Source organism: Canis lupus, chromosome 4 (assembly GCF_003254725.2).
Source record: "Canis lupus dingo isolate Sandy chromosome 4, ASM325472v2, whole genome shotgun sequence".
NCBI classification, from domain to species: Eukaryota; Metazoa; Chordata; class Mammalia; order Carnivora; family Canidae; genus Canis; species Canis lupus.
In genome coordinates, this window is record NC_064246.1 from 64,494,869 (window position 1) to 64,783,226 (window position 288,358).

Sequence of the window (288,358 nt, forward strand, 5' to 3'; positions counted from 1 at the left end):
TTTGCTTTCTCTTACCTGACTGTGGCCAGAGCCTAGGACTTCCTTTGAGTATCTGGTGTTTCTCAGCTCCAGAGACATGTTTTTGGGGTACCCAAGGCTTCCAGATGACCAATCTTTATATTAAATCCCAATTAGAGCACTGGCAAGTGTGTATGGTGTGTGAAGATAATTTGGAGAATTGATGCACATGTTTTATCCACATGGTGGATAAACTTTCATCTCTACCAAAGAGACCTTTTTGTTATAGGCCTGTAAATCAAATGGTGCCCTGAGCCAAAAATAAAGTATGTTACAAAACTTTGCTAAGGGTAGCTGCAAAATCAAATTCAATTTGTAAAATTTATTTTACCATGATCAATAAATCAGTTCAAACCAAGCTAAGGGTTTTCCAAGAATATAACAAATAAATTAACTGTAATTTAAATCAAAGTTATACATTTTCTGAAATCATTAAGAAGAGCAGAAACATTCCATTTTTTTTTCTTTTTATTTGTCTGACCTGGGGTCTATTCAAAGTTCTTTTGGCTGTTAATAACAGAAACCAACTACAGCCATTTGTGGGATGGTGGGGGGAGAAAGCAGAAAGAAAAGAATAGAGTACATTGGAATGCAGGAGGATCTTACAGAATCTAAGCACAGTTGGGCCATTTAAGAGCTGGGACGAGGAACTCTTGAAGCTGTTAGGATCCCAGACCAATCATTCACTCTCTTCTTCTGCTTTCCTCCAAAAGAAACATTAATTGTAAACAAAGTACTGTTCAGGATGTACCTGTGAGTTTGCTTCTCCATATGCATGGAATGACACAGATGCTTTATAGTTTCTGAGTTTTCCTCTTCCCCACTCAGGTAACCGAGGTCAGATGGATGGGTGCTTCTCCCTGGAGCCTGCCAGACTCCAGGGAAAGAGAGACTTTGATAAGCCTGACCTGAGTCATGTGACCACATTGGTTCAATCAACAGTGGTTGGGTCTATGAAGACAAGTCCATATGTACATAAAGTTATAAGCATGACTACTGGCTTCACCTGAGGGTGGGAGACAGTTCCCAGAAAGAGAAGCTCTTTGTGATCAGGGCAGATTCCCTAAAGGTGTCTACCACTTTTGGCGTTTGGAATGGTAAAATGTTACCCTGTACTGAACTTGAATCTGAGTTTGCTTTGTTCAAATGGTTCAAGTCCCTAGCCATAACCTTGTTCCCCATGTTGCAGGTAAAACAATGCCACAATTGTCGACATCTCAGTGGAGCTCTCGGATGATATCTTGGCAGAGAAAAATTAACATAATTCCATAAGGTACATGGAATATTTCCTAATGACTACAACTGATTAAATTCCAGTTAGAGCCATTCTGGGCTTCCAAGCACCACAATTAGTGGAGTGTGTTTTCACCTCCCAATTTTGAAGTAAAATACCTAGATCGAAGAAAAGTCTAGTTACTGTCAACTACATAAATGAAAGTACTTATATACCACAGCATGTATACAATTAGCTAATAAATTTCAACTCGATAATTATCTGAAATTAGGAAAGCAGAAAAGAAAGAAAGGAATGTGCCACATACCAACTCCACATTTTCCCCTAAAAGCATTGGTCTCCAGTGGTGACAGTCACAACATGTTTGGGAAAATGTTATTGGACCTTGTGGAGTTAACGATATAGTGTGGCTTTCAGCTAGGAGGAGAGCTTTAAAGCAGAGTCATAAGAATATTGTGGTAATTGTACTCAACACCAGGGAAAAGAAGTAAAACAGCGAGATGTTGAAAATAATACATTTTAATGGAAAGAAACATAAAACAAACTTCACAATGGTGCCCTTTTAATGTGCTCATGATAGCTGTTAATTTTGAAAAGGTAAGTGGACTGTTTATAGCATATAGAGAAGTAGAAGGTAAATGTTAAGAAAGACTATTTTGGGATAATAGAAAGCATGGTACTAAATCTTAAAGTAGTAGCTGCTTAAAATCTTGCCATTTTCCCAAATTTAGTCTATGACCTAGAAAATTTTAACAGCTCAAAGCCTTAGGCAGATTGAAGAATCAGTCCCACATTTGGACTTTTTAATCAGGATAATGGATTCTGATCAAGTTAAAGATATCAAACAGTAGAAACAAAGAATTATTAAAATATTAAATGAACAGAATCATAAAAGTCATAGAAGTTGAGAGCTGTGAAGACCTTTACAGGTGATAGAGTACAACTCCCTTTTCACACAAATAGAAAAAAAACAAGACTTGGGAGATCATGTCCCTGGCTGAAAAGCACATATCAGAAAATCTTTACAATCATGACTTTCTTCAAATGATGCAAATGCCTGTATCACAGAAAATCTTCAATAAGTATTTGCTGAAAGAATATATTAATAAGTGCTTCAGCCTTTTCAAAACCTATTTATTAGACATTTAGTTATGCATAACCATATAGAATGTGATAATGGCAGTCTGAATATTAAATATTAAAAATTTTAAATACATAATACCATTTAATTATTGATTTCATAACACAATTTGTAACCAGTATGGTCAAGATTAGGAGTTTCGTCGGAGAGCAGCTACCTACTACCTCTATGGTCACCTAGGGAAATATGCCTTGAAGATATGCAGTCTCCCTGTGATGTGTGCTGGACCATGTCCAAGTCCCTGCTCTCTATTCCGTGTCCTCGTCTTGATCTCCACCAGGAAAATGAGAGAAGCCAAGATAGGAATTCACAAAGCAAAGACATCAAGGAGAACATGTTAGACGGACAAGGAAAATATAAGGACAAAAAGTGGAAAGGCTTTGGAGCACATAGTATTAATAAACATTTATTAGTAAATTGACGAATCTGGTTTTTCTAAAAGGGGGTGGAGCCAGAAAAATGTAGATATTGTATCTTAAAGTTCTTAGCACATTGTTGATATGGCCTGGAAAACATGATCAGTTTGCTAGGACTGCTGTAGCAAAGTACTACAAGTGGAGTGATTCACACAACAGAAATTTATCATCTCACAATTTGGAAGCTGGAAGCCAGAACTCAGAATGCTTGTTCCTTCTGTTCCAGACCTCTCTCTTTGGCTTGTAGATGGCCATCTTCTCCCTATGTCTCTAGGCATTGTCTTCTTTCTACATGTGTTTGTCTCTGTGACCAAATTTGCCCTTTTTATAAGGTCATCAGTCATATTGCATTAAGCCTACACTAATAATTCATTTTAGCTTAATCACATCGGCAATGACACTTTTACGTGTCCAAAGGCCACATTCTGAGATATTTAGGGTTTAGACTGCAACACATCATGGGTGTTGTGGTGGGAGACATGATTCAACCCATAACAAACACATGGGTTACATAAAAAGAAAAGTTTCATTTTCACTTTTTTTACTTGAAAAGTACAAATGAAAGTGTCAAGGGGCTATAAGATAACATCTTTATTTTTTGGAACTAGTTATTACATTGTATTAATGGTTTAAGGAGGGAAGTTGTGCCTCTTGAAAACTTGCTCATCTCTAACTTGCCATTGACTTTATGTCTGTACACAAGGAAGTAGCTATATGTGGTCCGTGAAAAATCAATCTTCAAATAGACAATTTGAGAGAGTCTTGTTTTTAGTTTTCTGCTTGTTTCACAAGATCTTGGATTTATGGGTAGGAGGCATCTTTCTTCTATTGTTAATGCTTTTATTTATGTATCAATGGCAGAGCTTTTTTTTTTATTTTCTTGTAATGGTCAGAATCTTACTGGGCAAAAAAAAAAAAAAAACACTTTCCAACATTTTACAGAGTGACTAGAAATTGGAGAAAGCTGTAGCACATTTACTTGCTAAAATATTTATGAAGAATTATAAACAGAGTAGTATGGTGGTTAAGAGAATAACTTTGGAGTCTGATGGATCCAAGTTGAAAATCTGTCATTTGCTAATTGTATGACCTTGAACAATTAGCCAACCTCACTATACCTCAGTTTCTGGCTCAAATTCATTTATGATAGTAGTAACTAACCTCCTATGCATTCTATGACAATTAAATTTAAAAATGTTCATAAAATGTTCATAATAAACACCTGGCTCATAATAAGCCTCTGTCTGTGATAGCTCTCATTATTAAATGAAGAATGAGAATTGGAAGATGAAATCACTATGTAAGTTTGAGCCCAATACTATGATATTAATAAGAACAGTAAGATTCAAAACTTGTGATGATACTCGAAAACAATTTGGAACTAAATCCCTTTTGTTTCACATTTCTTTCTTAACCACAATAATTTGTTAAAGCAATACATAAATCATTTTAACCTCTATTATCAATTTTAATAGTCATTTGCATTAATTTTCAAATAAAAATTATTAACTTGTATTTCCTCATTTTTATTGGTAATTTTCCATCACAAGATAGTATTTATAAAATCATATTGCTAGAAATTGGTCTTAGAGATAATTTTGTCCAAATCTTTCACTTTACTGACAGAAAATTGATATCCAGAAAGTGTAAATGGTTTTCTTAATGTTAAATATTTAGGTCATAACCAACCAAGGCTTTTTAAATCCCAGGCCAGTGGTCATTGAAGGTCATAACTCTTCAAAATAATACTAACACGTATTATATTGAGCCATACAGTGTTGAACTTCCAAACTTTTTTTACTTAATTTTCTACCAAAGAAGATGCCATTAAACTTGCCAATTGGAAATTAATTATAGCACTACCACCTGATACTATTTAACGTGTCCCCATACAACAAAAGCTTATAAACACCTACCTTTGGAGCACATAAGCAGGTATAAATGATCTTATCCAATTGAAATTTAAAATTAAACTATACTAACCTTAATTTATTTAAAAAGTAAAGACACTCCTAAACTGACAGGGTAACAAAATGAAATTAAGTTGATTCTGCAGCCCTTGGCTAAATTCATCTGATTGATCGACATGACAAACTCACTAAAAGATAAAGTAAGAAAAAAGGATGGTTTTTAAGATAATCAGATCTGTCCACATTAACTCATCTTGGAGACAGCCAAACCCACAATGCCTTGCATTATTTGTTTTTTTTTTTTTCCACTGATCAAGAGATTAAAAAGAAACTGATGTAATTTCTATTGACAAGATTTCTAATCACTCTTACATCTCTGTTTTTCCCAAGGGTTTTGAGAACAATAGCTAGAAAAACTCCTGAAATGATGAAAAATTAAGTAGTGGGCAGCCCCGTCGGGACCCCTCTCACTTCCGAGAGCTTTCTCTGTATTTTACTTAATAAACTTCTATCCCTTTACCCACCCCCCCAAAATTAAGTAGTGATGCCAGTATTGTGAGGTCTTTGTCTTCTCTGGGAAGGGGAGAGGGCTTAGGAAAGAATAGCCTGGTTCTTGTCAAAGATATGCTCCTAGGATGGATATGTTGTTGGCATTCCAGAACCTTTCCCAGTTTTAGAGGAATTACAGAGGGCAGATATTAACAGAGGGAGAAGTCAGTGGACACTGCTAAGTGGAGCAGGAGAGAATCAGAGAAATTATCTCAGTCGAGGGATATTATAAGTAGGTGCCCAAGGCACATAGGGATCATGTCACAGCATCAACTATGGTTTTACAAATGTGGAAAGGATACATAGGGGAACCTGTTTGTGGACATGAACAAACTAAAAGTTCATGTTGAATTAAGAAAAACAACTTGGATTTGTAAAACTGGAGCCTGAATTGGGCTATAGTATCACCAAACTAACTATTTGTGTATGTGTGTGTGTGTGTGTGTGTGTTTTGAATTTGTCATTTGTCACATATCATCTATAGAGGTCTACATAGTGAATGTGTAAATCTAGTTTAGTTTACCAAGCAATAGAAATAGAAACTGGTACTAGCTGTATACATTTTACCCTTAAAAATACATAACCAGATACATACTGGTCTCTAAATTTAAGATTTTCCTAGGTAACTTCCTTATTAATTTGGCCTGTTTGCCCTGAAGGCCTGCTGGACTGCAGCTGTCATCTGAGACATTATTCCATGTTTCTTGCCTCTGTTTTTATCTCATTTTGGTTTATTTTCTTATTTTATGAAAGGAAATCTTCTAATGGCTACCCATAAGTAAAGATACATGGGGTGTTTTTTTTTTTCAGACCATTTATGTCCTAAAATTTATTTCTTTAACTTTATACTTGCCTGCCAACTTGCCTTATTACAGAATTTTAGGTTGGAATACCTTTCAAAATTTCCTATCTTTTGCCCCATTATATTCTAGCTTCTAGCATGACTGCTAAGTCTACTGTCACTTCAATTCTTTATCCTTTCTATGGGACATATTTTTGTTCTCTTTGGAAGCATTTTAGAATTTTTTTTAACTCTCATTATCTGAAATGTCACCACAACATGAGTTGGTGTAGTCTTTCTCACTTATGAAACTGGGCTCTCAGAGGGTTCATTTGAGCTGGAAACTCATGCCTTCCAAATAAGAAGCATTTATTATGATTTTTATTATTATCCTTATTAAATTTCTTTTATCCTCTTTTATCCTGGAACTCCTATTATTTGAATGTTGGATATTTCATATTGATCCATCATGGAATGATCAAGTTTTCATTTATTTGGACTCTTTACTTTCGATCTCTGTTTTTGGTTTCACTTTTCGAAAAATATCTTCAACATTATATTCCAAAATTTTATTCAATTTGCTTTAATGGGTATCACATTTTCTATCCTTCAAAAGTTTATTATTGTTGTTTGCTTGTTTTTTTAATAACTTTCCATTTTTCAACAAATATAATACCTCCTTTTGTCTCCTAAGAAACTGACCATAATTCTGATATTCCCTTGTATTTCCAGCATTAGCTCGGTCTCCTTCAGATTCCTTTTCCTCTCTACAGTTGTTTTCATCTCTGTCTTTCAAGAAGGGACTTTCTGAAAATTAATAAAACCAGAATTCAAAACCCTTTGTGCTTGGACAGGACTTTGCAACTGGTGAGCTTCACCACAGAGGAAATGGTAGAGATCTGGTCATTCATCAGGGGATTTTTCCAAATACTAGTAGCAATCGATTTTTTTTTTTTTCCTTCAAGGTTATTTGGCTTCTCCAAAGAAGAAACTTGCAGTCCTCTGGCTGAGATATGTGCCTGGGTCACAGCATTCTTTGAAACCGAGGAATACAAGGTTGCCAAAGCTTCATTTCAATGGGTAGAATTTCAATTCATCCTCCTCTTTTCAATATACTACCTCATTCTTCTCTTCAATGTGTCAGGTGTCCCCTGGTCCTGAGCCCCTCTCATTCGATTTTTCTGCAGAACCCCCGGGATCTACTGGGGCAGGGGAAGAATTGCCTGGCTACCCAGCATGGGACCTGCCCTGAGGTCCAGGCAAATGTACAAACAATGTCTGGATCTTCTGACTCCCGCTTCTCCCAGACTTGAGCAGGAAGGGAGGCGACATGTGGCTGAGCCTTCTCCTGGGTCTGTGATCCCAACCGGCTGGCTTCTCGTGATCCCCTTAACGGTATGTTTCCCTTCACTGCTTAGGTGGCTTTAACACATCTCATAAGGCATCATATGCAACGTGGGTCTTTTCTTTAAAGATTATTTATTTATTTATTCATGAGAGGCACAGAGAGAAAGGCAGAGACAGAGACAGAGGGAGAAGGAGGCTCCCTGCAGGGAGCCTGATGCAGGATTCAATCCCAGGACCCCAGGATCAGGACCTGAGCCTAAGGCAGACACTCAACCACTGAGCCACCCAGGCATCCCTACAGTGTGGGTCTTTAGCAAGAGAGAAACCTAAGTTCAAAATTAAAAAAAAAAAAATGGAATAAAGGAAAGAGAGCTGTGCACGGAGAGAAGTATCACAAACAGAGTCTGTGCAGCTGCAATGAATGTGGATTACATGTTTGTATGGGGCCTGTGGGGGGCAGAGGCAATGGGAAAACCAAAGGAAAAAAAAAGTCTCTTTGAAGAACAACAGTGGAAAGTTCTGTGGGAGCCAGTCAGTTGGGGACTTGAAGTCTGAGCTGCAGAAATGGAAATAGTTACGAAAGGCAGGGGGGAGCCATTAATAGCAGATTTGTGGGGAAGGTTCCATGAGATCAGATAGGGAGGCAGGAGCATCCTGCAGTGCCTTTTCCATAAGCCAGATAGATGCGGGTGGTGAGAGTCACAGCAGGACTGGAAAATCTCCAGTGAACTAGATATGAAAGATGAAAGAATGATACTGGGAGAAGTTCTCAAAAATCTCAGATTCTAAGGGCTATGTGCTAGAGATCCCACTATTATCATAAGGTCCCTTTAAAATGGAGCCTAATATTGGGGTCCCTGCATGGCTCAGTGGTTGAGTGTCTGCCTTTGGCTTAGGGTGTGATCCCTGGGTCCTGGGATCAAGTCCCTCATGAGGCTCCTCGCAGGGAGCGTGCTTCTCCCTCTGCCTGTGTCTCTGCCTCTCTCTGTGTCTCTCTGTCTCTCATGAATAAATAAATAAAATATTTTTAAAAGATTAAAAAAATAAAATGAAGAGTAATATTAAAGCATCTAAGCTGTGTCTTTATGAATGTCTGCATGAAAAGTAAACTGTTATTCGATTGTTCAAATATTTCTGTGGAAGGATGGACACAAAATCACACACAATAATAGCAGGTTTATAAATATTTATGTTAAATGCCACCAGAATAAAGAATACCTCAAGACTTTTTTATTTTTTAAAATCTTTTTTTCATTCATTTGACAGAGAGAAAGAGAGCACAAGCAGGGGGAAGAGCAGGCAGAGGGAGAGGGGGAGAAGCAGATTCCCCTCGGAGTGGGGACCTGTATATGGGGCTGAATCTCAGGACCCCAGGATCATGACCTGAATTGAAGGCAAGTGCTTAGCTGACTGAGCCACCCAGGCGTCCCACCTCTGGACTTTAGAAAAGAAAGTTTTATAACCTAAAGGTCATCCTTTCACATGCAGAAAGAATTCCCAGATATATCCCTAGTACCCGGCACAAAAGTGATGCTGAAATAATCTCATTAGAAAAGAAGGTTTTGCATAAACAAAGTTAATTCTTAAGATGCCATCAAGTATAAGAGGATTGATTGCTAGGAGAGTTTTAGACGTATGGCTATTATTCAATACTGCTTATTTAATTACGACTGAAATTTGATAAGATTATGACAGAAATATAACATACATAAATATAATAACTACAGACCCATACTGGTTTCACAACAAAACAGATTTGAGTATAGGCACATTCAAGTACAAAAAAAAGATGAGCAACTATAGGAAGATTCTTTCTCTTGGGTGTGGTGCATTTGGAGATGTTCGGCCAAAAGTCCCAGGTCAGGTATAAACCTGTGCTTCTTAAAATATGTTTTTTTTTGCTTTGTCCGAAGCAAAAAAGCATAGCTTTTTCCCTGAAATTTTGCGGGTAACTTAGACAGCCGCGGTGTGATTGCTAAGGTAGCATCTGGTGGGAACACTGGGGCCAGCAACTCTGTCCCCGGGGCAAAACTGCCAGTTATTTCTGGACCCGGCTGGAGGTGCTCAAAGTTTTCCGTCCTCTGAACGGCAGCTGTCACAGCAATTTAGTGTCTCTGGCCACCACAGCAGGAAACTGATTAGTTTGATTGTAGGAAAGAAAATGCCACCCTCAGAATAATCAGTTCAATTTTCTCAGTCGTGAGCAAAAAGGGTATCTGCTCCTGGTCCAGCTGTGTGAAGGGAGCACCTCACCATCTGCTCTCTCTACTTGCCTCGTGCCACACTCTCCTCCCTGCCCCAAGAGACCCAGAGAGGGGTCTAGGTTAGCTGTTGTCTGTTGCCCCCAGGGGAGACTTTATTTACCTCAGATGCAGAGTCAGGTGATATTTTGTAGATGGAAGGGACCTGGGGTCAGCTACAGTGAAGGCTGGTTCTGGGCAGATGCATGAGGTAGATGAAGTCAGGTGTCAACAGTGGCTCCTTTGTTCAAGGAAATAGCTAGTTTGCTTTTGATGCCACCCCAAAAGCATTCCTTCAGGGGTTCATCTTTTTGAAAAAGTCAATATATCACTTCACAGCTTAGAGCTTCTCATGGATGTCACCTCACTTTTCAGATCAAAACTCAAAATTATTATCGTGACCTAAAAGCTCTGCACGAAAGCCCCCAGGTGGCCTCCCCCCCATCACTCCCTGCCCTGGTCAGTCACTTCTCTGTCACTCCAATCCTCGTGCTCCTTCCCACCTCACAGGAGCGGCTCGCTCACTGGTCCGTGGTTATCTGGTATTTGGTTACTTGTTGACTGTTCAAGTCTCTCACCTAATGTAAGCTCCATGAGAACAGGGACAGCATCTTCTTTGTTACCACTCTCCCTGCAGAGCTTGGCAGGGTGCCTCACCCGTAATCATGTAATCAAAGCTCACTAAGTAGTTGGTGAATGAAGGATGCCACCCTTCTCCACCAGGTCCTGAAAGGGTAGAAATATTGTTAATACCTAAACATTCCCCCCAACCTAAGACCTGAGTTCCCTAGAGCCCATTTCTAATGGCTTCTAATGGCTAACTGGCTATGCCCTGTTGTGACAGGAGAGGGGAAATCTAGGCCAGACATCATTTAATGGTCTTTATGCTCTCCTTCCAACTTATAGAATTCATATGAGAAATTAAAAGCTGTGTTATTCTGTAGTCATTTCACTGAAAAAGTTGAGCTGGTGCTTTTAGTGTTGTTTAATTTTTTTTTTTTTTTTCAAAAATTCCCAATGTGAGCACAACCACATTTTTGGTAGAATTTTTTGAGCAACGTGCAATCATGAAGTTTATCAGGTCAGTTCAACCAACTCTGATTTCAACCAGCAAGACAGGAATTCGTTCTATATTCTGATTGTCTACAACTACCTACCAAACAACCCAAGGTTTTGTGGTTTAAAACAACAATTATTCATTTTGCTAAATGATATGTAATTTGGACAGGGCTCTCTGTGGACTGCTCATCTTTCTTTGTTCCTTGAAGCATCCACTAGAATGGCTTGACCAGGGATGAAGTTTCCATTTCTGTGATGGCTCATCTGCGTGGAGTTTGTACTGGTTGTCAGCTGGAAACTCCCCTGATGGCCTTTCTTTCTTTTGCTTTGGGCTTCTCCATGGACTGCTTGGGCTTCCTCTCATGAGATAGGTCAATCTCAGATGTGAGTGTAAGAGTTAGTAGAAGCTGCTAGTCTCTGGAAGCGTTGGCCCAGAAAGTGGCACAGCATTACTTCTGCTGTATTCAACTGGTCAAGTGCTATAGACTGAACGTTTGTGTCTCCCAAAATCTATATGTTGAAACCGAATCCCCAGTGTGATGATATGTGGAGGTGGGCCTTTGGAAGTAATTAGGTCATAAGGGTGGATCCCTCCTGAATGGGATTTTTGCCCTATAAAAGGGACTCCAGAGAGCTCCCTCACTCCTGCCCCATACGCAAGTGCACAACAAAAAGATGGCAGTCCATGAACTCCACCAGACACCTAATTTGTCTGCCTCTTGTTCTTGGACTTCCCAGCCTCCAGAACTGTGAAAAATAAATTTCTTTTGTTTAAGCCACCCAGCCTATAGTATTTTGCTATATTGGAGCCAAAATGAACTAAGACATCTGGCAGTCACAGCATCCCCTAGATTCGAAGGGAAGGCTGTATCAAATAATTTTATACAACCCCGTCCTTGTCCCTGGAAAGAAGCAGTTGAATAATCACACATGTGTTGCTCTCCAAGGCATTTAAGGAAGCAGTAAAAGCATAGCCACCACTTTCTGTTGGCATTGCTTTGGCCTTGTATCCCGCTCTCTTTGCTTAGGATTTGAAAGAATCCTTGGAGGTAGTCGGGGAAAGAATATTGTCAATAATTTGGAAATAGATCCTGACTATATTTAGTCCACCACTTCATCACTTCCAGGTCTGATAAAAAAAAATCAACTAAACAAGACTATTCTGTATTTTTACTCTGTTCAACTTTTTGTTGCAAGTAATATGCTTTTTAGTTGGGCTTTAGGGAAAAACTCAGAAAACTTATTTAAATGGTAAGATTTACAAAGTCCATAGCAGGACTAAAGTCTTGCCTTTGAAGTCAGCTGTGATAGCATTTCAGTGTCAGAAGCAGAGTGCAAGGAATAAGAATTATTGCTGGTGAAAGAGAACAAGGCTGCTAAGTCTGAGTAGGGTAGCAAGGGAAGGTTTCTTAGAGCTGGTGAGATTTTGATGAAACCTTGCAAGATGGCAAAGATGTAGATGGGTACAAAAGGGAAGGGAAGGCAGAATTTATTTTAAGCAGTTATTCTAAATTTCACCCCAAGCAGTAAGCTACCATGGGGAGAGGCAGGCGACAAGGCTGGAGTAGATTGGGGTCAGACTGCCAAAGACGTTGCCCAGGATTTCAGCGTAGTGAGCACAGTTCTGACAGGCAGCAGAAGCCCGGCGGTCAGTCACCCAGGCCTGAGCTGCAGAGGCAGGAGCAATGAGAATGGACGCTGGGGAGGAGATCGAATGACAGTTGGGGGCAGAGGCTGTGCCAGCATCAGGTGAGCAGCTCTTCAGTGGAGGACAGATGCAGAATTGCAATAGGAAGGGATCAGAGCCCCAGGCTAATGAGTCACGTCCTCAGACAGCCTCATGGAGGTCTCCAAAGAAACAAAGTGGAGAAAAGGAAGTGCAGAGGGCTTTATGGACACAGTTGCAAACTGCTGAGCTGGCAATATGGAGTCTAACAGTCTCTATGACTTTCACAGTAACCAGGCTGAGGCCCCAGGTCTTTGTGATTACCTTTGTCAAGCAGTGGCAGCTACAGATTTCTGAACACAGAAGTGGCAAACTAAGAGTGGTCCCTTAAGATCAATCATGCAGAGAGGCCAGTGAGTGACATATATATTATAAACAAAGATCTGCATCACAAACCACACTGCTACCAGCATCCACCAAAGATGTTCACTTTATATCTGAGTACTATGCAGAGAGCATGGGGTGATCCTCACATGATTCAATGAAATGATTAGAACCAATATAATTCTTCCCTTTTGATCAAGGGGGACAATGTAAAATTGACAGTGTAAATAACTTGTCTAAAGTAACAGTTCAAATTAGCATCAGATCAGGGAGTGATACTCTCTGTAGTTCTCAATTGATTTGCATTAAGCTGTGATCACTGTTAGGTGTAGGCTGGAGCTGTAAGTTTATGGGCTGTCTTACGGGCCACTGGAGGTGCCCAAGGGAACTTCCTTCCAGTCCCTACATGTTGCAAAGCTTACCGTTGCCCTCTGTGGTTGCAGAAGCTTGAAACTTCAGTAAAGACTGGAGGTTGCCCTTGAAGCCAAGTCCACCCACCTGTCATAATGATAATTGAAGTTAAAAATATATGCAGAGGATAATCTCAACCTTTTGGTATCGGTTTAGACCTGATTTGTGACCCAGTATGACCCAGTTTCTATTCTGGGGAAAGTTCCATGTGCACTTGAGAAGAATGTGTATTCAGTTGCGTTCAGATGGAAAGTTCTGTATATATCTGTGAAATCCATCTGGTCCAGTGTATCATTTAGGGCCCTTGTTTCTTTGGTGATGTTGTGCTTAGAAGATCTGTCATTTGCAGGAAGTGCCGTGTCGAAGTCTCCTACTATTAGTGTATTATTATCTAAGTATCTCTTTACTTTGGTTATTAATTGATTGATATACTTGGCAGTTCCCACATTAGAGGCATAAATATTCATGATTGTTAGGTCTTCCTGTTGAGATACCACCTCACACCAGTGAAAATGGTAAAAATTAACAAGACAGGAAACAACAAATGTTGGAAAGGATGTGGAGAAAGGGGAACTCTCTTGCACTGTTGGTGGGAATGTGAACTGGTACAGCCACTTTGGAAAACTGTGTGGAGGTTCCTCAAAGAGTTAAAAATAGGACTGCCCTATGACCCAGCAGTTGGACTGCTGGGGATTTACCCCAAAGATACAGATGCAGTGAAACAGCAGGACACCTGCACCCCGATGTTTATAGCAGCAATGTCCACAATAGCCAAACTGTGGAAGGAGCCTCGGTGTCCATCGAAAGATGAATGGATAAAGAAGATGTGGTCTAGGTATACAATGGAATATTACTCAGCCATTAGAAACAACGAATACTCACCATTTGCTTTGATGTGGATGGAACTGAAGGGTATTTTGCTGAGTGAAGTAAGTCAATTGGAGAAAGACAATCATTATATGATTTCACTCATACGGGGAATATAAGAAATAATGAAAGGGATTTAAGGGGAAAGGAGGGAAAATGAGTGGGAAAAAATTAGAGAGGGTGACAAAACATGAGAGACTCCTAACTCTGGGAAACGAACAAGGGGAAGTGGAAGGGGAGGAGGGAAAGGGGATGGGGTGATTGGGTGATGGGCACTGAGGAGGGCACTTGATAGGATGAGCACTAGGTGTTATTCTTTATGTTGGCAAATCAAACTTCAATAATATATATATATGTGAGTATATATACTATATATACATATATATTATATATGTACACGTTGTATATATGTGTGTGTATATATATGTATGTATATATATAAAATTTTGTGGAGAGTGGCCCCAGCTCATAGTTATAGCTGAAAGAAAGACCTTATAGGCATGTAATCTCTCACACATGAAGCCCTTTCATTTTACAGAAAAGAATACCACAATGTAGAACAGTTAAGTAACTTATCCAAGATCACCCAGTTACTCACTGGTGGATCTCACCCAGGATCTAAGTCTTCTGTTTTAAGGTGTAATTTTAATGATGGACCTTTTAAAATTCTGTTTATTCTGCTAGGAGGTTTGAAAGGCCAGAAAAGGAATCCAGAATCAGTCTTTATTGATCCCTTAGATTTTCCTTGGTGTAACAGTGTTTGGTGTGGCTGCAACATTTAATATAAACAAAAATCTTTATCATTTTTTAACAGATTTGCTTGAATCAGCCTTACAGATGAAGCGTTAGTTGAAAGGGAGCAACAAGCAATCAGAGATGGTTAGAAACTTTCCCTGACCTCCCTTTGGATACTCTATATAGAAAGCCCTTGAGGCCAACCATGGTGTTTATCTTTTTTTATGATCTAATTTTGAGTTTCTAGGAGATACTCCGTAAATAGTAACTTAATTGATTAAGGTGAAGAAAACCACCCTGAACCCAGTGCTGGACAACATAGTTACATACAGGAGTCCAGCCTGGCACAAAGGTCAGCTCCCCAAGGCTGTGAGCTGTAAGTGAGCCAACCATCTCTCCTGGTGATTGTGTGATCTGGTGAATAACTCTCTGTGTGGAGAATGAGGGTATATCATGAGAATGAGAGACTTGGGAGTTTGCAAATTTATTCTGATATATCATAATAGCTGGGATGAGATTGGGGTGGTGGCCCCTCCAATCATTATCATAGGATAATGTCATAACATAAAGCGCCTTCTCAAGGTGAGAGAGCATTCACTCAGGGACTAGTGTGAAGGGAACTGGAAGAGGGGAAGGAGTCACTCAAGGGCCATTACCAAGGGCACAGTCCTGTTAGCATACTCCCAGCTCCATGGGGACCAGTGGACCATACAAGATGTGGTGAGGAGAAGAGAGGTGCAAAATGGCATGCCATTTTCGCTCTGCCTGCTTCTGCTCTGGCCTCTCTGATCAAAGTCCCAGGTAAGTCAAAGTGCTCTGGACTTGGAGTCATAAACCTAGGTATACCACCGCTGGCCAACTGTAACTTTTGACAAAAGACTTAACCTTTCTGCCTATCAGGTGCCTGATTTGTAAAATGAGCATATAAATACCTCCCTCAGATAGTAAAGAAGGCTTACTCTGGGACCAGCAGGATACAAAACCTTACATAGTTATCATTGTCACTGAAACCCTTTGAGTATAGAGTAATATTATCTCAACACTCAATACATTGTTTAAAATCTCCATTTTCCTCCCGTATTTATTCTACATGATTCTCAGTCTCTTTCATGGTGAAAATTAAATCACATTTATGAATATTCCAGCAGTGTCTGATACCTTTTTGGCAATCTAAACTTTCAGTCCCTCCTCTCCTCTTTTCTTTCTCTGTCTCTCTCCCTTCTTTCATTTGCTACATGAATGCACCTCATTCTTACATCTATATTTTTCTCTAGAAAACATGGAAACAAACAAACAAACAAACAAACAAAAAACACCTTTTGCCTCTTCAGCAAAGAGAGTTAACCAGAAACACTGAGGAACTCTCATCCTCCAGTAGGGATTGTGACTTTGCGATTCATTTTCTAGCCATATCCATGCATACAGGATGGTGCTTTATTTAACACATAAAAAATTATATCTTGGAAAAGAAGTTCTGTAGTTTTTAGAGCCCAGTGGAGATATTTCCAAACACACTTTGCCACCTTTAAGGTTTGCCTAAGGCTAGTCTTAAATTATCCTATGAATTCCATGTAGGAGAGTCTTTACACTATTTCTGATTCGCTTTGTCTCTCCAATGGAAATCTTGTCCTGCATCCTTGGGTCTTTACTCTTTTTACCCCTTTGGCTCTTCTGCCAAGTTTTATAATGGGCAAAACCTTGCATAGTCTATCAAAGATTTAGGCATATCAATCATCATCTCTCTTCTACTACTTCAACAGCCTTTCATTTCTTAGGCCTCTATGGGGGTATTTCCATCCCTGGTAAGAGCTTCAGAAAGGTCTCCTCTCAGAGGGCTCCTGAAATACTGCTGATATACTTCAGCAAACACAAATCAGACTTTTAACAACAGCTATACTAGTTTTTCCAATTCTCAGTCACTGACATGTACCAGAGGCAAGTTTATAATAGCTTCTGGGTCCCATACCTCATAGAGGAAAGGATTAATTTTGGCACACTATTTCTTTTTTAAAATCTAGGGTGAAAAACCTATTGCTTTGCAATCCTGTCTTAAGAAAATTGCCATTTGCCCTTCAGCATATAAGAAAGACTACAACAAATGCTGATTTATAATAAAATAATATAGATAATAAATTCTACGCATGGAAAAACCAAAATAAATGAACTAGCTACCACAAAATATGTTTCATGGATCCTTTTGAAGGAGAACAACTGTAAGATATTCATAATTTCACATAAATACAAGTTTGAGACCCTCAAACACCACCTGCATCATTGTGTTCAAATGCCTCATTTTACAAATGAGCATATGAGATCCTGAGAAGGTGACTGATTTGGCCAAAGCTACCTATTCACAGAGTGCCACTTCTTACTGAAGGATTCAAGTCCATCTGGGAGTAAAAAACAACCAAACAAACAAACAAATAAACCATTGTGCTTTATTCTCTGCTTCCTATTTGCAAAACAACTGCTCTGAAAATATAGCCCTTGCTCTTATATGGTTGCAAGTTTCCTTAGACCTAACCAATCCGGGGTACTAAAGGGGTAACTTTCATTCTATTTACCCAATGTTCAATAGCTCACTACTCTCCTCATCTCATGGATGCGTATCTTACACTCCTATGTCTTGAGGTCTTCAGGTGCTACTCATAAGTCAATCTACCAGCACTATTTTCCTTTCCTCAACTATTGACCTGATCCTTCCAAGCATCCCCATACTGCTATTGCTCACTGTGCCCTCCAGGAGACTACTGGTGTCTATGCCAGGGCCAGTTCTATATTCAGTGTAAAAATGCCTTTCTTCTCTCTAGATCATCCTTTGTCACTGAGAAGCATAGGTGTACCACTTGTAACTTCGAGTTTCTGGTGTATCTACTTCACTCTTCTTTCTCTGTCTGCCAACTAGCTTTTGTTGCTTTTCCTTCACATGGCAGACTGTATTGCTGTGACTATAATTCAGTGGCTTATATGATTCAGCGCTAGGGAGAGACTTCCTGGACATCTGGAATTTCAATTCCAGGATCTCAGGAAAGAAAATCAGAATGACCTATCTTGAATAGAATGTCTATTCCAGGTCCAATCAGCCATGGCTAGGATTATAGAATACAAACATGTTTGCAATGCATTGGCCTCTAGGAAATGGGAGTAAATCTCAAAAAAGAGGAAATGGCCCATGGACTGAGCAGGTATCCAATAGGTCTACTATGGGGCCTTTAAGCGGACACCGTAGTGTCCATCCCACTTCTCATCTTCCTGTTTTGAGGCAAATTCTTTCCCTGTGTGAATCAAAGAGTGTGAATGTGTATATGTGTGCTGCTCATATGATCAACTTATCCAACATCCCTGAACATTTCTGAATCCCAGTAGTGAGCCGAACTTGGGCTCCAGCTTACATAAATTAGCCTCCCAATATATAAAATAATAGCTATAGGATTCACCCAGAAAATTTTATCTAGTATAATAACTTGAGCATAGGACTAACTTGCTCAGCCTAGCTTTCTTATCAGAGAAAATGCCCAAAGCCAATCCTGATTGTGTGTTAGGTAATGAAAGTAGCCATATCTTCTCCACTCCACAAAATCTACCTTGAGATTCTTAGTCTTTGAAACATACAAGTGTGATTTTAAACACCAGTGTGTAATTGTGTTCAAACTAATTCTCTTGTTTGTTTACTGGGGAAATATCATAACTTGTTTTCATAGTGCCAGAGAAAAGGAAATCTTTCCATCATCTCAGAATTGGGACATCCCTAATAACAGCATGCTCCACCTTTCCCTTTGAGGCAAACCTCTTCCATCTACCCAACCTAGACAGTGCAAGTGGGGCAGTGTGGCTTCGGAACACTAGTGATTTTGCAGGGGTGCTGGGCTTGGCTTTCAGCAAGGATGCTGCGGGCCAAGTTTTCTCTCCAAGAAAAGAACAATTTGGAGAGAAATTCATCTCATTTATTGTAAAACAAGAAAATGCAATTATGCAATTTGCAATTAAAATGAGGCTTTCAGTCTTTAAATTTAAATTGCTGAATCACTTAACTTGGTGCTTACATATTGCCTTATATATTTTGTATTTCCTGTGATTATGTCTCCTCTTCCCAGTGATGGCAGAGACCAGACACTAAGCTTTCCAACTCTTCCACAGCCATTTTTATGGTACCTTATACATCGTAACATCTATTGCTTATTGACTTAAGCTGGGTGCAAACACTCACGTTTTAATTGAATTTTTTAGATTAAATTGAATTCTCCAAATGAACACTGAAGGCACAAGCACAATGCTGTTTACCATTCATTATTTTGTGGAGTCTATTTTGAATTTTGAATCATCTCTATAAAAGGCTCACCCCCCCTGCTTTCTACTAAATCTGAAATATTTTCAGTAAAATAGAAGACAAAATGACACCATGCCTCAAGTAAGAGTTGCAGTCAGCAGTCTTAAGTTCTGTCACCAGCTTCACCTGAGTTTATCCCTCCCTTTGAAACAACTTTCCCTAATCGGAAAAATCTTCTAAGAGGATAAGTGGAAGCTCCCACTGAGAGATACTGATCCGGGATTCTTCTGGTAAATGCCATTAAGGTAAATACTTGGTAGATACTCTGTCACTGAAACTCTCTTATCTGCCTGAGGTCATTCTTTTCTCAGGGTTTTAATCATCACAGAGGGATCTGGACCAGGCCACAGTCTGATGCAAGAGTCAGAAGGAAGTACACCAGTGTCTTCCCTACAACATCGTTTACATTCTAGGAAGGGATTAATGATAAATCTATCTACTCAACCTCTTCCTTTTTTTTTTCTTTTTTCTTTTTTCTTTTTTCTTTTTTTCTTTTCCTTTTTTTTTTTTTTTTTTGGTCTAAGCAGAAAAAGGAGTGCTAGGGAAGGGCCCAGTGTTCTTCAGCTAAGCAGGCGTGGGAAAGATGAGAGGGCCATGGCTACCAGGATATATTTTGTACTAACTGAACAGGCCCCAATACTTGAGGTTGATGTCCGTTGCAGGTCATTGATCGTTATTTGGACCATCCTTCACCTTAGGTCACAAACAGACATCTCTGACATTTGTTGTCTCTCTTCATCCATTGCTAATACTTTCCTAAGATAGCTATTTCCTTGTCCATTTCTTCTTTTAAAAATTCTACTTATAAAGAAATCTCGGGGGATGAGGGTGACTGGGTGACGGGCACTGAGGGGGGCACTTGATGGTATGAGCACTGGGTGTTATGCTATATGGTGGCAAATTGAACTCCATAAAAAATAAATTTAAAAAATTCTTAAAAAAAAAAAGAAATCTCCCCATTCAGCACCAGCAAACACATCTCTTTTCCATAGCATTTTCAGGAATTAAAAGAATTCAAAAAATATAAAGACAATCTATGTTCCTTGATGGATGAATGGATAAAGAAAATGTGATAGTTACATACAATAGAATACCATTCAGCTATAAAAAAGAAAGAAATTCTCCATTTGTGACAACATGGATGAGCCTGGATTGCATCATGCTGAGGGAAATAAGCATGCTTAGAGATAAATTCTGCATGCTCTCACTTATATATGGACTCTAAAAATGACAAACTTATAGAAGCAGAGAGTGGAATGGTGGTTGTGAGAGAGCGGGAGGTAGGGAAATGGGAAGGTATTGGTTGAAAGGTACAAACTTTCAGTTATGAAATGAGTAAGTTCTAGAGATCTAATGTACAGCATGGTTACTGCTAATAACACTGTATTATACACTTGAAGTTTGCTAACAGAGTAGATCTCAAGTGTTCTCATAAGAGAAGACAATTATGTGAGGGGATGGATGCATTAATTGTCTTGATAGTAGCCATCATTTCACAATGTATATGTATATCAAAACACTATATTGTAAACTTTAAATACTCACAATTTTTATCTGTTAATTACACTTCAATAAATCTGATGGGAGAAAGAATTTAAGGAAATTCCTTCTTTCTCCACACTTTTGCAGTACTTATTATCTGTAAGTATAAGTTTTACTACACATGACATTCTACTACGGTTCTGTGTATACATTTCTACGCTTCTCAGTTGGAATATAAACCCCCAGTGGGTGAAACCAAATAGTAGAGACAGTTTTTTTCTCTTTCATGTTTACTCTAGAGCCTTACCCCTGGTATTTAGGGAGCAAATATTTACATATTTATAAAATGTTAGATTAGTGATGATATACACGCATGTTCTACTAAGACTAAAATATTAAAACTAGTAAAACACTTTAAATGCACGTAATGCAAATGCATGTTCTTTCAAAATCTCTTTCTGCCAGTTATTGCATAGCTTTGCCCAAATTTCCCATCTTCAGGCACCAAATAAAGTTTTTTTCCAGAACTGTAATGACATTTTTAATACAGTAAAAAAATTGGAGATGAGATTCATTTTCAGAAAACCAAAATAATTGTTTTGCAACATTCTCCATGCTATATATAGCAGACATCACAAGAACTCTTGCTCCTACATTGTTTCTATGAACATCATTTCTGGGGCTTCCTTCTACAAAACAATTTAAAAAATGGGACAGACTTTTAGCACAAAGGAAATAGTTGCTCAAGAAAGCTCTTATATATGGTATATGTTCAAACCATTTAAGAAATACTAAAGTAACCATGTTCTTAGGGCAGGAAAAAATGTTCCAAAGAAAATAATCTGAAATTTTTATTTGTACTCACAAAGTTAGGGGATTTAACGAGTTATTCAGGGGAAAGGGGACTCTGCTACCTTGTTTGTGTCCCAAATTTGTCTTCGAATTTGAACCTATGGAGTCACTTTTCTTTTGGCAGATGATGGTAGGAGACCAGGCTGGCTGTAATGGTCGACAGAGTGGGACAGATCAAACAGACCACTCCCACTGACTCATTCATTTATCGATCTTCCCATTCACTCATTCATTTATCCTTCCCTTTATTTCACAATTATTATGGAATACCTACTGAATACCAGAGTCACTGCTAGGTGTCAGGTATACACTGAGGAGTACACAGACCCATTGTCTACTCTAGCAGAGCCTACAGTTAGTTTAGGGGGGCCAGTCAGGCAATAAAAAAGTAAACGGGCAACTATAAATAAAAACTGTGATCAGTTCAGGCCACACAAAAGATTCTACTTTTGATTGTGTGGAGGGATTTTGCAGAAGGCATTGTGGTCAGAGAAGGTTTTCCTGAAGAAGTCATAGTGAAGTTGTTGCCCAAAGGATGAAAGGATTGGTCATAGGGATGGCTATGGTTGAGAGAGTTCTAGACAGAGGCATTAAAACCTAGAGTGGGAGAAGAGCTCATAGTCTCAGCAAAACTGAAAGAAACCAGGGTGCTGGAGGATGGAGTCGGAGGGCACGACATGTAGATGAGGTCAGGGAGGCAGAGAGTAAACAAATGTTACAGGATTGGCTTAAATCATGGTGAGTAACTTTGATTTTTTTAAAAAATAAAGTGAAATGAAAAGTTACTGAAGGTTTTAAGTAAGGGAATATGCTGATTCCCCTTATATTTTCAAAAGACTATTGAGGATGTTTTGCTGAGAACAGAAAAAGGGGAAGGAAGGATGGAAGCAGAAAGACCTGGGGAAGGCTGTTACAGACATCACGGTCTAGGGGGGGAAAGAAGGTGGTTTGGGGAAGGGGGTGGCAGTGAGGCCAGAGAGAGATGGACAGACTGGAACTCTGTGTTGAAGACAGAGGCAACAAGACCCAGGAAGCGCTTCATTCACTGTGGAGGGTAGTAGAGAGGAAAGATTTAGGTTTAGGTTTCTGATTGGATGGTGTTCCCATTTTACCAATGTGGAACAAATGAGAAAGGAATCGGCAGGAGATTCTGAGATGAGATTAAACATCCCTATGCCTTTTAAAATTAAATAGTCTTTTTTAAAAAAACAAAATAGTATAATGCAGCCAAAATAAATACGAAGCGCTCTCTCTCACTCTCTCTCTTTCCTTTGTAGACAATTACTTGTGAAAAACTACAGATTTAGAACACTCTGAAGGCCATTCTTTACCTGGTAGGATACCAAACACAGGCATAATCCCTAGCATGGGGGTTTGCAAACTTTCTCAGTTCATGATGCCTTTGGTGTAATTTTTTCACGGCATCAGCAACAGCAAATGAATTACTTAATGGTTTTTTTTTAACTAGTTTAATCCAAACAAACTGGAAAAAATCTATTTCATTTCAACTTTAAATAACCATAACTAAATGTACTAATGGATTGAATGTATGTGCTTCTGGGGCACTGCACAGCTTCTGAGACACTGCAGTCAGATTGGACACTGCCACCTTTTATTTCCCTTCCCATTGATTTCTGCATTGCCACTTGCTTTTTATCACAGCGACTTTGGAAAACCCAGCTTCTCAAAAATATAGCATCAGTAAATGGAATGTAACACAACCTAATGTTGAAACTGTGAATGTCCCTAAGCTAATAATTTGCCTCTGTCCAAAAGACATTATGTATTGCTGCTTCCCTCAAGGATTTAAAATATCCTGCTGTTCCCCTATAGTTCCCTGAAGTTCTCTGGGGGCCCTCTGGCAAATAGTGTAGGAAATGTGACCTTCATGGGCTATAAGGAATTTTATGTAAACCTTAACCTGTGTTCTCAGGGCAAACAGCATTCAGGGTAGGCACTGGCAGTCCAGATCTTTTCTGGAATCAGCTTCTCCCTCTCTCTGCGGCACCAGGTTACCAAAGTCATTTCCACCTTAGGCATATGTTGTTTGTGCCTCATCTTATTGTGCTTCCCAGACACTGCACTTTTTACAAATTGAAGGCAACCCTGCATCAAGCAGGTCTCAGCTCCATTTTTCCAACAGCGTTCGTGCACATCGTGTCTCTGGGCCATATGTTGGCAATTTTCACAATACTTCAAATTTTTTCATTATTATTATATTTCTTACAGTGATCTGTGATCGGTGATTACAGCTCACCGAAATCTCAGATGTTGGTTACCGGGTTTTATCAATGAAGTATTTCTCAAAGTATATACATTGGTTTTTATTTTTATTTTTTAGACGTAATACTATTGTACACTTAATAGACCACTGAAGAGTGTAAATGTAACTTTTATATGCACCGGGAACCCAAAAACTCCATTCGACTCCCTTTATTGCAGTATTTGCTTTATTGCAGGGGTCTGGAATGTCTTCAGAGTGACGGATACACGCTTTGCACACTCACAAGCCTCCAGTGGGTTTCAGGTCGTCCTTTGGAGCAGGAGCCAAATTTGGCCTCGACCTGAGATCCTCCATGGACTGACTGTGGCTTGCACGTCTCTCCGTCTTGTTGCTGCAGCTGTCCCTGGGACACCCTCACCCAGGCCCCGGCAGTCCCTGTGGGCCCTAGACTCCACCTCTGGGGCTGTGGGCTGTTTCAGATCATGTGATGCTTCCTGTGGTCCTACCACCCATCCACCCTCCTGGTTCCTCAACGAGGAAGACCCACTTTGTCCATGTAGCTTTTCCCAATAAACTCTGGAGGCTGATCACTCCAAATCCCGGGGCCCCGGAGCGTGGAGGGGGTTGCCAGACTGCTTGTGAGTCCTGTTGTCTCTCCAGGTTCCAGCAGCTCAGTTCCTGAATCCCTGAACTTCCCATGCCCTTGCCTCCTTAGCTGCAAACAGGCAGAATGGCCCTGCCTCAGAGGAAGATAAATAATTTCTTACTGGAAACTGCTTAGATCAGTGTCTGACACAGAGACGTTTAGTGACTGAAGCTCTGGTTATTGTTGTTGGTGTTTCCATTATTTTAATGACAGATTATCCCGTTTAACTATGTTTGCTTTTCTGTAACTACAGTGAAAGAGCCTCCTCAAGGGCAAGTGCCACGCACCATGCTTCAAATTCTGAGCTTACTTGAGAAAAACAGCACAGTTTCATGGATTATTGTAAAATAGTCATGTAAACATGTGATTATATAATCAGGATTCTTAGATTTTTTATGTAAACGAAGTTCTCCAAACTGACTTCTCCCAAATGTGTGCCAAAACTTTGACAAAACAATGATAATCAATCTATTTGGAAGCTTTCTAAAATAGTCCTCTGAAGTATGTCTGAAATACTTTCCAAATACTTCTCTAAAATAGTTGCTAAAACATTCCTCCGCTCTCTTAAGGAGAGAGGCTACCAAATATAAATCAAACTCATTTGACTCATTGTTACTAATATAGATGTCCCTTATCTTGCAGTAATTCTGTGACCTCTGCACATCTGTCTTGTCTGTCATTTTTCTTCTCATTTCATCTTCCTGGAACTAATTCTCTCCCTAAGTCAGAGGGAGAAGATCTTAGAAGCTATCCACTGGATAGACTCATCTTCCCAGTAAGAATTTTGTTCACCAACACAGTACTGTACGTGATGGCCTGAGAAAGCTTGTAATTGGACTTAGAACAGAAAATTAAGTTGAGACAATGAGGTCACGTATGATGGCTGAAACAATAAAGTGCTGGTTAGAGAGCAGGGGGTTTGCAAAAGCTCTTTCAAGTTATCATGGAGATTTTTCGTTTCTTTTTTTTTCCTGGTTTCTGAAGATTTGATATCTCCAGGATGTGAACGATGTAATTCCTTACATTCACAGTATGGTGTTAAAACAGTGAGGTTGGGGCCAGTAGTGAATAAACCCACTTGCCCACTTATTGCTCCATTTCGTTTTTCCTTTGTTTATGTTTCCAAATTTCATTTGAAGAAAGGGTTCAGAAGCCCTCTACCTCCAAAATATGAATGATTGCTGTAAAATTGTGGGGTGTAAATCATGTCTTTGGTGATGTACAGAGGATTTAAAAAGCCAAACTATAGTAAGAGACATGTAGTGTGGTTCTGTGCGTCAGGAAGTTGAACTTTCACAATGCATATACATTCTTTGGGTGGCCTTCTTGCATGCATTAGGTAGCTGTGCATGTGGAAGAGATGATTACAGCACTGATCATTTCCACATTAAGATGGCTGTGTTACGGATGAGTTGACATCACCACCTTCTTAGATGCATAAGAACAGTTAACTTATAGCAAAAACATAAGCCATGTTCTTGGACATAGTGTCCACATAAGTTGTCACCAATGTACTTTAAAAGCCACCTGTGATGTTTAATTTTAAGTGTCAACTTGGCAAGGCTATGGTACACAGTTGTTTGTTCAAACACCAGTCTAGGTGTTGCTGTAAGGAATTTTTTTAGATGCAATTAGCATTTAATTCAGTAGACTTTGAGTAAGGCAGATTATCCTCCATAATGTGCGTAGGCCTATTCCAAACAGTTGAAGGTTTTAAGAGAAAAGACTGAGGTCCGCAGAAAAGCAAAGAATTCTGTCTTAGACTGCCTTTGGATTCAAGACTGCAATGTCAACTTTTCTCTGGCTCTCCAGCCTGCTAGCATGCCCTGCAGATTTTAGACTTAGCAGCCTGATGATCATGTGAGCCAATTCCTTAAAAAAAAAAAAAAAAAGATAGATGACAGATAGATAATAGATACCTAGATTCCCTATTGGTTCTATTTCTCTAGAAGGCCTGACTGATACAGAGCAATGCATAACCAAACCTAGGGGACAGTTGCTTCCAATCTGGCTTCTCCTTCTGGTTAAGTGTAGATCAACCTTTACAAATATAGAAGTCTATAAAATGGTATGTTGCAAACAGCTAGAAGACCAAGTCTTCAATATCTGATCTTTAGCAATCCTCTCTTCTGGATCACTTCATTCCAAAATTATAGTGTATTACTTAAAGTAAAACAAAATAAATCAGAACAGTAACACTACACCTGCAGGGCCCTCCAGAATACTTAAGGATATTAACCCTTCCTAGGACAAAGAGATAAGCTCTTCTAATTTCTGAGGATAATGTGACTTTTAATCACAGATATAATGAAAAAGCTAATGGCATTTTAATGTTTATATGAAGAGAAATTCAGATCCTGCTACAACAAATCTATTGTGGCTACTTGAAGAAGGTTCTACCAAAACACAGGTATTAGAGGCTGAATGTGTTCCCCCCAATCTATAGGTTGAAACCCTACCCCTAGTACCTCAAAATATGACTTATTTAGAGATAGGTCATAGATAGGTTAAAATGAAGCTGTTAGGGTGAGCCTTAATCCAACATGACTTATAAGAAGTTGAAATTTGGACACAGAGAGAAACAATAGGGGTACACACAGCCAGAGGAGAGACCATGTAAGAACATGGTGAGAAGACCATCTGCAAGCCAACCAAGAAATTCTCAGAAGAAATCAAACCTCCTTACATCTTAGACTCAGATGTCTAGTCTCTAGAACAGTAAGAAAATAAATTTCTATTGTTTAAACCAGCCAATCTGTGGTATTTTGTTATGGTAGCCCTAGCAAACTAAGGGAACAAGAAATCAAAAGTCTTATTTAAAACTCTACTTCTATAAAGAAAGAGATTTTGCATTTTTTTTCCCACAAAGAGTTACAATGTCCTTTTGATAGAGTACAGACAGTCTTTTCAAATATTTTGTTAGATAAATTTCAACTTTTCGTTTTTAGATTATATTTTCTTAGAATAATGAGGAAGAAGAGCAATGTGGAAAGAAGGCATGAGGAAGAAGAGCAATGTGGAAAGAAGGCATAATGCCCTGTTCCAAAAAGTCTGAGGTCTCCTACAGAAATGTTGTACATGACATACAGAAGCAAATTGACCAAAGGAAGATAGAGATTATGTGGTAGGGGAGGAGGGATGAAAAGAGAAAATAAAAATAAGACATTAAGATAAAACTGGAGCAGGAAAGCAAAAACTCATATCCATTCTAAATCCAAAAGACTTCAAGCATTTGAAAAACTTAAGAGTTGGTTGTTTTGTTTGGTGTCAAATCAGCCATTGAGGCCATATTTCTTCTTCCCAAAATATAACCATCCGTCGTGTTACAAATCTTCAAACTATGTAAGAAAATGGTTGGATGAATTTCATTTAATCATTTAAGGGTTTGTGCTGAAATTTACTTCAGGCAAATAAGTTAGAAGCATAAGGATATGTCAAATTCTCCAGTGACTTATGATGAATTCTTAGAGTGTGAAACCACTCCTCTCTGTTGTTGGTAGATAAGGACTTTTCAAAGTGGTCTGTGCTTTTGAGAAATAAAGTGAGTGGAAAATTTCTCTAAGTAGGACATATTTCTGATGACTAAGATTGGTACATTATGTCTACTCCAAACTAAGTCAATAATGGATTGTTCCCAGATAAGCACACAAAAATGAATTATATGTAACTTACGACTGAAATAGCAGACATAAATTAACTAATTTAGTTCACCAGAGAACTGGTCCAAAGAAACAACAACAACAAAAAATCTTCCAGAAGAACCAAAAAAATCACTGACTAAGATAGCATGTCTTTCATCAAGTGATCACATTAAGGTCATTAATAATTGCAGGAAATTACTAACCCCTTCATAGCTTCTGTGGAACAGCAAATGGTGTAGAATCTGAATTTTATAATGTCATTTCTCTTTCAAGTTTTTTTTCCTTGATCCAGGTGAAACATCAAGCACTCATTACGTGAGAGGAAAATCAAACTAGAGAATGGCATACATTTATAGAGAGCTATATTGAAAAAACACATTTTTGAAAGTGACACAGCTATGATTGATGAGAAAAATCTCAAATTCACTTGAAAACTGTTTTCCATTAAAGATTTTTAAATCTTGTGATTTTGTTTTTAGCAAGGGTGTTACCATTTTTTGAAAGATCTCAGAGAACAGGAGTTTAAACAGCAACTCTTCAAATTCTAGAGAAACTGAATTCAAACCCTATTTTATCTGGACTCACAATCAGCATGGAATGTCTCATGGGGAAACCAAGACAGTAGGATCATGCATTTCTTTCCTTTTTAAACTGTAAGCATTTGCAGTGCAAGAGCTTTTCAAAGTACTTTAGAATCATAAAACAAAGGGCGCCTGGGTGGCTCAGTAGGTTAAGCCTCTGCCCTTGGCTCAGGTCATGGTCCCAGGGTCCTGGGATTAAGCCCCACATGGGCTTCTCCCTCTGCAGCTTCCCCCTGCTTATGTGCTCTCTCTCTCTCTCAAATAAATAAATAAATAAATAAATAAATAAATAAATAAATAAAATCTTTTTTTAAGATTAAAAAATTATATTATAAAATTATGGACATGAAAAAGCACATCCTTTGTTTTGTGTAAATGGCAATTATAGATGATTTGAAATTATATCACTTAAAATTATAATATGCTTATTGACAAAAAAAGAGAGAGCTGGATTTTGGGGAAGGAGGGTAAGCAGAGATGAAAACAGGTGCTCTCTCTGCCCAAGAAAATAACTCCTTCAGGAAATACTTCATGTTGTAAAAATATAGTCCTCAGGCACTTCCTAGCATTGGTAAGGCTAGTAATACAGAGGAAACCCATTCTCCTGAACATAAAACAAACAAGTCAGGGGATGGGCCAAAATCCTTATAGTGTAGCTCTGTCTTCTTTATCGTGCCTCTTGTTAGTGACCTCACACAAGTTCTCCCACAGCTCTATGCCTCAATATTTATATTGGCAATGCAGATGGTATCTTGTCTAAAGATTTTATTGAGGAAATGAAAACTGAGATAGCATATGAGAAAGCCTTCCAAATATTAAAAAAGGCTATTCATTGAACTATTTTATTGCTCTAATTTTTTATTGCTCTAAAATTTACTTCATTTCAACAGTTATTAGGTCATACAGTTCTTCTTCTTCTTCTTCTTCTTCTTCTTCTTCTTCTTCTTCTTCTTCTTCTTCTTCTTCTTCTTCTTCTTCTTTCTCTTTTTTCTCCTCTCCTCACCTCAACAACAAAGCAAATGTTCCATGAACTCCAGATGTAAAGAAACTCCTCACAAGTTCTTGGATTTTCTACTCAATCATGTTCTATCAACTCAAAGTAAAATTGCTTCTGTGAAGTTAGTGGCACCACTCAGGAGGGGCTAGTCAAATGTTGGAGCAAGAATCCAGTTGGAGGATTGTGTTCATGTGTCAAAGCAACACAGATCACCAGTAGAGCACAGGAAAATTCTCTCCACAACTTCTTCACTTAGGACCCATGCATAGTTGTCATCTCAAGTTCACTCTAATCTCAACTCATAAAGTTTAGAACAAATAATAAAACTGCATCATCCTAGTCAAGGTAGACACATATTCTATGGGAAGCCCCTGCTTTTCTCTCAAGTTAGGGTTGCAAGGGCTCACAGAAATCATCTAAGCCAGTGGTTTCCAAACTTTTTTAGTGCAAAATATCTCTTAGCAGATGAAGTCTTATCCCAAATCCTGCTATGTAAGACATTCTAGAAATGGCTCTACCTTGGAGGAAACAGAGGAGGAGGAAGCCTCCCCATGAGTCTCCCCACTTGGAAACATTGTCACATCTTCAGAACCATAAGGTCTGTGGAATGCATTTTGAAAAGAACTAATCTCCTCTTTCATTTTACAGACAAGGAATGTTAACATCCTCTCCTGGTAGGAGGATTAGAACCCTCACCTATTGACTATATCCTGTGCTTTTTTTTTTTTTTTTTTTTAATTACACTATCCCTTTTTCTTCATTTTCTTCTGGTTTCTTATTTCCTGGTGACACAATTGAGTTGGTTACTTCTGTGGGTATGTTTCACATGCCTGGGGAGCCTGGGCTGGGTACAGGGAGAAAGACAAGGTCTATGGGTGAAATAGGAAAGAAAAATGTGATGTGCACCTCATAAATAAGTTTCAGCCACCCGAAGGTTATTTACAGAGATGAAAGGGGTGTAGAAGAAACTTAGAACAGCAGTTCTCAAACACTTGGTTTCACTTCAACACATTCAATGTGACTGAAGACCCCAAAAACCTTTAATTCGTGTGGGCTTTATGTCTTGTAAAAATGAATAAAACTGAGAAATGTTAAAATATCAATTCAGTAATTTATTTAAAATCTTGTTAACCATTACATAAACATGGCTAATATATTTTTAAGAAAAATAACTATGTTTTCCAAGTAAAAAAATAATTAGTGAAAATGGCATTGCTTTATTTATTTTCAAACCGCTTGAATGTTTGGCTCTATAGAAGATAGTTGGATTGCCATACTTGCTCCTGCCTAAAAGCTGTTATGACATCACACGTGGTGTAGCCACTGAGTAATGCCATGGTAGACATATAAGGGCATGAAATTATTAAAGAGAAATGATGTCTTGGTATTATTATGAGAATAGTTTTAACCTAACAGAGCTCACAAAAGGATCTCTGGGACCTAAAGGGTCTTCTCTGTTGATATTTCATGCCGTGAAACCTCTACCTGGAAACTGAGGTGAAGCATGAATCAAAGCCTACAACAACAAAAACCAAAATGGTGTTTGAAACTGCAGGTGGCCCAAGTGATCTTTACTAAGAAGGGGGGCGGGATATGTTTGGTCCATTTATTCAGACTGTGTAAAGAGAGCAAGGAGTAGATATAGTAGATAAATATTTCAACTGAATAAGCGCAAACTGGGGCAAAGCGATAGAGTTTGCCCCTGCCACCCTACTTGCAAGGTTCAAGATAAGGTCGTTACCACAAGAAAGTAAAACTAGCAGTACATCTTACTGAAAGATTTCATATTCTTTGAACTTCTTGGTTTCCTAGTGTTGCAGGGTTGCAGAGTTCTTGTCCCACAGAGTAGAAGAATAAATCTCCCAGACTAAGAGGGTGAAGTGAAGTGAAACTTTATTAGGTGAAAGTGAGAACTGAGAGGAAAGAAAAGGAGCTCTCTAGTGTGAGAGGGGTCCCAAGTGAGTTGCCACTGAGAGCTTTTTATAGAAAACTGACCAGGGAACTTGGTAAATATCTTATCAATTACATGTAGACAAAATCGGTGGATCTGTAAATATTTAGAACCTACATGGTGGATTTGTAAATACCATGAGAATATCCTGTCTATAGTTGGAGCAACACAATCCATTTGTTATGTTCCTTCTCTCTGGTTAATATCTCCTCTGTAACATTTCTTCATATCTGAGATTTCTGTAAGTCTGGTTACATAACCCCCTACATGAGCTTAGTCATGCTGCCCCTACCTCTCTCTCTTCCTAGCCTTGCCTGTCCCTATTCACTAGAATAAGCTCTATTTCTATATTTCAACGTGGAATTACTGTAAGCAGATATAATATTGTAAGAAATCTATTTTACCCATGGAGCAAATAAATTTTTAAAGGTTTTTGTAATAATGTGTAATCGTTTTCATGTGTTCTGTGTCAGGCATGTAAAATTCCATAAAATTCAAAAATTCAATAAAATTAAAATTCAATTTAGAGAGACCTAGGAGTCTGTCCATGAGGACCCTATAGACTGAACACAATACTTTCTATCATTCTCTTTTCTTTCAAAAATGAGATGTATGCTGAGCCCATCCACTTGTCACCATTCTCTTAATGTTTCCTTTGTGTGCTCACCACATCCACACTCTCAAAGCTATGTTAAGACATGTGCCCACACAATAATCTAGAAATGCCTGTGCAGGGGCACAGGCTGTGAACAACTCAGCCCAGGAATGCTGAACTCATCTCTACACCCACCTACACACACACACACACACACACACACACACACACACACGGTGGAGTTAGCCTCAGGATGTTTTTATGTTTTGTGAAAAGACTACTTTCCAAAGTCCCGCTCTGCTCAAGAAAACAACCATAAAGCATTTTTTTTAAAAAGATTGTATTTATTTATTTGAGCGAGAGAGAGCATAAGCAGGAGAGGAGCAGAGGAAGAGAGACAAGCAGACTCCACACTGAATGCAGAGCCTGACTCAGAGCTGGATCCCACGACCCTGAGATCATGACCTGTGCTGAAAGCAAGAGTTGGATGCTCAACTGACTGAGCCACCCAGGTGCCCCCTAATACATCTTTAAATCAGAAAGGTAGCCGTATTTTTTTCTGAGCTAATGACTAAAAATGATAAATATAAGGAATGACACTGTATTAGAAATTCAACTTGTAGAATCCTAGATAAGAAGAAAAATCAATCTTGTGAAACCATACATACTTTTCAACTTTTCCTTTTCAATGCACTGCAAATAATACATTTTCAATATACTACAAATAATATCTTAAGGGAAATAAAAATAAAGGAAGAAAAAAGTAGGAGTGGAAAACACTGCATATAAATAAAAACTTTAAATACAGTTGTTTCTCTTGCTTCTACCCTCTTTGTAAAACCCACTTCAGTCAACAAAAATGTGAATACTTTTAAAGTTGAAAGGTTATAGGAGAAGTATCTCTATGGTTACTTTTGAAGCTTCAAGTCTCCAATATTTATTTTTATAATTTGAATGTTATTGTAACAGACACAACATTAACATTTGCAGAATCTGATGGAGACACCAACAGTGGAATATTGCAAGTGCATGCCAACAGAATGTCCCCACCAGAGGAACGTGTCAGGTGAACAGTGACATACACCAGAATGCTGCTGGCATTTAGGGATTAGTGTAAATGGAAAAACAGTGAGGCAAGCAGAAAAAAAAAAAAAAAAAACAAGTTAGGTAAATGTGTCCTAGAGAAATACTAGTCTGGAAAATTTACATTACCCTTTTCATTTTTCTAAGCTAAAATACATAGCGTAGTTTTACTGGAAAAATTTGTGTGCATATTTTTAACAGGAGGCACTGGTTTGCCATGTAAATGACCCATCAGGGAACATAGATGAAAGGACTAGCTACAGAGCAAGAATGACCTCAGTGGAAGCTGACACAACACAGAGGTGAGAATTGGCTGTGTTCTGTCAGTGGTGCCCACTGATCACCACCAGAGGACTGTCTCCCTCCCGAGCAGTGCCCAGAGCAGTGGCACCTGAGTGGTTTTTCTGGGGGGAGGGGGGGGTTTAAGCAACTGAGTATAAATATATTAAAACGTGGAGAACAGCGAGCAGAGACTTTGGCCTCTAATTCCAAGCTGACTTGTTCTAACTGGGGACCAGGCAAGTCTCTGAGCCTTCTTACTTCAACTGCGACCTGTGATGATGATAACCCGGGAGCATGGAGAATAAGCACAGGCTGTAAAGAGTTTCCTTCTGAGATCCGACTTCCCTTTCTTCTCGAGTCATCTGGTATTCTCTGGGTGTTGGTTTAGTGACAGGTTTGTTTGCACACTGAGAGTCACAAGTTTTTACAGAACTTGATTAGCATCCTTAATCAAGACTGAGAACAAATAAAGACATTTGCTTGAGAAATATAAAACAAATATATAGCTCTCTCATCTGAGATTCTCTCCAGCACATATTCTCCGTGGGACTCTTTGAAAAATTTGAGAACATTAGTTGTTTTTCAGAGACAATTGATTAATGTTCTCTATCCAGAAACATTGGTCATGACGAGGAGCTGTTTGGACCTAATTTCTCTCTATTTCCCATTCTGTTTTCTTTTTATACATTATTTGTCCCTCCTCTGGCTCCAGAGAGCTTATCTCTTCTTTTGGCCAAATACATTTAACAGCACCCTTCCCTTGAGTGTGTGTGTGTGTGTGCGTGTGTGTTTGGGTCCATACCTGTATTCTCTTTTATTTTTCATGTATTACTTATGAAGTATTGATTTTTTTGTCTTGTCACTATTTATGTTTCTGTTCCCAGCTTGCAATAATTCCTGGACTTTGCTGTTTTTATTGTGAAGCATGGAACCCACTTGGCCTTGAGTGACACACACACTTTTGCCTCAAGTCTGCACCAAGATCTGCCTTCTGGAGAATGGAATGCTGCTGGCGGGTTTTTTTTTTTTTCCCAAGTAATTCTTGGCATGGCGGAAGGCTCTAGTTGGCTTTAAAAAATACTGTGGCCTGGGCTTCCTGGCAAAGGGCCTCTTTGCAAAGCACACTCCAAGGAAACTCCAAGGAAACAAACCTATTCTGCTGCTATTTACTGGTTTCATTGATTTTAAGCATCCCTCTCATAGCTCGGAGAACATCAAAAGGGCTACTTTGGGAAGTAGCACTCTTTATCTTGTACTCTCTTCTAATGGGGCATTGCTTATAAAATAGCACAGAAATTTAGAAAGTACTATAGCATTTGAGTTATTTTTAATCTACCATTGGGTTGTGTAGCAATAAAAATACACAGTGATGAGGCAATGTTCAATAAACCAATATTTTATTTCTGCAGAAGGAGCCTACGCAAACCTTCATCCAAAGTCACTCTGTCCGTTAACTCCAGGGAACAAGCAACAAAGTATACCAAGGTAACTCTTGCTTCTATATATTCTCTATATAATTACCATTCCTTTATTAATAAAAATTATGATTAATTTAGGCTCTCTCATAAATATGCAACATTACAAGTGGTGAAGAAAAACAAGAGAAAAACCACCTGAAAGCTATTACCACCATAATTTGTATTTATTTCCTAATATGGCAAGCAGATTATATATTTCTCATTTTGCTTTTTTTTCTCTTAATGTAACCCAGAAATGCCACCCATGCTTCTATGTAGCCTTTATAATTGCCATGTTTAATAGTAGCACCAATTTTTTTCTCACTTCAGCAATGAGATTCCTTTTTCTGACTCTGAATTACCCATGTTAATAAGGAATTATGAGTTCTTTCTCCTTAATTTGATGCATTAAGCAGAGAAAAATTATTGTTTTACTCAGTATATGGTTTTGGCAAAGACTTAGAAGCAAAGACAAAAAAAAAAAGACAAAGGCAGCATTGAGGGATGTGCTTTCAGTGGTGGGTCCACTACTGTAGATTCCTTTCCTCATGTCTCAAGATGGCAACACTCCACTGGCCCATCTGTATTCTGAGAGATGATTACAAACACCTCCAGCCTCCAAAAGAGTAGCAAGAAATGACCTTGGTTTAGCCCTAGAGTTCTTAACAAAGACTTTACACCTGGGAAGGAAAATGAAGGAGGCACAGTGCACACTTGCTCATCTTTCAAAATGTCCTGAGTCTTGAATCAAGATGCTTGAAGTAAATCAATCACTTGGTTAATACTTCAGTAGAGGTCATTTCTTATTGCTGAGCTTGGAATGGTGTGTGGGATATCAGGAGACTCAACAAGATGGCACAACAGTATCCTCTGACAGTCTAGCTCAAGGCATCCATCCTCATCCACATAGAGTTTCAGCATGACCACTTCTTGGGCAGTGACAGCTCTGATACGGTTCTCTTCCCATCATCCTTAGCATGACCTGAGGTGCATGCAAATACATTGTCTAGAAGGACTGATACCAAGGGGATCCCTGGATGGCTCAGCGGTTGAAGGCCTACCTTCAGCCCAGGGCATGATCCTGGAGTCCGGGATCGAGTTCCACATTGGGCTCCCTGCATGGAGCCTGCTTCTCCCTCTGTCTGTATCACTGCCTCTCTCTCTCTCTCTCTCTCTCTGTGTCTTCATGAATAAATAAATAAAATCTTACAAATATTTACAAAAAAATAGAAGGACTGATACTGTTAATCCATTCAGTAAATAAATGATACTGTCTGTAGTTATTGCAGCAAAATTTTGTACTGGAATTCAGGATATTTGAGAACATTTTCAAGTCTCCAACATGATCAAGAATTCCTCTCCTGAAACCATAGTTCAAAGAATCTGTCTGCTCACACTATAAAACAATATTAATTTAAGGTGGACGAAGGAGTGCAAAACTAAAAGTTTTGCAAATTAAAAAACATCTATGAATATTTATCCACAAATATCTACAAATGGTTAATATTTGGATAGAGAAAGACTTTGTAAAAACTTCATATGGAAAAGTACTGTAGGAATTTGATTATCTAAATATTAAAATTTCTATACATCAACATTATGAACAAAATCAAATGCCTTAAAGACCTGGTAAAATATTTGCAACCAGCATGACATTGTTAATTTTATTTATTTACTTTTGAAGTTTTTTTTTTTTTTTTTTTTTGTTTTTTTTTAATTTACTTGAGAGGAGACAGAGCATGAGCAGGGGAAGGGGCAGAGGCAGAGGGAGAAGCGGATTCCCCACTGAGCAGGGAGCCCAACGTGGGGCTCAGTCCCAGGACCCTGAGATCATGACCTGAGCTGAAGACAGATGCTTAACCCAACTGAGCCACCCAGCGCCATGACAGTGTTAATTTTAAATTTTTTTTTTAATTTAATTTATTTATGATAGTCACAGAGAGAGAGAGAGAGAGAGGCAGAGACACAGGCAGAGGGAGGAGCAGGCTCCATGCACCGGGAGCCCGACGTGGGATTCGACCCCGGGTCTCCAGGATCGCGCCCTGGGCCAAAGTCAGGCGCCAAACCGCTGCGCCATCCAGGGATCCCAACAGTGTTAATTTTAAACTGACAACAGGCAATGAAATAAAAATAGCAACGATGATTCAATAGTTGAATATGTAAAAGTCATAAACAGGAAATTCATGAAAGAATAAATACAAAAACCTCACAAAAACTGGGGAAGTGGACTTTACTTCCCAGGAGATGGAGTAGACACATTTTCCCTATTTCCTCCACTAAGTACTACTACAAACATTGGCCATTCTGTATAAAACAAACATAAGAAGAGAAGGCGACAAGCCTGGCTGAAGACCTGGGGATTCAAGGGGCAAAACAGTGGTGAGTTCTCTGGGGCTGTTTTCCTCATGTATCTTAGACTTGGACTGGAAGAAGCCACCAACCCAGGTATCAAAAGACACAAACAAACAACGCCTCAGCAAAAGCCTCTAATCAAAGGAAACTAAACTCTAACCTCTAATCAAACTAAAGTCTCTAACCAAAGGACAAGGCAAGGGGCAGCCGCAAAGAGAAGTTTTAGAAATAATCACTCTATTATACCCAAGCACCACAAAAAAGACAACACTCACACAAAACCAACCAACCGATAAGAAAATATGATTGGCTCCCCCCTATCTACACCCGCAAAGGCCTAGTGGTTTCATCATTGTCCAGGGGGAATGAGGATGACCTCCTTCTGTGGTTTTAGTGGAGGTCAGGTAGGGAACAGTTACAGGGCACTCCGACTCCTGCTGACCAGGGAGACATTGGCAGGGCCTGGTGGGGAGTCACAACTTCCACTTGCATCCAATAAATAGTAAGTAGGGGTCCACTCGCCCAGAGGCCTACAGAGGCTGAGTGGTGAACCCAGACTCCACCACATCTTGCGATAGTGCAAGTCCAGCATTTTTATCAGCTTCTTGAGGGAGCCAGGACCGTATGGCCTTTAAACCATAGCAATAGCCTCAATGATAAGATCACCTTCACTGATCCCTTATGCTGGCTTAACTTCAAGAAGTTTCTTCCTCATTAGTGTTGAGTGTTGGTGGGTAAGCTAAAATAAAAGGGTGATCCTTTATGGAGTTGCAACATTTATCATATAAATTCCTTGTTTAGGATCCTGGTGAGGAAGCTGAAGTGTAGTGGCTGGGGTGGGGGGTCTGGGGGGCGGAGTGGGGAGTGGGCTGGGGAAGAACCAGTGGGAAACTCAGAGGCAAGAGGGCTGAGAGAGCTGAACCGACTTGTTAATGCGGAGCGAGAACTCACTCGTGATGCGATGCAGTCCTGCCCAGTGTGTGTGCAAAGTGAGGGAGCAGCCGAGCTCTGTCTCTGTCAACACCTATGACACAGAAACAGCACAAGTCAGCACCCGGGAGGTGAGGGTGACCTGTCCGTGGGAGCCATCTACACAGATCTTCAGTCAGGCTTTGGATTTCCATAAAGTCTCCACCTCAGCAGTGAATCCAATGATACCTAGAATCCAAGGAGTAAGGAGACCATGAATCATTGTGAAAATCCTTTCGAAGCTGGGGGCAGACAGAATCTATGTGCTTCGGAGATTGGAGTGGACAAGACTGGCCTTTCCTCGGGGCCCCTGGGGGTGCCCAGTGGTTGACAGTCTGCCTTTGACTCAGGTCGTGATCCCGGGGTCCTGGGATCGAGTCCTGCATGGGGATCCCCGCAGGGAGCCTGCTTCTCCCTCTGCTTGTGTCTCTTTCTCTCTCTGGATCTCTCATGAATAAATAAATAAAATCTTAAAAAAAAAAAAGAAGAAGAAGAAGAAGAAGATTGGCCTTTCTCTTCCTTCACAGGACTGGGCTTGGATGCTGCTTTCGGCCTTTGGGATTATGCCTACATGTGAGCATACTTAGCAAAGGCTCCAGATCAGCATGGTTGTAAAAACACAGTTCTGACACTCCACAGCCTTCTTTTCTCATTTCTGAGTAATCCTAGATGAATGACATTTTTTGTGGCGTTTTAGGCAATTGGCACATCGCGGCCATCTGGCAGCCAGCAAAGGAGGACACCTCTGACACCGTAAGGTGACCTGCCAGTGGTTAAAAACAACGAAAGGTGGTTGCTGTTTATTCCCAGGGAGCAGCGTACACCTGCGGTTCTTCGCTCATCAGTATTCATGGACGCCTCTTCACACTGAAGCAGCCACTGCTGTTGAAGATCCTTTTTAACTAGACAAAATATTTCGGCAACTGTTGCTCTTTGTGAGAAAAATAAACAACGGGCAAACAGAAAAAAGGTAAAAATGAAGTAATCTTAAATGCTTGCTTTGTTTCAGAAATGGGATATCAAAATTCAGAGATATCAAAATGCAAGGGGTGTTCTTATAGTTGCTTGTAATTGTTCAATGACTTTGCAGGATAACTCCAAGCCCTTTAGTTTGGGCATGAGGCCTTTTGTAGTCTAGATCTGGTCATCTTGTAATTTGATTTGCACAATTCACAAACAGTAGTTTTATCTCTCACCTGAGAAGAAATCCTCGGTAGGTCCCTGAGCGTTTATTTCCTTCTCCTTCCTGTGTCTTTGTCTCTATTCACATGGCTTCTGACTCTTGGAAAGCATGTTCCCTGCTGTCCACCTGAAAATGCCTCCTTCAAAACTCAGTTTCTCTAAACTCTCAAAAAACTCACCAAGCACTTCTTTTTGCGTTCCCATGCGTGTCCATTTAATCATATAAAGTACTTAGTAGAATTGTCTGGACACCTGCTCCCCCCACAAATTTGTTCATTTAACAGAGACTCAGCAATAAATATGTATGAGGCCCTGCTCTGAGCACAGGGAAGATAGCAGTTGTAGAAGTCAGGGTCTCCAATAGAAAGCACTATTGAGGAATTTACAACAGAGGAGGTTTAATTCGAGGTATTGGTAAGAGAGGATGAAAATCAAACCGGGCAAGGGAAGCAGTCCAGAAGTTAACAGCACCGGGAAGGGGGCATTCTGGGACTGGACAAGCTAACAGAGGAAGAGAACCTACAAGAGCCCAGGGGTGGAGATCACCTTTCAGAACCCAGAACCATGCCCCACAGGAGCTGGCGGGAGGCAGAGGGGAAGAGCAGCTTCTGTTAGAGAGGCCAGCAGAGGAATAAATGGAGGGAGAAATTCCTGTCTTCTCCCTTCTGTTCCTCAGTCTCCTGCTAGTGCTTCCCATTGACAAGTCCATCTGGAAGCCATCTAGAGCAGGAGCATGAGAAATACAGTAGGTTTGGCTCCCACTGTGACACAGAGCAGAGCAGTGGAAGGGTGCAGGATGGATCTGAGGGCAAAAACGCCCAGGATTGGCACAGCAGTGAATAAATCTTTTAAATTTTCTCCTACCCTCGTGAGTACATGGGCATTTCATTCTATGTCACTTCTGTATCTTTAACTCCTGGCATAGGGTTGCACCTACTACGTGGCCAACATGCATCTTGGATGCCTTCACTGAAGAATAAAAAATCATAAAGATATATAATCTTTATGATCTCATGGTTCCCTTTACATCTCTGACAAACTGCTCGGTGAGAAAATACTTTGGATGGCTTTATCTCTTGATACCAAATAAAGAGTGTAGCTTCCACTCCCCGCATGGGTAGCTTATGGGTCCTATATGCAGGTTATGTTTTCTGTGGTGTTTTGCTTTGGGCCTCATAAATCTGATACTCTTCCAAGGTTTCATAGTCCAGAAGATTATCAAGGTCACTGTACCCCGGGCAATGTGAGCTGCTGTGACAATTTCTGGGTTTCATTCTGCTGTATTTTGCAGAGTGTTGTTGCCTGTCCCTACAGCACCTTTTACAGCTGCTGTATTCAACATTCTGTGAGTGGAGCATTCAATTTGCCTTCTGAAGCCTGGGCACAGCATAGGGCACCGGAATTGATCTCAAGCCCTTCTGGAGCAGACTTTTCCAGAATTCTGCTGAACTTGTTGGCAAAACTCTCTAAGTGTTGTGAGCAGCATTTCTATGAGCAGCTGTTCTTCTCATTCCTCTAAGGTCCTCTCACTGGCCAAGGTCTTTTCCTGGGCCATCATAAATGCCAAAATTAGTTCTAAAGGCCCAGGTAAAAACTCTTCATAAACACTGCATAAAAGTGATTCCGTTCAGCAAATATTTTGGCATATTGATTCTGTGGTTGGCCTTGTGCTGATCAGAGGGAGGGACCCAAAATCACAGGGCAGTTAAGAATGTGAAGTCAAGTTGGATGATTCCACCATTCGATGAATCTGTGACCATGACCGAATCCCATGTTCTTCTACCTCAGTATTCCAATATGTAGAATGGGGGTAATAACAGCATCGACCTCAAAGATCATTGTATTAAGTGAGAACAATGCATTGTGCAGAGTATTCATCATCATCATCATCATCATTCAGATTAATGAGGACACGGCACAGAGAACCTAGAGAACGCTTAATTACTTTTTTTTTAAATTCTACTCAAATAGAACTCAATACTGAAATGTATCACGTTGCTTACTATGTCTGTCCTATTAGAAAATGCTCTACTTTCAGTCCTGATTCATTCAGTTGGGGAAAATCCATACTGTATACAGCACCCCAGCCTCTACAGTGTCTCTTGGCTTTTTCTCTGTCTGCCCTCAGTTTGCATTTTGGGACCAATGGAGCTTAAGAGGGAGAGTAGAGAACAAGGAAATAATAAGGAAAGCAGAGATGAGAAAGGCAGAGTCAGAGTAAACAGAGAGAGGGGGCCAACAGAAGACATGGCATGGCTCCCAGCACTGAAAGGGAATACAATTAATGAAAAACGATTCTCTTCCACCGCACATTCTGTTTCCACTCTCATGTGGACCCTTGTGCAATTGCCTTCACGTAGAAGGCCTGCCTCCTCCTTCCCCCAAAGCACCCAAATCGTTGGCCCAATGATGTGTTTCTACTGGGCCCACAGGAGTATTTTCAACATAAGACATACTTCCCTGATAGGCCCGTGTAGGTACTGCCTAGACGCCCAAATGTGATCTCGCTGTTTTTGTTCATTAATTCATTTCTGCACTGGGCAATTGGCTCATTTACTAAGGTTTACTAAGTGCCTCATCTGTAGCAGGCACTGGACTAAGGCAAATGGGACAGATGAATACGTCCTGGGCCTCAGCCTCAGAAGTCATAAAGAGACATCAATGCTAATGAATAGTTATATTAGTGAATTACTTTAGACAGAAGTACATATGAGTGCTGTATGGACAAAGAAGTAGGAATGACTAAGTAAAATATGGAATTTTTCTTGGCTACATATCCAGTCTTTTTCAAAACTTCTCATTTTCTTCTCTCAACATTCAATTATCTTGGTCAGTTCAATTGGTCTATTCAATAATTATTTATCAAGTACTTGCTATATGCTGACCTTTGCAAATATCTAAAGTATAAGTGATACTTTCTTGGCGCATCTGGGTGGTTCAGTCAGTTGAGTGCCTGACTCTTGATTTCAGCTCAGGTCATGATCCCAGGGTCATGGGATTGAGTCCCAAGTCAGGGTCTGCTTTCAGCTGGGAATCTGCTTGAGATTCTCTTCCTCTACACTGCTCCACTCCCCTACTCATGTTTGCTTTCTTGCTCTCTCTAAAATAAATAAATCTTTAAAAAATGATATTTTTTCCTCCTGGGTCTTCACAAAATATTAGATCAGAAAAAAAAAAAAAAAAGAAAACCTCATGGCACACCTTTAAACAACAGAGATTACAGTGTGGAAGGTCATGAAGGAGACAGAGCTTAACTTGGGCTTGCAAGTATAAATTGGGGATAAGTATCTGGAAGACAGAAGAAAACGACCTTCTAGGCAAGGAGAAAAACTTGGGGCGTGAGAATAGACAGACATGGTGGGCTGAAAGGACATAAGAAAAAGAATGGCTGAATTCAGAGTGTTGGGATAGGAGAGACAGTGGAGATAAGGTTAGATTGATGGGAATAGTCAAATTATGCAAAGCCTAGATCTCAGGGGAAAAAAAGTCTAATTAATTAGAGTATCCACTATGCACTCTGTACTCAGGAGTCCATTCTGTACTTTCTGGGAAAACAATGAATGAATGAATGAATTACAGTCTTTCTTTGGCCAATTGAACACATTGGATAGTTCTGTTGTGAAGAGACACTGGTATCTTACAGCCTGTACTTAATATTTAACTCCTCACCTTTGCCATCTTTATTATATGTCACTCCCTGTCTCTGCCTTGAAACCTTTTCACTTTGATCTCTCTGTTGTTGTGAGGTCTGTTGGTGGTTATGTAGAAAATCGTGGTTACCTAGATTCCTAAATTGTGCTCATGTTGCTCACTTTTGTCTGCAAGTCCTAAGATGATGACAGCTTGTTAATAATGTCACAACCTAGTATGGGCTAACCTTTCACCTTTTCACCTTCCAGAATGACGTTTCTGGAAATATGTCAACATACTTGGTTTGGAGTGCAGTTGTGGGGGTGTGGGTAAAAGAACAGCTGCAGTCGTGCTGAGGAAAGCACTAATGTAGACAAATAAAATGAAAAACAGAGGGCAGCCCGGGTGGCTCAGCGGTTTAGCGCTGCCTTCGGCTCAGGGCGTGATCCTAGAGACCTGGGATGGAGTCCCACGTCGGGCTCCCTGCAGGGAGCCTGCTTCTCCCTCTGCCTGTGTCTCTGCCTCTCTCTCTCTCTCTCTCTCTAATAAGTAAATAAAATCTAAAAAATTAAAAAAAAAGAAAAACAGACAAATAAACATATATATGGAGAGAGCCCCGAAGAGCTAGACAACTCAAAAGAATTAAAGGTGGCAGTCCTATAAAGAAAAACCAAGTTACTAAGCATTTAAACAAGTTGAATATTGTTTCTAAAAGGTAGCATGGGAAATCAGTGTGAGACAGCCAGGATCCACAAGAGGCTCTACTCTGAAATTTCTCTTGCTACTTACTCTTCCTGGTGTCAGAGGGCTCTGAGATTATTGGCCTTTTCTCTCTGCTGCTTCTGACCTGGCTTCTTTGCTCTATTGGCTGTGGAAGGAATGAAAGGCAACTTCCTCAACTTCTCTCCTAGGACCCACCTCTTCAGCCCACACCAGTGAAGGAAAACACATGTGGCTAATTTTTCTAGGTTTTCCAAGGGCTATTCCAGTCAGGAAAGAGGACCTGAGCTTATTGGGATCCCTTCCCAACCCTCTTTCTTTTTTGCCCACAGGAAAAACGTAGTCACAAGGATACTCAAAGGAATAACATAGCCTCATCTAATATGGAGAAGTTTCTCTCTTTGTGCATCTCCTGGGAGTTTCATAAATGAAGCTGAAACAGAAGTTTATCCTTCCTGAGGATGAGAGGAGAAACCAGCGGCGACTGGAGGCTACAGTTCTGAGGGAAAGGAGAGTCTTAGGGTTTACCCTCTCCTTTTTCTCTAGCTAACAACCATACAAATCCTGACCAGGCCTGCCCAGTCTGACGTGAGAAACGGGTTGTGAGGAAGATATCAAAACAGTATTTTCAAGACAGATTAGGAAACAGAGAGAACCAGGATCCCAAGTTGAGGTTCAGCTATTTTCTTTTTTTCCCACAGGGGATTTCTAGTTGCTATTGGAACGAGTAGCATTTTGTTGTAGTGAATTTGCAAAACAAGATTTAGACATATTAATTTAGCCTCAGTTTATAGTTTGGTACCATTGGGGTGGAAAAGCAGAAACCACTTAAGGAAGTGCCGGTAGCATACAATAGTACTGCTTTGGCCACAAATTCTTCAAATTATATATCTGTCTTTATTCAAAAATATTTGCTGCTAACTTATTCAGGTCTTGGAGCATATCAAAAGATAAAGACTTTTATCTGGAGGAGCTCCCAGTCTAGTGGAGGAAATGAAGAAAGGCTGTCACTCTTACCTATAGCACAATGTGTTGGAACCTACGAGAAATGTTCACCCTAATGGCTGTAAGACTGTATCTGGTAACAGGCCTCAGAGAGGAGGTAAGATTCCCTTTGAGATTTTTAAAGAAAGATTAAAGCAACGGATCTGACAGTGGTAATGGGTAGAATGAGCTGACTCATAGGGAAATAGGGTGAGGAAAGACATAGAATTAACAAAGTCCAAGGTTTGGTGGATCCAGGTATTAATGGGGATCCTGGTTTGACTGGAAATAAGTCATGTGAAGTGAGTAGATAGATAGATAGAAAACTGTTTGGTTTCTTCATATAGGGCTTCAATACTGTGTTAGAATCTGTGGTTCATGTATGAATGAGAAACCACAAAATCTTCTGAGCAGGATAGGACCCTGATGAGGAGATCTTCAAGGCTGGATGAGAGATTTCCTTCCATGTCCCCACCTATCACATCATGCAGCATCCCGGACTGTAGTTGCCTTTGTCTGTACTTTCTTAGTGTGGACTCCTGTTAAGGCAAGAACTTCATCTTGGAAGGTGAAAATGAGCATATGGAGAACATGGATCACAGAAACTGGTACACACAATGGGCTAAAAATATATATGATTTGAATAGATAAATGAAAATATTAGAGCTGACAAATATTATAGCATTTTAGGGGAGCAGAGATATTTTGGACGGAGGCTTGACAGCTCTTGGAGACTGAGTAGATGTAGCAGGCAAGAGAAATAGTTTTCTTAGTGGTGACTTCGGGAATGGAACAAAAATAACGTAAGTCTTGAGCACTGCTATTTCTATAGAAAAATGTGCTAGTGCAAGCTTCCAAACTCTCATTCTTGGAATTATGCAAGCCAAAATACCATTCCTGATCCCTGGAAACAGATGTCACTCAGACGATATTATAAAACAAAATCAATGTTTATGAAGTTTACTATTTGCTTATTTTTAAAAAACCCTTCTGTACACTAAAAAGCAAATCTATGTGTTTGTCAGATGCCTTTTGAATGTCTATATGTAGCTTAGTATCTTGCCTCATGTCCAACGTATGACCAGTCCTTTTTACCCTCTACGAAATAAGAAAACTCCCATTAAGGAGAATGGAAAGAAAATGATGGATCTATTATTCTTCATTATATTATGTAGGTAAATGGTATAATGTTGCCCTGTACTTCTCCTAAATCATCCTGATTGATTAGCAGATGTGGACAAGGTATGAAAGCGATGGAGAGAGACAGTGGTCCCCTTTAGTCCAAAGTGTGTGTGTAGGGGGCATTCTCTGTCCACTTTCTTCAGTAATGCTAATAGAAATTTAAAATGCTTTTTAATTATAAGGTTATAAAAATTAAACACTGCATGTTTAACATATTAAAGTTATGAAATTAAGCATAACATTAGCAAAGAGAGACTACTGGTGTTGATAGGTAGAGAATAATGTTCAGGAATGCCATTTTTTACCCAAAGACGCCCCCCCCCCGCCCCCCAATTGCATTAACTATGCCAGTGCTCCAAGAGAACTACAAAGTATTGCAGAAATTTGGAACAGAGAGACATCATTTATGGCTGGGTGATCCAGAAAGTATTCATGTACTTGAGGGCACATGAGTTTGGCCTTGAATTATGGATAGATGTGCAATACGCAGAAACTCAAGGAAAAATATTCCAAATAATAAATTGCAGGAGGCTATACTGCTCCACGGCTGCTGCATCTCGGCACTAGAATATTGATTATGCTGCAAGCCTACAAGTATTAAGAAATACGTATCCCAGAAGTTAACCCAGAAACACATAAAGAATAGAAATGTTCCCAATTACACAGCTGCAAAAATTTAGTTAGATGTCAGAGTAGTAAGTATGTATAATAAAATTCAGGTTTGTTACAATTTATACCATGTTAGAAGAAAGCAATTCCTTTGGAAGGAACCTTATTTCACCACTGACTTATAATTATAGATGTACTTAATTCCATCACTGATTTATTTTTATTGGTAATGAGGATTAGTACTTTAGCTTAAAGTATCTCGCTTCCATGTATGTCAAGTAGTTAATGACCTGTAAATGAACTCTTAAATATGCTAAAGAAGCTCATTATTTAAGGTAATTATTTAGCAAAGCAATGATCCTTTGATTATGCAAATTACTGACATTAAATTATAAATCTGTGAGTACCCAGTTTTATGTTTTATTCCAGGCCCTCAAAATGACCTTCCAAAGCAGGTATTGCTTGATCCAGTTAGGATGAGTAACAGGACGATGAAAGCATATACCTCAAGGCTGACGAGAGAGTAGATGTTAGCAACGTTTCCTTCAGCTGATGGAGTTGGGAGCTGGAGATGATGATGATGATGATGATGATAGCTGTGGCTTGTTATGTTCCTCCTGCTGAGTAGTTGTTTAGATTTATGAAAATATTATGTGCCAATCTTAAGACACATTCTAAAGATTTTTGGCTTTAATGTTGCTTGATTTGAAGACCATCTCCATGAGACAGATATTTATGAGTTACTTTTTATGTATGTACTAAGTGTCAAAACATTTACTAGGTACCGAAAATAATGTGTGCCTGGTAGGAAGGAAGGGAGGTGATCAGGGGACAAGAAGTAGACAATCAATAAACCTTTTCACCATGTGCTAAGTGAGATGGATGAGCTCTGGTCAGATACTCAGAGAAGACTTAGAACAATCACTTGGTCCAGTCTGGGAGAAAGAGGGAAGGTGGTGGAGGAAGTGAAAACAGAATGAAAGTGAAGGGGAGTAAAATGTGGAGATGGAAGTAGGGCTGTCTTAGGCAGAGAGAAAAAAGCCTGTGAGAAGTGAATAGCAATGGGCTGTTCTCTGGACTGCGGATAACTCAGTGTGACTCCAGTGCTGAGTGTAAGGATCGCTGTGGTGGCGGTGCAAAATGAGGCTGGAGAGGGAAAAGGAGCCAGAAGTTTTATCTTGAGGAATATGTTAGGATGCCTGAAAGATTTTAAGTAAGGGGCCTATAAAACCATGTTTACATTTCAGAAAGATCAGCATTATGAAAGGGGGTCAAGCCACTGGTGATATTAAAAATTCCAGTCGCGTATTTAGCCAGGACCAAAGGGCAGGAGGGTCTTATGTGAGCCGAGTTAACACTTCAGTTGCTGCCTCCAGGCCTGCGCAGATGGAGGCAGTGTCTATTCACTAACATATAGAGGTATTCAGTATCTTAGCAATCATAAGGCTGCACTCATATGTCCTAGCTGAATATCTGTTCTGGGTAGAAGGCACTGGATTCGGTTGAGAGCCACTGGAGATCACTGATATAACCCAAATAGAAGTATGTCACAGGAGAGATCAAAACACTTGAATGCACTCAAGACACTCAGAAAGAGAAATGAAATGACTTGGCTATTAATTGGTGGTGATGGAGTGAAAGGGAGGGGAATAGGGGATGACTTGTCTCCTGGCTTGAGTAAACAGGTGGATGGAGTGGCCATTCATTGGTTCATTGAGAAGTGTGAAAAGGGAGTAGAATAGTCAGGGATAGGAAAACCAGTGAGTTTTTTATTTGACGTATCTCTTGAACACTGAGGAAGAGATGTTTGTTTAGCATTATATGATCCTATAAATTTGAAGCTCAGGAGAGAGAGGAACAAGAGCCGCAGGTTTAGGAGTCATCATTACAGGTGGGAGTTGAAGCCATTCACGGTGGACGATGTCTTCCAAGTAGAGCATATCGAGTGAGGTGCCACCATCTTGGACAGTGAGTCTTAGGTGTTCCCTAGGCAATAGTGCCTTGTAAACACACACAATTGGACATCATATCAAAACCCATATGAGATTTACTAACCACTCTCTTACATATCTCAGTATTTATAGGTTTCCTAGGTTAGGGGTGAAGTGCATTCCCAAAGATGTCCCTTTGTGGATAGAATATTTCTCCCCTACTCTTCTTCACATGGAAAAATATGTGCTTTTATAGATGGTGTAGAAACACTGTTTTCAGTTAGCCCTACTCTCTTTCCTGAATACTAAAAGGAATGGGAGAATCTTAATTGATCTCCAATAAAAAATTTGGAGAAAAATTATTTTCAGTTTATCTTAAGTTATCCTAACATATAAATTGGGTCTTTTGTTTACTAATTTACTGCTTTTTCCTAAATTCTATGTATTGTCTACCTATTCTTTTCTTAGTTCTTCTCCAGGCCTCTGCACCTGTGAGAACTATTAAAACCAATTCATAGCTTCTTGCTTTCTGTCTCTCTCAGAACTCCTTCTGAATATGGCTGCCAGCATACTTCCCAAACTCCACTTCCATGATGTCACTCACCAAGAGCTGGCAATGACTTTTCCACTGTCAATTATACCAAGAGCATACCGCACCCCCCCCCCCGCCCACTCTCTAGAATAAAATCACACCTAGCCTATGAATGGTTTTGATGATTCCCTGATAGAGCTCCTCAAGGCAATCAGACCTAAATCTTCATTGACTCACCCCCCTAGTCTGCATAATTCACACACTTGTTTTCTGTTTTGCCGAGCTGGGGTCTCAGCAGTAAGAAACATGGTTTATTAGAAAGAGCACAGAGATAAGATTCAGAAACTCTGGCCCTAAGTTTGAAGCCTAGTGACTCTTTTGACAAGCTATTTAATTTCTTATCTCTGAGAGATAAAGAAATCTGCTAACACCTTTCATAGGGTTATTCTGAAGGGTAAATGAGATCATCTATGTGAACGTGCTTTCTAAATTATAAAGTGCTAGATAAAGCAAACCCTATGTAATCAAAATTTCTCTTATCTGAAATTCAGGAATACACGATTTTTAAACAATGTATATGTTTGATAGCTTTGAAATTTTCAGTGTTCTTAGATACAAGTCAGAAGTCACTACTATATGAAATAATTAAAAAGAAGGACCCAGAGGTTGTGAACAGAAATAGAGACAAAATAAATACTCAACAAATTCTTGGGGATTCTCAACATTGGTTTTCCCAAAGAGTGGGCTTCAAAGGGTTTCAAGTAGAAACCCTAGGATGTAGAGGTACATTCTTGCCAACTATATTATGATGAGGAATGCAGATAATTGTAAGAAGGAATGGCAGTTCCAAAAGTAAGACTGAGCCATGAAATCATAAAGATATACAAAATTTGGATGAGGAAAAGCTAAAAACTCAAAAAATTAAGTGCTTTCTAATATATGTGTTATCTGCAAAAAGCAGAAGCAGATGAGTAAATCATTATAACTTTGTTGCAAAAAGATTACAAAAAGTATCTGGTGAATAAGCAAATGGAAATTAGCAATATAGTACTCATTGGCACTAATTTAAGGTTTCAAAATGTCCTTTGGATTGCAGTTTTTAATTCAATGATTTCAAAATTATTTATGAATTTTTGCAGGTTCACTCAAGACCCTTGCATTGGTAAGCCTACTTTCCTTCATATGCCAATCTTCCTTTCATTTTGGTTTTAAAGGCCTTTTCCTCAAGTTGGGGAAGGTCTATGGGATGTTGAGGGTTGGGCTAACACCATGGGGCATCCATGGTATTTCCCCCTTACCTATGATGTAGATTATCTGTTTGTTTCCTAAACATTGTTTGCATTTTTGGCCTTTTCCATTCAACATTATTGTTTTTGTGAGATTCATGAATTATTTCCAAACATGGTTTTGCTTTTCCCAAATAGATAGAAGGTTCCTTAAGGCCAACACAAAATATAAAACTCTCTATTCCTTATAAGAATATTGTAAACTCTAAGTATGTACATAGACTCTTAACAAGTATTTCTAGAGTAACTGAAATCAAGTCTAATAAACAGAAGTTAACTCTCTATGGTTTCTCAGCTGTAAATGTAACATGAGTAAAAACTGCTACTTCTTATGAGAATATAAACTTAGTTCCTCATATTTACTATTAATGTATTTAGAAAACCAAATTTGTTTATGGACTAATGTCTTATTCAGTTAATGAGATGTTATAAAATGTAGTGGTTTAAAAATCATTTTCCAATTACTAATCAAGCCAGAAATGCTTAGAAAATTCAAGATGATTCATTTGAAATGCTCCTTTTGATATTATGCCTAAGTGTTTATAGAGCATATCTACAAAACATATAAAATTTTTTTTTTGTTTCAATCCTGTAGTTCTTGACAGAATTTGAAATTAAAATGGTACTCAACATGACCAATTAAATGTATTGTGACTATTTGGGGGAAATATTGGTAAGAAGGGCTTTTTTTTTTTTAAATACCCTCTTATTTTAAAAGTATTTTATAAGTGAAAAAAGGCAAAATCGTTTTTAGAGTTTGTTGAGAACTTCAAAAATCTAGTCCCCAGAAGCAAGATTCATCATCAGGATAGTATCTAAGACCTAGCCAAGTTTTCAAAATAGTGCCCACATATACCATACTTGTTGAACAAATTCAGATTTATTGAAAGTAAACATTTACATTGGCTACAATGTTAGAACTATTACAAAGCTGGATAAAAGAGGCTTAAGTAGCAATAGAAAGCAAGTGCAATAAAAAGTGAATAGAGAAAATATTTGGCCTTAGTGATCTCTTGGCAGTATTTACATTATGTACATATTGTTAAATATTTATAATAACTCTAAGGCACCAAAGGCTAAATAGCAGGTTGCAATATACTATTTTGTGCACAAAAGTCAAGAAATTTATTGTAAAGAAGGCTGGATAGTTAAAGAAACATAGGCATATCTTAATGTTTACATAAAGGAGTGGCTGCATTTTTTAAATCTCAAATGATACATTAAATATTGGGCAGATTGAAGAAAATATTTTTAGAACATTAAATTATGTTGACTATGTAAATAAGCACTATTTTTTTTACTGACTTGCTGGTAAATGTGTAATGTAATCTATTCTTCAACACAGCTTTTTCACACTCATGGATATGTTTTGTCTAAAAACTACTTGAAATTCTTTTAACCTACAAAAACTTATCCTAATATATCATACTGTATACAAAATCTCCAGGAAAAATTGACTGGACAATAATATACATCAAATTTATATATAATCTGACAAAAATTTAGCAGGCATTCAATGCCAAAATAATTGAATATTCAGTCTGCCATTCTGGCAAAGCAGTTGAGTATTTTAATCCTTTAACTGTTAAGTGAGCAATTGTTTGTGGCTTAGGTGAATTGAAGTCAAATTGGCCCATGGAGAAACCAATCTGAAAGGGAACTAATTATATTCAAATTTTGCAACTTGAAACCCCTTCATATAACTCACTGGGTCGTACCTACATCATTCATCACCAGTGACTGAAATATCCATATTACTGCACTGTCAAGAGGTAACTGACAATATCTATGTCCAACACAGTCTTGACCATTGAATTATTTGATAACTTTCATTTGCAAAATTTTATTTGTTCCTTCTACTGGAAACCCAATTTACCTTCACAAACAGTCTATCATTTGTCTTGAGGTAGTGTTATAATGAAGAATTCAGCGGAACAATCGAATAACATCCTAATATTTTTTAAATGTGCTTCAAGTGCTACTATGAAATCCACATATTTAAGTGGTAGATAGTCCAAGGTTGAGTGGCCCTTCATGACATATGAAATTACTATTTGATGAAGGCATCCAGACATTAACAAAGATGATGAATTTTTCCTTAAAACTTTCTCAAATGCCATGCCCTCTGGCAAGTTATGATATTATGGTATAAAGTACTGCTAAAATTCTTTCAATGGTATTAACAATTCATAGACTTGCATATTAAAAGTTTTCTTTCTTTTAGCAAAGCAGAGAATAACAGAGAGGTCTTTTCTAAACTCTTAAATTTTTCAATGAGAGATATTCAGAACATTAACAATAAATAGTTTTGGGGTTGGTTTCTTACATCACATATTTAATACTAAGCTTAAGGATGTGGCACATCTTTAAATTTTAAATTGAAAACACCTCCATGTCCAACATTTGACTGAGATTTGCTGAGCAAAAAGAAATAAAAATAATTTCAACATAATGTAGTCTAAGGCACCTTTGGTGCCTTACTATAATGTATTCTATAGCACTAGGTTATAAGTATATTATTTTTTCTCTTCTCGAATGTCCAGTCATTTTCTTCTCTTTTTCAATACAGTGGACAGTGAAAGAGGACAAATTACTTATAGGGAAATGTTCACAAAGTCAGTAACGCAGGAAAAAGTAGAAATAAATTAAGGTTCTTCTTCCCCTACTTCAAGAATGAAAATAAAAGATTACCTTTGTTCGGTGGGTTAATACTAAGTAGTAATGTCACACAATTAATATAACTATTACAAAGCATCAGTGAACAGACTTCAAATATTATATAAATACAATACAATATCACATTTGGCATCATCAAATATGTCAATAGATAATATCTTTATGGGTTGACTGAATCAAGGCATGATAATGTTTAAGCTTCTAAATTTTAAAGACCTCCTTGGATCTTGTAAGCATGATATTCATTTACTACTGGTATATATTGAAATTAAATTCTTTAAAAATAAAGTAAGTATCAGCATACTATAGCTATCCCAATATCAAAAGTTCAATTAAAAGAACTTTAATTGCTCTAATACTTAGAATATTTGCTTACAAAGGATCTGAACTTAATTTTCCAAAATAAACTTAAGATCTGTCATTCTGCATTGTAATAGCATTCAATTAATTACCATTAGGAGACATCTTATTTTATTATCATAAAAGATGTCTATTATCTGTAGTATTTAGTAGGCATTAAAACTATCAACTACTTTCCTTGTTCTAAGAGGTGAATTTACTTTTATTCTTGAACTGGCAATAGGAGTTTGCATTAAGCCAGTGTTTGCTCCCTGAAATGCTCTCCCCTGAGTCCTCCAAGTTACCCTTCCAGTTCAGATTTTAATACTATACTCCTTATCGATCACTCAACTGTTAAGTCAGATCTTAATGGATTGGGTCCATGGTTTTAAAACTGTGCTTGGAGGCACTGAACATTGTTTTGGGAGGTGCCTCAATGATGCCAGTGGCCACATAGGTGGGGCTCTAAGACCTCAATTTCTAAATCCTGCTAGTACATCTTCGTAGTTAGGGTATTTATAGAATGTGCCACAAAATTAATTTGAAAAATTATCTTGTTGCTTAAAAATGTTTTTAAAACACAAAGGGATTTGGAAGACTTGGGGAATCTTGACAGGAAAAAAGCAAGTGGTCCTCTTGTCCTGTGTAAAGTCTTCAAGTATCTGGTCACAGAACACTAGGTAAAATGCTCTATTTTGGCCCTACCATGCCAATACTGTCCCTCAGTCTGGCTTTGGGTTCAGAGGCACAAATCAGAATAGATCAATGTTTTAAGTGTATCCTATCACAATGATTAATATCCCAACCACTTCAAGTCTATTTTTGCAGAAATTAAGTGGCATAGCGATTATTTACAGTATTAGAAAACAAACAATTAATAAATACTTCTTGAATAGCAACCCTTAACAACGTGTATGACCTTTTCGCTCACCTTTTATGCCAAAGGAAATAAACATAGAAGTTATAACATTATACTTGCAAATGACTAAACTTTTTTATTTATTTATTTTCTTTCTAAATAACTGAGCAGCAGATATGAGCCTTGATTCAGGATTTGAATAGAGTGGCAGACTTGCTAATTAAATTGCTCTCATGAATGGCCTTATTCCAAAGACATCATGTAGGAAAATAAACACCATCAATTAAAACTTATGATGAATATGAATAACTTTAGGACTCAAAGAAATATAAATGATTTTGATGAGCACATGACTCTTAAAAGGAAAATGCTGAGAGCTGGTGTTATTATTCTCTATAAACTTATTTGTGTTCTTTTAATATAAAAGAAACTTCAAAGTTTATCTTCTTTCTCAATACGAAAAAAACTAAGCCGAGGTATTAGATGAAAAAATATAAAAAATGCTGGTGTGGTATAAATAAATTTTAAAAATGCTCCATTGTAGGAAATAAAAAATATAGTTTGTTTAAATTTTGAGGCCCTTCTCTTAAACATATAATCATTTAAATATAGATTTAGTCCACCTGGGGCATCTATGTTTCCCAAATTATAACTGTTAGATAACATCACGAAAGAGCTGAATTTTAACTGAAGGGAAAATTATTTAAACAAATAGAAAAATTGTAAATATTTTCAATGACTGAATGGTGGTAAATTTGACTCATATCTTGGTTTATGTCCAGATTTACTGCTTACTATTATTCTTTTCATTAAATGAGCATAGACAGAATTGTGGAGCTGTGCCATCTGTTGTTGAAACACATATATGTGTATACATACACACATACATGCACAGTCACACACTTTGATGTATCAATCTATAGATATGTACATTACATACTCTTGGGCAAAGCACTGCATCTAAGACCTAATTATTTTTGTATAAGAAAAAATAACAGGAGAATAGGAAACGTCCCTCCCCAAAACATTTGAATGCTCATACCACTAATTAAACAGCACATCAGAATGTGCAAACGTACTTATTGCAAAGTATCATATAGATTTAGACGTCATTATAAAATGTTCTCAGTTCTATTTTGGTAACCTAAAATGTCGGTATATAATACCAAATTTCCAATTAAAGAGTTTAATATAAAAATATCAGCACAAAACTGTTTTTTCAATCTGTTTATTGTGTGAGCAACCCAAACTTTAGTTTAAGTGCTGTTGTAATTTTATTACTAGATTCCATAACCCTACAATTGATAAATTTTATACCATTTTAGGTATTTAATGAGATACTTAGAAATACTAAGAAAAAAATCAGTATTCAAAGGGTTACTTTTGTTTATAATAACAATAAATTATTTTATCATCTTCTTCAGTTCAAAATCCAGCTTTGAACCCGAGGAAGGCTTTCAAATCATGTTAATTAAATGGTGGTCCTTTAACCAGTAGCAGTTTGATTACCAATTACTCGAAGGATCTCTTTGTGAATGCCTCCTTCTTGTGTATTAATATTCGCATCTCCAACTTGGCCATCTTCATAGCTAAAACCCAAAAAAAGAAACAGAAGACATTTTTAAAGGGATAAAATATCCAAAAAGCACTTAAGCTGCCTTAGAAATGCTATTTGGTACCTAAAACCTTTAATAGCCAAAGGGAATGAGCAGTGAAGAAGTTATTTCTCAGTTGTATTTAATAATGTGTGTGCATTAATAAACACAGAAAAGCCTGCTAAACACATGATCATCCTACATCATGCCCTGTTTGTCCCTTCCTTCCTTTTTCATCCCTAAAGCATCGCCTGTGCTGCAGGAAGCACCTTGTGTCTTTGGCCTGGCAGACTTTTCCCTCAGCAGTTGTTTTATGAAGCCTACCCTGAAGGAACATACACCAGCCTTAGCTTTCCATTCCTTAGGTTCGAAACTTGTTAGCCCCACTTGTACTTCAATCATTTGTTTATTTTCTGATCTGTGACACTTTAGAAATTACTTCACTTTCTGCCGCTGCTCTGCCTTCTAATTATTATTCTGTTGTGATCGGTGCCACCGTTTTTCCCCTTATCACTGGTTGCTCTATGTAGACTGACTATAGAAGATATTCTTATTTATGCTGGTACCTCACAGAGGAATGCAAGTGTGCTAAGTTTAGCTAAGCTACAGAAGTGGAGATATAGCATTAAAGGACAGCGATTACTAAGTCCTTTAGAAAGAAATAATTGCATTTTAGACGATTATTCATTTCCTCAAATAAACTTACTTGGGCAATAAGAATTTTCCAAGAATGGGTTTTTAAACTTCCATGGTAATATTCAGAAGGAGAATTAGGTGATGAATTAATTTTACTTCATAAAAATGACTTCAAGACAGAAGCTTTCGAGAAGTGGTAATTACTTCAAAGTAGATAACCAGGGGTGTAAGCAGTCTCAAAGATTTATGCGCACCACTGTCTTTTCCTCACCACATTAAAATTCTCCTGAAATAGCACAATACAGGAAAATGGAATAGATGACACACAGCAATGAGAACTCTGGTCCTTATGTAATCCACTACCTAAATACCTAGTGATCACTGCATTTGTATCAAGTTTAAACTCTTAAGGACTCACCCCCTGTTGCCTATCAACTTGATTAATTTGATCCATATAGTATGTACACACACACACACACACACGAGTGTACGCATATGTACGTGTCAGACACTCACTGTGAAGAAAAGAAAGGGATATGTGGCACATGGCTCACTTAGAATTATTTTCCCAGGAGACCAAACTGTAAAAGTGCTCTGTTAATTAAATGGAGAATGTTAAAGCGAAATGTTTTAAGCACTGTCTGAATCCAATTTGGTGCTTTGTGGCAAACTGTGTAAAAGATACATTTTACTGGGCAAGTAAAATATGTTATACTGGTTTTTGTGCACATCCTGGCTACCCATGGGACAAAGGGTAAACTAAGCCATCCATAATGCTGAGTCAAGGCTGGGGAGGCAACCTGGCTTGCAGGCTCATCCCAAGAGAGAGAATGGTGTTTACCAAGCTGATCCAGCTAGTTCCTCAAGGATCTGGATTTTGGAAAGCAAAAAACACTACCAAAAAGACAACTGGAGAGACAAAGAAACCATAGTGCTTACACATACCAGTCCACATGGCTCTCTCCTCATTTTCCTAATACACATTTATGTTCGTTCTCTATGGCATCTGTGTCCTCTGTCCACTGGACACAAAGTTGAGTAAGATACTCTTGGCTTAACTGATACCCAGCCTACATATTACCATCTCTATTCCTTTCAATTTCAAATTGACCTTTGAGATTTGTCTACAGTACATTTTAACTGCTCCTGCTTTCCTCAACCCACTGCAATCATTCTTCTGACCCTACCACTCTACTGAAAGTAGGGACAATGGTTACCCATAGCCTCATAGATGAGAGATTCAGATTTTACCTGCTACATCTGCAGTATGTGATACAGTCGACTGCTCTTTTTTCCTGAAGCTATATTATCTCTTCACTCCCTAGTTGGCCCTTTGATTATTAATTCTCAGTTTCCTTCATCTCGTCTTCTTCCCTGGCCTCCCATTTCAAGGCTGGTTTTAGCCACAATTCACTCTCAGTGTTTTCGCTTTTCATGATATGCAAACTCTCAATTATTTCGGTCTCTCCCGCTGCTTTAATTATCACCCACATGCTGATTCCTAAACTATATCTCTAATCCTTACATCTTTCCCTAACTATAATTTTCCCACAGAAATCACAAATCTAGTATATTCAAAGCTGAGCTTATTTTTTTTTTACCCAAGACTCCTTTTTTACTCTATCAAAATCTCAATTTGGAGTACCATCCTCTACCCAGTCTCTCAACAAGAAAACTTCAGCCATTCTCGGCTCTTCCATGTGCCAAAATCCAATAAATCACCAAGTTATCTTGCTTCTGTTTTCCTAATTATTCCCACTTGCATCTTCTCTTCATTTGACGCCAAAACCTTCGTTTAGGGCTTCATTATCATTTGTCTAAACAAGTGATTTTCAAGTCTCAGGTTATGTACAATTAGCAGGTTCTGAAATTAACTTAGATTGTCCAGGCTAGCATTTTTCAATGAAATTAGAATAGAATAGGACATGGAATACTAAAGTCACCACACAAAGTAAGCATTGATTTTTTCTCAGGTCACAATGTCAAACACATTTTCTTTTGGAGTGAGAAATACTGACCTAGATGATTATAAGAACATTATAACTGATCTCTCTGTCTCCACACTTAGCCCCATCGTCCCTCCTGTAAGATGATTTCCTGCTCTGCTTGAGTGATACAAATGGCCTCCACTTCACTTGCAGCGCAAAACCAATAGCACTGGCATGACACACTGGGGTCCCTTATAACCTAATCCTAAATTTCCTCTCCAGCCACATCCCTCTCCTCCAATACTCTATCTCCATCAGATGGAAGGGTTTGATATCCCCAAATACTACTGTTCACTGATACTTGAAAAGCATTTGTAGTTAATGGAGAGAAGATGAGACTTATATTCTCTAAATAAACAGTAATAATTTAAGACAGAAAGAGTCTGGGGTAGAGGGAATAGAGAGCAAGAGCAATCGATTGAAATTAAAAGTATTAAGAAAAATGCACATTTCTCCATTGCCTAGGATGCCCAGAGGAAGCATTTGTAAATTGGAAGGATAAAACTGGCCACAAGCATTCAGGTGTCTTAAATAATGAAGCATATATAATAATAAAAGGAAAGACAAACTACCATTTGACTTGGCCAACTGGCAGCATTTAGATATATGCATTACTGGTGGCATTAGGGCATTTACTACAATATGGCATACAGAATACTTTGCAGCTATTTATTAGTATTACAGAGAAACACTCAATTGCTAATTAAACAGTGAATTTCATTTATGTCCAGAAAGCACCAATATTTAAAAAAAAAAGAAAAAGAAATGGAGCAAGAATGATACCAATAGGGAAATGATACACTTGACTGGGGTTTTCTGAAGAAGGAAAAAAATGAAAGCATCTAAAAGGAGACAAGAATTACTTAAGTTCCCAGGAGCATAAAAAGATTACTAAAACTTTAATAAAAAATAAACCAATGTGCTTAAAAAGCTATGAGAAATAAAATAAAAGAACAGAGGGAATTTAGCTGTCTGGAACTCTCTGGGTATGTTAGAAAATTTTGTGGATAAAAACTTCTGAATGTACTGACAAGTTCTATTCCCAAACTGATGGAGCAACTTTGTGACAGCTTTAAAGAATGGCACACGTAAATTTGTTTTCGGACTGCTTGAATCTGGAACCCAGAAATGATAGCATTGTTTTTTATTAGCAATAGAGAGGAGAAATTCACTGTGAACTGAATGATATCCAGCACTTCTCCAAAGTTCCTTAAGGTATCTGAGGCATTGTCTACATCACTGCTCATGTACCATATCTCGTCGTTACTTTGGAACATTCAGTCTTTGTCATTGCTTTCATTCACTATGTGTAAAGTGTTTCTGCAAATAGAATTTGCATCTTACTAGGGGAGATAATAGAGTTATGCAAATAACTGTAAGACAGGCAGCAAGGATAAGCAAGGACGAGTAAAATTTACAGTAGACAGACATCATGTCTGGGATGTCAGGAAAGACCCCATGGAAAAGACCACGTAGTTAAGTCATGGAAGGTCAGCTAAGGCTGAGCTGGCAAGAAGGTTCATCGTTTGGACTGACTGAACAAAGGCATGGTAGTGGGAAAAATAATTCCACATTGTTTTCAAGAAATACTCTTATTCAATCAGTAGTTTGTACGGGTCGTTGAAATACGGTAAAAAGGGCTCTATGTTGCAGAATGTCATGTTTTTATTTGCTAAAAACTACCAGTGTGTATGAACAGGGTATAATCGAAGCTCTGCTTTAGGACTATTAATGTGATATAAACAGCATGATCTTAAAAAAATTATATGCATGGAAATGTAGGCTATATACCAAAAGATTAACTGTAGTTAACTTCAAGTGGAGATATTATGGGTGACTTTCTTCTTTTTTGCTGACCTTTAATTTCAGTTTCTATACAATGAACGGGTATCATTAGTGTAATAATGTTAATGTGCAATAAATTTGACATTGTACAAGATAGATTAGGGGCAATGACAATATCAGAAGCATGGAGAATAACTAGTAATCCTTTGATGGACTCTGGGGCAGAGAATGATACATCTGTGGAAACAAAGGTATCGAAAGGAGAAAACTGTATAAAGATAGATGTTGGGCATATAAGGAAAAAGAAATTAAAAACTACAGCTCAGGATTCAAGTGTCTTTGAGTAAAATTACTGCATAGATTGGGGAAGCCAAGAACTTGACTTGGGTATTTTAGCAAGAAGGGGTTCCACTTTGTACAAACTGATTTTAAGGTATGAGCAGACTTTTCGAGGGGAAATACCTAAGGAGCAGTTAAGTGTGGGCATTGCATTCATTCCTACTTCTCTACCAAGCGCTGTGCTAGGCACACAAAGACAAAAAAAAGCCCTACAGTCCCTGACCTCAAGATGTATGCAGAACAATGGAGAAGACCATACATAAGAAAGAACAATCCAATGATAAAAACATGCTTACGGACATCACACAGTAACATAAAGAAGTAGCACAAAGGAGTCAAGAGAAGTTTCTGGGAGGAGGAAAGACATACACTAAAATTTAAAAGAGGAGTGGGAATTAGGTAAATTAGCATGAAGGCAGAGAGGAAGACCGAATCCAAGCTTACTGGAGAAAGGAAAGAGGAAATGTGGGAATCATAGCGTACAAGTTAGGTCGTGAAGCATAACATCTGGAGGTGAGAAATTGTGGGTGATAAAAACTGGGGGCCGTGAGGCTGAGGACTAAATTCCCTGGACCTTCCAATGAGGTGATGTTGAAGGAAGAACAAAGGGCTTGGAGGGTGAGTTGGTTCTCTTTGCAAAGGAGACTGGGCTTCATCTTATAAGGAACAAGCAGCTCCAAAGAGTTTTAAGTAGGAGAGTGATGTGGCAGTTTAAATCTTGGAAAGGGATCTAGGTTGCAGACAGAGAAATTGGATTTATTATAGGCTAGGGATAAAGCAAAGTTCCCGATCGTATCAGCTTGATGTCATATAGCTTATGTCACACAGCTTCACTGAGCCATGACTGAAGGTTTGTCCTCCAATGTTATAAATAACTTGTCTGTCTCCTCACTATGTTCCCATTCAAACGCTAGTGTTCCCCCCCACCCCGCAAAATCACAATGAAAGTTATCTTTCTTTTCACTGAATGGCCATTATACAGTTCTTATTTTACAAATTTTTCTTGTAGATGCCTCTTTATATATATTCCAAACTTTGACCAAAAATAAAAACCGCACATAGTCCAAAATATTTTCCTTTTTAGCTTTGGCTTTGTTCATTCATTAAAAATGCACTGACAAACAGTTGTGCATCAGGTGCCAGGGGAGGTGCTGCAGGGTATTAGGACAGTAAAAGAAAAGCAACAGTAGGAGTCTGCCCTTTAGGACTAGATGGCCTCATGGAAAAGTCAAATACAATGAAAAACCTGAATTTTAAATGGAAATTCTACAGTGTGAGCTGCAGGAACACCAGGAAGAGAGATTAATTTTGAATAGGAGCTTCCTAGAAGAGGTGGTATTTGAGTTAGACCTTAAAAGACAGACTTTGGATAAGAATTCCTGAAATTAATTTAGTGCTGAGAGCTGCCCAACTCAAGAACCTGAACATACACCATCTCTCTTCTGCAGACTTGTCTGATTTGGTCCATCCCGTTCTTAAGTTTCTGGACTTATTGGCATGCCTTGAAAAACATGAAGGACTGTATGCCTTAAATTTATCTAATAGGCAAAATATGGAAACAACTGATTTTGCAGGCCTGCCTACTCTAAATCAAAGAAACACAAAAGCATTAAGCAGGTAGACTGTAACATCAAATAAGCAAGATATGTAAACCTAGCAATTCTTAACCTCTCCTTGGTCTGAGACAGTTGAGGGGGAAGACATACACTCTTACCTCTAATAGTTTTCACTACGGTGCGGGGGTGGGGGGGTAGGTAGTGTGGGGGAGTCCATAGCACTAGATACACCTGTTCTGTTACCTTGCCAAAGTAGCAACCACCTTCTCTCTGATTTTTATTATTTAATCTTATTTATGGAATGTATCCAATAGTAAGTCTTCCTCTCTTGCTCTAAAATCCCCCATTTGCTGTGAAATAAACATTTTTATTGTCTATGATTAGAGCACAATATGTCCATTTGGTTTCTGCATCTTCTGCTTAAGTCTAGCTTCTAGCCCTTTTAAAAAATTGCTGCCTTATCTCTACCCATTGGCCTTAATGCCTTTGTACATGTGTCTCAGGGCCAATGAAATAATTGGCTGGAATCTACTCATAACATCTGAATTATTACATTTTGCTTGAAGCATTAAAATTTGATTAAGTTTATTCATTCTGAAATTATCCAACATTTTCCAAACTTTTTTTTCTATGTGATATCTTCCTTTAAATTTTAAAGGAATTGATTTAATTTTACTTTCCAATTTTTCTTAATATAGTAGCCTGTTTCCTAAAATATCCCTCCCCCCAATTCTTCTCTGATTCTGTGCTGTTGTTTACTTGTTGGAAAGAGTATGATTAGGATATTAAACAACTGTTTTATTATCTCCATTCCAGAAATCAGATCAGCATGGAAATTATTTTGATTTTTTGTAGTTTCACTTCAAAATAGATAAAAAAGGAAAGCACATTAATTTATATCCTGGTCATCAGGCCAAACTTCTAACATACGGAATCAGATAATGTTAATTAAAAAAAATCAGGATAAAATGAGAATAAGAAAATGAGATTTTTCTGTCTGATAACAGTGTATTTGTGATAACTCATTTCTTCCTCATCAATTTATCTTTTCCTGGATGTTACCACTCACTGGGGAAACACAATACTCATAGTACTCTGTGATTACATCTTTTATAAAGAAGCTGATGGTTGTAATTAGAATGTACATTAATTAGTGAATGGATTCTCCTTTTGATATGTTTGAATCTTATCAATTTTTCTTAATTAGTCCCTTCTCTCCTGAGGGTGCAGAGAAAAAGGATGAAATCTCATCTGTATTTATAAAGAAATGAAAATCTTTATCTTAATTTTTTTTATACTATCTGGGAAGTATCTAAGTATAAGGGAAGAATTTTATTCTTTTCTTCAGATGGTCTTTCCCCAATTTTTTCTTCTAATAAATATAGAAATCCTTCCCTCCAGACACATAAATATATACCCCTACAGATTTATTTTACATATAATTTATGTAAAATTTCAAAGAAATAACACTAAAATGCCTACTGCCTAAAGTTGTTTATTTGGCTTAACAAATTTGAATTTTAGTAAGATACTAAAAGGAGTAAATTAAACGATTAACATCAGGCTAAGGAAAGGACTTTGGCTTTACCTTTCCATCTAAATCATAAGGCAAGTCAATCAAACAACTTTGTGATTGGATGTGTCTTTTGGAAGGCCAGTCTTTTTAACAATGGATAATTGTCACAATGGTCAAGAAAATAAGAGAGAAGAAAATTTAAAGAGTGACTTTCCTTTTTTTTTTTTTTTTTAAGATTTTTATTTATTTGAGTGAGAGTGCAAGAGCACAGAGGGAGAGGGAGAAGCACACTCCCTGCTAAGCAGGAGAGCCTGAGGCAGGGCTCCATCCTAACGCCTGAGATCATGACCTGAGCCAAAGGCAGATGCTTAACTGACTGAGCCACTCATTTGCCCCTAATGAGTGCCTTTCAATGAAGACCTGCACTGTGCGAAGTTTGTTTTCATAATAACCTTAAAATAGCATGCAGATAGCTTCCCTAGGAACCTCCAGACCCACATGGCATCATCCTTCTCTAACTTGCAATCTGACCCAGGAGGCTGACTTGTATGGATTCCATCAATATGCTCACTTGCCCTCTACATTCTGGCAGGGTTTGGCCAATGAGGAGTCCTAGCAGGACACTGGCAGGAGGGCAAAGTTTAGGTTTCCCCTGGTTCCGGGATCATAAGGGCTCCTTGCACTACGTAAGTCCCTCAGCTGAAGGTTCTGGCTCCTTTCAAAGCTGCTGAACTAGAAAGAGATCTCCTGCCAGGTTCTGAGAACTGTTTCTTGTCCTTGTCCTTTTTGGCCCTGGGGATGTAGAACAGCTCTAGTGCTACTAGATTCAGGCTGCTACACTAGACCATGGTTCCCTATAAACCACACTTTTAAAGTAATCTGCTTGTGGGTGACAGAAATTGTATTTCTCATGGGCCACAGGTTTCCTATTGGGAGTCTACCTGATACGGTAGACATATGGTGCTACAACATCTACCGATGATCCTTGATTGAATGCACTGATGAAGCTCAGAGAGGTCATGCGATGTGGCTAATGTCACCTAACTGGTGAGCCTGGAAAGAACAAAGGGCTGTCTAACCAAAGCAGGCTCTGCCCACCATTCTCGAGGCTGTCTGGTCATGAAGAAAGAAATCTATAGATATGTATATATCTCACAATATGTAATGTATGTATTAAGATGTATCGAATACAGAAGATACATAAATGCATAATACATAAATCAGTATCATAAGAAAGTCACAGTTTCCATACCATCCAAAAGAAAACCAGACAGTTCATAAAACTGTCATTGTGAACAGCCTGTCAATAAGCCTGTGGATGCAGGCATAGCATGCTGTAGATAGCAGCATGTATATTGAAGCAATCTTGAGGCAGTCATTTTGACATGGCTTATAAAATAAGCCAGTGGGCATTTTTCCATCTTCTCTTTAGACTATGTGAAAGTACAAAACAGACATACTCAATTCTACCCTGAGGTGCTTCCTGTGATAGGACTGTGGATGAAGAACAAACAGGCAAGGAAAGGGTTGAGGGTCAAGCAAGTGTGGGTGAAGACCAGACAGGTCTATTGCACTCATTATTCAGGGATGAAAAATAATGCTATTATATTTTCATGCAGCTCTTATGATATAGCTGTGTCAAAAAAATCCACACCAATATGCCCTGCATTGCCAGCCTGTTATATGAAAAGCAGATAATCAACTTTTTCTTTTAATAATTTTATTTATTTGAGAGAAAGAGAGAGAGAGAGAGAGCAAGTGCACGAGGCAGGAGAGGGGCAAAGGAAGAAGGAGAAGAAAACTTCCTGCTAATCAGGGAGTCCAATGCAGGGCTCGATCCCAGGAGCCCAAGATGATCAACTTTTTATAAGGACAGGACATTCTCATTATTGTTATTTTTTCATTTCCAGTTATAATGTTTTTAACTCCATAAACAAATAAAGATAATATGTGTATGTATATATATAATCTATCTGCATGTGTATGTACATGTAGGTGTACACATATGTACATCTACAGCTCATTAAACCAATGGAGGGTTTTTCTTCAGTTCTTCTAAGTTAATGGTATTTAAATATCACTATGTTTTTTACAGCTCATTAAAATAAAACAGAAGCATTCAGATGAGAAACTACCTCTCTGTTACATACTGGCAGCTAAAGTGACCAAATAATAATGTACTCACTACTAGCTCATTCATGGAGAAGAAAATAACATAAAAATTTGAACCTTTACACTTACACGAAAAAGAATCGTGTGCAGACATGATCAGTATTTGGGACGACCCATATCTCTCCATGTTTGTGCAGGTCAGGTGAGGTGATCACTGTAAATGGAAGATAAAATTAAAAACTCATTTTATTCTAAGTTACTGTATCCCTCATCTTAGAAATTTAGAAGCAAAAAGCACATGCACAAACACATGAAAAATGTTTAGCCTTATTAGCTGCCAAAATTCTAAGTGAAAACAATGAAATGTAATGTAATGATTTTGTTTTAAATACCATCAGTTTAACAATAGGAAGGGAATCACTTGTTTTTTTTTTTTTTAAGTCACTTGTTTTCGTTTATTATTATCAAAAGCAAATAATCCTGACTCGGGGATGATGTAGAAAGCAACTTTGTGTCCTCCAATAACTATCAAGGGTTGAAAACTTAAAAGGCAGTTAACAGTGGCTACTGAAATTCCCAGCAGAAGAAGAAAAATGCTTTTTTTAGTCAAGGTTAGATTTTATAGCAAGAACAAAGAGAAGTATATGATCTTGCAAATCGCCTATCAATTTGTCTACCCCAAGTTCAGAATAGAAGAATGATTTCAGTGTAGAAACAGAAAGACCTATCAGGTTCTGTTCTTAGTGCTTGGTTCATCTTTCACATTTCTCATGGTATGATAGATTCCAAAACCAACTTAAAGAGGAAGGCGGCATATTCACAAAAGAGATTAGCAATACTTGATCAGAAAAATATAATTACCATTCTGAGATATCTGCCAAGAATAAAATACAGCACTGTTTGAATTCTTGCCAATTCTGCTCTGTTTTTCACCTATATTAAGATCTCAATTGTACCTGTTTTCCATCTGTGCTCTTAGTGAAGGTCGCAAGGAATAATGCTTTCACTAACCCATTATGAGCATTCTGGAAATACAGTCAAATTCTTAAATACAGATAACATAGAGAATTAACTCTGTGAAGTTTGTAAAACTTTCAACCTACCTTCACATAAGGCTATGCATTTTAAATTACGGCTTTGCAGAAATTGGGATTGCTGTCCTTTTTTCTGTGACTAAATTCCAAAAGAATTTGAAAATCAGAGTGAAAATAGGGCAGTTGCTCAAGTGAAAAAAGAACTCATCATCATTAAGAAATAATAGCCACTAAGATAACTCCAGATTTAAAAAAAAAAAAAAAACAAAACCTATCTAGACTAGCAGGGATATCCTTGAAATCTTTCTTTAATGTCAAGCTGTATTTGTTATAACACTTAATTTCTGTACATAATCATTATTAAATCACTCTCAAGATAAGTGAACTAAAGATGCTCAATTAAAGTTTAACAGCCTCACATCACAGAATTAGAACTCAAATTTATATTCATTGGAAGCCTCGCATCTTCATTTCAAGGGAAACAAAATAAAAATTGCATGATCTTTTCAAACATTATGATCAGTTATTCCAGATCATCTAACTCACCCAAAACCAACCTATTTTCACAGCACCATTAACTAAGCTGCAGAGGTTTCAGGAAAATTTCATGCAGAAAATCTGTAGTTTTTTGTTTTTGATATTAGGTTAGCCATATGTTTTTTTCCCCAATTTAAAATCACATTACTCCTTAAGTAGATTTCTAATTTGTTCAGAATGGTTGTTTCTATTGAAACAACAAGGGATTCATGCTTGTTCTTTTCTCTGCCTTGAATTCTTTCTCCTATACGGCTCATGCACCCACTGCCTCGAGTCTCCACATAGTAACCTCAGATGGAACATCCATTCCTGACTACCCCAAGCAATACTCATTCTTGTTTCCCCCTTCCACTCCATGGTATTTGCCCTGATTTTTCTCCATTTTTCTCTACCATCTAGCATTCTTTCTATCTAAACATATATTTAATTTGTTAATAGCCACTCAACAGTCTCAGAGGAATTCTCTAATGCTTTTTTGTTCTATTTTTGACTGTCACGATAGCTCAATGCCTAGGAATCTCTAACATTATAGTAGGAGCTTAATAAATACTTGCTGAGTATTTTTCAATAAAGGCATTTTGATTATCACATTTTAGGGTAGATTTTATGTCTTTTGAGTAATGGCCATTTGAAATAACTCTGCAGACTTATAAAGCCTGCGTGCTTATGGAAATCCTGCTGGCTAATGAAGCTAGAGCTCACTCATCACATGCAGCCACTCGAGTCACTACAACACCTGTGATGCACTGCTGCTTTTACTGCTTGACGCCGGCTCATCTTTGGCTGTCACCTTCTGCTTCTTGTTCATCCCTGAAAACACCAACAAAATAATAATTTAGGAACAAAGCTATGCAACATCCCTCAAATACAATCCAGTGACACTGCAAAGTTCCACTTTAGGCAAAGACTTTGTGGCATAGAGGACCATGATGGGTGCCAGGAGAAGCTGCTGTGACCTGGGGTGGAAGTTCTGATAGTGTTAAAAATTAGATGATTCAGTTTGGTTTTCTTTGTACTGAAAACAGAGATTGTTGATCTATATTTAATTCGGTGTGGAATTTACTGTATTTTCTAATAAAGGAAAATAATGCAAGTTCTTTTGTCTTTAATACTCACAAGTTTTAGCTTACTCTGTTAATGCCAGGACTTTTTACTTTGTGAAAGATTTTAGATAGAACTAAAATTCATATCTGTTTTAGAATAGATAGATATTTTTCTATATTTTATTTGGAAAACTGTCCAAAATTGAGAAGTACGTTGTGTTTTTTTTGTTGTTGTTGCTATTTTAGTAAAGTCTTGATGAGAATGAGTAAGTTGCCACTGGTGTAAATATAATTCTTTCCAAGTTAGACATACCCCTAAAGGTGCAGAGGTGGAGAAGGCCAAGCTGAGGAACAAGGCGTAGGGTTTCAGACATGTACTTCTGTGAGAAAAATCCCTCAGAGGGAATGTCCTGTTCTCTACTCCTGAAACTCGCAGCCTGAAAGCCAACTACAAAGTTACTTCACAGTACTTGAAGTCTTACCAATGCTGAGGATGTCTTTTATTAAACTGGTTTCATTTTAGTTTTTCATTGTGTTATGTTTTAATGAGATTTATCATCTGATTTATGCTGATTTTAATTTGTTTTGTCCTTTTAATTATATTATTCTATTTTCTCTATTACCTTATTCTTCCTGGTATTTATTTTTTTAGTGTTATTTTGACATACTGTATCTTCAAAGGTTGTTGCAACAATATTTCTCAAGCCATGGGCTTTTCTACAATGTGACTTGGCCACTCTTTCATTCAGGGATGGAGTCTAATACCCCAACCCTCAAAGATGGAGGAGTTTGTAACTGTTTTGACCTATAGCATATGTGGGAAGTGTCACCATGTGACTTGTGAGGCTGAGCCAAAAAGCCTACAAAGTCCACCTGGTGCTCTCAGGACATGTGTTCTGGAAAAGGTTGGGGTGGAACCCTGAGAAACAACTTGCTGTGGTTGAAAGAGCATGAACTTAGGCAAAGGAATTAGATGGTTAACATTTACCTGGTTATGAGACCTCTCAGGATATCCTTTTCTATAATAAAGCATCTTAAGACTTACTAACCAGGTACCACATGAATGACATCTCCTGAAGTTGTGCAATACAATCACATAATTGTACATACGCAGGAGTACACAAGCAAAACCAATTATACATGCAGGTATATGAATATAAAAATATTTGAAAGTCTGAAGGGGAATACGGAGAACACTGAGGTTGGGGAGAAGGAAAAAAAAATTTCACTTGTTATTTTATACAGTTCTATGTAGTTCCAATTTCTTTTTTTTTTTTCAATTTCTTTATAGTGAGCACAATTACTTTACGTTTAAACACAGTAAGTTAGTAAGTTGTTGCCCCCCTCAAAAAAAATCATACCAATCATTGCAAAGTATTCCCCCAAATTTAAAAGTGCAAAGAAATCACCCCAAATTCCACCACCTGGAATAAGGATAAGGAATGCTAACAATGTCATGATCATTCTTTTCATATTTTGAATTTACCAGGCTCCTCTCTAGCACATGCTTTCAATTTTTTCCAAAATAATTTTTTCGTAAGTTTCACCAAACAAGATGTCAATAAGTAGGGTGATTGTGGGGGTGTTTTTCTAATCTTAAGTTTTCCATACTGTTCAAAATTTCTTTATATGATATATAATAATTCAAAGATAAGATGTTGGCATGATACAGAGTTACAATCCATGGCCGTGAACTACTATATACAAATACTTTTCAGTGCTCTACAAAATGTTTTACACATACTGCATTCTCAATATTTCCTTGTGGATGGAATAAATGTAGAAACTACTCAACAAGACTGAAATTAATTTTGAAATTGAAAAACCACATATTCTACTAGGATATTTTATGTATATAATATATATATACTAGGATATTTTAAATTCATACTGACATGTGAGCTTTGTTTTCGCTTCTGACATATACCAAATGAATTAAATGCAAATATATCAAGTAAGTTTCAGTCACTTGATATAACAAAAACCTCACAAACTTGAGGTTAGAAATGAAACACAAGCTTACCTGAGTAACCAAAAGATATGCTTGACATTGGACTAAGATAGATTCCACTTCCATACATTGCACCATGGAGCTAAAAGGGGGAGAGAAAGTGGACAGTCAATGGTTTCAAAGGTCAATATTTTACAAAAGAAAGGAATCAGTCTTATGTTGGGAGGATTAACTCTTAGAAAACGATAAAGTGCTTTCCTAAGGTCTAACGTGAAAATAATACTACTGATACCCTTGTCTTCAAAATTCAGTGAGTTGATATATGAACAGACATAGCCAAAGAAAAAAATCCTTGATAAAGGTTTTCCACTTGACCTATGACAAAGACAGTCACTTATAAAGTACTATAATAGGTTTTTATGTTAATGACTCCAAAATACTGAAAACAAAACAGTCTGAATTATACACGACAGAGCTGTGATTAGGACTCACATGGTAGTATATCAACAAAGTAGCCTACTCAGGCTTTCATTATGCAATGCTGTCAACCCATTCTTATCTCCTCTAAACTTGTAGGTTACAAGTTTCATTAACTGAAACTTTCTGACTGGTCTAAGAAAGTACTCAGGACAATAAAAATTCTCTCTCATGAGCTCTACATTTTAGGGCCCCTGTACCCTAGTCGTTACTAACTAAATACTAATTCAGTAAGTGTGTGTTTATGGATATTTGCATTTAACTGTATCATCTTAACTGTCATTGGAGCGTGAGATCCAGCAGAGCTGACGGGATTGAGCATATCATTTTCTGACCTCTTTCCATAGTCAGATAAAAATCAGCTGAATGAGAGCGAAGTGGGGGTGTTGGAGGTGAAAGGCAGAAATAAAGAGAAACACTATAGCCACAATAACTCCCAGTGCTGCCTCAGAGACCATGAATCAGGCAGCAGATGGTTCTTTGGTGTCCAATCTCTCTCTTGCTGATTCTTAGCACTACTTTCTTCTTGTAAAGTATTTACACTGAGGCAGTGCTCAAGAAATCTGTGTTGAATTAGCAGACAGAATGCTTGTGTGGTTTTCTTTCTGCATGATAACTTTTTTTCTACTTAAATTCAAAGTGATTTTACAGTTTTCTCATAGGGAATTCAATTTATTTTTCTTTTCATCCCTATATGGTGTATAGGTCCATTCTGCTTCAGTTATTTTATGAATATTTCTTATACCTGTTAGAAATTCTATATAATTTTTGAAGCCCACTTGCTTCCCCTTTTTCATAATAAAAAAGCACCAGGATTGCTTATTGAACTCTTACACTAAAGCATATATGGTCTTGTGAAAGCATTCAGAACATTTACCTGCAGTCTAGTATTAGAAGCAACAACCAGACCATTCCTCAGGATAGAATGCCAGTTTTCAATGTGTGAGCCACTAAAGCACAGAGGAGGGGAAGGACAAAGTAAAACCAAACATTAATAATCTTCTAAAGTAAAAAAAAAAAAAAAAAAAAAAATAATCTTCTAAAGTGGCCACAATACAATAAGTCATGTACCATCTGAAAGTCTTGAATATCCAAGACAAGTCTCAGGCAGGGGACTATTCAGGGTTAATAGCCAACTACTAAAAGAATGTTTTCCTCCCCACACGTTTCTGGGAGACCAAGCCATACTCACTGAAATGCAAAGGTGCTTCCAAAGAGTTTTTTAGCAGCTCTAAAATTAGATTCTTTGGCTGGTGGACTGCTGAGAAGAAGGAACTGATGTGGAGTATGCATAAACTTCAGTTGCTGCCATTTAAAATAATGACAAATGAAAATACGTCAAAACTAACACGTATCAGACTGATGACAATTTCAAATTTTACTGGTTTAAGAATTATCTAGATTCAAGCCACACTAACTTACATTAACAAGACCATTCATTAAAAAGAAAGACCCGCATAAATGATAAATCATATGGAGTTGCTGATATGAAGGGTAATTCTTTAGGCTAATGGAAAAGTAATAGGAGACAGACAATTCAAAGTCATTTATATTTAGCTTTGGAATACACTCTGTAATCATGTCCGAGCAGATCTGCCTTCCTAATTATGTTTCTTTTTAAGACTTTTATTATTAAATTCCCTAAGTATACAGTAGCTATTCAACTGGGGAAATATCTGAGTTTGCTAAGCAGAAAAGTTAGTTCAAGATTTTAAAATTGCAAAAATTATCATCATGCTTTATTTGCATATATTTATAAAATTGTAAATTGCCTACATTCAAATATAGTTTCCCCTTTGTTCATGAAAAGAAATTAAAACAGAATCTTTTGAATTAGTCACTTGACAAAATTTTTTAATTGCTGCCCTTTCACTTAGGAATATATTTATATAGGACGACAATACAAAGGAAATCTCACAGTTTAGAGTTTCATAGACAGGAAAGCTAAGATTCTGGATACTGTTCTTTTTAGGTTTTTGATCAGAACTGAAATCAGAGTCCATTAGCTTTTCCTTTATTTGTAAGTGTATTAAGCCGATAAGGCAATATCTTCTCTGCTCTGGAAAAGTGGAGCTGTGCCAACAAGAAACTGACAATGATAAAAAGCACATTACCTGTTTCTGGTCAATCTCGATTCTTCCTATCACTTGTGGAATAACTAAATGATTTCATACTGACCCTTTTACTTACTGAAAAGTTCGGGGCAGCAGCCTGAATTTGAATTTGATTTCTTGGGAAAACCTGGAGCTGGTGTACATATGGTAATTTCAAACTGAGGAATTAGGGCTAACCTGAGATTACTTCAATTTTCTGAAGAAGCTGACTAAAAATCACAAGAATCACTTCTCCCACTAGTCAGGACTCTTCCCTTTCTGTATATATAAGTGAAAAACCAACTTACCCTGTTAACTGGCAGTTTCACAATATGTGACCTATTACTTGAAATAACCCTGAAATTAATTAAAATAATCCATCAGTCACAAATATATGCCAAATATATTTAATGATTTTTTTCCTTAGTTGGCAAGTGATTGAAACTTATGTTTACTGTGACATTAACTAAATTAAGTAATCATTTTACTTATTACATCACTTTTCTTTGCTTCCTGAAGCAATTTAAAGAGCTTATGTAACAAAAAAGAACGTTTTAATCCGAGAAGTAGTTCCTTAGAGCCTAAGAGATAATGATTTTTAATTATTACAACCTCAGATATCAGCAAAATGAACATTTCTAAACATACTTTTAAAGGATGATCATCTAGATGCAAAGCTGATTCACACATCTGCTTCCTTGGCTCTTCCCTACATTGTCTAATTAATAATCAGTTTTGGCGAAGACCTTTTTCTTTCTTTAAATATATGAGGATCATTGTGCTGATATATACAGTGGTTTGTACACAAAAGCTTATTCACCATATTTAGACGCTGAGTTTGAAAAACATTACATTCAGGTATCTGAAAGAACTAGTTATTTTGTGTTTTTCAGTACAGAAATTAATAACTAGGGAAAACTCTAAAAAAATATTTTGGTGGATTTTTTTTCTCCTTGAAAGAAGAGTGACTAACAAACAAGCTGAAGAAAATGATCACAAATAATTAAAAGTTAATAATCAGGCTGACTACAGGGTGGGGGGGATTAGATATTTGAGATTTTTACCTTCATTTTGAATATGGCAATGTGAGAATGTAAAAAATTACAGTGAAAAATATGTTATTCTACTCAATCAAAATTTCAATAATAGGTCATAACAGATACAAAGAAGGAAGACCTCCAAATCTAATTTTTAAAGTTTTAATACACTAAATGATTATTGTAAAATTCTAAATGAAAGTAACCAGAATCATTCCTTCTCCTTTGCCTATCTTTCCATAATTTTTAAAAACTTCCTGGTTGCAGCATAAAATAGGTCTTATTCAGATCAATCTCTTGTAATCTTTACATTTGTATTACTGCATTTATAATCATGGTGAATTCCATTGTCCTTAAGTTTTCAGTGATTTCAAAGAGATTTGTATATAAAACCCTTATAGATATGGGGAGTAGATACTATTGTCTTCATTTTGCAAATAAGAAACCAGAGGGCAAAGGCTCTGAAGCAGGTGTGGTAGGAAGGGTGTTCTCAACTGGCTCTCCTATTATCAGGTGAGCCCTCCTAGTTTCCATGCAGGTTATACCCCTCACCAGGCTCACTCTGAACAGAGCATCATCTGCAGCCATCAAACAGAGTTCATCAAATTTATACTGTTCTTGTTAAGACAGACATTTTAGAAAGATTTTCAATAAGTGTTTGAAACAGTGAGTTTTGTCACTTAGTCCCCAGTTAACTAGAAAATTAAATGAACCAAAACAGCTTCACCATATAATCCAGCTAATCACATTTTTTAAAACTATAGACAAACTGCTGTCAAATACATTGTATATCTGTGTAGTGCATAGGACAGCATTTTCTTCCCCTTGTGATATACAAGTTTTAATTAAAGTGAGAGTCATTAAGGACTCTGATTGTAAAATCACCAGGCCTCAGAGGCTTGTAGAACTGTAGCATTGCAGGTCTTGTAAAATAGGCCTTTTTTTTCCCCCTTAAAGAAGGCAGTAGAAAATGATTCTGTTTTCATTAAAAGGAAAACTAAAATTTTATACCATTGCAGTAGGGGATGAGCAAGGGGGTCTTGTTTATCCATCTGCTTCTTGATTTCCAGATATGGTGCCTGGAAAATAAGTCATTATACTTCTTGTAAACATTCCTTTTTTTCCTTTTAATTTTTTCCTTTATGCAAAAGGAAAATGAGGTTGAACAGGTATGTCTAATCTAGTTAAACCCGGAAGTTTGTGGCTGTGACAAGGTAACAGCAACAATTACCCTACGTGTCCCCCTACACCATCAAGTGATGTGAACTTTCAACTTCATGGGGCACAATGGACTTGCCCCAACATTTTGCTCCAGAGGCTTCCTCAAGCTTTAGCCTGGCTCCCATGCACTAGGCCATGTCTAAAGGTGATCCTAGGCCCCCTGCTGAGTCTCTGATGGAGAAAAACTCAGTGCTGCCTAAAGACACAAGGTACCTACCTTGTACCCACCAACACTGCTAGCCTTCTAGTAATTTTCTACTCATCTCTCCTGTTATTTCCTATTCCCCACAGACCCCTACTTTTCCATGGCTCCCTCTCTTTCTCTGCTCTCACTTAAAAAAACCCAGCCACTTTTGTCTTACTTGGAGGTGACCTCCCTCGCACTGCAAGTCACTCTCCCCCACCGTAGCCCTCAAGTTAAGTTTATCCCTTTAACAAGTGTCAGGTGCTGTTTCTCTTTGAGCATGACTGTTTTTACCTTTTAGCTAACATTAAAAGCAAAACTTGTAATAGTTACCCTTCACACTCATATCTGAAGGTACTGACTTAGGTGCAGAGCTTTACAAGAGACAACTGGACAATATTTACATAAGAAGAACCCTTCTTTTCAAAGTATTTAATGGAATTTACCCAGACAATTAACCTTTTCACAGAACAAAAGGCAATCCATCTGTGACAATTTAGGTCTATCTAGAAAGCAGTAAGTACCTTCTAGAAAATAGGACAATATAATGTTAAATTTACTTGGAGAGGAGTAAAGGTTTTGACGCAATAAAATCTGACAGCATCCCTAAGGAATGCACACTGGAAGGGGGTGCAGCATTACTATTTACTATCTTGACAGTGAAGAAGCTAAGCATCAAGCAATTAAGCAACTTGCCCAAGGTCACAGGCCGCATCACTGATGAGCAAATTATACAACACAGACCTCTGACTTACTAGGCTGACACCCAATCATCTCCACTGCCTTCTATTAAAATAGCTTACACATGACCCAGAATAAAGGGAGTAAATTTTGGCAGAGAGCTGATCCCAGAGTCAACATTTTGTAGCTATTTTCGTTCAAGAATGATCTGGGTCTGGGGTATAGTATAATAAATATCCTATTGCCACCAAAGCCTTTGGTGACTAAAAAATGTTTACTTAACTTTGTTTAAGCCACTGGAGTAGGTTCATGTTTTCCCCCAAGCGGAAATGCTTCACTGTTTTCCTTTCCTTATACAAATAATAAATATTTGTTTGAAAAGGAATTCAGGTGATACAGAAAAGTATGGCATAGAAAAACAACTAGCAAAAAAAAGAGAAAAAAAAAAAGAAAAACAACTAGCAAGGATGATGGTTTTTAAGCAAATAATATAACTTGTGAATTAAAGATCTCTGTTTACCATCATCCGACACACGCTATTTGTTGAACAAATGGATGAATATTTGATTACATGAATAAATAACTATCCAAAGACTCAAAACTCAAATCTGAGAATGCAAAAATGTACTTGGGAGCACATTTTCAAGTACAGTGGAGGTGATAGGGAAGAAGGGAGGAGTGGCACAGAAGATTTGCAGGCCTCAAGGAATCCAATACTTTTTCCAAAAGACAGAAATGACGTAGGATAACACTTACAAGCCCCCAGGGTCTCTAAGGCAGTGCAAGCCTTGAAACCACCGTATGCAAACCAAACCCATAGTGTGTATTGTTGTCAATTATAGATTATTAATTTCTACTTATCACGATGAGTTTTAAGCCTTTCTCCAAATCTTTGGCAATGGATAGGCCTCAATAATTCAGTAGTATTTGCTTTCCGAAGAGCTAGACGATAGCCCAGTGGTATGTTAAGACTTTCATAATAAACCTCAATTCTTGCTCATCAAACATCACCAAGCCTCCGTAATGTCTACAAATATAATAAACTCAATACTCTCGAGGAGTCTTGTGTCCTCCAAAGTTGTTTTGAGATTCTATGTTCTAAACTATTTACGTTCAATTTACATGATAGAATATTTGTTTTTCTTTTAACATTAAAATAATGTGCTAAAATAAAATCACTACTGTTAATTAAAACGGAAAGTCTAGGAAGATGGTACCAAATTTAACCCTTGCTTTAAGGTATTCGACACATCTCCACATACTCCAATTGTTGCAGAGAACATTAGGATCACAATTATGCAATTACCTTCCAAAAGTCCCAGTGGTAGCCCACCAGTACACTGACGTAATTTAATTAAAACGTCCTAGTACGCCACAATCTTTATTTTTAAAGTACTTTAATTATACTCCCATCTAACAGAAAAATCTACATTTCACTACACAGCCAATACTCTCAGACATTTTTAAAATACGATTTTACTCAAGCAAAACTGAACCATACAAGACCACAAGATGATATACTTACTTGCGTCATTTCTCTGATAGAAGTTATGCTATCCAGCGCTTTCATTACTCGATCATAGTTCTTCTTCTGTTCGAATGGAAAGAAAAACAGTATTCACTATAAGCCTTTGCAGGCCTACAAATTACTAGAGGAACATATTTCTGTACATGGATTTTCCATCAGACTTGATTTGAAAGCACTGACTGTGCTGTGTACATAAAATGGAAGGCTTTAAAATAAGATAATTCTAGGATGTACGATGTATAACTGAGAGGGAAGAAAAGAGAAAGCAATACCAATCCTAATATAAGTACATAAAATCATGTTTAGCTTACAGGGGGAAAAGTATAAATACAAAAAAAAAAAAAGATATTGGGCTCCTGATTCTTAATTTCACTAAAAAGAAAACTAAGCCGTGATGAATAAAATAAGAATAGAATCTTTCTAAAATACAAAAATCCACTTTAAATCTTGCAATATCATTTTGCTTCTATTTTCTTTTGATTGAAAGACTGTTACCAAAAGAGTAGACTAGTTGAATAGTTAGTGTATAAATGACACCACACACTTAACTTATAATTCATCTTTAGGGATACTGTAGCTATGTGTACTGTTGCCACTTATGAAGGAAGGAAGCTTTTCCAAGGGCATTTTATATAGCCATTGTTTCTACAAAATGATTTCAAGATGGATAGTAATAGAAACTAAGGCAATTTTGGCTCAAATTTTGAAAATTTTGCTCTCTCAGAAGGATCCTGCCTCATCTCCACAAATATCTATAAAATTGTTTTCTTAAGAAATGCCAGTTGGTCAACAATATGGCATTACTTATTATTATTATTACTTTCACTGATCTTCAGATAACTGGGGAGGAGGAAGGAAGAAGGTGAGGAAAGATTAGGTAAAAATACAAAAGAAAAGCAAAAATCGGTTCTTTTATCCACAACATTTAAAATGACAATGAGGTGATACTAAAGCTAGAATCTCAAAAAATGGTGAAATTAAATTCATCATATCAACCATCACCACGCAATTTATTACTGCTATGCACCTGCCCTTCAGGCAGACAGTATGTATAAAGATGGCAATTTGAGAGGATGAAGTGGGTCTAGTTTCATAAAGACAAAGTTCTGAAAGTGATTTTAATAGATGAAAGGATGGGGAAGTGAGATATGGGAAAGATCAAAGGAGGCTGTAAATTGAGTTTTGGGGAAAGAACCGTATCTACTAGATGGATATGTGGTCCACAACAGGTCAGGGATGGGCCTGATGAATGAGTAGGACAGGAGGAAGAAAGTGAGAAGGACTAAAATCACAGCTGCTGCTACAGGGGATGGTTGGGGCATGCAAGGACAAGTACTCACCCTGGGGTTGAAGGCCAGCATCTGAGGATCATTAGGATCCACCACAGAAGGATATGGCTCGAAAATGACAACTTTTCTAGGAGATTCCAATGCAGACCTACACATGGAGACCAGTAGATCTACCACCTTGAAACACATACATAAAACAGTTAGTGTCCCTGGTGTCTTAGCACACACTTTGTCATTCATTACTCCTCCCTCTCATGGTCATGGAAGTTAAGTAGGAAAGCCTCAGAATTGCTATCAACTTCTCAAATCTGTAATTTATGGCTTCAGACCACATTTGACCAAACTTAACCATTAGCTTGAAATAGCTGACATGCGTTGCTGTTGCTTCCAATTATGTCCTGGTATGTCTTTGTTATGAACTCGTATTATGCTCCAACATTGCTCTAGGCTCTATGGCAGACATGCACAAGAGAGACAGCTCCTCTCTCACAGAATTTATATTCTAATGGAGAAGATGCACAAAAAAATAATCAGTTCACTATATGCTCAAATATATTTCTGGTTGTGTTGAATGCTGTAGTAAATATTAAGCAGGTGTTAGAGACTTCAAAATGGCTAGGAAGGTCGTAATACTTAAACAGAGACCAGAGTGAAGATAAGAGAAGGAGATACAGCTCTGGGAGAAACCATTCCAGGTGATGGAAACTGCAAATTCAGGAAGTGAGTCTGATGTGCTCCAAGAACAGTAAAGCTCCTGACATCATCTTACTTCTTACTCTCTGCCTATGGCCATTAATAAATGAACTTGGATATGCTAAATATGATGGTTTTATTCCTATGTCCTTCTGGGACCTCTTACTACAATTAAGAAGCAGTGTTATTTAATGGTTAGAGCAAAGCTCCTCTCTCCAATTCCCAAAACAATATGCTTCTGGCAAATGAATCAAGAAAACCAACACTGTCTAAATGGAGAGAAGGAACCAGAACAGACATCCCTATAGTGTGAAGATAAGGGACATCATAAGGAAAGCAGTGGACTTAATCTTTACAGAGAAAAATATTTCTAGGAATTTTTTAGACAGGCATTTATAAAATGTACAGTAAGAGTAAAACAATGTTTGATTCTGTGGTTAATGAGAGGGGCACAGTGACCTAATGACAGTAGGGCTCACTATGTTGTATATATACTCACAAAACACATCCACCCCAATCACAGCATCCAGAATTTCCAGTGACCTAAAATAATCAGCAACACTCAAGCCATTGGATATGTGATCTATAAATAACACTTCCAAAGTACATAGATATATATCCCATAAGACTCACTCAGGAAACAGTAGAACTGAAACAGCTTATACATTTTCAACACACTATTTCACTTATGTGTGTGTGTGTGTGTGTATATATAAATATATATATGTGTGTGTGTGTATATATATATATATGATTTCAAAGCAATAGATAGAATAAAGATATAATAAAATCCTTTTTTGGCTTCTGTACCCACACTCACATTCCTTCTACCCAGAGAGATGCGCTTTAACCTAGATACAAATTGTTTTGGGCATTATCTGTTCTCCCAATAAAAGAAAAATCCAAATAAAAACTCCTGAAAAAGAATAATCAGTAAAATAAAATAGCCTTTTCTGAAACTCTGGTGGTGGGGAGGGAATTGGTGCTATCTTATAAAAAAAAAATTAATTAAAAAATTCACATGTCACAGTATGAAATTGAAGCTTTAAAAAGGTATATGCCCTTTATGTATAGGGTCAAATGGTCTACAAGAGTACTAAAACCACTCAATGGAAAAAGAATGGCTTTTTCTATAAATGATGGTGGAAAAACTGGATATCCATATGCAAAAAGAAATGAAGTTGAATGCCTATCTTATACCACACACAAAAATTAACTCAAAATGGCATAAAGATCTAAACATAAGACCTTAAGCTATAAAATTCCTACAGTGTGGGAAAAACATGACACTGGACCTGGCAATGATTTCTTGGATTGAGACCACAGCACAAACAATAAAACAAAAATAGACAAATGGGACTATATCAAACTTAAAAACTCTGGTGCATCAGAGGACACAATCAATAGAGTGAAAAGGCATGGGATGGGAGAAAACATTTGCAAATCAGATATTTGAAACAAGGTTAATATCCAGAATATATAAAGAGTTCTTACAACTAACAAGAATAAATTAAATAATTTGATTTAAAAATGGGCAAAAATCCCAGATAGACAATTCATTAAAGAAGACATACAGCTGGCCAACAAGTCCACGAAAAGATGATCAACATCACTAATCATCAGAGAAATGCAAATGAAAACCATAATGAGGTATCACCTCACAACCAGCAGGATGGTGTCTATCAAAAAACAAAAACAAAAACTCAGAAAATAACAAGTGTTGAGCACATGAGGAAATTGGAGCCTTTGTACATTGTTGATGGGATTATAAAATGGTGCAGCCATTACAGAAAACACTATGGAAGCCCCTCAAGAAGTTAATAATAGAACTTCCATATAATCTTGACAAGAAGGGACAATCCCACTTCTGGATATATAGCCAAAATAATTCAAAGAAGATCTTAAAGATATTATTTGCACACCCATATTCACAGCAGCATTATTTGCAATAGCCAAAAGATGGAAGCAACCAAAATGTCCATTGACAGTTGAATGGATAAACAATATGTGGTATGTACATGCAGGAAATATTATTCAGCCTACAAATGGAAAATTCTGTCATATGCTACAACATTGTTGAACATTACGCTAAGTGAAATAAACCAGTATAAAATAAACCAGTATAAAATAAACCACCAAAAGACAAATACTGTAAGATTCCACTTATAAGGTATTTAAAGTAGTCAAATTCATAGAAACACAAAGCAGAATGATGATTACATAAGGGGAATTGTTTAATGGACATAGAGCTTCAGTTCTGCAAGATGAAAAAGTTATGGAAATCTATTTCACGACAAGTCAAATGGCACTACTGAAGTGTATACTTAAAAAACGGTTAAGATAGTAAATTTTGCGTTGTGTTTTCTTCCACAAGAATAAAGATACAAATATATACAGTAATATAACCTAAACAGTGTGTCCCTTTCAATCAAATATTTATTAAATACCTTGTGCCAGAAGCATCAAAACAATCAAAATTACCAAAAATTATATGCATTCTTTTGCCAATAATTTCACCAGTGGAGTCAAGTAAACTATAGTGAAATAATAGACATAGGGGTAGAGAATTTAATTAGAATATTTCTGCTAATAATGTTCTAAGCCAACTTCAGAGAAGTAACATAACTACCACAGCAAAATGACAAGCTGTCCACCCAAGCTTCCTACTCCTTGTTTCCCCCTGTATAGAGCTCTTGACTGGAGGCAGCTGCTCTGTGTACATTTCCACCCCTTTTGTCCGGGTAAGGCTAAAACTAGGTGGCTAGTTTTAACCAATGGGTCAGCAGTGGAAAGGGGTGTGCTGATGGAGAAAGACAGGTGCACCTTCTCCACTTTTATCTGCCTCTACTTATGCCATGTACTAAGGACAGCACAGCCACACAATAGAAAGGGTCCAGTTCCCTCAATCATCACACAGGAAGCTGCCCAACAAACATTCTAACTGGACAGTAGTGTGAGCAAGAAATGAAAAAGTCTATCATCTTAAGCCCCTGTAATTTTATGATTTATCTGTTACAGAAGTTAGCAGTTAGAATTTTTGAACAAAGGTCTGTATAACACTGTCTGGATTTGTATTCATTTGCACGTTAATTTTTCCATAGAGTAAAAGGTCTGCTTTAAAAAAATAAAAGATAACAACGACTATGATTTCTTTTACCCCAAAATATGTATTTCCCCACTCCCAGCATTAAAAATGAAAGATCCTTTTTTTTTTTTTAAGTAGGCTCCATGCCTAGAGTGGAGCCAACATGGGGCTTGAACTCATGACCCTGAGATCAAGACCTAAATTAAGAACAAGAGTTGGATGCTTAACTGACTGAGTCACACCGATGCCCTGAAATGAAAGATTCTTAGTGGAATCTTAGCACATAATAGCGAGTGCTACAGCCAGCAAGACATCTTTGTTTCTAGATTGGATACTCTAATTGAAGAGGCAATCTGTAGGCTAAGATATTAGGATAGGGAAATACAGAATTCAAGCAAGGGAATTGGGCCATTTGATGAGGGAGAAAAAGTCTGTGGGTTTACAGAATCACAAGCTTCCAAAAGTCATTATTATATACAACCCAACTGGTAGAGCAAGACTCTCTCCACCCTCCTCTGCAGGTAAGGAAGACCTTGGAGCACTTGCAAATGTAAAAATTCAAGTCCAGGAGAGTAATAAGCAAGGCACATATAGGAATGGCCTACAGATATATAATGTATTCTGGAAAACAGAGGACTTTAAAACTGAAGATCAATGGCTTTCAAACATTTCAATATTGATTCTTTTTTAAAAAAAATATGAGAGCTCAACACAAAAGAAATAAAACGGAACTTTTTTGGTTGAAACAGTATATAGGGGCTTGGACTCCTTGCTGCTGAGACACTCTTGTCCCACTCCAACCTCCTACAGCATCCCTCTAAGGAATATTCTTGCAACCTCAGAGAACCACTTAAAATGCAGGAGTCAATTGACACACTAGGACTACTGACATACAGTTTCTTTCTGTCTAGAAAGAGAATCGGTTTCCACGTAATCTTTAGAATTACAACCAAAATATTGGCTACTTGCTTTAAAGTAGTGAATGGAATTTTCCACTTCAGAGTAGAATCACTAAATGCTCTGATTTTTGGATACTGATCTTTAGAATTGAGTCACTAAACTGATATGATTAATTGTGTTTTATAATGATCATTATAAAATCCAAATTTAACTTCTCTTTAACAACCATTATTTTTTGAGAATCTATAATAAGAGGGGACAAAAAGCACCTAATAATCTATCAACCTACCCTACTGCTAGCATGATGTTAATTTTCCTTCTAGGGGCAGCCCTGGTGTCTCAGTGGTTTAGCGCTGCCTGCAGCCCAGGGTGTGATCCTGAAGATCCGGGATCAAGTCCCACATCAGGTTCCCTCCATGGAGCCTGCTTCTCCCTCTGCCTGTGTCTCTGCCTCTCTCTCTCTCTCTGTGTGTCTCTCATGAATAAATAAATAAAATCTTCAAAAAAAATTTTCCTTCTAATTAATTATTTATTTCCAGGCTCCGATACCTTCCCTTTTCACATCGTCTAAGGGCAATTTATATCCACTCAAATGCACGAATGTTAACTTTACCACTTGAATAATTTTTACTTATATATTGTTTATAATTCATTTATATTAAATTTATATATTTTATACATATATACTCACATACCTATCTATGAATGTATACATATATGTATATTCACATACACACACCTGTGAAGTTTAATCATTTTACATAGCTATATTTTAATATATGTGTTGCTGAAGCAAGCACTTTACATAACTATAAACAGCATATATTAAAGTATCTTTTTTTTTTTTTAATTTTATTTATTTATGATAGTCACAGAGAGAGAGAGAGAGGCAGAGACACAGGCAGAGGGAGAAGCAGGCTCCATGCACCGGGAGCCCGATGTGGGATTCGATCCTGGGTCTCCAGGATCGCGCCCTAGGCCAAAGGCAGGCGCCAAACCGCTGCGCCACCTAGGGATCCCTAAAGTATCTTTTTTTTAGCAATATTAGTTCCAATTGATGAGAAAAACTTTCACCAAAAAAAGAAAAGAAAGAAAAAAAGAAAAGAAACGAAACGAAACGAAAAGAAACGAAAAGACCTACCATGGTCAGACACACATTTGAGAAATCTTCTAAATACTGGCTACTCATTTTCTTAGTTTCAGGGATTCTGAGAGCCTTTAATATGCAAATATGTGCATGTTTGGTATAGGAGCAGTATCAAGCCATATTTTTGAAATTTAATCATCTGATCTTTTTTTCCACATTACATCTGATCAATTCTATACTGTTTGTATTATTGGTCATTAAGAACTCATTATATTACAACTGTTTTCCTTAGTATTTCTTCAAGTGGACATATCTCAGTTTAGTTAATCAGTGAAATGATTACGTTAAGAGGATGTATGTAAATCCATGAGGCCTGTGTCATTCTAGGTTAACTGTTGTAGTTCCATCTGGTGTAATGCCTGTTACATGGTAGGTGTTTGATACTTGTTGAACTAAATGTCTGTTATATGTTCATTTTTTCCTAAACATCTTTGTAAATTTTATCAATGACAGATTGGTAATTCTTTTCACATTTAGCTTCCCATTGGTTTCAGTAAAGCTGAAAATTTTCTTATGTTTCTTTATGAACTATAGGTCCATATTTGTAAATCGTGCGTTCATTTCCACAATTAATCTGTTAATGGTCTTCATGTCTTTCTTTTCAATTTTTATGTGCTTTTATACAACTATGTTTGAGGCAAAACAAATTTTCTCATGGTTAGCCCTTAATGTTCACTATTCTTTCCAGTAAAAAATGTAAAGTATGTGAGGACTCAAATCTGTTGGTATTTTCCTTCACCATTTCTTGAAACTGCATAAATGCACAAACCTGATACACTATCTGCATTGTGCATGCTTGGTTTTACTCTCCCCTAGTTTGTATACAGTATTTTTAAATGAAACTCTTCTTTAAGTCTTTTTGGGAATTTGTTTTTACACACAGTGTACAGGGCTAAATTGACTCCCACCCCCATGTTGGAGGTCATTTGTTCCTGCCTCACATACTAAATCATTTTCATTTTACAACTTGACATGATACCGCCTTTAAAGTATATTAAATACATTTATAACTAGATCTCTTTCTATTCTTTGCCACGGCTGCATTTAAAAAAAAATACAGGGTTGCATAATGTTTTTTTTTAAGAATTTATTTCTTTAGTTGACAGAGAGAGAGCACAAGTAGGCAGAGTGGCAGGCAGACAGAGAGGGAGAAGCAGACTCCCAGCTAGGCAGGGAGTGTGACACGGAGCTCAATCCCAGCACCCTGAGATCATGACCTGAGCTGAAGGCAGATGCTTAACCAATTGAGCCACCCAGGCACCCCAGGATTGCATAATATGCTTTTGTATATGTTTGGTCTAGCCTCCCTTAATTAACATTCATTTTTTTGTTTTCTCTGATTTTTTTCTTATAAATTTATTAGAAAGTTAGACTCCATAAAGAAATTTTAAAAATAAATTGAAATTTTGATGGAATTCGCGAAGTAAATTCTGGCATCTTTAGAATTTATTTTTTCCTTTCAGAAGCATGGAAAGCTTCTCTACTTCCAAGCTGCTTCATTTGTTTTTATATTTTTCTTCCATGTCATAAACACTGTTATTGTAAAATTGGATTTTTTTAATATATTCTGCCCTTTATTGTTTCACCCAAGTTTTAAAAATAAATTGGCTTCCATTTTATGGCACTATAACTTTACAAATAAATTTTACATAATGCATGTGCAAGGGTTTCGATATTTCAACTTCACCATGACAGAGTCACAGTTATTTTTCAAACACAAGAAATTTGGCTTAATTTCTTCCCTTGGCAACTGCCAAATGACAAAACACTCACTAGATACAGATAGCAAAATTGAGTTTCTAGCTAAAAAAATAAAATAAAATAAAATAAAATAAAATAAAATAAAATAAAATAAAATAGTCAAACGCCAGCTTGCTTTTTGGTTTACCGTCAAACTATCAAAAATGTGTCCAAAAGAAGAACAGACTGAAGGTAACTAGTGGATCAGAATAAATTTTTCAAATCAAAATCAGGATAATTAGCACCATGTGTTCCTACCTGAGCTCCGGTTGCTATCTCATCAGCAGCTTCATTCATTACTCCCAGGGTTTGAAAAGCAAACACGCATAGCTCTCGCTCACACACAGTGGGCTGTAAAAGAAAGGGCAATCAGTTACAACGCTGTTTTTTCCGTTTTCCAATTCCTAAATTAAATTTATGACATTCCATTAAATAACTAAAGAAAATGCAGATTTCAGAATGTTAAAAAGAAAGAAATCAATCATAGGACTTTATTTAACAAAAGTTAAATTTCTAAATTTGGGTAACAATTGGTAAATAATCATCTAGTGATATGGATTCACAAATATAAGAAATCCATTTCAAATAGCTGTTAGCACCAGCACTTAGAATTTTTTAGCAATAGATGGAAAATCCATCTCTCCTACTTAATACACATTTGTACCTGAGATATATATATATATTAAAAAAAGCAGACACCTAAGCTGGTGATATACTAAAAAATGAGATTAGACTCTACAGCTGTGTAAAACAAATATACAAAGAAGAATCCTACTTTTTTCTAGGTAATTTTCTTTGGAAGAAATAAGCATGACTGCTTACTTGCTACCCAGCTCTTGAAAGATTGGTTTTGTTGCAAAGACTTTTGACTTCAATAACCTCCTGAAGTCAACAGCACTGAAATATATACTCTGCAATTGCTTTGGAAAACTTCTCATCTTTCAAATCTAATATGGTGTCATCTGTTTGATCTATCTTATCTCTCGAGATACATTGCATTAGGTAGCTGATGAAGCCTAACACGATACAATCCATGGTGCCACTGCCTAGCAGACAAAAGTCATTTGTTAGTGCCACTGGCCCTGTGCTCACTCATTTCAGAAGAAATGGTCTAGTGCTTGGTCTAGTGCTTAACCAGTGGGAAGTATGGTCCTTTAGGGTCCATCCTTTATGTTCGTAATGGGCCCATATGGTTGCTTTGTAGACATAAGCATAACCAATCACAAACATTTCTGGCTGACATTCCCCTAAGAGAATTCCAGGAAAACAATCAATTGATACATTTCTTTTGTACACCTTAAAAGTACAGTTTGATTACATTTCAGAAACATCAGGAAAATCTACCTCAGAGGAAATAAATTGGAGAAAGCTCTTTATCCAGACTCAACCTATATATACCTGCTACATATAGATAGCCATACTTAGAGCACATTGTTCAATTTATGCTACTTATTCTTAAGTTTAACCTATTTTTAATCTTCTATTTTTTGTGTGTGTTTCTGTGCACATATATGTCAGCCTCCATTTTCTCCAGGGACATTGGTTGTTTCTTTTGTTCACTTTCTGGAAGCATGATACGGTCTGAAATAGTAACAGCAGTCATTTATTGTATATTTCTTATGCTGCCAAACACTATATTGGTATTTTATTTTATTTTATTTATTTTTTTCTATATTGGTATTTTAGTGGACCTGTATACAAAAAGAATCCAAGGAAAAGATAAACCATGGAAATCATAAAAGGGCCCTAGGAATTTATTCCTGTACAGCTACCCCACAAAGTTCACTGAGGAAGTAAACAGTGATACAGAAGGTTATTTATTTTTAATACTATTCTTGTCAAATAACCATACATTTTTTATGAATAAAATCCATCAATCCCAAAGGAATAATAAGATAAAGCTTACTTAGTGTATACCAGTAATAATTGGTTTTATTTTTTCATTTGAACTTTGGCAATCAATTATACTTGGTGATCATCCTAATATGTATATATGTACCTATCTACATGTATATTCACACAGATTCTAGGAACTGTTTTAAAATAATATAAACTATCTTTCTCAGTACCAAATTGTTGCTTTAAACAATAGAAATGAAAATGAAATAAAATACCTCACACTATACGAGATTGGATGGATAAAGTTTTAAGATTTCAATATAGGAAAATTTTTGAAAACTGAAGAAAAAATATAATAGTTATTCTTAACATATCTCAATTGCACACTTTGTCCCCAATCCTAAGTATTCATGTGCCACCCTGATTTTGTCTCAAATAATTTTTACCAATTTCATCCTGACCTATTTCTTTTATCTTGGGTCACAAAAAAACAACATGTCATTGCTTTCTTTTGCATTTCCATTTCATTCCCCTGCCAGACCTGATTATATTCCAATCTCCAAATTACATGAACTTGCCAACCGACCTATGACTTTAAAAAATAAATCTATGTTCCTAATGATAAAAGCTATGACTTGATTACTTTATGGACACTTCTTTTCTTTCCTGCATCTTTTTGGTTGAAATGATGCTGATTCACAGGAATATACGGTTACTGCAACTATATGAAGAAGGAAATCAGGTACCCTAGAAAACTAGAAAACTTTGAGAGGGAGGAAAGGCAATTTCACTACCAGACTAAAAAATTTGAAGTATACCTTAAGTTCTTATAATCTTCCCCTTTTTTAAAAAAATAGCAAACATAGAGGTAGTAATAGGTGATTAATTTATATGCTGTATTAACACCAAATTAAGTAAATACTAGTGAATTTTTAAAATAACAATTCTATATTTATTGCTCATTTTTACTAGAAAGTATAAGACAGTACTTGAGATGTAAATCAGTTTAACTTTGAGATAAACATTTACAAACTAGTTTTTGTAAACCTTTCTCCCTCCCTTCCCCCATGTTTATTCACATCTTATTTGAGAAGTTCAAAATGTCAACACAAGATAGCATACTAAAACAAACTTCTCAAATCATATTAAGTAATCAAGATTAGATATCTCATTGCTCACAGAAAGGATATCTTATTCAAGAAAGGGAAACCAAATTATTCTTCCCTAAAGAAACATAAGTAATTATATTGTGGGTTAGTGTTCTCCCATGTTAGCAGACTCTGAGCTAATCCCCCGCCCCCAACAAATTCTGCTATTACTAAGCTATTTATACAGAAAGTTCTAGCATCAATTAAAAAATGGAACATAGTTGGGGCACCAGGCTGGTTTAGTTGGTACAGCACGCAACTCTTGATCTTGAGGTTGTGAGTTCAAATCCCACATTGAGTGTGGAGATTACTTAAAAAATAAATTAATAAATTAATAAAAATATACCCCAATTAAAAATATATTAAAAAAATAAGACAGTCATTTAATCGCTTTATAGGATAAGTTCAATGATATGTCTTACTACATATAATTTAATACAAAGTGTGTATGCCTAAATATAACTAAATATGTACATCATTTATGAATTCATTTTTGAGTTTTCAATCAATCGGTAAGTTTCAATTTGTAAAGTATTACCAATTCTTAATGTTATATATTTTCTTCAAGCAATTATTCCTATAATTTAAACTGTGAAACCATGACAAGTCCCTCTTGCCATTTCACATACATAATTTTTTTGCAATATAATATTCATTATGTACCATTTAAACACATGGAGAATTTTATATGTCCCAAAGATTTACTTTAGAAGCTTTAAAGCTAAGAGAAATGCATTTTAAATTTTATTTGAATCAAAACAATTTAAATGTGAGCAATGAAAAATATTTCAAAAATGGTTAAGCCCTAAAGAATATTTTAGAACCCAAAATGCATTTTAGAAACTTTGTGTCTTCAATGAATTTAAATTACTTCTTACTAAAAATAGAAATGATAAAATTCAAGAGAATCTAGCTATGTATTTATATATAGTATGGTGTAGGTGAGTGGTTTTCAAACCTTTTTTGTCATCCTCTTCCCGTTTAAACAAAATTTGTCATGTAAGCCTTACATATAGAAGAGATAAAAAGTGGTTACTGCTCTAGCTGGGGCTCATGTGCACAGTTCAGTTTTCCTATCTGTAAAACAGGGATAAAAAAATCACAGCTAGAGCACCAGGTTGATAAGAAGACTGAGAAAGAGAACCAAGTAAGATAAGATTTATAAAATCTCCCTGAGGTGTACAGAGCTGTTTAAATATTAACTAGGTAACCTGGATAAGTCATATCTTCTACTTCTTTTAGCCCAATTTGTATACAAAAATAAATGTTTAATAAAAATTTTCATTGAAGCTTATTAGGAAATGCTATTTTTATTTTCATATCCATAGTTTATCCAAATCCTTAATTTATTATTAAAATTGTTCTTGCTAAAAAATAAAGGAGCAGTGTAAATACAATTCATAATTAAAAAACTAGTATTGAAAACATATGAGAATAATTAAGAGTATCTGCTAGAAACTCAAAACCTACAAGCCTTTAGCTCTTTGTATTTCTGATTTTATATTCAGTGCTTCAGGTTCTTTTTTTTTTTTTTTTTTTTTTTTTTCAGGTTCTTTTCATAGTTTGGAAGAGAAACACATTCAAGGTGGGGGGAAAGTTTACTATCCATAAAGAAAGACAGGAATCCCACAGAGATCAAGACAGATATATAGTAAAGATAGGCTCATGCCTGTTTATGCTTCAACAGTGTTTCCTATTGTCTCATACAACTAAAGTTGTTATTTGAGCCAATTTCTTTCTACTCAATTTAGATGTGAAAAAAAAGTCCTATTTCTGAACTAAAATGTTTTGGTATAATTATTATTTAGCTTAGCCTGTATTTCAAATGTTGAAATCTTACTTCTGTGGGATGGGAGGATTGGGTAAGGAGGGACCAGGATGTGCTTTTCCATCCATTCTTTAATTTTTTTTTTTTTTAAACATGCAGTTCTTTTTTTTTTTTTTAATTTTTATTTATTTATGATAGTCACAGAGAGAGCGAGAGAGAGAGGCAGAGACACAGGCAGAGGGAGAAGCAGGCTCCATGCACCAGGAGCCCGATGTGGGATTCGATCCCCGGTCTCCAGGATCATGCCCTGGGCCAAAGGCAGGCGCCAAACCGCTGCGCCACCCAGGGATCCCCATTCTTTAAATATTAAAGTCAGACCTAACTACAAGAAGACCTACCTGCTGTTTTATTCTTAGGAAGTAAAAAATAGGACATATCCAGGTTTAACTATATTCTCAGTTTCTCAACAATTTTCATGGGAATGCTTTAAACTAATGATGAAGTTATAACTGGGTGCTGTTAATTTCCCTCTGAAAATAAGAACTTAGTTACAAACATTTGCCTAAGGTCCAAAACAAGGCTGGATACACAAAATTACAGATTCTCAGGTTTCTCAGCTGATTTTGGTTCAGTTTATGGGGCATTATTCCCAAACAATGACAGCAAAATCTCAGGCCTGATCAATCCATTCATAGCAAGCAATCTGGAACATTTTCACATGATAGGAGAAGAAAACGAGGTCGTAATTTTTGTATCCTATGTTGATCTGGGAATGGGAAAGTCTATTAGCCAGGGACATACAGAATGATTGCCAAGTACCAGTGATAAACCTCTAACTGTAGGGACACTAATCCCTACAACCAAGTGTGTGGTTTTCTCCAAACTAGTTCAGCTGCCCTTGTGTAAGGTTCAAAGAAGACAAACAATTACATTGATCCTGGTGCTCAGGGTGAGTCTAATAAAAAGAGCACTAGGAAGTTAGAGACTGAGAAAACAGTGGTGAGTCTGGTGATAAAACCTTATTTTCATGTTTTCCAAAAAACCAGATGAAGACAAAAATCAACATTTTAAAGCATCAACAGTTTGTTCTATTAATACTTTAGTTGATTTCAAAATGTAAACCACTGATGCGGTTTTGGTTTGGTTTTCTGATCATAATCCAAACTACACAAAAAAACTCAGGACTTTATAAACTTGTGATGTTAATGTGAGTTTTATGAATTTTCAAAGTATTTCATGTCAGGCCTCACACCTGGGAGTGACATTTATGACCTCAATGAACAAAGAGATAAGTGGATCATTATGTATTCTAAATAAGTAAGCAGTGTGGCTACCCACGTTGCAGAAAGTTTGATATGCTTACCCAGATCTCTGAGGAAAGTGACAGAGCAGTACTAGTGACCAAAATGTTAGGACTTCTGGGGAATAGTAGTAAAGGGCGACTTAGTCATTCAATTAATAATCATGCTTAGAAAAAAGAGAAAAAATGTAAGACACAGTTTGAATTTTGAAAGAGAGAGATCTAACAAACATAATGAACATCAGGCATAGAATTCTATGGAAACCCGAGTTTTATCTGATCTATTTAACCACCCACTGGGGTATAACTTCTTCTCTCTATATCTCTAGTAGTATTACAGTTTGTAATGTGCCACCTGAGCTGAATAAATGGTCAATGGGTCAGTTTAGTGATTAATACCTCATAAGAAATTTTATAATTTTATACATTTCTATTAAAACTACAATAAAACATACTGCAATGTAAGGAGAGATATATAAAAAATAAGTATGCTGGATTTAGGTTAAATATCTATTTAAAAGAATCAAGAAGCAGTGCTTTCTGTTTACTTCTTTTCCTTTGACAATCAGACGTTTCTTTGACTTTCATTTTCTGTTCTGATTTCAGTTGTCACTTATCTTACTCTTTAAGAAACCTAAGTAGGTTTTCTGATTTCCTTAGATATCAGTCTGAATTGCAGCAATATAAAACCAGCTGATAACTAGCTCTATTTCTTTAGAAAGCATCATTATTTACAAAAGCACTTCCATTTCTAGAAAGAAACCAGTAGCTTCACTGGTTCAGAATAAAACAGGTAAAGTAAAACAAAAATTGGAACAAGGCACAGAGAATACCAATGGCAATCAGGACATTTCTACCACTTATTACAAAAATGAACTGCCAGTAACTGAACCATAAGAACCACAACATGTGTAGTAAATTTCCAGGATATAAAAGTAGTCAGTTCAAGTACAAAAGTAGCATCATGACTAAGAACCGTGGCCTTGTGCCATTCTGACAGGATCTGAATTTCATCTCTATCACTTACTAGCAGTGTTGATATTAAAAAAAAATTATTGTTTTCCTCATCTGTAAAGCAGGGGTAATAATAATAGCCATCTCATAGGGTTATCATGAGGATTAAATCAATCCATGTAAAACACCTTGAACACATGATCGCATAAAAAGCACCAAAAAAGCATGTGCCATTAATAACATTACTATTAATTTATGGAGTGAAGATTGCATTGCCATAGATCAAGCAATAGATCAAGATACACAGATATAAAGATGGGCCTCTGATGGGTAAACTGAGATGACCAAAGGATTCTCCTTATTCTCATCGTAACTGCACATTTCCAAGTATCATGTAACACACTTGCACAAATATTTAATACACACACACACTTGCACAAATATTTAATAAATAAATGCTGATTTAGTTAATTTGGGTTTCAGAGTAATACTGTATCTCTTTGAAGGAAGATAAAAAATAGTGTATGGGGGGCAAGAAAAACTTTTTGTTTATCTGTTTCCTATAAGCAAATAAAATAAAACCAACATATCAGACAACTTGACAAAAGATCATGATTAGAAATGATTATTATAGGTTTTTAAGAGTATAAATCTTGAAATGCAAACAAGTACTGATAAAATTGTCTCTTTCTAGGCTTTTTAATTGTCTTTTCAAATATACATTTCCAAGAACAGGACAAATTTCTCTTAAACAGTACAACAGAATCTAGCATGATGCCTTATAGTTAAGAAGCCTTCAGTAAGCAGTTATGATACAGTTTTAAAACCAGGTAGCATCAGGCTCAAAGTCCAGCTTTTACCCATATTAGCTGAGTGATGTTGAACAAATTGCTCAACCTCTTTCAATCTTAATCCCCTAATTTGTGCACCATGGGCACAAAAATACATAAATCACAAGAGTTTTGTGAAAATCAAATAAGGAAGCAATATGCAAACTATTTACTGCAGTGTCTAGCACACAGCACTCATGTCATCTGCAAATAGAGATCATTTCAGTTTTTCCTTTCTGATCTAGATATCTTCTAATATTTTTTCTTATCTAATCAGCTAAAGCCTCCAGTGCAATGTTGGTTAGAAGTGACAAGAGCATTACAAAGAATAAACTAACTTAAAAATAAGTTTATCCAAGGATGTATAAGACCTGAACGATGAAAACTACAAAATAGTGTAGAAAAAAATTTTTTTAAGATCCAAATAAATGGAAATTTTTCCTGTGTTCATGGATTTGAAGGGTTAAAATTGTTAAGGCAGCAGTACTTCTCAAATTGGCCTAGAGATTCAATGCAAACCTATAAAATTCCAACTCCCCCCCACTCTTTTATTTTTTTTTCAGAAATGAACAAACTGACCTTAGAATTCAAATAGAAGTGCAAGCGACTCTAAATAGTGAAAACAATATTATAAAAGGAAACGAAGTTGGAGGACTCACACTTCTTTCTTACAAACTTACCGCAGAGCTACAGTAATCAAGACAGTGAGGCACAGGTGCAAGGATACACATACAGGTTAGTGGAATAAAATTAAGAGTCCAATAATAAACCAATACACCTAGAGTCAAATGATTTTCAATAAGAGTGCCAAGATCAATGGAGAAAGGTGGTCTTTTCAATAAATGGTGCTGAGGCAATTGGGTATCTATATACAAAAGAATAAATTTAAAGCCTAACCCCATACACAAAAATTAACTCAAAAAGGATCAGTGAGTTAATTGTAAGACAGAAATTATAAAAATACTTAAAAGGAAATATAGGTATAAAGGTATAAATCTTTGTAACTTTGGATTAGCAATAGTTTAATTGATAAATATGGACTTCATAAAATTAAAAATTTTTGAGTGTCACAGGACACTATCAAGAAAGTGAAAAGAAAACCCATAAAACAGGAGAGAATATCTGCAAATCACATATCTAATAAAAATCTAGTATTCCGAATATATAAAGAACTCTAATAACTCATCAACAAAACAGAAATAGTCCAATTAAAAATGGGCAATGAATACAAACATTTCTCCAAAGAAGACGCACAAGTGGCCAATAAGCACATGAAAAAATGCTTAAAATCACTAATCATTAGGGAAGTGCAAATCTGAGCCATAAGGAAATACCACTTTACGTACATTCAGATGGGTATAATTGGGATGGGAAAAAAGAGAATCACAAGTGCTGGAGAATACGTGGAGAGATTGGAACCATCATGCACTGTCGATGGGAATATAAAACAGTACAGCCATTGTCAAAAAGAGTTTGGTAGTTTCTTAAACAGAGTTAACACATGTCCTGGTAATTCCTTTAAATGATGAATGGATAAATGAATGTCATATATCCATATAATACTATTACAAAAAAAGATGAATACAGGAATGATAGACACTATATGGATGAATCTTGAGAACATATATTTTTTAAAGATTTTATTTATTCATGAGAGACACACAGAGAGAGGCAGAGACACAGGCAGAGGGAGAAGCAGGCTCCATGCAGGGAGCCCGATATGGGACTTGATCCCGGAACCCCAGGATCATGCCCTGAGCTGAAGGCAGACGCTTAACCACTGAGCTACTCAGGCACCCCATTGAAGATATTATATTAAGTGAAAGAAGCCAAAAACAAAAGGCTGAATAACATAGGATTCCATTTGTATGAAATGTCCAGAATAAGCAAATTCATAGAAATAAAAAAATAAACTGATGGTTTCCAGAGAATGAGGGGAAGACAAAATTGGGAATGACTGCTAACAGTTATGGATTTCTTTTTTTCTTTTTTAAAGGATTTTATTTATTTGAGAGAGAGAGAGAGAGAGAGAGAGAGAGAAAGAGAGAGAGAGAGAGAGAGAGAGAATGCTCCCCACCGAGCAGGGAGCCTGACATGGGGCTGGATCCCAGGACCCTGAGATCAGGACCTGAGCAGAAGGCAGACACTTGAGCAATTGAGCCACCCAGGCACCCGTGTGAGGGGTTGTTTTGGAGGGTAACAGAAAGGTTCTGGAATCAGACAGTGGTACTGGTTGCACATTTATGAATACACTAAAAACTACTGAATTGTATACATTAAAATAGTGAATTGCATGGTGGTGAATTTTATCTCAATTAAAAATTGCAGGAAAACTTGAAATTGGGTGAATCCCTCCAAACTGCACATATATACACCAATTCTTATTTCTATACTCAATAATGCCCCAAACATGTCAGTGAGCTGGCATTTTTAAAAAATCTTTATTCTAATTCTCTGAATGCTACTTTATATCTCTTCTAACTTCAACCCTTTCCTCTCTAGAGTAAGCATCTTAAAATTGTGTGGTTTTGAAGAAACACTGTTCACAAGCTTATATATATACATCTATAGCTATATTTATCTCTATATCCACCTACATCTACATCAATTGATATTAACATAGATGTAAATGGATAGAGAGATACACGCAAATAGATGGATGGAAAGAGAGATGATGGATAGGCACATTTAAGAAATATTTTCCTAATATGAAACAACTTGCTCTTTCACAGACTCCTTCAGAAACAGTGATTCATTTGTCAAAATTACACCACTATGTGCATTACATAATTTGCTCATTGGAGAGCATTTACTGCTAAGTCAAGTCATTTACTTATTTATATCTTAACCCTTGTCATTTATATTCTATATTAGCATTGATAGTTCTATCAGTGAGAACTTACCCTAAGCATGGGGCCATTTTGAAACACATGTGGCTCATCACAAACCACACAGTATTCATTCAATACAGGGATCCGCTGTTCAGCAAACTCAATTGTCTGAATAAAACAATAAAGAGAAATAATTAAGCTCAGAAATTATCTGAAAACCCATTAAAAGCTAAAATCCTTCTGCAGTGGATGGCTTGGCTCATACCTGCACGAGGAAGCCGCGGTCTCGTATTGGAATGCATTTGGCACCATTTGGCTATAAAAAGCAAAGTAAAAGAAGAAAATAATTTTTTAACTCAAAGAATATATAAATTACAGATTTTGACTTTCTGCAACAGTGAATACAAGTGTGATCTAAGATGGCCTGTAATATGAATTAAATCACCGATTATGACATCAAGATTTTAGAATTTCTTTATTATACTTTCTGCCATTACTACTGCAAGCCTTGTCTAAGCTAAATGAATAGTATTCTTAATTTTTGATCTTCTAGTAAAAATGATTGGCATTTTTAAATGAGCACAAAAGCTCATTTCCTCTACTGCTTACTGTCAAATGCTCCCACCTCCTCACTTAGACTATTTTCTATCTTATTTTACAGTGAGAATTATTCCTCCAAGGATATATGAGACAGCTACTGAGGAGGCACAACACTAAACTATTGTACTGTATGAGGGTTAATCATACAGGAAGATAGTAAGGCATTTTCCTTTACAGAATATGTGAAATTATCTTTCGTAGGTGTAACTATCATGGGAAACTCTCTATGTTAACACTTTGACATTATTTCCTGTGTGTGTGTCCTTAATGCTTACTTTAGCTAGGAAATGGACTTTTAGGGATCTCCAACTAAAGTTATCAACATATTTAAGTATATTCTCTTAACACAAATATAATTTTGTGATACCACTTACAATGTAATTTTAGAAATAAAGCTATACAAGAGCAGAATAACTTTCTGAAAATATATCTCATTTTTTTTCAATTTCATCGATTGCTAAGTGTATCCATATGTATGGTTAAGAGTTACATACATGCTTACCCCAACACACACACACACACACACACATACACACATTTCCCCCCCCCAAAAAAAAGCAACATTTTTTATCAACTCTTTTATGTAATTAATATACAGAAGGTAGGTCTGTTTTCTTCATCTGAAATTGGCTCTAATTGATCACTCCAAAGATAAATTTTGTGTAAGACTGACTCCCAATAAATACCACCCAAAGGACTCAAGTTTTATCACAGTCACCTTCCAGCCCCATCTCCACCAAAAAACTTCAGGATAAAGTGATTTCAGTTTTATAAAGTAGCCACTGAGAGCAGCTTTAAGTGAAGCTCTGGGATACAGAAGGAAATGCTGCTTCTCTCTACAAGTTACGATGTTCATAGGCAAAGTGTTCCTTTGTAAGAGTAATATACATATATAATAATATAATTATTAGACTAACTCTGTCCTCCACTACCTATGTATGGAAACTAGCAAACAGATAAACCTACTTGATAAAACATTAAAATGCCATGCTCGCTTAGCAGGATAGGCTTTAGGGATCCAGGCTTTAGGGATCCAACCGACATCCATTTTTAGCAGCATTCCTGACCATGACCAGAATTTGGACTAGACCTTAAATCAATAGCTCTATTTATTTTTTTCAGAACTGAAAAGAACATTCCAGTACCAGTTGCACAGGTCTGGTCTGCTAAATCCTATCCCCAAAGAAAAAAAAAGGATACATTAAAACAACAACAAAAAAACCAAACAAAAAAACCAAAGCAAACCAAAAAAATAAAAATAAACAAACCAGAAACAAATCTTGCTTCTTTCCTCTACCAGACCTGACAACACCCACACACGCACACCCCTCTCCTGCCCCTTAGTGATCATATGGGAACTGGGGATGGAAAGGGTTTACGCACAGCAGGCTGGGAAGAGGACGACGAGGATGGTGTTAAGATACCAATAAGCCCTGAGGTAAGAGAGAGCCTCCTGCCCTCTGCGTTAGGCTCCTTGAAAAGCTCCGTCTTGGAGGACTTGGGAGCGCTGCAGTAAGACTTGCTGAGCAGCTTGTGGCTCTTCAGCCCGTACAGCTCTTCCATTCGGAGGTTACTGGAGTAGGATCTGCTTAGCAGTTTGTGGGGCTTCAAGCTGGAGCTGTGCTCGCACCGCGGATCCCCCGAACAGGACCGTGTCAACAGTTTGTGCGACTTCAGGGTGAGGCAGTCCTCGGGCTTGACAGCCGCGGGGCAGGGCCGGGTCAAGAGTTTGTGCGACTTAATGCTCGTCACGGCCTGCTCCGCCCTGGGGTCGCTGGACAGGGAGCGGCCAAAGGTCCTGTGCGACTTGGTGGCACACACGTCGTCAGCCTTGACGGTACTGGAACAAGTCCTCCGCAGCAGCTTATGCGTTTTGGAGATTCCGTCTTGCTCGGATTTCAGTTTGGATTTGCTCTTGCCGCAACCAGGGGGAGGATAACTTGGCGACCTTCAAAAGGGAACAACAATTAACAACGGGGCAGACCTGGGCGCCTCTAGCCAACTCCGCTCTGCTAGATACCCCCTCGTTTACTACAGCCCGCGCGGCTCACATAGAAACCAAAAGGTATGTGCGCCGTGATCACACGGGCTGACCTGAATTATGTGTTTCCTGCAAAGCAAAAAAAAGGATTATCAGGTTTTTGGCCCCTCCTCCCCCAGAAGTCTATGCACAACTAATCTCATAGAGACGACTCTGTGTGATCAGAAAACAAAGAATGTCATTTTAACACATTTAACTCACATTAAGAAAACAGAAACTCAGTGTAGAAATGAGTATCTTTCTATGTTTTCGATGGAATGGATAGAACTTTGTCTGTTCTTTGAAGTCATACAGAAAATAAATGGATGCCACGACTATAGGAAGAATGCTCCGAAGTACCAAAGAATCGAGAAAAGACAATGAAGTCATCTACTACCCACCTGCGCAAGGTAGAAAATAAATGCAGGGGAGATTTCACCTTCTTCTCTGACAGCTTCTTATTGTGCAGACAATTGGATTTTTCTTTGCTCTGTTTCCACTGCTGGGTAACAAATGTCTGCATGATCCTGTCAATCCAAAGTAAGTCTGTCATCACAGTTCCAAGATAATGTAATATGAGATTTCTCTACTATAGGGGGAATGTATTTATCAAAGGAAAATAAATGCACAGTAATTGGAGAGATTCTAATTGAGAGTCATACGAGATGTTTCCACATGTAGGAAAGCACCATGCAGAAAATTTCTATGACTTTACTGCATTTTGGTTAATAACTCATTAATTTCTGTGATAGGATTAATAACACAAGTGATAAAAGAATTGAAAAAATGGGGGCACCTGGGTGGCTCAGATGGTTAAGCATTTGCTTTCCGCTCAGGTCATGGTCTCGGGGTCTGGGATCTGGCCCCATGTTGGGCTCCCTGCTCAGTGAGTTGTCTGCTTCTCCCTCTCCCTCTGCCCCTTCCTCCCACTCATGCTTGTGCTTACTCTCTCTCAAACAAATAAAAAAATAAAAATCTCAAAAAAAATTATATATTATAGGATATAAGGAGATTTAGAAGGGCAGCCTTTAGGATCAACAACTTTAGCCAAAGCTCTTTAGCTGAAAGGACATTGTGAATTATTTTGTTGGTGCCAGAAACAGTTTTGAATAAAATGTTTGATAGTAATTATGATTTTATCTATTAAGATACAATTAAAGTCAATTTCTTTTCACTTGATTTGCATATGCAGTTTTCTTCATGAAAAGGGAAATAAAATGAAAGTGAAATCATTAAGTAAAAACAAACCATGTAAAACTGACTCTATGGAGAAATATGAAATCAGCAAATTTTCTTTCTCAGCACAGCCCATTCACTTTTAAATACATTGGTTTCTTAAAAATATCTGTGTCGGCTATGTTGGCGGCTGGGTGGCTCAGTCACTAAAGTGACCAACTCTTGGTTTCAGCTCAGGTCATGATCTCAGGGTCATGAAATCCAGCTGGTTGTGGCAGTGCAGAGTCGGCTTGAGATTCTCTCTCTCTCTTTCCTTCTCCCTAGGCCCCGCCCCAACCTTTTGTGCACACACGCACACCCTGTTTCTCTATAAAATAATAAATAAATCTCAAAAAAACAAAAAAATACAAATGTGTATGTCTCTAAAAACTTTTAGTTTACTATCATAAAGCAGGAATTTGGTAACTTCTGATCTCAGTATTTTCTAAGTTAAGACCACTGCACATCACTATTTTATGGCAAAGAATTCTGGAACATCAGCTGTGGACTTGAATATATGGCATTGTTTTCTGAGAAAGGTCCCAGATTGCGACAACTTCTAGGTATCTCATCTTTAAAGTGACAATGGCAGAGGGTCTGTTAAGGCTGATATTAAAGTAGATGTGAAATTTTACAATTAAACATTATTTATACAATAAATTAAACATTCTGATTTTCTTTCAAAAGTTAATTCAGCTTTGCCTGCTTTTTATGCTCTTCTCAGTTATTCCTCTTTTTTTGTAAGATTTTATTTATTTATTTATAAATAAATATGTGTGTGAGAGACACACACAGAGAGAGAGGCACAGACCCAGGCAGAGGGAGAAGCAGGCTCCATGTAGGGAGCCCGACATGGGACTTGATCCTGGGTCTCCAGGATCACACCCTGGGCTGAAGGTGGCGCTAACCTGCTAACCCACGGGGGCTGCCCTTCTCAGTTATTTCTAACACAGATTGCTTTGGGAGAAAAAAAAAATTATCAATATTTACCTTTTATAATATGCCAAGGAGTAATTTATAGAACAATTTTTTTTCTCTTTTAACTCTCAATACAGAGAGCAGGAGCCATTATTTCACACAAATAAGGTTAAAGATTGAAATCTTCCCAATTTAGCCTGGTGGAAAAACTGCAACACCTATGCTGTGCAGTCTAGACTGACCTATGTTAACCTATGCTGCTCAAAAGGGAAAGGTGGGACTCTTAGCACTAAGCACTATTCTCAAGACTATTCAGGTTCTATCAAATTAACTCAAATTACCAAAAAGTACAACCTCAGCCTTACTATTCTGACCTTTAGTCATCGAGCTTAGATGAGTTCAGAAGAAACATTCATAGAATATTTTGGGACCTTTTTAGCTACAAATGGAGAGGAAGAAGGAGATAAAACTGAAGCCAATGATGCAGGATTCCAAATTTGCAGTAAATTCGACTTCAAGCTCAGGCCAATGGAAATTTTTTATTTTTTATTTAATGCTTTATATTTGAAGATTTTTTTCACCCAAGATCTCAGCAAAATTTAAATGTAATAGTAATATTACTTTGTTTTTCCCCGTATGTAACCTGAAATCCCACTAAACACCCTGTAACACCACTAACCCTTTCCACTACGTACATTCAGATTCTTTTCCTCCTATGAAAAACTGCCATTCCTGTGCACCATTCCCTAAGAAACCTAACAAGTGCTTTTCTAATTCTTGATAGACTAATTGGGACAAAACAATAACGAGTCAATAACTAAAGCTGTTCTAACTTTCATATTGCATTAGCGTTCCACAATGTAATCTCAGCAGCTAAAACCAGTAATTCTTAAACTTGGGACACTCAGATCCCTAGATGTTCTTGAATTCAAAAAGCAGGAGTTAACTGTCCTGTAAGAAAGCTAATGTTGGGGATCCCTGGGTGGCGCAGCTGTTTGGCGCCTGCCTTTGGCCCAGGGCGCGATCCTGGAGACCCAGGATCGAATCCCACGTCAGGCTCCCGGTGCATGGAGCCTGCTTCTCCCTCTGCCTATGTCTCTGCCTCTCTCTCTCTCTCTCTGTATGACTATCATAAATAAAATAAAAAAAAAAAAAAGAAAGCTAATGTTGTGTTTAATGTCCATAGTAATGTGAAATATACATGTGGTGTAATGACCACCTCTTAATAGCAGAGGGCCACCAAGAGATTTTAGTGTTCACACTGGTGTTTCTATTATGCTGGCACTCCGAAGAGTACTACATTTGCCACTGGCTGATAATAAAAGAAGAGGAAAAAAGGCTACTGTAATCGTCATTAAACCCATCTACTTGCTGGAAACACACCAGATAAAGAATCATGGAAAAAGTTTAATGAGTGTTTCTTATTGCTGAAAACAAACGAGAGCAATAATAACAAAGAACCTAGATTCTGAGTCGGACTTCCTAACTTGCCATATGTTTCTTGAAAATAATCTCTTTATATTTCAAGTTTCTTCTTATGACTTACTATGAAGATGAGATCAGATTTTTGGAAATCATGTAATTTTAGACTAGCAGGGATCACAGGCAAGCCCAGTTATTTATAATTAAGGAAAAGCAAATTAGATTAAAATTTATCGGGAATCATTAAGAAAAAGTTCTAGTGCATATACTAAACTGGCCATAGAACTAAAATTTATCCATAGAAGTAATTAACCTTTTTAAAATGTTAAACATTTAGATGGAAATATTAACAAAATGTTATATATCCAAAGTGATTAAACAATGAATATAGAACATAGCTTTCCTTAATTTCTCAGAGTTGGAATTATACACATCATTTTTTTTTTCCAAAGCCCAAACAATAGGCTCAGACAACATTAAAGGGCAGAAAGTTATATATTTCAAGATTTCTGTTTTGTAATTCTTGTCTTGCTGGAATCAACCTCATTTAACTTTCATGACATAATTTTGTTAAGTGGCTAACAGAAGTACATAAAGTAAAACTATGGACTGTGGATGATAGTTTAGTATCAATACATATTCATCAACTCCAACAAATGTACCATTCTAGTAAGAGATATTGATAATAAGAAGGCGAGGAGATATATGGAAAATCTCTGTATCTTGTATCAGTTTTGCTGTGAACCTAAAACTTCTCTTAAAAAAAATAAAATCATTAAATTAAAAAAATTAAAAACAAAGAAGAAAATTGGGTGAGGGGGAAAAAACTACATAGGAGGGGGAATGTGCCAATGAATGGTGGTAACCAACTTGGATGGCATAACAGAGGCAGACTCTATACTTAGCTCCAAGATGTGCAAGATACTAGCTTGACACAGAAAACAAAATCCAATTTTAAAAAACAAAACCAATTCCACTGGAAAAGCACACCTAATCCTAGTACAGAAAACTGAGAAAATTTCTCTTTTGAGTCCTTATCAAGAAATAACACTGCATTCTATAATGTACTAAATATATGTTATAAATTGAATTTAGTTCTACAGATGTGCAATTTGAAACATTAAGGGCTTATTATCTAATTTTTTATGTTCACATTTAAACCCAACACTGAGAATTTGCAAGAATACTCTTTTATCTTAATTTTCTTTCAAATGTGATCCACACATAACTCACAGTTGAGCAATGTCAAATCATAAAAACTTCAAGACAATTCTAGAGCTCCATAATATGTAACCCTTAATAACACACATAAGCTTCCACCTGTATCCATAATCTCAGGTAAAATGATCATAATAAATCCCCTATTTAGTAAATGAAATAAAAAAGTTTCAAAGTACTTTCTCTTAGAACATTGCTCAATAAAGGCTAATGTCTGATACCTAATTAAAATTCATTAAAATACAGGTGAACACATGAACTCCATCATCATGGTGGGTGCAAATCATGTGTTTAAATATACAATAATCTAATGATCTGTCTTGAAAAATTTAAGTTAAGGGCAGCCCGAGTGGCTCTGTGGTTTAGCGCCGCCTTCAGCCCAGGGCCTGATCCTGGGGACCTGGGATGGAGTCCCATGTCGGGCTCCCTGCATGAAGCCTGCTTCTCCCTCTGCCTGTGTCTCTGCCTCTCCCTCTCTCTCTCTTTCATGAATAAATAAATTTAAAAAAAATCAAAAAAAGAGAAAAATTTAAGTTGAAATAAAATTTGCATATTCAGAAGAATAAATAACCCTTCAGGTATTCTCCAGTAATACAAATTCTTATAGCTGATATATAGCATGGGATTTATTAAACTTATATTTTGACTATACACTATGTTTTATTTGTTTTTATTTATGTTTGTTTGTTTTTAAAGATTTTATTTATTTGAGAGAGAACGAGCAAGAAAGAGAGAAAGTGCACAAGCAGGGGGAAGGGGCAAAGGGATAGGGAGAAGTAGATTCACCGCTAAGCAGGGGAGCCTGACGTGGGGCTCAATCCCAGGACCCCAAGATCATGACCTGATCTGAAAGCAGATACTTAACTGGCAGAGCCACCCAGGCGCCCTGCTACTATGTTTTAAAAGTCATTTTGACCACGGTAGTAATTTTATGTTTATAAAATATAAACCCATCCATTGAATTAGTCAAGATCTAACAAGGAAATAAAGGGTTTATTTTTAAAAAAGAATTGATTGTTTGAAGAGTGTAGGTATAGAAGCTAAGCACAGTGCAGTTGCCCAGGGCCAATGGCTGCTAACTGTTACCATGTCTAGGCTCCAAGGGACAAGCAGAGGGAAACCGTAATGGAGCCCAGTAAGAGAGAGAGTCCTGCAAATGCTGTGGCCTAGAGCAGAAAAGAGAGCTTCAGTTGAAGAACTAGTTAACTCAAGGTGACCTCTTAGGGTGGAAGCCAAAGACAATAAATACTCCCTTCTTAACACTGCTTCCTCCTCTGTTGGTCACACGAGACACAGTGACACGTTAGAAGCTATACCCACCATATCAGCTCCACAGGTGAGGGCAGAGTTTTGGAAGGAGGAGAGTGGATCCGGGCAGGCAAATAAAAAGAATGCAGCCTGGTCTAGATGTGAACTCTGCCAGCTAAATTACTGATGCAGCTCTTGGCATCGCATGAGTTCCTCTCCTGAGGCACTCACTTTAAAAGCTCTTATTGAACAAGAATGGGGGAGGGAAGTGAGCAAAGCAATAAATCCATTCTCTTTAATAGAAGTTTATTTTTTATTCTTGGGAAACTTACTTTTTTAGCTGATGTCCCAATCCAAATCGCTCTTTTGTAGAAATCTGAAAGACATCAACAGTGGGCACTGCAAAGGAAAATATAATGAGTTAAAATGTTGAGCTGAAACTTAACCATAGCCAAGAAAAAGAATGAAAAGTATTATAAATGATACACTCTAATATGTACATATACATAATTATACATTTATGCTATATAATACATAAGATTATATTTATACACATATTCATACTTAAAAACAGTGTACATACAGTCCTATACATTGCTATTTATGCATAATATATATGGATTTGGAGATCATTCTTGGTCATTGTATATCATACACTAATGTATAATATATGTGTACATAAATATATAGTATGTAAAATAAAGAATTGCCAAAAAATATGTAAGTGTAAATAGCACTGTGTAGGACAGTTTGTACAGGATTCTTCAAGTGAAAGAAAGAAATGTTTAAATAAACATGCACCTTTTTCTTCTTTTGCAATTAAACAATGGATGATGAGGTATAACAGACTTACCTTTCACTGGGTAGCCTGATGTCATGTAGTTTTACCAGATATATGCATTTCTGTAAGCTAATAACTATGATGTTTATGAATTTAATAATCTCTCAAAAAAGGTCACTCATCATTCATTATTCACAGGGTTATTAAAGAATATCCTTCTGAGTGTCCACCGTGCCAGCTACAATAGATAGAATGGCAAATACACACACACACACACACACACACACACACACACAAATATTCTTGTTATCATAAAGCCTTGGTCCAGTGGAAAATACAAACAAAAACTAGACAGATACAAAATGCCACATGGTGGTAAAGGTTCTGGAGAAAAATAAAGGGAAAGGGTCTTGGAGTAAAGGGTACATGGGCATAGTAGGTTCCAGCACTAGATAGTATGGCAGGAAGAAAAGTGTCCTATCAGAGGAAACCAGGAGGGCACAGCCGCTGAGGAAAAAAAGTGCTTCAGTATTCTACGAACAGTAAGGAGATCCGTGGAGCTACGGAGGAGTGAGCAAATTATCATTTTAGGAGACGAAATCTGAGAAGGACCTTGGGATCTCTATGAAAAACAAGGGTAGAAGTAGGAAAATCACTCAGGAACTTAGTAAAGAAATTGGAAAGAGATACTGTCGTCTGGACCTATGGAGATGGTGAACTGTCTTGCTAATAGGACATTCTCAGACCACACATGCTCCACAATGGAAACCAAATTGGTATCCCCAAATTCCTCACCTCCTGTGTTGGCCATTACTCTGGGACACAAATACTCCACTGATCAAAGAAAATTGGTGTTAGTATCATCAATCGGTTCCTTTTCCAAAAGCATTCTAATCCTTATATACAGACTGAGGAACAGAGTGGACACTGCTCAAATCCTACTTGTCCCAAACCCAGGCTACAGAAATTAAAAAACAAATAAAGAATCCTAACATCTTGAAAATTCGGCAGAATTATTTTTTTAAGAAAAAGATGACAACATTGGAACATGCTGTGCTCTCTCTTTAAAGACTGAAGAAGACACAATCCCTTCTCAGGCAGATGGAAAAAGTGACAGGGGAGATGGAGGCAGAGAAACAAAAGGGATCTGGTTTAAAAAAAATGCAGAAAATTCCAAAATGCACTAGAAAAACTGAAACTGTCACTGGAAATAAATGTATAAATGCACAGAGAAAGAGATAATAGACACAAATGTTTACCCAGGATATATATATAGTATTCCTACAAATTAATGATGCATGTTTACCCAGAATATACAAATCATTCCTACAAATTAATGATGCAAAGATAAAACTTATTTATACTATGAATGACTAGAAAATAAATGTCAATATTTTACTAAAATAATAAATCTCCTAGGTAAACTTAAGTTACAAACACTGACTCAACTAGTAGTATAAAATCTGGATGACCCAAATTTTAGAATATACCGAAAGAGGTAACAAGATGTTCCAAAACTGTTCCAAGATTCAAGTGAAAGAACATATATTGCTATTAAATTAATGCAATTATTACTATTAGCTGCATTAAATGTATACAGAAAATGTTAATAATCAATGAAACTGGAAGCAGAGTGTACAGCAATTTTTCCGTAAATCTAGAAATGTTTTAGATTAATTTTTATAATTTTTGGGGGGAGGGGGAGGAGAGAGAGAATCTCAAGCAGACTCCATACTCAGTGCAGAGCCCAACGTGTGGCTTAATCTCACCACCCTGCGATCATGACCTGAGCTGAAATCAAGAGTTGAATGCTTAACCAACTGAGCCACTCAGTCACTCCAATTCTTATAATTTTTTTAAAGTAATAGCTTTCTGATAAATAATAATCAGTTAGAAAATAAACTGGAATACAAAAATCCTAAACTGAAATACAAAAGTCCCATTAACAAACAAATAGCAAACAAGTACTCATGAATAAATTTAGCTAAAATTACTGACCTAAGGCAGAAAAAAACATAGAACTGTACTGATCAATATAACTAAAAGCAATGAACAAATTTTCCTTTAAAGGAAAAGTGAATATAAAAATGTCTGTTCTTCCTAAATCTATTTAAAAGTTACCTTAAAATAACCACATAACTCCCTACAAGTTTTCATTTTTAGGGACAAGAGAACAAGGAAGAACTTGACAGAATGCACTAGAGAAATATTTTCATATTTTAAAAAAGGTGAAAGTTATTCAATTTTTCCTTGTCTTTCATATAAAGTAGGTTGGGAAGGCAGTCAGTGAGGGCTGTTTAAGATATGTGGAAATGATTCTAACACTGGCCATGTACATGCAGAGGTACCAATGATGAGATGATGTGCACATAAAAACATGTTTAATAATGTTGGTTGGTTGTCACTTTAAACTAAAAGCAGCCTTGCCCTTCAGATCAGAAACTAGACTTATACACCAGCAATTCTGAAAAAAAAAATACATAAGAATTATCATGTCTTTTTATTTAAAGTGTATTTCTTCATGTACAATGAAAATAATCCCTATCTTCTATATTAAAGTGGATAAGGAGGTACATTTCTTTAATTCTTATCATTCCTGTTCACTTATAGATATTTTGTCAGATTAGTCCCGGCCAAATATTACAGCTCAAATAAGTATTAATCATATATTTCAAAAACCTAGCAATGGAAAAAAAAAAAATTAAAAAAAAAAAAAAAAAAAAAAAAACCTAGCAATGAATGCTTTCAAAAATAATTGTTAACTAGGTCAGTCTAAACCTTGGATTAGTCATAAAACTTGCTTGAAGTAAATGAAGACTGAAGTGTACCAATCGAAAATAAATACGTGGAAGATAATATCAAGGAAAAGGAGGAAAAACCAGCCCAATAAATATACATAACAAAACATAAGCAACACCAAAATAGATGTTTTACAAATGAACAAAATTAAAACACTTCAGACACAAACTAGCAGAAGTCTCCAAAGTATTTTTACCTTTTTGTGGGGGAACTATTATGATTCCATAAACTTACTTACACTTGGTCAAATTTATCTCATTCACAAAATAGTCACTCTTATGTATGGAAAAAAAGAACCATAATCCTCATGTTTCTTTGGGTTATAAACTATTAAATAGGCAAATGAACTAATAGAAATGAAAACAGAAGAACTAAATTATGGGTAAGTTTTAACATCAAAGAAGGTGAACAATAAAATCAAATAAACATGAATTAGAATACAGTTGTTAGAACATTTATAAAACCATGCAAATATAACAAATCTTTAAAGAGACACTGAGAAGGAAAATTTCTGCCTAAAATTCGAAATTATATTTAAAAAATGAGTAACAGTCATAAGATTACATAAAAGCATGCCACATTCTCATCTCACACAGATGGAGTGGAGTAAGTAGAGATGAATTGACCCAATTTTGCCCCTAACCCTGATAATTAAAAAGAAAGTCCAGACATAAGAGCTGCTTTTTCTTTTAACCACTAACAGAATAAAATTGAATGATCACGTATCAAATCTCTAAGGAAAGAAAAAAAATTAGCCATACAGCAGAGTATCTGGGGAAGGAGCAAAAATATATACCTAAAACCTGAAATATTGTGCAGATATTACAAATTATTCCATTCTAGAATATTTAATGACTTAACGACAGTCTCATGACATAATATTATGGTGCATAACTATACAATTCAATGTCAACTTTATGAAAATGAGCCATGTGTGCACAGAAAAGAGAAACACTAAACTATTATAGGTTTCTCACTATAGAGGGATTATGAGTAATTCTTTTTCTTCTCCATTACATTTCTATCCATTTGAAATAATCACAATAAAAATTTAGTTGTCTTTGCCTGGCATTAAGTCATATCATGTTGTTTATGTTAAGAGTTGATTATTTAAGTAGAAATCATTCTACAAAAATAGAAAAGAGGTGACTCAATGGAAACTTTTTCAAAATGAGAGATTTTCCTATGTATTTCATAAACTTGGAAGGTCAGGAATATTTCTTGTGTAAAAACTAATAGTCGATGTAACTTCCTTAATATGCCTATAAAGAAAAACATACTAAAATCAGAGTACAGAGAGCTCTATAGAGCACAAAGAATGTGTGAAGATAGCTATGACTTCAAGAGGTGTTATCTATGTCTACATCTCTTGATTCTGGGTGGGTTTTTCAACCACTTTGAACAATACAATACTATGGAAGATTCACTGGGCCGTTTTCCAGATGGCATCCACAGCCTGTCTCTTGGAACGCTTGCCTTCAGCCCTCAGTCACCATGCTACAAGAAGCCTGAACCACATGAAGAAGCCATGTGTAAAGTCAACACTCAAGTCAAGAGGCTGCAGCTGAGCTCCAAGATGGCATATACATCAACTGTGAGATATCTCAAAGTCCAGCATCATGAGCATCCAGCCTAGTAGCGGCTTTAAAAAACATAAGCTCCACCTACCATCTGACTTCAAAGGCATGGCAAGAACTCCAAGCAAGAACTCAGTTGAGCTCAAAGAATAGTGAGAGATGGTAGGTTGTTTTAAGCCACTAAGTTTTGGGGTGGTTTGTTATTTAGAAGTATATAGCTAGAGCAACATGAGTAGATACAGTTTGTGGGGGGGGGCTGGGGGATGTATGTGTGCGCATGTGCACAAGCATGTACATGTGTATTTGGTAGGGGAAAATATCTTAATCCAGTAAGTCTTGGGAAGATTAAATAAGAGCGTACTTTGTTGTAAATAGTTATCACTTGAGATATAGTAAAATCATCCTTTAAGATGGTGGAAAACGAAAATATTACGAAGATCTCCATTTTCAAAAATATAACTATGTTATATTTATAGTTAGGCTAAATTCATCAGTAATCAAAGGAGGGAGAAGTAAACATTAAAATTAAATCTCAGAATCAGAGACATAAATAATTAAATCTAAGGGTAACCCAAAAGATACTTGCTGAGCTTCTACTATATGCAAAGTTCTCTTGTAGGTTTTATTCTGCTTGTTTCACATCAACTTGTCAACTTCTGAAATCTATACAATCTAATCCTGTAGGTTTCTGTTTCCCTAAGTTATATTGACAATAAACCATCTTTGTAAGGATGCCAGTATATTTAAATACCATTATCAAGATAGCTGCAATTATGCTCAGAATTACCAAATGAACATTTTGTTTAATGCACAATGCACAATTAATTCATATTCAAAATAACAAACAGAAATAAAACTAACCTGGGCCATTTAAATACTGTGTTAGTGAGCAGTGTAGTCGGACAATTATAGGTTCTGTTCGAATCACTTCCCAAGCCACAGCAATCTCCTCCTGTGCAAATATATTAAAAGATGAGCCATCTTTTAGCATTCTTGACTTTTTTTCCAAAATGAAAAAAATTCTAAATTTATTTTAAAGAAATACATAAATCAATAAGGCTCACAAAAATTACCTCAAGATCTATTGGTTTGGAAAAGAATGTCAAAGCATTCTCAGTTTTTGCCTTCTACATAGGAAAATTAAAGTGAAAATTTAAGAAATAACGAAGTACTATAATAAGAGCCCATAAACTTCAAAATATATTAAAAGAACCAATGTAAAAATACATATATAAAATTTGTTTCTTCAACCATAGCATTTCTAATCAATGTAACAAAATCAGTATGTTACTAATAACATAAAAGAAACAAATATTTAATTTTTTCCAACAATAAAAATAAATGTTTTTGAATGTACCAATCACATTGTGTAAATTGATACTTACATCCAGAAAGCTAACATCAATATGCAGATCAATATCTACATCATCAATGGCTCCATATTCCCTGAAAGCAAAGATTAACACTTATTTTTCCATTTTCCTTAAAAGATAATGTGTGCTAGTTTAAGTCAAAGATTCAATTACTAACTCTTATCCCTGACCTCTACAGAGCTCAGAAGTGACTGGTGACTTGAATTAACTAACCCCATGTAGTGGATTTTCATCTTCTGTGACTTTTTTATCATCTAGACATCTATTTTTATATACATGCATTTGCATACATAAATTCAAGAATTGTTTACTTCATAGTCTCAAACATCCCCAGTTCTCTGTGGCAAATTCAACCATCTTCTCATATGATCACTTGGTTTTCATTGCGCTCTCTGAAGAGGAAGAGCTGCTTTCAAAGGGCAAGAGAAGGAGTTTCCAACATGAGGAAGGGGTGGGGAAATAATTCACTGTCAAAATGATGTGCCCATGACTTCCCTTCCATGGTAAACATTACTGGTTCTGAACCGGATCCATGTGCTCTGCCACTTAAATGTCATTGTGTTTTGATAGGCAGCTCTAAAAGTCTGTTATATCAAAATTAAAACAAATCACAACAGTATGTGCCACATGAAGACATTCTAAAAACCAACTTTTCTCCAGCCCAGATGGTGTCATAAACCAATATACTTTTTAAAAGTTAATGAAAGAATACAAAAACAACAGTTTTCCCATATTCTCTATTTACACATATCTATATTTTTTATATTTTTATAAAATTATGAACTGACAAATGCTATCCACGGTGAGGGATACAATTATAGAGATAACTGAAATGATAAAAGTTAACTGCCAACATTCATTAAGTCTGAGCCAGAAGTTATTTTAAGAATTTTACACACACATAATCATAGTTACTATAGGTACCACTACCACTTTAATTTTTATATGCATTCACTGAAGCCCAGAGTAATAAAGTAACTTACTCATTATCACTCTGTAGCAGTCAAGATTTAAACACACACACACACACACACACACACACACACACATCCTATTTATTTACGCAGGCGATTAATCGGTTCAACATACAATTAACTACCATTTTGCAGGAAACCAGGTCAAACATTAATGGATGGTCTCATTAGGTTCTCGTCAGAGCCTTATGACAAGGATACTATTACCACCCTCACTCGCAAACGAGGAAACTAAAGTTTAGAGAATTGTAATAGGATGCCAAAGAGTCGATAAGTCAGTAGGGAAGTCAGGCATTGAACTCCTGTTCAATTTCTTGTGTGTAGGACAGTATCTGGCACATAGTCCTCAAAGACAATTTCTGTGTGCTACGTAGTCAAGTAATGCTATATCATACAAAACTGTGGCAATTGCAAAGGATTCAGAAAGCCACCTTTGATGATTAAATTGTTTTATGTAATTTGATGAAGGAATGAAGGGGTTTTTGGAGTTTTAATGTCTATGAAACACAAAAAAGCAGCATGTTAGAATAGAGAACTCAGCCTTTGTGTTTTTTTCCACAGTCCCCTTAAAATATATATATAAACAGGGCTCCCTGCTCAGGAGGAAGTCTGCTTGTCCCTCTCCCTCTGCCCCTCCCCCCTCTAATGCACTCTTCCTCTCTCTCTTGAATAGATAAAAATCTTTTAAAAATTTTTTAAAAATTTAAAGGAGCACCTGTGTGGCTCAGGTGGTTAAGTGTTTTCCTTTGGCTCAGGTCGTAATGATCCCAGGGTCCTGAGATGGAGCCCTACATCAGGCTCCCTGCTCAGCAGGGAGTCTGCTTCTTCCTCTGCCTCTGCCCCTCCCCCCTGCTTGTGCTCTTTCCTTCTCTCAAATGAATAGATACAAATCTTTTTTAAAAACTTTAAAAAATACATGCATCAAAACACTGACCAATCTTCACTATTTATGAAATCGTACTTTTTATTCTTTGATGGTAATATTCTTAGATTATATGAAGAAGAACAGGAATAAAAATTATCCACAAAGAACTGATTTTTTAAAAACACTGCATGTCTCAAAACATCTGTGTTATTCATAAAGGGTAAGAACACTTATAACCTTATGCAAATTTAGACATGATATGATATGCAAATTTAGATATAAGAATATGCCAATTTATTTACGAAATTATACAGACACTGTGCCAAGAATAAGGACCAGGCAAATAAACCATCTCTTTTATGCCTCCGGTGCAGGGGTCAGCAAGATTTTCCTGTAAAGGTCAAGATAGTATTTTATCCTTTTCAGGCCTTTTCTGGTTTCTGTCACATCTTCCTCTGTTTTTGTTTTTCTTGAATCCCTTTTAAAAAAGCAAACACTATCTGTATCTCAGAGGCTGTTCAAAAATGGTCCCCATGACCCAGTGATCAAAATTGGCTGATCTTGAACATCAGCAAATTTGATCTTGAACATCAGCAAATTATTCATAAATATAAAAGTCAAACATCTTTTGTGTTAGGCAAATTAAAAGAAAGAACCACTAATTGTAATGATGAGGATTGATTACTAATGATGTTCAATAGACATTTAAGTGGGGTGAAAATTGTAACAAATACGTGTAGACTTCTGTGTAGAAGGATGTTGGTGAGTGCAGAAATTGGGGACAGAAATGAATGTTAAATAATAAGGAAATACTTAAGTAAACTATAGTACACTTCTACAATAAATTTTTTTTTTACCCATTACTAAAGAAGTTGATATAAAAATATTTACTATCCCGAGGGATATGTTCCAAAATACACTGTTTGGAGCAAGCAGAGTACCAAAAATGTATGGAAACTGAAATGCTCTTTTTAAATAAAATAGAAATAGAAAAACCAAAAAAGCTTTTTCTAAAGTACTTATTTATTAACTATAGATTGTGGGTAAAACTCTTTTTACAAAAAAATGTTATGTGTTTTCTAAAAACATATCTACTTTTTCTGATTACAAAGGTAATATAAGCTTATTTTATAAAATGTCAGAAACAGAAAAAAACACAAAAAGCAACTTGTATCACTCAGAGAGAATTATCTTTGCTTATATTTCATTCCATGTGTGTGTGTGTATATATATATATATGTATATATATAAAGAAAATATGGTATATAAAATTTTTGTCCTGCTCTTTCACTTCTTCTAAAATGAGTATTTTTCTATATTACTAAATATTCTTCAAAATCATAGATTTAAATGGTTTTACTTGTATAAATATAATCAATATTTAATAATATAACAATTATACAATTATTAGGTTGCTGTTGATTCTTTTTACACTGTAAATATTGATAAAAAGGTCTCTGGATAAAAAATCTATGTGCATCTGTCTTCTCATAGAATAATTTCTACTAGAATTACTGCATGAAATAAATAATATAATTATATTCGGGAGTCTTAATATATGTTATTCAATTACCATTTTAAAAGGTTATGACCATTTCTTATCATACCAGCCAGGTTATCACAGTGACCACTTCCCATATCCCCATCATTACCCAGCACTCGTTTCCACCTGGTCATTGCCAGTTTCACAAGGGAGAATAATTTTTGTTTGGATTTAGTTAAAATGGCAAGACTTTGGTGCAATCAGAGGCAGAGAGAAGGAAATCAGAGACAACAAAAATCAGTAAGAACCTTACCCACAGCTGTTTTGTTCAGAGTTTCTCAGATTACTTCAACAGAATTTATCATAAAGTTACAATCAGAAAGTGACATGTATTCTTTTAAAACTTTTAACATGTGAATTTTAAGGTATTCTTTATAATTTCTTCAACACTTTTGTGTCAAATTTCTAATACTATCAATTTATTTCAACAACAACAACAACGACAAGGAAATAAAGATTTACGTGCTCTACCCACCACAGCAGAGCACAAAGAACACAAATACAAAATTTTAAGGAGGGGAGGCATTAAAGGTTTGTAATTAACTGGATTCTGCAGGTGTAGATCTGTAAATAGTTACACTTTTTGTTTTTATGTCACACTTCAAAGAATTCACAACAGCGCTGCGTATATGCAAACCAATTTCCGTTGTGATGCCCTTTTTATATAATGCCAGTAATTTCACATTTCCCACTGCGAGATTACAAAGCGTGATTACAGTTTGTCCAGATGCAGCGACCCAGTCATCAGGATTGCTTCTATATCTGAATAACTTTCAGTTGCCCCGGATCTCATGAATAGCAAATGCAGAATCAAGTCAAAAGCCTGAAATATGAATGCAACTTGAATTGTGAAGCCAGATATCTGATTGTGTCCTGAATGCTGTATTGGGCTTATAATAACTCAAAATAATTTCATGCACTGACTATATTTATTCACTGTGAAAAGACTGCATCAAATTGAACCTGAGTACTTTTTCAAGATAAGGGGAACAACATAGAAATGATCTGATGTAGTTGTTACACCCTGGAACTGACAAAGGACGGCCTGACAAATTTTCTTCCAGACATCTGAGCTACTGTTTGAATCAATATATCTTAAAATTTGGTCATTTGATTTTGGATATTTATGCGTGACCTAGTTCATTTAATAGCATATGTATGAAATGTATTTTTCTATGAACATGTATTTTTGAGGGTACTATGTGTTAGGAGTCTTGGCAATTTTTTTCTCCTATTTTTTAATGGAATTAATCAAGATAACATCCTCATTAATGAGACACAACGTCAATACTCTCAGTATAGTAAATGTTAACCCATCTCTGCTGGTCCTCCTTTCTCTATAAAACTACAGCTTATTTGTTATACTGTTGTGATGTTTTATAACACTACCTGATGAAAATCAGCAATGACTGTACTGGTTATAAAAATATTTTTAGATACCTAGCCTTCTCTTATTAGCTGTCAAGGAAATTACACATACAGACATATACATGAAACTCTACCATAGGTTACAGGGAAATAAAATTATTGCTACTTAGTTATTTCTTGTATTCAGTGACTGGTCAGTTATATTTTGAGAAGAAATCTATTTTGTGAGGAAACAGACACTTTCTATGACACCTGAAACTCAACAGCTTGCCTGTCTATCTCTGCATGCCTACTCAATGTGTGTTTTTTGCTCAGTGTGGGAGAGATGTTAGTGAATGGGCCAAGAATTATGCAAACTCAGTATTCAGAAAGAAATCTTGGTAGATTAAAGCACTGGCAACACTGTATCCAAAGTGCTCTGAAGTTTCTCGAAAAGGCAACAGGACTGAGAAGAATTTAAAAAAGGAGATCCAGATAAAAAAGGAAGCCCATATCAAATGACAGTGTATAAGAGGTACGGTCGCTACAACTTCCCCTCCGTTGAAAAAATCCTGGGTTTTGCTTGAAGAAAGAACAGACACTGGGAACAGGGGTGACTGTCTGGGATCTGACATTCTGAAGCTTTCATCTAGATTATGGGCCAGTGTTTTTGGAGAACTGTCTCCCTTTTGTTTCTTCTATGTGCTTCCTGTCATCACTTTCCCTTGGTTTTGAGTCAGACCATTTTTCTGTAGGCTCTAGAAGCAGGAGTGGGAGAATCAATATGCGGGAAAGGGCACTACAAATATCTAGCTCCAGATTTTTTGATGAATGACATACTTCAATGGATGCTGAGTTATGTTGGACTAACAAAATTCTTCAAATCTCAGTGGTTTAACACATAAAAGGATCTATATCTCACTACCACAACATATTTACTAAGGACTCAAAGAGCGGGAGGGGAGATGCTACTCACTGTGTTCCCTAAGAACCCAGTCTGATGGAGTCCAGCAGCAACAGGAGCTCATGTCCTAGTACTTACACTTACATTTCACTGGCCAAAATTAGCTGTGTCCACTCATGACATTAAAAGGGGCAGGGAAATAAAATGCTGCCATATGCCAGAGGACAGGAGCCAGAAGATCTGGAAGTGGTCCTACTGTCACTACAAACAAAAATACAGAAATCCAGAAAAGTGGTCCATGCGGACTTTTGTGGCTTTTCCCCCTTTCCCTTCCCTCCCTTGTCCTTTCTCTTTCTCTCTCTCCTTCCATTCCTTCCTCTTTCTCACTCACTCTCTCTTTCTCTCTCTCTCAAGGTTTGTGGGCCTGAAAATAGTAGCATAACTTCCTCAACCTTAAAAACTCTTCAGTATGCCCTGTCCTTCAGAACATCAACTCCAAAGAGGCCCTATTATAATTGTCCATCTACAAAAGGTGATCAAAGTACAGAAGAGTCATAATTATGCAATCTTCCAACCTTCATTAAGCATTAGTCACAATAAAAAGACTAGAATATTACTCATACAACTTCAACTTTTAAAACAGAAGATGGTATGATCACAGAGCAAAGGTTATTTCACATAGGCTAGAAGTTTGAAACATCACAAGCAAATTGTCAGAATCATTTCATTCACGACCAAATGAATCTTTTGTGACTTGTAATTCCCCATATCTTCCTAAAACTATGAACCTCATATTGTTTTTGCATGACACTGGTGAAATTTTTTTGTTGTTGTTGTTAAATACATGATTCTGGGAGAAAACTTATAATGAAAAACATAAAATATCCTCAGTTTGCTGCATATCTTGATTCAAGACAAGACATATTCATTCAGACTGACAAACTGATGGTTTATCATGTTTCTCCAGAGACCTAACTCACTTCCAACATAAGAGCCTATGAATTGGAACCGTCATCAATGTTTATAACTATGGTTCAATACAGCCAGGATTCTGCTTTTGAATAATGTGGCCATGTAGAGCTGAAATTACCTACCTCAGTAATAAACTGGTCATTAGTTCCTGTTTCTATATCCTCTTTCAACCTACTTTAAGAGGTTTTATCACAAGTGAGGCACTGCCAGTTATTTTCATCTCTTACAGAGAACTTAGATGTGGTTAACTGACTTTCTCATTTAGACGTCACATAAAAAAAAATGACACCAAATAGCCTATTATGCATATTGAGGTACTTTTGTTCTTCAAACTCCATTAAGTTCTTATAAACCTCAATTAAGCAAAAGAACAGCTAATTAGAACAGTCTGTTTTCAACAGGCTTATAACTTTGCAAGGAAGAAGATCCCAAGACCTTATGCCTAACTACTCCTGTTGCTATGGGCCCAAGCCTCAGTATTTGATACTAAGCATTAAGTTCATTCGTATATTTTCCAAGTAAATCAGGCTAGTCCTGGTGTGATTCATACCTTATACCATGAGGCCTCTGGGAGGTTATTTATTCTAGAGACATCCTCTGTAGCTATAGAAACTCTAGAGCAGGCAAGAACATGGCTTATAAAGATTTAAACTGAATCAAAACTTCTAAGTGAAATAGAGAAGGAGAAAAAAAATCCAAGCCACTTATGACTTTAGATACTTCATTTGAATGAAATTTCAAATATTTATCTAATTTTAAGAATTGGTAAATTATCAATTTTATTAATAATGGAAAATACTGATAGAGATGATCACTGGTATGTAATAAATTCTTGAAGAAACAAAAAAAAGTGTAATTAGAGCTTAGCATGGAAATATGTATTTAAGAAAAATCCTTAACTATAAAAGCAATCAACATGTGCTAAGGTAATCCCCTAAAACAGGTATCTCAAAGGAAAAGAAGATTATATGTTGTACTGTATGATTAATTGCATCCCAGACTTATTTTTTTAGTGGGGGAGGGGATTAAATCACTGTGATCAAAGTTTTAAGCAGTCATGCAAATTTTGACTCAAGTTAAAAACTTAATCATTATTTTGAACCACTTATGGTTTAGTCCCTACTGCCTTCTTCATTTATTCATTCTAATACTTATTGAATATCCGTATTTTCTACCCTGGAGCCACTGCAGAGATCAACTGAGAAATACCTGCAGCTAATTTGCCAAAATCTTGAAAATTGCAAATATTTGCTTTTCCAAGTATAATCCCAATCACTCTCACTCAATTGCAGCCTACCAGAGAATGGGGGAGACAGGACCTGTGTATACAACCCCAATTACTAAGGTGGCAGGTGTGAGTGAGTTTGTTTCTGAAGTTAAAATGAAACAGTTGACAATTATAAACTATAGCTATGTTGTACTTCCCAACTTCTAAGTTGGCTCTCTCAAAATCTGGATACGTCAATGGAAGAGGAAATAACCAGATAATGTAAACATCTTCCATGGATGCCAATGAAAACAATCAAGAGTCCATCAGCCCACATTTCATATGTTTCCTGCGCTATATTATTACCAAAATATAAGCATGATACAAAACCAAAACAATGTAAAGCAAACAACAAACGAAGCACACTGTCCCAGCATTCACAGAATTTAGGGTCTATAGGGTGAGATGTAAACTAATAATGACAAGACATAAGAAGTTGAGAAGTAGGGCAGCCCTGGTGGCTCAGTGGTTTAGCGCTGCCTTCAGCCCAGGGTGTGATCCTGGAGACCCAGGATCGAGTCCAACGTCGGGCTCCCTGCATGGAGCCTGCTTCTCCCTCTGCCTGTGTCTCTGCCTCTCTCTCTGACTCTCATGAATAAATAAATAAAATCTTAAAAAAAAAAGAAAAAGAAGAATGAGGTTTATTTTTTTTTAATTTTTATTTATTTATGATAGTCACACAGAGAGAGAGAGGCAGAGACATAGGCAGAGGGAGAAGCAGGCTCCATGCACCGGGAGCCTGATGTGGGATTCGATCCCAGGTCTTCAGGATCGCGCCCTGGGCCAAAGGCAGGCGCCAAACTGCTGCACCACCCAGGCATCCCAAGAATGAGGTTTAAATGAGGTTAAAGCCAAATATAAGGGGAGTGGGAAGGGCAGAAAACTAATCTGCACTGGAGATTCAACAAAGGCTGAAGGCTAAGGGAGAAGCTGGCCTTTGGACTGTGGCTCGAATGAAAGACAGCAACAGGGTTGAGAATGAAGCACTCCTTGGTAAGAAAACAACTTGTGCAAATGCCCAAAACCAATAGGGAACACGGCACATCTGGAGTATAGGGTCAGGTGGGGTTTGGGTGTAGACGGCTGAGGATAAGGCGGTCAGTCTGAGACAGGGTTCTGGAATTCCCTGGCACCTTGGGAGGCTGCCCTTCAGGCAAAGAAAAAAGGATGTGAAATAATCAGATCTGACTCATGGAGGAAAACTAGATAGTAGCAGGAAAGAGTTTCTTTTTTAAATTAAAGGAAAGACAATGGTTAGGAAGGATAGTGGGGTCTTCTGAATAATTAAAAGTGATAAATAATGGTCTTTAAATTTGTCACCAAATTATGTATGAAGTAACTGCAAGATAAACTACATTATCATTCAAACAAACACTCTGCAAATTTATGTCCTTTTTTTTTTCCTTTCTTTTTTGGGGGTCAGATCATATCACAATGTGATCTGGACACCAATGGTTATGCATTATTTACTTTTATTGTTCACACGATTATGATTAACAGCATGGGCCCAACTGGCCAAGTCTATTACAAGAATTGATTATGATGCTACTTAAGACTGATATTTTATTAAACTAACTCTCCAAATAACAAATTTCTTCAATGCATCAATGTACTCTTACACCACATGTATCAAAAACAAAACAAAAAAATCCATGCTGCCAAAGATATACCATTTTGTAAAAGTAAAAACATGGCACAATGTCTCTCAAAATTTCAAATATAACTAAGCCCAAGAATACTTCTACTTAAATAACTCAAGAGAAAAAAAAATCCCAATGACGTACCAAGTCATTTCAATCTTTATTCATGAGAGGTACTATTTACCTGAGAGAAACTGCATGCGGCCCATATATCTCTCTCACTGCCGACAAATCAGCTTCAAGCTGGGGGTGCTTGTGTAGTTCCCCGTCATAATTCACCTGGTGAAAAGGGATGGTTTAGAAATGACTCAGGGGTGAAGAGAGTCAAAAGAATCAAATGCAAACCATTTCTTGGACAGGCCCCCCCTCATAGGTTTTGCCATGGACATTTTCTCTGTCGTCTTCATTGAAAAATCTAGAGGATACAGCAGTATATTCACTCAAAAATTCGTAAATTTACGAATGTCTCGTATAATTGATTATGTTTGAAAAGTAAAATTAGACCACTTTGATGTGAGGGAAAGGCAAATGTTAAAGGGACTGCAGTAAGGGGCTGGCAGACAATCTGAAAACTTCTAGACTGAATACCTAGACTGAAAAAAAAAAAAACATTCACTTCCCCTCTGCAAATATTAGCTGTGTAAACAAAAATCAAAACTGGAAGGATTATTTTGCCTCATGTTAAAGTGCAACACTGGTTAGACAATCATTAGCATCACCATGGCTAGAAAGGCATTCTTGGAGAGAAGTAGCCCACTTTTATTTGTATGTCCATACCTCTACTGCCTTGCTTATATGTGATTGACTAATTAGTGATTTTTCATTCCAAAGAAGTAAACCGACTTACATTCTTCCACATAATGACAATTTTGGCTTTAAAGCACCACTTTAGGGTTACCTGGCTCACTCAGTTGATTAAGTGTCAAACTTTTTATTTCGACTCAGGTCATGATCTCAGGGTCATGAGATGGGGCCACGTGTTGGGCTCTGTGCTTGAGATCCTCTCTCTCCCTCTTTGCCCCCTCCCACTCTCTCTCTTCTCTCTTTCTAACAACAGCAACCAAAAAAAGCACCACTTTAACCTACCACCTTCCCATTATACTATACAAGTCACAAAACATATTTGATCAAGAAGTTTATAGAAACAGAACAAGATGCCTTATACAGCCATATCCTAAAATCAACTGCACACTTTATAATTCTAACATTGTCATGGAAAAACAGTGAATTCTTTTATATACAGGCACATATGGCTATGCCATTTTCATATATAAAAATTATGATATTTCTTCACCACGATTCTTCAACAAACACTTTACCTCAATGTAAGGAGAAGACAATGAATACAAATATTGAAGATGCTCAGTAGTTACGGACTATGAGTTTTTATAAAGGTTAATCAGGTTCTATTTAAAACTAACTATCCATGCTTTTGTTAGAAGTGTCATCTTTTCAAAACAGTGGCTGACCCCAATATGCTTAAAAAATGTAAAAGTCAAAAACATAATAAAATGCTGTCCTCAAAATCTCTGTAATGAAGTTAGTTCAATGTGAGTGATGACAAAGAATTGCAAAAGCAATCTTAATTTCTGAATATATATTTATATATATAAATAAACAGAAATTGTACAGATTTCCAAGTTAGTATCAGAATTAATATACAGGTCTCTCAATCAAGCACAGGATTCCACTAGGACATACATGGCAGCTATTGCTAACTCTGAGAGTGGATAGCTGGAGGACCTTATGTGCTCACCTGTCCTCCATAATAAAATTCTTCAGAATCATTATCACCTTCAGAATCTTCTTCCACTGTACTATTTTGTCTTGACTCCTTAAAATAATAGAATAAGAAGAAAGTTTTAATGGTCAAACTATCTTGCCTTCTTTTGAAAATAAAGTTGCAAATGGCCATAATAGGTAAGTCATTTTATATAAAATGACTTTTATATAAAAAAACATTTTATATAAGAAACATTTTGGGTGCAGTTACAAGCCAAAAACAAAAGGTAGTAAGAGACAGGCTTGCCAGTGTATTAAGCGCTATGGATATCTTTTATAAAAGTTATATTTCATTGATTTTATCTTGCAAAATTAACCATTTGATATAGGCATAAAACCATGTATAATCAATTACAACTTTGGCTTTGTTCTGATAAAACATCTGACAAGTTCATACTGATTCAATTTTTATTTAAAAGTTCCTCAGCATTTATCCCTGACTATTCTCACTTCCACTGCCAACTCTACACAATGGTATGAAATAAAAGGCACTCCAACTCCAATAATATAAAAATCAAATTATGAAAATAAATATGAATTACATTAGGAAGAGAACTTCTTGCATATAGAAGTTATTTGCTTTTAGATTCCAAAAGGATATTTAATTAAATATGCTTGAACTGTAAGTTTGAGTTTCTAATGAACTGAACCACATCTGTTATGTGTCTAAAGTGCAAACAACAAAAACTCATCTAAAGTAACTAATGATGATATTCCTCTCCCTGGCTCTGTTAAAATAATTAGGAGAAAGGCAAATTCCATTTGACACAGGAATCTATTAATCCAACATTTTGGAAGCATCCCTTAATTTCTAGAACAAATTTCAAGTTCTTACAGAAAAAGAAAAACCTACAAAAGGGGATTTGGATTTTATAAAATGAGAAGTTTTTGGTTTTAGCTGCAGTATTGCTAGATCGGTGGTTCTCGTTGTGGATAAAGAAGAATAGTGATACAACACTAGAAGGGATACAACATATTGTACTGGGTGCATAGTTTTAACAGTAAATAATTGTTAGTCCTGTTGCACTCATTTTGTTTGTTTCACATCTTAGTATTTATTGACTGATTGAAGCAAACTTTTTAAAGGTGAGGAAGGGGTATGAGTTTGTTGTTGTTTTAACATTGGCCAATAATGATAAGACTGCATACCCATACTCTTTGCTACCTTCACTAACGAGATCACTTTTTACAAATGAAATGTTAAGGGTCCCATCAAAACTATGGATAACCACATATAGTTGTTAGAACTGTAAGTTACATAAGTGCTCCTCAGTCAACTACATTACTTGACAGACAAACAGAGCATAAATTAAACTTCATATGTACTTGATTTAGGTTTAAACCAGACATTCTATCTATTATTTTAAAGGGAGCTTCCTTCTCAGAGTTAATTCTAGGTCACTACCCTTCCCACATATTAAGTCTCTCAGTCATGAGCTTGTGTTTCATATGTGATCTTAACCTCAATAACAATGATATTAACTACGAATGCAAGGTAAATTTAATATATACCTATGCTGCTTTGAATACATATAAAATATGAAATGTAATTTCCATACCTCTCCATTTTCCTTCTGTAATTTGGATTTTATGGATAAGCAACAGTTAATGTCATTTGTCTTCCTTAATTCTGAAAGAAAGTTACAAAACATCATTTCACTTTCAGTATCCTATTTACCAAACATTCATAAGTTTCAGTATAAAAACACCCCTCAGGTGATTCTCCTTTTGCAAGAAAATTAAGGAATATTTTGAAATTATATTATGTTGGGAAGTTATGTGTTATACAAGTCTTTCACTGCCTATAAAAATATGGTCAAACTAAAGTGCCACTTATACAGACTCCTTCAGCTCTCACTATATATTTCATGGGATCTACACTGCCCCAAGTAAACTTTTTATTTTTATTTATTTTTATTTTTTTTAATTCAATTAATTAATATATAATATATTATTTGTTTCCATGGTAGCGGTCAGTGATTCATCAGTCTTATGTAATACCCAATGCTCATTACTTCCCATGCCCTCCTTAATGTCCCATTATCCAGTTACCTCATCCCCCCCAACCACCCTCTATCGATCCTCAGTTTGTTTCCTATGATTAAGAGAGCCTCTTACAGTTTGTCTCCTCTGAGTAAACTTTTTAAATATTCAGTTTGTCTAGAAGTGCCATTATGCATGGGATATTTTCATAAGAGCAAATATCAACATAATGCATTTAAACAGGACTTTTTTTAAAGTACTGTAAATTTCTGTGTTTAAAAAACTGTATAAAAGCAAACAGAAATTAAATAGAAAATTTATATGGGGAACCAGATTTATAGATTCCAAAGATAAATATCTGTTACATGAGCTAAAAGAAACAAACAAACAAAAGCGTTACCTACAGTCAAGAAAATATTAACCCAGAATTTTAAAAAATAGTGTATTCATATTACCTGTTGCTATTCGATGAAAAATTATTGGAATTGGCTCTGTGGTAACTAATACATCTTCATCATTTTCTGAACTTGACACATATGTATTATCTGCAAAGAAATATTGACAATTAAAGGCACAGTAATCAGAGTAGTAGCATGTGCTTCACGAGTGGTAGAAGTGATGTGGATATAACTTCATTTTTTGATAAAGGGTATATTTTTTCAAGTTACTGTGTCTTTAAATCTCAGAAAAAATTATGTATACTTCAGATTTATGTGTGACTTAATTTTAAATGGCCTCTTTAAAGATGCTTAGACACTTTGGATAGAAATTATTACCCAAATATATCTCTAAGATCCCATGTGACAACAGATCATTTGGATGCAACTGGTTGCCTCAACTCACTGAACAGGTCCTTCCCATTATCAGTATCTGCTAATAGAAGCAGGTTAGTGATTGGAAGAAGAAAGCTAAACAAGAACCTTTGCTGCAACAAATTCAATATCAAGTCATTAAAAATTTTGAACTAAAGCTTTTGTTGAAAGTCATGCCTCCATATTACTTTAAGATACATTTTTAAATTGATAAAGTCTCACAACTCTTCTTCCATGAATTTCATTAAATAGTACTATACAAGTTGAATTCATAGAATATTTATTCCACAGCTTACTTAATATTTTTATTAATTATTTGTTTTCATTGAAAAGCATATTTTATAAATTTAGGACTTTTCCCTAATAAATACAGACCTTCATGTATATGGTAATACAACACAAAGCCATTTATTCTACTTTGTTCATTGAGGATTACAGGGCATCCGTGAGAGATCTGTTTAACAAAAACTTCACCAGTTCATTAATAATGGTCCTATAATACTCTTATCAATGTTGTATAAAATATAAAAATAAAAAGTGTAAAATATTCCCAACAAATAATAGAAACCTGTATCAGTTTCAGCAAAAGGAAATGAGTATTCTGACAACTGTCTAAATACATGATAAAAGATCTTGAGCCAAGTTTTCATAATATTGTGTCAGTACATTGAGAACATGATTTTTAATTGATAAATATCAAAGTCATTACTTTATTTCCAAAGAAACATCTGCACTGTTTTTAGACCTACAGTAGTGAGTCAGTGTGAGTGATACATAGTCATGGCATAGCCACAAAAGATGCTCAACAGACATAAGGCTTTCACAGTTATTCTGGAAAGTAAGAGGACAATAATGTGGATTAGATTTGAAACAAAACAAGTTCGCCTCATTACTTTAATTGCAAATTTTGCCTTATTTTTTCAAATAGCATCAAGGAAGGTGTGAGATTTTGTTTATCAAGCGGGACCACAGATTAAGAAGTAGATTTAATATAAACTTGTTTTAATTATTGTCTCATCATACTGACTGAGACTTTGACCTTTTATCTGGAGTCTCTTTTGTCAGTAACCAAATACTCTGTGGTAGGGGGTCAAAATCCCTCTATTAAAGCTAGTTTTTAAATTTCTTAAACCCACATTCAGAGTCTTACTGATTCCAAGTACTGTGCTACTGAATCAACTGAATTAGACTGTCCCTGTGCACAATGGATTCCATGAAGCAAATTTACGGAGAAGAGGAGTATTAGAAGTGTGGATTGAAGCAACAGAAGTAATCGCTGACCACCAACTACAAGGGGAGATCCAGAAAAATCCATAAAGTGGACACAGTATCATGCATATTTCAGTGTCATGGGACAAGGAGGTTTTTTACTACAGCTTCAAGAGGTGAGCATTAAATTAGGACTTCCTGTTTATGCAAACAGGAAACTGAATAATGCAATTTAAAGGATCAAATGGTTTATGTGGGGTTGATACTGAAAGGCAGTCAGCTTTGATTCAAGAGAATATAATTTGGTGAATACATGTTGCATAATGCAGGAAGACAGGATTATGCAAACATCATTTTCTAAGAGATTTTCTACCAGTTTGTGTTTTGTTCTGTATTTAGACATTAGAACACTTTCAATTTCTGTTTCTGGCTTAATTTACCGGACCCAAAATGTTTTCAGGTTTCAAGACATCATCTATAAAATCATCATTACAACATAATAGGCCAGATCAAAGAAGTATACCCAAGCAAAGAATACAAATGTAGGAATGTGGACAAAGCACATAAAATCTAGACCCAACTATCAACTAGCTAATGAACGCTTTTAACTAAGCCACGGTCAGCTTAGTTCTAAAAATGGGAGATTTGCTGATGCGCTTTGAGGATCGTCCCAGCTGTATGAATGAATTCTATGTTTTCTTTTCTTCTTGTTGTTTAAATAACCATTTCCAAACCTCCCTCAAACTATTTTGACATCTGTAATAATAACATCATCTTTGTTTAGACATGAGAAAGTAGGCCATATAAAGGATAAGAATGCATTTAAGGTAACAGAATGAGTCAGTGACAGAATAGAATGTTTTCAAACTCAAATTCCTTCTTTGGAATCCTACCACTTGACTCCAGGGATGCCAATTTTTTTCTTTTTTTGAAACTTCTGGGGACAGTTAGGTTTTTAATGTGTAAGTTTTGTAGATGACCTAAGGATCTTTATTAAAGGCTGTTAACAGTACGAATATTTTCTCTTTTCCGCCCTACCAGACTACGCAAGCATTACGGGAGCCTCCATGGACAACTGGGGAGAGATGGGTGGAAAGCTATGAAAAACTATCTCTTAAACTATTATTTTCATCCCATTTCGTATGCAACATAATTTAGGCCAAGTCACCCCATTATTCATCACTACGTAACTTAAGTAATTATACTGGTTTTATAATATAATCTGGATTTCTCCCCTGAATGTTAAATATTAATATTCATGTACTGCATGTCAACCTTCAAGCCAATCAATTATTATTCCTATTTTAAAGATAGGGATAAAAAAAAAAAGATAGGGATACCAAGGCTCAGAGAAATTAAGCAATTTGCCCAAATTATTTACATAATTAAAATTAACATGACTGTAAGTGGTGAAACTGTCTGAATCCGAACATCGATGTTTGCTATGCTTTTTTAATATTAAAAAATTGTCATTCGACAGTTGCAGTATGTTGTAAAACATATAAAAGCTATGAGAGAATTCACACCCACCAGTAGGTAAGCCTACTAATTAAAGGTGGGAACTAATGAGAAAAAACTCTGCTGTTCTATTATAGCAGAGCCAATTATCTGTGACTTGTAATATATAGTTACCTTCAAAAAGCAAGAATCTGTCTACAGTATAAATGACATAAGGAAGTACAAGTAAACCAGAAGGCTGTTCTATTTCTTCACTTTATTTTAAAGAGCCAACATATCATTTAGCATTGCATTTATATACATGTTATTTAAGGAATACCTAAGGCTCAATTAAGAATCTCTTTGTTCACGAAAACCAAACTATGATGAATTTCAATAGATTGCACAAGTTACTTAACAGATTAAAATTGTAAAATGATAAATCCGTTCCTAAGGAGATAAACAGGGTGACATAATCCCGAATTTGAAGGATTATGCTCATATGTTTCCATAGGGCACAGAAAGTTCCAAATTTTCAACTGTGGATGATGAACTAATCACTCAACCATATAATCCAGGAAAAGTAGGAGAAAAAAAAAAGACTAAGGAACATTAGCAGAAGGAATTAACAAAAGTACTATCACGATTACTGCATTTAGAAATTAAAAATGAAGTAAAAAGACTACTTGTTTGAAAGGATTTTACAATGGGTAAAACTCTGGGGAAGAAAAATCAAAGGTGGAAAAAAGGCAAGAACAAATATAAAACAACAGAAATGAGAAAGGAGAAATCGCCACAGAGGTGCAGTAGGTTTTCAGATGTATATTGAATACTATACACAACTTTTTGCTGAAAAAGTTGCACATTTCACCAACATAGTAAGATTTCAAGAAGAACACATGCTTAAACATGCCTAAGAGATAGAAAATCAGAACAGATAATAAACAGAGCAGAAAAATAACAATTATTAATCCCAGAACCATCCCTAAAAAGATACTAGGCTCAGAGATTTGCTTGCATGTTCTGTCGAATGCCAAGTAGGTAGGTATAATGTCAAGTCTTTAATGACAAAGTATATGACAAAATGTATCTTACAGATGAACATTAACATACCTGCTAATAAAATAACTTGTCACCTTCTTGTCAAAGGGGAAAGCACATATGATACCTCAACAGATGTTAAACAAGAATTTAATAAAGACTTTATACTCATTCTTTACAATGAAATTTTAAAAAGGCTTGGTAAATGAGAAAAGCAGTTTCCTGAAAGCAGATGGAACTGTGCTCACTAATTCTGGAAAAAAGGACAAAGCTGCCAACTTTCATATCAATTATTAAAAATTATTCTGGAGGCTCTAGCAGTGTAATGGGAGAAAGAAAACACAAGGATGAATATTGGAAAGGAAGAGCAAACAAATAATTTTTATACAATATTATCTACCTGAGAAATCAAGTGTATTAACTGAACTGGTTAGTACAACTAAATGTAGATTAAAATTTAATAAGAGGGAAATATTACCATGGTAATATTCACTTTGAAGAAAGCTCCATAAAAATACTACCACTACTTTTCTCCTAGAAGTGATAGAAATCAGAACCAAATTACAGACAGTTTTGCCATCAAACTACATGTCCTTGGGAAATACCATTTAACCTCTCTTGACATATTTCTTCAAGTATAAAATGTCATGAAAGCCTCTGTTCTGCCTATACACAGGCTGGTATTTAGAGTCAATTCAATTATGTATATGAAAATACTTGGCACACAGTGCACTGGTTCCAGCAACCAATCCAAAATTCTACCCCGAAATGCACTAATCTCTCTCACCCATACTTGTGTTTTATTTACACTTCCTTTATTTTTAGAAATGAAATTATATGGCAAATTTGCTACAGACTTTCTCCATAATGGGAATTTGTTTTATAAAAAGCACACATGATATAACCAGTGTTTTAGTTTTAAGTTTTGTATATTGCATTTCCAAGAGGGTCTCCCTCCTGCAAGGCAAGAAAAAGTCAATGATACCTCTTGGCCACAAGAGGGAGCAAAACATCTGGTTCACTTGGTTTATTAAAGGCATCTTTCAGCCCTATTTCCTGTGCTACAAGAACAATTCACTTAACTGTCTCTGAGGTGAGTTTTTATTTGTGGCATTATTTCTATCACCCTGACTTAAAGTTCTTTCATGATTGACATCTCTAGGAGCTGCCTAAGATGAGAAGCACAATAATTATAATAGTTAAAAACTAGAGAGGTTAACTTATTTTCCTAACATACTTAGCAAACGTTCAGCATCAAAAACATAGTATATCATAATGGAGAGAGCTGACTGCAAAATCATCCACAAAAATTCTTCTTCAAAAATATTTTGTCGTGCTTCTTCCAATGAAATCTGCCTAGAATGCTTTTTACACTATTAAAAAATAAGTATCTCTTTAATAATGAGTAACTCCTCTTGTAAAACTGCACAATAGTCTTAAAGAAAACTATGTTTAACACATATGGCAATCATGGTAAAATAATTATAAGGAAGTTTTTGATTTATAAAATTATTTTCATTTTTATTTTTATTTTTTTAAATGTTAACCATGGTACTTTTTAAAAAGATTTATTTATTTATTTGAGAGAGAGTGAGAAAGAGAAAGAGCATGAGCAGGTTGAGGGGCAGAGGGAGAGGGAAAAGCAGATTCTCCTTTGAGTAGGGAGCCCTACACGGAGCTTTATCCCAAGACTCCAGGATCATGACTTGAGCCAAAAGCAGACTTACCAGACTGAGCCACCCAGGTGCCCCTACAAAATTATTTTGAAATGTAACATTTGATCGTATAAAAAATTATATGGGGGCAGCCCGGGTGGCTCAGCGGTTTAGCGCCACCTTAGGCCCAGGGTGTGATCCTGGAGACCCGGGATCGAGTCCCCTGTCGGGCTCCCTGCATGAAGCCTGCTTCTCCCTCTGCCTGTGTCTCTGCCTCTGTCTCTCTCTATATATATATCTTTCTCTCTCTCTCTCTCTCTCTCTCTCTCTCTCTCTCTCTCTCCGTCTGTCTCTCATGGATAAATGAATAAAATCTTAAAAAAAATTATATGCATGATACAAACTGCCACAAAAAATACTAGCCTAAATGCTAAAGAAATACGTTTTACACCTTCATACTACCTTATGAACTAATTATTTTTTAAAATACTCAAAGTACAAATAATCAAAGTTACTTATAGCAATCTAGTCATTTTACATAGAAAAATATGATCCAAATCATGCAGAGTATGTGAATAAAATGGCTAGATTTTAAGTAAGAATTTATTTCAATTTATGACACTGGCAGACCGCAATAGGTAGTTTGGTGACCATATGATTTTATGAACTCAGAATACTGGAGTAGTATATATGAAATATTGGCAGTTAAACCTTGCTGTTCTTTGCCACGAGATATGATAAACAATAGATTCCTGCATTATACTCTTATCTCTGATGTAAACTAAACAAGTTATATTTTTTTCTGCACTAATTCTACAATACTTAATGCTCTTATTCAAGATAAAATTATAGATATCACATGTGAGGAAAATACTAAAGAGGAACATCTTGTTTGTATCTTCAAATTGCCATGACTAACATGTTGGCATCTGCAGCCGGGGCTCTATGAGATGACATGTGTCTAGAAAACAGGACTGACCATGGCCTAGAGGAAGAATTTTTGATTTACAGAAAGATGGATCTGCAGTGTTCTCACACTCTGTCTTCTAGGGACAAGTGTTTGTGGGCCTAGTTATATATTTCAGGAGACCGATACAGTGAGAATAGCTGTGCATGCACAAGATACCTAGTCTAGTCCAGTGGTACAGTTCATCAGCTCTGGACTACTGGGTTCAAGTCCCAGCTCTTCCTCTTACTAGATGTATCATCGTTCATGAGTAAAATGATGATGTTATGGTAACAATCTCATAGGAATTATTATGAGAATTGTTTAATTATACTACTTAGAAAAATGAAGACAGGCCCATTTTTAGCTATTACTATTTTCAGCTATTATTTTAGTTGTTATTCTTACCTATTGTTATTTATGTCATGAAGAGCTAAATGATGTTCCAAATCCAACAACTAAACCAGTTCAGAGAATTTGTTTTACTTGTAATGTGATAAATATATACAGGCTGAACCTATCACATGGGCTCAAGTCAATGACTTTTCATCGGGAAACTATTTTGATTCTGGACTGCATCTCAGGGTAAGACATGTATTTCACAGGCAACCAAATGAAGAATTCTCCTAGATCTTCAAGTCTTTTGCCAACGTTTCACTCCTAGATATATTTATATACATTTTCCATCTCCAGAAGAAAAAACTATTCAAAGACATCATGACACAAGTATTTGTAATAAAAATAGAAAGAAGAAAAGCATACCTGGGTAATCTTCAGATACATGTACTGAATAGGATACACTGTTAAAACAGGGAAAAAAGAGAAAAAAAAGGCTCAAATTACTGCTAAGGTAAATGTTTTTTATAAAATAAAAACCAAACTCACATTACCCATTCATTTTTTCAGATATAAGTACAGGTATAAGTATAAACAAACAACCTCTTTGCCTTGCTTTTTGACATATGAAACTTAGGGGTTTTTAAGATATATTTTCCATGAGTACAAATGGTCTTTGAAATATCTTTCTCCCAACAGTGGTACTTTTCATATAGCTCGGACTTTAAAAACTCAGCAATATCTAATATTCCCTAGTCTATGATCATTTGTATTGTTTGTTTAGATGATTTTATCAAATCAAGCTTTTTTTTTTTTTTTTTACCAAAGTATTCCTCCTACTTTTTATGGCAGTTCAGAATTTAAACATTTATTTTTAATACTGCTTCCCCACAATATGTGCTTTTGAAACATGTCCTTTTCTTCAAAGAATTAACAAAAGGATGACAGTGTAACTAATTAGTTATTCATCAGCCAATTTCTCATCATCATGACATATAATAAATAAATTATATCCTATTCTCAGAAGGATTGAGTTGCTTTAAAAATAATTTTTAAATTGTATTTTAACTATTTCACAACTCCTTTCTCAGTAACCCTACTGCCTCCAGGTATTATCTCAGTGACGTACAGAAAGTTATCATGCTTATTTGTTCACTTTCCTATCTCTGTCAGCTAGACTGTAAGTCCCTTGAGGTTAGAGTCCATGTCTATTTTTATTTTTAGCATAGTCACCTATTTTAGTGCATGACACACAGCACATATTCAATATTAGCTTTCTGAATAGATCAGTGGAACTGACACTTGCCAAAGAAAAGTCAAAATTTAGTTTTAAGTTCAGCCAAATTAACTGCTTGTTAAGACAAAAAAAAATCAATTCTCTTTGAAGGAACATACAGAATAGAGCCTATGCAAAGTATCATTCACAAAGAAAATTCAATAAAACCCAAATTACTTGACATACGAACAAGCAGGAAAATCTAACCTATATTCAAGAGAAAATTTGACCCAAGTGATGCAATTAGCCTACAATGGTGTTAAAACAGTTATTACAAATATGTTTAAGGAAGCAAAAAGGAAAATCCAATATAAAGAAGAAACAGATCAGCAGGGTCTTGTGGGACACTAACAAAAGAGCACAGGTTTGTATTATTAAAGCTTCAGGAGGCGAAGAAAGAGAGAAAAATGTAGGAAAGAAAGAAATGAAAATTTCCCACTTTGGATGAAAGACCAATGTTCAGACTTAAGAAGCCCAGAAAAACCCAAAGAGGGTATGTGCAAAGAAAGCTGCATCCAGGGGCACCTAGGTGGCTCAGCGATTGAGGGTGTGTCTGCCTTTGGCTCGGGGCATGATCCCGGTTTGGGGATTGAGTCCCACATTGGGCTCTCTGTGAGGAACCTGCTTCTCCCTCTGTCTATGTCTCTGCTTCTCTCTGTGTTTCTCAGCAATAAATAAAATATTAAAAAAAAAAAGCTATATCCAGGTGCACACCGTCAAACTGCTGAAAACCAAATAAAATATAAGGAAACATTTTTATTTTTATTTTTATTTATTTTTTATTTTTTTTTAGGAAACATTTTTAAAAGAAGAAAAAAACTCAACACATTCCATACAGGAAATAAGAATCAATGTTTTATTAAGAAACCATGGAGGACAGGGGACAGTAATGAGCTGGGGAGGGGAAGGAGGGCTGACAAATGTGAACCCAGAATTCTATATCCGGGCCATAGGTCTTTACAAAAATAAATTTAAAGACTTACAAATAAAGACAGAATTGTCAATATTTGTCCCAGCAAACTAAAAATACAAAAAAAAAAAAAAAAATCCAAACAAATTTCTCCAGGTAAATGATATCAGAAAATCAAATATCCAGAAGAAATGAAGAGCACCAGAAATTGTTAATATAAAAGACTATTTTTCTCTTAATGTTTTAAAAATATATGACTGTTTAAAGTAAAAATTCTAACCCTTCACTGTGGGATTTTTAAAATAAAATATGTAAATGTAATACACATGACATGACAATTATAGCATAATGTCAGGGAGGGACTAAATGGCAATATACAGTTTCAAGGTTCTTATATCTTATATAAAATGTTATAATACTAACCCCAAACAATAACTCTAAGAAAAATTAAGAATATACTGCAATCCCTAGAAAAGCAGAAAATAAAGAAAAAACAATAGATAAATGCAAGTGGAATTCTGAAATCATTTTGGAACATTTAATCCCAAAGAAGGCAAGAACAGAGGAACAAAACACAGAAGGGACAAATAAAAAACAAATACTAAATGGTGCCTGAATCTAATTGTAGCAAGGATTGCATTTAATGCTAATGGATGAATTATACTGAATAAAAAGCAAAAATAGCCAGAATCGATTAAAAAAAAAAAAAGGCAAGATCTAATTCTATGCTGTCTTTAAGAGATTCACATTAAATATAAAGGCACAGACTGAAAGTAAAGGAAGGAAAAGTTATACCATGCAAACGGTAAGCATAAGATTCAAGTGTTTAAATAAATAACAAAGACTTCAAGGCAAAGATACAAAGAGATCACTGACAAAGGGTCAATTCATCAGGATGAAAGCATAAGGGTCATAAATGTGTATGCACCTAATAGAGCTTCAAAAAAAAAACTGACAGAACTGGACAACTGCACAATCACAGTTTGAGTAAATAATAGATCTAGACCCCTCTAAAATCATTAAAGACATAGAAGATCTCAAACAGATTTTCATTTAAAAAACTGTAACTGCAGGAATGCCTTGGTGGCTCAGCGGTTGAGCGTCTGCCTTCCACTCAGGGTGAGATCCCGGGGTCCAGGGATCAAGTCCTGCATCAGGCTCCCTGAGAGGAGCCTGCTTCTCCCTCTGCCTATGTCTCTGCCTCTGTGTGTCTCTCATGAATAAATAAATAAAATATTTAAAACAAACAAACAAAAAAACCCTATAACTGCAGGATATCTTTTCTTTCCAGGACGGAATGTTCACCAAGAAAGATCATATACTGCGTTATAAAACTAGTCTAGTAAATGTGAACGGATGGATGATTGTGATTCACCATAGTTCATATCCTGGGTTTCCTGGCTCATCTGACTCTTATAACACTAACTCTTAAGTCCTCAAAGAGCCATCGCCTTTTAGAATTTGTGACGGGATTTTTGGCTAAATGACTGTAGTCACAGGCAATGCAACAGCTCTAGGCAAGCCCAAGTCTCCAGGGCTCCACCAATCAAACCCCTGGCATGCTTCTTAAATGCATGGAAAGAGATTACACAAAGACAAGAATGAATAAGGAAGTGAGCAGGAAAACAAGATGGCTAGTAATGAGACCAAGTAATGATATACTGTTCTTTCATAAAGCATATTTAATTGTTTAATTAACAATTTCTTGGTAACCTGATCAAAGACAAACATTGTGTTAATGTCAACTTAGAAAAAAATCAGGAGATGATTTTGTATGATTAATTCGGGAAGAAACAAAGAATATAGCAATGAATATGACAGACATAGCAACTTTAGCATTTTAAAGCACAATGCTATTTTTGTTTACTTTTTATTTTCATATAATTATAGAATCCCATTAAGTGCACAGATAGCAGAGAGGTCCCATGTAGCCTTTATCCAGGTTATATACCTATTGTACAATATCAAAAGCAGGAAATTGACATTAGGTTAAGTTTGGGTTTAGCTCTGTGTTATTTTATCATATGTACTCACTACCGTACATCAAGATACAGAACTATTTGATCATTCAAGGATTTCCCTCATGCCATGCTTGTTAGAATCAAACCTATCTCCCTTCAAACCAATATCCTTAACCCTCAAACCAATATCCTTAACCCTAAGCAGCCACTAATCAGTTCTCCAACTCTATAATTTTGACATTTCAAGAATACTATATAAATGGAATCACAGAGTATGACATGAAGCACAACAGTATTTTGAGGCAAGTTAGTAATGTGGAAAAAAGTCGTTATGATTCGCAATATTTAGGATAGGCTAAAGAGGAGGGAGATTGGATTCAGAAGCTACTATAGAAGCAAAATATGAGCAACTATCAGTGGAGAGGTATGTAACTGGTGGGGGTGCGTGGAGAAGGCAGGAACAAACGGCAGATGTTGGAGTTCAGCCAAGAGACCAGCTTTGGAAATCATGGCCCTGAATCAAATGCCAAGAATTAGAAGATAAAATAAGCATGCCAGTGATGCTTCAGATAAGCAGGGGGAAATACACACTACAACTTCAATGAATTTATTTTCCCACAAGTCATCCCGTTAGACGATGGAACAATACTGTGTAGAAATGAAATTATTGATGATCAAGGCAACCCTTCATCTGGCAGTACTATGTGACACAGAAGCCTGGGATCTTGCCAGAGATTACACTCAGTACTAAGCTGAACTGATTCCCAACACCCTACCATCTCAACCAATAGGAGTTGGCTTCATATCTTACCCAAATGAATGTCTAAATACAAAAGGAAGCCTTAATACGTTCCTATGTCTATCTCCAATTAGGGAGCCTGATGTAGTCAGAGCCACACAAACAGAGATCAAATTCCAGCTTTGAGCCTTACTAGCTGAGTGGCATAAAAAAAGTTACCTCAGCGCACTCAGCTTCAATCTCTTCAGTAAAATGGGAGAATCCAGATCTACAGTATAGCCTGCTGTGATGAGTTAATGGTTTAACAGGTGTAAGGTCCCCAGAACAACACCAGACTCAGAGCAGCAGGTGCCTAGTAATTCTAGTCAGCTTCCAACAGAAGCAATGAGAATTTACAAAATTGACATTTTACAGGAATAAATGTTTTTTGGGGGACTCAATTTACTCAAAATCACAATATAATACATTTATCAGAGACCAAAACTAACACTGATTTTATTTTATGATTGTATTATCCTCATGATATTAGGAGACATTTCCATGTTCATGATCATACCTAATTTTTCAAATACAAAATAGAAAGCAAAAGCCTTACAAAAATGACTCATCAGGTCCTGTGCTATACAGCATTTTCTTGGTAGTACACCAGAAGGAAAATCACCAGGGCTGTAAAATCCAAATCAGTTTCACTCTGTGGCTTACAGAGTTCTTAGGGAAACAATCTAGTACAAGCAGACATGGATGATTAAGCTAAAGGACTTAATAGGCAGGGCTGGGGGCGGGGAGAGGCAAAGAAGCAAGCTTCAATAGATATAGGAGAAAGGTTAGCATGTACTGTACATACTAAAGCAGGCAAAATTATCATGAGGAAGTGAACAAGAAAGAAGGTGAACTGGAGAAGGAATAGAAACCTGGAGCAAGCTCCGAATTCTAATTCAGGAAACAATGCCTTCAAACTTTTAGACTAGGCTAAATGACAATTCTACTGAGGTGCTTTGTCAGAGGAACTCGGTCGGTCACTGTGTGTTTGGTATATACTGCATGTACTGCATAGTACTGGGTTCTTAATATACACATTTAAGATCAGAATCTATAAATCACTTCTATAACCTCAATCATTTCTTAAATACAAATGGCTGCTTCCAGCTCTTATTCTTCAGAAAACAACTGACCCTATCAAAGATCTCTGTCCACTGCCAAGAGCCTCTGAAGGAGATCCTGGGGCGGGGACTCAGGTGTTCACTACCTACCTAATTCTGTACTTTGTTTCTATGTTTGTTTGCTCCTGTAATTAAAAAGCATTCCTAAGGTCATTCTTATACCTACACTCACCACTCACTCCATTACCATCTTATTTCTTCTAAAATGCCTGCGAAGAATTATGAACAGGTAGGAGTTTAGATCTAGTTCCAGAGTTCACAAATCTAAGAAAATTCTTTAAGAATAGTAGGGAGCTGAGGAAAACAGGCAGTTTTGAAATAATAGGGGACTCAGATCTGAAGATGAAATCGTTTTAGATTTAGACCTCTTGGAGATACTGGATTCAGTAGCTGTATTTTACAAGTGAGCCCCAAAATGTTTCTTACCTCAAACTCAAGACTGCTGGGTTCTGAGCTCATATTTTTTCATCTACATCTGGGGGGTTTGACAGAGCAAGCAAAACCCAGTATTTCATTGTGTCTTATACTCTCTAAAACAATTTATCTGATAAACCAATCCTTATGGATCTTTCCTTTCCCAATTAGGTCACTTTTAAAATTTACATGAGAAAAAGCAAAATGCAGAAACCAACAAAAAATTGCAGATCTTGGCCAGCAGTCCTCCACCTTAGCTACAGTGCTTATGAGTATAGGCCTTAACTCTGTATGTTCTCTTGCAAGACAACAGCTTAGACCTGAGGATATCTGTTCCCTCCCCCTTCCCAGGCTCCCTGGGAACTTACCAGAAGAAAATTCACTCTGGTACCTCCTCCTCAACATTCAGTGGTACAAGGTGAAAAAAGACACTGTCTGGCTATCCATCTCCACAACCAACTCTTGCATCTCAAGCTAGAAGGTGACTTGGCACGCTAGAAGCTCACAATTGCTATTTTGATGCCTTTGATGCCATTTACTTCCCAAAATATTCTTTATCACTTTATCATTTTTATCCTCCATAAACATTTTCTAAATGCCCAGGTCAACCAGCAATAGCACCCTCATCATTTACCATGATCAGCTACCAATTATTTTGTCATTTATCCAGGATTAGGAACTTCTAGGGCACTCTCTTCCTCTTTACTTAAAAATCCTCACATCACCCACATCCATATGGACAACGCTAAGCTACATATGGTTCCATGACCTCATCTTCCCTTAATTTTAGCTCACCAAATTCATGGCTACACCTTGGACCTTGGCTTGAAGCATAATTGCTCTCCTAAAATCTCAACCCAGCGTCCCACTTTTTACCACAATTTTTAACTTTTCAGCCCTCACTCCTTTATTCCTACTGACACCCACCAATCCTCCATGCTTTCTTTGTGCTCTGTATAGTCTACCTTTCAGCTTCATTTCCTTCTTTATGTGACTGAAGAGACCTAACTGCTCTCTCCTCACCATTTCAACTCCTTCATCTTGTACCCCTATTTTGCCCACAGACTACCTACCAGAACTAGAACCACCAAACCATAGATAAGTCAAGTCTGGCATTCTCAACTCCCTACATCTGGACTCTGAATGCTGCTGGAGAGGAGAGTGGAACCAAGGCATCTTGGAACCACTGCAGTCATGTGGTAACCCACAGCAGTTCTGCACAACTTTGCTCAGTAAGCCCTCATACTCCTTTCTGTGTCTTGTTCCTGGTACCTTTTTCAAACCTTCACAACTTTCTAACTTACCTTGCCGTTTCAACTAACCACATTGAGATAAAATAGATTGTTATATGGCTACTCCTTCTAGGGATTTTCTCATTTATTTCTCCCTCCAACCACCTATAAGCTAATACTTTTCTCCTTGTACCCAAAAAGATGGAAATGTCTGTTCTTTCATTTAAGACTAATCCATCTATTTGATTTATAGATGCTATAAATGAAGGCTCCATTTGGGACCTTGTCCTACAATTTGGAATTAATAAAAAAATTTCTAATTATGGAAGTGTGAAAAGATTTACTCACAAAGATATTGTTAGGATTATTAAAATGAAGAAGTAGCCAGAAAAGCAAAAATGCCAATAGTAGGATTATATAAACTATTATATATACACATGTAACACCAGGCAACTGTGAAAAAGTAATATAAAATAATATTGTAATTAGATAAGTGTTTCTGATACATTAAGGTACATGTGAAAATTCAGACAGCTGCAACATATTTTCATTAAAAATATGTAAATATTGACTACAAATATTTAATAGAAGGGTGCCTTGAAAAATAATGACAAATTTCAACATTTGTTATCTCTTGTTTATTGGGTAAAAGAGAACTTTTATTTTTTGTATCTATTTTTTCCGATCTTTATGAAGGCATAAAATAAAAAGGAGGAAAACTAATAATGTTTAAGCTCTCTCCTTACCTTGTAACCTTTTCTATTTATCACTCCACTTTCCTTCTTAAAATCAAGTTTTTGCAAAAAGTTATCTAAGCCTTTTTTACTACCTGCCCACATGCATGTGCATATTCCAACCTGGCTTCTACCAGGTTGAGTAGCCCACCAAAATTCTGCTTCTTCACAATAGCAGTTTTTTTTTTCCTACTCCTTTTCTTACACAAATTCTCAGATGCATTTAATAAAAACAAAGACATTATGAAACCCCCCCTTTCTTGGCTCTTGACTTTTGATATTTCACATTTCATGCTGTTTTCATATTTCAATGCTTTCCAGTTATGCTGACTGCTCTATTTTTTTCACATGAGTAATCTCAATTGTATCCATGAGTCTCCTACCAGCCATGAGCACAAGGCTCAAAATTCCCGAACTCCAAACCAAGTAGGCAGCTTTTTCTGCTCCCCACATTTCAGTAGGATATTCTTCAAGCAACTTAAACCCAACTCATACAAAACAGAACTCATTGCCTTCTTTACATTAATTTTCAACTCAACAAATTAAATGCCAAGAAATTTGGGGCAAATGATAGCAGCACCTGCTGTTAGGAACTGTGATCTACTTTCTATTTGACCATATCAGTGCAAGACACTTGGCCACTTTCTTAAACAGGGAAATTCTTTCTTCTTTCTTTCTTTCTTTCTTTCTTTCTTTCTTTCTTTCTTTCTTTCTTTCTTTCTTCTTTCTTTCTTTCTTTTCTTTTTTCTTTCTTTCTTTTCTTTTTCTTTCCTTTCCTTTCTTTCTTTCTTTTTCTTTCTTTCTTTTCCTTCCCTCCTTCCTTCCTTCCTTCCTTCCTTCTTTTTCTTCTTTTATTCACAAGGGACACCCCAGAGAGAGGCAGAGACATAGGCAGAGGGAAAAGTAGGCTCGATCTCAGGACCCCAGGATCACAACCTCAGCCAAAAGCAAACGCTCAACCACTGAGCCATCCAGGTACCCCCTGGAGCAGGGAAATTCTGATTTAGTTTATTTGAAGGGAGGGACCTGGAGTGTGCATTTCTAAAAAGCACCCCAAGTGATTCTGATGAAGATAAGCTCTAGACCTTGTTTCCAAAAAAAGATAGATACTGATTCAACAAAATTCATACTAATTCTTTAGCATGTCTTGCAAGGCTCTTCACGATCTGACCCCTGACTATTGGACCAGCCAAAACCCTGCCAAATACCCAGAGCCTGAACTTCTAACAACTTCAAGTTCTACCATTTCTAAAACAGGTCTTTTTATTCACACAAAGGAAAATGGCCCCAGACTCTGGATGTGAAATCTGGCTTCTCATGACTATGGGCTAGGTAAGTAACTACCACTCTTTGAACTCAGTTTTGTATTTGCAGTTTTCTCCTAAGCTTGCTATGAGGAGTAAACAGGTTAGTACATGTAGAACACTTTGAAGAAAAAAAAGAAAGTACACCAAAGTTTTCAATAAACATTAGCTGCTTCATTAATAAATATCATTATTATTACTCTTACACATAGACTTAGTTTTCTAGAACACTCTCCTCTCCCTTCGAGACTCAGTCTTAAGGACAACTTCCTTATGAAACTTCTCCAACAACCCAGGCAGACTTGGGTGCTTCTTCCCTTATGTCCCCCTTCATCTCTAGACTGAAAGTACAGACAAAACCTTTTCATCCTCAGATTCCCAGGGCTTTGACACAGTAACCTATCACTCAAAAAATAGTTTCTGAATAAATGAGCAAATCATATCTTTTCCCAAAATTACTGGATGATATACCATGACAGCTCTTGACGGAATACATATTACTTCAGCAAGTGCTGAAATGATGAAAATCAGCAAATGTTGGTTGGTACCCAAAAGTCCCCCTGTGACTCCATACACTATGCATGTAAGTGTCGGGCTCTTACATCACATCCTCTTCGCAGGCTTTTTGTGATATACAGAACAGAGTGGGTTCCAAATGCCCAGATCATATGTATTCTCTGTATTTCTCATTTTCAAATCTACATACTGAAGGTGATTCTTGCATAATTGCCAGTCTTGACAGCATAAGCTGAAATTCAATGACACAATGTAGGGGAAGATCTCGGAGATGCTCCAAAAAATGGAAGCATCACAGTTTCAATATAAACAAGTAGAAATGTTTGCATTTCAAACTGATCATTAGTTTACTAGTTTACTTGCCAGGAGAGCATTATATAGGAAAGTCCTTACTTAACCTATCTTGAAATCTATCTTTACTCCTATCTTGAAAGTATAGAAGGAATGTCAGTTCTCCTACTAGACACAACAGGGAAGTGGTACAGAAAATGTTTGAGCAGGGATTTGTTTCGACATCTTGTATTCCATGCCAGGAGCATGTAGGCTTTAGACAAGGCCTCTAATGACAACCATGTATATACACTTGCCCTGCCCTTCTTATACAGAACTCAACATCAAGACATGAGGACTAGGCTCTCATTGTAGAAGAAAAGACATGTTTTTTTCCTGCCAATGAAATAAACTGTTGATAGAGGAGAATTTATATTACCCTTTACAAAGGTAAAAGGGTGAAGATGTTTGCCCAAACAAACATTAAGTTACTCAATACATATGTTTCTACTTTCAAAGCTTATTTTGATAATTTTTAAAGTTATAGGCTCAGTAAGTGATGTAAGATGATTAAAGTAATGGTGTTCATTTGTGTAAGTTTTAGGGAATTGACTGAGTCAGCAACTTCATGCTTAAATATTATACTAAAGGTCAAATGCTTAGAATTTTAAGTAAACCATCTTCTCAACAGAGATGAACTTAAAGGACCTAAGTCCAGCTTTGATTAGTAACCCAGATGCATGCTTTATTTAGGATATTAATATGCCATATGTTATGAGCAAAATTTTTCTTTTATATTGCTTAGTCAAAGGAAAGAGCCAACTGCATATTTAAACAAAGTTCTGTTTCTAATTCTTTCATTATAACCAAAAAAACAAAAGGGAGGTCACAAATGCAATTTCAACAAGACCTGAATAGTGGATAGAACATGCCAAGTCACCAACATTAAATTAATTATATATAAATATTACTTTCATATTTCCTCCCCAAAGTTTAATGTCTGGACTTTTCTCCTTTGCTTGATTTGCAACTAATTCAACACTCTTTTTGGTAAGTATTTTTGATAAATATTCATTAAAATGAAGATGTCTTTACCTTCACTGTTTTAAATCTAAGTTCAAGTTATAAATGGTTATGAAAAGTTTAAAGCTGCTACAACACGCCAGGACTGGAAATATGATAAAATAATTCTAAAAATGAAGTAAAGCTTTGTTGAGGCAAGAAAACATGTTTTAAGAAAATACTATAAATACTCAGAGATAACTGCAATAAATACTAATAAGATATTATCTCGGCAACCTTCTCAGATACTTAAGATACATAAGATACATAAGATCAGTTCTTTCCAAGAAAATTTCTTATGGATATCAAGCACAATGCTTAATACCACCTGAAGACCCTGCAGGATCTAGTCTATCTACTTGTCTCAACCCCAACTTGTCCTGTGTTCTCTCTGGGTTCCAACAAAAAGGACCTCTTCACTTCAACATGCCAGGTTCCCACTCTGAAATGCCCTCCCTTCTTCTCACTCCTTGCTTTGTTAATTCATTCTCATTCTTCAGCTCTAAACTCAAATGTCACCTCCTAGGCAGAAACTTTGTGATCAGCCCTCCAGACTTCAGACAAATCTTACCACGTGTAGTTTTACACTCATTTGCATGACACTAACATCTGCTTCCCCCACTAAATCTAGAACATTGGAAGGCACTTCACTTTTCTTCACTTTAACCTCCCAGAAACTACCATATACCTAGTATGTAGTAGGAATACTGTTAACTAATTATGGAATGAATATTTATTAGTAAGTGGATAAATCCTTTGACCTTCCAACTTGGAATAAACTTCCTCACAAAATTATTTAACAACTATGATTTAGCTTATAGCCTGAAGAGCACAGACTTCAGAATATGTCTCCACAAGCCATGTGAGCCTGAGAAAAAGAACTGGCTAACCTCCTTCTGCTTATTTGTGAAGTGAGATAACATCTACTTCCTGGTATTGTCCAGAGGATTACAGGGATGATGATAAGCCTAAGAAAGCAGCTTGTGTAATGAGAGGAGGCAATCGATGAACATATTTCTCTCTCCCTCCCCTTTCCCATAGCTCAACCAGGAGAAGATACAAAATAATTCTGCAGTGGACCTCTTCACTATCCATTTTCCATGGATTTTCAGGAAGAGAATTCTTCTCCCAGGGAGAAAATTGCTGAGCAAATGTAAGTTTCTGCTGGTAGACTTCTAACACCTATGGTAAACAGAGAAAGGTAAAGCCTAGAAAATTTCAGAGGTGGACTCAGAGCCCTGATCAAATTAAACCTAAATCTCCTTATCAATGAACTTTTCAAGGAACAAATAACTTTCCTTTTGTTGTTTGTGTTTTTAAGATTTTATCTATTTATGTATTTTAGAGAGAGTGTTTGAGTAGGGAGAGGAGCAGAAGGAGAGAGACAGGCAGACTCCAAGCTATGAGTGAAGAAGCCTGACATGGGGCTCAATCCCAGGATCCTAAGCCAAAATCAAGAGTCGAACACTCAACCAACTGAACCACTCAGACGCCCCCCTTTTGCTGTTTTAAGTCAGCCTAAAATATATCTTTTTGTTACAACCAAAATCATCCTAACTTGTACACAGACCTAGTAAGCCACTTGAGATGTTTTTATGTGAACATCTACAAGCTATTAAAACTAATAGACATATAGCCTTCATTTAATTTTATGATTTTTGTTACAAAGTATATACTTGAGTGATTTACTTAGGATCTTGAGTAATATTCATACATTTATAGAACTTGTGACCTAAAAACAATTGTAATAAATTAGATACTACACAACAAAAGTTGCAAGTTCACAGGTCTTATGATTTTTTCTGTTTGTCAAAGATAAGGTTATCTTCTTTAGGTTATATTTTTTTCCGCCTAGTTAAATGATTTTTTTAGTCCTTCATTGGATAGGCATTTGTTTCGTTATTTTGTTTCAATATGTATATATGTATATAAAGTTGGATTTGGAAAACTAGTCCTAGCCACTGCTCTTCATGTTTGTTTCTGGACTACACCCTTTTGGGAAGTCAGCAACTCAACAAAAGAGTGGGAATACTTTTAGCCTAGAACAGTATTTCTAAGTGCTTACTGCAATCAATTAGCCTTTCACTCTTCATTAAGCTTTTGAAAAATGATTTGTTCTCACAAGATTAATGTGGAAAGTATAATTATTTGAAAACAAGGGAACTGTATTTAAATCTGACATATTTTGACCACAGAGTTAATTGATTACTAGATATTCAATTAACAAATGCAATTCATTCTTAAGCCAGTGAATATGTAACTAAAAGATAGCCTCAAAGTAACAAATATATAACACAAAAAGAGCTAGGCAAATATGTTTTAGCAAAGGAAAGGTGGCAGTTTAACAAAGTAGTTACAAGTATAATACCAATTGTGAAAATATGTGTAAACTAAACACTAAACTTGATTTTTCCTGTGGAAGAAGAATTCATAGGGTAGACTCTGCTGACCCCTAGATCCAATGAAACAGGAATTACAGAAGACTGAATTAACGGATGAGTACCTTTTTTCTAATGGATGTATGAGGAAGACTTTCATCCTTTTTTTTTTTTTTTCCCTTTTAAGCTATACCTAACTTTCAATTTGGTAGACACTGGTTTTTCAAACTGAAACAAAACATTTTAATAAAGCATCTGATTCTCACTGATCGCTCCAGAACTTAAAAACTAAGGAGTGTCCTTACTTTTCATGACCATATAGTTATTTTCATAGGTTCAATAAGAATTTACCCTCTCTTTTTATCAGAGTATTACTGGACAAATCAATTGTGTAACCAAAGCTACCCCTAGAATCATATTTGAAAATTATTTTCATTTAATCAAGGATGACAACTACTGAGGGACAAGGATTGACTTTACATGTGTAAGTTATGCTTACAAATCTCCCCCAAGAAAACTGGCCTGAAACCTGGCTGATAGGCTCCCAAAGTGACAAGACAGTGAGAAAGGTCTCTTTCAATGAGGACCAGAATCTTAGCAAATATTAGACGCCTCAACCAGACAGAAATTTACCCAATAACACAGGTACTAAAAGATGAAATGTGTTGGAGAATTTCTTGGTTTGTTTTCCTAGCCTTAGAGGAGTAAAAAATAGGCTTTTAAGAATCCAATCCAAAGTTTTTAATAAAAATTTCTGGAGAGAAATTAATTCTATCAATCACCTCAACGGCTTATAGTTCCAAAACTCAGGGAGGCCTCTATGGCCAATTAGCATTCTTGTTGCAGCTTTTTTTTTTTTATGAAGAATTGCCTTTGTAAATTACTTATGATTCTAAGAAAAACTGTCAAAAAATGAGCAAAAAAGATACTGAATGTCTTCCACTGAAACACTGGACCCTGCAGAGATTCTCTGATCGTAAAGGAGCTTCTGATTAGTTCAGCTATTTTTATACCCTGCAAGGTCAAAAGCTAAGTTGTAGAAAACAACAACAACAAAACAAAAAAACCCAAACAAACCACAACAAGGGATCATAATGCAAATTATTCCTGTTCATGGCATTGCGACTGATTTTTTTTTTTTTCAGTAAAGAATAAATATCTCGGTAAGTTATGTCTGTACCACCAATTCTTATTTGAACCATCTTTAGTATGCAAACATAAGCAAAAAAGCTCTGGAGTTGACAAATGAATGTCTTTCCATTCTGAAATGTAGGTGATAAATGATTACGTTTATAAATTCAATAGACTTCACTTAAAATATTTCTGGGTTGTAAGAAAGTTAGAGGTAACTAAAAGGTTCACAAGTAGAGATTGATTAAATAAATAATGGTATACCTATTACGAAGGTTGCAGACACTTAAGGGGATATAAAACTGTAATCTAATAATACTGTGACTTCGTTTTTATTAAAAATTTGGATTTACATATCTTTATTAAAATATGTATTTACTGTTGTATAGGGCTTTTTGCTGGGAGTGGAGAAGGGTATAAGGGTATGCTTCCTGGGGAGATTTTTGGATCACTTATGGTTGTTATTGCTGACAGTGTTTGCTTTCTTTTCTTCCAAATTCTTCTGGAATAAATATTTTAATATTAAATGTACCTCCAGAGAAAAACTACTAGAATTAATTTAAAAATTGTATTTCACAATCCACATAAGCATATATTCAATAAAATGGGGGAAACACCTCTATGTCTCCTGGCTAAATCCTATACATCTATCAGGAATCAGAATTTTTACTTTTCAAGAGCCCTCCCCCTCAGCTTCACCTCTCACTGTCCAATCTGATGCAGATAAGATTAAGACCCCTTACTAAGCACTGTCATAGGGCCCTTTATGAACCCCTCTTAAAACTTTTCATAACTATAAGTGGGGTCAATATCAAATCAATGCTTTTTTCCCCCACTAGATCTAATTTCTCTCCATATCTTATTCACTGCTGTGCCTCAGATATTCAATATATATGCATATTGCATCCTAAGGGCTGCTCAAAAAATATATATAGCTTCCTTGCCATGTACACTGAGTGACTCTTAAAATGTGGTAGAGTAAGAAGTAGTTTATGTCTTACCAAAGATAACTTAAATCCAATTAACTAAAGTCTCTTTGTAAGTCTGATTTTAGGAGAAATGAATAACACTTGCCTTTCCCTCATGGAATAGATTTTTTACATATGTAATATTTTAAGGGATATTATTTGGTCTGTAATGTGTCTGTATGAAGCAAATCATTGTAATGGAATTTTATTGTACTGTATAATGTCGTGAAGTGAGAACAAAGGAGTCACATTGTGTTTATACGTTATATGCAGAGGGTTCAAGGACATTCATCTTTAATTCAACATGCTCAAAATCATGAAAATATTACATTTGATATTTGCAACATTGATTACAAAATCTGAACAAACAGTAAAGGGTACTCAAAGGTCTTGAAATTTCAATATTTGCAGGCCATGCAAATATGTTTAAATAAATTACAGAAAATATTCTGTTGAGATAGCTCCCTAGGAACCAAACAAATGTACACTGAATCCTATTATAGCACCACCACATGAGAGAGGCAATGATCAATTTGGCTTATAAAAATGTTCTTCCAAAAAATAAAAAATAAAAAAATAAAAAATGTTCTTCCAGTCACTTCAAATCCTTCTGTTCATGATTAATTTCTATTATAGTGATACATTATGGTGATACTAATGATAATAAGGCTCTAGAATATAGATTTGTCTAACACTTGGTTCTGCATATATAATCTTGTTAGAGTCTGGATTTAGGGTGGGCATAAATATCACACTGTTTCAGCTTCCTTTTCTAGGCAGTGCATGGTTCAATCTGTGTCTTTGGCATCCTTGATTTTGGCACTATGAATTTCACTGAAGAAAATGGGAAAACTCTAGCACCCATGGAAAGTCACTTCTCTAATTTCTAAAAATAGGCAAATCTCTTAGCTTCAGATAAGTCAATGAAGAAATTCTTCAGGTTACAGAGAAAAACAGAACGAGAGAGAGTGAGCATTAACGGTTTTTTTTTTTTTTTTTCAGTTAATCTGAGAAAGAAAATATATACTAACATCCTGGGAACATGTGCAATTTGGTTGAGAATTACACATTTCTAAAGACATGAAATAGGAAAAAAATCAATTTTATATAATTCTATGTAACAGTAAACACATTACTGACAGATTGCAAATTGTTTAAAACAATTGTGTGATCTTCAGCAACAATTCACTTCTATGCTATCATATACAAGCTGAATATGTAAGAATCATCACTTTAACCATCTAGTGACAACCCAAAGCAAATGAAAAACTGGATATTCCTACAGCATCAATAAGGTCTTTTCTTCTCTTTTTCCTCTTTCTTTTTCTTAAGAGGGCCAGTAAGAAGGAAAATAATAAAATTTCTGTCATGAGATTTCCCAATCCCCATTTCTACCCTCAAGAAATCCTTTATAAATTATTATGAATTTCACATATACCAATTGAAAAAAAAAAAAGATAAATACCCAAATGAGATCTTAAATAAAACTTCCATTAAAAAAAGATAAAGTTCAATGTTAAAAGCCTTTATATCACTCTTATCTATATTTTTACATTTAATACCATCATATCATACATTCCCTCAAGACTTTCTGAACGCTTCCGAAATTACTTTTCATAACATGATACACTTAAGTTTATTTTTTTCATTAGAAACTCTTCTAATAGTTAATATACAGAGTGTGAGGAAAGTAGGGAAATGCTCCAAATGGGACAGGGTCATTTAAGGAAAACTTCTGGAGGTTATGTGTATTTATACTTGAGAACACACTAGAAATTGAGGAGTACTACAGATGAACAAGTTGGAGAAATAAATCTGTAGGGAACTGTAGGGAATGTGACAAGTAGGACAAGTAACCATGTTGAATATTAAAATGAAGCCTCACATGATGAGAGATGGACAATGATAGTAAAGATATTAGACTCTACCATAGATATTGACAAAATACCTTTTTTGGTATAACAGATTGTGAGGTTGTGTGTAACTAACTGATAAGTCATTTTCTAAATTATTTAACCACCATTATGTCTATCTTTGAATATAGTGTAATTAAAATTTAAATATAAATACTATTAAAGCTTAATATAATCTTTCAAAAATTCACTTATTATAAAGTATTAAATTAAAGTCAATCAGGGAATCCTTTAAAAGCTTTTAAGGTAAAGTCAATCAATCAGGGAATCATTTAAAAGCTTTTAAAAAACTATTTCAAGATTAGAAAGACTTTTCAAGCAAAAGAAAATGTTTTTTTTTCATAAAGTATTGACATTAGCAATTTGAATTTTTAGTTTTTTTCTTAATCAAGCTGCCCACCAAAGAGTCTAATAGACACCATCTGTGATATCAGAGACAAGTTTTCTGTCAATTTTAAATCAGTCTTCTATGACCGTAAGTCACAGGATACAAAAGCACTGTTATGTGAGACTTATTCAGTTTCATTCCTATAGTTACCAAAAAAGAAAGAAGGTACTATCTGCTGAGTAAAAACTATTGTATGTCGCTTGCATTTATCATTTAAAAAAACGATTTTTACTACTTTGTCTTCCAAAGCCAAATTACTCAACAATATACTGAACATTTCCAAAGCATCCTTTAATTAGTTTTTATGCAAATATCAGTCTGCATATCAACTATTTCTATTCAGAATTTCTTTTAAACATGTTTAGCAAAACGGTATAAAACCCTATTTGTATTTATAGCAAGCACAAAACTGGTTTTAAAAATTACAAGTACTATGCACTAACTTTTATGGATAAGTACTATGTATGGCATGTTTTGTGTTTGTTAAGATTCTCTCCCATATTGTATGTAGTTTATTTCTCCAAAGTCTAGTTCCAGTTTTTTTAGGGGCAAGCGCTAAATTATTGTCTCTTTATCACATGATTTCCACTGCCAGTAACAATGAGAAACCAAAATTCTTACGCTCACATGCTAATAATCTCATGGGAAAATCAAGATGCTAAGGATCAGAGTCTCCTATCTGAAACCCCAGTGGCCACGTATATTCTGAAATTCAGAATTTTCCATATTTTGGAAAGGTAATAGAGTGCACATCTTACACCTTATCAAAAACAATAATATATCTAGAGACAGGCATGACCGTTCCCACTATAAATAAACTCATGTCCGTTCAGATCAGTTTGTGAATGGGCCAAATTTAATAACTTTGTTTCAATTTTCAGAGTTTTTTGGATTTAGAAATTCTGGATAATAAGTTGTATATAATAAGAAATTCTGGATAATAAGTTGTATATATATTACAAATATATATACACACAAAATTGTGTATATTTTAACTTTTAATATTTGAAAGGATAACTCATGAGGCCACATTCTGTAATTAAGCAAATACACAACTGATTATAAGAAATCTATACCTAAGCATTGAGTCCTATACTAATGTCTGTATCTAAAAAGAAAAGGGAGAGAGAGAAATAAAATAATTGCAGGAGATAATGAACATTTCCCATCACAGTAAGATTAGATAAATATATCTTCACAATGGAAAGAACAAAAAGCTGTCTAGTGATCCTTTATTCAGAGTTCAACAAACACATCTTCTTCAGCATATAAATAAATTTAAGAACTCTACCGGACTTCCTGGATTTACATGAGCCACACCTGTACAAGCAAAGGCACAATGCTGTGATTTTTCTGGTTTACATTTTCATTTGACTCGAGTCCAACACACAAACATGCTCATTCTTTTGCGCAGAAGAACAAAAGAGAAATCAATTGAAAAAAAATTCAAAATGGCAAAGACTTTGTTTTAATTTCATTCTCTAAAGGCCAAAGGATAAAAGTCTTGAGAGGTGGGAAAGGTACAGCAAATATACATAGTATGATCTTGATTTCACTAGCAGAGTGAAACAGAAGAACCTAATGCACACTCTCACTGTCCAGATGAAGAAACAAATTTATAGGGATTCCTTTATTTCCATGTGGAACCAGAAGCAGAGCTAGATTTTCTGACTTTTTCCACTGAGTCATTTTGCCTCTTGTGATCTTATAAAGTGTACTTTGTTATGGCAAGAAATTTCTGATTATTTTGTGACAAGATTCTAATCTTTCTTCCTCAAAATATTTCTGAAGATAGAAGCCACAGAGAAAAGTTACTGTCCCAAAAGAAGTCAAAGCCACCAGGCATCCCTTCTTGCACAGAATACAAGCTTCTCTTGTAATTAATATGCTTAAGTTTATATAGTTATTTCTTCATCTGTTCTACTTCACCTTTGATCATTATTAACAAAAGAACTGATTCACATTCTAAAAGTATAGCTCTGTTTTCAAAGGAAGACCCTGAGACTACAACAAAAATATCTTGATGATTTTTGGCATTGAATAAATATTCCATCAGTTAAAGTACTGGTTAAATAATCAGCACACAAACTCAGTTCTGTCCTATCAGCTTTTTAAGAAATGAAAATAGGTCTGACATTTATAAAATCACAACGAAGAAAAAAAAATGATGAAACTAAGACCAAACAGAATCCAGTTAAAATTCTTATACAATCTGTACTGATGACTCTAAGTTTTGTGCTTTTTAAAAATATTTTTTCAACTTCAAAAGAGGAAATATACCCAGATGCTTGCCCTAATTAGTATCAGACTTGCAGTAACACTTCTTAATACCTTAGTTAATACGTTCCCATGTGTGCTCCTTTTAAGAAGGCATTTAAAATGTTGGTATGACAGTTACCTGCATTCTCGAATGCATCGAGCTCCCTTCTTCCCCTACTTTCCACCCTAAAAAAAATTCTGTTCAGGTAACAGACATTTAATAAAAGATAGGAAATGTTTCAAGGCCAGGCTTCATAATCCTAATATATACTTTTTTCTCCTTTTAAAACCAATGAGTATTTTTATGGTTAAAGTCTGCAAGGTGACAAGAAGGATACTGAAGTTGTCATCAGTGTTAAAAAGGAGTCCAAATTTATCGGTAAGAAAGGGAAGGAAAAACATTTGAGACAGCTAATCTGGAAGAGATGGATGGAAGATGCCTGCTGGTGATATTCATACCTAACTGAAAAGAAATATTTCAAAAAGAGTTACCTTTCTGAACTGCAAAGAGAAATAAAATTTATTCCCATAACACTCATAAAATTATAGTCATAAAAATGGACCATCTATCTGGGCCTCTTATTTTATAGGTAAGGAAATTAAGGTGCAGAGAGGTCTATCAATTTGTCTTTGGTTACAGAGCACTTGGTCCAGAACTTAGGTTTCCTTTGACCTAGATGCCTTTCATTAAGTTTTTACCATTTTCTCGATTATTTAATGGAATTTGTACAGCATATTTATTAACATTTATACGCAGAATACCAGCTCCTGCTCCAAGTCAGAAATCAATCAATTTAAAACAATCATGAAATGTCCTTAACAACCTGATGTGAAAAAAAAGTCACTTTTCCTCTATATATTGTTTCCTTAGCAAAGCACTGTTTTTGAATAGAGACATGTGCGACTCTATTTGGCAACAGTTTTGCAGATCGATATTAGTTATCAAAGGAAGGTTCTTTTAATGATGAGGTGACTATTTAAACTACTTTTACTTAGTTCATAGTTGCCAGAGCAATGAAAGCAAAATGCATCTACTTTTGTTTTTTTAAATGAATGAGATTCTCACTTTAGAAGGAGTTATGTTCAATAACCACACATTTACATATGTATCATAAGACTGGACCATAAAATTACTACGTATCTAAGTACATTTATGGGAAAAAATGTTTTAAGTCTTCATTCAATATTTAAAAATGAGCTCTCAAGGGATCCCTGGGTGGCTCAGTGGTTTGGCACCTGCCTTTGGCCTAGGGCTTGATCCTGGAGTCCAGGGATCGAGTCCCACATTGGGATCCCTGTTTGGAGCCTGCTTCTCACTCTGCTTGTGTCTCTGACTCTCTCTCTCTCTCTCTCTCTCTGTGTCTCTCATGAATAAATAAATAAAATCTTTAAAAAAAATAAAATAAAAAAATAAAAATGAGCTCTCAGATTCCTTTTTCTACCTCAATGAAGATATTTGATTTATCTCACCATATTATTAAATATGTTTCAAAATAAATAAATAAATAAATAAATAAATAAATAAATAAATATTTTTCAAAGTTAACATATAGACCTCCAATAGGAAAGAATATGGAAAAACTCTAAATACTTCATATAAAATTCCATTTTAAGTGATATCAAAATCATACTTTGTAAGTTACGCAACATTTTAAATTCTGTTGGGGAAGTGATCAATTCAAAATATATTAAATTTCCTTGATATTCAAGAACTAGTTTTACCTTCTCTTTGAGAAATATTTTTATATCATTCTTGGGAAAGGCAAGGCAACTAATTCTGGGAGGGGAGTACCCAAAAGTTTCATGTGGGTGCCAAAATGGAAAGAAAAGGGGGTGGGGGAGGAAGGAAGAGAGAGAAACAAAAGACAGAAAAAGAAAAGAAAACCTCTGCGTAGTTTTAAGAACTGAGGAAACTGTAGGACCTTAATTTTGAAAATTGACTCCTACAAAAACAAGAACCTGACACAAAAATAGGTAGTCTGACAAAAAAAGCAAAAGAGGCTGAGACAGCCATCAATTAAAGAGCACTCAGAATATTAGAGAGAAACAAGAATATCAGAATGATGTGAATTTAGGGATTATGTGAAAATATGATATAACAAGTGTTTCTTAGAACTCAAAGTGTTAAGATCAACATAACCATTTTTTACCATTTTTAATGAGCCGATTCATAGATAATTCAAAATTCAATGGTCACGTCTGTCCAGCTGTAGTCCCTAGATCTTCCTTCTCAAACACGCACCATCTTAACCCACCCTGACATTTACAAACATGGCTCTGAGGAAGCAATTCAAAGTGATTATCCTACTATGACTAAGAATACTACAAAACAAAAGAGAACTTTTAAAAGCAGATGAGAGCTTTTATAAATACGGCAAATATTAAGCCCTTGAGACAAATGACATTCCTACTCAGAGTGAAAAGAAGTGATGAGTAATAAGTCAATGAGTAGATCCCCCCAATCATTAATAGAACTCATACGTTCATTCAACCAGTCATGGAGTAAATGATTACTGAAGACCTATTCTGTGCCAACACGGCTGAATTAAAATGGACAGAGCCCCTGAACTCAGAGAGTTTCAAGGCTGACCAAGGAAAATACAGTAAAATTATCGCCCCAATAGATGAAAATGGCAGCTGTGACAAATGCTCTAAAGGAAGATGACACCATAAACCAGAGCATAAAACAAGGGCACATGACTTGCCATTAGTGAAGGGATAGAAAGTCTTCCGCAGAAATCTGTAAATTAGTAAAAGAAAAGGAGTGGAAGAATTTAAATACACCACCTCGTTCTTCAAAATTTTCATTTCATTTTTGAGTCCAATAGCTTCCAAACTAAATGTGGAAGGCATTGTGTTTTATTCTTCTAGGTATCTGCAGTATCTGTAGCCCCTGGCCCACTGGAAGGTGCAAATCATGATCTGCCTTAACATATTGTTGAAAAGAATGGAAACCAAGCCTACAAGTAAGGGAAGCTACCTGAAGCGTTTAATTTTTAAAAAATATAGTCCACATCTACCCTTGCCACAAGTTTGACCAAAACACTTGCCACCCATTTGATCAAAGCACAGTATCTACACACAGAAGACAACCACAAAAAGAGGTCCACAATATCTTGGTGGGATCAGTGTCCATCTTTTCCAGAGGAAGCCAAACCCTGAAGAAAGCAGGAGCAGTAGGCGTGGGCACTGGGCAGACTCTAGCAGAAGGGAGTATTTGGCACACAAGAGCCAGGGCTGACTCACAACGTGTCCAAATGTGCCTACAGCATTTTGTACAAGGAAGTAGCTCGGGTGTTCATTAAAAGAAGGGGGGGGGTGGTCATAAAAATACTACAGTCCTGCTGATAAAGAGATAAGGGTAAAATGATTAACAAAACTATCATAGTGGCAATCCTCTATCACTCACAAAACACTAGTACAAAGAAAGTGCCTGTGGTTTTCTTATCAACTTAAAAAGCCCTGAGAAATCTCAGATTATCTTGATTTACGACCATAAATGTCATCCTTACCATATATATAACATGGGACTGTCTTATCCTCACACAGGAGAGTAGTTTCTAATGACCACTCTTTTGGTTATTTCCACAAAAAGAAACAATACAAAACGCAGAATGATGTATTATTCTAAGATGTGAATTCCTTCCCCAGTACACTCTACCCTTCCTCTTTTGGGCAGAGGTGCCTGGCTTCTGCCCTTTGAGAAAGGTCTACTGCAAGCGGACAGAGATGATTCATGGTGACAAGTCCTGAGCGGTGCCTCTTACACTTGGGTATGACTTGTCTGCACAATCCTTGGTGGTCCCGCCCTTCTGAGAGAATTTTCAGGAGCCAGCAAGTCTACATGAGACCAGCATACAAAGCAGCTCCCTTGTGAGTTTTCCCGCACTGGGGAAAGGGAACTTTCTGAATCATCTCTGTGCCCAAGCCAACTTTATTAAATGGAGCTTTGTTCCCGAGGGAATTTTTAATTGAAATATTATTGGCAACATACAACATGCTTTACAATGGTTGGTGATGCTAATCAATGTGGCTGAATGAGAAGACACAGCCTCCCCCCTCAGATTTTGAAATCAAACCTAAGGTACTCCTATGGGTAAGAACATATTTATAAAATGGAAAAAGACACAAAACTTGGAAGATAGCTAATGAAAAAGTTTCCACATACTTCATTCTACAGATTTTTATTGAACACTTTTTATGTAACACACACTTAATTACATCATTAAAAAAAAAAAAGCCATACATTCACTATTACTATGTAGTTGAGGAAACAGGGACTCCCAAGCTTTGAAACACTCCCAATGTCACGCCTTACTGAGAGAAAAAGTGAAGCTTCAAATCCAGATTTGTCTGACACACCACAAAAAGAACCTTTATTCAAAAAAAGTAGGGAGGGGGCAACTTGAAGCAACACGGCATAGCTGTAAAATTGTCACATATAAAGCAATCGAACTGTCAGCTTTCCAAAAAGAGGCACGGAAACACCCTGGGAGTAGGTGGCACAGCCATACCCAGCTCAGGTTCCAAGGGATGCTTCTACAGTCACGATTCGACGAAATGCATATAAGCACTGAATCAGAAAAACGATCTAAGCAGGACTGCTTACAAACTGGTAAGGCCTGTAACATTAGCAGTGCCATTCTGAAACGCAACCACCAACAGAATGGAACATACCGATTATAGTTTAGAAAGCCTGGCTTAAGACCTTCCACGGCTGTTGTTAACTTAGCTATAAACCGTTTTTTTCATTACCAGGGTTGTATACTGTATAAACAACTGAAAAGGTCTGCTGTAGAAAAAACAATTAGTAAATTAATAAATTGCTCTGTAATTTGTGTTATGTAGACCACTAATTTTGTTTTACTTAATAGCCATTATTAACAGTAAACACATGAAATTGTGTTTGAATTCCAGAGACATTCCTGACTGAACATGTGTTCATGTTAGAATGTGTTAGAATGCAAAAGTTGGCCAATAATTTCCCAGATTAATAGTGATGACTCGAATGTAAGATTATTTGAGCCTATGTGTAAGTATCTTGTTAAAAGTATAGTTTGTAAATAAAATAGTTCATTGATTGTTTTTCCCACTTTAGACATCAGCCAGCATTCACCTCTAGCTAATACACACATACATAAACACTACATAAAATGCTCTATAGGGACGCCTGGGTGCTCTGCGGTTGAGCATCTGCCTTCAGATCAGGGCGTGATCCTGGGCCTGGGGATCAAGTCCTGTATCAGACTCCCTGTGGTGAGCCTACTTCTCCCTCTGCCCGTGTCTCCACCTCTCGCTGTGTGTCTCTCATGAATAAATAAATAAATAAGTTTTAAATAATAATAAAATAAGATTCTTTATAAATAACAACTACATTCATTTACCTCATATTAAGCTACTATTCCAATCAAAAAACTTCTACAATCAAAATAAAAGTATTAAATAAAAGAGTGTGATACGCAGCCAAAATTATAATATGTATTGCTTTTACCAAAAAAATTAAAAACATGTAACATGATTATAATATTTTCCATTAATGAAAAATGAAATTGTAGGCAGATGATTGGAAGAGGGAAAAATCACCTAACATTTCACCATATGTCATGGACAGTGGCTTCTGATGGGCATGATTGTGATTCTCACCTATCTAACATATCACGTTGTCAATATAATTCATTTAACTGCAAATTCCTTTATGAATCAACTTGTTTTCAGTAAAGGGTAACTAAACTGATTTTTTTTTTCCTTTGCTGTGCTGGCCCATGAACTGTGTCATTTAAAAGGAAACACAAAAACACATTTGATTAGCTATAATTTATTTTAACATTTGATTAGCTATAATGTATTTTAAATGCATCTACTGAAAAGTTAGCAATCTGCATGCTTATTAAGGTAGGTAAAAGTAAAGAATCCATTTTCACACATACAATCAATTTCACCGAGCTACATATTTGTTCATTCCAAACACAGAAAGGAAAGGCATGTAATCTGAATAGACAATCATATTTTTGAGAATTTTTACAGTTAGTTCTGAAGAATATTTATAGGCATGCCATTGCACAGATGGAAGCTGACCCAAAGAGAATAATTTCTTCTGGAGAAACTGAAATCCTCTACTTAAAATTTAAAAGGGAAATTAAATTCCCCATAAATAAATTTTTAAAAATATTTCAATGTCTCCAGGATTAAACTAACTCTGAATGAGAAGAAAAACTTTTAAAATTTCCTTCCCTCCCTCATAAAGAGGTTTTTTTTTTTTTCTTTTTTAAATTTCATAAGGAATAGAAATAAACCTGTTTGGGGAAATCTGGAAATACTCTCCAATAATGCATGTTTTTTCTTCTATATCCTTTATTTTTCTCATTCATTTTTCTGTTATTTTCCTTCCTCAAGAATTTAGTCTTACCTCTAATTGTAGGATTACCACCACCAAGTGTAAAGGTACTCACTACCTGTTATGGGTGAATCATAAATTCAATGGATCACACTATTATAGAGCTTTAAAGGTCTTCATAGTTTCTCACATTATAAGTATGACTGAATAAGAAAGCAAATAGAGGTTAACAGATTTATTTGATACCATAGAGCCAGAAAGTGCCACAAGAACCTAGTATTCATGCAAACCCAAACTACATAAATGAAATTAAATATAAAACAGCCAGGAACAAACCATCACTTCTTTTCAAAGAGAATGGCCCCTGGCCTTTGCTATCCAAACACTTTAACCATATTAATGTCAAATCATCATTATCATTGTCATTATGATTATCATTATCACCCCAAAGTCTTGAGAAGGCAACTATTTAATCTAGGAGATGAAAGAAAACAACCTATTCCTAGTAGAGAATATATAGAACTCAAAACCCTTGGGCAAGAGTGCAAGAAGGAGAAATTTAATATCTAGCTTCCTAAGACAAGACTTCACTTCAGGACTCTGAAGGAAGTTATTAAAACAAGCATCTGAGAACTAAATGATAACATTAAAAAAATTATCATCCATTAAAGGCATCTGAAAGTTGACTCACAAAGGAAAGGAATTTTTAGCTTATTGCCAATATTTGCATGTAAAGTAAAATCTATTACCATATTTAAGAGGCAAAAATATACTTAAACATTCATAGAGTGAAAAGGCTGGGCAAGAAATAATAAGTTATCTCTAATCAGTAAATTATTTCAAATGGCATCTGATAGCTGTTGACTGTTGCCAAGCCACATTACAGATCATTCCAGTAAGCTGGCTATAAAACAATACAATTACCAATGTTAATTATCTACTGCAGAAATATTCATGATTTAGAGTGAACTGAAATGCCTCTTTGCTGCTAGACTGTACCAAACATTCCTACCTATTGAGTACACCACTCACATCATTCTTAAGGGTTAGGAAAGGTCTAGGATAACATGAGAAGTGTAAAATCTTTAAGTACACAAGACATCCATGCCTGAACATTTGGGCACATAATCTATGAGAGGGGCAATGTCTTGTGTTCACTAAATCCTGTTTCTTCCCAAACACACAGCTGGATTCCAAGGTCCCAAGATGGCTGCAAGCTACATCAATAGTAGTTTAATACAACAGACATTGACTTCTCATACGTATCACACAGAATATGGAGAAGAGCAGGAGATCCTGCTCCAGTCAGTGAGGGTCCAGGCTTATTAAACAATCTTCTAAGGCTTCATCCTCCTCTGCACTCAACCCACACGTGCAAGAAACAAATGTGCATGAAAGTCATGAAAAGTTTCATTGGTAAAGCCTCGAAGTGACATACATCACTTCCATCCATACTCCATTCTCTGGAACGCAAGTGTATGATGATACCTTGCGCAGGGAGGCTGGAAAATGTAGTCTAGCTGTGTGCCCAAGCAGGAATTTAGTGAACATACAGAAGTCTATACCACAGCATCTTTTAATATTATTAATACATTTGGCTTATGGTAAATTCAATTACTTTGAAACTCTTCCATTAACTATAGAACTTCGGTTTTCCAACACCTTACATTAGAAATTAATGGCAGAGAAAAACAAATGTTCATATGGGCATGCCTTGAAGATTTCAGGTTCAGGCCCAGACTACTACAGTAAAGAAAATATTGCAATAAAGCAGGGCAAACAAAATTTTATTTCCCGGTGCATATAAAGTTATATTTACACTATACTGTAGCCTATTAGGTGTACAATAGTATTATGTTTAAAAGAACATTGTACACCCCTTAATTTAAAAATATCTTGTTGTTAAAAAACACTAACCATCTCAGCTTTCAGTGAACTGTAATCTTTTTGCTGATGGGGGGTCTTGCTTTGATATGGATGGCTGCTGACTGATCAGGGTGGTAGCTGCCGAAGGCTAGGGTGGCTGTGGCAATTTCTTAAAATAAGACAACAATGAAGCCTGCCACATCGACAGATTCTTCCTTTCACGAATGATTTCTCTGTAGATGAGATGCTGTTTGATAGCCTTTTTACCAACAGGAGAACTTTCAAAATTGGAATCCATCCTTTCAAACCATGTCACTGACTTATCAACTTAGTTTATGTAATATTCTAAATCCTTTGCTGTCATTCCAACAGTCTTCACAGCATCTTCACCAGGAGCAGATTCCATCTCAGGAAACTACTTTTTCACTCATCCATGAGAAGGAAGTCCTCATCTGTGAAAGTTCTATCATGAGATGCTCAGTCACATGTAAGGCTTCACTTCTAATTCTAGTTCTCTTGCTGTTTTCACCACATCTGCAGTTACTTCCTCCACTGAAGTCTTGAACCTCTCTCAAAATCATCCATGAGGGCTGGAATCAACTTCTTCCAAACTCCTGGTCATGTTGTTATTTTGACCTCTTCCCTTAAAAGATCAGGGCTGTTCTTAAAGCTATCTATCTAAAATGATAAATCCTTTCCAGGAGGTTTTCAGTATCCTTTGCCCAGATTCATCAGAGAAATCACTACTTATGGCAGCTAAAGCTTCACGATATGTATTTCTTAAATAATAAGACTTATAGTTGAAATTACTCCTGCAGAATGGAGGCCGAGTTAGCAGGCATGAAAACAACATTAACCTCGTAGCACGCCTCCCTCAGGGGAGCTCTTGGGTGACCATGTGCCCTGTCAATGAGCTGTGTTACTTTGAAAGAACTCTTTTTTTTTTTTTTCCTGAGGTCTCAACAATGGGCTTAAAATATTCAGTAAACCGTGTTGCAAACAGATGTGCAGTCATCCAGCCTGTATTGTTCCATTTACAGAATGCAGAGTAAATTGAGCATCAGTCTGAAGGGCCCTAGGATACTCAGAAGGGGAAAAGAGCACTGGCTTCAACTTCAAGTCACCAGCTGCATTAATTCCCTAACAAGAGGGTCAGCTTGTCCTTTGAAATTTTGAACCCAGGCACTGGCTTCTCCTGGTTAGCTATGAAAGTCCTAAATGGCATCTTCTTCCAACATGAGGCTGTTTCATGGGCACTGAAAACCGGCCATTTAGTGTAGCCAAGTTCATGACCTCAGCTAGATCTTCTGGGTAACCTCCTGCCGCTTCCTCATCAGCACTTGCTGCTGCACCTCGCACTTTGATGTTATGAAGATGGCTTCTTTCCTTAAACCTCCTGTCCCAACCTCTGCTAGCTTCAGACTCTTCTTCTGCAGCTTCCTCACCTTCCCCACCCTTCAGAGAACTGAAGAGAATTAGGTCCTTGCTGTGGATTAGACTATGGCTTAAGGGAATGTTGGGGCTCTTCTATCCAGACAGCTCAAACTTTCTCTATAATCAGCAATAAAGCTGCTTTGTTTTCTTATCACTTGTGTGTTCACTGGAGTAGCAGTTGTACATTTTCTTTAAAAACTGTTCCTCCGCATTTACAGCCTGGCTAATTGGTGGTACAAGAGGCAAGCCTAGCTTTTGACCTACCTCAGCTTTCGATGTGCCTTTCTCACTGAGCTTAATAATTTCCAGCTTTTGATTTAAAGTGAGAGACATGTGACTCTTCCCCTCACTTAATCACTCAGAGGCCATTGCAGGCTTATTAACTGGCCTAACTTCAATACTGCTGTGTCTAAGGGAAGGGAGGCCCGAGGAGAGGGAGAGAGATGTGGAACAGTCAGAACACACACATTTATCCAGAAAGTTCCCTATCTAACGGGTACAGTTCACAGCTCCCTAAAATAATTACAACAGTAGCATCAAAGATCACTGACCACAGATCACCATAACAAATATAATAACAATGAAAAGGTTTGAAACATTGCAAGAATTACCAAAACGTGACAGAGAGACACAAAGTGAGCAAATGATAGAGGGACAATGATCCCAATGGGCTTATAACACAGGGTCGCTACAAACCTTCAATTTGTAAAAAATGTAATATCTGCAAAGCACAATAAAGCAAAGCACAATCAAAACGAGGTATGCCTGTAATTTTAAAGATTTCAGTAATCCCAAAAACTTTCATGAAAACCTGTTCAGTCCAGCTGTCCTTCCTCCTTCAAATATTACACTGAAAACATTCATTATGAAAACTGTTAACATATTTTAATTGGACACAACGAAAAGGGAACAGCTTGGACATGAAAAATAAAAGCTGATTCATCTACTTAGTCACATTCCTTAATACTATTCCAAAGCTACAAAAGTTTCAGAACATGATACAGATAAACAGAAAACAGGACACAGCTTTAGCAGTTTTATTTAATCATTATATGTCGCATACAAAGGCATGATTTCTTATCATCCAGTAAGAACTTTTCTTTTCACTAGGGAGAAAACATTTTCTATGAATTCACTCATTCTCGCGAAAATAAGACCCGATTGTGTTGAAAAAAAGAATACCTAAAAAGTTACCAAAGAAGGAGAAAGATTCAGCCACGAAATATTATCAATCTCATTCCCATATTAGGCCAAGCTATTGCCACTATACTCTACCCATCTAAATGAATTAACCACAGACAAAGGAAGGCACAGAACAATACAACTGGTTAAGAAGTCACAGGTACTTGACTCCAGGAATTCAGAAAAACAGGAGGGAAGATTCAGTGAACTGAATGGTCTCTCAAGCATGACAGTTCTGGGGGCACATGGCTGTAGAACATGCCACTCTTGATTCTGGAGTGTCGGGAGTTCAAACCCTACACCGGGCGTAAAGCTTACTTTAAAAAAAAAAAAAGTCAGTTCTGTACTCTGAGATAAATTACTGAGTGCATGGACTATAACACAAGCCACAATTAGCTTAATGCTTCTGAAACAGCTGGCCAATATTCGTATTTCGATAAATCATCTGAGTATGCCTGCATGACAAAAGCTAACACTACCTCTGCCAAAAAAACAAAAAACAAAAAAACAAAAAACAAAAAAAACCAAAGCCAAGTCTCCTGGACCCACTGGTGTTTACATGGCATGTTTTCTGAAACATGGGAGGCACCCACTGCTGCAATATCCTAACAAAACCTAGTAAGTGACTTCGCTTAAAACCAGGAAAACAGCTATTGAAAAGTTTTGCACACAGAGATGTTAAGGGTTTTATCCCAACTCGAAAATATTTCATACATAACCCGAGGACAGTAAAAAAGCAATTATTTTTACCTCATGTGAATCACTTTGTTAGATCATTACGTTACTCTTCTTCCCACAAGTAGCAGAGGACACAGAAGAGATGTCAGAGCAAGGAAACAGGATTGCCATGTATGGCTGTGCAAATTGTGCACTGCAAAAGGGCTCCAGGCTAAGGGCTCCCAAGAGAATCATTATCTAGCCTGTACGCTATCTGCCCAGTAAGCCTTGCATCCTAGCCCAGCTCAGCTAGGAGGAAGGGATGCCATTTTCTCAATATCAGAGATCCATGTCCGATAGCTAGGGTGAGGGCGAGGAAGAGAGGAAAGATGGTCTCAAATGCATGGTCTATTTCAAGGAAATACAGACCTTTGTGGTATCAGGGATTATATTTATTCATACCCTTTCTTATAGAAATCTGGTATTTTTTGGAACATGCCTGCCCCAAATCAAGGCTGTATGTTCCAGTTTCCCCTGCGTATCCAGGAATTATGATATCATCATATTCTGGTCAATATGATAAACACAAAAGTATTGTATAGCAGGTTCTGGGCTCACCCTCTAAAAGGCAGGTGGTAAAAAAATTAAAATAAAATAAAATAAAATAAAATAAAATAAAATAAAATAAAATAAAAGGCAGGTGGTAAATGTACCTTTGCCACTGTCTTTCTCCAATCTTCCATCTTGTCAGGAACAGGAATACCATCCTGCCCCAAAAGGAAAGAATGAGTGAAAACGGCCTGGGTCTCAGAACAGACCTGAAAGACGTACACAAGAAGGAAAAAACTTCCCACTTACACCAATTGTATTATGGGCTTTTTGTGAACTGCAGCCAAGTCGCTAATGGAAAGACCCTGGAGTCTGAGGAACCGAAAATAGAAGAGTAAGAGGGCCCCCAAACACACAACTTCCCTTGACACATGTACTAGATCCTTAATGACTGCAAACCACTGCCTGAGTTAGACCCTGATGGTGAAACTGTGAAATTGTAAAATTGTGCAAATATTCATTAAGTTTTACCAAAGTTCTTACAGATGGTCAAATTCCCAGATTTTAAATTTAATTTCAATTGGTCACAACTGTACAATTCCTTCATGATTATACTCTCAATTTCTCAACAACTTCACATGTGAAATTAGCCTGTTTGTCATCATCAAAGTCTCCTTACCTTTTAAATCATTTCTATCAGCATCCAAACATACTCTAGGATAATCTAATGTAATTCTTCCAAGCCAATAACAGGTTCTGTCCTGTTATTATAATCAACAACCTTCATAACTCCAAATCCAATGATAACTTCTATCACAACTGTACTGTCATTAGCACTGATAATGTTAATAATGTTCCCTTTCTTACAACACTTTCTTAGCTTCCATGACACCATACCCTCTTTTAGTTTCTATGTCTATTCTCTTTCCTTTAGTTTTATTTTTTTAAAAGATTTTATTTATTTATTCATGAGAGACAGAGAGAGAGAGAGAGAGAGAGGCAGAGACACAGGCAGAGGAAGAAGCAGGCTCTATGCAGGGAGCCCAATGTGGGACTCGATCCCTGGTCTCCAGGTTCAGGCCCGGAGCTGAAGGCGGCGCTAAACCACTGAGCCACCCGGGCTGCCCTTTCCTTTAGTTTTAAATGCTGAATCTATCATCTTGCTTGACCTCTAACTTATGGAATGTTCCAGGGTTTGGTCCTGCAACCTTTTCTCTCATCTGCATAAATGTTACATCATCTGTTCCCAGGCTTTAAATGTCACCTCTACTTCAACAAACCCCAAATCCCTCCTTCCTACCCTGACTTCACACTTGAACCCCAGGTAAAAATCTAACTTCCCATCTGACCTAGCTGTTGATTCCCTCCCCTACCACTCTCAAATGTGCTCCTTCTCAGACTTCTCTATCTTTACCATCTAAATACTTGCTCAGGCCAAAAACTATGCAATCATGATTACTCCTTTCCTTCCCTCATCTGCCCTCACATCTGACATCCACTTTTTGGAAGTGGATTTTGGATATCCACTGCTCTGCATATCCTTGTCTTTAACCCCAAGGCAAGCCAGCATCATCTTTCCCCTGAACTTCGGTAATGCCTCCATCCTGTCTTCCAAACCCCTCTTTGCTACTCCCAAATAACCCATTGTGTGTGGGATGCCAAAGTGATCTATTTAAAAATTATATAACTCATTTACTATTTACAAATCCTGTAACTTCCCTGCTTAAAGTTCTCCAATGATCTCCCTTGTAGTTAGAATAAAATTCAAATTTCTTACAATGCCCAACATGATCTTACCTGCCCACTTTGCCTTGTGCAGTTGCTATTTGTCAAATGAATTAATAAATGTAATTAACATAAACCACATCACAAACTTACAATATAGTTATTCAAACACACCTTACATTCATTAGTATCAAGAAACTAAACATTTTACCAAATTCCTTTAATCTGAGAATCTTAGTGTTGCAAAGGCATTAGTTCGCTTAATCATCAAACTCTCTGATGAGCAAGTAAAGAACCATGATATTCACTGTAGTGATACAACTATTAAGTCAGAACTATCCTACATCATATAATTATCTCACTTAGAAAGCTCTGTGCAATACCATCAAACTGGCCTCCTTTGTAATTTGACAGAATTCTAATGTAAGGAATAACAGCTTTTTCCTTTCTTCAAAAAAGGCTCCCATTTGACAATTCGTAATCTCCATGTGTAAACACAAGTGTTTCATATAGCCATTTTGAAGCACAGCAAAGATTAGGAAAGAATTACTCATTTTAGTAAGGCATAATAAATTTGAGATTCTTGCTACAATGTCAGTTTCATTCATTCAGATGTGCTTTTACAAGTGGGCGTTAAAGAGGAATGGAATTACAAGTAGAAAGCTGGGAACCAAAAACTCACAATAAAAATCTAATATAGTGTTCATTTTTAAAGAACAGATAAAAAAAGCCTGCATTGCTCTTGTGCATTACACAAGACTGAGAAAGCAGCTCTGTACCTATCTGTGCTGTGAAGACCTTATAGTTAAAATTTCCAGTTACATGCTGGCCCAGGAATTTGCTAACGTAAGTCAAAAGTTAAACATGCTATTTTTACTTAATTTATTTAAACATGTATTTTTATTTAAATACTAGCTTTTTAAAACTATTCTCTTAACATTTACTTGTTCCCCTTGTTAACATTTGACTATAACGTAGTGGTCTGAATATTTGTTTAAAACGAAACATTTTATGGGCGCCTGGGTGGTGCACTCGGCTAAGCGTCTGACTCTTGGTTCCAGCTCAGATCATGATCTCAGGGTCGTGAGATGGAACCTCATGGAGCTCCCCATCAGTGCAGAGTTTGCTTAAGATTCTTTCTCCCTTGGGCAGCCCCGGTGGCTCAGCGGTTTATCGCTGCCTTCGGCCCAGGGCCTGATCCTGGAGACCCAGGATCGAGTCCCATGTTGGGCTCCCTGCATGGAGCCTGCTTCTCCCTCTGCCTATGTCTCTGTCTCTCATGAATAAATAAATAAAATCTCTATCCCTCTTCCTTTGCCTCTCCCCCACCCCATTATCTCTCTCAAGCACTCTCTCTAACAAATGAATAAAATCTTAAAAAAAGAAACATTTAAAAATTTTAATTAATCATATGATCTTTTCCTTATCAAATGACCAATTTTGGTAACCTCTATTTGCAATATTTCATTTTTAGGAAAGGTCTTTAGGAATACGAGGACACTGACAGATCCCCAAATAAGTGTGAAATGCAATTTCCATTCTTCTCCCAAAATAGAGGAGTTCATGGAAGTATGAGTAAATTCCTAAAAAAAAAAATCATAAAACTAAAAGCGAATTCATAAAAATGTGTTCAAAATTATGAAATTTATCCATAATGACTATTTTGGCAGGCTGTGTAGGAGCATTTTGTCTCCTACCTAACTGACCCACCATTGAGATAATATGGAGCAAATTATACTTGAATAATAATGAAAAAAGATTATATGGAGAGATTACTAAAGGCAACAAAAACTGTGGGTGCTTTCATAAAGAACACGTGAGACATTGCTCTACTGCACTAGCCTCGCTGAATTCATGCTACTGCTTGCAGTCTTTTGAGGTACTGAAGAGGAGGACCTGCCATAGGTCAAAAATTAACAGGCTGCTTGGGTTGGACGTGACTAGCTGACCAATGATTTTCAGTTCCTGATAAACCCTTACCAAAATGACAGTAAAGGAAGGTGAGGGGGCATATAAATTCACAAGGACAGGAAGAAAAGGAGAGCCATCAGTGGAAAGAAAATTTCTAACACTTTCGAAAAAAAGAGAAGGGGCCAGAAAAGTGTTAAGTAATTTAAGAGTAGAAAGGCTTAGTGGTGGGCTACCCTGTAAGAATGTATCTCAAGAAGGAGAGGCCATTTGCCCCCATAAGACACTGGACAGGTTCAGGACTTGAGGCACAGTAAGCTGGAGGGAGACTAACATCAGACTACACAGGATTGAAGGCCTGGGTCCTTCCCTGGAGGCTCCTATCAGCCTATGTGCCCCACTCATACCCTACAATCTCCAATAACCTTGCCCGAAACTTCACTACCCAGAGCTCATTTCCTCCTTTGTAAAAATCTGCATTTGTTGTCCACTGCAGCTGTAACAAATTACCACAAATTCAGTGGCTTAAACTTTTACAAATTTATTATCTTGTAGTCCTGGATGACACAATTCCAAAATGAGTGTGACCAAGTCAAATTGAAGTTGTCAGCAGAGCCACACACCCCTCAAAGGCTTGGGAGTAAATGAGGTCTCTGCATGTCCAGCTTCCAGAGGCTGCCTCCATTCCTTGGCTCCTCGTATTTTCCTCCATCTTCACAGTAAACAAATCCCTGACTCTGTCTCCGCACCGCCCCCCCCCCACACACACACACACACCACCTTCTGCTGCCTTTGTTACACCTGCTACTCTGACTCTCCTGCTTCTTATAAGGATCCTTGCATAATTACCCTGGGCTCACTATGGTAATCCAGGATAATCTCCCCATCTCAAAACCTTAATTTAATCCTATTGGCAAATGCCTTCGTATCACATAAAGGAACATATTCACTGGTCCAAGGATTAGGAGATGTGGACGTGTGGTGGCTTTATTCTGTCTACCAAATTACCTTGTTAGATTATTGGAAAGATTAAGTGAGAACATCCAAATAATAAAACAATGATATCTTAAATTTATTGAGCACTCAAGCTATGCCAAGCACTTCTCTCAATCCCTTAGAGATTCAACTCTTTGCAACCTCACAACAACCCTGTGACATAAAGACTACCATTACCTCCATTTTACAGATGAGAAAAATACAACACAATTACCATGCCTGAAGTCACATTGGATTTAAAATCTTTTCTTTCTTAAAAATTTTATTCATTTATTCATGAGAGACAATAGAGAGAGGCAGAGACATAGGCAGAGGGAAAAGCAGGCTCCCTGCAGGGAGCCCAATGCAGGACTAGACCTGAGCCAAGGGCAGATACTTAACCATTCCTAAAATAAGGAATATTTTAGGAATAATAATGTAAAGAAATTAAAACATAATAATGAACTCCAGGAAATTATTAATATGACCTTTCCCTCATTGCCATTTTTTTTCTAGCCAAGTGCCCCCAATCTTCATGCTCTTTAACCACTATGGTAAACACCGAGTAAATTTTAGTTGCTGTATTACTATTATATCCCTGCACTGAATTTATTACATAAATCTCATGCCATGAACATAAAAACAAAATAAAGATCGAGCCCAATAATTAACATTAGAAATTCTTTAAAAACATTTTATGTGCCTCCTCCTTTCCTGTTTTAAATATTCCTTATACCAATTTTACTCTTTTTTTTTTCTTTTTTTTTTAAGTAGACCCCAACACAGGGATGGAACTCACAACCTCGAGATCAAGACCTGAGCTGAGATTAAGAGTCAGACACTTAACCGACTGAGCTATCCAGGTGCCCCTAAATATTCCTTATACCAGTATAAAAACTTTCCTTCTTCTCCCTACCAGCGACATTTTTGGTTCCCATTCCATATGCTCCCATAGCTCCCTGCACTTGTCTGTCACTTGTAACATTAGAATAGACTATAATGTCTGCCTCTTTACCTGTCCCTTAACCTGGGAGTGTCTTGAGGACTGGGACTTCTCTATATTCAGGATGGCCTGTAGAGCTTGATCCTCAGGGCTTATTGAATAATGAGTGAAGAAATAATAAACTGCAGTAATTAAAACACCTGGTAGGTTGTTTTGCCAAGGATCTTTAACAAAAATACCATTTTGTATGCTTCTTAAAATATCTCCATATATTAACATAAAATCAATGAGAAATTGAATAGACTCCAAAATGTTCCTGTTTATTTTGTTTCTGCAATCAACAATAATCAGAGAATGAAAAACATGAACATTTTGTTGTTTTATAGATGCTTCACAAATCAGTATATATTCACTATGGAGAAAAAGAAAACCTTTTCCAAAAGTTCTTTTCTTTTAATAAAATGCCAAATATCTATTTCTAAATACATAGCTCGGGGATAAGTCTACAAAATGTTAACCAATGTATTGCCAAAGGTCAGTATATACTGATGTTCTTATTGTTTTGGACATAACATAATTTAGTTCTTGCCATTCTACTTTGTAATCTACTTCAAACCATCTTGAACAAAGTGAAGAATAATACAAATTTAAATTGATAAAGAAGAAAATCATATTTTACCATAAATATTTATCAGAGACAGAAGAAATAATGAGATCTTTCGGGAAGTAGATAAATCAATTTTGCAGAAAAACCCTTTAGATTTTTATTTCTCCAAAGATTTATTATTATTGAAACAAAGCTAGACAAATAACCTAGTTATCATTTACCCCATGGCTTTAAAGCCAAAAGAAGGCTAACACGTGTATTAATAATCACTATGGAAAACGGAAATAAAAGTTAAAGCAGTAATATGTTTTACCAATGATGCTTTTGGCTGCAAGTGTCAAAAATCCAAACTGAAACGACTTTTAAAAAAAGACCTTGATTATAAGTACAGAAATATATGCAGGAGTATAGCTGTTGGGGTGGGGGAGTAAGAGTGAGGTACTCCACGATCATTTAACTCAGCAGCTCAACAGTGTCATCCATGACTCAGATTTTTTCCCATCTTTGCTCTCTTAGGATATCCCAGTTTCACCTGTGGGTCAGCTTCCTGTGTGGCCTACAAGGTGGCTGTTGCAGTTCCAACATTACATCCAGACAGGAGAACGTCTAAAACAGAAGCAGCTTCCTATGTGTGTTTCCTTCTTCCCAGCATAGGAGTCAGTTCCTGAAGCCTTGCAGCAGCAAACTCGTATTTTAGAGGCCAGATGTGTGTCCCACAGCCAGTCCTGAATCAATGAGGACAGGGAAGAAGGGGGAGGTAGGCAAGAGCAACAAGACACATGACTGGATTAAACTACCTTGCTTTTCCCCCTGGGCTGGGAAGGAGGTCACTCATTTTCACAAAGGGTCATTTCGTGAACAAAACTGGTTTTCTCTTGGCATAGAGAGAGAGGGGATCCATGTCTTATAGACAGTAATGTTCAAAACATAAATGAATGGTATCAGAAGAGTCAGCGCTATTATAGGTCGAATTAGGAAGTACTGAGGAGGCAGGATAAGGGAGCAAAGGTTCATATACACATATATACAGCTGTGTTCACAAGAGAAGGGATTAACATTCCATTTTATAGATGATCAATAACAAGGAACCATTCATTTTCTTAAAAAGTAGCTAAACATACTAACACGTTTACGCTAGAAAACATTCAAATACTTGAGTGTATACAAACACATCCATGAATGTGTATGTGAATAATAATATATAGATAGAAATGAGATAAGAGATAGAGTTGGATACACCAAAGCGAGGTAGTCATTCAAACCAAAATCTCTCAGATATAATAATTTTTCATCAAATATGCAGTCTGTTTCAAAAGTCAAGAGCAGAGTTAAACTGCTAAATCTACTACCTACCCTTAAGTATTAACACTCTGAAAAAGATGAAATCCAAGAACATGTGCACCATAAAGGAGCATGCATGCGCGCGCGCGCACACACACACACACACACACACAAACACACACACAAACAAGTTGTTCCTTATCTTTCTCTAAAAAGTGTCCTACCAGAACAAAGAGTAGTTACAGAAACGAGAATTAGCAGGACTTTGTAAGATCTGGCTACCACTGGGTGTTGAACCCCATCTAATCTCTGATTCCTCTTCATGGGACAATTTTCTTTTTAAAAGGATATAAATAAGAATCATGCGAGTACTTCTCTATTACTATTGCTGATATGTTCCAAGGCACCAACAACCACTGCCTCATAAATCATCCCAAAATAGAGGTAAAAATCAGTAGAAGAGAGAATTTAAGCAAAGATTCATGTAATTACAAAAAAAAGATTTTTCAATATATATTTCAGGTTGAACCAAAACTGCAAATAGATTTCCTTTTGATAACAGTAGCAGAAATGTGCATATAAGTGATGAGGTGATGGAAGGTGCTCATTTTATCACCTTTAAATAACTGAGAAAGGAATATTTTAGGAATAATAATGTAAAGAAATTAAAACATAATAATGAACTCCAGAAAATTATTAATATGACCTTTCCCTCATTGCCATTTTTTTTCTAGCCAAAATCTGCATACAGCTTGTCTCTATTGAAGGGTCATTAAGTTCATGTCACAAACATCCCTGAATATATATTATCATTACCATGTATTCTCTTTCTGTCTCCTTCTTCCCCTCTTCCTGCATACATACTTATACACACACCCTGATCAATCCATCCACTCATCTTTGACTCTTGGTCTGTCTATATTTCTCTCTTTTGGTCTTCTCATTTCTCATTTTTCCCTTTTTTTCTTTTATATTTTCCAACAGTAATAGGGTTTAATGACAGTGAGGATTCTTCCTTCACCCACTGCTTTACCAACAGGCAAGGAAAGATCACTAAACATTTGAGAAAAGCTTCCAACATAAATGTAGGTGTCTAAAACAAACCCAAAAGGAAACGTGGAGAAAACAGAAACAATGAAGGAAGTAGAGGAAACTAAGTTGATGTAGAGAAATAGAGAAATGCAGATATTGACTACAGATGGTCCCCAACTTATAATGGTTCTACATATATATTGTTTTACTTTATGATGGTGCAAAAGCAATAAGCATTCAGTAGAAACTATACTTAGAATTTTGAAAATGAATCTAATAAATTACAGAAAATATTTAAAACTTTACTATAAAATAGAGCTTTGTGTTGGATTGATTTTGCCCAACTGTAGGCTACTGTAAGTATTCTAAGCACATTTAAGATGGCCTAGGCTAAGTTACTGATATTCAGCAGGTTGCATGTATTAAATGCATTTTTGACTTAACAATATTTGCAATCTGTGATAGGTTTACCAGGATATAATCCCACTGTAAACTGAGTAGATCTGTGCATAAAACTAGAACCAAGTATTTTAAGTATTTTCAAAAGGAAAAAAAAAATTAAGAAAGAACTCTAGAAATAGAAAATATATTGGCAATTAAAATTTCAACAAAGGAATGGGAAGATAAAATTGAGGAAACCTTGAAAAAGCAGAAGAGATAAAGACATGGAAAATATGAAAATAAAGATAAAAAACACAGAGGAACATTAAAGAAAGTTGAGGAGCAGACCCCAAAAAAGGAGTTGAAGGAACTGAAGAAATATTATCAAAGATGTAATACAAGAAAATCTCCTAGGATGGGAGCCTCTACACTAAGAAAATTTGCTGCAAATGCCAAGTCCAAGAGTTATTTTCTAAAGTTTACTCCTAACCACATCATTGTAAAATTTCAGAACTTCAAGGATAAAGAAAGTTCTGAAAAGCTTCCAGAGATACAGAAACAGGTTATATAATGATAATCAGGATACTAGATTATTCAAAAGCACTGGATACTGTAAGACTACTGAGTAATGTCCTCAAAATTATAAGGAATAATGAATTCTAAATCAGAATTCCATATTTTCTCAATCTATCATTTCAAGTGAGGATCAAATCAAGTTATTTTAGACATGCCCAGACTCAAAAAAATAATTTTAAACACAACTTTTCTTTGGCTGCCAGAAGAGTGTATGTCTTAAAGAAAAAAAAAAAAAAAAGGAGATAAGATATCAAACCTGCAGAGAATATGGGTCAGGCTCAAGAAAAAAAAATGGACCCAAGAAAAGACTCCAGGAATGGGTCAGGAAGTGGGAACGGATAAGTCACTGATAATTTATTTGATATGTTTGACCACTTGAGAAAATTACTGAAAGCCATGACAAGTGTTCTAAAAAAATTTGTTTTAAATAATTGATATATAGTCAAAGAAAAGCTAATGGAAAAAAATTCATAGGCAATTTTTAACTCTAGGAACAATAAACAGTTGTAGAAGGAAAAACATATATAGATATAATGATATAATCACTGTAAATATTAATTATTGATGCAAATAAAAATTGTAAAATGGCTATACTGAGACATTATGGAATAAGAAGATATCAGAGAGACAAATACTAATATAGCATGCATTCAACAGAAACTGTCTAAAACTGTTAAGTGAATGAAGAAAAGTTAAAGTGTATTATTTTAAAATATGGTAAATACATAGATTATAAACCCATACTGCCTAATTTTGTAATTATGAATTAAGAATTAATTCTTAATTAAGAATTAAAAAAAAACAACAACTCCCCATTGATAACAAAAGAAAAGTGTGAGAAGGAAAAGCAGGATAAAATCAGCATTCACTCAAATCCAAAAGAAGCAGTCAATATGGTCATTTTCAAAAGAAAATCTTAGCAAGTAGTATGGTCTCTACACTTGGCTATTTTCCCTGAAAAGCAGCAGAACATGTCCCCTCATCAATCACTCTCCCTCTCTCCGGAATATTTCTTTGGAATATATTCCAAAGATCAAGCGTTAAAATCATTTAAATATTATATTCAGATATTGTGAGGTTAGTTTTTGATGAATTTTAATCAGGAATTTTAATCAAACCTTCAGAAATTGCTGCATTGTCTTTGAGAAGAAATTATGCATTCTAACTAGCTGTTAAGTCTATTTAATTGTTACTATGGAGTATTAAAAAAATCTAAATTTAAAACATCTGCAAAATACAAAAGCACCCTAAGAGAATCAGCAAACGAGAAACAATTTTAACTTCTATGTATCAAAGAAAGTTCCTTTCCTGCAGGATCTGGGCCATGGGAGGTAAATACTGATTAATCATATACTTATGTTAATTGAATGATGAATTACGTACTCTAAAGAACTATGCTTATATTATAAACAATAATTTACACTTATGCATGGTTGACAAATGTCTGATTTATTAAATCAATAAATGCTCTTATAAATTGTGTATGAAAAGATTTTATATATATCAGTTTACAAAGAACATATTGATTTAGTGAACTACATAAATATATGCAAATGTAACACTTAGTCAAGACTACCCAATAAAGAAGTAGCTATATAGATTTTGTGCAAATTATGAAACCCTTGAGTAATGATTTCATAAGCAAGATATATGACTTCCAGTATATGGAAACTGCAGAAATCAATCACTGTATGCAACTAACATCACAATGAACTATTAAAATATGAATTAGGAAATGTTCAGATTAACCAAAATTTATTTAAATAAGAGCACTCCGAAAGCACAAGGTATTTGACAAAACAAAAAGTACTGATGCTGTTCTTTTTCTTATTATTAGTAATATTATTATTGTTTCCATTTATTGTGGATATGGTTCCAAGCTCTCAATTAAATATTTGTGTTTGTGTGAGTTTGTTGTAACAAGTTACTATTTCTAAGTAGAAATTAGAGAGATTAAGTAACTACCGAAGATCATGAAGAGCCTAGACTCAGACCAAAACTTTTAGACTCAAAACCCTCGTCTTAACCACTAAAATTATGAAGCAGGCTTGTTTCTGACATTAACCATCACAAGAAGTTTACAATCAAAATGTTCCAAGTGTAACCAAATGGAATAGGGAGAGAGTTAAATGACTTTCAGGGAAATGAAAATTGACACCAGACGTGAAAAGTTTTGGATCCCATAAACCAATTATTCAGAACACACAGTTCCTAAAAATATTTAAGAAAAAATATTTAAAACCCAATAAAAGACATACATGCAAAAAATATAAAACTTCACAGAAACAAAGTTCTAAACTTTCAGTAAACTTAAAAAATGTTCCAACTCATTAATAATTAGTAGATGCAAATTAAAATAACAATGGGATATGATTTAACACTATAATATTGATATGAATTTTAAAATGTAACATAAACTACTGGCGAGAATGGGAGAAATGGTGGCTTTCATTTTACCTGAAGTATGATACAAACAATTTAAGAAAGCAATTTTGAATATTAGCCTAGCTTAATCCAACAAATTCCACTTTTAAAATATACCCTAGAGAATCTAGTTTAAGTATATAAAGAGACATACAAATATGCTCAATAAAACTAATACCTATATTAACTTGAAATAACCACATAATAGTGGAATACAATAATTCTACTACAATGAAACTGATATATGATAATCCAAAGGTTTAAAAGTGCATACATATCATATTTTATGGAAAAGCTGTATTTCTGGCATGCTGTACTCAAAAATATGTGTGGAAAATAAATAATTCAGGGTCTTCATTTTGAACATCAAATTTTTTTTAAATAATTTTATTCAAATTACACACTTCTTCAGCACGTTGAAACACACCCAATATTAAAGAATTCTTTAACAATTATGCCATGGAGACACCACAATGTGACCAACAATCCCAAATTTATCTATTTTTCCAAATATCAGGGATCTTTGAATAAAGATCGTAAATCAAAACTAAAAATCAAGAAGGTAAAGGTCAAAAACCCTTTTCTCAGCCCAAACCACAAATAATTTATCTTGAAGATTTAAAATTCAGTGAATCTTAAAAATTTAAAGATTCCAAAAATATCTGTCTAATCTAAATTCCTACCACCTTCCTCTCAATCCTCTTTTCAGAACCTAATGAGGCATTTCACTTACATTTCTCAAACGTATAAGCTCTTCAGTTCCCAGTGCCTTTGCATACGCTCTTTACTTTTCTAAAATGTTTCTATCTAATCTTCCTGATTGGGTGTACTCACTTCATTTTCCAGAACCTTCTGCCATCAGAACTTTCCCAAACTGCTGACATTTCCCAACAAACTGCAGACCTCTTGTCTCGATGCTAGTTTCTCTGAGTAATAATTATTTCAGTAATTATTATTTCAGTAATAATTATTTCAGTAATTATTACTCTATCTTATGGCTACATTTTTACCTGTTGGTTTTCTTTAACTGTACCATCCATTACTTAAAAGCAAAGATGCTGTGTCTATTTATCCTTGAAATCACTGTTAGAGAATCAGACTTAACAGATACACATGTGTTGGCCGAACAAAATGAGTATCGTGCTTAACGAATGCAAAGAGGCAGGGAATGAATGCATGGTTTTAGGAAATTTAAAATAGCTACCTTCCCAGATAATAGTGAAACCATAAGTATAAGTTAACCATAGGGGTTGATAATTGGAATGTAAGTTGATTTATTATTATTTATCATCATAAGCATTATTGTTGTTACCATTATTACCTCTGGTTTGAATAATTACTCTATTTCAACTTGAAATTTTTGTGACACCAACATGAGCAAGCTGTCCTGATCATCAGCAATTTAAAGAGTTGTGACAATAACCTTGATTCATGAACCCTATGACTCTTCACCTCTCAAGCCCTTATTCAACTCAAGCTTACCAACATCGTCCAGCACTTACTGTGACAGTCATATTGCAGCAGGTAAGAAAGTGAGCTCTGGAGCCAGTCTGAAAGTTCAAATCCCCATCTGCCACTTCCTACTCATGTTACCTGGGTCAGGTCATTTAATCTCTCTATGTCCCAGTTTCCTAATCCATAAAATAGATAAAACAGTGGTACTTAATTTAACATACTGGTCTAAGTATGAAATGAATTAATACATAAAGACTATTTAGAGTGGTGCCTAAAATATAGTCAGTGTTCATCAACTATTATGTATCATTGCATTTATACTTTTACCTATAAAGTTTGAATTACTTATTTTACAAATTACCAGTAGTACTTGTCATGAAACATACTAAAATGTCTACACAGGGGCACCTGGGTGGCTCAGTGGTTGAGCATCTGCCTTTGCCTCAGGTACTGATACCAGGATCCTGGGACTGAATTCCACATTGGACTCCCCACAGGGAGTCTGCTCCTCCTCCTCCCTATGTCTCTGCCTCTCTGTCTCTCATGAAAAAATAAGTATTTTTAAAAACAATAAATTAAAATGTCTATACAACAGGCGATGTTAGTTGCCTTATAGTGTCCTTTCTTCCTTCTTGAAAAAAAAAAAAAAGTCCTAATTTTTTTGGAGTATCCAGTTCTCTTGCTGCCAAGACTTAAGAGTAAGATGGCTCCATCCTTAGCTCCAAATTGGCCCCAATAAGAATGAAAGAAAGGATGTGAATTCCTGGCTTATGTGATGGATTTCCCCTCACTCTTTCTGTTAAATCTGAACAAGTAAGCAGGCAAAATACCAGTTGTTAATGGCAGGCATCCTGAAAGCAGGAGGAAAAGCAACCTTACGATGAAGCCTATATAACCAGTTTCTTGATGACATCACTTAGCCTCTGACTGTGGCTTCCAGCAGTTCTCATCTTGCAAAATAAATGTCCTTCATATTTAAGCTAGTTTGAGTCCTAGTGTTTTATTATTTGCTGTCAAAATATCATAAATGAGGCAGAAGCAGTGTGTATGGTGTTGCAGGTAACCTGGCTGAGACAGGGATGCCATCCCTGACATGATCACAACAGACTACCACCCAGGTAAAGAACAAACTTTGTTTAAGGTTAATTCTCTATACGCTGCCCACAGTGTTATAAAATACTGTATCCATAAAAGACTTGCTAGCCCCAAGAATTGGTAAAAGGTGAAAGATTCATACAATCTGAAGAGAAATCAGAGCACTTTTAGCTCCAATAATTGGGAAATAGTATAGAAATAGTATACTGACCTCTCACCACTGATACAGAAACTCTTGATCCCCAATTACCGCTACCAAAAAGTACTTTGTAAATCCCAATATTACCCTGTTCAGGGCTGGCTAGAGTTGTGTATTACACCAACCCCAACAAATTTATAGTGCATATTCATTTTAGTTGTTGCCAAAATACTTTACGTGTCATGAAAATATTCACCAAGTGTAATACTCTGACACCTTACAGAGGTTCTCACACATTAATCCTCTCAGGATTCCCCTGGGATTCAAGTCAAAATACAGATTTCCAGGCATCACACCCAGCAAATGGGATTCAACTGTTCTGAAGTGGCACACAGAAATCCACATTTTGCATGCACTTTAATAATTCTGATGCAACCAAACCCTGAACCACATTTTAAGACTTCCTGCCTGAGACCAACTTAAAAATATATATGAAGGAAATGCTGACCAACAGCAACATTACAAGGTACAGGAAGCTACCTCATTATGAAAATCAAATCCCAGCTCAGTCCCACAGACATTTATTTAAACATATGCATTTTTAGTTCCTCTGATAGTTATCTCCATACACTTAGATCTTATTGTATCACCTCTACATTGTTTACACTGTATGTACAGAAACTCTATTATTCTTTATTTTTCAATTGGTATGAACCTTAGTGCCTTAAAATAATATACCTAGATCATAATTTCTTAGACCATTGATTTTTGTCCATATCCTGACTCTCCACTACCCTTCATAGCTGAGCCAGATATTACAGAAAATAGTCCCTAGATGTTTGGCCAAAAGGTATCACCTACATCCTTTTCATCTTTCACTCCTATGATCACACATTCTCCTGAGCCATGACGAAATAGAGTAACTGTCTTAATCAGTGAACTATTTCTGAGAGTAATAAAAGTACTTGTTTTAAAACTTCATTTTGAATAATTTATCTCTACATAATTATGTTTCCAATTTTTATATGCTTTATTGCAGCCTTCTGATTTTAAAAAGAAAATGAGCCCAGTTAACTAAAAATAAGTCAGTCATCTTTATCAAATTAGTATTTTTCTTTTCTCACTTGTGTGACACATTAGGAAATGGCAATTAAAAGAGAAGCAAGCTAATTAGCTACCATGGTTGCTTTCCTATAATCAAGTAAGGCACATAGATGCAGAAAAACTCCATCTCACTCACATGTAGAAAAACCCTTGATTTACTCTGGAGTCTGGAAATTCATCAAAGCGTAACACAAACCCAAAGCAAGGCTCCCCTACAGTACCAGTCATGACAATAATTACAATTTTAAAGTATACATTTTTTAATTTTTAAAACAAAAATGTCCACTGGGGGCGCCTGGGTGGCTCACTGATTGAGCCTCTGCCTTTGGCTCAGGTTGTGATCCTGGGGTCCTTGGATGGAGTCCTGCATCTCCGCAGGGTGCCTGCTTCCCTCTGCTTATGCCTCTGCCTCTCTGTCTCTCATGAATAAATCAATAAAATCTTTAAAAATATAAAAATAAAAAAAAGTCCACTAAAACATTTTCCACTGTGTGCATTAGTGTCAACATGTATTGAGAAGATAATCGGGATGGCAATAAAGGCACTGTGCTGGCAGTTTGCAATTGTCCATTTGTAAATGTCATATCCACCCCATATGCAGTTTTCAAGTTTTCACTCGATTTCGAAGGAAGCAAATTATTAATCATTAGGTAATTCTAAATCTGAAAATTACACTGCTCTAAAGTAATCTTGCAACTCTGCACACAGATAACAAACCCAGGCTAACAAAATCATTCTAAACAAACCATTTTTCATGTTTCTTTTAAGGCAGCACTGTCCAAAATAATATATTATAAGCCACATGTAATTTTAAATTACCAAGTTAAAAAGATAAAAAGATAAAATCAATTTTAATAAAATATTTTATTTAGCCCCATATATCCAAAACAGTATCATTCCAGTATGTGATCAATATGAATATTATTAATAGGATATTTTACATTTCTTTTATTATACTAAATCTTTGAAATATGGTGCATAGCTACATTTCAAGAGCTCAAAAGCCACTTTTGGCTAGTAGCCACCCTATCTTAAGAAGTGAGCATTTAGGGAGTAATGATTAAAATAAAGTGAATAACCATGTGCTCACTTAGGTATTAATACCTTGGTCAGGGTAGCTTTTCAAAACAGGTAGAAAAATAAACAGTATTTTCTGATTATGATCTGAAAGAAGACAGTTAAAATGGTCTTTTTGCGACAGTCAGTTGGTGATCCAAATCTACATATGCCAAGGAGAATTACTGTGGTATATAGACATAAGAGCTAGCCACAGAAGTGAGTAAATATCAGTTCTCCCATTTAGAAGGAGAAGGACTTTGAGGTACCTGAAGTAGGCCAGGCTCTTCAGCCTAAGGCAGATTTGACACTCTAACTGTGGAATGCACCCAGAAGACAACTTCTAGTAACAGGAAAAGATTTACTGCAAGTTAAGATGGCAAGATAAATAAATGTTAAATAAAGCTCAAAATAACAACGAAATCAATTATTTCAATACATTATCAATTAAATCTTAAATCTTGCCTTATGGAATAGGTACTTTCTCCTAGAAATCTTGTCTAAATTGGAAAAATAATGTGCAAAGGATGAATGTTCAGGGTCACCTAGCTAGCTCAGTCAGTAGAGCATGGGTCTCTTGATCTCATGATTGTGGAGTTTGAGCCCCATGCTGGGTATAGAGTTTACTTAAAAACAAAACAAAACAAAAAAAGCAAAGAATGAATGTTCAGACTGTTATAAAATGAGGTGATCTAACACATAACCTTTCATATAAGAAAAGGAGAAGTTGAGATATACTGAAACATCAGTCTAGGGACATCAATATTTTTACTGCAAATTTGTTATTTCCTATTGAAAATTTATTACAAGTGTATTTAAATTTACTCTTATAATGACTGCATTGCTGTTTCTCACTGAGTTCCATCAATGATAGGGGCTGAAAACCCTGTGTATTTTTACTATGCCAATGTTTGGAGAGATATGCAAATAAAAATAAAATAAAAATATGTGGCTTATATTATATATATATATATATATATATATATATATATATAATAAAATCTTAGCAAGCACTGTAATGTACCCAGTTATATCTGCACAACCAAAAGGCGGAGTACCTAAACATTAACAAAGCCATTGCAAGAGAACATCCTTGTAAATCTGACCCCTATTATCTAAGTACCAGTGGAGGTTCCAGCTTCCTTCCTCTGCTTCATTATTCTCACTTTACTCAAAAAACAAACTCATTCAAATGAGTTTTCTCAGATTTCAATATTTTAATAGGTCCAAGTAAGATGTGGAGTAAGAATTGTAATGAAACAACCAAATTATTAAAAAAACAAACAAACAAACTAGAGAGCTTGCGTGCAAGCAGAATCAGAACAATCCCATCAACAAGGTCATACTCTCTAAACAGTCAAGTGCTGCTGAAAAACACAGAATTCCAAAGATGCTGTCCAAGGTAACAAAGTGTTTGATTTGGATAGTCATGGATGAGGCACCATAAATACAAGGCTTGGGCAGAGATAGTGGGCTTTGAACTTCAGAATAAAATCTGGGAAAGCTAAATGAATACAGTATTACCCAGAAAGAAATTTCCTGAGTCTAAATGCAAAACTAAATAAGCTTTTCCTTATTTTACTCTTCTACTAGTTTTTTTCATACTAGTTGCCTGGCAATAGAGGGAAGTCTAAGCTCCCTGCGTATCTTGCATAGCTTTACATTCACCAAATCCATGAATATAAACAAGCAGACTACAATTTTAATTTACTCTCATCTTTCAATGGTTTCCAAGATTAAAATTAAGAAATCTAAGTCCATTCATTCAGGCTTGTTTTCTACAATAAGCAAAAAGATTGGTTTCTAAAAATTAAAAGGCAAGAGAGAAGAGCTTATGTTTTAGATTTGTTTTCCCCTCCAAGAAAAATTATGTGCTGTGAAAAAAAAGTCCTGAAGTGAGTAAGAAAGTGTGTCTTGCACACCATGTGTAGCCCCTGCATGGGCATAGGCTGTGTGACCCAGGATAAATTCTTTCTCTCAATCTCAAGCTCCCCACCTATGTGACATAGAAGATTGCTCCAGCTCAGATGCTGAATCTGGGACATTTCTGGCTTCTCTCTAAGAACAAACTGGAATAGAAAAGGCAACAAATTTATTTCCAGAGCACTGTAAACTTTTTTTAAAGATTAATAACTAAAGATTATTTATTATTTATTTTATTTGAGAGAAAGCTGGAAAGAGTGCGTGGGTGCACAGAAGTGGCAGTGTGCAGAGGAAGAGACAGACCCCAAGCAGACCCTGAGCTGACTGCAGAGGGAATCATGAGGCTCGACCGCACAACCCTGATATCATGACCAAAGCCAAAACCAAGAGTTGGATACTTAACCTACTTTGGAAGCTTAACCTACTGAGCCACCCAGGCATTCCAGCACTGCAAACTTTCAAAGAGAAATGAGAGAAATGAAGTTGGAGCAGCACTTGAAACAATGAGGGACTTAGGGGTTATCTAAGCCAACAATATTAAAATATCTACTAAAAGCTTTTTTTCTTTTTTCTTTTTTTTTTTACTTCCAGTATTATATTAGTTTCAGTGTTATATTAGTTTCAGGTGTACAATATAGTGATTCAATACATTGCTCAACACTCATCATCGTAAGTGTACTCTTAATCCCCCTTCATATGTCTCACCTTCCCCCAATACCTCCCCTCTGCAACCACGAGTTTGTTCTCTGTATTTAAACCAAAGCTTTTTAAAAGCTCATATTTTTAAATTCATTTTCTCTTCACTAAATGCTATGAAATTAGTATTTCCTTATAATACACTAATTACACAAAAAGTTCCTGTAAGACTTTGTCGTGTTTATATCATATTGCTTCCTAGTCTCTCATTTTCATTACATTTATGGTATAATTGAGGTGGTAAAGATAAAGGAAGAAAACACTCCCTACAAAATTTCAGTAGTAAACAATAACAGATTTTTTTTAGAGAGAGCATGCACGAGCAAGTAGGGGAGGGGTAAAGGGAGAGGGAGAGAGAGAATCCCAAGCAGGCTCTGTGCCCAGTGCATAGCCTGACACAGGGCTTGATATCAGGACCCTGAGATCATGACCTGACCTGAAATCAAGAGTTAAGAGTTGTACACTTAACCAAATGAGTCACCCATGGGCCCTTACAATAACAGAATTGTTAAGAGAATTAAAACTCAAAAACTGAAAATGTTAATTCAAAGTGTGTGAGACTTGTGTATGAGGTGTGTGCGTGTGTATGTGTAACTGTCTACAACATGTAAACGTCTGATAAATGTTAACCATTTTTAATGTCACTGCTCTCTTTCTTGATACTTCTCTAAATTATAGTCAACTTTAAAAATCAAAGGTATCACTCAAGGCAATGCAGTTTCTCCTTTCTTTGAAACACTGCTGATATATGTAAGTCAGTATCATACAACACTCACCTGCTTACATCAAATTTCTTCATTAAACTAAGGTTTATTAACTCTGTCCCAGTTTTCTTGAAAACAGGGATGTTGTTGTTAACAATTATATCACATTTTCCACAAAAGCACTAGAAATATTTCATTGACTATCTTTAGCCTGATTGCATAATGAAATCTAGCACATTCATTGTGCTGTTACATTCCTAGCAGCCCGCCAAGTGCCTGCCACACAGTAGATGTTAATAAAAACTTACAGAATCAATAAATTAGAGATGTAGTCCATTATTCTTTTTAAGTAAGCTCTCCCCAAATGACAGTATTTTTTCTTAAAAAGTAAATTAAAATCAAACTTCAATCCCTATATTACGAATATTTTGAAAGTTCCAAGTCTTAAGGCAAACAAATAAAAATAAATTTTTAACTAAGAACAAATTATTTTTAGAACAAAGTCTTAAAGCAAATATAAATTAATTAGGCAAACGTAAAAACAGAAGTTTATTAATGACCTCCCATATTTGACATAAAATCTTCAAAAGAAAATTTTGTAAGGTCTCCAGATGAGTATCTTTTTAACGAGACATTATTGCATTCATTGAAAAGGCCTATTATTCAAAAACTAATGTCTGGCATGAAGACAAAGACTTTCAAAGGCTTGCAACACAGAAACTGCTAGATCAATGGGCTGAACACACAGGTAGTCATTCATGAAGATTCAGCATGTCACCCGTGGAGAGCACCATGTGAGATGCTATGCAAAACACCACAAAAATGAAATAGGTAAGACAGGTTCTGTTCTTAAGATAGGGAAACTCTATGATGCCATAATAAATTGTGTGACAGATAACTAGTTTTTCAACCTCTCCTCTTTTCCCTTCAATCCAATTGGGATCAACACAGGAACAGTAATTCCTATCAATAATTGAGTAAGCACTCATTTGCCGTATTTATAAGTTCACTACAATATGGTCATTTATTCCTCCACACAACCTAGTGAGGAAAGTCATTACTGCCATCATTTCACAGTCTAGATATGAGACTAAGGAAAGGAAAGATGAAATAACATGCTAAGGTCTGAAAGGTAGAGAAAGAACAAGACAGACAGATTTTGAAATTCTGAAGCCAGGAGTGAGAAAGTAATTCTAAAATCTTACTCTCTGACCATGTCTTTGTTTCACTTTCCCAATCCTAAGGAAGTGCACAAATGTCAGCTGCCCTAACGTCATATCCCAGGGCATCTCCCCCTTGAGGCTTTCTTCTGAGAGGTGGACACAGAATTCCAGGTAGGTGTCGCCAAGGTGGGGTATATCAAAGGAACAGAGAACGAACAGCAGATTCCCTCAGACCAGGGCATTGGACAGTTTTGTTCTCCAAGGCTGAGAATAGAGCCTGAAATGCCCTTAACATTATCTGGTGCTTCAATTACTTCTACAGGAAGCTTAAAAACACCTGATACTATATTAACAATAACAAAATTTCCTACTAACTCTTGTTAAATAAGGTGGAGAGAGAAATGGGGTGAGGAAAAGAGAAGTACTATAGCAATGATGTTTGGGATTTATATGTGTGTATATATATATATATATATACACATATATACATATGTATTTGTATATATGTATATATACATATGTATTTATATATATTTTGTATACATACATATATTTATATATATTTTGGGAGGATTTATATATATTTATATACATATTTTGGGATTTACATATATATTTTTTAATTTTTTTTTACAGAGTTAAGAGATGTCAGAAACAAGGGTGTTATTTACTGGATTCTTAGTTTGGAATGAAAGAGGGTTTTCTGACTGAGAATAAATTTAAGATACTTTTTAGAAAATAAAAATGTGTTAGAGAATGAAATAACAAAATGAGAAATCATGACCATTGTCACTTTGACAGGCAGGTGTGAATTTTAAACGTACTATTGTTCCAGACACCACCAATAAAGTCGGAATTTACTGAGTTAAATGATTTTATTTTCATGTTTTCTCAGTGATCACAGATCAAGTTATTTATTGTCACAAAAGACTAGGTCTAATTATGGCAGTTGTGTGATTATGTGTAATATGTACTTTTCAAAAATTTTAATGCCCTTTCTTAGAGAAATTAAGTAAGATTTAATTTAAAATTAAAAGGAGATGCTTAAAAAAATAAATAAATAAAAGGAGATGCTTTTATTTCTAAAAGGGCCAAATTTAAGAACAATTAATAAAGATGAATACATTTTCATCAGGTTTCAAATTCTATTCTGTGAATCAGACCCCAAGTTCAGGGAAGCTGCTGCTGTATTTAAAAGGTCGGTTGTCAAAACAAGAAAAAAAGTATTAGTTTCTGTTTACTAGCTAAAACAATCACAACTCCACAATTACACCCATATTTTCATGAGTCAGAGCTATAAAAACAAGGTCAAGTTCTTGAATTTTTTAATAATAAAAGTGGGACATAAAAAGGTTCCAAGTTTCTAAACAAGAAAGGAAGAAGTTCTAAGTGCTACGTATAACTGTGTTACTGAACAAAAACAAAAACAAAAATTCTCAATAAGCCCTATATGTAGCTTCTTAAGCAAGCAAGATCTCCAGATGTGGCCATGTATCTCTATCTACACAGAACGGCAAATCGTTTATTTTGCAATCACTAATCAACACGTGCTTTAAACGGTCTTTCCAAGCAAACTTTGTCTCTTTAGCAACCTTATAAATTTTCCAGATTTCAAAAGACCCATTCATATTAGTCAAAGTCACTTCAAATCTGATTATTCAAACTGTAAATGTAATTACATAATCACAATGTCATATATTATATGCCATTTGTGGAAACTATGCCAAGGAAAGCAAATTAATATTTATAAAAAGGACTGAGGTAAAAAAAGCATATTCTTTTTATTAGAAAAATTAAAGGTTTTATCCCTAAATAAGCAAATCACCGTGCTTAGGAGTTTATTTTAATGACTTCCCTCAGTTCACAATTCTCACATCTAATCAACACATCCCACCCAACACATCCAATCAACATTGATCCTACTATTCTGCCCCTGAGTATTTCTTCAATTCATCCACTTATCCCCATTTTTATAGCCACTACTGTAACAGCATCCGTTATTAAAATTACATAAAACACTTTCCATCTTATCATTCTACTGAGAAAAAAAAAAAAAAAAGAGTGAGAAAAGGGACCAGAGTTGAGTTAACTGAACTCCAGAATTACAATCTATAACTTGAATTCATATCGGTCAGTAAAAATAAATCACATTTAAAATTAGAACGAGGGTATTCAGACAATGTAAGACTTAGGTTTCAATTATAATACAAATACGTCTCCATCGCACCATCTGGGGAGTTTCCATTGTCTCATAGACACAAAAATTCAGAAACTCCAATATTATCAAAAAGTGTTTTAATGAATACTTAGATGAATCTGGAGTACTACTTGGAGTGTTGTCTAGTAACTACTTCAAGTACAAGAGGTAGGCTTGCTAAGTGTAATGATTATCCTGAGAGAAGGATTTCACTAAATAAAAAAAAAAAAAGACATAGAGCTTTATGAAATAGTAGCTGAATTAGCATTATTGCATTAATTTAAAATTATATCCATGGGGTGGGGGATATAATTTTGAGAAATGATGTCCTGACACACATATTTGGTTACTAAGTACGAGCAACAGTCAAGAGACTACAAATACTCTTAATATAAGAAAAAAAACAAACATATTTTAATTCTTACTAATTTAAATACTTGCCTTAAAGCATTGTTTAGTAAATTTAGGTCATGTTATATTTTATTTCCTTGCAGTTGATCAAGTTAACTCTCTAATTTTACTGCATTACAAAAAAGCAAAACAAAAACTTATGTTTGGTAACCACAGGCCTCTCAAGGAAAAAAGGTTTTTATGCACAAACTTATCTCGCCTACCAACTGTGAGAAACAATCTATGGAATAATCAATAGCTAGATGGAACTTGGTTTTCACTGTGAAAAAGCTTTATCCTGTTACTCAGAGAACTTTAAGGAGAAAAATCACATCAAGATAAATTATTTTTCCAGCATGGCAGCAAAAGATTAAAAAAAATACCAGCTTTCTTCACCCTAAACTAGTATAATTCTTTTTTTCTGGAAGCTGATTCCAGCACATCTGGCCCTTGGTGTAGCAGAAAGAGGACGCATGTTGATGATTTAAGACTCAGTCCATTTCTTGACCTTAAACCAGTAACCACATCTGAAAAGCCTCATTTTTCTCCCCAGAATGCCTACAGCTGGACTTTTAGAAATGGGTATGTATTCAGTCTGGTTTAATTCATTAATTTTCAATGAAAATAGGTTCCATAAGCCATTCATGTCTGTTAATGGAACTTTTAATTACCCAATGGGTGATGTTAACCTATCAAGCATGTATTGGCCAAAGAAAGACAATGAGGGGCCTTGGCTGCATCTAAAAGACCTCCAGTGCGCTAGCAACTCACTACTTCTCAGAATTTGGCCCATTTACAGGCCAGGCAGCATCTGTTCATCTAGGAGACTATTAAAAATATCATGTATTGGCACACCTCACATCTACTGAATCTTACTCTACATTCAACAGATGTTCATATAGTTCCTATGACACTCCAGTTTAAGATTTAATGCAAAACACATTTGCTATTTTCATCATATTGATAGTGGAGACAGAACTATAAGTAATTTGGCTAATCTACAAGGGTCTCTCTAGAACCAGATTTAAGAGGAAGCCTAAGCAGGTGATGTTGTCTTAATGAAGATGGCTGAGCAAACATATGCTTCCTCTGATCTGAGTACCTCTTTACACTCATGCTCTCAAGTCCACCAGGAAACTGGGAAACACCTATGGAAATGATTACATGGAAAATGTATATACAGACACTCTGAAATTGGTAAAGTCTTAAAAAACTACTGGTATTGTGATTTCCTCTGAAGATTCCAATTCTGCCAAGAGCCATGTCCCTTAGGTAATGGGCTTGGCAAGGGAGGAACCCAACCGGTCAACAATCAATCCTTCCCACGTTCCAGCATTGAAGGCCTTTCTCAATATTTCATTTACTTGGTCAGCCATTTAACACATGCTTATTCAACACTACCTATGTCTTGCTATATTATAAATAAGAATATAGTCAGCAGAGAATAAAACAGACCTGACTCTGTCTGTATGGAACTGACATTACCACAGTTCTAAAACAGGTTATCACCCTCTTCCAGAAACACACACAAGAACCAAAGACACCACAGTGTCCTCATTTCTCAAACACAGGGATGTGGAAAAATCTTTCCACTATAGTTCCAAGGAGGCAAAGTTGGAAGAATTTTTTTCAAAGAAACTTTTTTTCCCTGTGAAACTAAGTAAAATCCTGTTCTAAGTCTTCCTAGCAGGAGGACACATTTTGAATAGATTTACTTGGTACATTTTTAACTTACTAGATAGAAGCTAAAGATCATCTGAGCTAGCACATCTTATATAACACCTAGTCTTCTATTCTTTTTCCTTCCGTAAATCCTTTTAAAGAATACCTGACCCCCTGGCTTCTTTTCAAAATTTTTGGTCTCCTTTTTATTTCTTCTAATGGCTTTTCCTTCCATTCAAAGAGAGGGGGTAAAGTGAAAATCTCATCAGGATTAGAGACTGATTATTCTTTGAGGAATGGTCTTTGGCCTCCTTCCTGCTCTCTACTGTGCTGTTCGGAGAAGAATCCCATTTCTATTGAGATTCTGCTGCATATAAAATTCTCAGGTATAATTGTTGGCTTTATCTAAGGCAAAGGGTCATTTTATCACTTTAATAAGTAATGAAAAAATGCTAAGGAATAAGAAGGAGATATGAAGAACCTGCTAGAAGGTAATTTATTTCAGTTATATTTCAATTATAATACACAGATGTTCTAAGATTCCCAGAAAGCCCTGAAAATAGGGAAAGTCTGAGATTAGACAGACACCTACAGTGCAAGAGTCATGTTGAATTCATTTTTGTTTCCCTGTTGCCTATGTCTGCTGGAGTGGTGGGTGAGGAAATCAACTAGTAAATATTTTATACATTTTGGTTCTTGGAGGTTTTCTTATCTAAATCTCCAATTTAGCCATGAAACACGAACTGCTTCATTTATTTACTCATGCGCTTGGAGAAATAACTGCTGAGCACCTGTTGTGTACCAGGTACCAAACTGGGCCTTAGGAATGGTAAGCCACAGACATGACACCAAAAGCCCTTGCAAAACTCATGGTCCAGAGAAAGAAATGAAACTGCTCAAATAATCATGTACAAATATGTAAAATGGCATTTGTGATGCAAAGAGAAATCTCTAGTAGAATTTAACCTAAAGAGTGAGAGAAACAGACTGTTCCTATATGATACTTAAAACAGTGACCAGAAGCATACACACAAAATAAAAAAAAGAAATTCAGTGCCACTGATCCAACACAGTGATCATTATCATTATTAATAAAATTACAGGTAATAAAAGCCAGATGCCAAATTACATTATGGAAAACAAATAAGAATATTACTTACTAAAAAGATAAAAAGATACAACTCTAAGTATTCACCAATACCTATCACCACCAACACATTTATCAAGAAAATGATACAAAAATCTTGCTTTTTTTATTTTTTCTAGAATAAGCCTTTTTAAGTTCCTAACATCTCAATTTAAGTACTGATTTTCTTCTTTCAAATACTGTTGGCCAGGATTTCAAATAAAAGAGATTGGATTTCCAGATAAAATTTTGGCCTTTGGTTTAATAACTTTCCAAAAACCCCTTGAATTTTTGACTCAGAAGTATATGACCTATTCTTTTTCATGTCCTATCTGAGTGACAGTTGTGGTGGCAAGCTGGGTGTTTCTGTCCTAAGTGAGAATTAAAACACCCAAGGCTAGAGCAGTAAATCCGAGCACAGATAAGAAGGTTGTGTCCTCAGTGGCTGATCGCCAGCTAAGTTTGTGAAAAGCAAAAGAAATTCCAACAGCTACAGAGTCAGTTAAGAAAGGGGCAAGCAGATGAAGTACAAATGTAGAAATGCTGAAACCAAAGAAGTGATTAAAGAAAAAAAGAAAGAAAAAAACTAGGAGTAATGTTGGTAAAACCAAGATGAAAAAGACTTTACGAAAAGAATTCACAAAGGAGAAGGAAGCAGATGAGTGACGGCAGAGGACAAATAATAAGGGGTTAGTGAGTGAATGAGAAATAAGCATATAAGATTATTTCAAGGGAAAGAGAAAGGGAAATATCTAATGGGCAGAAAGAACTGCTGCTTTGTTTTCAGATAATGTAATCATGGCTGCCTTCCAGTTTCCATCCTTTCAAATTGAAGATTATGGGCTAATCATTCAAGAAATAGAATGGATGTTTTCCACACACATTAAAATATGGTACCTTGGATACCCAAATTTAATTTAAAATTTGGGACAATTTTAAGATAATCTTAAAATAAAACTTTTAAGCTTTCACCCCAGTAAAGTTTGAAGGAATTCTGATTTAATCTTTTTCTATTATTTTTGTTGGTAAGGTAGCTTAAATAGTGACTATAAACTATCATAAGGTAGCTTAAATAGTGACTATAAAGTATTATGAGATTAGCTCATAGAAGGAACTGTGTTCTAGTTTGATTCTACTCATTCCTTTGCTACAGTATTTATTTGAAATTAATTAAATGTAATTGTTTTTCCTATCCTCATTTAAAACAAAATCTTTCATCTCCCCTGTATAAGTACCAAATTATGTCCTCTAAGTACTGATGTACAGACTTAATTTCCAAGATTTACATAATTCCTAACACCAAACAACATGCATTCCTTTCACCTAAATCGTGTCTTTGTTCAAAAATAAACAGTATATTCAACTGAAATATATCAAAATAATGCCATGGTAGGGAATAATTTAGAATTCACCCAAGTGAAAATTTCTGAAATTTATATTTCTCACAGCAACTATAAATCACAAAAACATTGCTCAAGTACACTAAAGCCTGAATTTTGCATATTCAAAAGTAAATCAACTTGCAGTGCTTCTGGGAATAATGATCCCATATCTGCTGAGTAATTTTTAAATCAAAATAATTTATTATTAGGAAAAGAGTTTAGAAATAATCCATTACTGAGGCAAGGATACAGATATTAAAAAGAACAAAACTGAACACTAACCAAAGGAAAAAAGTGACTACATTTATTTTTTAAAAGAGCCATAAAAGGAAAGCTTATTGAAATATTTTGCTTTTTTATTGACAATAATAATCATTTATTAATTAGTGCACATTATTAGTATAAACTATAGAATCTATCCATTTGCTTTTAGGAAGTCTGTCTAATAAATATTCAATTAGCTAGTCAGACTCCAAGAGTCATTTACAACCTAGACTCAATATTTCAGGAGGTCTGAATGACTGAGCATGAACATGGACTCGGTTGTTACTTTTTTCATTTTCTAAGCATTGTGGGGGCTGCATGGTCACACGTAAAGCTCAGGCTTATCTGAGCACGGACAATTCACAATTGTCAAGACACTAAATTTCTATCCTGGGGAGCTAATTACTCCATAGAGTCCATATAAGGAGTCTACAAGTGATCCCAGTTTCTGAAAGGAGGAGATCTCAAGCTGTACTATCATACTTATAGTTAAAAGCAAGGTTCTTGAAACCACCGTAAGGAAATGCCTCAAGGACACCAAACTCATATAAGCAGAGCTGAAACCCCCTCCACAGGAAATGTGGTTCCAAGACCCTCCAAGGGGATTTTGATCAAAACCAGGAGAATAAACTAAACATAAAAAAATACATTCACTATTGGGCAGCCCGGGTGGCTCAGTGGTTTAGTGCCGCCTTCAGCCCAGGGTACGATCCTGGAGACCCGGGATTGACTCCCACGTGAGGCTTCCTGCATGAAGCCTGCTTCTCCCTCTGCCTGTGTATCTGCCTCTCTCTGTCTCTCATGAATAAATAAATAAAATCTTAAAAAAATTTATATATATATACACATATATATATTCACTAGCAATTAAACAAATACAAATTAAAATTATAATGAGATTCAACTTTGCATGTGTGTAATTGGCAAAAACAAAAAAGAATTCGAACATCCTTGTGTGAGCTATGTCATGGGAGTGTTGCCAGATGTGTAAATTGGTATCACTTTCACGAGGTCAATTTCACAACATGTATCAAAAGACTCAGAATTTTCGCTGTAGGAATATATTATGAGTAAGCAGACAAGCGCTGGAAAATATAAGTCCAAGAATCCTTGTTCACTGTAGGACCCTGAGAGCAATAAAAATATTGAATCAAACAAAGTATGGTTTATAAATGGTCATAAGCAATGATTTAGATTATTGTGAAAAAAGACTACCTGTAAAATATCACTTAGGAATTTAGGATAATCTTCTTTGTACATAATACATAAAAAACGAGAATGTGAGGAGCAAGTATGTACACATGTGTATGTATCTGTGTGTGTGTACATGGTGTGTGTACCAAAAAAAAAAAAAAGGTTGAAAGAAGACATACTAAACTTACATTATCTTTCAGTGCTAAAACTGTAATTTTACTTTCTTTTTTTTTTTTAAGATTTTAGTTATTTATTCATGAGACACACACACACACACACACACAGAGGCAGAGACACAGGCAGAGGGAGAAAGCAGGCTCCATCCAGGGCCCCAATGTGGGACTCAATCCCGGGTGTCCAGGATCATGCCCTTGGCCGAAGGCAAGCACTAAACTGATGAGCTACCCAGGCGTCCCATAATTTTACTTTCTTTTTCACATCTTCCTGCATTGTCAAGATTTTTAGAGTAAATATGTATAACTCTAAAATCATGGGCAATACAGATGTGAACACAACAAACCAAACAAGCTTAGAATTCTACAATATTGTCTCAGACTCTGAACATGTTCTTCTATAAATGTAGTTATGTTCTATACCGAGATTGGTTCTGACCTCCTGAGACAGCCAAAACAATCAGAACACCTGGACAGACTTAATTTCCTAATGGCTTCAGAACAAGGCTTAGATTCAAAATGCTGGCTACATATAATCCATTCTATGCCTGGGGATTCTTTCAACTGTAGTTCTGAATTAATAAAAGATGAGAAAACACTGGGGCCATACAGCTACTAGCTATTTCCTGTGCTTATTCACATTTTATTTGAGATAGGCCATTGGTAGTGGAATCTATGGTCAGTTGTAATAAATAATTAAAGGCTAGGGAAAAAAAATTAAATACTTCATTTAGTATCAACTGATAAATTGGCTTAAAATCCACCAATGGTATTTTAGTTTGGTAATCATCTTGAGAACGCCTAGGTTTAATTTATATGCAAAATTCCTAACAGCAGTCTCCAATACCCTTACTATAAAAATTTTAAGAGCTATTCTTTTCCTGGGCCAGTCATTCAGAGGCACAAATAAGAACAATATAAACCACTACTTCAAAGAATTTAAAGTCAAGAAGGGAATACAGGCAGGGAAACCAGTAATTATACATCACTGCTTTAAGTGTTAAAACAAACAAGTATAGGGTGGCATGGGACTCCAGAGTAAGTGCCTCTTGGACAGGGTAATGACTGACCAGGTGTGAGAAGCTAAGCTGAACCTTGAAAGACAGTTAAGATTTAGTCAAATGATTAAGAAAGTAGAGTATTAATTTTTTACCACCCTGTGGAAGGAAGAAAAAGGGACAAAGAGCATTTCCCATCAATAGGCCTGTTTAATTTTGTCCCAAAAGCATTCATTCCTTCACTGAAAAGTTTTGATTATCTACTTTAACTCAGGCACTGTGCTAAGTGAAAAAGAAACAACTGTTTCTGCCCTTAAGGAATATAAAGACAGAGTCATAAGCAGAGAATTTTAATTATATGATCACTATCCCCATGTGGCTGAGTATCAGAAGCTATGGTAACATCTAGGAGAGACATAAAATCTAATTCTGAGTGTCTCAGAGAAAACTTCTTTGAGGAAATGGCATCTAAATTGAAATCAAAGCAGAAAAAAAAAATTTTAAATGCAAAATAAAAGTAAATATCAAAAATAAGTGGTGGAGATTAGTGAGTTATGCTCAGGAAAGTCAAGAGATGCCTGATCGCAAAAGGGCTTTAAAAGACCATGAGGAGTTTAGATTTCACCCTGTGGTCAGTGGAGAAACTAGAACGGGCTTTAAGAGAAAGGAGCCATATGATCAGATTTGTACCTAAGAAAGATTATTTTGCTATGGGTGTAATGGAATGGAATAGAGCAAGACTAGATGAGCCAGACTAATCTGGAAAAGGCTTTTGGAATAACAAAAGTAAGAAGTGGTGGTGGTGGTAGTCACAACTAAGGTAGACGAAGTTGTGATGGAAAGTAGCCACCATTCAATATCAGCCATTTGACAGGTTTTGAGGAGTTAAAAATCGATATGACCATGGTGATTAATCACATATGTAAGGTATATGGAAGACAAAGGCATCTTGGATATCTCCCAAGTGTTTCATGGGAGAAAATATGGGTGTCATTCAAAAGCACAGGAACTTGGGTGGAGGTGGGAGATGAGACTCATTTTATTCTATACTTAGTTTGGAGATTCTTCAAATGTCCAAGTTGTGATACCATTTAGAAGGCAGGGAGGTAATATGGATAGAAGGCAGATCTGAGCTGAAAAACAGATCACAGTGTAGGAACATTAAAAAATGAAGGGTCAAGGATTTGGGAGATCTGGGACATGAAAATATAGATATTAACACAAGGGGGTTGATGGAGATTTCCCAGAATGTCTCAAGCAGGTTAAGGTGGGAGAACAGGAAGGAAACATTTAAGTTATACAGACATGTAAGGAACTGAAATTGGAAGAGGAGCCCCTGGAAGGATACAGCAGTCAGAGATACTGGGCAAAACCAGGAGTCCATCACAGAGGCCCAGACAGGAGAGCGAGTCCCAATGTGGAAGGTATGGTTAACCCTCTCCAAGGCCACAGTTGCACAAGTCAAGTAAAGCTACAAAAAAAAAAAAAAAAAAAAAAAACCGGCATCAATACAGACTGCTGTTAGGCTGAGAAGTTGAATGAGGATGTAAAGAAAAGAACACAAAGATTTCCATCAAAAAATTGGCTTTGGATGGGAGGAAGGCAGAAGCAAAAAGAGAATAGGAGGTAAGGGAGTGTTTATTTGTAAACTATTTTTTAAGACAGAAATGAGCCAGTAGAGTGAAGAGGGATAAATCATGAAACGGATGCATTCAGAGCCCAGTGGTGGGTGTTAGCATGTTAGCCACAGGCTTTTTCTGATAAGATGAATGATGGAGGAAAGAATGCTCTAGAACACAGTCAGGTTGTAGACACCTGGCAAGACGTAAAAAGAATCACTACCTTTTGGTTACGGATCTTAATGTGAAGTTTAGTGGAATGTGTTCTGGAAGAGATTGGAGGAATAAGAGCTTTGAGAAGAGTGGAGAAAAGAGGAAGAGAGACTACAATGGAAAACGGGAAAGCTAACCAGGAAAACAGACCATGCTTGTTTCTCACTATTCAACATTCTTTCAATGATTTATGCAACACTTGATATGTGAGGGCCCAGTGAGGTTGTAAATCATACATTCATTGTCACTCCTGAGTCTCTACCTGAACAAATGTTAATCAGCCCAGGTATAGGTGTGGAATAAGTAGGTCAATGGGTCTTTAGATGCAGTTTAGCTAGATGGGTCCCATGAAAAGAGAAAAAGACAAGGTAGTTGAGAGGATATTGCCAAATGGGTCTCTGGAAATGATGAAACATGGCTAAAAAGAGAGTGGAGAAAATTAGGAGGAAGATAATAGAAAGAAACTAAATGGACCATGAGATCTAAGGTCTCAATTAAGCATCAGTATTAACATGAGAGCAGGAAAGGTAGAACACCTACAGTGTCTGAGAACGAGGGTATGCTAAATACACCAGGGTTTAAGCAGTTCCAGGAGACAGCAAATCCAGATTGTGGACTATGAGGTTAACACAGTGAGGATGTGGGGCAGCCCAGGTGGCTCAGTGGTTTAGCGCGACCTTCAGCCCAGGGCCTGATCCTGGAGACCTGGGATCGAGTCCCACATCAGGCTCCCCGCATGGGGCCTGCTTCTCCCTCTGCCTGTGTCTCTGCCTCTCTCTCTCTCTCTCTCTCTGTCTCTCATGAGTAAATAAATAAAATCTTTTAAAAAAAAATATGGTGAGGATGTGAAAATACTAGTGTTGGAATAGTCGAAGAATTAAGAGACCTGTGGATATCAAGTAGGTAACAGATGTGGATCCTTGAGTGTCACTCATGTGCTGGCTGAATTTGGGGCTGACTGGAAAACTGCAAACCGTGTGACAAAGGCCCCAGGAATGGAGGGTGAATGACTAGGCTTTTGGTACAAACCGGCAAGAGGGAAAAGAAGGTAGTACAGCAAAACAATCAGCTTAATAAGAGCCCATGATTTCACACAGGATAGAAAAGAAAACACTGGGCATCTCTTCTCCCTTCTCCACACCTCTTCACACTGACTATTCCAACTTTCTTAATTTCTATTCCTCTACCTTCTTTAAGAAAGAATAGAAGCCATCAAGTGAGAATACTTTTATCTTCTTGCCATCATACATAATTCACAGGTCCTGGCTCTAACTGTAAAGCAAAAAGGGTGTGAGCCTATGAGGAGATGATCTCAGGAAAGGCCTAAACCCCACTGAAGGCTAGAGATTGATGAGCCTTACTGGGTCCGCACCAGCAGCCACAATGGCTAGAAGAATGGTGTTTCCAAAAATAATCTTCCAAGAGAAAACATCTGCAATCCAGGTACATGGTGGGACATATGTCTCATTTGAAAATTAGGTCTATGGATTCCAACAGACCTTTCTACCAAGTGACATAGGGTGAAGGGATGAATTAGTTAGTCCCCAGGAACCTTACCAAGTCTTAAGAAATTACATTTCCTGGGTCACGGAAAAATACAGCAGATATAGTAAAGTTCACCAATACTCCTTTTGTTCTCCCCTTTACTGTAACCCTTATAGTTGAGCAGGTCTACATGACTAATGTGAGCCATGATATGTGAGAGGAAGTGATGCAATGAAAGGCCCATGTAGAATTCTCCAAATTCTTTACCTGAAATGGAGAATAATCAGGGTGTATTTCTAGATAATGCACATACGAGATGGAAGGTCTTCAATCTGATTCCCCAAGTGATGATATAGAGCACCCACCAGCCAAAGATGAATATAGAGAGGAAGGGAGAAATAAACCTTAGAAGTGGCTCATATTTCATGATTACTTGGTTATAGCAACATAAGAAGGCTATGCTCACCAAAAATAGAAAACTTCCACACTGACCAAGAGTCCCCAGCAACTCATCCTCCTAGAAAATCTTATCTCCAATAACAGGTGGACCAAACAATCTCTTCCCTAGAAGGCCAGTGGGTCATACAGCAATTTAGCCCTAAGGAAAAATGTAGCATCCCCTAAAGAACTCCTCAAGAAAAATTATTCATATGTAAACATCTTCCCAAACCCTACCCCTTTCCTTTGGCCTAAACAAGGAAGCAGTTCTGAATCATGATATCTGTCCAAGATCAAGTGCATCAAAATGATCATTTTCTTGTTCAAGTGCCTTGGACGACAGCTCAACCAATAATGTAAAATGATGTTCTTAATTTTCTTAATTGACAGGGCTATAATAAAAAGAATAAAATATATTTAGTCACTCATCGCATATAAGTGGTTTTCTTTCAGTAAAGAATTTAAATGCTAATTGATAAGTACTTGAAGAGTAAAGCTAAAATTAACTTCTAGGCATTATATAAATATTAATTGAGAACTTTCATAATTACATCTTATACAGAGATGAGAATTATCTGATTTTTATTCCTATCATTATTGGTTTAAAGTATTAATACACACTTTATGCCACATATGTGGGTTTGAAATCACACCAATAAGTTCAAATGAATTGTAGAAGATTATCCAAAAGAATAAAATATTATACATCATCTCTACCATCTGCAGGGGAATGGGGTGGTTCATTATGTCATATTCTGCTTTACATCCTGGTAAATCTATCTCCTGTGAAATCTCTTCCTATAGAATGTATGCTCATCAGGAATTTTTGAGGTTCATGGCAAAACTACTGATGTTGGTTACAGAAGTCTGCCCTGGGTACACTCAAATCTAGGATTTCGTTTGTGCTGCAGATGCTGTGTGTGTAAAAGTGACCTATTCTCACATAGCACAGTACAGTTATTTGCTTAAGGTTAAGTCCATGTAAGTTCCCTACATTTTCCAAGGGCAAACAGAATAAAAAGCTATGATATGAAAGTGGAAAGCTCTCGCTTTTGTAGACTTTGGGGTTGTCATACCGACATCTATTCCTTTTTCTTAGAAATGTTCCTATTATTCATCACTATATCATATCTTCCTCAGGGTAGCTAATTTGGGGACAGCTAATTTTACCCCTGACTCTAGCAATGGGAATGGAATTTAGGCCTAAAATAATCAGCTTTTGAAAGCATTTCCCCTCTCTGGAAATGGAAGAGGAAAAAGCACTGGAGTTGTCTGCAGCTGTCTTGCAGTCCCACGAGGAAAGGATACTTGCCGACATGGAAGGCAAGAGCTGACCTCTGGAAAGAAACCAGGTTGTTGAAGACATTGTTAAGACCTAAACCAATCAATTCAGAAACTCAATTTACCACCTAACCTAGAGCTAGATAAGCAAGAAAATTATTTTTGATTTAAGCCAATCTGAGTATTCTGTCATTAGCAAATAAAGGATCCTGACATGCACAGATGTCAAGACACATGGCTCTCTTGTGGCTCCCCGCGCTCTGAGAGACTACTGTGCATTCCAGAAATCCTGGCTTGCTTCTCCCCAGTCTCCAAAAGACTAAAAACATGTTTAAACTAAATGCAAGGAGAATGATTAGGAATATCATGAAGTCTGCATTTCTGAAAAAGGAGCATACAGGTGACTAGTCTAGAGTGACTGCCATAAATGGAACAGCTAAAGCAATAGTAATGCTAAGATTTGATCTTCCCTGGATGGAAATGCAACAGAACCACTAGTCTGCTGACCAGCAAGCATATTACCTACAAAGAGACCTCATCCCACATCTTGCTTCTGGGGAAGGAACAGGACGCAGTAAAAGAAATATCTGCCATTGGTGACACTCACTAAACTCCTGGTTTTCAAAGTAGTCATACTGATCTAATCATTTTTAAAGTCCATGCTATAAAGATGAAGTAAAATGAGTGCTAGAAGTCACTCCTGACACTGGTTCACAAATAATACTAGGTCATTCTTAAACTATTGTCATAAGGTTTCTGATAGGCTCTTGTGATTTACGCAGAAGTTGGATGCTAGTTCTCTTTCAGGACTACACTTAAGCACTCTGTCATTTTTTATGACGTTATGTAAACTGAAGAGAAATAGAATATATGAATATATATAACTCTAGTTATCACTTATTATTCTCAGTCTAGCATTTTTTTCAACCCCTCATTTTCATGCTCAGCATTCTTACTTTATAGATTGTCATCTGAGGCTACATGCCTAACTATTGTTTCATATAACCAGTCCAAAACATCTACATAACTACGTTATTTGGCAGTGACAAAGGCTACTGCTACCAGCACTATTCTTTTTCTTTTCAAAAAACACAAACCCAAACTGAGAAATAATCAAGGAGAGAAACGTTCCTCCTTTCTATCCTAATTTAGGAAGTAGTCTTGATTTCTTGTCAAACTCAAAGGAGAGAATCAGGCACACATTATTAATTTATCTACTTTCACTTGCTCTGATTAAAATTAAAGATTAACATTTTCAGGCTGGTAGTCAAAACTGTTCACTCATTATTGAGTGAACTTCAAGAACCAACCAGCTAAAAAATCACCTAAGCTAGGAAACTTTCATCAGCCTCTTCAGAAAATAGCTAGCATTCTTGTACTAGAACATCCTATGAATGTTTGTTGGAAAAGTCTTAAGTTCATGTCCCTGATAACGAACATATTTTAATTCAAACTATGGATTAATATAGGTTTATTTAATGCTAACTAAAGAATATAAATATGAGTAGCTCTCTTTTTTTAAAACTTATACTGAATAATACTTTCACAAGTAATAACATGGAGTTAAAATGGCTCTCAATGTGCCATCCAAAATAAGATCAACTTATCTTAAATGGAAGAAGGAATGTGTAGGGACTTCATTTTGGTCTGCTACTCTTATTTGTGTTTATTGTTTTAATATGAAAGTAGTTTATGATGAATTACTGAACTCTATATCTGAAACTAATGATGTACTGTATGTTGGCCAATTGAATTTAAATTTAAAAATAATAATAAAAGAAAAATAAATTTAAAAAAGAAAAGGTAGTTCATATAGTACTGATGATAATTTAGGGGGAAAATGAGGTTATGTTGTACATCTTTTACATTAGAATTTAAAGAGTAGTTCTAAAATTAGAAAGGAAAAATGAATTTACAAAGTAAAAATATGTGTCAGTGATGTTAGTCAAAGATCAGCTATTGCTGAGATTGGCAATATTACGTCCCTGCACAATTATTCATATTATAATGGGAACTTTTAATATAAAATATGAACACATAATATAATGAGAGCAGAAGTCACCCTAATCATTCATCTTGTGTTTCCATTTAGAACACCTGGTATAGTGTCTTCAGTATAATCGGTATTCAACAAATATTTGTTAAATGAATGAATAAACAATGAATGATGAGAAAATGATAAACAGCTCCTCCTCCTCTCCTGAGAGTTCACTGCAGAGTTCAAGAGCTATTTTCTTTCAAATACAATTAATCCTCAATATCCTTGTAAAATAGCCAAAGGGAAAATGTATTTACATTACATCTGAAATTGATGTAATCTATACAGAGGGGTCAGGTTGAAAATCTTTCTCAAAGTAAATAAAGCATTCACCCCCCAGCTGGGAACAGGGTATCTGAATCATTCCCTCTGTGGCTGGCTTTCAGTTTGAGCCCCTGCTGCAGTGACCATAAGAACTCTCCTCAATCTCTTCAGGAAAATCCTAGGACCCCTCAAATTCTGCTGCTAATCCTTTCGACTGGTCACTGCTGTTCTGGTTCCTCCTCAGTCCCTCCCTCTACTAATCCACAAATACTATGACCATGTCTTTTCCAGGTCAATCCTGATTTCTATCCTGCCTTCCTCAAATATACTCACACTTATCAGACCATATGTTCTAATATTAGCTCAGGGAGGGGGGGAAAGCCATCACACTTGTAGACATCACAAAAAAACAGTTTACTAACATTTGAAAACACCATTATCATCTATGTTCACCTCTGATCCACAGTTAAGCAATTAGGATATAAATATATCGTATCTTCCTATTCATGAAGATACTATTTATGAATTGGAAGTCTGACACAACATTTATGTGACCTAATTTTGAAAATTTAAAATAGTATAAAGCCTTCAGGCTTAATTTTATAAAAGGAAAATTAAAGGGATACCAGCAAGCACAGATTTATCTCTCTGTGCATGGGGCACTGGTAATTTTTTTTAACTTAAAACATGTGATATTTAAAATGCCAAACTTCTACATTTCTGCAGTAACAAGGTGGTTATCACATTGAATAACATTTTCTGTAATTTCTCTCCAGTAAGTAGAATATTAACACACGAACTGAAAATGTTAAGTGACTATAAATAAGCTGAAATGATTTCATTAAAATTTAGCTTAGCAAATGTTTCTTTCATATTCTCGGTGGTAACCCTTTTTATTCATATTCAAAGGCAAGGAACAATTTAGAAGCAAAAGAAGTGGCAACAACTGCTAGGCCCACCCCGGTGGGCTCACCTCAGATCTGGGTTTCTCCACTTAAGCAGAAGTGGAGGAGGCACCGGTATTTGGGAGAACAAGTTTCTAATGGCATAGCCTTGACCACACAGCAGTATCCCACCATCAATACACTGCCATTTGTCAATATGACAAATGGTACTATGAGCAACATTTATACTGCTTTGTAGCTAAAGCACCTAATCAGATTATGAGAAATAATAATAACCATAAAATTAAGCAGAGAAGAAAACAAAACATACAAAAAAGGTTTTAAACCACCGAAATAATGTCACAAGGCCATGTCCTTACATTCCCTCTGGAGTCCATGAACGAAGTCTGCCATTTTAGACAGGATTCTAACAGGCTTGGTTATCTGGTTTCCAATCACATCATATTATAAGTAGAGTGGAAAGAAGAATGGGGTGTGGAGAGACAGGTCAGAGAGTGAGGGATTCAAAACCGGAATGTTCCTTAACAGGGCATTGTAACTGCTGAATTAGTTAATTAGTTCCCCCTTAATGACCAAACTAAATAGTTTGCTTTTTTACTCAGGCCTTCTCCTTACAGATGCCAAAGAACTTCAGGTTGAAAGAAACTTCTGTTCTCATTCTTGAGTCTCCTCTACAACTTAAAATCAAAGACTTTTATTTTGGGTGAAGTGCTTCACAACTAGTTGAAACTGGCATTAAATTTTACACGACGCTCTTAGGCAATTTAAAGCTGCAAGAAAAATGAACCTGTAAACTTCTTACTGGAGATTATCAAAGAGGAATGCTCACCATCACTTTTTTTCTAGCTTCCCAAAGCTAATCCCTCTCATTTTAAGTAGACAAGAAATAAAAGATTCTCAAGAGTCACCATCCACATGTAGGATGATTAAATGACTTTTGTTTTAGAGATCAGACCCAACAGACCTTCAGCAATGGAAAAACTGGATTCAAAGCCAAACACACTTAATAAAAAAAAAAAAAAAGCCTGTACTTATTGGGAAAACAAACTTCAGTTGCTCAATTGTATTTTACTGAAACAATTTTTACAAATATAACAAGATATAGTCAAGAGATATTAAATTCTTATCTTCTAAAAGTTTAAGAAAAAAGTAATATTTTCTAAAAGGCTCAGAAATACTTATGATTCTTCTATCTATGGTAATAGATATTTTAGTTGTAACTAAAACTCACTTATGTCCTACTAGGGAAATCATCTATGTAGATTATTATTAAGAAAATAAGGCCTATCTTTTGGATTCATGAAAAAAGATAAAACTCAGCATTTTATAAAATTTCAACCATCTGCAAAATTTTTAATACTCTTAAGGTATTCACACACCTTTTCAAGTTAGGGTATCAAAAATAATGTTTGCTTGTTTGCTTGAATGGCAATACACTGTGTTTATGTAAACCAGGCATGCCCTTAGGTCATAACATATACAGGGCTAATGGACCTTTGCCAAATATACCAAGACTTTAGTTTTTTTATTTAAGTCTGATTTTATAATTCTGTCCTCTTACCACAAGGCTTCCAACGTTACTGGGAGGCTAACCCTTAAAGCAGAGCAGCCTGAGTTTCTGCCATAAGGAAGGCACGTGAAAGTAAAGCATACTTTTTTTTTTTTCTTTAATGATTTATTTATTTGAGAGAGAAAACCAGAGAAGGTGCACACTCTCGAGAGCCTGTGCAGTGGGGGAAGGCCCAGAGGGTGACGGAAAGAGAATCCCAAGCAGACTACCCACTGAGTGTGGAGCTGAGGCAGGGCTCGATCTCAGGACTCTTGAGATCAGGACGTGAGCCAGAACCAAGAGTCGGACCCTTAACAGACTTTGCCACGCAGGGTCCCGAGCGAAGCATACTTATGAGACAGTGCTGTTTTTCTTTACCCAGTGTATGGAGTCAACAACGCACTTAAGCAATTTTTAGGGGGGCTTAGGGGGAGTCAATTCATTTATTTGCCAGGTGGTATTTTCTTAAAAATAATAGATTCCCCCCTCCCAGGTTTTAATTGTAGTAATAGCTGCTCCACAAAAATCATAAACAGACTTGCACACAGGCAGGCAGACATAGTGAAGGGAGGAACAATATGAACACAGATGGTTTACAGGTGACCTCTATGCTCATCCACCCTTGTGTTTCCCACTTCGCTTGATGTAGCAACTCCAACAGCCCTGAGAGTTGCTGTGAAACCAGATAAAACACCGGAAGCTTACAGAGACCACGCAGGGTGTGAGAAGTAGAGGGCAGGGAGCTATCAAAAGTAGGAGGAAAGGGCACGGATACAGGGTAAGGAAGGAGGACAGAAGTGGCAAGTCTATGGTACGTACCCAGTCCCAAAATACCTTCTCCCACAGAGTCTGAAGAGTTTTCCCTTCACAGTGCTGCTTAAAATGAAAGTATCAACCAGATACTTTAATTACAAATGTAAATGTTGAGGCAATCCAGGCTATTTGTGTGCATAAGGTTGTTCCAGACACCCTCTCCTTCCCATGGCTCCTCCTAGAACCTTTCCACGCAGTAAATGAGAAATCTGAATGGGACAAAAATGTGAGGGTAAGCTAGAAGCAAGAACTGGCACCTGCCTATCTCATAGTAAGTTGTTTGGTGAGCCTCTGTTTCATTATTCGTTACAAAATTCATGTTTCTTACTTATATATACATACATATACATATCTTAGCTAACTGCTATGCAGGAGGAAGTTGTGACATTTATCCACCAGGGTCAGCAAAAGTGAGAGCTCGGCCATCAACAGACCATTTCACTTCGTTTCATGGGTCCCTTTTGGTACTTGCCCCGGAGCCACCATTTGCCTATCGGGTGAAGTTCTGATGCAGCCCTGAAGTTACAGTTTTTTCCCTATAAAAGCAACAGCAGGGGCACCTGGGGGGCTCAGTCTGTTAAACATCTGCCTTTGGCTCAGGTCATGATCTCAGGATCCTGGGATTGAGCCCCACGTGAGGCTCCCTGCCCCATGGGCTGCTTGCTTCTCCCTCTCTCTGCTCATGCTCTCGTTCTCTGTCTCTCTCAAATAAATAAATAGGATCTTAAAAACAACAACAAAAAAAACTTTTTTCCCTACAAAGAAGGTTATTATGTGTCAGACAATGCAAGAAAAGTCAGCAGACACTGCCACATGTACCAGAATATACCCAGACTTCTTTTGGATCGGAGGATCTTGTGGTGGCCCTAAAACACATTTTTACTGCCTTCCCAAAGAAACTACTTAATTTAATATTAAACAACTCAGTTAAAGAAAGGGGAAATAATACAAGGGTAAGCAAATAAGGAATAGAAACAAAAACATAGACTATTTCAAATTAAATAAAAAATCCTAATTATTCTAAACTTATAGATGAAGATCAGGAATCCAGACCAATGGAGAGAAAAAGCATTATCACTGAATGCTGTGGTGACCTGATGATGGCCAAAAGTGAGTCTGGAGAAACTTTACATTCTAAAACTGATAGGGCAGCCCGAGTGGCTTAGCGGTTTAGCGCCACCTTCAGCCCAGGGCCTGACCCAGATTAAGTCCCACGTCGGGCTCCCTGCATGGAGCCTGCTTCTCCCTCTGCCTGTGTCTCTTCCTCTCTCTCTCTCATGAATAAATAAATAAAACCTTTAAAAATAAATAAATAAATAAATAAAACTAATAAAAGTTTAAACTTGGACTTTGTGACACTGAAAAAAAAAAAAACAACATGGAAAAAACACCAGCATACAATCATGAGTGAACATATGCTTTGCTATTTGGGGGGCGGGGAGGGGGGGAATAGCATACAATTACTTGAATAAACATATGCTATTGCCATTTTTTTACTTCTATATACATTTAATATAGTTTTCATTAGAAACTGTTACTGGAGAAATGGAGAAATTTTTTTATTTCCAAACCAGATAGAGCAGTTGTCCTACCAAAAAGGGGGACGATTTTTTCCCCTTTAATTTTGCCTTCTTATGAGGTCCCGATTCCAGGAGTTGGAACTGGGCTAGTGCTTTAAATAATGACATCAAGAGCTGCCTTGTCTGTCAGGTCTTGAGCTGGACATCATCAGTATATGAAGAGGGAAGGGTTAATGCAGGCCTTGGTTGCTCAAATCCTGCACATTCCCAAGAAAGGCCTGTCCTCAAGACTGGCCCTGGGCCAGTTCCCAGGAAATGAGCTCTGAGCCCTTGGAATAGTCTCCCCGATAAGAATGTTTTTGTATGCCCTAAGTCTTGGGCCATGCAATACCAGTTTGCTCAGACAGTTTATACTAACAAATGTGATGTATGGTGAACACATGTTTTTGCTCTGGGAGGCTGGAGTCTGAATAACTGAGGTCAGTTGTAAAGGTACAGCATGCCTTTGTGATTGATCCTTAATAAAAACCCTGGACACCGAGGCTCAGATGAGATTCCCTGGTTGTCCTTTGTTGTCACACATCACTGCTGGGAAAATTAAGTGTGTCCCTATGACTCTACTAACAAGACACTTGCAAACTTGTGCCTGATTTCTCTTGGACTTTGCCCAATGAGCCTGTGCTCTTTGCTGATTCTATTCTTTATTCTTTTGCTATAATAAACAATTAATATAATAGCTTTCTGAGTCCTGTGATTCTTTCTAGCAAACCACTGAGTCTGAGAACAGTCTTCATGACCCCCTCCAAGCACATTATCAAGTTCAATCCTAAAAACCTTGCAATATCACTGCCATTTCACAGATGATAAAGTCAAGACTTTTCCAAGAGGAAAAGTCATTTGGTTGTTTAAGACGAAACGAAATCAATCTGTCCTTTCTGTTAATACTACGCCATAGTATTATGTAATACTATGTTATGGGTCACAAAGAATTTTTAAAATAATCCTAGAACTCAGCCAGCACTGGAAAACTTTCCTTTGGAAAATATAAAATACAATTCATAAACTCTGAAAAATATTTAGACTACAATTAATCTATAAACACAATCCAACTTAAAGTTAGACTTATAATTTTTGGTTTGTGGTGGTTCTAAAAGCCATAATCAGATGTTTTTTAACCTACAAAGTGTCCCTTGTCTGCCTATTCCTTCTGCTCACAAAAAATTTCCAGCGTAATTCAATTCCCAATACTTCCTGTCTTTGAGAACTGTGTATCTGTGTGTGTGTGTGTGTGTGTGTGTGTGTGTGTGTTAGGGACGAGGTGTTTAGGGAGAAAGAAGTAGGTATATCATTATTTTCTTCATGCCTGCAAATGCAGTTTAGAAGGTGTAGGAGGAAAACTTAAAATCCATTGCAATTTTGGTGTTCTGCAGCTATGTGCATATAAATGCCTGTGTGTGCATGCATGCATCACGTGCAACACAGACAACATACACATTTCAAATAGGTTTTGTGTTTAAGCTCAGTATTCAGCCACAGAAATATCTGAGAGCACCAACTCCTATTCAATTTTATTTGAGAAATGCACTGGCATTATGTATTTCTATGGTGACAAAAAAATTAACAGGCATAGGATTTCTATAATAATTATTAGTATTTCTTAGAATACTATTAGAATACTATTTATAATAATTATTTAGTATTTCTTAGAATAGTACAGTTTTATAATCTATATTTGGAAAACACTGATAGAAAATCTAATTTAAAATGGTGATTTTCTTCTATGTAATTAGCTACATACTAAATCTGTAATATAGGCTATTCGTCTTAGTTTTGTGCCAAGCCACTTTTATTTAATAAAAATGAATAGCTAATCTTCTATTTTCCTAATTCCAATTTATATGCCTGTGTAATGTAAAAAATCCTTAAACTTCTATAGATCAGGTTCTTTATTTAGAAGTTGAAAAAGCCTTGGCAAGCACATGCCTTTTTTTTCTTGGCTATTTTTTTAATAGATTTTAATTTTTAGAGTAGTTTGGAGATCACAGCAAAATTGAGCAGAATGTACAGAGATTTTCCATATTCTATTTCTCTCTATTCTACATATGCAGAGCTGGCCACATTATCAACATTCCCCAACAGCTTGGTACATTTGTTACATCTGAATCCACAGTGACACATCATTATTACCAAGAGTCCATAGTTTACCCTAGGGCTCACTCTTGGTGTTGTACATTCTAGGAATTTGTAAAAATGTATAACAACACCTATGCACCCTTACAGTACCATACAGAATAGCTTCACTGCCCTAAAAATCCTCTGTTCCACCTATTCATTCCTTCCTCTCCTGTAACCCCTGGCAACCACTGATCTTTTCACTGTCTCCATACTTTTGCCTTTTTCAGAGTATCATATAGTTGGAATCATACAGTATACAGCCTTTGAGATTGGTCTTGTTCACTTAGTCACAGAAATTCTTTTCTCCGTGTCTTTTCAAGCCTTGGTAGCTAATCCCTTTTTTTTTTTAGATTTTATTTATTTATTTATGAGAGATACACAGAGATAGAGAGGCAGAGACACAGGAAGAGGGAGAAGTAGGCTCCATGCAGGGAGCCCGATGTGGGACTCGATCCCAGATCTCCAGGATCATACCCTGGGCTGCGTGGGACTCGATCCCAGATCTCCAGGATCATACCCTGGGCTGCAGGAGGCGCTAAACCGCTGTGCCACCTTTTTTAGTGCTGAATAATACTCCATTTGTCTCTCTGCATCACAGTTGATTTATCCACTCACCCACTGAAAGACAGCTTGTTTACTTCCAGGTTTTGGCAGTTTTGAATAAAGCTGCTATAAACACCCATGTGCAGGTTTTGTGTAAACATAAGTTTTCAATTCCTTTGGGTGAATACAGAGGACTGTGACTGCTATACGGTACGGCAAGAGCATTTAGTTTTGCAAGAAACTGCCAAACTGTCTTCTCAGTGGCTATACCATTTTGCACTCCCACCAGCAATGAATCAGAGCTCCTGTTGCTCCACATCTTCACCAACATCTGGTGTTCTCAATGTTCTGGATTTTGGCCATTCTAATAGGTATGTAGTAGTAAGTAAGCACCTGTACTTTCATTTAAAAGTGCATCTGAAATGCAACATTTCACAGAATGTACACCAAAGACTGGAAAGGTCACATTTCTGTTTTAAAAAACCTTTGGTGAACTACTGCCCGAAGGAGATTTTTCCCTGCCAATTACCTACAGCTGGAAAGGTTGTTGGGCATCAAGAACTGGGGGCACTGGAGACTTTAATGACATAGGAAATCAACACAGAAAGCTCACATTAAGTCAAACTGAAGGTAGGGGTAAAAGAATGGGTGAAAGGGATCAAAAAGTACAAACTTTCAGTTATAATTAAGTCACAGGGATATAATATACATGGTGATCATAGTTAAAAATATTCAACTGCATATTTGAAAGTTGCTAAGAGGCTAGATCTTCAAAGTCTTCTAACTAAGTGCGGTGACAGATCTTAATTAAGACTTATTGTGGTGATCATTTCACAATATATACAAACATCAAATCACTATATTGTACACCTGAAACTAACATGATGTTATAAGTCAATTATACCTCATTTTAAAAAGAAAATCAAACTAGTGTGATTTTATTTTTTTAAAGATTTATTTATTTGACAGAGAGAGAGAGAGAAAGAGAGAGACATGCATGCATGTGCACACATGTCCACACCTGCAAGTGAGGGGAGGGCCAGGAGGAGAGAACCTTCAAGCAGACTCTGCTGAGAGAGAAGCCCCGTGGGGCTTGATCAATTGACCCATGAGATCATGACCTGAGCTGAAATCAAGAGTCAGACAGTTAACTGACCAACCCCAAACTAGTATGAGTTTTAAAAAACTAAGTTTAAAATCTTTCTCGCTCCAAATTTTATCAGTTGGGCGTCAAATTTGGCCAAGGATATGCAATTCTCATATTAATTGAAACTCACTTAAATCACCATTTCTAGGCTGGTTTTCCCGTGAGGATGGACTGCTCCAAAAAGAAACTGGAAAGAATTTGGCTCACAGTGAATTATTCAAACTTTTTCTTAGTTAACTAAAAGTGAATTTGACCATTAATTAGAGAAATCATATCAAATTTTGTGGTGATAATAAACTAATGACTACTTTACAGCTGGAAGGCCTTTGTGTGTGTGTGTGTGTGTGTGTGTGTGTGTGTGTGTGTGTGGTGCATTTCTAGCTGTGGTGCATTTTAATAAGAAATGATGATTGCATCAGCTTTTACCCATGAAGCAGATCTTTACATTCTGCTTAGGTCTTCCACATACCAGTATCTAAGACTTTGTTCTTAAGAAGATCATTGACATAGATACACACAGACTGACAAACATATCACTACAGTCACGAATTCACTCAGTTAAGATTTTGACTTCAAAGTTAAAAGCCTAGGATTTACTAGATTCTCAGTACGTATGAGGTTCCACTGGCTTCCCTGAATCACAAAAGCTCTGGAGTGTTCATATAGGAACAGGTCTACTGTCAACATGAATCATTTTAAATATATATATATGACCCCGTGTCCACAAGGACGCACTTTCAAGCACAAGCATCATTCTCCATTTGTGTGTTACCAAAAGTAGCATGTGGCTTCCTAAAGTTTAATGACTAACACTGCCTTGACTGACACTGTCTAAGAGAAAGACAGAGTTTGCTGCCTGACTTGTGTTGAAAAAATTCTGAGAAATATCTTAAAACTCCTCCAGTAAATTTCTCATTTGGTCACTGGGAAGAAAATAAAATATCTACCCTCATTGATTTCTAGATGTAATTTATCAAAAAAATGAAACACTTAAATAAATTCCGTATTTCCCTTACCAAGAATTTCTCCCAAAAGTATGTACTCCATCAAAGATTGCTCACTAAGAAGCTCTACTGTGAAGCAACAAAATTTTAGAGGACATAATGAGTACTTCTGCTACACAAAATCATTATCTATCTCTAACACTTCCTTATGAGGCTGACTTCTAATCCTGTACCACAGCGCGCCCTGCTAACTTCAGGGCTTTGATGAAGAATAGTTGAAAGCTCTTATTATAAATGGATTCAACACAACTGATGACAAAGTGAGAGACCCAGAGAAAGAAGTCCTCACATAGAAAAATTGGTGGCATGAAATGCCAACCACCTTTAACCAAAGCTTTCCTGGTCATTAAGCAAGTTCTATAAAAATTACTGAAAGTAAATTCTTTAGGGCTCAAAGTGAATCGGCAATTTCTACAACTACTATACTGCTGTTTACTCAAAAACTATTTTTAATGAGTAAGACTCAGAGTTTGCCAAAGTGTTTTCTACAAAACAACTTTCTCAAGATGTTCCAAATCCGTAGTCAAATAAGTCTGAGAAACCCTGAATGCTTCATTCACCTCTTGGATATGCATAATGTACGCTAATACATAAAAAGCTCTAAAAAGCCAAACATTAGAAATGTTTAATATTGTTTAACTAAACATTTCCCAGACACATTTGGCCACATATCTAACACCTAATTAAAGAGTTTGGGAAATGCTAACACATAATGTAAGAAAAATATTACTCTCGTTTTAAAAATAGTAGAAAATATTTATAATATTCTAGTCACTCTGCAAGAAACTAGAATTCTAGTCTTTAAACAGAATATTGATTTTTTGGTGACTTTTTTTTATTTGACTTCTATCTTCTCTTTTACACAGCTGTGTCCTTAATAGCATTTTTGTTTTCCAATTTTGTCTTAATTTTTCTCTTCATAGATGCAAAAGCCTAACAAATGTAAAGTGATTATATTAGTCTCTGGCTCCATTCTATACTTTGTATATAGTATATTCTAAAAGTGATTGGATAACAACCTGTTCATGTTTTTTTTTAATAAAATAATGGTGAAAATCCAAATAATTACAATACTTCTGAGTTGGTTGAGACATCTTAAGAACACTGTCAGGCAGGCCATCAGTAAGATCTTTTCAATCTATTTCAAAACATTCAGAAAGAAGCCATCTTAGGGAAAGTCAGTTAGCAGCTAGCCTTCTGCTAATTTCTGTACAAGAAAAACTGATCTGACTGCATAAAGGTTTACATGGATGATCCCCTTTTAAATTTAACATTATGCTTTGACATCTTCTGTTAATACCAAGAAGGTATCAGCCATAAACTGAGATGTCACTGACATGCAAATGAACTACACCCAAAACGTTGTTGTCGTTATTCTGTAATGGATTGGGAACAGTCTATTTATATTCTCATCCCATCCTCTTCAGATTTCACTGTCTTCTGCGTTTGTCCTACTCGTGATCTTACTCTATCCTCTTCTTGAGCATAAACGTATCATAAATTTTCACAGAGATGCCACTTGTGGTCAAAGAAAAGATTAAATGAACTGGCATTTGTGATAATAAAAATCATGATCTCGATATCCAAACCAAGCACATTATGTGACACAGAAACTATCAATCAATAAACCATGAACAGCTGTGTATGCTTAATGCACCAAACACAAACTGCTGTTGAATGGAGAGGCCAAGTCAATAAACAAACAGCGGGAAGCCTGAGAAGTACATATGACTGGATGGGGAAGGTGGCTCTAGAAAGCCAAGGATGGTGGTTTAAATCTTAGATGGAGGAAACCATGGTCACATTTGAAGGCTTCTGAGCAGAAACAATGCTTTGGTGAAATGCAAACTTAAAAGGGTTTCAGGTATCAATGACCTGGATGGCTGAGGAGCTGTTAATCAAGAATTTTAAAACATTAGGTTAAAGTGATCGACCTGAACTGGGGGGATCAAGGCCCAGACCAAATGTTGACATTGAGAGGGATGAAGATGCCCACAATGATTTCAAAGAAGAGCCAATGAAGCTTCAAAAGAAATGAAGAGATGGGGATAAACAAAAGGAGACTGACTCCCTCTGAGTGGCTCAAATACTGTGATAACGAGGGAAAGGCTGGGAAGACAAGCTTTTAACGAGGAAGCAATGGGGTTGTTCTGATATGCTGGGTTGAAGTTTCCAGCATTTAAGGGAGGCAACTGGACAGGAAACCTAAATTATGTCCCAATAAAATAGGAGTGACAAGCCTGATTAACAAAAGCAAATTTCTTATTAGTCTTCCCTGGGGGTACACGGAAAATGGGATTTCAAAAATTTAGAGAATGAAAAAGAGAAAGATGACATGCCAATAACTTAACAATTCATACTAAGTCAGTGGCAGCTGTCTTAAAACAAGATTTATCTACTACAGCACAATCTATCCAACAGCAAATCTGTGCAGAGAATTACAAAATATTTTTAGGACTGATAAATGTTCACTTACATATATTTTTCAAAATGCTGCCGAGAGAAATGATGGGGAATTTAAATGGGTTGGCCCAATATTTGCATAAGGATACCACAGCCAATGTACATAATTTTCTCCCTATTAATGCTTAGCACTGGGCTCAGGCATTTCCCTTGCCAACCAGTGGAATTTTCAGTACTGCCCCTGGCGGACATCCCACTAAGCAATCCCTCCCCAACCCCAAACATTCCCAACTATCCTAGTCATGCCAGTACAACCAATGCCCCTTAAACCTTCCATAAACATCAACTCTCAGTTTCTTTAGTTATAAAATGCAAAAGAGTGACAAAATAACTACCTATCTTTGTTGCTAGCATTGGATGTAAAGTAGGCAAAAGACATAGCCGAGACTATGCCCAATTAATATGATTAAGAGTTTTATCTTAATCCATTAAATAAATGGAGTTTAAGCATTTTAATATGTGAGTTTCAATAAAGTTATATTTATGTTAAATTGGCGGTTATTTAGGTCAGTGGTTTTTAAATTCATTTAACAGTGAAATCTTTTTCAAAAAAAATTTGTACAGAAAAGAGCCAGAGCAGCTGTAATTTACAAAGGGATATGAAAGCCCAGATCTCTCTCACTCACACCTTCCTTCACACTTCCTTCCACCAGGGACCCCAGCTTCCAACATAGGTTCCCAGGGCTCCAAAGAACAGCCTCTTTAAAAAAAAATCATTATTTTGGGTAATAACTGATATAGTATAAAATTATGGGAAGCAAGTCCCCATCGCCAAGAGGAACATGCTAATTTCAATTTTTAAAAATATTCATTCTTCTCATTATGACATCTTAAGAAGCACTTGATGGTTTCAAAATACTTGCATATTTCAAGATTTCTAAAATGAGTATGTAATTCTTTCATAATGAAAACTGACTAATCTTTTTGAGATCATCTTCTGCTATTTCACCACCGTCCCAATGCCCCCATTCCTGCACACACATACACTTCTCCTTTCGAAGAAAGTAAAAACAAATGCACTTTAGCAATCAAGTAGATTACCTCTCTCCATGGCATCCCATGAGTAAGGAATTAACCACTAGGAGCCCAGGTGGATTAGGGCCCCCAGAAAATCTGCTTGATCACCAGAGTGCTATTGATTTTTGTAACTGAATTAATACGTTTGAAGTCCAAACTCTCTAGAGTGTCATAGTCCCCATTACCTCTCTCATAATGTCAAGCAACTGCATTATCTTTCTGTCCTCTAAAAGCATTTGGGCATGCCACCAGGTTTATAACTTGGCTAGGCAACTTCTGGATTCTTAAGAAATTGTATTACAAGTGACATTACCAGATTTGGGGCTTCTTGAAGTATCTGACTATCTCTATACCTGGTCATTTAGTTAGGAAATTGTTGCCAGAAGATCTTTTAGCATTCCCTTAATCACTGATTCAACATCTACTTATTCGGAAAACATATTATAGCAAGCAGTGAGCTAGGGGCTGGGGAAACTTCAATGAAGAGGACAGATCCTGCCTTGAAGAAGCTCAAGGTCAAACAGATTATCAGGTAAGCAGGTGCTAACAATACAATGTGACAACATGGTTTTAGAAACACCTAGAAGAATAATACAGGGAAGGGGATGCCAGGAAAGGCTTCTCAGAGGGTAATTTGGCTTAGCAAAGATCCAACAATGAAGGCCTACCAGGTTGACAGCAGGGACAGGGTGTAGGTGGGAGTTCTGCAGCATGTGCAAAGGCCCAGGGAAAAGAAGAGGTTAACACGTGACTCAAGGGATTGCAGACATTATTGTTAGTGTTACATGTGATGCTCCAAACCATTTATGTGAACAGAAAATCCTAAAAACGGGGGGGTGTGGTATGTTACACTTATAAAAGATGCCACTCTACCCATCACCACGTGAGTGTCCATTCTTACAATAAAAGGTAGACACGTGTAGGCAACTCTGAACATTCTGCCAAATATTAAGTTTCTAATGTATTAATAATTTCTAATATAAATGTTGGATTTCTTATCGTGCAGTCACAGTCCTTGATTGAAAACCTCTCAACTTAATAAACATTTCTTTGTTATCATATCCTTTCTAAAGGGAAGACATTTTTATGTTCTGGGGTGAAAAAAAAAACATTAAGGTCTCAAGAGTATAATACATTCTCTGGATGTGTATATTTTATATGCATATAAGCACATAAAAATTCTGAAAGAATAAACTCTAACACATTAATAGAAAATGAAAAAAACATGAAATTCTTATTTTTTGGGTTATCTCTTTTGCACAAATTTTTTTTTTACCATAAACACTTCTTATTTGTATATTTTTAAACCTCTGCTGTATTCTCACAAATACTTTTCTTGCTGGAAGCTCACAATGAGGTGTCCCACAAGGGTCTACGGCCAGGCCCAAGGGGCTCCCCTTGCTCAGTGCTTGTCTTTGCTGACCACTGGCACCTGAGACTCAGGCTGCTCTCCCATCCCTAGTAGCTGTCACCACTCACTTTATCCCTTCTGCTGCTTCTACCACTAACTGCAAGACTGACTGCAAGTGAGATGAAGGATCAGTACCCCAAACCTTTGTGGTCTTAAGGATTTTACTATCAATCAACAAGGGAGAAAGAAAGAGGCAGAAGATCACAAGCATGACAAGTACAAGGAAGGAATGACTTTCACTGACTTCCACACTATCTACAGTGGAGGCCAGATGTCAGCACACCCCTGAAATTGGAAGCAACACTGGGTAGGTGTCCATGGCAGGCCCCGAACCATTGATGGCTGTGAGGTTATTCCAAGAAGTCCAGGAGTCGGAGGTGTTACAAAGACCATTGCTAAAATAAATTAATCTAGCTGTAAGTATACCATACATTTTCAAGCATATATAAATGGTATTAATCAAATTCATAACACTTAACACCTCTTTCTCATTATTTCTCCATCAAAAGACACTAAAACTATCACTCTCGAATAAATATCTGCATAATCCTTTGACGTTAAAGTGTCTCCATGTTTAAAGAGGCTGAAAGCACTAGTGTAGAGGGATAAGCACAGGTCTCAAGAATATAACAGAACAGGGTGTACATGGTAGCTTCTTCGAGGAAGGGAGTAAATTTCAGCATGTTTCTCAAACTCTCAAGCCTGTTTGTACATCCAAAAGTGAGGATATAGTTGAGCCTTCTCTTCAGGCAAAACTAACTGAACTCAGTCTCCCAGCTGACCATCCCCCGCAACACATCCTGTTGCTCACCTCAAGTACACCTAGGCAGCAAAACAGCAAATGCTAACAAGCACTTCAACCACCAAATGAAAGGCCTGGCCAGCCCGGACACAGTCGCCTCTTGGCATTTCCTCTTATCCACAGAAACATAAAAAATGCACATGTAAAAAAAAAAATTCTCAATACTATTCCTTTTTTTGAATTGCAGTATGTACGGTCAACCTTGGCCTTTAGAATAAAGTGTGAGAAAGAGAAAGTGGTTTATTAAGTTTTATCCACAACCTGAATTGAAAATTATTCTCTAAATATGTTCTCAGTGGTTTAGATGAAACGATAGTTAAATATAATTCAAGATAATCATGTACCAATCATGTACCATCTCTCCATTAAGATTCCCACCTCCTTTAATGGTGAAATAAGTTCTAGTTTACCTAAAATGACAGTATTAATAGACTGTTAGAGTCGATAAGCACTTGAAATAAAAACTGCAGGATTTAAAAATTTTTAAATGCCCAACTGGCATGCCACAATTACAAATAGAATAATAAATAACAAATTCTAATGTAGTTAATGTAAACAGTGCATTTTTATCTTCAGCAAAAAAAAAAAAAAGGTCTTCTCTACCATTAGCTATAAATTCATAAAGGGACTGTCATTAAAGGGATTATGATCATCGTTATTATACCAAAACAACATTTATATATCGTTTTGTAGAACAAGCTTTAGGGGAGACAAAGCAATCACACGGAACAGTCTGTTAAAGTCTTCTTTAGTGTATACACAAGTCCCAGGTGTTTAAATCAGAGACAAAAGAAAATACTATCCCTTAATAGGATTACAAAGAAAAGGAAACATCTCTTTAAGAGCAACCAAGGTGCTAGTTCCTACAGTGAAAACTGATGTTATCTTAATTAGTTAATTATTCATCCCAACGCCTCTGGCCTTGCTCCTGGAGGAATTTATACCTTCTCCACCTCCTGCTGTGTTAACACCAATTCAATCATTTGCTGATAATCTAACTGCAGCATCTAACAGATCTTAGAGATTAAGTGTATAGCTCTCTCCCTCACTGTACAGGTAAGTAAACTGAGCACAGAAGAACTCAAGTATCTTATTGAAAATAAGCTAGTTTGTTGAAAAAGCTAGCGGGAGCGTTCCTCGGGCCACACGTCTCACTAGGTGGACAACAGTTAACTGTGAATCTGACCGCGGAGCAGCCATCTACCTGATTGCATGGAGAATGTTTTCAATGGGCTGCGGAGCATATTTTAACTGTTAAAATAATCCAAACGGATATTAGTCATACACCAACCTTCTTTGGATAGTAAGTGTAGGAGCAGCATTAATTTAGCTGAATCTCTTCTAAGAGTTATTCTTTTTATTCATTATTACAAAGACGATAGTACCAAAAGAAATTAAGCAGCACTCTAATTTCATTCTCTCCCAAAAAGTACATGTTATATCTTCAACTAGTAAATCAAATCAACACGCCAATCCTGAGGCTTACGCTGTACATACGCGAAACGTGATAACTGCCTTAACTATTTTAATTAAAGCTTTTTTTTGAGATACAGATTGCAGCACAGATCCTAAGGATTTTAAAGATTCACATTAATTCCAACCTTTTTAAAAATGCATTTACACAGGAAAGCTTCTTTCGCAATGTATATGTTCATAAATGTTTCCATTAGCTAAGAGACATTTTGGAATGTGATCAAATGGTATTGAATGTCAAGTCCGAACAGCAGGGCTCAATCTCTGACAGTTGTCATGTGGCCACTGCTCTTTTAAACCAGGTCCCCAAAGGGCTAAAGGGGAGAAAATCCTAACTTAACAAATGAAGACAGCAAGGCATGTTTTAAAAGCTACCTTTCATTTGAACTCTGCTTCCTAAATAAAAAATTGGATTTGGACGTCTTTCGCACTGTTAACAATTCGGTATTAATATATGCATCTGTCATAACTCCCCCTCAAGAGAGAAGTTATACACTCCAGCTACATATAACTTCCAAATTCTTTCCAAAACTAAATGTGAAAACCAAAATACCACTGCTTAAAAAAAAAAAAAAAAGTATGGAGAATTGGCAGACTGCATATTTATGTCAACCTTCAGGAAACACGGAAACATGCAGCCCCAACTCACCAGGAAAAGCATTACTTGTGTTCAAACTACTTTGTGGCATCTTCCACCTTTCATGCATGCATTTCACTTCATACCCAGGATTCGGGTTCTGCACCCGCTGGAATACGTAGCCACCCCCCAAACGTGTCAAGATCGAGCTACTACGGTATAACAGCTTGAACACGAACAGTGCAAGAGTTTTGCTCGTTGCCTGTGGCGTGATCTTAGAAACACCTGAATCGCACATTTATTTCCCCTCTGTTATTTGAAAACGGAGGGACCTCGAGCCCGGGATGTGGCTGAAGGACAGCGACATGAGAGACAAAAATAAATAAATAAATAAATAAATAAATAAATAAATAAATAAATAAATAAATAAATAAATAAACCCAAACACGGAACATGCTAAGAACAAAGGAAACACAAGCCTGTGAACAGGAAATGAAGCAACTCTCGACACACAAATACCTTTTGGGGCCGCCAACGTAGGTGAAAGTAAAGGTGGAGTCTGAGTATCTGAAATCTGAAACGGAAAAGTCCTGTTAAAAGCCACCCCTCGGGCGGGTCTCTAACCTGGCTCGCGGCCCGGGCCCCCCACTTAGCGAGGCCCAGGGCCCGCCTGGCGGGGCGGGGGGCGCGGGCGCGGGGCCGCGGAGGAGGGGATGCGGCGCACCCCGGGCCGGGCGCCGCGGGAGGCCGCCCCCCGCAACAAGTGCCGGGTGCCATGGCAACGGCGGGAATTTCCCGGTCGGGGCGGCCGGAAGCGGCCCCCGCCGAGCTCGCGGCTGAGAAAGCAAAATCCGATCCCTCTCCCGGGGGAGCAAAATGGACGAAGGGCGACCCCCGGGCGGGGGAGCAGGGCGCCGCGGGAAGCCCGGGAAGCCCGGGAAGCCCCGCTCTTTCCGCGGCCACGCGCCGCCGGTCGGAGGGGAGCAGCGGGAGCCGCAAGGCGCCGAGGTCCGGCGGCGCTGCCCCCCGGGGGCCCCGGCGCCCAGCGCAGCCGGCCAGCGCGGCGGAGCGGGGCGCAGCGCAGCGCAGCGGGCTCCATTCCCGGCCGCCGCCGCTCAGCCCGTTGCGCAAACCCGCGGGTCCTCCCCGCTCGGCTCGGCTCGGCTCGGCTCGGCCGCGACCGCTGGAAGCCCGGAGGCGGGCTGGGGCGCTCCGGGCATCCTCGGGGGGCTGGGAACACCGCGCACGGCTCCGCTGCCGAGACCCCCGCTCGGGCCCCCGGGGCTCTGCCCCCCCGGGCTGGTGGCCGCCCCAGACAGGGGGCGGGGGGAGGGGAGTCGGGAAGAGGCTGGCGCCCCCTCCCCCTTTGGGCTCCCGCTCCCGCTGCAGCAGCTGTTGCCAAACGAACCCCGGAATGGGGACGTGCAGCCCAGCCCCAGCCCGAGCCACACACGTCGCGGGCAGAAAACTGGGAAGGGGGGCGGCGGGCGGTCAAGGGAGGCTGGCGCTGGGTCCGAGGCTCCGGAAAGGCGAGAACTCACCCACCTGCAAACAGGCAGTCCTTCTCGGCTCTGGACTTCTGGATCACGACGTCGATATCCTTCTGAATTCGCTCTTGCCTTGAACACATCCCCATTAAATAAATCCCTGGAAAAGAAGCAGCCGCTATTTCCACCCCCACCCCACCCCCCTCGCACGCTTCCAGCTTTCGTAAATATTCAGTTAAAAATGAAACCTCTGGCCGAGGCAGGGGCCGAAGGCGAAGTGGTTTCGGAAGTGATCCCGGGTGAGAGAGGAGGAGGTGGAGGAGGAGGAGGAGGAGGAGGAGGAGGGGGAGGAGGGGGAGGTCGGCTTTGCATTCCCAGATGTGACCGCCCAGCTGCTGCTCGCCACTGCTGGATTCCAGTTTCCTCCCCTCCTGACAATGGATGGTGATGACACCGAGTCTCACTTTCTCCCTCCCCCGCCCGGCCCAACGGCCGTGGGGGGCCCGGGGTGCTGGAGACGGCCGGCCGGGGAGCGATCACCGGCGGGGCGGCGGGCGGCGGGCGGCGGGCGGCGGGCGCCGGCCAGGGGCGAGCCCCGCTCCGCCTCGCGCGCGCACACCCCCCGCGGCCCGCACGCCGGCCTTCCACACCCGCGCACACTCGCGCCCGCGGGCGGCGGCGGCCGTGCCCAGGCTGCTGCAGCGCCGCCCGCCGCAGACCCTCCCGCGCCCAGTCACCGGGGCCCGGCCGCCGGGGTGTGCATAGTAGCCGCCCTCCCGGGCGCAGGCTGGGTGTCCCCGCCCCGGCCGCCGCTCGCGCGCGGGGGGCCGAGAGGGAATGTAGGTAGTGAAGAGTCCCCGGGGCTCCCAGCCTGCCCCCGCCCTTCCACCACTTTTATGAATTCGACTCCACTTTCGGAAGGGATTATGAGTCATATGGAAAACCCAACCCGGAGCGGCTGGGGCGCGGGGCGGGGGGGGGGGGGGGGGGAAGAGGAGGGAGAAAAAAAATTGAAAATAAATAAATAAAACGAACAGATCTTTCCTTGTTGCCACAGGAGGCAAGATGGAAAAAAGCCTCGAAATGACTCCAGACAGACACCCTCCCGTGCCCTCCCTGGCGGAGTCGTCTTCTCGCAGATGCAAGTAGTTCAGTCCCTCTGTGACACCCCCCCCCCACCCCCACGCCGTTAGGAAATGCAGCCCCTTCCCAGGGACTTCCTCTGCTTTGCAGGGACTCACCAGTTCTCCCCTCCTAGGTACTTCCGTCCATAAAAAAAAAAAAAAAAATTGGCAGAATCAATGAGCACGTGCCAGGGTCTCCCTGGAAGATGGATATCTGTTTGGCTTGTTTTAAAAAGCCGCCCCTTTGCCAGGCAGTGGAGGGAAAAACTCCTACAATCCTGCCGTCTTGTTTGAAAGTGAGACAGGGCTCTGATCCTCACTTCCTGTTCTGCCTGAGGACACCTCAGGGCTGAGGTAGCCGTCCTGCCTCTGTGTTGCCAGATGCCCTAGGACAGGCCTCCAATGGCACTTTTCTCCTTTGTTTCTTCCTCCACTGAGAAGGCTTCCCTGAGCAGACCGGGTCTCATCTGGTTCTGCATTCCCAGTGCCTGGTGCAGTGCCTGAAAAATAGCAGGCAGGCCTGAGTGTTGGCTGAATGCACGAAGGGTGGTGCCTTGCAGCCTCATTTCTGTATGCCTACCTACCACAGTCTTGACCAACTTCCTTAGCAGCAGAAGTTCCCAAGCGCTGGCAGACTGGCTCAGACACTGCATCAGTCCAGCCTGGATTCTGATATGGACAACATGGTGTGTAGGAGAATGAGCAATGGCTGTCATCCCTGAGGGTTCTTAAGATTCCTTAGAGATCAGTGCAATGAGAAATCATTTATGTCCTAACCGCTTTATCTTGCAGAAAAGAAAAACATGAAATGATTTGTCGTCCAGCCTTGGACACAGCACATTCATTGTGAATAATAAGAGGAAACGCTCCTCTGCATTAAGAAGACCACTGCCGTCTTTGATGTCAGAGTCACGATAGGCTACATTTTCTGCTCAGATCTTTCCTGAAACTTCTGGCCTGAGGTGGTGGGAGGGGAGGTTCATGTAGCTCTTGGGTGTGTCTCCCCTTGGCAACCAAAAGCACTTCCCTCTCTCCAGGCCTAGCATCATGTGTGTTTACCTCACATTCTGTGCTCTAACTTCTCTAAAAGGCTTAAAATCTATCAACTGCCAATAATTTGTTCCATGGTTGTCTCTCTTATCCAGGAAACCCAGATTCTCAAAGTAAAACCCTTACTACAAATGAATTTGAAATAGTTTTAAACCTACCTGATGTGTTTCATCTGGATCACCTCTTGGTTTACTACTCCCTTCAGAAAATAGGCCTTCTTGTGATTTGTCCTATATCTGATTGTTTTTTTAAGCTTCACAGGCGCCCTGTTTTTGTTAAACAAAACTGACCTCACTCATTCATGCCCTTAAGTGTGATATATTTAAATATTTTTAAATGTTAAGGGATAAGATCTTAAAAAATCTATCTAGTATGCATTTTTGCAAGATAAGTTTCTCCAAAGAAGCTATACCAAGGCGTCAGTGTTCCATGCTAGATCCTTATGGCATGATTCTTTCCAACTTGGCCCACAATCGGTATCTCATTTACCTTACCTCATTCAGACTCTTACTTAAACATTTATAGATAATTTTGCAGTGATTAAAAACTATATGCATGTTTTGAGATGAGGAGGTTATATCCCTGCCTTAACCACTCCTATGTGCACACAAATACTCACACGATTCGGGAGCACAGCACATAACAGGCCTTTAATCAGTTCGTTAAAGAAACAAAAATCATTCACGACGGGAGAGACCACTGGTTAAGTATGCTACAGGAAATTCAAGATAGTGAGTAATCAATACATTGGATGACTGGGTCTAGTCAAAAAGTCCCAGCAGTTTAGAAAAATGATCCCAAGTAGAAAAATAAAATTTATTAGGGGAAAAAATGTAAATTCTTTGCCTATGCTGAAAGACCCAGCTGCAGAACTATAAGGCAATGGAAATGTGGCATTAAGTTCAATGGGTGTGCTGTAGTTATTAATAACTCACACGTGTCCAGAGATTATTAGAGCAGCCTGATATTGCTCTAAATGCTTTACATATATTAACTCATTTCATATTCATAATAATCCTCTATGGTAGCTGTTACTATAATTCTTCACATTTCACAAAAGAGGAAACTGAGGCACAAAGGGGTTAATTAACTTACCTAAAGAGGGACATAGACTGCAATTAACTTTTTCCTCTCTCCAAAACTTCCAGCAGTTGAACTGAACTTTGAGGAAAAGAAATGTTCAGAAGTCTCACTTCTGAGTAGACTGGCCTCACCGATGGCAGCCGGCCAGGAGTTAAGCCAACAAGAAGCCCTATAATGGATTCTGAAGCAGGCCTGGAGTCTATGGGCTCTCAAAATAGCCTCTCCTGGTGGCAGCTATCTTTCCCTTCCCTGCATTGAACTTCTTTTCCCAAATGAATCTCAGTCCTCAGTAAAGTCTTAGGAAAAGCCTGACCTCTCTTATTTCTTGGGAATTAAGAAAAGAGGATGGGAGGCAGGATTTGCAAAGAAAGCAGTCCCTTTGCCAAGTGCATGGTGGTGTCATCAGTAGCAAATCCCCATGGGAACACCAGCAGCCTTGGTCAGCTGTGGAAACAGCACTGTGACAATTTGCTCTTGAGGTAGAATCAGAGCGAAAGGACAGAGAGCCTGAGGGATTATTACCATGGGAAGAGATCACCAAGAGACTTTTAGCCAGGATGAGGATGTGGGATTTTATCTGAGAGAAATGGGAAGCTACTGGAAGGAAGGTGATCTTAAAACACTTTTCAACGATTAGATGTATAAGAACTTCTTTCAGTGATTCTGTAATGGAAAGAATTCCACAGAGTTCAAAATGCTTGCTAGGCCCAACTCGGCCCTCCTAAATAAGGTTGATTTGGGCAATTCTTTCTGCTGGTAGTATTGCTTTGGGAGAAACTAATCCTGTTATCCTGACTTCATTTGTTAGGTCTAACAATCAAAGTATGAGCAAAGCAAAGTCACCGTTGAATAAACTTGACAAAATGGAAGAGAATTTGAGGTGGTTTGATGTGAAATTCGTCACAATTTGGTCCTTAGCATATCCCCTAACCTAAAGTCAAATAGAGCAGCACATAGGTCATATTGAGGTTTTACGGACCTTTCTAGCAACCTTAAGACACTTAACTAACACCAAAGCTATAACATGAAACCTGAACTGCTTTTCCTAGTTCCAGGCTTCTCTTTAATTATAGTCGCATTTGTCTCTCAATAGACTTTTAATTTTCATTTCTACCGAGAAGCATCCTTGGCCCTTATTAGATGCTCACCATCCCATGCAAACAGACTGATACTTCTCGGCTTGTTCTCACACATATTAATTCTATTTAATTTGGAATACCTGGGGATCCCTGGGTGGCGCAGCGGTTTGGCGCCTGCCTTTGGCCCAGGGCGCGATCCTGGAGACCCGGGATCGAATCCCACATCGGGCTCCCGGTGCATGGAGCCTGCTTCTCCCTCTGCCTGTGTCTCTGCCTCTCTCTCTCTCTCTCTCTCTCTCTCTCTCTCTGTGTGTGACTATCATAAATAAAAAAAAAAAATAATAATTTGGAATACCTCTCCTTTTGTTTATTTTTAAAAGTGCATAAATACTGCATGAATACAATCTTAGTGCAAACTATTTAAGGCGTATATTAATAAGGAGTGTAAAATCTGAAAATTCCCACCCATCTTAACCCCTAAATCCACTGCTGATCCCAAAGATAAATAGCATCAATAGTTATAAGAGAATCCTTCCATTCTGGCGTTTACATAGCCATATCTATCTGCCTTTTTATAGATTTACACGTATTTTAATTACACACATTTTAATTTAAAAGGAACCATATAATATATGTTGTTTTGCAACTTGATTTTTCCACTGTCTTGGAGAACTTTCTGTATCAGTGCAAAGAAATCTAGCTCGTTCCTTTTAACCATTGCAGAGAATTTTTTTGAACGGACATGCCATTATATACTTTAACCATGCCTCTGCAGTCATGATGAGTTTTTCCAAATGTTTTATGATTAAGACAATTTTGAATAAATACACATCTTTATGCACAATTTTCAGCAGTTACTCTGGGATAGATTGGCAGAAGTGGACTGACCTGATCACAAGGAGCTGACAATTTAAAAATTTAATAGGTATAAGAAAATTGCTTTCAAAATTATTTTATATTCTACTAACTGTTGTTGAGAATACCTAATTCTCTGCATCATTCTCAATAATAGGTGCTATAGAGATGCCTGGGGGGCTTAGTGGTTGAGTGTCTGCCTTTGGCTCAGGGCATGATCCCTGAGTCCTGGGATTTAGTCCCACATCGGGATCCCTGCAGGAAGCTTGCCTCTCCCTCTGCCTGTGTCTCTGCCTCTCTCTCTGTGTCTCTCATGAATAAATAAATAAATAAAATCTTAAAAAAATATATCTTTCCTGGTTTCTCCAGTTTACTAATATTTCTTCTTCACTGAATTTCCCATTTCTAGACTATATAAGTTCCTTGAGGATAGGAACTGGTTTTGCTCATCTTAGTATACACAACAGAAGCTATTTTAATATGATACACAGTAAGTAGTTTGATGAGCAATTGTTGGCTTGACAAGAAATCTTGATTCCTACTTCTTATTGCTGTTGTTTTAAAGTCCTTGAAATTTTGCATGCCCCTGTTATACTTTGTTTCCACTGCTCCTAAATGACCTTTGGCACAGTGCTGAGTATATTGGTGGTACTCAGTACACACAGTGATTAATTGATTTCATCTTGTTATGATCTTCAACAGTTCATGCTATCTTCACAGAGAGAAGCATTTCCCCAAGAGTGTTCCACTGGATATCAATTTCATATTATACAATGATATTTCCTTCCAAAATTGCTCCACATTCAAGTAAATTTGGGGAAAATGGATTAGGTTTCTCTCTAATTAATTTGCAGCTGCACTGTGCCTAACTAGGAGGGATTTATGGAATTTCCAAAAAGTTTTAGGCGACTAAACACGTGGGGTTTTTGTTGGTTAGTTGTTTTTTGGTTTTTGGTTTTTGGTTTTTTTTGGCAGTGAATTGTGAATATATTCATTTTCTTCTTTGTGTTATCAGTTGTGAAACATTTTATCCCAGGAAAGGCTAGTGATGACTGAGTTTTGAAGTAAAACAGGGTCAAATTCTGACTTTTCCAATTTCCTCCTGATGTAAATTTGAGCAAGGTACACAATCACAGTGTACATAAAATCTCAATATTCTCATCTGAAAAATGGGGAGAACAATGGCTCCCCAATGGAACAATCCCTGTCTCTGTATGGATGAAGAAAAGGATTAAATGAAATAAGCACATGAAAAGATAAATGAAGAATTTACTTAGTAAGAAATCATTATTCTTAAGGAGCCACTTTTTAAAAATTTTCTCCCTCACTTGTATGTATAATTAATTCCTCCCCTCTAACCCCAATTTATCTGATGATTTTCTGTCATATCGTTGGGATGCATTTGTTACCTATGCAGGGCCTTCCTCTTACTTATATTTGTAAGTCCCATTTGCTTGATGCCAACTGGGAATGCGAGCAGATTTGAGGTAGAAGAAGGAGCTAGAGGAATTCTAGAACAAAGTCCTCCCTAGAGGTACATTTGTTTTCTTTCTCTGTCAACTGTTGAAGATATCTGTATTTATTTGTTTTGAAACAAAGTTATAAAAAAAGTTGGAAATACAGAACAAATAACTTTTTTTGTCTGAAATATTTAAGAGGACTTTGTCGACCTGTTGCCCCCCATTAGCCCCCAAATACTTTAGTGAGTATGGTCGGCAATTCAACTAATGGCCTTCAAGGTATCAGGTCTTAATCTCTGGAACCTGTAAAGAAAAAAAGTCTCTTTATGTATGTAATTAAGTTAAGGATTTTGAGATGAAGAGAATATCCTAGATTATTGGGCTCCAAAGGCCTTCACAAATGTCCTTATAAGCAAGAAGCAGAGATTAGAGAAGCGAGAGAAGCACAGACAGAAGAGGAAGCAATGTGACCACGAAGCCGGAGACTGTAGTGAGAGAGGAAGGGAAGAGGAGGAGGAGGAGGAGGAGGTGGAGCTATATTTTACTTTTGATGGCTTAAATAGATTTCTATTTCTAACCCTATCATGTCTAGCAGACAGAAAATTTATCTTTAGTTTTTGTGAATTCTACTCCAATTCTCCTGGGGTTGTACTGAAATTTAAGAGAGAGCTTACATTGTGTGAAGGTATTCATGGAAGGCCAATGTGTTCCTTGGTCAGTGAACCACTCAAGTCAATGCTGGAAGCCCTTGTCTCCGTCCACAAAGCCTCTCCCAACTGAGAGAACACTGCTGAATTGCTGTGTTAGGAAACACCTGGCTCCCTCTATTGCTTTTGAACCCTACTTGGGAGGTAAGTCCCATGCAGACTTTCTCCATCTGTTTTACTCTTCATTCCATTGAAAGGTACATGATGCTAATACTGGGTGGGACAGTATGGGGAAGCCCCATTCTCTTCTTGTTATTCTCAAACATTTTATTTTTAAGATTTTATTGATTTATTTGTGAGAAGGAGCGCAAGTGAGAGAGCACCCAGGGCTGAAGGGAAGTACAGGAGGGAGAAGCAGATTTTCCTGCTGAGCAGGGAGCTCAACACCAGGGCAAGATCCCAGGACCCTAGGATCATGACCTGAGCCAAAGGCAGCCACTTAACCAACTGAGCCACCAAAGCACCCCTTAAAATCAGTGATTATTGTACTAGGTTTTCTTTTCAAGAAACCTACAGTCTCAGTTATCCTAGCAATAGTCTGGTAGACTCTTTGCCTCAATTTTGTTGATTTATTTGTCTTTACTTTTTGTGTAAATCAACAATTAACACACTACTGCTGAGTAACAAATGCACTCCAAACTCTGTGGTTTAAAGCAACAGTCATGTGTTCTCATTCATGTGTCTGTGCCTGAGCTAGGTAGACTGGGCTTGGCTCCAAATTGCAAGATGAATCCAGGTCTACCCTACATGTCTCTCATCCTTCTGGGAACCAACAAGTTACCTAGGTTTTTATCTTCTCATGGTCATGGCAGAAGTGAAAGAGAGCAAGTCTAAACACACGAGCATGTTTCTAGCTTCTGCTGATTTCATACCTGTGAATAATCTATGGACCAAACATGTCAACAGACAAGCCCAAAGGCAAGGGAAGCAGTGTAGACCCCACTTGGCAGGAGGCCAAGGAGAGTCACACAACCAACAGCAAGAAGAAGTAGACTTCTCCCATTAGTTGGAGGGCAGAAGGATTTTTGAGTAAGAATGGAATCTATTCCATTAAACTTCAACATAAACATTGGAATTTATAAAATTGCTTTGTCAATTTTTGTAGTAGTTGCATACTGTTAATGTGAATGATACTTACATTCTGATTTACAGAAATTTGCCCTATGACAACTTTTTCACGGATGACTCACTTTCATGAGATGCGAGAAGAAAAATACATTTTTAGAAATTATCCTCACTAGGTTTTTCTGTAGCCACTTTTCCATGGCAGTAACTAGGGATAGCAATATGAATTCTAACTCCTGGTTCTATTATACATTTTCTCTGTAAACTGTAAGAAGTTTAAGCAGGTAGAACAATCATCGTAAACACACAGCATTTCCTACACGGGGCAGCAGAAAGGCCAAAGACCCCAAGGGAAGAGAGGGTCAGAGTCAGGGAGCGAAGACTCTGTGAACTGACTACAGGGATCAGAAGCTAGGGGAAAAGGAGGGCTTTTTGCCATGATGTCAGGAAAGGAGTTTGTAAGAGTGTCCACTGAGAACACTTAGATGCTTTCATAAAAGCAAAGTTTTAAATGAGAAACAGCGAAGTGACTTTGAAAAGAATGCTCTGGTGTACTTGCTCATTTCATCCAACTGGCATGCACTGCTGCTGTCATGCTTTTACACGTGTCCATCTCAGTCACCTCAAAAGAACACTTTTTCCTTCCAATCTCTGTATGTCTGTCTTTCTTAAATAAACTTGTCTCTCTCTATATATATATATTCCTAGATTTTGGGCTCCTGGGTGGCTCAGTTGGTTACACGGCTGCCTTTGGCTCAGGTCATGATCCCAGGGTACTGGGATTGAGTCCCAAGTGAGACTGCCTGCTCCGTGGGGAGTCTGCTTCTCCCTCTGCCTCTCCCTCCACTTGTTCTCTTTCTCTCTCTCTCAAATAAATAAAAATCTTTTTAAAAAAAAACTTTACTTGATTCCTCTGTAATGAGTTTAAGAACAAATGTTTCTTTAAAATATACATATATATTCCTAGATTTCAAAGAACTGTGAAAACCCACTTAGTTCATGTCTCTACTATTAGACAGAACCATACCTAAAATAACCTAGACAGAAAAAAAATATGGCTAGAGTTGGAAACCTTTTTTGTTGGAAGCTTGCTAATGTCAACATTTCAGGAGGCTGGTGTGCCAGGTGGCTGGAGGAAACAGACTTGTATTCTATGGGACAAATGAACACCTGGGATAGATTTAAAGTGATGCAGCTATGAGGGCCAGACCTGGTCTGGATGGACTCAAACTTGGGTTGGGCCTGGCATAGTTCTAGTCCAAGCAGCTGGCTACGATTGACTTGATAGGACAGGCAATAACTTCCCTAGAACTGCACATATTTAATAGAGGGTGGCTCTTCATGCCACCCTCTGCCAAGTTTGCTATGCAAAACCACTGTGGAAGAATTCAAGCCAGCCAGTATTGAGCAAGTCGTGTCATGCGCTTTCCCTTTCAAAATCTTTCGGTGTCTAAGATTTCTGGTTTCTGGGGTAAATACTCTGCACTATAGATCGTTGCAAGCTACTAATATACAATTAATGCCAGTGGAGTGAGGAAGAGAGGTGTACAATCGGCCTTGCAAGCTTATGTGATCCAGTTCAGCACATCACAGACTCCAGGGGCCTCCCCACTGCTTAGATTGTTCCTCTTCACTTCCTTTACTCCTATTATTTTCAATATGCAGCATCTACCTACCCACTGCTTTCCCCAGTTCAATTGAGTTAGATGCCCTCTTGCTGTGTTTCTATCTTGCACCATGGAAGGATACCGTCCTTCCTTTTAACGAGTATTTATTGAGTGTTTTCTGTGTTTCACACATAAGCTTAGATATAAGAGAAATACTTGAGCATAGCAATTTACTCAGGTTCTGAGTGCGTTTGCTTAGCCTCTTAAAAAAAGGAAGATAAACAATAAGTCACTAAGTACTGCCACTGGGGTAAGCAGTGCTAGAAAGCATAGCCTGTGACTCTCATGATTACACTGTGAGAATAATATAAGAAGAAACCCAAATTGTGAGGAGTAAAATCATCCATTTCTTGATCTAATTCACCCCCAAAAGATGAGTGAACACCACAGATCCAGTCCAGAGAAATGCAGTGAACTGATGCAATAAATGATTTTTTATCAGAGTGGAAGAGACTTGTAGGGATACTGCCTCCATGTGTCCCTAAGTACTGCCCCCAAACATGGAGCTGGTACTCGGCCTGGCCTCACAGGTCACAGTACTTCATCCACTTGGCAACGTGGCTCTATGAAAGGTAGAGCCTTGATCCAAGCTGGCAGGATAATTATATTACTTTTATTATGAGCTTGATATATTGGTCCTGGAGGAAGGAAGTTATCCTTCTCCCACTGGGCTTACTAAGCTGGCACGTTATAGATTTGGGATTACCACAGGATCATTTTCCTTGTTATTTGAAAGTAAGAAAATGCCAGGCAGAAATGGAAATGGAAAGAGAGAGAAAATTTAGGTTGAATCGAGTCCCGTTTGACTCCCTAAATCCCTAGTTCTTCCAACTCTTGCTTTGGTTTGGTAAGCCAACCAAGTACCTTTTCCAGTTATTTGAGCCAACAAACCAAATCTTTGCTTATGCTTTTTTTTTTTTTAAGATTTTATTTATTTATTTCAGAGAGAGAGAGAAAGAGAGCAAGCAGGAGTGGGGGGTGAGGAGGAGAGGGGGAAGCAAACTCCCCGCTGAACACAGAGCCCATGTGGAGCTCAATCCCAGGACCCTGGGACCATGACCTGGGCCGAAGGCAGATAGATGCTTAGCCGACTGAGCCACCTAGGCGCCCTGCCTTTGCTAGTTTGAGTTGGAGTTCTGTTACACCATCAATGTTGCCTGACAAAAATAGTGACCTTGGATGTAACCTCAAAGAGGCAAGATTGGATTATATTAATGGAATACTGGAAATGTACTTCCACAAAAATTCAAGCATTTAAAGAGAATTTAAAAGATTGGGGCATAAATAAAATGTTTGAGGGGCATCTGTGTGCTTCACTGCCTGAGCCAGCCAGGTGCCCCTAAAGGAAATATTTCTTCTTAAAACAAAGTTCTTCAGTAAACCCCAATTTCTAGGGATGCATTTAGATATTGTTTGTCTGATTTCAGTAGAAGGTCTGTATAATAGAAGTGTATCTTATCAGGTTCAGGAATAGGACTTTCTCTTCCATATAAAACTTCCACATCTTCCCTCCAGTGGCATCTTAGGGATGTGATTATTCATCCCACGGGCACTGATGGGGGACACCTGTGATGTCAGGCACAATGCTACTGAGGGGGAGCTGCACCACAGGTCACAAAGGGGCAAGTTCAGGAAGCATCACCCTGTGGTTAGGCAACTAGTCTGCTTATGCAAGTGAAGTCTGAGCCTGCTCACTCAGCTTCAGCTTTCTGGGTCCCCAACACCCCTCCCAACATCCCCCACACCCTGCTGCAGGGTTTTGCTGCAGCATTCCTCTTTCCTATCAGGGTAACCTTTTAGGCATGGCTTTTCCTTTTCAGGTCGTAACACTTCTTTCCACTTGCATCATCTTCCTTTCTCTTTTTTCCAATTTGAACCCAAAATATTTTGGATTTTATTTTTGTTTTAATGAGAAGTTGGAGGAAGTTCTGCTCTGTCCCTGATTACATTGTCAAATCTAGAATTCTCTCTATCCAGAATCCTTCTCTATGAGGAAGTTAGCCCAAGAGCTCCTAGCTTTAGGAACCAAAGCCAGAAAAACATTTTTCTCTGCTTTACCTTTCACATCCCTCCCCAGAGGCAATGCATGCATAGTGGTCTAGAAAGTACTTGGAAGGGTTGAGTGGGAACGAGAGAGAGAGAGAAAAAAAAAGTAAAATGGAAATAATGGTGACAGAGATAGTGAAGTAGATAGATAGAGATATATGCTGAATAAATTAGTGGACCTGTCATCACCATATAACTACTATTTTTCTGTACAAGTTTTTAAAAGACAGCATTTCACTTTTTTCTTCTAGTAAGGTCTTCCATCCACTAGTCTGCTATTTCCTCAGCTGCCAAGGACCAAAGAAGGGACTACTGGAATTACCTATTTTGGAAAACGTCAGCCAAAAAATTCCATCAAGCTTCACACCCTTGCCTCTCACAGCAGCCTTAACTGATCAGTCTCCACCCTCCTGTGTACTAGCCTTTCTTTCTGACTCACTGGTTTTCTTCCCACATCCTTCCTCCTACAGCAGCTCTCCTTTCTCCAGGAAGTGGTCTTAGCAGCCCTTCTACTCCCTGTCAATGATGAAGAAATCCTCCTCTGAGGACTCATGGGTGGCTCAGTGGTTGAGTGTCTGCCTTCAGCTCAGGTCATGGTCCCTGGGGTCCTGGGATCGAGTACCACATCAGGCTTACCACAGGAGCCTGCTTCTCCCTCTGCCTGTGTCTCTGCCTCTCACTGTGTGTCTCCCATGAATAAATAAATAAAATCTTCAAAAAAAAGAAAAAAAGAAAAGAAAAGAAAAAAGAAAAGAAGAAAGAAAAAAAAAGAAAAGAAAAAAGAAAAGAAAAGAAAAGAAAAGAAAGAAACTCTGCTCTGTTTTGTTTCTCCATTCAGAGTCCCTTCCTTTTCCGTTTCTTCAACCCAGCTTTCCTGGAAAGACAACACAAGGCTTCTGCAACACCTCCTATTTCCCCACACTCGGGACCCAAATCCTTTCCCTTTCCCTGCCACTCTCAGATCCACATGGTTCCACGCTCCTCTAGAAAGTCCAGTTTCTTCGACTCGTTCTGTCTTTTCATATAATGTAACTTTCACTTTTTGTATGAAGTTATTGCTGTGTGCCAGACCCTGAGGAAGAAGAGCATCTCATGCCGTCCTGTTCATTACGCAATCAGAAATTCTTAGCAGACAAACTTCAACAAAAATGTAAGATTTATCTACACTCAAACTTTCCTCACATTCCTCAAAGCCGCACACTTCTCTTTCTCAGCATCAATTTTTAAGAGATAATTATTATTTTCCTGAATATTATTTGCCTTTTATGGACTACCTCATATACCATCTGAAAGCATGATCAAAATAGTTACATTTATGATTACTTTTTTTTGTCTTGTTTGTTTGCTGAAGGAGGGGTTAACAGTCATTGTGTCTAATTGTCCAGGAACTGCCAAAGAAAATATTCTCTTAGTTGGAAATTATCTAGTGCTCTCCATCTAAGAATAAAATATTTTACAAAGAAATGCACCAACCAGCTAACTGCCACACAGTCAATATAGTTAACCAAGTTAACTTAGCACAGCTCTCCATGGGGGGTGAAAATATAAAGAGTTTTGAAAGATGGTCTCTGGAATTGTAACTAAAAGAGAAGCCCATGCGTACAAATATGCATACACGTAAGCAGGGAATAGAAACCAAGATTAGAGCCTTTCACTTCTTCCTCTGCCATTTCCACTCGCGGGGGTGAAGTTGCAGAGATTTCTTTGGAGATGAGGCAGTATTCCTTCATATATCAAGTGCAAAGTGTTCAATGAGGACACATGACCTAAGCTTTGAAGAGCTTGTAAGTAATTCCGAATAAGCTTATTGGGTATCCATTTAGCACATCTCAACAATCAAATTACAGTGGCATTGGTGAGTTAAATCTTTCCATATCCATCTGGTAATATCTTTAATCTCTGTCTATCCAATGACAGTTTACTTGGCTGTAAAACTCGAGGTTGATAGTTATTTTCCCTCACAATGTGGAAGATATTATTCTTTTATTGCCTGTTCCTGTTAACTAAACCATATCTTTTAGCATCCCATTTCTTTTTGAGAACATTTAGAGCTTGATCTTCTAGACTTCAGTAATTCTTTGGTATTTTATTTGGCTCTTTTACTACCAAAACTACTAACTCTTCTCTGGAAGTTTATACCTTCTATCTTAAAAAAGTTAAATTATTTTTTCTCACTGTATTTCATAGGGTTTTTATACAATACTTGGTTCTTTTTTTGTCTGATTAGTCTTTATTCTTTTGAGATGGTTAGTCCTGATAGACCTCTTTCTTCAAAATTTGTCTCAATTCTTGGCTCTGCTATTTGGCTTATAATCAAAGATCAGTTTCTGAGTTGTTTTGTCTTTGGGAAGCTCAATGGAAGTTTTATCAGGCTGAATAGGATATTAGTTAAAAATATAAGCCTTCCGAAAGCTTAATATAGAGGATCTAACCCAAAGATACTTCTAGTAGTTGATGTGGCCATTCATTTCTTCAAACCAGCTCTTTTTCTTTTGAATCACATTACCTCTAATTCTGTAAATTGAATGTTATATTGCACCAGGCAAACCGCTGTGAATAATTATAATACTCATTGCTGAGTGATGTGACTTCTTCCTCAAAGCTAGGTGGTTTAGGGAAATTGCATGATTAGGTCCCTAGGTATCCTTGCTTGTTCAGGGAGTCATGTTGGCTCTCCAGGGAGCTAATGTGTCTTTAATCATTTACTGGTTCACATGAGACCCCTTATAGATACAAGTATATTAACTCAGCAGCTAAATAGCAATGACATGAAACATGTCAGATACAGAGGAAAGAAGGAGGAGAAGCAAATGCAAACCCAGGTGCTATCATATCTCTGTAGCACCCTGTTGCTCTATCAGTATTTGGTTGACAGTTGGAGAACATTGTGCATGTGTGGAATTACCCATGTTAGGTACATTCTGAAACATAGAGGCCTTTCAAATTTTTATACAGGATCTTGAGAAACAAATTACAAGTAGAATATACTCTGACATCTTGTAGTTGACCAAATTTAAGGGAAATTGCTTCTTTTAAAGTAGTGTTTAAAATTATGGAAGATGACCATATAAGACACAGACACCCAAAGGGAGAAGAAGGCCATGTGATGATGGGGACAGAGATGAGAGGGGTGTATCTTTAAGTTAAGAAACTTAAAGGATTGCCAGCAAATGCCAGAAGCTAGAAGAAATGAGGATTCTCCCCCAGAGGTATCAGAGAGAGCATGGCCCTGCCAACACCTTGACTTCAGACTCCTATCCTCCAGAGCTATGAGAAAATAAATTTCTATTGTTTTAATCTGTAAGTAAGTAAATAAATAAACAAGTGCATAAAATTGTGAAAAAAATGAATAAACTTATGAAAATATTAATACATAATGTAAAATATTTAGATGCATATGCTACAAGTGTAAATAAAGTAAAAGTGTTTCTTTTCAACTCCTATACCCATCTTTTCTCCTCACTCTTTAAAGAAAACAAGTTAATGTGAAGACCTCCAAACTACATGTAAGAACGTATATGTGCATATGTGTGCATGCATTTGTTAAATAAATATATATATCTTATATATAATATACAATTTACACATGTATAGAGAAACAAATGGAATGTGCTAAACAAAAGGGTTTGAAAATTATTTAATGTAAATTTGGACTGACTGAGACCTAAAGGCACATGTGCGATCCAAAAGGATCCAATTGGAAGCAATCTCATTTTGTGAGGTCAACAAAAGTTGGGGGCTCCAGGCTCTGCTCCTCTGATTTCTCTCGAAGCAATATCTTTTTTTTAAGATTTTATTTATTATTTATTCATGAGAGACACAGAGACAGAGAGACAGAGAGACAGAGATACAGGCAGAGGGAGAAGCAGGCTCCATGCAGGAAGCCTGACTTGGGACTTAACCCCAGGTCTCCAGGATCAGGCCCTGGGCTGAAGGTGGCACTAAACCACTGAGCCACCTGGGCTGCCCCTTGAAGCAATATCTTAATGGCAAAGTTTACTGAAATAGAAATCCATGTGGTGGGCATTGTTGGAAATGTATGTAGTGGCCTCCGTGCATTCAACATCTGCCCCCTTTCCCCCACACACACTCCTAGCCAGAAAAGTAATTGCCCATCCACAGCAAAGTTTGACTGGGATGATACCCATGTTGAATTCTTGGCACAGGACTATTGCTGCAAGAAGGAGCATGAGCCTTCAGTTAATCAAATCAGAAAAGAGCACAATGTTTTTTTCATTCAGTGATTGAGGGGGAAATAGCTTCTCTCTAAGCATAGCAGAGGAAGTGTTAAGTAGTTATCTGGTGATGACATGGAATTTCAATCGTTAAAATAAAACAGAAACCTGATAAGGGAGAGTGGAGATACAGAGAGGATAAGAAGCATTTGTTTTGTGTCATCACTAAACCTCTGCATTAAACTATTATCCAAATTCTCTTTAACATATGAGCCAGTCTGAATTATGCTTTTGTTACTTGTGACCAAAATTATCAGAATACATAAGCACTAAAATGTTAAAGTACTAGAATCTATTCTAGAATTTGCCAGAGTTTAGCAGAGCACTTGCTTGCTAGCTTAGTACATAAAATAGTCCATGTTCAAATATATTTGGAAAATACTGAGGATTATATTTCACACTTTCAAGGATTTGCAACATGGTAAATATTTTAACAAGCAACAAAAGTCTAAAGTAAAAATTTTAGAATAAAAATCCGTAATTAGAATGTTAATTTATTATTTGTATTTTACCTAAAGTATTTTCTACTTACTTAAAAGCTTAAGTTCTATCCAGTTATGTTTTCAAGACCAACCAGGCTTAAGATATCTTTTCTTTCTCAGTTCAACTTGTTGACTTTTGTTCATTCTACCTTCTGTGACATAGAGTGTATTTTAACTTAAAAAGAAAAACGTTTGCTGAGCATCTGTTATATTTGTATAATTTGGACTTTTAAAAATATAAACCAGAGTTGCCTACCATTTCTGACTTCAACAGTAAATAAGTTTATCAGAGATATTGGGGAATTTGTGGTATTATTGAAAGGCTGGACAACCAGACTCAAAGCTAAACAGCCATGATATATGCCCCAAACCATGCTACAGAACTTGTCCAGAGTTCTATTGGCACCACCTCTGAGAATTAATGCTGCAGTTTGCAGACGTCACAATTGTACCTGTTGCTCAATCCCAGGCCACCTGTTTAACCACTCTACCGCTCCCACTGTGCGCTCTACAGCAGATGCTTTAGCAGCTGCTGCATTGCTTCCACTAGAAACAGAGAAAGCTTAACTAAAGCTGTTTCTTTTTTATGAATTCTTGAGTCAAAATTCAGCAAAGGCAAACAGATTGGCAGAATTTAAATCGTACACTGGTACCCTAGCTGCAAAGGAGGCTGAGAAAGCAAGCATTTGGCATTTTAGCTACTCAGGCTAAAGAGATGGTCTCTTGCTCCCATCAAGACTGACAGGCTAAGGTGTTTCTCCAAAAGCAACAGACTTCAAATAATAATAAATATCCATGCTTTCAACCAAGTGTCCATTGCTAGATGAATGGATAAAGAAGATGCAGCATATTCAATGGAGTATTACTCAGTCATTAAAAAATAGAGATCTTGGGGCACCTAGGTGGCTCCCCTGCAGGAAGCCTGCTTCTCCCTCTGTCTATGTCTCTGCCTCTCTCTCTGTGTCTCTCATGAATAAATAAATAAAATCTTAAAAAAATGAGATCTTGTCATTTGTGACAATATTGATAGGCCTACACGGTATTATGCTAAGTGATTCACACAAAGACAAATACTATATAATTTCATTTATACGTGGACTCTAAAAGACAACAACAAGAAATGGACAAACAGAAAAACAGACTCAAATACAAAGACCAAACTGGTGGTTGTCAGAGAAGTAGATGTGGGGGGATGGATGAAATAGGTAAAGGGGATTAAGAGGTACAAACTTCCAGTTATAAAATAAATAAGCCATGGAGATAAGAAGTACAGCATAGGGAATAAAGTCAATAATATTCCAATAACATTGTATGGTGTTCACCTAACATGACGAACATTGAGTAATATATAGAACTGTTTCACTAAAATGTTGTACACCTAAAACTAATATAACATTGTGTGTCAGTTATACTTCAATAATAGTAATAACAAAATCCATACTTTGATTTGTTCATTATCAACATAAACTCTTCTTTATTTTAAAAACAAAGACTCATCCTTCCTCCTAAGAGATGCCCCTATTTTTTCAATGGCCGAACTCTCTTCCACAAGGGAACAAATCAAAATCTCATCAGTCACAGTAACTACCCCAAGTCCAAGAATTCTGGGTGAGGTCCATTCCTCTTCTAAACCCATCACTATACTATTTTGATATTTTGTTATGTATGGTTTTAAAATTAAGCTAACCACTCCCAATATATCCTACACAAAAAGAGGGGAAAACAAAGAGGAAAGAAGAGGGGAAATTTGTTAAGATACATAAATATAAAATACACATAAAAATATAGATATACCAGGGATCCCTGGGTGTCTCAGTGGTTTCACACCTGCCTTTGGCCCAGGGTGCGATCCTGGAGTCCCGGGATCGAGTTCCGTGTTGGGCTCCCTGCATGGAGCCTGTTTCTCCCTCTGCCTGTGTCTCTGGCTCTCTCTCTCTCTTTGTCTCTCTATGTCTATCATAAATAAATAAATCTTTAAAAAAATATACCAAGCAGTGCAAGAAAATATATGTGGGTAGAAGTTAAGGACTTCGTTTCTGTGAATGATCAGCAGGTTATTATTGGCAGCTATGACCAATGTGCCCTCTGCTGACATCTCTGCTAGTCAGAGCTTTCTGTTGTTACAGTGACCAACTCTTCATTCTTGACAGAAAGGTCCTTCATAATCTACTTGCATGAGCTTGCCGTGGACATTTATTTTATTTTAACAAAATCAATAGACTTTATTTTTTACAGCAGTTTTAGGTTTACAGAAAAGTTGAAAAGAAGGGATAGAGTTTCTATGTATGCCCCTTTTGTTCATTTCCCTCCAACCCCTAGTCTCTGTAATTTTTAGCACCTTGTGCTGGTACGGTTCATTGGTTAAAATTGATGAACCAATATTGATGTTATTATTAACTAAAGTTCCTCCTTTACATTAGCCCCACTCTTTGTGTTGTATAAATCTGAGTTTTGCCAAATATATAATGTCATGTATGTACCATTACAGCATCATTCAAGAATGGTTTTAAAGTCCTAACATCTACTCTGTTCCACTTATCTATCCCCCTTCCCCCAACTCCTGGCAATTGCTAATGCTCTATATGTTTCTTATTGTCTCTATAGTTTCCAGAATATCATATATTTGGAATATCTCAGTATATGGGCTTTTCAGACCGGCTTCTTTCACTTAATAAAATGCATTTGTTTCCTCCATGACTTTCTGTGGCTTGATTTTTTTAAAAATAAAAATCACTGAATAATATTCCATTGTGTGGATGAACCACTGTTTATTTATCCATTCACTTATTAAGGGATATCTTGGTTGCTTCCAAGTTTTAGCCATTAGTCTTCATTAATTTTTACCACAGAACTTGGCAGAATTATAAGCCATCCAAGGGGATCCCCTGTGTTCTTTATTATTTTTCTCAGAAATTGCAATTTTAATTCCCCTCTAGAGCCAATTCTCCAGCCAACAATGTAACCATCTCTTAAATTTTTGATTTGTTTGTCAGAACCCTAAAAGGCCACATAGCAGTCTATCATATTCATATTCAAATGGATACTGCTGCGGATCTTCCTTGGGTACTAAATCAATAAAGCCTAGAATCTCAGGATTTGAAAAGGATCAGTAACTGTAATGGTGAAAGGTGTCACTCTGACATCTATCACAGATCAAAGATACCACTCCAATATCTATAATAAAAAACTTCTTGTATTTGCTCTATGGGGGACCCACACAAGCCTATACTTGATTACTAGCTCAGAACACACACCGGTCATCCTCTAACATCAGCCCATCCTCATAAGCTATTGTCTCTCACCATTCAGTGATAAGAGTAATTTTTAGGTGATAGGGTAGATAATGAGACAGGCAAGTTCAATGCATACATACTATTTTGTTATAATGAGAGTTCCTTGCATACAAGCAGTGTAAAATCAGATACTGTGCAGCCTATAAGGCTTTCAATATGTCCACGGAGACTGGTGATCAGAGAAGCATGGTGTTCAGATAAAGACAATGTAATCTCAGAATAGATATCTATTACAGTTATGAAATTCTCTGTTGCCGCAGTGACAGAGGAATTAAAATATTGTCAATGAACCTGCCAAAAGGTAAGTAGTTTGTTCTCCTGATATATATCTTTGAATGCTTAGCCTTCGTCACTGTTGCTTGCATGTTGGACACTAATAGCCCTGGCAGATAAATTGGCTTTCGTGTGGGACAAGGTATGAAGTTGAGCCTATGCATGTTCTATACACCACCACGAAGGTTGCTTTGTTCGTTAGCCTTCTGAACGAGCAATGTAGTGCCTAATGAGAGAGAGTGTTTCATACCTACATATCTGATTGATAATCTTGACAGTAGTTTGGTAAGCATTCATATTAAGCATAGATGTTCTCATACTCTAGTTCATTCTCAGTGATTCATCCACATATTTCTTTCCCAAAACTCATAATTACCAATCCTCCAATCTTGTTCCTTCCAAGTCCCTAATCATTTAACTAAATTATTAGCTACCATGCATAACTCAATAATATCTCATCTTGCGAGAATAGTGAACAGCCAAATATATGGTTTGAAGTATCTCTTAAGTTTATACTCAAGTGGGCTATAATGTCTAAGCAATCTACTTTTAGCTGGCACTGATATATTGTGCAGTGACTTCTAAAAACAGGCTCAATTTTTCCCTCATTAATCAACTGGCCACAGGGAATTTCCCATGAAGATACAGATAAAGATCAAGAAGGGGCAGCAGTGCAGAGAGTAAGCTCAGGAAGGTTTCTGTGTCTTCAGGATCTGCTGTGGCTCTAGTCCCTATATATTATTCTTGCCTGCTGATGGGGTACACCTGTTAATTGGGTAGCACTAACTTCATGATAAACAGTTCATGTTGTTGTGTTTTGTTCCACTGACAGGACTCCAATCTCCACAATGGCCCCAGGATCAAATCAAGAGTTGTCTCTTAAAAAACAAAAATTCTCATTTTGCCAAAAAAAAAGAAAAGCATTTTGCTATAAATTTTTGTGAACTTCTGAGGGGTACTCTAGACCATTAGCGTACAGAAAATATTTTATATATATTTCTAATAAAGTATGTTAGAAGATCACACTGCAAGCAAAGGCAACCATGGGGTATTAAATCAATGGGAATGTCAATAAAAATATCATAATAAAAGTTAACACAATGCAAAAAAAAAAAAAAAGGTTAACACAATGCAATCATAATGCAAAAAAGATAGGCTATGCAGTATGAAGCTAACATAACAAGAAAGAACTATTGAAAAATAAAGACAAATCCATACATTATCACATGTAACTAATTATGTTAGATCATGCCAGTTAGGTTGAGCTTGGCTGAAACCAATAGAAAACCTTAGTAGCTGGTTCCCAGGGTTGGTTTGGTGGCTCAGTGGGATCTTGAAAAACTAGATTTTTTTTTTTTTTTTTATCCTTTAACTCTGACTTCTTCAGAGTATTGAATTTCATTATGAGGCTTGTTACTTCATAGTTGTCAATAGTGGCTGCAGCTCTAGATAGCCCATATTTATTTGAAAGTTTCCAAAGTAAAGAGAAGAGAAAGAGGATAAAAGATTTTTTCCTTTTTTTTTCATTGGGGTGAAATCTTTTCAAGAATCCTCAAAATATTTCCTCTCATATACCAGAGGTCAGAAATGGATCAAAGACCTGCCTCTAAAACAATCTCAAGCAAAGGAGAAATGATACTACATACTGACTCAATATCGTTCATGATTCATCATTTGAGACCAGGGTCCTAAACAATAACAGGATCTGTTATCAAGGAGAAAAGAGTAATGGCAGCAAAAGATTGGATATGTAGCAAGAGATTTTGACTTAATTATATTTTTTGTGAATATAGCTTTCCTTATAACCATCTGAGAATGGAGAGGATCAATTCTGTTTTCTAGCTCTGTAATCTGTTTAACAATTTTGATGTTATAATATGAAATAATTTCACTAGTGTCTTTTTAAAAAATTGGGACTGATTAAATTCATCTTCAATATATGTACCATGAGCTACTCTATTACTTGTCCTCATATCTTGCAGAGATGGGCAAGAAGAAAGTATGAACTGATCAGGAAATTGAGTATACAAGAAAAAGCTAAAAGGTCATAGCAAACACCTCTGTTCACATCTGATCTTATAACAATAACCACACACAAACCAGGATACCGCATGAAGAGGAAATAGTAGGAGATTATAGAACACTGTAAGACATACATTTTCACTCTTATTTCCAAGTCAAAATGGTAAAATTATGTGAGTGACCTTGAACTAGTCAGGATTCTCTAGAGAAATAGAACCAATAAGATATAAAAAAACACATATATCTTGGCTCATATCATTATGAAAGCTGGCAAGTCCCAAAGTCTGCAGGGTGAGTCCACGAACCAGAAACTCAGGAGACTCAATGGTGTAGTTACAGTTAGAAAGCCAGCAACGTCAAGAATGAAGAAGAGCTGATGTTTCAGTTCAAGTTTGAAGACAGAATAAAAACGAATCCTCTCTTATTTGGAGGAGGGTCAGTTTTTTTTTGTTTCATTCAGGCCTTTAACTGATTAGATGAGGCTTATTCACCATGGGGGAAGATGATTGGCTTTACTTGGTCTACCAACTTAAACCTGATCTCATCTAAAAAAAACCCTTATAGAAACACCCAGAGCAATGTCTGATCAAATATTTGGGCATCCGGGAATCCCATCAAGTTGACACATGAAATTAACCATCACAGACCTGGTAAACCTTCAAAAAAAATTGATTCCCACAAACTGTGTAATTGCACTGAAGGCTAATGAACATACACAGATTCTAAATTAAGATTTCATTTATTTATTTGACAGAAAGAATGAGAGCACAAGCAGGGGGCGCAGCAGAGGGAGAGGGATAAGCAGGCTCCCCACTAAGCAGGTAGACTAATGCCGGGCTCAATCCCAGGACCCTGGGATCATGACCTGAGCTAAAAGCAGTTGCTTAAGTGACTGAGCCGCCCAGGCACCCTCCCATACACACATTCTTAAATTTGTTTTCTGTGTTACAGTGTCTGGTTTGTGAAAACAACAACAACAACAACAACAATTAAAAAAAAAAAAACCCAGTTCTTTGGCATTCTCCACTCTATTTGTTGTCATATCTGTTAATGTATGTTTTATTGTAAAATAAAAATAAGAGTCAGGGTTAAAGATATCAAAATGGGTCAGATTAGGAAAAACTAGACCCAAATACAGATGTTCATTCAGTAATGTGAACTAGATAGGTAGAGCCTACCAAGCTCCATGATTATAGGATTTATCCAAACACAAGTGGAGGTTATTCAAAAGCTAAAGGAATCCTTACAATTCAGATACTATTCCTGGAGGTAACAGAGTAAATTCTACTGGTGTGTTGTTCTCTTTATATGCTATTTACATCCTCCAAATATCTCATAGGTCTCAGGAGCAGTCACTTTTTAAATATAAACTCTTTATCATACTGTTATTGTGTAGTGTTAACCCTGAATCATCAAGTATCTATTATGTTCCATGTACTCTACTTATTTATCACTGAAGCTTAATACAAAGTCATTGAAATAAAAGTGTGCTATTTGAAGTACTTAGCTAGCTATCAGGCAATTTGGGTTTCTAGATCTATCCATTCTTTCATTATCACACACACACACCTTTTATTTACTCATCAATTATTTTATTTCTAATTAAAGAGAAGCCTTGGAACTTGTAAATATAATAGAAGATGGATGCTCCTAATTTTTGTAATATTGAAACAGGAATACTAGTTTAAACTGTCATCTTCTTTCATTTCTTTTAATTTGGAATGGAAAAATACATGGTTTGTATAACAATCACCTTCAGTCACCAAACGTATTTCATCCAGGAACATTTAAATGTAATCTAAGCTGTCTTGAGTACTTTTTGTGGTGCAAGAGGAGAGTAACTTCACTTTTAAAATATAAAATCTCAGCATCACAAAGTTTGAGTATACTTTCCAAAATCTCATTTTCTCAAGTTAATATATATATATATATATATATATATATATATATATATATATATATAAAAGCTGATCAGAAGAAGAGAGGCTACCGATTGGGAATAAAGTGGAAGTTTTAAAATATTGTCAGTCAGATTTTAATGAAGCAAAAAGAAAAGAATTGTAAATAGTATTCGATAAAACTTCTGAAATAAAATCACAGCAGGTCTTTTAACTTGTTTTAGAATTGGGAGACCTCATTTTTTGAACGCTAACTGGCTCTGTGCAATGTTACAAGAAAACAATATGGTGGGGTGAAGGAAGTCGGTAGCAACTTTTTTTTTTTTTTTTGGTAGCAACTTTTTGAGTTCTGTAAACCTACTGTTTTTTCCCTTCTCTTCAAGGAGAAGAAAGAAGAAACCTACATTTGATTTTTCAAGCAGCGTCATTCAGGAAATGTAATTGCATCATAAGCAAGCCTTGAATTAAAAATGTTGGTTTCAGTCTCTGCCATCTCTATTTTTAATTGGGACTGAAAAACCCATTTCATCACTAAAAATAATAGCCAGTGTCTGCTCCTTCTCATTAAGAAATGTGATCTTTTTTGCCTGATTTACTAATTTTGTCACATACAACTTATATGAAGGAGATAGAATAGTCTTCTAGTTTGCTAGAACAGTGCAGCTGAAGTGGATTTCACATACTAATACCCTGGGATCCCGAGGAGTTGTGGATTCTGATTTAATGGCTCCAGAAGGGAACCTTAAATTCTGTCTTCTCAAGCCCCCAAGTGAAACTGATGCTACCCCTTTTGAGCAGCGAAGTATAGAGATCTAAAAGTTGGAAAAGTGGAAACATGGGCAAAATCTAAACAAAAAGTAAAAACTATGGGGGAAAACATCCCTTAATAGTAGAAAAAAAAAAAAAAGTTTGGCTTGTTCAGAATAAAGCACAGGAGGGCCCCTGGGATTCCCAACTTTGCTCCACTTGTAAGGAGCATGATTGTAAGGTCTCATTTGTTTATGAGGACATCAGATTTGGTATCATCAAATTGATATAATTATTTGTTTAAAGAAAGTTAGTGCAATTTATTTATTTGCTGAATGAGGGCAAGTATGGGTTACAGCTGCTATTTGGAGAAATGAGTTAGAGGGTAAAATGCTTGAAGAAGTTATATTACTAAAAAAATTGAATGAGAATAAGGAAGGTTAAATTGAAATAAAGAATGAGTCAGTAGGGTATGGACTATTAAATTCTTGATGAGATTTCACAGGTATTGACATACTGGTAACTTGAAATAAGAAGAATGGGAGAAAAGGTCAATTTGAATCCTTAAAATGTTGTGGGAGGTTGTGAGTAAGAAATAATATATCATAGAATCTGATACTAGAATTTTTATTTATCTTCTGGAAGAAAAAAGGGAGAGCAACAGACCAGAAGCAATAGGAAATGGAAGAAAGGTTTATCTGCAATTATTAAAACTAGGGGAAGTTCCATAGACCTATTTAAAGGATGATTTATGAAATTTAGGTTTACAGAGAAAATCTCCTTTTTTTTTTTTTAAAGATTTATTTTTATTTATTTATGATAGACATAGAGAGAGAAAGAGGCAGAGACGCAGGCAGAAGGAGAAGCAGGCTCCATGCCTGACGCGGGACTCGATCGCGGGACTCCAGGATCGCGCCCGGGGCTAAAGGCAGGCGCAAAACCGCTGAGCCACCCAGGGATCCTCGGTTTCCAAAGAAAATTTCCTAGTAAAGATATTACGTATGATCAATCATTCATAATTAATATATATTTTAACAGATTTTGCAAGATGTAAATATAAGAAGAATAATCCAGTGTAAAACATACAAATAAGGAGTATATAATTTTGCTTGGGAAACCATTTTGGACCAAGAAAGTAGTGATATACGGTTTGCATTAATATAAAAAACAATAAGAAAAAATGTTTAAATTGTGTCCAAAAACAGATAATAAAATGCTGAGTAATTTAATAATCTAACAAATACAAATTGAAATAATAAGATGCCTTCTAAAGTCTTTGTCAGATTTATAGGTATAAAAATAGTGATAGTTTTTCTTGGTAGGAATGCAGTGAAATGGGCACTTTCAAATGCAGCTTGATTGGAGTATAAATTGGTACCATTATTTCTGGGATACAATTTGAAAATATGTATCTCAAGCATCAAGACTATACATTTACCATGATTCACTAATTATTCCCTAGGAAATAACCATAAATCCATATGTAGAGTGGTATTTATTGCAATGCTATTTAAAATGAAGAGCTGAGTACAACCTTCATTTCCAAAAAACAAAGGGAAGGAGGGCAGATTAGTTAAATATAACAAAAAGATGTAACAAAATGCTGTGCAGATATTTAAAAGCAAAGTTCTAGGGGCACCGGGGTGGCTCAGTGGTTGAGTGTTGGCCTTTGGCTCAGATCATGACCCTGGGATGGGTCCCACATCAAACTCCCCACAGAGAACCTGCTTTTCCCTCTGCCTATGTCTCTGCCTCTCTCTGTGTCTCTCATGAACAATAAAATAAAATAAAATAAAACAAAATAAACTAAAACAAAAGCAGAGTTCTAAAAAATATTAATGGCAATAAAAATGATTTGACATAGTATTCTCAAAAAGCTGAGTTTTTTTCCTACTAACAATATGGTAGACTAATTTGCTGGACCACCATAACACTGTATAACATCCACAAAGACCAGATAAAATGTATATGCCATTTATTAAAGTGTATTGCTGACTCGCCAAGGAATTAAGGTATACCCATAAGAAGACCATGAGGAGAATATATGAATCCAGAGAACTATTAAAGCACCGTAACCAGATACTTCCACAAAACAATGCTGTCCCTGAACCCTGACTTTCAATTTTTATGACTATCCAAGATATGGGAGAGTGGGACACAGAGCCTAGAGCTTCCCAGTGTAGTCATTTTCTAGAGAAACCTGTTTAAAGCCAGAAATCTAAAGGACTATAATTTCAGTGAAAGGATAACATAGGAAAAATAACTTCCCCTTAGAGGGGCAATTAGGACATTTTTCTGCCCCAAACTTGGTGATAGGTTGAGGAGGAAAAAAATAATAAGTGCATCTTCACATGATTTTGTAGTTTAAATTCTCACACTCTCTATAAGTAAGAGAAAACCTAGCTGAAATTTATTTTATAATTGTCCCAGTTTGGTGTTATCTCTAAGAACCTAGCCCAAACAAAAGCAAAGCATCTTTAGAGAAATCTGTGTATTCCAGGTCTCAGAGAATTACAGACAAAATTCCATTAAACGTGAGATTAAATGTAAATCACAAAACTAATGAGGAGATAGGCATCATGAGCAGAAACATAAAAATAGAACTATACTCATGAAGATTTCAGATATTAGAATTATGTAACAATAAAAACTAAATTGAATATGCTTAAAGAAATCAGTGAAGTGTGCCAGTAACATAAGTTAGCAACAGTATATATATATCATGTATTAAGCAGATTTCGAACCGAATTTAAGAGAACTTTTAGAAATAAAAAATATAATGAACATTAAAAACTCAATGGGCAGATTAAGTGCTAGATTGGACAGGGTCAAAGATAAAATAAGGAACTGGAAGTTAGATATGAAGAAATGATACTGAATACAGCACAAGGAGGACAGGAAGATGGATATATGAAGTAGGATGAAGAAACAGAGGCAATATCTGATAAGACATACAAAAGAAAAATAAAGAGAATTAGGAAAGGTTGTACTCAAGGAAATAATATCTGAAGACTTTTCATAGTTCAAATTTATTAATGTTCAAAATGAAATAAAGCACTTGAAAAATTTTCTTACTGGTAAAGACACTTAATTAGAAGTTAAAAATTCTCCTCACAAAAAGAGAACAATCAGACCCAGACAATTTTACTGATGAGTTCTACAAATGTTTTCAAGGAATGTATTATTTTTGTCATACAAAAACTATCCCACAATGGGAAAAGAAGTAACACTTTTTAGTTCATTTTTATGGAGTCACTATAATCTTGATAAAAACATTATACAAGAAATGTACAATAAAGAAAAATTATAACCAATCTCCTTCATGAACCTAATGGCAAAAATTCTACATTAGAAATTAGCAAATTATCTTTTATACAGTGATCTATAAAATGAAAACTAGGTCTTGGCAGGATTTTTAACAATAGAAAAAATCTATAAATGTAATTTACCACATTAACAAGTTAAAGGAGGAAAAGCAAATCATCAACTCAGGAGCTGCAGAAAGTGAATTCAATAAAATTAAATAATTAAGTTTAATAAATTATTATTATTATTATTATTATTTGTAAACTAGAGATAGAAGAGCTTTTAGTGCCCACCTATACATCAGAAACTTCTTGGTCTTTCAAGCAGAGGTGATTTAAGCCAGATTATTGATTACTCAGATTATGAAAGCCAAACCAGGCATTTTGAGTCAGCTGCTCAAGAGCAGAAAGCCAGTCATACACCTGGGGCTAGAAGGAAGTGGGATGAGGTGTTATTAGAGTCAAGAGACTGGATTCTCAGGCAGCTGCTAGAACTAAGATCAACATTGTCTAGGAAAGTGGGCTTCATGGAAGGAGAGGCTATCTGTTGGGAATTAGATCCTCAGAGAAGGGACAAGATTTGCTGGAGATATCATAGGCGATGGGGATATAATAGCTTGTCTTTTCCCAGGGCCTCCCACTGGCTAGCCTAATGAAAAATTGGAGGTTAAAGATACTTGCAAATGTATTTTCCTGAAATATAGAATAGACTAGAAGAGTAGATTGGAGGTGTTCTGAGAAAAACTAGTTTGGGATCCAATAAGTAACAGAAGAGCAGGGAATGGAGGGGCCAAAGCAGGCTTCAAAGGTATTTCAATGTTCTAGTCTTAAAACTTACAGGTGGATATACTATTGTTTTATTACTACAGTGGATGTATTATACATATTTTATAAATATTATTTTATATATTCAGTATTTACTTTTTAACACAGTATACAAATTTGCATGTACTATATTAATCTCATTATTGTTCTACACATTTTTACATACAATATTCAAATATGGAAATATACATAAACTTTGGGAGAGAATATGAATATGAAACAAAAAAGTACCACCAAATTATAGTTATGTTCCAAGAACTGACTTTGAAAGGAAAGAAGTAAGTTGCAAAAGGAATAATCAACCATCTTTAGAATTATTCAAGAAATGTTCTGGATCATTCACAATCCAAATGCTGTGAAGTTGAAGTTAGGGAAGCATAACTGATTGTAGTTTAACTGAGAAAGCTTGTATGTTGGTAAGTATATTTATTCAATCTCAAGAAATAATATCTTAACGGAAGTCTGGCTAGATTTGAGCTTCATGTTTGTCCTACATTGTCTATATGCAAGTGACAGCCAGTTCACAAGAGTGAATCTATGATTTTTCCTTTTGACATTAATAGGTTCCAATTATCGGAGAAAAAAATTGAAAGGGAGTATGTTAAGGTTTTAATAGTGACTCTGTCAATGGTTTTTGTATTATTCTTTATTATTTTCTAAATCCAATGTTTCCTAATAAGTTTATATTATTTTTAAAATGCAGAAACAGCAATGAGTAATGCACTAAAATAAAATTAAAAAAAAAAAACACAACACTATGACCTTCATCATTGTCTTAGTCTGCTCAGGCTGCTATAACAAATCACTACAAATTGTATAAGCTATAAACAACAGAAATTTATCTCTCACAGTTCTGGAGGCTGGGAAGTCCAAGACCAAGGTGATGGTAGATGCAGTGTCTGGAGAGAGCCTGCTTCCTGGTTCACAGATTATTGTCTTTTCCCCATGTCCTTACATGGCAGAAAAGGTGAAGGATCTCTGGGGTCTCTTTCACAAGGCCACTGATTCCAATCCTGAGGGCTTGGTCCTCATGACCTAATCCCCTCCCAATGCCTTACCTCCTTATACCATCACCTTTGGGAGTTAATATTCCAGCGTATAAATTTCAGGGGATACAAACATTCAGAACGTAACCACCATGGTTGTGAGCCAGTCATGAAAGGGAGACACAGGAGGAAAGGTGGTCAATATCCCCATTTGCTCAGGAATTTTTGTTGCTAAAATCAAATCCTGGGCACACTAGGACTGTAGAAAAGTCATTACAGGAATTTACTTTTTAACTGTGGATTTCAGTCTTGGTCTAGAAACCTGATTATTCTAATGAATTGGGTGAGAAGATAGAGTGTTCCTGGAAAGAATTAAAATCTTTCCATAGGTTGTCCTATTAAATAGAAATACTCTACATGTTTGTGAGTAAACATCTCATGCCTTCGAAATCTAATGTCTTAGCTAATTAGCTGAGAGCAAAGCCCTCAGAGATTGTGACATATGAGAGGGTCCCAGGTAGAGAAATGAGGAAAATTGATAAAAGAAGCTTAGAGAAGGCCATTGAAAATATTTTCTAGTCTCATTATTTTTCCTAAGACTGCCCCTGTATAGAATTCTAGAAATAAACTCTAACACAAATATTTTCAAGCCAAAGTTTAACAAACAGAAGAGTATGTACATATAATAGTTGTGGATTATTTCCTGTGGTTGTTATCCCTGGGGATCTCTTTGGGAAAGAGGGATACTGCATTTGACAGGGCAGGAATTGGATTGTCTTAAGTATCTTGGCCCTATATGGTGGTTCTCAACCTTGGCTGCACATTGGTATCATTTGGGAAAAATTTAAAGTATTTCAATGCCCAGTTCACACGTCAGACTTTGGGAGCAGTACAAACACTACTATTATTTAAAGATCTCAGGCCTAAGAACCATTAATCTTTGTAACACTGGAATTCCTGTGAAGGGCATAGATGTTGTGAGTAGATTTGTTATAGCCATGTTATCACTCAGGGCAGATCAACCTACAGAAATCTATCAGTTGTAAGGACCTGGATTAAATTTAAGAGAAGTATCATTAACATAGAGTAAAATTTGGCCCTGCTTGAGGGCCAACATGTATGGGCCCAACAGAATCACACTTGGAGTTTTAAAAAATTACCCTGGCCCCACTTTGTCCCAGTTAAATCTGAATCTCTACATGATTGTGTCTAGAGTATTAGTATAAAGAAATAGTGGTTATGATGTGTAGCAAGGGTTAAGAATCGTCATCTGAAAGTCACATTATGCAAAACAGCAGTTTCAGAAGGGGCATTCTCCAGACTTTGAATTCAGAAGAGACAAAGCAAGAACAAACAATCAAGACAAAGATCTCAAGGAGCCATTAGATAAAACAGGGCATCAACTTAAATTAATTCAGCTATCTGGGGAAGATTGGCTGGAGTAATATTTCACTTAAAGAAATTCCAGTTAGCCAAATAAAATGAAAATATTGAGTATCCTTTTATAGAAACCATATTGTGTTTTCTGAATGATTTGAGAGAGGCTGGAAGAGTTAGATATGAAGTACATCCATTTGCTCAATGGGCAAAGGTTTTGTTTTATTTTATTTACGTAATGTGAAATGTTTGGCCACCTGGAGTAGTGCCTCAAAGTGGATGTAAAATGGAAAATGTAGTCAGTGAGACTGATTAATAACCATGGGCAGAAAAATAGGCCAAGTGGAAAAACTTATTCATGTAATTGCTTCATTTTGCTGACTGCAAAAGGATTTGTTTTGGGAGTGATTTCAGCTATTTAACTCAGTGGATTGATAGATCACAAAAAGGTCTGAGAAAAATGATATTACACAATTTTGTTCATTACATGAAATTAGTTTGACCCAAAAGTTGTACGCCACTTTTTGTATCTACTTTATAAGGTTTTTCTGGAGAAAATAGTTACTGTAGAACATAAACAGTCCTTATGGAAGGATGTAGGAAGGTAACAGGGAACTTTTTAGAAGTCATGGATTAAGAATAAAATTTAAATTTTCCTCCTGTAGTCCTGCACCACCAGACATCTAGAACTTCCTCCGAAGGTTCTAGATGAATAGATATCTCCTATGAAACCACATTGTTGGCTCACTCATTGACAGTTGATGGTTTCTTGAACATCTTTCTAAAAATTACTTTAAGATATATCCCCTATATAGAATCTAAATCTTAAACAAGTTTAGAGAAAATATGGCTATATCTTTTAGAATTATACAAAAGGATGTTCAAAACCTAGGCTTTATATTTTTCCCCAGCTTTATTAAAATATAATTGACAAATAACATTACATAATAATTTGATGGGCATATATATCATGAAAGTTTGGTGGTTCTTTAAATAATTGATCTCCAAGATATTACTACCTTTACAACTGCATTGTATGAATATGTTGTGCTTTATTTAAATAATCTGCTGCCACTAACATCAATAACACATTTTGGTTTATGTATTTTTTCAAGATTATCTCTGTGATAAATTCTTCAGTGAAAGTGTTGTGGAATATAATATTCTTTAATGCTGTGACCAAATAAACCTCCAAAACAAGGCCCTAGTTTATATTCCTACCAGTATCATTTGAGAATGTCTAATACACACTTGCTAACACTGAATATTATTGCATTCTTTAAAGTTTCGCTAATCTGATTGGACTGATATTGATCATCTCTTGGTCATTTGTGTGTTTCTTTTTCTACCTATTAATCTCCTTGTATATTATTGTTTGGATTTTTTTTCTTTTGTATCTCAGAGTTTGGCAAAAATTGAAATGATCTAGTGAAAGGGAGAAAAACTCAAATATAATTCTGTACAATAATTTGAAGGACAATTAGTCCCAATATCTTGAAATTTAAATTGTTATAAATCTGTGATCTAGCAATTATCCCTCTAGTAATTTTCCTACACAAATAACACAGAAAAAATATTTTTGCAAAGATTACATTTATAATGTTTATAACTATAATCAGAAAATTATGAGCAACTTAAATTCCCATCCAGAGGCCTCAGCAAATATTTCATGGTATATCATATATATAATGCAATGAAATTTATCTTGCTAGCAAGGTAAAAGAATGGATTGGTTTATATTGTTAAGGGATGACATTATTTCATGCTACGTATAATTAGTGAAACACAGGTTATTCAAAATAAAATCTAGTATTTGGGGAGGGGAAATAATTTTATCCAAATATTTGGATATTTTACTTCTAAGTGTTAACAGTGATTGTCTCTGGGATGTAAGACCTCTGGTAATTTTTTCCGTTTTCCTTTTAGACATTTTTGTGCTTTTTACAAATGATAAGTGCATTTACTTTTATAATAAAAATAACCATTAAGTTTTTCTATTTTGAAAAATTAATCCCAATTGAAAAAGATTGTGTCATTGTATCTGATACAACAGTGGCTTCTGATTCTTGGTGCTCATGGAAGATACAAGGGAAATCACATATTGTCAGATGTATTTGTTTTCCGCCTTATGGTTGAGAATGGGCTGGAGAGTACCACCACCCAAGTTATGGTCTTGTCATCTGAAGCTTGGTATACAAGCAGTTCATATCAGTTTTAAGGAGAGTAGTTTGACTCCTTGAACTGAGTTTTCTAGGTTTTAACATGTCATATACTAGCACCAGATGCTATGACTATTTCCCAAAGAATAAGAGAGAGGAAGATTAAGGAACGTGAGAAATAATGAAACTAGACTCAGTTAATACTCTGGGTTGTCAGCAGCTTTCATGAAAGATTTGTTTGTTGAAGAAGTTGAAACCATTAGCTTAAACAGGGATTAACTGTTAACTCTAACAGAGCATGGACAATTAAGAGTTTACTGGGAATTAATTGAAAATAATGCAGTGTTGTGAAATGGGAGGAGACCACTTAAAGGAAATTATACCAAGTGCTTTGAATCAGCCAAGGATAAACAAAGACAAACTACCATTTGAGAAAGTTTATCATAAACTGATAAAAATGGGGGTGACTGGGTGGCGCAGTTGGTTAAGCCTCTAACTCTTGGTTTTGCTCAGGTCCTGAACTCGGGGTTGTGAGATTGAGCCCCCCAACAGGTCTGCACTTAGCACAGAGTCTGCTAAGTTTCTCCCTCCCTCTATCGTCCCTCCAAATAAATTAATAAATCTTAAAAAAGAAAACTGACAAAAATGGCTCAAAGTATAAGAATATAATGTCGGAAAGAATTCGTGAATTTACAGAAACGATAAAGATGTAAAAATACTGGAAAGAGGAACAGTGAGGTGAGTGGGTGAACTGATAACATGGTTTCACAGGGGCCACCTAGTCACTTGTGAAGAAATTGTAATCCTTAAAACATTACCATCTCACCATTAGGAATTTCATGAACTCACTAGGAAGGCTTATGTGGATGTGTTTTCTTGCGTCTAGTTTCATTTAGTTGTTTTTATTTTTGTTTTTGGTGCTGCTGTTTTCACTTTATAATATTGTTTGCCTATACAGCTTAAAGAAAGGATCATGCCTCTTAGGATAGGAGGTATCTTTTGTTTTGCCAGCAAAATATTTTAAGGTATTTCAAATGTGAATGCATTGAGGTCATCAGATTGACATCATTCTGTGCTTTGTTCTATAACCACGTTTCACTCAAGATCCTAGGGAGAAAAGCAGTGAAAGCATATCAGAAGATGGTAAGCATCCTCATAATCCTAGCCAATGTTTATTATTGCTCTCTGAGTGCCAGGATCTGTGTTAACCACTTCAACAGAGGTTGTTCCTTGACATTATCATAATACCTCAAGAAATAAGGATGATGATTTAGTCCAACTAAGTATCATAGGGACTAAAACAGAAAAGTTAAGCAACTTGCCCACATTTACAAACTAGTAGGTGAAAGAGCTAGGATTTATATAAGAATTTCCCAGCTCCACAGCTAGTGCTGTGTTCGCTTGGGAATTCTGATATTTAATTTACCAGGGCTCTTGGCTGCTAGAGTCTTGACATTTATTATAATTACACATGTTTTCAGTATTTGTGTTTTAAAGGAGTAATGTTGATGCTTAATTTCAGTAGTATCAGGGAATTTGAAATTGAAAAGCAAACTAATTTTTTCTGTTCCATTAGACTATATTTTAAAAATTCAGTGCTGGTGAGGATTCAGGGATACCAACATTATATGTTGTTGGTGGAAATCTGAATTGGAACCTTCCTGTGAAGTAATAAGGCAATAATTATTGCTATTATTTTTAAAGACAAAAAAAAAAAAAAACCCTTGACTTAGCAGTTTTTGGGGACTTGAGCCTATGGAAATTAAAACACCAGTGTGAAAGTAGACATATTCCAGAAAATTAGAATATTTATTGCCACTTTGTTTATTGTAGGAAAAATTTGGGACCTTGGTAAATTTCCATCAGTAGGAGAATGATTAAATAAATGACTTGTAGAATTTAGTTATATGCACATATATACGTTCACACACCTACACAAAAATACACACACATATGTATTATTTATACCTATATGTAAAAATTACACAGTTTTGCAACAGTTTTAATTTTTGTTTGTTGACTTGAGGGAACTTTCTCATGGTATAATAAGTAAGTAAAGCAATTTGTTTATATGAGTTGAAGTGGCAAAGTCAAATTACATTTATAGAATTTATTATAGTTTTTATGAAGGGCAAACACTTAAATATAAATTCCTTGCAAATTGTTAAGAAAGCTTAGTGAACCACTTTGCACAGCCTATTTTTGTGACCCTGGGGGCATTGGTTCCAATTTATCCTCCATTATATCACTAAAAGGGTCAGCCTCCGTTGAGGCAATTGAAGAACTTATGACCATTCATCCTTATTTTTGCACCTAGGAAAACAAGATTGGAAAGTGATGATTTTTTTTACTCTGGAATTCTTTTTCTTTTCTTCAAGTTTTAATTTAAATATCAGTTAGTTAACATACAGTGTAATATTAATTTCAGGTATAGAGGGACCCCTAGGTGGCTCAGTGGTTGAGCATCTGCCTTTGGCTCAGGGCGTGATCCCAGTTCGGGGATCGAGTCCCACATCAGGCTCCCTGTGAAGAGCCTACTTCTCCCTCTGCCTATGTCTCTGCCTCTCTCTGTGTCTCTCATGAATAAATAAATAATTTCAGGTGTAGAATTTAGTGATTCATCATCTCCATGCAACACCCAGTGCTTATAACAAGTGCCCTTCTTAATACCCATCACCCATTTAACTCATCTCCCTGCCCACCTCCCCTCTAGCAACCCTCTGTTTGTTTTACCCTGAAATTCTTAATAAAATTTCAAGGAAGCAAGAATAACAAATTTTTACCATATTAATTTATTCTTTGATTTTGTTGGGTAATATTAAGGAGACATCTTCTCTTGGGTGAAAGTGTTGGGGAATCTAGGAGATAGTCCTTAATATTTTTTTTTTCCTTTTTCTTTTTTGGTCTTTTTGTATTGAAGACTTTGATGATACCTTCTAGCATCCTCTGTGTTTTTAATTTTTGCAAAATAACAGAAGCTCAAAATTTTTGTGCCCATTGGAATGGAGAGAACTTCTGAGACTCTCATCTCCCTTTGAGATCTGGGTCAGTAAATTTTGGCATTCTATGCTTCTTTCTGGCATATGAATTAGATTTTAAAGCTTTCTGTGGGTGCGAAATAAGTTTTCCCTTCATTCTTGTGAAGAAAGTTTACTTAGCCTTTAAAGTGGTCTGTTTTTAAGTGTAACTACTGTTTCATTTTTTCTCTCTCTCTCTCATGAAATTTTGGCAGATTAATTTGGCACAGAAATTGGTCAGTTATCGAACATTCTGGGACATGAGTTCTCAAAAATGGTCTGTCGTCCAGTGTACCAGCATTACCTGGGAACTTGTTAAGTTTTTGGACCTTACCTGCTGAAGCACATATTGCCCAGTGAAAGCCAAGAAATATATATTTTAATAAGCCTTCCAAGTGATTCTTATGCTCATGTAAGTTGAGTCACTACTGTAGCAATAGCTAAGGAAGGCAATTTCACATGGTTTGTAAAATGGAAAGTTCTAACTTTTAAGAGGGTTTTGCATGGCTTGCAGAAACCAAACATTAGTGAGCCCCAATACATTTTGTAGTGGAAATTTCTGCGTTTGACTCAGACTCCAGTTGAGTCTTCTGGAAACTCATTCCTCTCTCTTTTCTCTCAAAAACCAAAACCAACCAAACAAACAAACAAATACCCCAAAAGCAAAACAAAACAAAAAACAGAACTAGGAGAATCTCACAGATATGCAAAAAATGAGTCACAAGAAGATGCAAGAAATGTTCTATATACCAACTATAAGAATTACTTAACCTCAATAATTATGTCCCTAACTTGACCAACAATCTGGCTGGATGAGGACTACAAATAAATGGCACAAAAATGCATCTAATAAAATAGGGAGAAAATCATGGCTGGCCCAGAATTTAAAGAGGACCTCTTGTTGTATGATGTAAATATATTTTGAACAAGTTCTGTTATATTTTACTATCTCTGAGGAAAATGAATGAATTAGGGTAAACAAGTCTTAAATGTAATGGAGCTGCTTTCATTTGCTTATTTACATAAACACAGGTGATTTGCAGAACTGTAGTTCTGAGGAACAAAAACTTTGAGGTTTAGTTCTCAGTTGAATTAATGAACTTGGTTGCTTTGTGAGAGGATAGAAGCAAAAGAAGGCAGGTGCATAAGAAGAGCACAAAATGCTAAGGACTTTGTTACTTTACAACAAAAGTTGAAAGGTTTTTCTATTTCACTTACATAAAGTTCAGTAATTCTTCTAATAATGGGAAATCCTTGGGTAAATGCGTATGTTTGATAATTTGGGGTTAAATGAATTATAAGTTTTCTTCCTGACTTTATCACAATGTTGGAATTAATGTACACATATTTTTTTCTAATTTATAAAATACCTTAATTAATCGGAGCTCTCAAAATGGCCTATGCTGGCTTATGGTTCAATTAAATTGAATTATAGTAACTATTGTCTTTTAAGAGGTTTTGTTCCTGTAACTTGAGATAGGGCTACAAATCATTATACTGCCTTGGGAAAATTACACTAACCTTGTTTAGAAAAAACTTCAAATTTCATATCTGACAGAACTTTAGTATAAATTTTTGTTTCTATGTAATGTGTCAACTTAAATGGAATTTTAATATACTAGTTAACTTTGAGAACTTGGACTAATATTATGCTAAGATAATAATCTCTGCCTACTCAAGTAAAACCATGTCCCTTATTTTTATACATTATAGAATGACTGTCAGATAAGAAAATGAACAGCATGTACAAACACCTTTAGGACCCACTACTGCACATGTTCATTTTTACTTCTTTAAGAATTTAAGTCAATGTGGATGCAAGGAAAGTGCACACAAGATATTAATGTGTTTTTGTTTATCAAGGCAGGTTGGGAGTAATTTTCTCTAAAAGTAAAATTGCTGTGGTTGTGCCAGAATGTGAAATTAGACTTTAAAATATAAATTTGAGGTTGTATAATAATAGTAGAATAGCTGAGGGAAATATATTTATTTATCATAATTTATAATAAGTGCAAAAATGAGTTTAAATGAGCAATAAAATATTTACAATTTTTCCACTAAGTTGATTCAATATTAATGAGTTTAAATATAAAACATTAAAGGGCTTTTGAGGTTTTTTGCTGTAATTTCTTATACAGATGACCTAAAAGAAGCAATAGTATTTGGGTTTACTTTTTGATAAATTGATAAATCAATCTTTGTATACTGGCCTGCTCTTAGTAGAAACAGTAAAAAGTTATCCTCTTCCAGATAGCAAAGGATTTTCATTTAGTGAAGACAACATTTTTGATCTTACTATAAGTTTGAATAATTCTTTAAAAAACCTTCTCACTTTTAATAATCATTTTGTCTCATTAAATCTAATGATCAGGGTTCAGTATCCTCTTTGCGTTGTAGTGTTTTTTTACAGTGTCCTACCAGATTAGAAATAGTCCTTCTGGAGCCCATCCTTTCATACCCATAGCAACATTGCCATCTGAGGGAATAGAGATTCTCCTCAAAAATCCTTTCAAGAAATGCTAAATGTTAAAGACTTATTTTTTGTGGTAAAATGGTCAAATTTCCATATAGGAGTAAGGTACAGAATGGCAAATCAGCTTTGAATTTCAACATGAGCATTCTCCTCTAACATCATTTTTGGTTGTTCTAAAAAAGAGTTGAGAAAGCCTTACTTATAGATGAATAGAGTGTTGCATTTAACATAAATATGGCAAAATTTTTCTGTATCTACTATGTAAATAAGTACTAATTTTCAGATTGGCTTGGCATAAGATAGATTATTTTCCAACATTAACTAGAAAATAAAAATTTTAATGTCAGACTATTATGTCCTGGGTTCTGAAAGACATCAGCAAAGGCTATTTTTTAGATTTCTGTTTATTGCTTTGGAAATTAACTTTTTAAAAAACGTTGAGATTTAATACACCATGGGTATAAAATTCATTATAATCGTTATGAATTTCCTGTTAATAAAAACCTTTACTTTCCATGAGAGTGTGGTTATTCCTATTGCTTCAATAAGAATCTGTCCTCTTTTCTACCACCATGTGATGGGAAAAATCAAATTTTAACATAAACAGGCTATAAATTACATTTAAGTAGATAAGACAAATTCAGTAATAAAAACAGGCTCTGTGTTTTGCATACAGAGCGATGCCTACAGCATCCTTCAAGAAACTCATCTGGTACTTGCCCTAATGGACAAGGGACTCTCTGCTCTGCAGGTGGGAAAGAATGTCACTTTCTGGTAGGGTATGGATACAGAGAGATTTGGATATCTTTTGGGAAAAGGACACTCTTAAAATTATAAATACCACAGATGAAATCAGACAGAGGTGAACTGGGTGGTATAGTATGCTCTCACTTGAACTAATAAACACATGAAAATAAATTAAAGCCATAAAGGCTTTACAAACCTACAACTAGAAGTAAAGTCTTGGGTCTTATTATCATATTGTTTTATTAAAACAAAACCTACGAGGAGGTGATGATATATTAATCAACATTTCTTGTTATACTTATGCAAATAAAATGAGTCTAATTAAAATATAAAATCAATAATATTCATTTGAGAACATTGTTAAGCAAATATAGGCAGACAACTGTGTTCTATGGGGGGCAGGGAATCATGACCATAAAAAGGGCTGTACAAACAGAAAGTGACACCTGGCACTGCCACCACTGTAAGCATGTGCATCATATCTCACCAGGGAAGAAAGAAAAACCCCTCATATGCTGCTGTGATATAAATAAAAAAATAAAAGGATTTCTCTGTCTCGTTCTGTCCTCCAAATAAAACCTGGAGTATTCCCTGAAAGTTGCAAACTCCTAAATGGAAATGACTTTGCCCTTGACTTTTGCAATGCTGTTGTCTGAAAATAGTTGTGAACTTTGTTGAATATGGTAACCACAATAAAATTGCTGCTTTCCACCATGAACAGATTGATGTGAGCTTGAGAATTCATAATGTTGTTTGTTTGTTTAAAAATACTTGTCCTACTCAACACCAAAGAAACAAACAATCCAATCATGAAATGGGCAAAAGACATGAACAGAAATCTCACAGAGGAAGACATAGACATGGCCAACATGCATATGAGAAAATGCTCTGCATCACTTGCCATCAGGGAAATACAAATGAAAACTACAATGAGATACCACCTCACACCCGTGAGAATGGGGAAAATTAACAAGGCAGGAAACAACAAATGTTGGAGAGGATGCGGAGAAAGGGGAACCCTCTTACACTGTTGGTGGGAATGTGAACTGGTGCAGCCACTCTGGAAAACTGTGTGGAGGTTCCTCAAACAGTTAAAAATATACCTGCCCTACGACCCAGCAATTGCACTGTTGGGGATTTACCCCAAAGATACAAATGCAATGAAACGCCGGGACACCTGCACCCCGATGTTTATAGCAGCAATGGCCACGATAGCCAAACTGTGGAAGGAGCCTCGGTGTCCAACGAAAGATGAATGGATAAAGAAGATGTGGTTTATGTATACAATGGAATATTACTCAGCTATTAGAAATGACAAATACCCACCATTTGCTTCAACGTGGATGGAACTGGAGGGTATTATGCTGAGTGAAGTAAGTCAGTCGGAGAAGGACAAACATTATATGTTCTCATTCATTTGGGGAATATAAATAATAGTGAAAGGGAAAATAAGGGAAGGGAGAAGAAATGTGTGGGAAATATCAGAAAGGGAGACAGAACATAAAGACTGCTAACTCTGGGAAACGAACTAGGGGTGTTGGAAGGGGAGGAGGGCGGGGGGTGGGAGTGAATGGGTGACGGGCACTGGGTGTTATTCTGTATGTTAGTAAATTGAACACCAATAAAAAAAAAATAAAATAAAATGACAATAAAAAAAAAAAATACTTGTCCTATTTTTTAATTTGTTGGGCCAGTTCTTCTGAAGTCTGACTTCCTCACATTTCTTTGCAAGTAAATGCTGCCTTCTATTTTTTTCTATATGCTTTTGTTTCTGCGCCTTCCTTTCATGCTCCATACACACAAATCAGCAGGTGATGGAACCTGCAGCTAAATTTGGGGTTTTATGCTTCACTGTTCCCTTTCAGTGGAAGAGAATATTTTTGTTCTAGCCTTCTTTACAAAAGACCTGAAATTCACCCTGAACCAACAAATGTCCTTTATATTTATCTTTGGCAAGAAGGATTTAAATATTTCTAGCTCGGTGTTGCCAGACTCAGTATTATTTCACCTTACTGCTCATCTTGACCTAACCTATGTTTTTATGTTGTCCGATGCCCCTATAATTGATTTAGTGCCTTAGTAATAGCCTTAAGTTCCTAGCAATTTAGGCCACGCATTAGTCTTCCTATCTCTTAGCCATTTTTCCTCAATAGTTTTGTACTGAACTCCTTCCTGCCCTTCTTCCATTTGCTGATACAATTCCCCAAGTTGATTTGTCCATTCATTCAAGTACCTAGTTTGAGGACCAGCACTGACAGCTTGTCTGGGCTCACACTGGTTTTTAGTTGTTACCATCTTCAGATCCTGAAAATACTATTTAGACCATACATCACCTCCAGCTAGAGCCTATTCCCTAGGCCTACCTTCAAAGAGCAGATTTCCTTTCAAGTTCCATCTTCTTTCATCTATTCCATTTCATGATAGTTAGAAAAGCCATGCACTAATCTATGACAAGTGGTAATTTAGCAGAGAAAAATGTTATTTCAGGGTGAGTTCAGGGGAAGCTTTTTGATGGAGAGTCAGATAAATGCAGTTCTGATGATGGATAGTCTCTAGAGCATATGGATGGTGGAATGATGAAGTGGAAAATGAAGTAGGTGCATATGGACATTCCAGGTAGAAACAATGTGAGCAAAAAAGACAGGAAATGAAATGGCTTTGACAAAGCCAGGCAAATAACTGAGATTATGTGGATCATCAATGTTGGAGCAACTGGGCTTATGGGAATCAATGGCCAATGCATCACAGTATGAGCACTGTTGGGAAATGTGACACAAGCTAGGGACTTCTGCAGAAGGTGAGCATTCAGCAGAGGGAGTGGCTTTTTGGTTATAAACATGCATGATGTTCACTCAATGTTAGGGCCATCCTTCAGTTAAAACCTTACTGAAATAAAAAAAAAAATCCTTATTGAAATTATATTGACCTTTGATGACCTTCAGAAAGCATGAGCTAGATGGATTGATGGTAAGAGAATGTGAGAAGGCGATAGAGCAAATCTGTGCATGAATCCCTACCATGTCATTTATCGATGGCTTCAGCTAGATCCAGTGATTTGTTTGTTTTGACTGTGGTCAAGACTCTAGGTACAACACTATTGAAACAATAAATTCAGTTATAATAAATGACAGAGGGCATTCAAGCAGAGGCAAGAAGTAAAATCTTTTAAAAGTGTAAAGATAAACTATATCAGGTCTTGCCCTTCCAACAAGCTTCTCTAGTATTTTCATGCTGCAGCCCTGACTGGCTTTCCCCCGGCTGGGGGGACTCCTCTCTTTGCTCATTTCTCCCATGGTGATTACCCGATTCTCTATTTCCCAAGTTGGTTTATCCTCTTCATTGACAAATGATACTTTTAGATTACTAATAATATTTATATATAAAAAGAAGCTGAGTTTTTATCAAATAAAAGATTAAAATCAAAGAATGATAAATGATAGAGAAATGAGAGTTTCCCTACTTGGAGATGAGTTAAACACAGTATCAGAGAGGGCTGAAGAAATAACTATATTACAAAAGAATATAAAAATAGTTGGTGGCTAGAAATTCTAAGTCTACCAACTAATTCAGTGTTTTGGCTAGTTGTTTTTTGTTTTTGTTTTCCTCACCTGAATGTAACAGTCTTTTTAAAAAAGGCTTTCAATTTACATTGCAGGGGGGAAAAGATTAGAGAAAGATATTAGAGAAAGCTGATGGCAGTCATTTCTAGTTTCAGTTTCTATTTTCTTTAAATTAACCATCCTTTTTGTAAACAACTTTTTAATGTCTTCGTAAAAGCACTTTTAATCCTACTGCTTTAACTATTGTATCAAAGAAATAGCCATTTCTCCTGAGGAAGGATTAGGGACTCATAAGTGAGAATCAATATTTCATTTGGATAATGTCTCAAAAAAAAATCTCAACTGTCAAAATAAAGGAGAGATAAAGTTGTGAAAATAACTTAGAAGACAGAGTGAGGCAGAAGTGTGAACTCAGGGAAATGACTCAACACATTCAGCAACATAAAACTGTGGCCTCAATTCATCCTGACAGCTGTTGTGCTACCTGCCTGCTGCTCAAGTCAAGTTGGTACATAAACAAAAGATACGAGAGGGACCAGGAGGACCCATGGCCAAATGCTGCCAGTGCCATGTATCACTCTCCGTACGCTCTTATAGGGAACCCTGCACTTAGGCAAATTGTTTTTTATTCCAGTTCATCTACTCTTAAGAAACCGTGTGCCTTAAATATAAAGAGCACTGAACTCTCGGCCGGCTGGAGACTCGAGTTCAAGCTCATTCAGGGTTTGTCACCAGCTTGGTAACTGATTTTGAACAAGTGGCTTGATTTCTCTCTTTTTTAACCACTTTCTTTGTAAAGTTCTCTGCTTTCCTTAAGGGGCTGTATTGAGGATCAATGCATGGTGAGATGAAGTCATCATGGTCTCAATGGTAAACGTGTCTAACAGCAGCTGGCAATGTTCTTAAATAGGTAGAGTAAATTCTAGAGATAGAGAGGCTGCATGAGAAATTGGGCAAAGTGGGCATGCCATGGAAATCCCATTAAGAGCTTCCATTTCTTCATTGATCTGCACAGGCTAAGGGCCTGCACATGGTAGGGGGCTATACAAGGTGTTAAGGACACCCCGGGTGAAAAACACTGTTCCTGCCTGTGTTGACATTGCAGGCTGGGGAGCAGAATGGGAGAGGCTGATTTTCCTCCCATCCCTTTCGGCATATGTTGTCAGGCAAAAAACAAAAACAAAAAGTACAGCATATTTGGAAGAAAAGGACATAACTAATCTCCAGAAAAAAAGAATTATGTGCATGCTAGAATGGGGCATCCCAGAGAAGGAAAAAAGGTAACAAACAAAAGAGAGAAAGCAGCGAAAAGATTTCTAAGACGTGAGTGGGACAGAAAGATTTCTCTCGAGGGGTAGCTTGGCTGTTTTGCTTTTGGTGTTGAAGTGAACCTCCTTCGGCTTAACTCTTTTCAGGAGGTTCTTAGTGGGTTTGTGTAGGAGGAAGTATACCCTTCTTTTACTCTTCTACTTCCCCTCCACCACAAGTGATTTTTGTTAACATAATATTTATAAGGATACACACACACACACACACACACACATATATATGTTATGCACATTTTTAATGATTCCAGATAGGACTGAAGGCAAGTGTTAACCATGGTAACAGAACATATGACAAAATTTGTTCTCCAGAGAGTGGAAAAGCATTAGAGAAAACACAGTGCAGGATTCTGTGCTATTAGCCAAGTGCCCAGAACAGGGAAGGACAGTCACAGGGCAGGAGTATCCCAAAGTTGTGGTTGCTGTGATTAGGAGTTAGAGGTCAGGAATGGCTTTTAGACTACATGCAAATGAGAAGATAGATGTGAAAGCCCATTGCAAGGGCAATAGGATTATGCAAATATAAAACATGACTTTTAAAGTGTATGAAGAATTGAGGTGTTGGGAAAAGAGTTCCAGTACTGGACTAGCAATCAGGAAGCATGGGCTTGTGGCTTCTCATCATTAAAATGAAGGAGTTGGATTCACAATCCCCAAGAGTCCCTTTGTGGGCTTGATGGGTTCTGAGTAGCTGGTCATAACAAAATTGAGAGGGACACAACCAGGCCAGACTCAAGCCAATAAATAAAATGTGAATCTAAAGAAATAAATTGACTACTCCTGCTCCAATGAGTGTTTTTTTTTTTTTTTTTTTAAATGAAGACCACATGAGACTGTAGTGCAATGAAGCAAGGCTTAGAAATGAGACAGAAAACAAAAACAATGGATTTCTGGTGATGGAGCTGATGTGAAGCAAGACAGCACGGCTGCAAACAAAACAGTACACATAAAGCAAAGAGTCTAAATGACTGCCTTTTCTTAAGAGAGAAGTTTGGGATAATACCAATAGTAGAAAGGTAGAGACAGGAAAAGAGTATATGGATAAATCAAGAGGAAAAATAAATCAGAGGAAAAGGATCTAAGAAATAAGATGAATAGTCCCAATGAAATGGACGATGAGGCCTGGAAGCAGTAGGTGCATGGGCACAGGACAATAACAGGAGGGTCCGACACAGGTGGAAGAAGCAGAAGGAGAGAAATTGAGGGGAGAGGAAATTACTACTATCATTATTATTAGCATTACCTCAATATTTTCCATGCTCCAAGACATTTTACATTTACCTCTTGAGAATGTGGTAGTTTATTTTGAGAGGGGAATGTGAGAATTCCTAATGAGTATACTATTTTTTATTTTTTAAGATTTTATTTATTTTATTTAGAGATAGAGAATGTCTGCAAGCAACTGAGGGGAGGGGCAGAGATAGAGAGAGAGAATCCCAAGCAGACTCCATACTAAGCTCAAGTCTGACGCGGGGCTTTGGATCCCTTGACTCAAAGATCATGACCTCAGTGGAAACCAAGAGTCAGATGCCTAACCGATTGAGCCATCTGGGCACCCGTCTAATGGGCATACTCTTAAGATGAATATGAAAAGTCATCCAAAGATAATCACTCTGCATATAGCAGTTATTTAAAAGAGATTTAACTAGACAGTATTATGCTAAGCGAAATAAGTCAATCAGAGAAAGACAATTATCAGGATGCCTGTGTGGCCAGTGGTTGAGCATCTGCCTTTGGGTCAGAGCATGATCCTAGGGTTGTGGGATCGAGTCCCACATGGGGCTCCCAGCAGGGAGCCTGATTCTTCCTCTGCCTGTCTCTGCCTCTCTCTCATGAATAAATAAATACAATTTTTACAAATAAATAAGTAAATAAATAAATAAAGGAGATTTAAGGTGAATCTTGGGAAAAGAGAATAGAACCAGAAGTAAGTAAAACAACTACTGAAGTCAAGTAATAGTAAATAATATGCTGGAATATAAGACAAAAGTCCATGAGCTTGTATATGTGTGCTAACAGTCTGGATTATAGTAACAAAAAAAGGAAAGGAAAAAGCAAGTCAACAACAAATTACAGTACATTTGGATAATACTATGATAGCTACACTGTATTTTCAGAAATGTGATCTCAATTGAACTTCAAAACTGCACTTGTGATGGAAGATGGCACTTTTCCTCAAAATGTCAAAATTCATTTCTCAAAACTTGAAAAATTGGCAGTAGCACATAAAGCATGAACAAATTGCATTAGAAATAGGAATACATTTAAATTATAAGACATACTTTTAAAATATTTCAAAATTTTATTGTACGACTAACATATTAAAAAATTAGAAAAATACTGAAAAGGAACGATAAATCACTTATAACCTCACCACCCTTACTATGGAAATTTTCAACGTTTGCAAAAGTACAGAGAGAGCATCAGTGTATCTCCTTGTCCTCATCATCCATGTGCAATAGTCATCAACCTTCTGTCAGTCGTGCCATCAATGACCCTTCCCCATCCCAATACACAGTTTTGACAAGTATTATTGGAGTATTTTAAATCAAATTCCACCCATAATAACATTTTATCAGAAAATACTTCAGTATGCATCTCTAACAGACAGGCCTTAAAAAATGCAATAAGAATCACTTCAGGGGATCCCTGGATGGCTCAGCAGTTTAGCACCTGCCTTTGGCCCAGGGCGTGATCCTGAAGTCCAGCAAGAGCACTGCATCAGGCTTCCTGCATGGAGTCTGCTTCTCCCTCTGCCTGTATCTCTGCTTCTCTCTCTCTCATTCTCTCTCTCTTTCTTTCTCTCACGAATAAATAAATAAAATCTTAAAAAAAAAAGAAATTACCTTATACCTGTCAAAATGGCTAAAATAAAAAACACAAGAAATGACAGGTGTTGGTGAGGATGTGAAGGAAAAGAACCCTCTTGCACTGTTGGTGGGAATGCAAACTGGTGCAACCACCCTGGAAAACAGTATGTAGGTTCCTCAAAATATTAAAACTAGAAGAACCCAATGATCCAGCAATTGCCCTACAGGATTTTTACCCAGAGAACAAAAAAATATATATATTTCAAAGGAATACATGAACTCTTTATGTTTATGGCAGCATTATTTACAATAGCCAAGTTACAGAAGGAGCCCAAGTGTCCATTGATTGATGAAAGGATAAAGACATGGCTGGAGCTAGAGAGTATTATGCTAAGTGAAATAAGTCAGTCAGAGAAAGACAAATACCATATGATTTCATGCATGTGGAATTTAAGAAACAAAACAAATGAGCTAAGTGTAAAAAAAGAGAAAGATAAAGAGAGAGACAAATCAAGGAATAGACTCTAATTAAAGAGAACAAATTGATGGTTATCAGAGCGGAGGTGGGTGGGGGGATGGACGAAACACATGATGAGGATGAAGGAACGTACTGATGTGATGAGCACAGGTGATATCTGGAAATGTTGTCACTAAAGTGTACACCTGAAACTCATGTAACACTATATGTTAACTATACTAGAATTAAAATACTCAAAAAAAAAAAAAAAGAAAACCAAAAATACAACCACAATGCCATTATCACACACAACAAATATAACATTTATTTCTTAATATGATTTCCTTGATTTTCTCAAAAATGTGTTTTAATTGTTATTGTTTTTTTTCCAAATGAGGATAACTCTGAGGATTTTGGGACAAACCAAATTTTTAAGTTTATAATCGATTGCTTCTCCCTTCACCAATTTTTATGACATTTATTGTTGAAAAAATTAGATCTGTTCTTCTGAACAATCTCCCACATTCTGAATTTGGTTGATTGCTTCCTTGTAGGGTCACTTGACTTACTCTGTTCCTCTTTCATTTACATTTTTTTGAAAAATGGTATTTAGATGAGGATCTTGGTGTATAAAACTATTATATATATATGTATATATATATATATATATACATATATATATACACATTATTTTTATAAAAATAAGAGGTTGTCACCCTAGTTTTTGTACCTTACCTTTACACCTAATCTATCATGTATATTAAAGAAAGATAACACCAGAAAGGAAACTATTGATACTTGTCAACTCTAAGAATTTTGGAGAATTATAAAATAATTTAAAATATGATAAAAATTTTAAGAGAAAAAAATGAAGTGAAAGATTTAATTTTCCTCAAAATTACAAAATGCAATTGAATGATCTAAGTCATAGAGAAAAACCAAAGACAGAGAGAATGAAAATCAAAGAGTAATGGAGTTTACATGGGAAAAAAGGAAAAACAAGGAAAGAGGAAACATTGAAACTAGAGCGTTACAGCCATGAGAGTCCTGTGGTAGGATTGTTTTTCGAGAGCCTTTCCAAAGGCAGCCCTGGTGGCTCAGTGGTTTGGCGCCACCTCCATCCCAGGATGTGATCCTGGAGATCAGGGATCGAGTCCTGTGTTGGGCTCCCTGCATGGAGCCTGCTTCTCCCTCTGCCTTTCTCTGTTTCTCTCACAAATAAATAAAATATTTTAAAAAATAGATATTCCACTCTTCCCATAGATTTGCAGATACCTGAGTAACTTTCAAAACATTCTTCTTTTCTCCCTTCAGATAAATGAAGTTGTATATCCATTGGTTTCTTGTCTCTGAAATGTTCTCTCATAGACTAATCTCAGTAAAAAGGATTTTTAAAAAATATTTCATTTATTTATTCATGAGGGACATAGGCAGAGGGAGAAGCAGGCTCCATGTGGGCAGCCCGATGTGGGACTGGATCCCAGGACCCCAGGATTACCCCTAAGCCGAAGGCAGATGCTCAACCACTTAGCCATCCAGGAATCCCGTAAAAGGGATTTATAACTCATATTTATAAATGTTCATGGGGGAGGCAAGGTAGTGGGTGTTCTAATGGTTGAGAGAGAGGTTCTTCTGTCCAAAGGAGCTCAAAGTAACAGACCCACTATAAATCTCCTATATTTCCTAATGTTTATCACTTAGCACATCTGATGCCAATATGTCATTCTAGTTTTTCCCTCTAGGGCTGCCCTCATTATCACTCATTTCCTTGCCATCGGATGTCTTGCCCTTGTTTGCCACGTGGGCCATTAAGCTACATTATGTTGAAGTCACCCTTATTTTTATGTCACCATTCAGCAGTCAAGGGCTGGAGTGAGTTGACACAGACATGGCTGCTAGAGACTTTTATTTAATTTGAGAGTCACATAGGACTGACTTGGGAAAAGTTTGCTAACATCCATACTGAAAATAGGAAGTAAAAAGGTAAATACTCCATTAATCTCACTCCAACCTTCACGGAGTAGTCTTTTACTCTGGGAGAAAACAGGAGTTAATTGGAAGGCAGATTTGACAACACTGGAATCACTGGGGAGATCCTACTAGAATTTCTTCTTATTCTAACACCTTTTTATACTAATTTGACGTATTTTCTTTCTTCTTGTTGTTTCTAGTCTTACACTAGAACCGAGAGATTCTTAACTAAGATAGCATTCAAAGAAACATTTTTGCAGTAGTCCATTACATTCAGAAGTAGGTGTCAATGTTCTATATCATCTTGCCCAATGTCTCCTGTAATGAAACATCACAGAGGCCTTTGGTTGAAAACATTAGAAAATGCCTCTGGTAAAAGTAAATGATGGTATCTAAAAGGATATTGCTTAGCTTACACAATAGAACGACAAACAGGATAATCAAGCCTCAGAAAAGGGGTAGTGGAAGGGGAGGTGGGCGGGGGGATGGGGTGACTGGGTGACGGGCACTGAGGGGGCCACTTGACGGGATGAGCACTGGGTGTTATAGTATATGTTGGCAAATTGAACTCCAATAAAAAAAAATACCAAAAAAAAAAAATCCTCAGAAAAAAAATAGAATAGCTTTTGGCACCTCAGTCAGAAACTCAGTTACTTTTGAGTGCCAGGAACAACTTGAAGAACACCGTGCTATTCTATTCAAGATTCAGATTCCCAGGAAAGAAAGAATCTTGGTTTATATACTCCTTGTTAGTTAAGAAGGGGTGAGGCACGGTGATTTACAGTCTTGGGGCTGTGTGCTATTCCAAAAAGGAGGAGGAAGGGCTACTGAGCAGATAATAGCTTACTCACTCAACCCATGACTAGATTCTAACTTTAGAAATACAGCTTAAATGTGAGAAAAGTTAAGAGATGAAAATAAGAATATGTACATAAGACCTGACTCTTGTCATATTAAATACAGAGAGACATGATAGCAGGAGTACCAGAAGGGGCCAATATTTTAAGATGATCATGTATTTGAAATAAGAACCCACTAGAGAAGATGCCCATAAAATTATTTTAAAAAAATGAATGAAAGGGCACCTGGGTGGCTCAGTGGTTGAGCATCTGCCTTTGGCTCAGGGCATGATCCCAGGATCCCTGCAGGGAGCCTGCTTCTCCTCTGTCTATGTCTCTGCCTCTCTCCTTGTGCCTCTCATGAATAAAAAAATAAAATAATAAAATAAGATGAAGAAAAATCTTGTATAATCCTTTGAAAATGGTACTTCAAGAAATTAATATGTAAAAATAAATGAAGTAAACCAGAGAGATGAAATATGAAACATTAAAATGTATCATTAGAAACCAGATCAATAAAACTAGGTTAGAAATTTAATTAAATTTAATGAAGTAGAAGAGAATTCCTACATCATTTGTTGCTGAGAGAGGATAGCCTCATTTTTTTCAACTTTAACATCTCTTTCTCTACCCCAAATCTGACATAATTTTTAATATTGTTCACATCAATGTAGGAAGACATATGTAATAGTTTTCTATTGCTTCAGTAACAGATTATCACAAATTTAGTAGTATAAAACAGAGATGCATTATCTTACAGTTTTGTAAATCAGAAGTCTGGCAGGAATCTCTCTGGGTGAAATCAAGGTGTAGTCAAGGCTGCATTCCCTTCTGGAGGCTCTAGGGGAGAAAGCTTTTCCAGCCTTGAGAGACCACCCCTGCACTTTGGCTAATGGCTCCCTTCCTCCATCTCCACCACCAGCAATGGCAGATGGAATCCTTCAGATGACGCATCTCTCTGCTCTTCTGTCATCAGATCCTTCTCAGGCGGAAGTTGAGAAAGGGTCTTTTCACTTTAAGGACTCGTGTGACAGATCAAAATAATTTCCTTCTTTTAAGGTCAGCTGATTAGCACCTTAATTCCATCTGCGTCCTTAATTTCCTTTTGCCAAGTACATAACATATTCACAGGTTCTGGTGATTAAGACAAGGACATCTTTGAGAGGCCATTATTCTGCCCATTACACGTGAAATGGAAATAGAAAGGAGAACTTGTTAAGAAGCTCGATAGAAATATTAATCTAATTGAATAAAGTGGTCAAATACTAAATTAATACAAATGTGAAAATATATATGAATTTGGGGCACCTGGGTGGCTTAGTAGGTTCAGCAGCTGCCTTCAGCTGGGGTCATGATCCTAGGGTCTCTGGATAGAGCCCTACATTGGGCTCTCTGCTCAGTGGGGAATCTGCTTCTCCCTCTCTTTCTGTTCCCCACCCCCAGCTCATGCTTTCTCTCTCTCACTGTGTCTCTGTATCTCAAACAAATAAATACAATCTTTAAGAAAAAAGACAAAATATATATATGAATTTAAAACTGAACATTGTTGATATTATGGCCTAATAGGAGCAAGAAGAGTATAATAATATATTTTTTGTATTTTCCAAATTTTCTATCATGTGCATTTTCTTTATTAAAGAAAAATAATAAATTTTGTATTTAAAATAGTAAAAATATTATATACATATCTTTAAAACAGGAACTTTGCTGAGAAACAACATAATATTTAGAAAAGATGCATAATAAGTCCTGAGAATGTAAATTCAATGATTTCAGAATCAATTTAGAAGTTTAATGTCATTTTTGGTAAAGTGGGGAACGTTTCTAACATAATTTTCCTTTGGAATTGAACCAAGTTTTAACAAACGTACTTGGTAGAATAATTCAGACTGTTTTGAGAAAGGAATAGAATGGTGGGGAGAGGTTTTTCCCACCAGATATAAAATGTATTTTGAAATTGTAGTGCATAAAGCAGAGGAAAGAGTGTATACAAACAAATTATAGAACATAATAGATACGTCAGAAATAGGCCATACCTGGAGCATACATTTGAATCAAATATATACAACGTGGGACCTGTTTGAAGAGTGAAGGCATATAAATGTTCATATTGGGTGCTTGCTGAGGAGATCCAAGGTTTTCTAGAGAAGGGAAACCCGAGTTAATTCAACTTGTTAAAAAATTAAATCAAACACTAGATGGAAATTTATTCCTTCTTAGCCAAACTGTCAAGCCTTTTAGAAAAGTTATGTCTCCATTAATGAAAATTTTTATTATTTATTATTGAAGTTGTCAGTTTTAGATGAAGTCATGAAGCCTCAGATACTAATTTAATTATGTCTCAAAGGATTTTGATTTTTTTAAAAGACATTTTTTCTTACAAATTATAGACCACCAAAAAAGAAAAATTCTAGCATTTGGGAAATCTTATTTCCAAACTGCAAATCTCCAAGAAAAATCATTAAAACTGTCCAACTTCTACTTGACATCTGTTAAAGCTCAACCAGCCAAAATCTACCAAACTCAAACCTGTACTTTCACAAAATTGTGTTTATTGACTTGCAAGCAAGAAAGCCCACTCCAAAACTGTAGATGGGACTCTTCAGGATGGGGGTGGAAAGGGGGCAGCACTGTCCTTCAAAAGGCTTAGGTTCCTGCTGAAGCATTCTGAGGAAGCTCTAAGGGAAGGGAAACCAGTTCTGGGTTGGATGCTCTTTCTGAAGCAGGATTAGGAAAGGCAGAAATTAACTAGGGGTTAGGCACTGTCATGAGGTGAGGGCGGTGTAGCAGCTGGGTATCCCCAAAAATAGATGGATGGGGATAGCAAAGCAGGGCCCAGGGCCTCACTGGTAACAAGGGAGTGGTCTCACAAAGAGAAGGTCATGATAGCAGTTTATAGGAGCTGCATGACCTTGGCAAAAACATTCCCTGTTCTTTGCAGCTGGCTTTATCTGTGTCTGTCCTCCCAGCCCGATTAACAGCAGGGGTGCTTTTTTCTTTTTCAATCCAAGCTGATTTTAGTCTCTGGGTTCCAGACAGATTTTACTCTTTCACATCTACAGACCCAATTCTAAATTCTCCTGTTTGTTATATAGTTTCTAAAAATAGCTATATCTGTTGATAACCAACTTTATTTTGACAATCCAACAGGAAACTGGTGTGAATTTATGCAGTTGCGATTCAAAATTATGCTCTAAAGACATAGATAATGACAAGAAAATTCAGTGTAAGAATGTTATAGATTTTGGTTTTGATTTTCAATGTAAAGGACGTGAGTTTCAATATAAAGAGAACATGAAACATCAGATGCAAATTCTAACAGTTGATCAAATATGCAGCCAGGGTATTTGCAGGAGTTGGAGCTGAGCCATGGGTGGCAGTGCAAGAAGAGGAACCCCCTCAAACGGTGAAGAACTGAACACTTAATATCATGTCCTTCTGGCACCACCTCGTTCACACAGCTTATTGTTGGAGTAGCACTGATCTTTCTGTCACCGCTGTCACAATGCTGCCTTTCAGTTTTTCTTCCCTTAGACTTGAGGACCTTTGGAAAGGGGGCACTTCTACTAAGTAACAGGCTCAAAGGAAGAAATTAATCCTCCGGTTTTGTTCCGTCTTCCTCTCTCCCATCCTTCTACTCTGGCCTCCCCCTCCCAGCCCTCCAGTTCTCCCTCTTCCCTGCTCCAAGCTACATTTCCACTTACTCTCCCCATCCTCCTTCCCTTCGGGAATGAGTGGAAAATAAACATGTGCAAAGAAATATCAAAGGTGATTCTGCTATGTAAGAGAGAAAGGGTTAGCTCTGTGGCTGAGCATCTGTAAGCAGCTGCTGAAATTGGAACCCCAGGCAACGCAGAACTGCATGTTTAAAGTATGGACATAGCTGTTAGACAAAGTCCACATAAAACTCCTAGGGAGGGAAAAGCATTTGCCCAGGAGAAGAGGATGGAGAATGAGTGAAACAATCTCTAAATGTGCCTAAACTGAAACTAAAGGGTAGAAAATTGGGACAGGGAAGAGTGGACGCATTGTATTGACAAGGAATCTTAAGAAATAAATGTAAAGGTCAAGAACTAGAATTGCCCTCGGGGAAATTCAAGCACTGGGAGATTAGCATTTTGAAAGCATTACTTGATAGACAAATGATCTTAGAATGTGATCGACACAACAGAAAACAGAATGGAAGAGGCAGTGGAGGGAAAACAATGACAATCTGAGTGTAGAGTCCTTGTAATGTTTTGTTATTTAGTATTTGTGGAGGTTCTGTTGGTGTGATGGTGAGGAGAAAATCATGAAAGTTGAATTAAATCAGTGATGAAAGATGTGCAGAGATCTTACATGTGTCTTTGTTAGGCATTATTAACATTTGTGATTTCTGATAGTAACTGAAAGGGAAATATGTACTTATTGTGAAATAAACATTTTTCAATTTTTTTTTTTCTGTCGGGGAGGGGGGAAGGAAAAAGACTAGGATGGACTAACTGGATGGTAAAAATACTTGCCTAAGCACCTGTTGCAGTATGAATTTAAAAAATTAGCTTTTTCAAGTTTTCGTGAACAGAGTTGGAAAATGATGTTAAAGAAATAAGAATGTTGTTAGCTGATTTGTGACTTGTGTGTGTAATATATGGAACCTAAGAAAAAAGTAAGGCTGAAATATTCTGGTTCAAAGATATTTTCCTTTAACATCCAAAGAATGTAACTAAAATCAATGAATCTTAGAGAAGAGTGTTAGACTTATAAAAGAAAATTTTTTTGAATACTTGAAATAGTCATCATAATAGTCATGAAGAAATAATACTTAATTGCTGTAAAGTACAAATGTCTACCATAAGCAGAGAGAAATAAAAAAAAACCACTTACCTAAACTTTTGACAAAGATGAGAAGACATTTTTTACATATTTAAAAATTAAACACAAACAGCCTGATATTTGACAAAGTGATTGACAAGAGTTAGTCTGTAGGAGATTAGGCATATATATACATTTGCTGTTATTGAATTACATTTGACTCATGAAAATCAATTTCATGTGATTCAAATTAGCAGGTGATTTATAAGTATTTATTGAGTGCATTTAGAATAATGTGCAATTTTTCCTTTAAGGAGGAAAGTTTCCATTGATCTTTATAACACTCCTTCAAAGTTAATCATAAAAGTAAAATAATATAGCATTGACTAATTTCACAAATGTTGAGGGCAAACAGAATAGAGGAGTAACCATGGTAGGAACTAAATGGAACATAATTTTTCCTGGTGGTTTTGGAATACATTTTCCCTTGCGTATTGTTTTCAAAAACAATGATGAAAGCCTTAGATATTATAAAACATTTTACAATCTTTCTGGTCTCTTATGAGGTTAACCTCTTTACCAGTAAGTGATTTCTGATACAGAATTTTAATACAATTGATCACTTGGAAAATATATTTCTGAAAAATTATTTTGAGAATAAAGTCATTTTGTGTATAAATAGCTGAAATGAGCAGTTACAACAGCATCTCAGGGGACGTTTGAGATCTTTTTCTCCAGAGCAACCACACAGCTTTTCAGCAGCATGTCCCAGGGGCTACACTGAGGAGCTGAAATTTCCCTGGAGAATGTAATAAGGATAAAGACTGAATTTTTATTTTGGCTTAGGAAGTGACAAAAGTTCCTTCTGGAGTTTACAGAATTCAACTTAAATTAAAAGTCAGCCATTTCTGCCCTAAACAATGGTTAGGTTGCTAGGGGGAGAACAAGTACATTTCAGCAGGAGGAAGACATTTGTAAATAAGGCAAAATATAAAGCCTGTTTTCCCTCTCCCCAGATTTTCATTGTCCATCACATATACCAGTGATGTATTTCTTTTCCTATAAAATAATTTATTTTCTTTGTTTTCATTGGGTTCATATAATTAATGTACTGCAATGTGACTTTTTTCCCCCTCATTGTTACTTTCCAAATTCCATTTGATCTTCAAAGTTAGCAACAAATAGAGGAACGTGGACCAAATTAATCATTCATGGGTAATCACAGTGATACAAATCATTTTTGTTTGAACTGTACTTGGCAATTTTTCCAACGCTTAGCTATATGATTGTCTCATTTCATAAAATCCTTTGAGATGTGGATAGCACTGGATCCCACATCCTTTTTACCTGTGAGGAAACCGAGGAACGTATTGGTTAGTGACGTGCTCACAATAGAGAGCAATGTCATGATGGGTAGTTTCCTGGTGTCTAGTCTCAAATTCTGAACACAGTCTCAAATTCTGAACCATGAAGCTCCTGTGCCTGGGACCCTAGAAATTCTGGGCCCTTCATGAATAAATCTGAAAAGAACATCTTTACCCCAAAAAGTTGAGGGGCCATGTGAATGACAAGGTGAGAAAAAGCTACAATTGAGGCATGCTCGACTTTGCTCCTCTCCCCATAGCTTTCTTGCAGACCGGAGAAACAAAAGTCATTGATCTTCAATCCACTAAAAGATTGATTTTGAGCACAAAGTACTTCCTACAGTCTCACAAGATTTAACTGAAATGAGGAATATAAATATGGTATCTAGGAGCTGAGGGAATTCTATTGGTTGAATTACGTCCTCCATTTCAGTGACTTACACATTTTTCTCTTGGGAGTTCTCCAGTATTCAGGCCTCCAAACCCTTCCAGAGCTCCCTTCAGCTAAACCTATGCCCTGCAGCTATTTTGTGTGTGTTTTTTGTCTTTGTTTTTTTAGGGAAAGAGAAGAGACATTTTTGAAGCAATGTATGACATTTTTGTAGCAATTCTGAATCCTGATGTTTAAAAATCCACTCATACTTGATCCCACCCCAGAGATTCTGATTGAATTTTGCCCAAGAAACAATATTTTTTTAAAGCCCTCACAAGATTTTAATGTGTAGCTGGAACTGAGAATCACTGTTCCCAGGAAATCATCATAGACATATTTTAGAGGAGCTCTAAAGAAAAGATCAGATGGCACTGCAATATTATAAGCATTTAAAGCTTTAAAAGAACATGTATTAATGGAGCGCCTGGGTAGCTCAGTTGGTTAAGTGTCTGACTCTTGGTTTCAGCTCAGGTCATGATCTCAGGGTTGTGAAATGGGGCCCATGTTGGGCTCCTCGCTCAGCAAGGAATCTGCTTGAGATTCTCTGTTTCCCTCTTCCTCTGCTTCTCCCCTTGCTCACACTGGCTCATGCCCCCCCCCCCCTCTCACCCTCTCTCCATTCTAAAATAAATAAATAGATAAAATATTTTTAAAAATTAAAATAAAAAATATATGTTGGGCAGCCCCAGTGGCTTAGCGGTTTAGCGCCGCCTTCAGTCCGGGGCGTGATCCTGGAGATCAGGGATCGAGCCCCTCTCTTTCTGTCTCTAATAAATAAATAAAATTTAAAAATATATATATATATTTTTAAATTTATATATATTATATATAATATATTTATATATTATATTTCAAATATTATATAAAAATTTATATATTATATAATATATTTATATATTATATTTCAAATATTATATATAAATTTATATATTATATAATATATTTATATATTGTATTTTTGAAATATTATATATAAATATATAAAATATATTTTAAAATTTATATATTATATATATTTTAAATATGTATAGTAAGAAAACGTACATACTGAGGAAATGCCGATTTTGAAAGGGATTCAGGATTGTTGTTGAGACTATTAATGCATACAGGTTTTAAACTGGGTAGACTCAACTCTTCTGTTCAAGAAAGCTAAAAAGAAACAAACTGCAAACTATGCTCTGATAGAAAGGAGATCTGATCCAGTCAAGACAGGTATGAGACATAAGAGAAACTCAAAGGGCACAAGTGGGAGAGATCTATTGGAAAGGGTGATGTTCAGTTTTTAAGGTCTGAATTGGACCAAAAATATGAACCAGGAAGTTGGAGATGTTGATGAAATGGGACCTGTGGTGAGAGCCTTGTAGCTCAAGATAAAAATGTCACCCTAATTGTGGTCTCATATTTCCTAATATTTCAGGATATATCTCTTGAGAGATGAAATACTGACTCTTATTTCTTTCCTGTCTTAGAAAAGGAAAAAGCAAAAGTCATTATTAATTTAATGGTTTTTTTCCTAGATAGCTTGCAATACTTGGCAGCAGGGCATAGTAGGAATAATAATTATGTACTTGGGACTCAGTCAGTCCTAGAATCACACCCTGACTCAGGCCATTTATTGTAGTGAGAAAAGATTTTTGAAAACTGAACTGTGTGTATCTCTTTCTTGTCTACACCTCCTGAGAATTCTAATTGCTTTAGAGGAGTTAGGTTGAGCAGAGAGGTAAAGAAAAACACAGCTACTTTAAAAAATCTCTGACTTTGAATCTAGACTTTTTAAAGAAGATTTTATTTATCTATTTATTAATGAGAGACACACAGAGAGATGCAGAGACACAGGCAGAGGGAGAAGCAAGCTCCCTGTGGGGAGCCCAATGTGGGACTCAATTTCAGGACCTTGGGACCACAACCTGAGCTGAAGGCAGATGCTCAACTACTGAGCTACCAAGGTGCCCCTGAACCTAGACTTTTGAGAATAAAAAGAGAGGGCTATCAGGGGATCAGAGTGCAGGATTATCTGCCATAACCATTTGTCTCTTCCATAGTGATATGACATGAAGGTGGCCAGGAAATCTGAAGGAGAAGAAGTAGAGATAAGAATAGAGGGATCCCTGGGTGGCGCAGCGGTTTGGCGCCTGCCTTTGGCCCAGGGCGCGATCCTGGAGACCCGGGATCGAATCCCACGTCAGGCTCCCGGTGCGTGGAGCCTGCTTCTCCCTCTGCCTGTGTCTCTGCCTCTCTCTCTCTCTCTGTGTGACTATCATAAGTAAATGAAAAAAAAAAAAAAAAGAATAGAGCGGTTGTCTCCTTGTAGTAGTGATGGGAGAAGGCTTCCAGAGGAACAGGCATACCTGTCATAAAAAAGAGAGGCTATAAACAGCTTTTAAAAAGATTTGCTTGGACTTTCCTGCAGTACTTTTGGTAACAAATGAGAGTGAAGTGTGAATATGTGCGTGTACATTCTGGAAGTCTCTTAGATGCTTCTCCATGTAGCCAGTGGAGCACGTTGCTTGCTGAGAGTAAGCACACAGTATCTGTTGGCCTCTTGCTTTCCACTTTTTCATTATTTCCACCATTACCTACATTCCTCATCATGTCAAATCCATATTACTGCACAAATCTTCACACTGGTTTCCAAAACTTCAATTTTGCTGGATGAAATTATCGCTTTTGCTTTGTCCTTACATGACTGAAAGCCACTGATGAGTTTACTTCCACGTTTGAAATAAAGTCTCATATCTCTAGAGTCTAATGTTTTTGACGTGCCCATGCTACCATAATAAATCCAACAAATTCTCTGCCCTAGGTAAATTCAGATACATAAAATTCACCATAAGAGACAATGTCTTTGTTTATCCAATTAATAGGTTTCATCATTTTGAAACTCTTCTGTGCCAGCTGCTTTACATATGTAATCTCAATAATCATAAAATTCATAAAATTCACCATAAGAGACAATGTCTTTGTTTATCCAATTAATATATTTCATCATTTTGAAACTCTTTGTGTACCAGCTGCGTTACATACGTAATCTCATCAATCCCCTAAGCAACAATAGAGATAGCAATGCTATTTTAGTGATTTCCATTTTGTAGATTTTTAAATGAAATAACTGTGTGTCTGTTCCTCCTGCTCATGCTCTCTCACTTTCTCTCTCTAATAAATAAATAAAATTTAAAAAAGGAAAAAGAAAAAGAAAGAACTGTGCTTTGGGCCTTTGGAAGCCTTGTTCCTCAAAGTGCGGTCTTGGCCAGCAGCATTAGTATCACCCCTGGAATTGCAGAATTTCAGGATTTGGCCTAGACCTACTGGATCTGAAAATCAGAAAGGGAAGTTTAACAATATTCTTGGTGATTCATTTATACATTGAAGTTTAAGAAATACTGCGAGTTTAAGTTTAGCAAAAACCATATGCTCTGCAGTCTATTGACCTAAAACAAGCAGTATTCATGCTGGAAACAAGGGTCTCGTGGTCCCACTGCAGTATATAAATAAAAAATATTCATAATGTATATTTACTATGAAGGAAAATGAGTGGTTTTTGTTTATTGCATCATCCCATCAGACACCACCACCACCAACAAAACCACTAGCTTAATTTACTGACCTGTGTCTGGACAAACAACTTAAAGATCCATTAGAAGAAGTCTGAGGAATTTCCAAATGAAGGATCACTATACTTGATTAGTTTTACAACTACTACATTAAGAACAGACATTGGAAACCACCGTTATAAACTTTTAAGGAAAATGCAAGGGGAGAGCTTCACAGCAACCCAGCCTTATTCTTATTTGGGACTGCCCTGAAAGACAAATTTGAAGAAGAAACACCAAAGAGCTTACTCTCTCTCTCTCTTTTTCTGCCATGTGAGGACACAATGAGAAGGTGGCCACCTGCAAGCCAGGAAGAGTTTTCCCCAGAAAATGACTCTGTTGGACTTAGACCTTGGACTTCTAGCTTCCAGAACCATGAGAAAATAAATTTCTGTTGTGTAAGCTGCACAGTCTATGGTATTTCACTATGGCAGCCCGAGCAGCCCAGTTACCAATTTTCCCTTCTGCCAACATGATACAGAGAATGGAGTCAAGCATAGGTCATTTCATTCAGGGGGAGCTCTAACTTTTAATAAATATGTGAACCCAAAGTTCTGTTCAAATCACTAAAGATATTTCCCAGAGTCCCTGTAAGTGACCAGGTACTTTATAAAAATGTATTTTAGAATCTCACTTACCAAGCATATAACTTTTAACAAGTTTACTGACCTGGCTTCACTTCTCATGGATGATTAAAAACTGAAAGAATGAAAATACCACAAGTGTGATAAATTTGGACATGCTTGGTGCCATAGAAGTTGGCAGACTTTTTTTTTTTTTTAAGAAGAAGAGACACAAAGTCTAAAATATAGTTCTAGTACTTTACTTCAATAATGGATATCTATCAAAAGCCATTGAGACTATATGAACATGCATAGATTATCCCTGGTTTAAAAGGCAAAAATGAGACGTCTTCAGTAATGATCCCATCTAACATTATGAAAATTCCAAAGGATGGGGACCATGTTTGCTCTTGTGCTATAGGGTTAGCCTGTTGCCTGGTGAACATAGTAGGCTTATATAGAATTTAAATTTACAGAATGAATGATGAAATAAACAGTGATGCATATTGGAGCTATCAGCCTTAGTTACCTGGAAAATTTGCTTACGTATAAGGCAAACCTCAGTTCCTGATGTTTAATTGCATTTCTAAAGGGAATAGTTCATTTTAGAATGTCAACACTAAAGAATTGTTTACAAGGTTCATGCTATTGTTTCTTTGTGTACTCTTTATTGAGTGCACACAGTAGAAATGCACACATTATAAAATTCTAAAGTGTTTCTTCCATAAAGTTCGCTAACTATTCAATGCTTTCCCTAGCAGCAAACACAATTCCTGGTTTCTTTTTCATTCTTTCCTAACTACTACTAAATGCAAACAAATTTCATTTTATTTAATTCAGCAGTGTTTAGGGGAGATTGCCTTGAAAAAGCAGGTGTTCTTTTTTTTATAAGGTAAACTTGTCGTAATTAGAATAATTTGCGTCCCACAGATGAAATGCTGTCCAAAATTCAATGATCCAGAAGTGTTCTTTGAACATTAAAGTAAAAATGTGTATTGTTGTTCTTTATTACTCCCTAATGAAATTGGACTTGGCAGGAGCAGAGTCTGGAATAATGCCAAGTTTATTCCCCGAGTTTGCAATCAGAGAGCAGACTGTACTAGAAAACATGGAGGCAATATCGTGAGTGATTATTGGGCCAGTTTTGGGCTCTTACCAGGGACTGAAGAGAAGAAAGGATAAGGATATGTATTAATCAGTAATAAGCAATGCAATGTGGTAAAGGGTTTCTGGACTCTGGTTCAACACACCTGAGATAGTTCCCAGATTTTCTTTCTGAAAATGCTTTACTGTGGAAAGTTGCCTTCACTTCTCTAGGAAATGTGTCCTTATTAATAAAATAAAACATAAAAAATTTCTTGCAAGCCTAATATTTGATAATTCTCAAAAGGCTGGTAATAGATTGTCTTAACCATTAAAATATCTTCATTAACTATAAAGTGCCATAGAACCTACAGAATTATTATTGTGGATCAGCAAGGTTTTAAACTCGTGTTGAACATGAGCACAACTATAAACTTACAACCAGCTTGAGCTAGAGGATGTATTGGCACTCTCTCCTTCCAATTAACCTCCAAAGGATTTAGGATTTCTTGATTTAGGCTTTTAGGATTTCTGGATCTAGGTTTTCACCAAAGCAGGCTGATTTCTCATGACCTGAGGAATGCTTGTTATACTTCGCATGACTCTGAATGTGTGCATCAATAGAATCTTCTTGAATGTTATGCTCCAAAACAATTATGTCAAATCTGAGATTTTAGCCCTGAATCTTTCAGTTTCTTGCTTTGATTTAAATATCAGTTTTTTTCATTTTCATTTTTCATTCATAATAAACAGTAATAACTCTCCAGAGTTGATGCAAAGATCAAATGAGATAATGCATTTAAAATGTATAGCTTAAAAAAAATGTATAGCTTAGTGCATGATATCAAACAAATATATAATTCACTCTTGTATTTATTATAATAATGTTCTGGTAGGTGAGATAATTTTCCTTCTTCTTTCACTGTGCTTGGAAGTTGATCCATAAAGCTGGTTTTGGTTTTAAGTTGGGTAAGAATTTAGTTGTTGGAGACATATCATAGAAGCTTTATTGACATTCATATTTCATTCCCTTATTTAATTTTTAAATAACAGCTTTATTGTGATAACATTCATATACCTTACAACTCAGCCATTTAAAGTGTACAATTCGCTGATTTTTTATTATATTCAGAGTTGTGATCCATACCACAATCAACTTTAGAAAACTCTAATCCCTCTGAAAAGGAACCCCATACCTATTAGCAGTTACTCTCATTTATTTCATTTTGTCTGTAAAACTGAAGGCAAGGTCATTCTCTTAACTAAGACTGCTTTTATAGAAATGAGTGTCAAATAAATGAACAATAGATGAGGGGAGAATGTATAATGCAAATAAGCTTGAGAACAAGATACAAATATTTTAATAAAATGAATGCAATAAAATTCAATGAGTCCTGTTTCAAATCTGTAATGTGAAAAAGAGTAACTGCAAAAAAGAGCACAATTTTCTTTTGATAAATAATACTCATCATATTATTTTTGGCAGTTGTCACAAAAACATATATTATTCTTGACTTAACAATGTTCTTCTGGGAGTATATCCTTAGAAAATCATTCAAATTAGGGGGAAAAAGTAAGAGCTCTGCTTATGGTTAGGGTGTAAAAAAACATGAAACATCCTTACTTCCACTGACATAAGTTACCCAATACATCAAAATTCATACTTTTGTTCAAAACCACCATTTCGTGACAATCCTGTTTCACAGGCACAAACAAATTTAAAAGAATGAAACTTTTCAGAGAGACAAACTCTTCATAGGTGAGCAAAAGATGGAGAGCACTTTTACTTGGTGCAGATGCTGAGGATAGGATAGGGGGAGGAGCAGGCCTCCACCTCAAGAACAATCTTGGCTTGCAGTAAGAGAAACTTGCCAAACTTTTTAAACCTTTCAGCTGATGTGAGGGCTTTGAGTCTGAGGAAGTCTCAAACGCAAAGAAAATGTGCTTCCCTAGTTCGTTCTCTTACATGAGGATTTCACTGAGTAATCAAATCTTGGACCAGGAAATTCAGAGATTGCATTATCTTGCAATCTCAGTTTAAAAGTCTCTTATTTTCATTGTTTCCTGATCTCAGAAATCTTGCAGTCTCTAGACACTAAGTCCTGTTGTCTCAGTTTCCTATAATCCTGCAATGATTGGAAAGAATAATAAAGGTTGGCAGGAGTGTGGAGCAACCAAAACACCTATATATTGCTGATTGGAATGTGAAAGTGTACACTTTGGAAAGGGGTTGAATACTTTCTTATAAACATGCATTTACCCTATGACTCAGAAATTCTACACTGGTATTGATCCAAGAGAAATAAAAAACAATGTCCACAAAAAGACTTGTGTAAGAATGTGGACAAAGGTTTATTCATAATCTCCTAAACTGGAGGCAACCCAAGTGTCCTCCAACACATGAAGGAACGGATAGATTCATACAATGGAATACTACTCAGAGATACATAGAAACAAGCCACTGGTACAGATGACCACATGGATGACCTTCAAAAATATTATGATGAACTGAAAAGCCAGACACTCAAATAAATACTGTATGATTACTTATAGCTCATCCTAGAATAGGCCAAACTAACATGTAGTGATAGAAAACTGGTAAGTGGCCTTGGGATGGGGACTTGGAGAAAGGATGGGGTTGACTTCAAGGAGCTCAAGGAAACTGTAAGAGGTGATGAAAATAGTCAATTGAATATCTGTATTGATGGTTATATGGAAGTGTACCTTTGTTGGAACTCATTGATCTTTGTAATTTGTGCATTTAATTTTTTTTAATATTTTATTTATTTATTCATGAGAGACATAGAGAGAGAGAGGCAGAGACACAGGCAGAGGGAGAAACAGGCTCCATGCAGGGAGCCTGAAGTGGAACTCGATCCCACATCTCCAGGATCACGTCTTGGGCCAAAGGCGGCGCTAAACTGCTGAGCCACCTGGGCTGCCCAAATCTGTGCATTTTATTATATGTAAACTATATCTCAAAAACTTGATTTTTAAAAAGGAAAATGTACTTGCAACTTCAAATAAATATTTTAAACAGTTCTTTGCTGGAAAATATTCATTTTAGTGTTCCCTAATACAGTAAAAACAAACAAAGATATTGAAACAAACTATATAACTAGCAGTTAAGCAATGGCATAGTCAAATTAAGGTTATCTCCGTGCTGAATAACATTATTCTGGGCAGTTAAATTTCTAATTTTATTAGAATACTTAATAATATTTCTAATACTATTATTCAGAATAACATTAGTCAGGGAAGTTAAATTTCTAATTATTAAGACTGTCTAGCAGCATAGCAAAAGTTTAAATATAT

The 288,358-nt window shown here is 36.7% G+C and overlaps 1 protein-coding gene and 1 long non-coding RNA gene across 8 annotated transcripts; one reads left to right on the top strand and one right to left on the bottom strand.

Annotated features, from left to right (window-relative positions):
- The first annotated feature begins 38,178 nt into the window (after nucleotides 1-38,178).
- On the top strand, nucleotides 38,179-50,888 carry LOC112651591 (uncharacterized). The gene is made up of 2 exons (XR_003130913.3): nucleotides 38,179-39,167; nucleotides 44,062-50,888. It is a non-coding gene; the product is annotated as an uncharacterized LOC112651591 (long non-coding RNA).
- Nucleotides 50,889-51,114: 226 nt separating this feature from the next.
- Nucleotides 51,115-223,645, bottom strand: PARP8 (poly(ADP-ribose) polymerase family member 8). 7 transcript variants are annotated; one of them, XR_003130912.3, is made up of 28 exons: nucleotides 222,531-222,732; nucleotides 222,341-222,442; nucleotides 221,315-221,369; nucleotides 133,275-133,312; nucleotides 125,868-125,957; nucleotides 124,989-125,059; nucleotides 123,404-123,481; nucleotides 121,832-121,926; nucleotides 112,148-112,208; nucleotides 111,624-111,714; nucleotides 105,938-106,004; nucleotides 99,986-100,111; nucleotides 98,948-99,512; nucleotides 97,230-97,280; nucleotides 97,037-97,132; nucleotides 86,553-86,645; nucleotides 78,781-78,906; nucleotides 77,438-77,503; nucleotides 74,838-74,905; nucleotides 73,098-73,146; nucleotides 71,889-72,001; nucleotides 71,574-71,646; nucleotides 70,292-70,361; nucleotides 67,962-68,035; nucleotides 66,758-66,827; nucleotides 65,784-65,868; nucleotides 56,429-56,644; nucleotides 55,577-55,716 (listed from the first exon to the last, which is right to left on the bottom strand). XR_003130912.3 is itself a non-coding variant. In XM_025434896.3 (27 exons), the coding sequence occupies exons 2-27, from the start codon at nucleotides 222,429-222,431 to the stop codon at nucleotides 55,614-55,616; spliced, it is 2,565 nt and encodes an 854-aa protein (XP_025290681.1). In that variant the 5' UTR covers nucleotides 222,432-222,442; nucleotides 223,524-223,645; the 3' UTR covers nucleotides 51,115-55,613. The 7 variants fall into 7 exon arrangements, 5 of the variants coding, with proteins under 5 accessions (XP_025290681.1, XP_025290680.1, XP_048965238.1 ...); XM_025434896.3 differs by lacking the exons at nucleotides 56,429-56,644; nucleotides 222,531-222,732 and adding an exon at nucleotides 223,524-223,645 and having other exon boundaries at nucleotides 51,115-55,716; XM_025434895.3 differs by lacking the exon at nucleotides 56,429-56,644 and having other exon boundaries at nucleotides 51,115-55,716; nucleotides 222,531-222,730.
- Between the last annotated feature and the right edge of the window lie 64,713 nt (nucleotides 223,646-288,358).

Excerpts from the sequence above, each read along its gene's own strand:
- PARP8 (XM_025434895.3), bottom strand. The coding sequence starts at position 222,654 with ATGCAAAGCCGACCTCCCCCTCCTCCCCCTCCTCCTCCTCCTCCTCCT. Across the intron at positions 111,715-112,147 it reads TTGATGTTAGCTTTCTGGAT|GAGGAGATTGCTGTGGCTTG; the intron begins GTAAGTATCAAT and ends ATATTTGCACAG. Across the intron at positions 68,036-70,291 it reads CATATCTTTTGGTTACTCAG|GGATGAACAAGAAGCAGAAG; the intron begins GTAAGCTTGTGT and ends TGGTGTTTTCAG.